The following is a 288,358-nucleotide window of genomic DNA, read 5'->3' as shown; positions in this document are numbered from 1 at the left end:
TGGGGGAAAAATACCACTTGGTCTTGATATATTATTGTTTTAGTGTATTATTGGATTCAGTATGCTAACATTTTGTTAAAGATGTTTAATTTACATCTGTATTCATGAGAGACATCCTCTGTAGCTTTTTATCTTATTTTTGTATAGGTAATATTGGCCTCAAAAATGTGCTGGACATGTTTTATCTCTTCTACTTTCTGGAAGAGTTTTGTAGAATTTGTATGATCTCTTCCTTACATGTTTGGTAGAATTTGCTAGTGAAGCCATCTGGGTCTGGAGTTTCCTTGGAGGGAAGGTTGTTAATGAATTCTATTTCTTTAATAAATCTAAGGCTTTCAGGTCATCCATTTCTTCTAGTATGAGCTTTGTTAATATATGTATTAACATATATTTCATTTGACAAATTTCATTTCATTTCATTTGTCAAATTCATTAGCATAAAGTTGCATCGTTACCTCTGTGACACGTAAGTTTCAGTTCCTCCATTGGTAAACTGCTGATACCTTATGCTTCAAGAGAGACCAGGGCTAGGAGCGAATGGTTGCAGGGACACACATGTGCAAGGCCTGGTGACATCTGTGTTGCTTCCACCCTCAGATGTCACCAGGCCCTGCACATGTGTGCCCCTGCAGCCTGCTCTGTCCACCCTCCTGTAGTGGACTGCTGTTGCTGTTAACCAGGTCGGGGCTCTCTGTGTGAGCTGGACAGTGGGAGTGTTGACTTTTCCACTCCTTGTACCTGGGCCTCACAGATAGGCAGTCTTAGTGTTCCTGCCTCTCCATCAGTAGCCGATAACTGTTCTCTCCTACTCAGTGCAGGGTTAGAGTGTGGTTGGCTTCCTGCTCTCACATTTTCCTATGGCAACCAAACTCTACCTGTGTCATTTGGGGATCACAAATGTCCTACCCTTTCCCCAGTAGCATATGGCTTTTGCCTGGCATCAATGAACAGTGGGTCAGGGCAGTATCTCTGCTTTTCCCCCAGCCACAGCCTACCTTTGTATCTTTTCCATGAGAAAATTGGAGGTTTTCCCGACCTTCCCACATTGGCCAACATATTTCAGCTTGTGCCAGTGAGGGGTCTAGAGCTGCCCACCACGTACTCTTGTGTGCCTGGGATGTGGATGGGCTTCTCCAGGTACTGCTGCTGCTACCTAAACCGTTGCCTGACCCTGAGCACCGGAACCTGTGTGAGATTTTTCAGGTCTTTTCCGCCAGGTGGAGGCCTGTGCAAAAGAGACGGCAAGAGGGTGAGAATTCTCCTTTGTCTGAGGCTCTCAAGGATTCTGAAGTATGATGCTAGCCCACTTTTAGCCTTTAAGAATTGTGAGTAATGTAGTTGTTTTCTCCTTACCTGTTCTTAGGGATGCCACCTTCTCCTCCTATGTTCTATTGATGGTAAATGTGTTTGCCACCTCTCCCTGGAATTCTTTTGGAACTTAGTTCATCTGATTTGTTTTGTGACCTCAGCTCAGAGAAAAAAAGTGAGAAAACAAGAGAAATAAAAGGTTTTTTTTTTTTAATGATGATTGTGAAATTTATTCAGATTATTTTTTCTTTCCCAGGCTAGGAGCAATGTTTTCTTAAGGTTTTCTATATCCTAAGTGGAAGCAGAATTCTGAATGCTTCCTTAAGTAGAAAACCTTGGAGACAGGATATCTTTAGCTGAATCATGAATAACTCATTAAGGACAGGCTGCTTCATCCTACAAACCCATCCTTACACACCTGAGGACTTTTAAGGCCTTTGGGGTTCTAGGATGCCGTGGGAGGGTCATTGTTTCAGTGTATACCTCCCTGGCAGGATCCAGGTTGACTAAGGTGAGAGACCCCAGAAGTACATGCTTGATGAGGAAATGAGGTGGTCGGGTATTTAGAAATCTGTTACTATATTTTGCCACCTCTGGGACATTCTGAACCAAAGCACTTAAAACAGAGACTATCTGCTGAGAATCTTTTACCCAGAACGAAAGGCCCAATTCAGCTTCCTGGTGTATGTCTTCAATTCAGTCATTTGTTCATTGAACAGATATTTATTCAGTGCCTACTATGTGCTAGGTTCTGTTCTGTGCCCTGAAAACAGTTTAGTGAATAAGACAAAGACCTTGTCTTCACTGTGCTCACATTCTTAGGGAAGAACAGATGACATACAAAAATTTATTTGGGGGTATAACATATTTGCAGGTTTCAATAAGAAAAAAGAAGCAAGGTAAGGAGATAGAGAATAAGAATGGCTTCTGTAGAGGTAAGGTGATCAGAATTAAGTCCACATGTTGAGATATGGCTGAGCCTTTACTGCCCAAGGAGCTGTGTTTGGGGTCAGAGCATAGGAAGGGAAGGGCTGCAAGGCTAATGGAACCAAGACGGAGGAGCTGTAGAGTTTAGTCTATCAAAGTGGTGTGCTTTTGAGAAAAAGAGGGTGGATCAAGTGTTGGAACTGTAGGTATTAGTGAAAGTGAGTTGTCCAAGTGCAATATTGATATTTTCTAGGTCTGATACATTTGACGAGTATTCAAAAAGCAGCTCTTACATGATATATTTACAATACCTAGAATAAATTAGGAAAACAAAAAGAGTTGGGATTTTGTGGAAGCCTAAATCCTGAAAAATCTTTTAAAAATATAATTCATTCATTTCAAGTGCACACATAAAACTGAACTAAGCTGACCTACCTTATTAAACAAGAATTGTTTATAATTAGAACATCAACATTTTTCTCATTGCGTGCTTATGGAATGCTTTTGAAATTGGTTCTAAGTCATTGACTTAGGCTCCCCTGCATATTATTTATACATAATATTAATAATTCATTTAGCAGATCCTGTCTCAAAAAGTGTGGATTAAAAACCCTACATCTTGGTCTCAAAGGTCACAAATCTTTATGAGACTATACTGATTGAGGTTAGTCTAAATTTGTGAAGTTTTCCTGTTTCTATTTTGGTCATTTCCTTGAATCACAGTCTGTCAGGAGCCAGATCAGGAACTTCAGATGCTCAGAAACAGAAAGTTTCAGAAGTAATGCATGCTAACATTCTGAGCTTAAAACTTACAAGAAGCGATGTTTTCATACTGTGGGATTCAGAGAGATTATTACAGAATCCCCATACATGAAGTAGAGATTCATCTACTGTATGTTCACCTTGTCAAAGTCCAATCTTTAATAAAATTATACTATAAATCTACTAAAATGAAAAATTTTCTTTATGGCTACTGTTTTCTATTTGACACAGCGTATAAAGGAAAAACATTTTTATTTATTCTTTAGAGTGTACAATGTTATGAGTTAATATATGTATACATTGTGAAATGACTGTTGCAACCAAGTTAATTATCACATCCATTACTTCACATAGTTACCTTTTTGTGTGTGTGTGGTGGGAACACTTATGACCTACTCTCTCAGCAAACATTTAGTATACATCATGGTATTATTAACTGTAGTCAACATACTGTATATTAGGTCTCCAGAACTTACTCATCCTGCACAGCTGAAACTTTGTACCCTTTGACCAACTTTTCCCCATTTCTCCCACCCCCCATCCTCTGGCAACCACCACTCTTCTCTGTTTCTATGATTTCGACATTTTTAGGTTCCATGTATAAGTGAGATCATAAGTATTTGTCCTTCTGTGTCTGGCTTATTTCACTAAGCATTACACCCTCCAAATTTATCCATGGTGTCAAAAATGGCAAAATTCCTTTATTTTTTGTGGCTGAATAATATTCCTCTGTGCATGTGTGTGTATATATATTTCTTTATCCATTCATCTGTTGATGATTTAGGCTGTTTCCATAGCTTGGCAATTGTAAATAATGCTACAATGAACATGGGGTGGGGGGACAGGGGTTGGATATCTCTTTGAGATAATGATTTCATTTTCTTTGGATAAATACCTAGAAGTTGGATTGCTGGATCATATAGCAGTTCTATTGTTTTTTGGTGGGTTTTTTTTTGCAGTATGTGGGCCTCTCACTGTTGTGGCCTCCCCCGTTGCGGAGCACAAGCTCCGGACGCGCAGGTTCAACGACCATGGCTCACGGGCCCAGCCACTCCGTGGCATGTGGGATCTTCCCGGACTGGGGCACGAATCCATGTCCCCTGCATCAGCAGGCAGACTCTCAACCACTGCACCACCAGGGAAGCCCGTATTTTTTTGTTTTTTGAGAACGCTTCATACTGTTTTCCGTAAAGGCTGAACCAATTTACATTCCCACCAACAATGTACAAGAGTTCCCATTTCTCCACACCCTCTCCAACACTTGTTATCTTGTGAAAATTTTAAGGGTTCTGACCTTTTAAAATTTTGAGATCACTCTGGGAAATGGAGGAGGCCATTTTCCAGGATTGGAAAGGGAAGAGACAGCCTGACCAGAGACCAAGAAGATACATTGAGAGCTACAGGCAGATTGGGAATATTTTTGGATTATATCAGTTGATTTTATTAAAACAAAACAAAACAAACAAACAAAAAAACCTCATGCCTAGCTGCTTTACATGAGTTCAAGTTTCCGGGATTTAATGACTTTCATTCCAAGGTACTAAAAATATGATTACAATGCTGGTAATTATATGGAGTTATGGATCAAGGTAGAGGTGATAGAATATGAGATGAACAAAGTTTTAGTTTCTAAAATTTAGGAAGACAGTGGATTCCAAAATAATGTGAAACATAAATTCTCAATAAAATTCTAGAACTGCTTATTGGGCAGATGGCTTGTGAATACTGGTAAAACGGATTCACTAGAACCATCATGAATTTTCTAAGAGCAAATCATATTAACCAAATTAACTATATTTCCTTCTAAAAATACTGAAAATATAGTGTATTTTGAGGCATTTGGAAAATTCTCTTATGAATACATTGTGGACATAAGGAAATAAATTGTGAAGTTGATTCCTGGCCTTGATTAGAGGGTTCACGTAACTCTGTCTTGGGCTCTGTGTGTTTACTCTTTCATCAACTTAACTGAAGAAAAACATGCCATGTTTAGTACAGAATTTGGGCACAACAGAATTTGGAGGGTGGTTAACATGTTAAGTGGCAAAATCAGAAATTTACAAAAACACAATCCATAGAAATAATGAATTAAAATGAAATCTAAACAAAATAACATAAAATTCTGCTTTGAACTAATAAAAAATCAATCCTAGAGAATAGACCTAAATTAATTTGGAGCTTAAAAACTATATAGTTGCTGTTTTTAGCATAAGTTTATACTGACAGGCAGACTGAGAACACTGCTTTTTTTTTTTCTTTTCATTTTGTTTATTTGTGTAATAAGTCTGTCCGTATTAAGGAATTGCTCTTTGAAGCGAACAATGCTTGTGACAGGGCACATTTGTGATGGTTTGGCAGGAATCAGCCAGCCTGGTTTAGGCTGATTCAGGGACCCAGGCTGTGGCTAGAAAAGGAATTGGTAAAGGATTTACAAAATAGGACATTTATCCAAGTCCTGAGGTTGAAAGTTTGAAGCAAGCGTTGACAAAATCAGGCCCAAAGGTCAAATCCGGCCCACCAGCCTTTTGTACTGCTGGTGAGATAAGAATGTTTTTCACATGTTCAAAAGATTGAAAAAAAATCAAAAGACGAATAGTATTTCATGACCCTTGAAAATTATATAAAATTCAAATGCAAGTATCCACAAATAAACTTTTATTGGAACACAGTCACTACCTTTTGCCATTAAATATTCTTCTACTTCCCTCTTAATGACTAGAGCATTCTTTTTTGTAAAAAAAATTTTTTGAAATACTTTTTTAACCCATGCCACTGTTACATTTTATCACAACGAACTTCTTGTGTCCGTCAAAATAACTGGGTGCAGAGAGAAAGTTCCCTTGAAGTCCTATGTCTTAAGAAAGCATTAAAGCTTTGTTGGGTATAATCATAATAATTTGTAATTCTAGATTTTACATTTTAATAGTAAACTATTGCTTTATTTTGGAGAATATTGTGAGTGAAAATCTTTAGTTCTTTACATATGTAATGTAAAGTTTTGTCCAAAAAATTAAGAGTTTTGTCCATATGATAACTATAACTACTAAAGAGAAAAGGGGGGATCCCAAATTGTATTTCCAAGAGTTAATCAACTTATAAAATTACTAAACTGTATAAAGAATATAATAGGAAAATATCAGAAAAACAAGTACTTTCCATCTATCTTTGATATTTCAGCAACTAAAATGATAATTCTCAATCAGAAAACTCTACTCCCTCCTCAGGCTTTTAAAATAAAAAGGTTGGACTTAATTTTAATTCCCCATCAAACACTAAACTTTCATGATTAAGATATTTTTCTGAAATTATTTGCTGAAAGTCAGAAGATGTGTCCATTCCCAATAATTTTTCTCCAGGTAAACTTTCCATACATGTGCATTAGTGAAAGGCACTGACGTCAGCTTTCAGCATCCGGTGAGAGCTACATGCAAATCAATAAAAGATGGAGAACTGCCTGAAGTGGGCAGGAAGAGGAAGAGATGATCTCCATTCCTTGGGATATACACCCAGGAGTAGAATTGCTTGATCGTATGCTAATTCTATGTTGAACATTTTGAGGAACTGCCAAATTATTTTCCGTAGTATCTGTACCACTTTACATTTCCACTAACAGTGCACAGGGTTCCAATTTCTTCACATCCTTGCTAACACTTGTTTTCCTTTTTTTTTTAATTCCGGTAGGTGTGAAGTGGCATCTGGTGGTTTTGATCTGTGTTTCACTAATGATTAATGATGTTGAGCCTCTTTTCATGTGTTTATTAGCTATATGTATTTCTTCTTTGAAGAAACGTCTAACAAGTCTCATGCTCATTAAAAAAAAGAATAGATTTAGAGCAGTTTTAGGTGAAGAGCAAAATTAAGAGGAAGGTACAGAGATTTCCCATATGCCCATCATGCCCACATACATACAGACTCTCCTCCTCTATCAAAATTTCACAACAGAGGGTACATTTGTTGTAATCAGTGAAGCTACACTCATCATCATCACCCAAAGTCCATAGTCCACATTAGGGTCCACACTTGGTGCTCTACATTCTATGGGTTTTGATAAATGTAAAATGACATGTAGTATCATGCAGAATAGTTTCACTGCCCTGAAAATCCTCTGTGCTCTACCTATTCATCCCTTCCCCTAACAACCACAGATACTTTTACCGTCCCCAGTGTTTTGCCTTTTCCAGAATTTCATATAGTTAGAAGCGTACACTAGGTAGCCTTTTCAGACTGGTTTCTTTCACTTAGTAATAGGCATTTGAGGTTCTTCCAGGTCTTTTAATAGGTTGATAGCTCATTTCTTTTTAGCACTGAGTATTTGGTTGCCTGAATATATGCAGATTATTTACCCATTCACCTACTGAAGGACATCTTGGTTGCTTCCAAATTTTAGCAATTATCAATAAATTTCCATTCGTGTGCTTCTTTTCATGAGGACATACACTTTTTGGTAAATACCAAGAAACACAATTGCTGGATCATACGATGAGAGTATATTTGGTCTTCCAAAGTGGCTGTACCATTTTGTATCCTCACAAGTAGTGAATTAATTTTTATCATATAGATCTTACACATATTTTCTTAGCATTTCATTTTGGAGGATGCTAATGCAAATGATTTTGTGTTTTAATTTCAAATTCCGCTTGTTTATTGATGGTATATAGAAAAATGATTGATTTTTGTATGATAACTATGTATCCTACAACCTTGCTATATAATTGCTGATGAGTACCAGGGTGGGTGTTTTTGGTCAATTCTTTCTGATTTTCTACGTAGACAATCATGTCATCTTTTTTTTTTTTTTTTTTTTTTTTTTGCGGTACGTGGGCCTCTCACTGTTGTGGCCTCTCCCGTTGCAGAGCACAGGCTCCGGACGCACAGGCTCAGCGGCCATGGCTCACGGGCCCAGCCGCTCCGCGGCATGTGGGATCTTCCCGGACCGGGGCACGAACCCGTGTTCCCTGAATCGGCAGGTGGATTCTCAACCACTGCACCACCAGGGAAGTCCAATCATGTCATCTTTAAAGAAAGACAGTTTCGTATCTTTCTTCCCAGTCTGTATATCCTCTCCTTCCTTTTCTTATCTTATCACATTAGTTAGGACTAACAGTATGATGTCGAAAGGGAGAGCTGAGATGGGACTTCTTTGCTTTGTTCCTGGTCTTAGAGGGAAAGCTTCTAGTTTCTCACCATTAAGTATGATGTTCGATGTATGTTTTTTGAAGATGTTCTTGCTAGATATCTGAAGTTATTCATTTCAATTTTAAAAAATAAATCAACTAAGTTTTTTAACAGAGTCATCTTTATCCTAAGACTATTTTTGCCTAATCAGTAGTATTACAAGGACTTTGAGGTGTGACTTACTATTAAAGTACCAGGTTTTCCCATCCCAGACCCCATGTGCCTCTTCTCTCCTCCCTGTCCTGTGGAAGCATGCCAAGGTGTCTCTTGCAACAGTTTATCCTGACCTTCGAACTCCTTATAACAGACCCCCAACTCCCTGAGAATAAATTGTCACACTAATGTTTTCTTTAGAGTATCCCACTTATTAAAGCTTACAAGTTTGCAGTATTTTAAATCAATGATTCCTTATGAATATCATTATCCCATGCAAACAGTGACACCTTACCTGTATTGGCAGGTCAAGTGGTGTGAAAAAGCAGGTTGTAGATGTCAGATCTATGGGCCTTGTTCAGAATTTCAAGCCGTGCTGCAAAATACCTGCTCATGTTTGTGCATGACAGTCTCAGGATAGTGGGATTTTTTTTTTTGAGCCAGCATGACTATATTATGTATATCACTATATAAGAGAAATAAATGGCTAAGATGCAAAAGAGAGGAAACATAGCTGTTATGTAAGACATGGCCCTAGTGTCTTTTTATCTCTTTTCCCTTTTTAAAGAATGACTATACGTCTGCTCTTTTTATAGGTATAGCATGTAAGAAAAGAAGAGAGATCATAATTGAGATTAAAAATTCAGTGCATGAAAGAAATGTGAGAATTATTTGAATGCATTAAATTCCATGATGTCACGATTCATGGTAAATAGTTTGGCATCAAGGCTCTTCTGAGCTGGAGTCTGAGGACAACTAACCTCTCAGCCAGCACCTCAGGGCATGTGTTTAGACAACTGACACTTGGTGCTGGTTGCTCTGAGAATATTGCCTCCAAAGCCTTCGCCAGGTAGTCCCCTCTCCCACCCACACCTTCTCCGATGCTGGTGACGGCTTCAGTCTCGGGGGCTTCTGTTTTGCTTTCAGGGCTCTGGGACTCTCTCTCCCTAAGGAGCTCACCTCTACCTTCAGCACAGGCTTGCCAGAACTGGAGCTGTGCCACCTTTATAAGGAATAAGCTCCCTCCTGCCTGGACATTTGGTTATCTTGCCATGACTATATCATGAAATAAATCAAGATAAAGCATGCTAATAAGCATGAATTTTTTAAAAGAACTGTAATAGTATAATTATTACTGAACTGTTGTTTAACTTATTCTCACATCAAGTAGAAAACCATGGCAGTTAACTCTAAGGCATAATAATTTCCAGTTTCTTCTGAAAAGGAGCATATTCAAACTGTCATTATAGGCTAAGGACCATTTCCCTAAAAATTGGGTGAATGCTGTGCTCCTTATCTGTAATTATGCTGCTTCCACAAAGCATTTCTCCATAGATCCAAGAAATAGTACTCCATCTAGAAACCTGGTCATTCCGTATTCAGTATATCTGCTAATCATTATGGTATAGGCCTTCCAGATACAATTTTAGAGATTCCAAAAAGCATTTTGCTAATGATTAACTATGAACATTTTGGTTCATTATGTGTTATTGAATCATGACATCTCTGTCTTTTAATTTTATAATTACTTGGATTAATATATTACTTAAAATACAGGTGAGTCTTCATTTAAGCAAGCAACATAAAAATAAAGATTTATATATGAATAAATTGGAGTGTGACTACTCATTTTACAGAGAAGAAATAAATCATTAGCTTAGATCAAGGGTTGATAAACTATCACCTGTAGACTAAGTCCAGCCCACCACCTGATTTTGTAAATAAAGTTTTATTGGGAGGAGCTTCAAGATGGTGGAAGAGTAAGACATGGAGATCACCTTCCTCCCCACAGACACATCAGAAATACATCTCACGTGGAACAACTCCTACAGAACGCCTACTGAACGCTGGCAGAAGACCCCAGACCTCCCAAAAGGCAAGAAACTACCCACGTACCTGGGTAGGGCAAGAGAAAATAGAATAAACAGAGACAAAAGGATAGGGACGGGACCTGCACCAGTGGGAGGGAGCTGTGAAGGAGGAAAAGTTTCCACACACTAGAAGCCCCTTTGCGTGCGGAGACTGCGGGTGGCGGAGGGGGGAAGCTTCGGAGCCGCGGAGGAGAGCGCAGCCACAGGGGTGCGGAGGGCAAAGTGGAGAGATTCCTGCACAGAATATCGGTGCCGACTGGCACTCACCAGCCCGAGAGGCTAGTCTGCTCAGCTGCCGGGGCGGGCGGGGCTGCGAGCTGAGGCTCGGGCTTCGGTTGGAGCACAGGGAGAGGACTGGGGTTGGCGGCGTGAACACAGCCTGCAGGGGGTTAGTGCACTGCGGCTAGCCGGGAGGGAGTCCGGGGAAAAGTCTGGACCTGCCAAAGAGGCAAGAGACCATTGTTTCCTGGTGCACAAGGGGAGGGGACTCAGAGCACCACCTAAATGAGCTCCGGAGACAGGCGCGAGCCGCAGCGATTAGCACGGACCCCAGAAATGGGCATGAGACGCTAAGGCTGCTGCTGCCACCACCAAGAAGCCTGTGTGTGAGCACAGGTTACTATCCACACCCCACTTCTGGGAATCCTGTGCAGCGCACCACTGCCAGGGTCCCGGGATCCAGGAACAGCTTCCCCGGGAGAACGCACAGCGCGTCTCAGGCTGGTGCAACGTCCTGCCGGCCTCTGCCGCCGCAGGCCCGCCCCGCACTCCGTGCCCCTCCCTTCCCCCAGCCTGAGTGAGCCAGAGCCCCTGAAGCAGCTGCTCCTTTAACCCCGTCCTGTGGGAGCGAAGAACAGGCGCCCTCCGGCGACCTACACACAGAGGACGGGCCAAATCCAAAGCTGAGCCCCGGGAGCTGTGAGAACAAAGAAGAGAAAGGGAAATCTCTCCCAGCAGCCTCAGGAGCAGCGGATTAAATATCCACAATCAACTTGATGTACCTGCATCTGTGGAATACCTGAATAGACAACGAATCAACCCAAATTGAGGAGGTGGACTTTGGGAGCAATAATATATATATATATATTTTTTTTTCTTTTTCTCTTTTTGTGAGTGTGTATGTGCATGCTTCTGTGTGTGATTTTGTCTGTATAGCTTTGCTTTTACCATTTGTCCTAGGGTTCTGTCTGTCCTTTATTTCTTTTTTTTGTATACTTTTCAGTGCTTGTTATAATTGGTGGATTTGTTTTTTCTTTCTTTCTTCTTTTTTATTTAATTACTTAAAATTTTTTTTAGTAATTATTTTTATAACTTTTATTTTATCTTTTTCATTCTTTCTTTCATTTTTTCTCCCTTTTATTCTAAGCCGTGTGGATGACAGGCTTTTGATGCTCCAGCCGGGAGTCACGGCTGTGCCTCTGAGGTGGAAGAGCCAAGTTCATGATATTGGTCCACCAGAGACCTCCCAGCTCCACATAATATCAAATGGCGAAAACCTCCCAGAGATCTCCATCTCAACACCAAGACCCAGCTTCACTCAACTACCAGCAAGCCACACTGCTGGACACCCTATGCCAAAAAAACTAGCAAGACAGGAACACAACCCCACCTATTAGCAGAGAGGCTGCCTAAAATCATAATAAGGTCATAGACACACCAAAACACACCACCAGACATGGACTTGCCCGCCAGAAAGACAACATCGAGCCTCATCTACCAGAACACAGACACTAGTCCCTTCCACCAGGAAGCCTACACAACTCACTGAACCAACCATAGCCACTGGGGGCAGACACCAAAAACAACGGGAACTACGAACCTGCAGCCTGTGAAGAGGAGACCCCAAAGACAGTAAGTTAAGCAAAATGAGAAGACAAAGAAACACACAGCAGATGAAGGAGCAAGGTAAAAACCCACCAGATCTAACAAATGGAGAAGAAATAGGCAGTTTACCTGAAAAAGAATTCAGAATAATGATAGTGAAGATAATCCAAAATCTTCAAAATAAAATGGAGAAAATACAAGAAACGTTTAACAAGCACCTAGAAGAACTAAAGAGCAAAAAGTGATGAACAACACAATAAATGAAATTAAAAATTCTCTAGAAGGAATCCATAGCAGAATAACTGAGGCACAATAACAGATAAGTGACCTGGAAGATAAAATAGTGGAAATAACTTCTGCAGAGCAGAATAAAGAAAAAAGAATGAAAAGAATTGAGGACGGCCTCAGAGACCACTGGGACAATATTAAACGCACCAACAGTCGAATTATAGGGGTGTCAGAAGAAGAAGAGAAAAAGAAAGGGACCGAGAAAATATTTGAAGAGATTATAGTTGAAAACCTCCTTAATATGGGAAAGAAAATAATTAATCAAGTCCAGGAAGTTCAGAGAGTCCCAGAAAGGATAAATCTAAGGAGAAACATGCCAAGACACATATTAATCAAACTATCAAAAATTAAATACAAAGAAAAAATATTAAAAGCAGCAGAGTAAAACAGCAAATAACATACAAGGGAATCCCCATAAGGTTAACAGCTCCTCTTTCAGCAGAAACTCTGCAAGCCAGAAGGGAGTGGCAGGACATATTTAAAGTGATGAAAGGGAAAAACCTACAACAAAGATTACTCTATCCAGCAAGGATCTCATTCAGATTTGATGAAGAAATTAAAATCCTTACAGACAAGAAAAAGCTAAGAGAATAAAGCACAACCAAAGCAGCTTTACAACAAATGCTAAAGGAACTTCTCTAAGCAGGAAACACAAGAGAAAGAAAAGACCTACAATAACAAACCCCAAACAATTAAGAAAATGGTAATAGGAACATCCATATTGATAATTACCTTAAGTGTAAATGGATTAAATTCTCCAAACAAAAGACATAGACTCACTGAATGGAAACGGAAACAAGACCCATATATGTGCTGTCTACAAGAAACCCACTATAGACCTAGGGACACATACAGACTGAAAGTAAGGGGATGGAAAAAGATACTCCATGCAAAGGAAAATGAAAAGAAAGCTGGAGTAGCAATTCTCATATCAGAAAAAATAGGCATTTAAACAAAGACTATTACAAGAGACAAAGAAGGACACTACATAATGATCAAGGGATTGATCCAAGAAGAAGATATAATAATTGTAAATATTTATGCACCCAACATAGGAGCACCTCAATACATAAGGCAAATGCTAACAGCCATAAACGGGGAAATATACAGTAATAAAATCAAATTAGGGAACTTTAACACCCCACTTTCACCAATGGACAGATCATCCAAAATGAAAATAAATAAGTAAACACAAGCTTTAAATGATAAATTAAAAAAGATGGACTTAACAGATATTTATAGGACATTCCATCCAAAAACAACAGAATACACTTTCTTCTCAAGTGCTCATGGAACATTCTCTAGGATAGATCATATCTTGGGTCACAAGTCAAGCTTTCATAAACTTAGGAAAATTGAAATCATACCAAGTATCTTTTCTGACCACAATGCTGAGACTAGATATCAATTACAGGAGAAAATCGGCAATAAAAACAAACACATGCAGGCTAAACAATACACTACTTAATAACCAAGAGATCACTGAAGAAATCAAAGAGGAAATATAAAAAATACGTAGAAAAAAATGACAATGAAAACACGACGACCCAAAATCTATGGGATGCAGCAAAAGCAGTTCTAAGACGGAAGTTTATAGCAATACAATCCTACCTAAAGAAACAAGAGACATCTCAAATAAACAATCTAACCTAAAACAATTAGAGAAAGAAGAACAAAAAAAACCCCAAAGTTAGCAGAAGGAAAGAAATCATAAAGATCAGAGCAGAAATAAATAAAAAAGAATTGAAGGAAACACTAGCAAAGATAAATAAAACTAAAAGCTGGTTCCTTGAGAAGATAAACAAAATTGAAAAACCATTAGCCAGACTCATCACGAGAAAAAGGGAGACTCAAATCAATAGAATTAGAAATGAAAAAGGGGAAGTAACAACTGACACTGCAGAAATACAAAGCATCCTAAGAGACTACTACAAGCAACTATATGCCAATAAAATGGACAAACTGGAAGAAATGGACACATTCTTAGGAATGTACAACCTTCTGAGACTGAACAGGGAAGAAATAGAAAATATGAACAGACAAATCACAAGCGCTGAAATTGAGACTGTGATTAAAAATCTTTCAAAAAACAAAAGCCAAGGACCAGATGGCTTCACAGGCAAATTATATCAAACATTTAGGGAAGAGCTAACATCTATCCTTCTCAAACTCTTCCAAAATATAACAGAGGGAGGAACACTCCCAAACTCATTCTATGAGGCACCATCACCCTGATACCAAAAGCAGATAAAGAGGTCACAAAGAAAGAAAACTACAGGCCAATATTACTGATGAACAAAGATGCAAAAGTCCTCAACAAAATGCTAGCAAACATAATCCAACAGCACATTAAAAGGATCATATACCATGATCAAGTGGGGTTTATCCCAGGAATGCAAGGATTCTTCAATATACACAAATCGATCAATGTGATACACCATATTAAAAAATTGAAAGAGAAAAACCATATGATCATCTCAACAGATGCAGAGAAAGCTTTTGAAAAAATTCAACACCCATTTATGATAAAAACCCTGCAGAAAGTAGGCATAGAGGGAACTTACCTCAACATAATAAAGGCCATATATGACAAACCCACAGCCAACATCATCCTCAATGGTGAAACACTGAAAATTTTCCACTAAGATCAGGAACAAGGCAAGGTTGCCCACTCTCACCACTACTGTTCAAAATAGTTGTGGAAGTTTTAGCCACAGCAATCAGGGAAGAAAAAGATATAAAAGGAATTCAAATGGGAAAAGAAGAAGTAAAGCTGTCATTATTTGCAGATCACATGATACTATACATAGAGAATCCTAAAAATGCCACCAGAAAACTACTAGAGCTAATCAATGAATTTGGTAAAGTAGCAGGATACAAAATTAATGCACAGAAATCTCTTGCATTTGTATATGCTAATGATGAAAAAACTGAAAGTGAAATTAAGAAAACACTCCAATTTATCATTGCAACAAAAAGAATAAAATAGCTAGAAGTAAACCTACCTAAGGAGACAAAGACCTGTATGCAGAAAATTATAAGACACTGAGGAAAGAAATTAAAGGTGATACAAATAGATGGAGAGATATACCATGTTCTTGGATTAGAAGAATCAACATTGTGAAAATGACTCTACTACCCAAAACAATCTACAGATTCAATGCAATCCCTATCAAACTACCACTGGCATTTTTCAGAGAACTAGAAAAAAATTTTCACAATTTGTATGGAAACACAAAAGACCCCAAATAGCCAAAGCAATCTTGAGAAAGAAAAACGGAGCTGGAGGAATCAGGCTCCCGGACTTCAGAGTATACTACAAAGCTACAGTAATATAGACAATATGGTACTGGCACAAAAACAGAAATATAGATCAATGGAACAGGATAGAAAGCCCAGAGATAAACCCACGCATATATGGTCACCTTATCTTTGATAAAGGAGGCAAGAATATACAGTGGAGAAAAGACAGCCTCTTTAATAAGTGGTGCTGGGAAAACTGGACAGCTACATGAATGACATGAACTGGACAGCTAATGAAATTAGAACAATCCCTAACACCATACACAAAAATAAACTCAAAATGGATTAAAGACCTAAATGTAAGGCCAGACACTATAAAACGCTTAGAGGAAAACTTAGGCAGAACACTGTATGACATAAATCACAGCAAGATCCTTTTTGACCCACCTCCTAGAGAAATGGAAATAAAACCAAAAATAAACAAATGGGACCTAATTAAACTTAAACGCTTTTGCACAGCAAAGGAAACCATAAGCAAGATGAAAAGACAACCCTCAGAATGGGAGAAAATATTTGCAAGTGAAGCAACTGACAAATGATTAATCTCCAAAATTTACAAGCAGGTCATGCAGCTCAGTATCAAAAAAGCAAACAACCCAATCCAAAGATGGTCAGAAGATCTAAATAAACATTTCTCCAAAGAAGATACACAAATTGCCAACAAACACATGAAAGAATGCTCAACATCACTAATCATTAGAGAAATGCAAATCAAAACTACAATGCAATATCATCTCACTCAGGTCAGAATGGCCATCATCAAAAAACCTACAAACAGTAAATGCTGGAGAGGGTGTGGAGAAAAGAGAACTCTCATACACTGTTGGTGGCAATGTAAATTGATACAGCCACTATGGAGAACAGTATGGAGTTCCTTAAAAAACTAAAAATAGGGCTTCCCTGGTGGCACAGTGGTTGAGAGTCTGCCTGCTGATGCAGGGGCACGGGTTCATGCCCCGGTCCTGGAAGATCCCACATGCCGCCGAGTGGATAGACCCGTGAGCCATGGCCGCTGAGCCTGCGTGTCCGGAGCCTGTGCTCCACAACAGAAGAGGCCACAACAGTGAGAGGCCCGCGTACCAAAAAAAAAAAAAACAAACTAAAAATAGAACTACCATACGACCCAGCAATCCCACTACTGGGCATATACCCTGAGAAAACCATAATTCAAAAAGAGTCATGTACCACAATATTCATTTCAGCTCTATTTACAATAGCCAGGGCATGGAAGCAACCTAAGTGTCCCTCAACAGATGAATGGGTAAAAAAGATGTGGCACATATATACAATGGAATATTACTCAGCCATAAAAGAAATGAAATTGAGTTATTTGTAGTGAGGTGGGTGGACCTAGAGTCTGTCATACAGAGTGAAGTAAGTCAGAAAGAGAAAAACAACTACCATATACACTATGGTAGTTGGTATATACACTGCTATATACACTACCAAGCGTAATATAGATAGCTAGGGGGAAGGAGTCGCATAGCACAGGGAGATCAGCTCTGTGCTTTGTGACTGGCTAGAAGAGTGGGATAGGGAAGGTGGGAGGGAGGGAGACACAAGATGGAAGACATATAGGGATATATGTATATGTATAACTGATTCACTTCGTATAAAACAGAAAATAACACACCATTGTAAAGCAATTATACTTCAATAAAAACGTTAACAAAAATTTTTGTTGGAATATAGTCATGTCCACTCATTTGCATTTTGTCTGTGGCTGCTTTCCTGATAGAAGGGCAGAATTAAGTAGTTGCAACAGAGACCACACCACGGCCTGCATAGCCTAAAGATTTTACTATCTCGATCTTTACATAAAAAGTTTGCCAACCTCTGGCTTAGGTGTTCTAATAAGAGTGTTTTCAACAGTAGGCCTTTTGGAGGAATTAGGGGGTCTTCTTGATAAAACTTAAGCTTGCTCATAATTTCTTGGGAATGCATCTATTTTTTATGGGAGATCCACCCACACTTGGCAATGACTTTAAAAGGCTTCATTGCAGAATGTCATTGGCTAGTATTCTATTAAATGAGAGAAGTTGGATCATCCTTCTATTCCCTCTATATATTAAATATGTTTATTATGTTTGTCCTTAAGCAGAAACCTATGTTTATATTTCATATCAGTGGAATGGTGGGTGCCGTGCAAAGAATAAAGTGACCTTGGCATTTTTTTTTCATTTTTTTAAAAATTTCAGCTTTATTGAGGTATGATTGTCCAATAAGATAAATATAAAGTATACATCTTAGTGATTTAAGTTTTTTTATTTCTGGATCTTGTTTAAGAAACCTTTCCCCATCCTAAGTCACAAAGATATTCTCCTGCTTCTTCTTACATTAGCCTTTTCCTTTTATATCTTTAAGCTATCTGAAGATTACCTTTGTACTTAGTGTACGGTAAGGATTTAACTTAATTTTTCTTCATATTGTAAACCATAATTTCTAAGCAATCTATTCTTTCCTCATGAAGATGGCTTTGCCACATTTGTGGTGATGCCTTTTTTGCACAAGTTCTATGTATCATGGTGACCTTGGTTTTTAATGTTTGTCAATACCCCATACTTTCTCGACTTTTATCTTTACAAAATACAGATACACTACACATGAAGTAGAACATCTCAGCCTTGGGTCAGTGCAGTCCTCTCTGTTTTCTGCTCCTGCACCCAGTCTGCCTAATGCTGTTGGAGAAAACTCAGTTCAGATTGGGGTACAAGACTCTCATGGCCTGTAGCTTCAGCCAAGCTTTTCTAGGGCCCTTGTCCACATCTCCAAACACATCCATTCCCCATTCCCACAAGAGTTGTATAATAAAGTGACTTTTCTCCTCTCATGAATTACTTTCAAGAGAGTATCTTCCCCTCTTCTGTTATCAAACAGGGATTTCCTCAATGTTCACCTCTAGGATGAACTAAATCTCTAAACCAATTGTTACCTGCTTTTCTTCAATTTTGAGATAACACAGAAGATCACACTGTCAAATCAAAATTGAGCTCTCCTCAAGGGGTAAGATAAAACTTGCTCATAACTTCAAAGATACAAGTAGTCAGGAGGCACAGATGAAGCAGAGAGAGGTCCAAGACCACTAGCTTAGCTTCCCATCTCCAACCTTCCTGCTTGAACCACCTGCCGCTAAGCCTTGTCCCTGATTCCACCCCAAATTTTCTTAGGAACCACTCTCTCCTTGTTCAGATGATGCCTCCTCATTTGTCAAAACTCAGTTTAGATGTTCTTTCAGTGAGCTTCCCCTGAATCCCTATCTGGGAGAATTTGCTCAATCTATATGCTCTGCTCACCCATGACCCTCTTCTGGTTGTATTGTAACTGTTTTACTGTCTCTTTCCTGGACTGTAAGCAACTTGTAAGTGGAAACTTTTTCTTTTTCTTTTTTTTCTGTATCTCTAGCTATTAGCATGGTGCTTGCATCAAATTAGGTGTTTCATAAATGCCTATTAAAGGATGAAAATATTAGAGATATCTGCCCTCTGTTATGATATAGATGTAAAGTGGGAAAAGCAGCATAGGAAGAAGTGATGAAAAGACAATGCATTAAGAGTTATTACAGTTGCAAAATCTATAGTAACATCAGAGGGACCATTAACTCTGCTCCAGGGAGTCCTGAAGAATTTCACAAAGACAGAGGAGAAATAAACCTGCATCTGAGGAGAGAATAGATTTTTTCCAGGCAGAGATGATGGAGAAGGTTGTATGGGTCAGAGAGAACAGTAGTTCTGAAGTCATTATTATCATTCTGCAATACCCAAATGCAATAATGAAAATTAGGTACCTTATGTGATAAATTATTCAAGTTTCATGCTTTTGTTTAGTTATAGAAAGCATCTGGTATTTCAGTGTTTACAAAGGAAGTGAATTTAGCCTAACATTTGTATTATTGTATGATGAAAGCATTTTTAAAATCAGTGCATAACTTGAAGACAGATTTTTTAAAAGGATCATTATGCAATGATTCTTACAGATGTACTGTGAATTATTGATTTAGCAAGCAATTGAATTTTAAAACTGCTAAAACTGAACTTATAAGCATTTTATATTTTATGATTCATGCATCTGAGTATACAAGCCAGTTATTTATATTTGAAGAAAAACATTGTTATTAATCAAATGTTCAAATAACAAAGGAAAGTGCCCCATCAATTGCCCTAAAGTTCATGATGATTTCAGAACCTTAAGGTAAAAGTTTTACTATGAAAAAAGGTGGGAAAGACAGTGAGGAAAAGAACCAATGACATATAATCTGTGTTTAAGGGTAAATACTGCTACGGTTTGAACGTTTTTGTCCTGCTGAATTCATAGGTTTAAATCCTAACCCCCACGGTGATGGTATCAGGAGATGGGGTCTTTGGGAGGTGATTAGGTCATGAGGGCTCTGCCCTCATGAGTGGGATTAGTGCCCTTATAAAAGAAGCCCTGAGAGGGCCCGCTTGCCCCATCCACAATATGAGGACATAGCAAGTAGGAACCATATATCCTCCTGTCCCTGATCTTGGACTTTCCAGCCTTCATAATGGTGAGAAATAAATTTCTGCTGTTTATAAGCCACCCTGTTTATGGCATTTTGTTACAGCAGCCCAAACAGGCCGAGGCAAGTACTGTGTATAGTAGCTGATATATATATATATATATATAAATTTCAAGGCTCCATATAGTGAATTGTAATTTGTGACAAGAACTGCATTCCTTACTGATTGTTGACATTATCAATATGATTTAATACTCATCACTGACCAAGTGTGGCAAATACATGGGCTGGAAGAAGACACAGGAAACACCTAGGGATTGTGAGAACTTATGTGCTCTAAGAATTTATGTGGACAATTGTTTGCAGGTTCTCAGGCTCTGGAGGAGCACATCATGGGGCCTACAGAGACCTTTCCATACTGGGGTCTCCAGGCCCTACCACATCCTACGTCTACAGGGAAATGAAAGAGATGAAGATGCACAAGGGAAATAGTGTAGAAGGGACATAGAAGGAACTGCTAGAACCAGAGGTGATTTTCTGCTTCCAACCAGAGGTGATTTTCTCCCCCCTACTCCCATGCCAGGGGGTATTTGTCAATGTCTGGAGATATTTTTAATTGTCACAAGTGAAGGATGCTACTGGCATTTAGTGAGTGGAGGCCAGGGATGCTGCTAAACATCCTACAATGCAAAGGACAGCTCCACAAATAGAATTATCCAGCCCCAAATGTCAATCGTGATGAGATTAAGAAACTCTTCACTAGACCATTATTGATGGCAGATTTCTTGTGAATGTTAAGAAGCAAAAGAAATATGGGTAAGAAATGAATTGGCATTACTTTTTAGATTACAACTGCAAAACATAGTTTTGGAAGTTGTACAGTGTGGAAAATTTATTTGGCATATGCCAAATGGTAGAAAGAAAAAAATAAAATTCACTAGTCGTCCTGCCATCCAGAGGTAACCACTATTAAACTTTTAATGTTTAACTAGTAATTTGTGTGCAAATAGGTTGGAAAGGCACGATTAATCAGATGGGGAATCTGTAGCACTGGAGAGGGTAAGCCATGGAGGTTAATTGGTAGAAATAACATGAGAGAAGTTAGTAAATATAAAGCAGAAATGTACAGGTTAATGAGAATCTAGGAAGAGACAAACAAGGAGACAGGAAGCCAAAACCATACTTTGAATGAGGTAGTGAAGTGTCTGTAGTGACTAAAACATTCTCCCCAACTTCCTGTGGTTCCAGCAATGGATCTATGATCTTATGACAGTGTTCAATGAGAAGATAAAAACAAACACTTGCAAGTGAAATAAATAGTAGATGCAGACAACATCTTGGTTGGCAGGGAGGCATCTGTGTTGGTCAAAGTCTGAGATCTTTGGGGGGAAGACTTTGTGTTCTGTGTAGGCTGGTATGAGCAGGCCTGCCTGGCAGAGAACTTTGGGGTATGGCATGAACTAGTTTCCCCCAGTGGTTGTCTCAGCCAGAGCCAACTGCCCCAGCAATTAAAATTCTCATATTTCAACTGTTCTATTTACTGCCATTGCTGCCTAGAAGACTTTGTAGTAGGAAGTGGCAGGGTGTTTCTTCTTGGTGTCCTGTGTCAATTCCCTTAGAATTAGTACAGTTGTAACCATCAGTACCAAAGACTCTAACTACTGTCCAGATCCATGAGAGGAGTAACGGAAATAACCCAAGGGGTGAACAACATACACTGTGTGTGAACACGTGTTATAATTACATCATTTAAAACTTGGGGTCATAAGGCATAGAGATTTCAGCCTCTGTTTTTTCATTTGGCAATGTGCCATGAACACATTTCTCATTTCATTAATCTTCTAAACATGATTTGATCATCTCTACACAGAAACTCCTCACCTAGCTCTACCATAAATTATTTAACTAATCCCTATTGTTGAACATTTAAGCTACATATAACTCTTCTCTCTTATAGAACACTTCACATCGATCGTCATTCTACAATAGGGTTGTTTTTTTTTTTTTTTTGATAAAATGTGTTTAGAAATCAATGTTTGGTAGATAATCAACATGTTGGGCTTTTCTGTTATTAAAAGATTTATTGAAGTATAATTTATATATTATAAAATATACAATTCAGTGATTTTTAGAGTGTTTATAGAACTGGGCAACCATCACCACAATCTAATTTTAGAACATTTTCATGACTCCAAAAGGAATTCTTATGCCGTCATTCCCACTCCCACCCCCAGCCTTAAGCAAATGTTAATATATTTTCTCTCTGTATAAATTTAACCTTTTTTGGACATTGCATGTAAATAGAATCATACAATATGTGTTCTTTTGGGCCTGGCTTCTTTCACTAAGCCTAATGCTTCCAAGGTCCATCCATGCCGCCTCGTGTGTCTGTACTTCACTCCACAGTGGGCTCTTACCCACCAAGAGCATCTGCATGTCTCCAGGTAAATAGACTAAGAAGCTTCTGATGTGTCTCATCATCCAGTGTGCAGGGTTGATGGGGGGTCTTGGCTGAGTGCTCATAAGCTTCTTAGGGACTGGGACATGTGGTGAGTGACCTTTATTTTAACATCTAGATGCAGGTTAGGTCCAAAGAATTTCTCCGTTCTTTCCAGTTGGAATACACACAATTACTTCCTGCATTCCTTTTTTCCAGATGAGTATTTCAAGCATAGGATGGTTGTGCTAGGTCTAAACCTGACCAACCGAAGGACAAAATATATTTGTTTGACTTGCAACTTTAACCTAACCAAAGTCACCTTGCTGGTGATTAGCCATGGATTTGATTTTCCAGGCTAATACACCAAGAGACATATGTATTAAAGAAATCATTTTGAAAAAGCCAACAATCAAGTGTTTAGACGTAAACTTATTGGAGTACAGTTGACTAAAAACTTCATAACCAAGAGTAGGGAAATAGTAAGATGGCCCAGGATGTGTCCTAAGATGGCTGAGGGAAAGGATGATGTTGGGAAATGTTATTAAATGTCAAATAAAATGTTAAATGTGTCCAAAAACTAAGAATACAAACTAAGGCAGAGTGTGGTAGGCAGAATCATGCCTCCCCTAAGGTGTGTACAATCCTGACCCCCAAAATCTGTGAATATGTTTCATTTCTTGGCAGGACGAATTTGGCAGGCATGATTATGTTAAGGGTCTTGAGGAGATTATTCTGGATTATCTGGGTAAACCTGATGCAATCACAAGTGTCCTTAAAAGGGAAAAAGGAGATGGGAGAGTAAGAAGAAAATGTGACAATGGAAGCAAATGTTGGAGTCGTGAGAACTGTGGACCAAAGGATGAAGGAGGCCTCCAGCAGCTGGACAGAGAGGCAAGGGGACAGATTCTACTCCAGAACCTCCAGGGAACACAGTCTGCTGACACTTTGATTTCAGCTAAGGGCAAGCCATTTGGGGTTCCCACGCTTCAGAACTGTAAGAGAATACGTCTGTTGTTTGAAGCCACTAAGCTTTTGGCAAATTGCTCCAAGAGTAGTGTGAGACTAACGCAGAGACACTTACCATAACAATAAAGGGAGGGGAGTCTGACCCACTCCCGGGAAGGGAAACATGAGGAGGCCGGGGAGAAAGGCGGGCCAGCCCTGAGTGGAGCAGCTTCTCCCATTCATCCTCGGAAGACCCCACCCACCAGCACCGACCCCGGGCCGGAGCCTGACTTGTCCTCTCCAAGCTCTGAACTGGAGCATCCCACATCCTGCTGTTCTCTCTTCCCCCAACACACAGATTATCGTACAATGGCTAATTCCAGTTTACCTTCAATTCAGGACTCCCCTAAAATATAACTTAAGTGCCCCTTGGTCCTCTAGGTATGTTTTAATTTTGCCTTCTCCTATGTGATTAAAACTGGAATGATCAGACAGATCGAGTTTTGCATATGGCTTTTGATACTTTCCAGCTCTCATGGTGGGCAAGTGGCATGACGTTTTATTTATTTATTTTTAATTTTTGAATTTTATTTATTTATTTTTTTTATAGAGCGGTCCTTATTAGTCCTCAATTTTATACACATCAGTGTATACATGTCAATCCCAATCTCCCAATTCATCACACCAACCCCCCGCCACTTTCCCCCCTTGGTGTCCATACATTTGGTCTCTACATCTGTGTCTCTATTTCTTCCCTGCAAACTGGTTCATCTGTACCATTTTTCTAGGTTCCACATATATGAGTTAATATATGATATTTGTTTTTCTCTTTCTGAATTACTTCACTCTGTATGACAGTCTCTAGATCCATCCACATCTCTACAAATGACCCAGTTTCGTTCCTTTTTATGGCTGAGTAATATTCCATTGTATATATATACCACATATTCTTTATCCATTCGTCTGTCAATGGGCATTTAAGTTGCTTCTATGACCTGGCTATTATAAATATTTCTGCAATGAACATTGGGGTGCATGTGTCTTTTTGAATTATGGTTTTCTCTGGGTATATGCCCAGTAGTGGGATTGCTGGATCATATGGTAATTCTATTTTTAGTTTTTTAAGGAACCTCCATACTGTTCTCCATAGTGGCTGTATCAATTTACATTGCCACCAACAGTGCAAGAGGGTTCCCTTTTCTCCACACTCTCTCCAGTATTTGTTGTTTGTAGATTTTCTGATGATGCCCATTCTAACTGGTGTGAGGTGACACCTCATTGTAGTTTTGACTTGCATTTCTCTAATAATTAGTGATGTTGAGCAGCTTTTCATGTGCTTCTTGGCCATCTGTATGTCTTCTTTGGAGAAATGTCTATTTAGGTCTTCTGCCCATTTTTGGACTGGGTTGTTTGTTTTTTTAATACTGAGCTGCATGAGCTGTTTATACATTTTGGAGATTAAGCCTTTGTTGATTCATTTGAAAATATTTTCTCCCATTCTGAGGGTTGTCTTTTCGTCTTGTTTATGGTTTCCTTTGCTGTGCAAAAGCTTTGAAGTTTCATTAGGTCCCATTTGTTTATTTTTGGTTTTATTTCCATTACTCTAGGAGGTGGATCACAAAAGGTCTTACTGTGATTGATGTCAGACCGTGTTCTTCCTATGTTTTCCTCTATGAGTTTTATACTGTCTGGTCTTACATTTAGGTCTCTAATCCATTTTAAGTTTATTTTTGTGTATGCTCTTAGGGAGTGTTCTAATTTTATTCTTTTACAAGTAGCTGTCCAGTTTTCCCAGCACCACTTATTGAAGGGACTGTCTTTTCTCCATTGTATATCCTTGCCTCTTTTGTCATAGATTAGTTGACCATAGATGCATGGGTTTATCTCTGGGCTTTCTATCTTGTTCCATTGATCTATGTTTCTTTCTTTGTGCCAGTACCATATTATCTTGATTACTGTAGCTTTGTAGTATTCTCTGAAGTCAGGAAGTCTGATTCCTCCAGCTCTGTTTTTTTTCCCTCAAGACCACTTTGGCTATTCGGGGTCTTTTGTGTCTCCATACAAATTTTAAGATTTTTTGTTCTAGTTCCATACAAAATGCCATTGGTAATTTGATAGGGATTGCATTGAATCTGTAGATTGCTTTGGATAGTATAGTCATTTCCACAATATTTATTCTTCCAATCCAAGAACATGGTATACCTCTCCATCTGTTGGTATCATCTTTAATTTCTTTCATCAGTGTCTTATAGTTTTCTGCATACAGGTCTTTTGTCTCCCTTCATAGGTTTATTCCTAGGTATTTTATTATTTTTGTTGCAATGGTAAATGGGAGTGTATCCTTAATTTCTCTTTCACATTTTTCATCATTAGTGTATAGGAATGCAAGAGATTTCTGTGCATTAATTTTTTATCCTGCAGCTTTACCAAATTCATTGATTAGCTCTAGTAGTTTTCTGGTGGCATCTTTAGGATTCTCTATGTATTGTATCATGTGATCTGCAAACAGTGACAGTTTTACTTCTTCTTTTCCAATTTATATTCCTTTTATTTCCTTTTCTTCTCTGATTGCCGTGGCTAGGACTTCCAAAACTATGTTGAATAATAGTGGTGAGAGTGGACATCCTTGCCTTGTTCCTGATCTTAGAGGAAATGCTTTCAGTTTTCACCATTGAGAATGATGTTTGCTGTGGGTTTGTGGTATACGGCCTTTATTGTGTTGAGGTAGGTTCCCTCTATGCCCACTTTCTGGAGAGTTTTTATCATAAATGGGTGTTGAATTTTGTCAAAAGCTTTTTTTGTATCTATTGAGATGATCATATGGTTTTCATTCTTCAATTTATTAATATGGTGTATCACATTGATTGATTTATGTATATTGAAGAATCCTTACATCCCTGGGATAAATCCCACTTGATCATGGTGAATGATCCTTTTAATGTGTTGTTGGATTCTGTTTGCTAGTATTTTGTTGAGGATTTTTGCATGTATATTCATCAGTGATATTGATCTGTAATTTTCTTTTTTTGTAATATCTTTTTCTGGTTTTGGTATCAAGGTGATGGTGGCCTCATAGAATAAGTTTGGGAGTGTTCCTCCCTCTGCAATTTTTTGGAAGAGTTTGAGAAGGATGGGTGCTATCTTTTCTCTAAATGTTTGACAGAATTCACCTGTGAAGCCATCTGGTCCAGGACTTTTGTTTGTTGGAAGATTTTTAATCACAGTTTCAATTTCATTACTTGTGATTGGTCTGTTCATATTTCCTATTTCTTCCTGGTTCAGTCTTGGAAGGTTATACCTTTCTAAGAATGTGTCCATTTCTTCCAGGTTGTCCATTTTATTGGCATAGAGTTGCTTGTAGTAGTCTCTTAGGATGCTTTGTATTTCTGCAGTGTCTGTTGTAACTTCTCCTGTTCATTTCTAATTTTATTGATTTGAGTCCTCTCCCTCTTTTTCTTGATGAGTCTGGCTAATGGTTTATCAATTTTGTTTATCTTCTGAAAGAAACAGCTTTTAGTTTTATTGATCTTTGCTATTGTTTTCTTTTTCTTTTTCTTTTTTTTTTTTTTTTGCGGTACGTGGGCCTCTCACTGCTGTGGCCTCTCCCGTTGCGGAGCACAAGGCTCTGGATGCGCAGGCTCAGCGGCCATGGCTCACGGGCCCAGCCGCTCCGCGGCATGTGGGATCCTCCCAGACCGGGGCACAAACCCGTGTCCCCTGCATCGGCAGGCGGACTCCCAACCACTGCGCCACCAGGGAAGCCCCTGCTATTGTTTTCTTTGTTTCTATTTCATTTATTTCTGCTCTGATCTTTATGATTTCTTTCCTTCTGTTAACTTTGGGTTTTGTTCTTCTTCCTCCAGTTCCTTTAGGTGTAAGTTTAGATTGTTTATTTGAGATTTTTCTTGATTCTTGAGAGAGGCTTTTATAGCTATAAACTTCCCTCTTAGAACTGCTCTTGCTGCATCCCATAGGTTTTCGATCTGTCACGACCTATTTAAATGTTAGTGTCTTCACGTGAAAATGAGGAAAAGTTGCCACCTACATCCAGGAATCTCCCAGGAGATCAAATGAAGCACAATATCTCATTCTCAACAGCCATCAACATGGGGAGCGATTACTGTTACCAGCATTATCACCGTCTCATCAGGGAAGATCACTAGCACCTGTCACACAGAAATGCCATGTAAGTGTTTGTACGTAAATAAACAAATCAGAAATCAGGCAGGCCCAGAAACAGGTGACTCTGAAGACTAACTCCGTGACATCACAGACTAACTAATGATTGGCTTTACTTTTTGCAGATTTTCTGTGACAGATAAAAGCTACACACAGCATATTCCACCCTGTTTATAGCTGTACAACCACTTACTTTACCAGCTTTAAATAAAGTGTGACTATTTCAGACAGCACTTCTGGAGTTTACTTAGTGGAATTAATAAGAATTTGTTGCTTTCTCTCTTCCTGCGTGTATCTTTGTAATTACAGGAAAATTTTAAGAAAAAATTTTGCTCCGTAAAGAAACCTAAAATTATGTCTGTGCATAGTGTTTTTTCCAGTAAAATATCCCTGTATTTTCCCATGTTACTTATATTTTGTTTCTTATTGCTACACATAGTCATAGTATATTGTGCACTTAGACCTCATTCGCCACAGTGGTGCATATCTTCAGTATCACGTAAGCAGTGGCAAATAACTTTTCCACAGGATGATGTCAGTACAGTTTCCAGAGTAGATGCACTGGTCTAACCATCTGACTTGATGGTAAGAGCCAGCGTCTGCTCCCTCAGAAAGTTCCTAATGCTCTCATCCTGTGTCATGTTTGGTGGTCTATGCAGCTCCCTCCATTCCCTCCTTCAGATCCTGCTCAGGAGCATCTTCTCAGGAGGCCTTATTATCCAACAACCACTTTATTTAACATTTCACTACCTACTCTTCCTACTTTTCAATATTCACTTTCTACTCTTCAAAACATTTTTCTGAGACACAATCTCTGACATATTATATATTGTACTTATTTGGTTATTTTCTGTCTCATCTGTCTACATATATACTCCACAAAGGAATGATTTTTGCCTATTTTGTTTATTTCTGTGTCACCAGCCCCTATAACAGTGCCAACCAAATTGCATTCATCAAATATTTCATTAATTGATGAATGCATTAATAACTGTGGTATGTACGATGTCTTTCTTGCTCAGGGCTCTATTTCAGGTAGGTTGAAGTAAAACTACAAATAGTCAAAATCTTTTCACTGTATTTAGTGCAGCTTGCAGAAGGGTATAAGAGAGAGTTTGGTTCTGGAGTTAGGACTTGCTCCTTGTGTGCCTGGAAATGTTAAAGATCACAGGCTGCATCAGGGAATTGGGGGATGAAGATTTTGCTGTGCCCCCGCAGCTCAGGTGTAGGAGAATGTGGGATGAATTCAACTCATAGACACTGTTCTGTATGCCCTTCCTTTGAAGGGTCTGTACCTGGAACAAATCTGTCCCAATGGTATGTGTGGCAGGAGGGGGTGAAGTCCAGGTGATACAGTAGCCAGGCATGCAGACCAGCCCCTTCCTCAGGGACCTCCCCCCCATTTATAACAAAGAGGGTCTGGTTCACTAGTGAGGAGCCTTTCATTACTCCTATAGGGAAGTGGACTAATGACCACTTATAACTTTTTTCCTACTCTATCCAAGAGAGCTGTGGACCCAAGCTGTCCATGAGCAAAGCATTTTCAGGCTCTTCCACAGCCTGAATGAAAACATCCCTAGTGATACCTGGTGCCCTGGTCCAGTTGCAAGGTGTGATGCACCTACTCCGGAAGACTTTCCTACCAGGAGTAGAGCCCTCTTCTACTTCTTACCCAGTCATCCTGGATTTTGAATTAACAAGGTATCATTTCTGAAGGCTATGTTTATTTAGCTTTGTAAGTAGCTATCAAACTATCCTCCAAAGTGGCTACACCTTTTTGTATTTCCACCAGCAGCAGATGAGAATTCCTGTGGTTCTGCATCCTTGCTATCCTTGCCATCATTTTTAGGATTTTTTTTTTGTAGTTTTTCTCATAGCTGTGTGGTGCATCTCATTGTTTTAACTTATTATTCCCTAATGACAAATCATGTTGTCATATGCTATTTTATCATCTGCTTATCTTCCTTGGTGAGGTGTCTGTTCTAAATTTTTGTCCATTTTTTTAATTGGGTTGTTGTTTTCTTACTGATGAGTTTTAAGAGTTCTATGTGTGTTTCGGATACAAGTATTTATGAGATATGTGTTTTGCAAATATTTCCTCCCAGCTTGTGGCTTTTCTTTTCATTCTCTTAGCCATGTCTTTCATCAAGAGTAAGTTTTTAATTTTGAAAAGATCTAACATTATTTTTTTCTTTTACTGATCATGCTTTTGATGATATCTAAAAACTCATCATTAAAACCAAGAACTAAGCTTTTCTCTTATGCATTATTCTAGAAGTTTTATAACTTTGCATCGTACATTTAGGTCTATTACCAGCTTTGACTTAATATCTTTGGAAAGTATGATTGATACCTAGTTTATCTTTTTGATATGGATGTCCAAGTGTTCCAGAACTATTTCTTTATCAGACTATTCTTCCTTCATTGAATTGACTTTGCTCCTTTGTCAAAAATTAGCTGCCTGTAACATGACTTTTTTCTGGGCTCCATGTTCTGTTCCTTCTCTCTATGTTTCTATTATTTTTGCAATACCTTGCTGTCTTGATTACTGTAGCTTTGTAGTAAGTCTTAAAGTTGGGTAGTCTGAGCCTTACAGCTTTTTGTGTTCAGTATTGCTTTGGCTATTCTAGGTCTTTTGACTTTCCATACAAATTTCAGAATCTGTTTGTAGATATCGACAAAACAGCTTGGTGGATATCAATCCCTTGTTGGTCATATTGTTTCGAGATATTTTCTCCTGTTCTGTAAGTTGTCTTTTCATTTTGTCAATGGTTTCCTTTGCTGTGAAAAAACTTTTAACTTTAATTAGGCTCCATTTTTTATTTTTTCTTTTATTTCTTTTGTTTTAGGAGACAGATCTAAAAAAATATATTGGTACTATTTATGTCAAAGAGTGTTTTGCCTATGTTATCTTCTAGGAGTTTTATGGTTTCAGGTCTTATATTCTTTAATCTATTTTGAGTTTATTTTTGAGTATCGTGTGAAGAAATGTTCTAATTTCATTCTTTTACATGTAGCTGTCCAGTTTTCTCAGCAGCACTTGTTGAAGAGACTGCCTTTTCTCCATTGTATATTCTTGCCTCCTTTGTTGTGGATTAATTGACCATAGGTGCATGGGTCTATTTCTGGGCTCTCTCGCTAGTCTATTGATCTGTGTGTCTATTTTTGTGTCCAATGTTGTTTTGATTACTGTAGCTTTGCATTATAGTCTGAAGTCTGGGAGGGTGATACCTCCACATCTGTTCATTTTTTATCAAGATTGCCTTGACAATTTCTGGTCTTTTGTGGTTCCATATAAATTTTAGGATTATTTTTTCTTGTTCTGTGAAAAATGTCATTGGTATGTTGACAGGGTTAGGGATTACACTAAATCTGTAGATTGCTTTGGGTAGTGTGGCCATTTTAACCATATTAATTCTTCCAATCTAAGAGCATGGGATGTCTTTCCATTTCTTTGTATCATCTTCAATTTCCTTCTTCAATGTTTTATAGTGTTAAGAGTATAGGTCTTTCATCTCCTTGTTTAAGTTTATTTTTAGGTATTTTATTCTTTTTGATGAGATTTTAAAATTTTTTTATTCTGAAAGTTCATTACTAGTGGATAGAAAAGTAATGTATTTCTGTATATTAATCTCATATCCTGAAACTTTACTGAGTTCATTTATTGGTTTTAATAGTTTTTTAGTGGATATCCAAAGGTTTTTGGTGGTATCCAAAGTGGTTGATAACCAAAATACATAAACAACTCATCCAACTCAATATCAAAAGAGCAAAGAACCCAATAAAAAAAATAGACATTTTTCCAAAGAAGACATCCAGATGGCTAACAGGCACATGAGAAGATGCTCAACATTGTTAACTAATAGAGAAATGCAAATCAAAACTATAATGAGATATCATCTCACACCTTCATAATGGCTATCATCAAAAAGTCTACAAATAACAAAGGTTGATGAAGATGTGAGGAAAAATGGAACACCCCTACACTGTTGGTAAGAATGTAAATTGGTGAAGCCACTGTGGAAAACAGCATGGAGGTGCCACAAAAAACTAAAAATAGAACTACCATATGATCCAGTAATTCCACTCCTGGATATATACCCAGAAAAAGCAAAAACACTAATTTGAAAAGATACATGTACCCCAATGTTCATAGCAGCACTATTTACAATAGCCAAGATATGGAAGCAACCCAAGTGTCCACAACAGATGAATAGACAAAGAAAATGTGAATGAAATTCTGTCATTTGCAACAATGTAGATGGACCTAGAAAATATTATGCTTAGTGAAATAAGTCAGACAGAGAAAGACAAATACTGTATGATATCACTTATATGTGGAATCTAAAAAATAAAACAAATGAATTAATATAACAATACATAACAGACTCATATATGTAGAGAACAAACTAGTGGTTACCAGTGGGTAGAAGGAAGGGGAGAGAGACAAGAAAGGGGTAGGGGATTAAAAGATACAAAGTACTCTGTATAAAGTAGATAAGCAACAAGGATGTATTGTAGAGTACAGGGAATTATAACCATTATTTTTTAATAACTTTTAATGCAGTATAATCTGTAAAAATATTGAACCACTAGACTGTACACCCAAAACTAATATAATCATGTAAATCAACTATACTTGCATAAAAAAAAAATAAAGCCTGCATCCAACAACAGCAGAATACACATTCTTCTCAGGCTCATATGGAACACTGAACAATAAAAGCATATTCTTGGGCATAAAGCATAGCTTAATGAATTCAAGTGAATAGAAATAATACAAAAAATGTTCTCATACAATGATGGAATTAAATGAGAAACAAATGCTAGACTGAGAGCTGGAAAATCCCCCATTATTTGGGTATTGAATAACCACTTCTAAATATCACATGGATCCAAAAAGAAGTCTCAATAAAATTAAGAAATATTTTTTACTAAATTAAAATGAAAATACACCTTATTAGAATTTGGGGAGGATGCAACAAAGTAGTGTTTAGAGGAAAATTGTAACATTCGTTTTATATATTAGAAAAGAAGAAAGATCTAAAGTCAGTAATTTAAGCTTCCACTTTACGCAACTAGATAAAGAAGAATAATTTAAGCCAAAATCAAGCAGAACAAAAGAAATAAAAATTAGAGCAGAAATCAGTAAAATAGAAAACAAGAAAGAAAATCAAGGAATTCCAAATTCTGATTCTTAGAGAAGATCAATAAAGTTGATAAAGCCCCTATGCAAACTAATCAAAAATAAGATAGAGAGAGAACAAAAGTTACCAATATCGTAAATGAAAGAGCAGTCATCACTACTTAAGTCATAAAGCTCAAAACATATAGTGAATACTATGAATAACTCCATGCTCACCAATTTGATAAGTTAAATGAAACGAACCAATTTCTTGAAAGTCACAAACTTTTAAAACTCATACAAGGAGAAATATATAATATGAACAGGCCTATACTGATTAAATAAAATGAGTCAATAATTAGTAACTTTCCAAAAAGTAAAGCACCAAGCCCAAATGGTTTTACTGGTGAATTCTATTGAACATTTGAGAAAGGTGTTATATCATAGCAGTTCTTCACATTCTATTCCAGAAAATAGAAGCTAAGGGAATACTTCCTAACTCACTCAATGAAGCCAGTGTTACCCTAATACCAAAACTATACTAAGGCATTATGAGAAAGGAACAGTGGAGACCAATATCTCATATGTACATTAGATGCAAAGATCCTCAAGAAAATATCAGCAAATCAAGTTCAATGAATAAAAAGAATTATACCAAGTGGGATTTATTCCACGTATATGAGCCAAATCAATACTCAAAAATCAGATAATGAAGCTATACATCAACAAGATAAAAAGGAACAGTGATATGACTATATCAATTAATGCAGAAAAAAATATTTTAAATGTTTTTGACATTTTAAGAACACTAAAAGCTTAATCCATGAAAGAAATATTGATAAAATGGACTTTTAAAAAATTGTACGACAGGGCTTCCCTGGTGGCGCAGTGGTTGAGAGTTCGCCTGCCGATGCAGGGAACATGGGTTCATGCCCCAGTCTGGGAAGATCCCACATGCTGCGGAGCGGCTAGGCCCGTGAGCCACGGCCGCTGAGCCTGCACGTCCGGAGCCTGTGCTCTGCAACAGGAGAGGCCACAACAGTGAGAGGCCTGCATACAGCAAAAAAAAAAAAAAAAAAAAAAAAAAAAAAAAAAAAATCGTACAACAAAACCTCTGAAAAAAACTAGAAATAAAGGGGAGCTTCCTCAACTTGATAAAGAACATCTACAAAAAACCTACAGTTAACATTCTACTTAGTGGTAAAAAGCAGGACACTTTTCATCCCCCTAAGATTGAGATCAAGGCAAGGGTATCCCTTCCCATCACTCCTATCCAATCTCATACTGGCAGTCTTAGTAAAATAAAGCTAGAGAATAAAATAAAACATATACAGATTGGGAAGTAAGAAATGTCTTTGGTCATAGATGATACGATTGTTTATGTAAAGAGTCCCAAAGAACAGGCAAAGAATTCCTGGAACTAATAAGCGTAAACTCATGGAATACAATTGCTTTCCTCTATGCAAGCAATAAACAATTGGAATTTGAAATTTGAATACACAGTACTATTTACAATAGCACTACAAAAAAAGAGAAATACTTTGATATAAATCTAACAAAATATGTACAGAATCTATATACAGAAAATCACAAAATAGTGAAGAAAGAAGTCAAAGAAGATATAAATAAAAGGAGAGATATTCCATGTTCATAGGTAGACTCAATACTGTCAAGATGTCAATTCTTTCCAAATTGATATATAGATTCAATTCAACTCCAATAAATATCCCACCAAGCTGCTTTTTTTTTTTAAAAAAAGGATTTTGCAAGTTTTTTTACTTTTATTTTTTATGGAAATATAGTTGATTTATAATGTTATATTAGTTTCTGGCGTAGAGCATAGTGATTCAGTATTTTTACAAATTATACTCCATTAAAAGTTATTATAAAATAGTGACGATGATTTCCTGTTCAGTACAATATATCCTTGTTTCTTATATGCTTTATACAGGGTACTTTGTATCTCTTAATCCTCTACCCGTATTTTGCCCCTCCCACATTCCCTCTCCCCACTGGTAACCACTAATTTGTTTTCTATATGTGAGTCGGTTTCTGTTTTGCTATATACATTGTTTGTATTATTTTTTGGATTCCACATATAAGTGGTATCATACAATATTTGTCTTTCTGTCTGATTTATTTCATTAAGCATAATAATATCTAAGTCTGGTTACATTGCTGCAAATGACAGAATTTCATTCCTTTTATGGATGAATATTCCATTGTATATATACAGCATATTTCCTTCATCCATTCATCTGTCAATGGACACTTATGTTGCTTCCATACCTTGGCTATTGTTAAGTAGTGCTGTTATGAACATTGGGGTGCACATATCTTTTCACATTAGTGTTTTTGTTTTTCCAGATATATATCCAGGAGTGGAATTGCTGGGTTTTATGGTAGTTCTATTTTTAGTTTTTTGAGGAACTTCCGTGTTGTTTTCCACAGTGGCTGCACCAACTTACACAGCTACCAACAGTGCACAAAGATTCCATTTTCTCCACATCCTTTCCAACATTTGCTATTTGTAGACATTTTGATGATGGCCATTTCTGAGATATCTCATTGTAGTTTGGATTTGCATTCCTCTAATAATTAGCAATGTTGAGCATCTTTTTATGTGCCTGTTAGCCATCTGTATGTCTTCTCTGGAAAAATGTCTTTTTAGGTCTTCTGACCATTTTTTGATTGGGTTGTTTGCTTTTTTGATATTAAACTGTATGAGCTGTTTGTATATCTTGGATATTAACCCTTATCAGTCATACCATCTGCCAATATTTTCTCCTATTCCATAAATTGTCTTTTTGCTTTGTCTATGGTTTCCTTTGCTGTGAAAAAGCTTTTATGTTTAATTAGGTCCTGGACTGTAGAGCTTTACAGAGAAATTCTAAAGACACAAATGAACTTATTTACAAAACAGAAATAGACCCACAGACATAGAAAACAAGCTTATGGTTACCAAAGGGGAAAGAGGGTGAGGGTGAGCAATAAATTAGGAGTTGGGGTCGACACATACACACTACTATATATAAAATAGATAAACAATGATGACCTACTGTATAGTACAAGGAACTCTACTCAGTGTTTTGTAATAACCTATAAGGGAAAAGAATCCAAAAAAGTTACATTTTATATATATATATATATATATATGTATATACACACACACACACTATAAATATATGTAGTGTATATATATATATATATTCTATAAATATATATAGTGTATATTTAACTGAATCACTTTACTGTCACCTGACACTAACATAACATTGTAAATCAACTATATTTCAATTTTTAAAAGTGAGCTAATACATATCCTTCTCATATTATTCCAAAAAATTGAGGATGTAGTGTTTAAATGCTAATTTTATCAGGTTGATTGATAGTGCTGTTCAGGTTAATTCTATCCTTACTAATTTTATGCCTCCTGGATCTATCAATTACTGCAAGAGTGGTGTTTAAGTCTCCCACTATAATAACAGATGGTCTATTTCTCCTTGAAGTTGTATCAGTTTTTCTGTAATGTATTTTGATGCTTTGTTGTTAGATTCATGCAGTCTAAGAATTGTTATGTCTTGGAGAATTGTCCCCTTTATTGTTGTCTAATGCCCCTCTTTATCCTTGATAAATTTCCCTGCTCTGAAATTTTGTCTGAAATTATTATGGCTACTCCAGCTTTCTTTTGATTAGTGTTAGTATTGCATATCTTTTTCGTTTCTTTTACTTTAACTTAGGTGATTCTGTATTTAAAGTGAGTTTCTTATAGACAACGTAGTTGGGTCTGACAAACTTCTGTCCTTATTGGATGTATTGAAACCATTCACATTTGAAAACATTATTGGCAGTATCTACCACATCTGTATCTGTTTTCCACTGGTTACATTTGTTCTTTGTTGCTTTTATATTCTTCCTTTCTTTAGTTTTAGTATGATTTATAACTTTTTGTTAAAAGCAGATATGACATATTGGTAATAGGAATCAAAGTAAAAGAACTTTAGTGTGAGATTTTGTGTTAATTTGACTAGGAGGTGGGCTGTGAAAACATTAAAATGTTTTCTGTAGCTGTAGCCCTCAGATGTTTCAAATTCCTCTAGGATATTTGTTTCAGTCTCTTCTTTTGTCTCTGGGCTTCCTAGAAACTCCTCCTTAAATAATGTATTTGCTTGCAGCTCTTGCATTAGTAATCCATTCTTATTATACTGAAACTCTGTTAATTTGGTGATAAACTGTAGTGGAGGGGGGTGCTCTATATTCTTATGATTAAATCTTATTCTTTTACTGAGCCGGTTTCCCTAGGCAGTGATCCTAACACGTGTTTCTTAACTTTTCCCCTCCCCTTCAGTGAGACAGCAAGGATAAAAGATTCTATGTTTGGATAAATATGCTCCTCCCTAGGTGGGATAAGGCTGTGGTAAAATCTGTTTTTCTGGAGAGTAACCCTTCATAATGGAGCACACTCAGGTTATATTTGAAAATGGTATTTCTCTCTCCCCCTTCTAGACCCATGAGAGGATTTTTCTCACCTCCTCACCGTGAGAACCTGGTGGGGTATTTTAAGGTAAAGTAGGTGAAGAATGGAGGATTCCCTTAAAACCGCAGCTTCCAGGAGCTTCTCATTCTCACACTAGTCTACACTCATCCTCCAGCAGTTTGTCAAAATTACCATTTAAGTGTTCCTACCAGTTACTGGTTCTGCTCCCAGTGAGCTGTGGTCTCAGCTGTGAGTCTCTGTATCCTCCTGTCTCTCCAGATTTCGCCGTGGCAATTTGCTCTGTGACCTCAATTCTTTGATGGTTCTATGAAGAGTTGTTACCTTTCAATTAATTTTTTCTTGTTGTGAGGTTGACAGTGACAACTTCCATGTTCTTTACATGGCAAAGCTTAACCTGAATGTCCCCATGGAGTCTTTAATCATTCATCCCCTACCACCATAAATTACCTGCCCAGTGACCACCACGGGGTCTCAGTACATACTGATCCAATCAAGTCAGGGACTACTGATCACTACAGTAGGGAAAGTGTTATCAATTGCTATGGCAGGTGAACTGGTGGTGCTTACCCACACAATTGCATAGTACCCCAATTTCTCCTCATGAACATGGCACCAGGACAAGGAACTGTTTTCATTTTCCATGCATCAGGTCAAGTTGACCTTTGTCAAGATGATCACATTTATCAACATTTGGTTCAATATATGATTCTATCTTGATGAAGTCCTATATAAGGATGATGAAAGAGGAAAAGGGAAAAATCACCTCAACTTTTCTTGGCATTAAAATATGAGTTTCTTTATAGTTCCTAGAAAATATTTAGATCACAACAGGGGAGACTCATCTCCTAGTTTGAGTAAAACAAGTCTATTCTATTATTACAAACATATGAAAGAAAAAACTAGGTCAGTTCCTTTCTTGGAAATCATGATATTTAAGTAAATTCCACTATATTTTTCAGTTGCTGGGTCTGAAAACATTACCAAGAAAATAATATTTAGACTTTTGTTGTCTAGGCAGACAGTTTGAGCATTTTCCTTGATATGAGAAAATATTCTACAAAATATATTTTTATGATTTAAGTATAATCCAACTTCAGGTGATGTATTTATTCAAAAAATATCAATGATGGGTTCTGATATGCGAGTAGTTAATTCTTATTTTAGGAAATAATGGCATTATTATAATTAGAGTTAACAATTAGAAACATATTCAAATTTTAGGCAGAAAGTGAGAATAAAGGGAAGAACCAGGGAGGGGGGTTGAGAGATGTTTTGGGAAATTTTGGAACATAGAGCAAAGGTTAGATAGCAAAAAATGGAACCTTTGTCTGAAATATACAACTGTGTTGAGAAGGTCACCTGAACACAGGTGACACTTGGAAGCTGGAGAGTGTCGACAGCCAGGGGTCAATACCAGACTATTGCTTAGACACAGAGAACAAGTAGAAGCCAAAGGCTTAGGAGGTCCCTCAGGCTAAGCCTGACCAATAGGACTGTTGAAGCACATACAAGGGCCCAGAGGACAGAGACACCATAACCACACCCAAGTTTGCTTTTGACAGATCATTTTCTCTCTTTTTCCTGAATGTGGCCAGACAGCTTGAGGAGGTTGGTTAACTTCCTCATCTGCCCAATTCATTGTGGAAACTGAAGAGTTTGGTGCCAAACCTCATAAAATAAAAAACAGAAAACATAAAAATAATTTAAGGGTCATGGTGAGGTCTGATGATCCTCAACACTAGTTACTATGAATCGAAGAGAAGCAAAGTAATTGCAGACTTCAGAAGATGCCAATTCAGCCAAGGACAATGCTGACTATGACTGAAGTGTTGGTAAATTATCTCAGAATAGTTCATTCAATCGGAGCCCATTTTGCTGCTTGCTGCCTCAGTCTGCTTCACTAAGCATGTGACAGATTTTATCAATCCATCCACGTGGTCCATTTGCCTCTGCCCAAACCTCATGGAGTAATCTCTGTACAGGGCACTCTGACCATGTCATCCATGCCTAAAACTCTGCTGTGATTTCCCCTCCCCTTATGATAAGGGCCAGAATTCTTCATGATACTTATGAGGCCCTCGCTTGATCTGGCCCTAACTACCTCCCCAGTTTTATCTCATACTTACTATTCTTTAGAGAAGCAAAGCCCAATAGAACTCTCTGTGACAATGGTCATTTCAATATCTATATCTTCGGTGTCCAACACAGTAGTCACTTGTCACAATTAAATTTAATTAATATTAAACAAAATGTAAAAGTTAGTTCCTCAGTTATACTAGACACATTTAAAGTGCTCAGCAACCAAGTGTGACCTGTGGCTACTGTGAGAGACAGTGCAGATACATAACATTTCCATCGAGGCATGAGGTTCTTTGGGGCAGTACTGGTCAGCATAGACTAGCCTTACTTCAGTTCATCTAAATACTTTCTCACTTGAAAGCTTTTCCAGACATCCCCTCTGTCCCCATCTCTCTGCCTAGCTGTTTCTTATAATTTCTTACATGTCTTTGCCTTATTTCATTTGGAAGGAGACTTAAAATGCAACCTAGGTTAGATTCTTGTGTATTCACTCTCATTCATAGTGCCATTGATCATTGTAATTAATGATTGATTTATTGATTCTCTCTTGCTAGGTTGTAATCTTTATTATGACAGGTGTTATATTTGTACTCCCATTTTTAGCACTAAATGGGTGCTCATTAAAAGTTTATTTAGTAAAAGAAGCATTAATAAATAAATAAGTAAAGGAAAGATAACTCTGTGGGACTAAAAATATTTCCATTAAGAAAATGCTTGAATATGGGAGTCAAGGAAAGAAACTAGTTTCGGTAAAAAGTTTATTATTACTTTAATATTAGAATTTTGTCTTTGGGGGGATGGTTGGGTCATGGCCATTTGGCTATTGGAAATATGGAACTGAGTCTGGGAGAGGAAACAAGGCTGGAAATGTGAGAGTCATTTGCTTGAACCCAAGAGTTGAAGTCTTGGCAGTCAGTGAGACCTATAAAATAGTATAGGCAGAGACCACATGAAAAAATTGTGTCACCACAGATGAGAAGAGAGAAGAGAAATCATTGGTTAAACCAGGCAAAGGAAAGCCAGTGAGACTGAAAGAGCTCCAAAACTCTCTAATGTCATGGAAGGCCAGGAAGATGGGCTGTGGAAGGAGGATGCAGCCACCAATGTCATGCGATAGGCCCGACCAACCAGAAAAGTTCCTCATTCAATATCCTGCTAAAGAAAGTCAAAGTAACCAGAGTTGGACATACACAGTCAACACTGTAGGAGGAAAAGGGGCAAAGTAGCCTATAAGTGAGGGTTTCATCCGAGCAAAAGATCCTGGAGCCAAGGCTGGTCGGCCGTCATTCCATCCACAAAGGGAGGAGTAGATGGGCCTCCTGGGGAGGTGGGGGGATCCAGAGACTGGAGAGGCTGATGGGAGTGAACGGGCATGAGACTTTGGGACTGTGATGCACATGGGTTCCAGGCCAGGTCCCCCAGGAAGCAGACTGTGGATCTGATATTTTTGTGCAGGAAGAGTTTGTTATGAAGTGTTCTTGGGATCAACACTGGGAGAGAACATAGGAAGGAGGACTGGACAGCATGCAAAGGGAGGGAGCTGGAACAGAGTTTTCAGTCGAGGTCCACCAGGAACTCCAAAACTGAGAAGGCCCTTCAGAAATGTCACCAGTGGAAGCAAGAGGATCAGACCCTTGAATGCCTACATTGGACAGTTATTGGATGTGAGCTCCCCCAAGGAGATGGTGTGAACGTGCGTGAGGCAGATTCCTTAGGTCAGTGGCAATTCCAAGAGAGAGATGACTCTGTGAGCCATCAACAGCCAATACTCCCAGCAGATGGGAAATGCATGCCTCAGTCCAAATGTGAGACCTAGGAGGACACCCTGGAATCCACTCCAGTCCACGTCTTTTTCTGCTTGAATCCACTTGCTTTGATAGTGTGTTTATTCCACTTGGTAACTAACATCCTGGTTAGTCTACAAGACTAAGGTTACAAGAGTAAGGTTAGTGGTCTAGAGGCTATAAATGATACTCACCTTCTCCTTCTTCCACCACTCAGTTCACAGCATCCTTGGTGAGCACCTTTACTTGTCTAGTAGCTGATCTGGTAGGATGACTTAGACCATTATCCCTAAAAGTTCTGGTCTCTTGATCACCATACTTTTCTCAGGCTTTGGCTAGAGATCTTTTCAATTTTCCATTAAAAAGGACAGGAGAGTCCCAGGAGACATTCCAGCACATCATTTTAGTGTCAAAAATGTCACTATGTTCCCTGACCCCCATTGTGTAGCTTCCTGCTTATGACCAGAGCCAGTGATGCCTGACAGCATAGACTCCTTTTTTTGCTGGTTTCTTGGTACAGAGAGTTGGAAGTGACCAAAAGGTACCCATAGCTTAAAGTTTAATGGGAATATTTCTGTGTCCCTGAGAGGAAATATTCCTTCTCTGTGAACCTCTAGACCTGCAGAGCCTAAACATGGGGGGACAGGAGGCACAAATTCTCCATAGGGGCCACTAGAAATGATGGCGTGGGGGGGTCACTTCAACCTCTTGATGCCTAGACTTATTCTGATTACCAGAGATACTGTATGATATTATGGTCATTGATTTTAGGGTGCATATTGCATTTTGTAATATTGCACTCTATTCTTTACAGAATTATTTCCACATTGGAGCCTTAGAAGCACATACAAATGACTCTTCTTTTATTCTATTCTATGAGGGCAGTAATTCAGGGGTGGTACAGTATGTAATAGGACCAGTAAATCCCAAGACCATGTGCCCATTCCCTTTGCTATAAAGTGGATATCTTAGTCTATTTGGATGTATGTGGGATCCTGTGTCAGTGGTTCAGAAACTCTATAAGCTCTTTGTTGGTGTACTTGCTGGACTTTGGTGAGCAGGAAAGACAAACTCATAACCAGAATATGTGTTGATTCCATCCAGATGAATAGCTGCCCATTCCAGGATGCAAAGAGTTCAATGCAATCAACTTCCATCCAAGTGGCTGGTTGATATTCTCAAAAGATGGTGGTATTTTGGAGTCTCAACACTTGCCTCTACTTCTGGAAGATTGGATATTTGGCAACAGGAGGCCAGATCAGACCTGTTGAGTGGGAAAAAATATATTTGGGTCCATGCATATCTGTCATCTCAACATCAGTGATTACTCTATTTATGAGCCTATTATACCAGCCTTGGGAGCATCAGTGACAAGGGATGACAGACATCAACTGCCTCAATCATTCTGTCTGCTCATCTGTTTAGTACTTTTATCTATGGGCGCTCTTTTGTGGGCGTGAACATGAGACACAAAAACCTTCGGACTTTGTGCCCACCTTCACAGTTCAGTCTACAGGCCTCTTATCCAGATCCCCTTGTCCCCAATATTTCTCCTTCCAGGCCCTTAAGCAAAACACTAAGTCATTCATCTGTCTGTGATACTCTACATATTCTTACCTTGAGCCAATCTTTTTCCATACAGAGTAGATAACAAGTGTACTGCCCAAATCTCTGTCTATGAAGAGGTTTTTCCTTAATGCTATCTTTCATGGTCACCATTGAGACCTACAGCGATGCAAGGAAGACCTACATTTGAGCTATGTCAGCCTTTTTTTTAACCTTGGTCAACTGGACGTAAGGGACTTCTCATGCCACATGGTCATGAGCTGGTGTATGACATGGGATTTGAGGCCATCAGCTCATGCAGCATATTTGTGCCCTTGAGTCCTACTTATGTCTAATAACAGATAGTTTATGTCTTAGAAGTATTACTTCTGGACCCTCTGAACTTATGACACAACGGGGCCAGTATAACACAGCTCATGATGGGCAGTTGGGCTGCGTTGTCACTTGGTATCCTGTGGTCAGTGTGCTCTGTTTCTTCCAGGGCCCTGTGTCATGCCAAGAGTTGTTTTTTTGTTTTGTTTATTTTCAAATAGTGTATAACTTCCTACTTCAGATAGGATAGCCTTAGCCAAGCACCAGAGATCCATATTATGATTCTCCTGTTGGAGGGTGAGACATGATATCCTTTCCCTGAAGATATAGTACCTTTCATTAGATACTCTAATACTAGAGTCTGCTGGGTTACCTGGTCCAAGTGGAAGGAATATTGAGCCATAAACTAGACTTAATCCACAGACTTCTGCTCTAAGCCCCTCTCAAAACGTTTTGTGTCATCTAATGTTTGACTTGAAGCATTATTCCCAAGTGTGGAACAACTTGTCTCCAGGACCTAAAGAGACCCATCAGTTGTGGGAGATGAAAGATGCTGTAAATTTCCCTTCACATGGATTGGAATGTTCTAGCTTTCTCTAAACCACTAGACCCTAAAAACGTCACTGATGTGTCAAGCCTCAGAACCTTAGTAGAGTTTAGTTTATCTTCTACACTCTGAAGCACATGTATTTTACAATGGTTCCAATGTATTTGTGACTCCTTGCTCATTCAAATTTGATTAACATGATGTTACCAATGTTGTGGACAAATGATGTTCTATGGGATGGCTGCACAGTCCGGGCATCTTTGAAATCTATTACAGAAAGATTACTGGAGTCAACATAACCCTGCTATGAGGTGTACATGGATACGCTTGTCCATTGTGTTTTTAAAAATTTTTGTAATTGAAGTAGAGTTAGTATAGTTGATTTACAATGTTGTGTTAGTTTCAGGTGAAGAGCATGGTGATTTGGAGATATAGATATAGATGTTTCAGATTATTTACCATTATACACTCATACATTATAGGTTATTACAAGATATTGAGTATAGTTCCCTGTACTATACAGTAGAACCTTGTTAGTTATCTGTTTTATACATAGTAGTGTTTATATGTTAATCCCAAACTCCTAATTTATCCCTCCCCCCCTTTCCCTGTTGGTAACCATAAGTTTATTTTCTATGTCTATGGGTCTATTTCTGTTTTGTATATAAGTTCATTTGTAACATTTTTTCATATTCCACATATAAGTAATATCATATGGTATTTGTCTTTGTCTGACTTACTTCACTTGGTATCATAATCTCTAGGTCCATTCATGTTGCTGCAAATGACATTATTTCATTCTTTTATATGGCTGAGTAATATTCCATTGTATATATGTACCACATCTTCTTTATCCATTCATCTCTCAATGGACATTTAGGTTATTTCCATATCTTGGCTACTGTAAATAGTGCTCCAATGAACACTGGAGTGCATGTATCTTTTCAAATTATAGTTTTGTCTGGATATATACCCAGGTGTGAGATTGCTGGATCATATGGTAACTCTATTTTTAGCTTTTTGAGGAAGCTCCATACTATTCTCCATAGTGGCTGCACCAAATTACATTCCCACCAACAGTGCAAGCGGGTTCCCTTTTCTCCACACCCTCTCCAGCATTTATTGTTTGTAGACATTTTAATGATGGCCATTCTGACTGTTGTGAGGTGGTACCATGTGCCTTTTGGCCATCTGTATGTCTTCTTTGGAAGTAAACTGCTTCTGGGACTCTTTCCCAGAAGAGTAATGGAAAAGAATAGATCACTAGATCAATGTCCATATACAATGAACTTGAAGCCCTGTTAACTTGTTTTAGCAAAGTTACTATATCTGACAAAACAGCTAAAATTGGGGCTACTGTTTGATTTAGTTTGGGCAAGACCATTGTCATTCTCTAGGATTTTGTGAATTAAATGAGTACATGAGGAGACCAATCAATCCCATAGCCTTCAAGATTTTTGTTTTTATTTTTGTTTTTTCATATTCTTTTCCCTTATGGTTTATTACAAGATACTGAATATAGTTCCCTGTGCTGTACAGTAGGACCTTGTTGTTTACTCATCCTATATATAATAGTTTGCCTTTAAGGTTTTATAGGTAGCCACATTCTCTGCCATTCTTCCTCAGTGTGCAATACTGTTTTTGTTCACTGTCTGGGTCTAGTGGGAGAGTGTTGAAGAAGTTTCCACTTGACTTTCTCTGCTACAGTAGCTCTTATCTCACAGGCCAAGGAACTAATTGGGGATTCTGCCAACTACCAATTATGTCTCTTTTAATTATATTCAGAAACTAAGGAAATGACTAAGGGGAACCACAGTAAGCCAGATCCAGTAGATGGAACATAAGCCACACCTGTGTCAGGACTTCTTCTTTTAAATTAAGACTTTATACATCCCCACTTTCATTTTTTATATTTTAAAGATTTTTTTGATGTGGACCATTTTTTAAGTCTTTATTGAATTTGTTACAATATTGCTTCTGTTTTATGTTTTGGTTTTTTTGTCCACAAGGCATGTGGGGTCATAACTCCCCGACCAGGGATCAAACCCCCACCCTGGGCACTGGAAGGTGAAGTCTTAACCATGAGACTGCCAGGGAAGTTCCCTACATCTTTACTTTTTTTGTTTGTTTGTTTGTTTTGGGGGGTTATTTTTTTGCGGTACGCGGGCCTCTCACTGTTGTGGCCTCTCCCGTTGCAGAGCACAGGCTCCGGACGTGCAGGCTCAGCGGCCATGGCTCACGGGCCCAGCCGCTCCGCGGCATGTGGGATCCTCCCAGCCCGGGGCACGAACCCGTGTCCCCTGCATCGGCAGGCGGACTCTCAACCACTGCGCCACCAGGGAAGCCCTACATCTCTACTTTTAAAAAGAGGTCATTATGATACTTACCCTGATTATCAATGTCAACTCAAATCCTCTATTTAAAAGTTCTGAAAAACTATAGTTTTAGTGCACAGGTACCTGAGAGGGTGAGTGTAGGACATTTGGAGAATCATTACCATTATGGACCTGTCAGGGCTTTGCAGTCTTCATACCTGGGGATGTGGACATTTTTAACTAATGGATTCCAAGTCTTAAAACTCATCCAGGGAAGCTACCCTTTGTCTCCTGATTGTCTATCTTTTATTTCTTATATAGATGGAGGAAATCCTTATTTTTTGTGTTTATATAGATGGAGCAAAAAGCCATCTCCATAGCTGCTGCACCTCCTACCACGATGTTTCTTATAACGTATCTGCTTTGTCTCTGATGGTTAAACACCACCTGACCTCTATAATTTTGGGATCCTCTGCTGCTTATTTCTGTCAGGGAGCCTAGTCCTATAATACATCTCCTACCCTCACCTCTGGCCCGGAGAAGAAGCCACCACTGAGTTTTTTTTATAGATGCTACAGTGCTCTTTCTACCAGCTTATTGGTTATTGCTTTGATAAACGGAGTGTCCTCCAGGCCCTTGTTCAGAAGATATTTGGCTCTTGGTTTTTATGGCCTTATATGGTATACCCACACTAGCAAGTTCTTTCTCTGTGTCTTTTGATCCACTGTCTACCCCAGCAGTTCTGGTGTTTCTAACCCACTTAGTGTGGACTTTCACTTTCTCCATGTTTCAAAGGGCCATCCCAGGAATATGTCAGCAATGCCTCCCCAAACCCCCACCAGGGTGTTTTGTCTTGTATCACGAGAAAGGATGTCCATCTCCATGTCAATAAGCTCTCAGTTTTCTGACTTTCCAGCCCTGCTTGATCCAGCACAGTCAGGATTCAGCCCTCTATGGACTTCCCTGGCTCCTCCTGGTGTATGGTGGCCAGACCTATAGCTCCTTCAGGGTGTGGTCCCTGAGCAGGTCCAACAAAACCCCAGCTGGTTATATAGTGACTTAAACCTGTTTTTATTGGTCCAATGGCCAAGAAGTGAGGCAAAGTAACATCTTATAGGAGATACTACATCTCTCTTCAGGTCAGGGGTAGCCCTAGCACTTAACACAGGAGAGTGAGCCACTTTGACTTGTCCGGAGAGTTGAAGGTCCTCTGGGGATTCACTCTTTCTGAGTGCATAGTCCCAGATGTTTTCATCCCATGTCTCAGAGATCCAAGCTTTCCCAATTCAGGATCTGATTTTGGTATAGCAGACTTACTGAAGTTGAGAATTCAAATGCTAAGGGATTTCTGCTACTCTCATAATTAAGTCTTGGTCTGAATATCATCTTTTTCTATTTTCTAACTGCCGGAGATAAGGCTCTTCATAGAGGCTGCCCTTTGACTTTCACACCTGATCTTTAATTGATAATTAATCACCTTCAGTCATTTAACATCTTTATCCAGTGAATCAATCGCACCCAGCAGCAGCCATCCAATTCCATAGTCTTTATAATTATAATTCTTTCATGTCTCTCAAATGTCAGGGATATCATACTTGTCAGAGTCATCCTGTGGATTGGTGTCCCAGCCGAGCTCACGCCCAGTGAAAGTTTGAACAATGGTATTGCTGCTGAGTGACGGGGACTATATGCATTCTACCTGCCTCCGATGGGCTCTTTATCACCAGCCGGCGAGCAGGTGAGTCAGCATCATAATCCCATTTTCAAGTCCACTTCCCTGGACCACTCCTGATAGCAACTGCTGTGGTTCATGTTCCCAGGGAAACAGACTCAAAAACTCTATGATTAGCATGCTAGAGATTTATCGTGTTGTACTTTTGAGAACACCTGTGAGGGATCAAAGGCGAGTGGATTGGGTGGGGAGAAAAGTTGAACGGCCACACAGGTGCAAAAGTGAATGCTACCAATTACACAGGGATCTCTAAAGATGCCCCCCTTTTTATACCAAGTAAACAGGTTGGATCTTTGTACGCTGCAGCCTTGACCAGTCATTGAATGAGGGCCTCCTCTAGGAAGGGAAGATAAGGTGAGGCAGCTTTCTTAGTCTAAGTATCTGTGAGCAACCAAACTCCTGGCATGAGGGGTAATAAGGGCCTTGGTTCTGAAGGAGGATCTCAGTGAAACTTGACAATATCCACTAGAGTATAGATTACATTTCCAAAAACAGCAAGTACTATATTCAAGGTGTCTGAAGTAGAGTCTGTTGAAAAAAACTTGGTGAATTGAGGAAAACATGTAGGAACTTAAGTTTTGAGGGAAATGGGGATGACACTGTTGTCACGGATGTTAGAATTCCTCAGGACAGAATGGGACCAGTGATGTCACAACTCAGGTTCCATAATTCTTTTATGCTCACCTTGACCTTGAAGTAGGATCACTGTCTTTAGACTATAGTCTTTCCTTATGTTGTAGCACTATAACAGAGAAGGGATAAAATATACAGCTTATTGTATATATGTCAATGCCACTCTCTCACTTCATCTCAGCTTCCCCTTCCCCTTCCCCTTGTCCTCAAGTCCATTCTCTACATCTGCATCTTTATTCCTGTCCTGCCCCTACGTTCATCAGAACCATTTTTTTTTTTAGATTCCATATATATGTGTTAGCATACGGTATTTGTTTTCTCTTTCTGACTTACTTTACTCTGTATGACAAACTCTAGGTCCATCCACCTCATTACAAATAACTCAATTTCGTTTCTTTTTATGGCTGAGATAGCTAGTGGGAAGCAGGCTCATAGCACAGGGAGATCAGCTCAGTGCTTTGTGACCACCTAGAGGGGTGGGATAGGGAGGGTGGAAGGGAGACGCAAGAGGGAGGAGAAATGGAGATATAAGTTTATGTATAGCTGATTCACTTTGTTATACAGCAGCAACTAATACAACAATGTAAAGCAATTATACCTCAATAAAGATGTTAAAAATATATATACAACTTATTGTGGGGATGAAGCATGTTCCAACTAGAATATAATGATGTACTATTTTCAATGTAACTCCACAAAATTTGTCTACCTGTCAAGGACCACATGCCAACTCCTGAATCAGTCCCTGTGGCCAAAGTAATGCTATGCCCCATGACAAAGAGAAACGAAGTTTACCCCTTGGTTTAGGCAACTTAACACCCATCCTGGAACTGGGATCAATTCCTAAAGCCTTCACTCCAAAGAGTGAAGTAACAGATGCAGATGGGAGCACCATTTGAGGTAAATAATAAGATAAATGTTGTCATCAGCTTTCTTAGATTTTATTTTGAAATATGTATAGAGTCACAGAGGATTGCAAAATTAGTAGATAGAGTTTTCAGGTATATCACCCAGCTTCCCTCAATGGTAACATCTTATATAACTGTAGTAAAGTATCAAAACCAGAAAATTGACATTGGTACATTATTAACTAGACCTTAGTCCATTTTCAACATTTAAAAATATACATTTGTGTACTTGCATGTGTGTGTGTGTGTGTGTGTGTGTGTGTGTGTGTAATTCACACCCAGCCTACTCCCTTATCCTTACCACCTGACAACCACTAAACTATTCTCCATCTCTGTAATTTTATCTTTTCTAGAATGTTATAAAATGGAGCCATACCACACGTGACCTTTTTGGAATTATCTCTTCACTCACCATAATTCCCCTGAGAGCCATCTGAGTTGTTGCATGTATTAATATAACTATTAATATAACTCCTTTTTATTGCTTAGCATTCCATAGGTATGCCATAGGTACCAGTTTCTTTAACTATTCACCCAGAGAAGGACTTTTGGGTTTTCTCACTTTTTTGCTATTATTAATAAAGCTGCCGTGAACATTTGTACATAGTTTTTTTTTTTTTGTATGAACATATGTTTTTATTTCTCTGGGAATAACCCTCAAGATTGTGATTGCTGGGTCTCATGGTGAGTATATGTTTAGTTTTAGAAAAAACAGCCAAACAGTTTTTCAAAGTGACTGCAAGATTTTACATTTCCACCAGCAATGTGTGAGAGATCTATTTTCTCTGCATCCTTGCCAGCATTTGGTATTATTACTATGTTTATTTTAGATGTACTAGTAAGTATATAGTGATATCTCATCATGGCTTTAATTTGCATTTATCTAATAGCTAATGATGTGGATAAATTGATAGGTATGACTCAACTAAATTCTCTAGGTTAATGTTTCTGATTTTCTTGCATACATTTTTTTCCATTATAATGATACTCTTATTTCACAAAAAAGTTCTTCAGTGATTTAGTAAATACTGCCTGCTATATATTGTTTACTGCCTTTTTGTTCTTTATAATGTGAGCTATAGCTAGACCTTTAAAAACTCTGGTGGAATCCTTAATTTTACATAGTAGGAAACTTAGTTCTAGAAATATTAGGTAACTTGTTCAAGATTGCACGAGCAGAGCTGGAACCAGAATCCAGATGAACAGTGTCCTGGTCCAGCCCCTTTTTTGACACCATTATATCTTGATGTTTGGTCTCCCTGGCTGAGCTGGACGTGTGTGTGTGTGCCTGTGCACGTGTTTCTTTTTACTTCCTTTGGCATCAAGCATATTCCCCTGAACATAGCAAGTGCTCAAAATACAGTTATGTGTTTACTGATAGTCTAAGAGTTACAAACATCTCTCCTCCCGATCCATTTTTCAAACTTGTTTCTGGTCATATGCCTCTCTTTCAAATACCCAGCTCTTGCTTGATTTTTACTCCAGTTAAATTCTGCCCTGTAGTTATGCGTGTGTGTGTGTGTGTGTGTGTGTGCACATGTGTGTGTGGTTGATGAATGCCTTTATGTTCACTACTTTCTCTAGCACCCTGGCCTTCAGATACCCTTAACCAGAAGATAATTAGATCTTATATGTTCATATTTAACTTCACAAAGCATTACAAGGTCTATCTAGCTGGATTCCTTGGGACATGTACAGTTGAAGGGGTGGTTATCCCTGGGATGACCAAGGATGAATAAAGGTAGATACAAACTTCAGTTGGGAGAAAGGTGGGTGGAGGTCTGAGCTGCTCAGAAGTAGAGAGAAGTAGAGAGCAGCAGACCCAAGGGCAAGAGAACATGTTTAGAAGTGAAATGGATACTAGCATGAGGGAATGAACTGGGAAGTATTTAACTGCTTGATAGTGTTCCTCTTGAGCTAAAATAAAATCATATATGGCATTAGGTTTAAATTCCTTCTCTTATATTTTCTAATTTGCTTTGGATCCTCCCATGATTTTGACGAAGACTTATAATCCACAAGTATCTGTGCAGGTGGAGAAGGGAAGAAAGAGTCAGAATTATTTTCCAAATCCATTTTCCACTTAAGATGTTTTTAGCTTTGTAGGTAGGTAAAAGTTAACATTCTTTTTTAGACAATTCAATGTGTCATTCTTTTCCATAAAGAGATTGATCTTATATAGTGGAGAAATTCACTCACACAGCAGGGAGGATGGCATTAAGACTTTGGCAACACAACCCAACCAGTATAAACTCTCAGAAGGCACTCTCAGAAGAAGGAAGCTAACAAATGGTTAGGGCATCTAAGAAGGACACTCTTCACATCACACACAATCACAACGGAAGAATTCTCAGGAAGTTACTCAGTGCAAAGGAGAAAAGTGGAAGAGAAGAGAATGTGGAGAAATTATTCTCTAAAAGTGTCAATTAAATATTCTAAGTTTGACTAATATGGAAGACGATCAGTTTCAGAAGAATGAAAAGTGGCCATGAACTGTGATTTTTTAATCAGAAGACAAGCATTGAAATAAAGAAAGAACACTTAAGGATATTAATTGAGGAGAGACCTTCAAGATGGCAGAGGAGTAAGATGTGGAGATCACCTTCCTCCCCACAAATACATCAGAAATACATCTACATGTGGAACAACTCCTACAGAACACCTACTGAACGCTGGCAGAAGACCTCAGACTTCCCAAAAGGCAAGAAACTCCCCCACATAGCTGCGTAGGGCAAAAGAAAAAAGAAAAAACAGAGACAAAAGAATAGGGATGGGACCTGCACCTCTGGGAGGGAGCTGTGAAGGAGGAAAATTTTCCACACACTAGGAAGCCCCTTCACTGGTGGAGACGGGGGGTGGAGGGGGGGAAGCTTTGGAGCCATGGAGGAGAGCACAGTAACAGGGGTGCAGAGGGCAAAGCAGAGACACTCCCGCACAGAGGATTGGTGCCAACCAGCACTCACCAGCTCAAGAGGCCTGTCTGCTCACCGACCGGGGTGGTTGGGGCCTTGGAGCTAAGGCTCGGGCTATGGAGGTCAGACCCCAGGTGGAGGACTGGGGTTGGCTGCGTGAACACAGACTGAAGGGGCTTAAAGAGCCACAGCTAGCAGGGAGGGAGTCCGGGAAAATGTCTGGAGCTGCCAAAGAGGCAAAAGACCATTGTTTTGGGAATGCACAAGGAGAGGGGATTCAGAGCACCAACTAAATGAGCTCCAGAGATGGGCGTGAGCCATGGCTATCAGCACAGACCCCAGAGATGGGCATGAGACGCTAAGGCTGTTGCTGCTGCCACCAAGAAGCTTGTGTGTGAGCACAGGTCACTATCCACACCTCCCCTCCCGGGAGCCTGTGCAGCCCACCACTACCAGGGTCCCGTGATCCAGGGACAACTTCCCCGGGAGAACACACAGCGTGCCTCAGGCTGGTGCAACATCACGCTGGCCTCTGCCACCGCAGGCTCACCCCACATTCCATACCCCTCCCTCCTGGCGGCCTGAGTGAGCCAGAGCCCCCAGTCAGCTGCTCCTTTAGCCCTGTCCTATCTGAACAGATGCCCTCAGGAGACCCACACGCAGAGGCAGGGCCAAATCCAAAGCTGAACCCCGGGAGCTGTGTGAACAAAGAAGAGAAAGGGAAATCTCTCCCAGCAGCCTCAGGAGCAGCGGATTATATGCCCACAGTCAACTTGAAGTACACTGTATCTCTGGAATACCTGAACAGACAAGGAATCATCCCAAAATTGAGGCGGTGGACTTTGGGAGCAACTGTAGACTTGGGGTTTGCTTTCTACATCTAATTTGTTTCTGGTCTTATGTTTATCTTAGTTTAGTATTTAGAGTTTACTATCATGTGTAGATTTGTTTATTGATTTGGTTGCTCTCTTCCTTTTCTTTTTCTTTATATATATATATATTTTTTTTCCTTTTTCTCTTTTTGTGAGTGTGTTTCTGTATGCTTCTTTGTGTGATTTTGCCTGTATAGCTTTGCTTTTTCCATTTGTCCTAGGGTTCTCTCTGTCCTTTTTTTCTTTTTTTAGTCAAATTTTAACGCTTGTTATCATTGGTGGATTTGTTTTTTGGTTTGATTTCTCTCTTCTTTCTTTCATTCTTTTTTTCTTTTTTATTACTTTTTATTTTAATATTTTTTTATTTTTTAACTTTCTAATTTTATTTTATTTTTTTCTTTCCTTCTTTCTTTCTTTCTTTTTTTTTTTCTCACTTTTCTTCTGAGCCATGTGGCTGACATTGTCTTAGTGTCAGGCTTATGCCTCTGAGGTGAGAGAGCCAAGCTCAGGACATTGGTCCACCAGAGATGTCCTGGCCCCACGTAATATCAAATGGTGAAAGTTCTCCTAGAGATCTCCATCTCAGCACTAAGACCCAGCTCCACTCAATGACCAGCAAGCTGCAGTGCTGGACACCCTATGCCAAACAGCTAGGAAGAGAGGAACACAACCCCACCCACTAGCAGAGAGGCTGCCTAAAATCATAATAAGGTCACAGACACACAAAACACACCAACGGACACAGTCCTACCCACCAGAAAGACAAGATCCAGCTTCATCTACCAGAACACAGGCACCAGTCCCCTCCACCAGGAATCCTACACAACCCACTGAACAAATCTTAGCCACTGCTGACAGACACCAAAAACAACAAACTATGAACCTACAGCCTGTGAAAAGGAGACCCCAAACACAGTAAGTTAAGCAAAATGAGAAGACAGAGAAACACACAGATGAAGGAGCAAGGTAAAAACCCACCAGACCTAACAAATGAAGAGGAAATAGGCAGTCTACCTGGAAAAGAATTTAGAATAATGATAGTAAAGATGATCCAAAATGTTGGAAATAGAATGGAGAAAATACAAGAAATGTTTTACAAGGACCTAGAAGAACTAAAGGGCAAACAAATAATAATGAACACACAATAAATGAATTTAAAAATTCTCTAGAAGGAATCCATAGCAGAATAACTGAGGCAGAATAGCGGATAAGTGACCTGGAAGATAAAATAGTCAAAATAACTACCGGAGAGCAGAATAAAGAAAAGAATGAAAAGAATTGAGGACAGTTACAGTCCTCAATTGAGGACAGTCTGGGACAACATTAAATGCACCAACCTTCAAATTATAGTTGTGTCAGAAGAAGAAGAGAAAAAGAACGGGACTGAGAATATATATGAAGAAATTATAGTTGAAAACTTCCATAATATGGGAAAGGAAACAGTCAATCAAGTCCAGGAAGTGCAGAGAGTCCCATACAGGATAAATCCAAGGAGAAACATGTCAAGATGCATATTAATCAAACTATCAAAAATTAAATACAAAGAAAAAATATTAGAAGCAGCAAGGGAAAAACAAGGAATAACATACAAGGAAATCCCAATAAGGTTAACAGCTGATCTTTCAGCAAAACTCTGCAAGCCAGAAGGGAGTGGCAGGACATATTTAAAGTGATGAAAGGGAAAAACCTACAATGAAGATTACTCTACCCAGCAAGGATCTCATTCAGATTCGATTGAGAAAGTAAAACCTTTACAGACAAGCAAAAGCTAAGAGAATTCAGCACCACCAAACCAGCTTTACAACAAATGCTATAAAAACTTCTCTAGGCAGGAAACACAAGAGAAGGAAAAGACCTACAATAACAAACCCAAAGCAATTAAGAAAATGGTAATAGGAACACACATATCAATAACTACCTTAAATGTAAATGGATTAAATGCTTCAACCAAAAGACATAGACTGGCTGAATGGATACAAAAACAAGACCCATATATATGCTGTCTACAAGAGACCCACTTCAGACCTAGGGACACATACAGACTGAAAGTGAGGGGATGGAAAAAGAAAGTCCATGCAAATGGAAATCAAAAGAAAGCTGGAGTAGCAATTCTCATATCAGACAAAATAGACTTTAAAATAAAGACTATTAGAAGAGACAAGAAGGACATTACATAATGATCAAGTGATAAATCCAAGAAGAAGATATAACAATTGTAAATACTTATGTACCTAACACAGGAGCACCTCAATACATAAGGCAAATACTAACAGCCATAAGAGGGGAAATAGATAGTAACACAATCATAGTAGGGAACTTTAACAGCCCACTTTCACCAATGGACAGATCATCCAAAATGAAAATAAATAAGGAAACACAAGCTTTAAATGATACATTAAACAAGATGGACTTAACTGATATTTATAGGACATTCCATCCAAAAACAACAGAAAACACATTCTTCTCAAGTGTTCATGGAACATTCTCCAGGATAGATCATATCTTGGGTCACAAATCAAGCCTTGGTAAATTTAAGAAAATTGAAATCGTATCTTTTCCAGCCACAACACTATGAGACTAGATATCAATTACAGGAAAAAATCAGTAAGAAAAACAAACACAGGGAGGCTACACAATACACTACTAAATAACCAAGGGATCACTGAAGAAATCGATAAGGCAATCAAAAAATACCTAGAAACATATGACAATGAAAACATGACAACCCAAAACCTATGGGATGCAGCAAAAGCTGTTCTAAGAGGGAATTTTATAGCAATACAATCATACCTCAAGAAACAAGAAACATCTCAAATAAACAACCTAATCTTACACCTAAAGCAATTAGAGAAAGAATAATAAAAAAAAAAAACCAAAGTTAGCAGAAGGAAAGAAATCATAAAGATCAGATCAGAAATAAATGAAAAAGAAATGAAGGAAACTATAGCAAAGATCAATAAAACTGAAAGCTGGTTCCTTGAAAAGATAAACAAAATTGATGAACCATTAGCCAGATTCATCAAGAAAAAAAGGGAGAAGACTCAAATAAATAGAATTAGAAATGAAAAAGGAGAAGTAACAACTCACACTGCGGAAATACAAAGGATTATGAGAGATTACTACAAGCAACTATATGCCAACAAAATGGACACCTTGGAAGAAATGGACACATTCTTAGAAAAGCACAGCCTTCTGAGACTAAATCAGGAAGAAATAGAAAATACAAACAAGCCAATCACAAGCACTGAAATTGAGACTGTGATTAAAAATCTTCCAACAAACAAAAGCCAAGGGCCAGATGACTTCACAGGTGAATTCTATCAAACATTTAGAGAAAACCTAACACCTATCCTTCTCAAATTCTTCCAAAATATAGCAGAGGGAGGAACAATCCCAAACTCATTCTATAAGGCCACCATCACCCTGATGCCAAAACCAGACAAAGATGTCACAAAAAAGAAAACTACAGGCCAATATCACTGATGAACATAGATGCAAAACTCTGCAACAAAATACGAGCATCAGAATCCAGCAGTACATTAAAAGGATCATACCCCATGATCAAGTGGGGTTTATTCCAGGAATGCAAGGACTCTTCAATATATGCAAATGAAACAATGAGATAAACAATATTAAAAAATTGAAGGAGAACAACCATATAATCATCTCAATAAATGCAGAAAAAACTTTTGAAAAAAATCAACAACCATTAATGATAAAAACACTCCATAAAGTAAGCATAGAGGGAACTTACCTCAACATAATAAAGGTCATATATGACAATCCCACAGCCAACATCATTCTCAATGGTGAAAAACTGAAACCATTTCCACTAAGATCAGGAACAAGACAAGGTTGTACACTCTCACCACTATTATTCAACATAGTTTTGAAAGTTTTAACAACAGCAATCAGAGAAGAAAAAGAAATAAAAGGATTCCAAAACAGAAAAGAAGAAATTAAGCTGTCACTGTTTGCAGATGACATGATACTATACATAGAGAATCCTAAAGATGCTACCAGAAAACTACTAGAGCTAATCAATGAATTTGGTAAAGTAGCAGCATACAAAATGAATGTACAGAAATCTCTTGCATTCCTATGCACTAATGATGAAAAATCTGAAAGAGAAATTAAGTTACCGTTGCAACAAAAACAATAAAATACCTAGGAATCAACCTACCTAAGGAGACAAAAGACCTGTATGCAGAAAACTAAAAGATACTGATGAAAGAAATTAAAGATGATACAGATGGAGATATACCATGTTCTTGGACTGGAAGAGTCAACGCTGTGAAAATGACTATACTACCCAAAGCAATCTACAGATTCAATGCAATCACTATCAAACTACCAATGACATTCTTCACAGAACTAGAACGAAAAACTTCACAATTTGTATAGAAACACAAAAGACCCCAAATAGCCAAAGCAATCTTGAGAGAGAAAAATGGAGCTGGAGGAATTAGGCTCCCTGACTTCAGACTATACTACAAAGCTACAGTAATCAAGACAGTATGGTACAGGCACAAAAACAGAAATATTGATCAGTGGAACAGGATAGAAAGCCCAGAGATAAACCCACACACATATGGTCACCTTATTTTTGATTAAGGAGGCAAGAATATACAGTGGAGAAATGACAGCCTCTTCAATAAGTGGTCCTGGGAAAACTGGACAGCTACATATAAAAGAATGAAATTAGAACACTCTAACACCATACACAAAAATAAACTCAAAATGGATTAAAAGCCTAAGTGTAAGGCCAGACACTATAAAACTCTTACAGGAGAACATAGAGAAAACACTCTATGACATAAATCACAGCAAGATCCTTTTTGACCCACCTCCTACAGAAATGGAAATAAAAACAAAATAAACAAATTGGACCCAATGAAACTTAAACTCTTTGCACAGCAAAGGAAACTATAAACAAGATGAAAAGACAACCCTCAGAATGGGAGAAAATATTTGCAAATGAAGCAACTGACAAAGCATTAATCTCCAAAATTTACAAGCAGCTAAATATCAAAAAACAAACAATCCAATCCAAAAATGGGCAGAAGACCTAAACAGACATTTCTCCTAAGAATATATACAGATTGCCAACAAACAGGTGAAAGGATGCTCAACATCACTAATCATTAGAGAAATGCAAATCAAAAGTACAATGCAGTATCACCTCACACCAGTCAGAATGGCCATCATCAAAACTTCAACAGACAATAAATGCTGGAGAGGGTGTGGAGAAATGATACAGCCTCTATGTGGAACAGTGTGGAGGTTCCTTAAAAAAACTGAAGACAGAACTACCATACGACCCAGCAATCCTACTACTAGGCACATACGCTGAGAAACCATAATTCAAAAAGGGTCATGTACCACAGTGTTCACTGCAGCTCTATTTACAATAGCCAGGACATGGAAGCAACCTAAGTGTCCATCTACAGGTGCATGGATAAAGAAGATGTGGTACATATATACAATGGAATATTACTCAGGCATAAAATGAAACAAAATTCAGTTATTTGTAGTGAGGTGGATGGACCTAGAGTCTGTCATACAGAGTGAAGTGAGTCAGAAAGAGAAAAACAAATACCGTATGCTAACACATATATATGGAATCTAAAAAAAAAAAAAAAAATGGTTCTGAAGAACCTAGGGGTCAGAAAGGAATAAAGACACAAATGTAGAGAATGGATCTGGGGACACGCGGAGGGGGAAGGGTAAGCTCTGATGAAGTGAGAGAGTGGCATGGACATATATACACTACCAAATGTAAAATAAATAGGTAGTGGGAAGCAGCCGCATAGCACAGGGAGATCAGCTTGGTGCTTTGTGACCTCCTAGAGGGGTGGGAGGGAGGGTGGGCGGGAGGCTCAAGAGGGAGGAGATATGGGGATATATGTATATGTATAGCTGATTCACTTTGTTATAAAGCAGAAACTAACAATACATTGTAAGGCAATTATACTCCAATAAAGATGTTAAAAAAAAAAGAATATTAATTACTTGGAAGAAGTATGTCCAAGGCTGTTGTAACCCCTCTGGAGAGAACAGAATGATGTACCTTCTTCTAAGTCCAAGGTCAAAGGCCTTCCCAGACACTCAGTTCCTCACAAAATAAATGACAATAGTGGAACGTTACCAAAAATCAGATTAAAATAGGTATTTGGCTGAATTTGAGCCAAAATCTGATATCCAGTTTCAGCCAAATACTTTGAGTGAAATCATTTGAGAGCCCAATGTTCCTTGAAGCCAGAAAGATGACATTTTTGCAAATTATTATAACTATGTATAAATAGGGTGACCATATAATTTGTCATACAAACTAGGACACTTTTAAGTGAAAGAAGATGCTGTTGATAATAATGCCAGTACAGGAAGCATGGACTCAGATGATCTTGGATAAACCGGGACACATGATCACCTTATATAGAAACTGTTCTTGTGTAACAGATTATGGTGGTGCCCATGCCAATGATGTGAATAATATCTAGTATGAGGTGGTGATAACTTAAATCAAAACTCAATGTTGCAGTTCAGTGGGTAGGCAAGACTGCTTCTCAATTGATGTTGAAGATATTCCTAATTCATTTATTTTCCAGAAATTAAAAACCCTTCAATAATTATAACTGGAGTTATACAGAATTCTGACATCACAGCAGAATCACTTGCTAATTCCGTGGAGTAGAAATTCCCTGTAGGAGCTCATCTCCCGCGTTTTCTCCTCTCTTCCCAGGGATCCCGCCTCCCTGGCCCACCTCTTGTTCCTCCAGGGCTCTGCCCCTTCCTGACTTGGGGCCGTGTGTCGACTGCCCTTCCTCACCTTGGAACACTCTGTGCCCAGCCTTTCTTAAGGAATTCCTTCTTCTTCTTCATATCTCTGCTCACAGGACCCCTGCTTAGGACGCCATGACTGCCCACTCCCCGCAGTTTACTCTCTACTCTATCCAGCAAGGTATTTTCTAGAACAATTACCGAAGTCCAGCTGTTCTTGTGTGTTTACTTATGCCTCTCTCTTCCAACCACATTGTTAGCAGCTGGGGCAGAGGTGGACACATCCTTTTCCGCAGCAAGGCAAATAGTAAATATTTTAGGCTTCACTGGACATATGGTCTCTGTGGCTTCCACTCTACCATGGTAGCATGAAGGCAGCTAGAGATAATACATGGCTCAATGGATGTGGCTGTGCCCCAATAAAACTTTATTCACAAAAACAGGCTTTGGTCTGCATTTGACCCATGCGCCATACTTGGCCAGCCCCTATAGGACGATTACCTTAAATTCGACATTCGCTCCCATAGCCTCAGCGCCCAGCTTTCAACCTTACCAAAGCCCTGGAGGGCAGACAGTGTTATTTCCATTTTATAGATGAGCAAAAGAAGGCTCAGCAAGGTGTACTTGATCCAAACTCACGTAAATATTGTATCCGCTTTCTAGGGCTTCTGTAACAATGTACCACCAGCTGCAAAACCACGTGAAACAACAGAGATTTAATCTCTCACAGCTGTGGAGGCTAGAAGTCCAAAATCCAGGTGTCAGCAGGGCCACGCTTCCCCTGAAGTCTGCAGAGGAGAAAGCTTCCTGCCTCTTCCACCTTCCGGGGTCTCCTGGCGTTCCTCGCTCTAGGGGTGCATCAATTCCTCCTCTGCCTCTGTTTCCACATGGCCTTTCTCTCTGGGTGTCTGTGCCTCTCTCCTCTTATGAAGACAAAAGGCATTGGATTTAGCACCCATCCTAATACAATATGATCTATTTTAACCAATTTCATCTGTAAAGACCCATTTCCATATACAGTCACATTCTGAGGTTCTGAGTGGACATAAATTTTTTTTGTTGGAGGGGAGAGGCACAGTTTTAAACCCACTACATCTGTCAGATGGTAGGGTAAGGATTTGAACATGACCCCATTTCAATGATTTTCCACTTTGAAGTTATAATCTTAGCTATTAAGTTAAATTAGCAGTTAACACGGATGTCCAATTTTAGACATATTCTGAGAGATGATCTGAGAGTATCAGTAGAAGAGAGAGCTAATAAGTTTACCAGAGAGGAGCTGTGTCTAAGTCATCACTTCTGACTTGTAACCTGAACATAAGGTTAGAGTTGACCTGAAGGGCATCTGATACATATCTTATGAATAGAGATTTAAGACATTTTTCTATAGACTTCATTGGTTGGGCAAGGGGCATCACAGAAGAAGTTTCATGGCCTCTCAAGTCAATATCTCTGGATACCAAGCTCGTAAGTTGGGATTTTCCCCAATACTTGTCTAAAGCATGTTTCCTCCCTTAGGGGAGTGGGTAGTTTTATTACCGTCCGAATACATTTAGGAAATGCCAAGCCAAACCAAGTAAAACACATTTCATTACTGCAGTAGATAATTGCTTCTTAGAACCTTTTATTTGTTAAGGTGCCTTGCGAGTTTCTAAGAGGGAGGTGTTGTGCACATTTTTCTAAGTTTATAGGGTATTTCTTGTAGAGTATCTTCAAGAAATAATCGTCTGTGCCACACACTTTGGTACATCTACTCAGTGTTTATTTGCTTAAGCGCACGTAAGTTCTGCTTTCCTAGAAGCAAATGTGTAGAAGTATACTTCACTTGCATTTCAACCCCTCCATGATGGTGAGATCCCTGACAGAAAGGGAGACACTGATGGGTGTACCATGGCATCTACTAATTGATTGGTCAATTCATTCACTTCTTTATTCATTCACTCACTCACTGATTTCACACACAGTTATCAAGCAGCAAGGAAGGAGTTATGAACATAAAGATGATTGAGACCAGACTTCTTTTCATTAAATCATCTAGATAACACACATCCATCACCATTTCCCAGAGTAATTCTAATAGATGGAAACTACGTGCAGTGGACTGAATTGTGTGCCCCCTAAAAGTCATGTGTCAAAGTTCTAATCCCTGTACCTAAGAAGGTGACTATATTTGAAGATAGGACCTTCGAAGAGGTGATTAAGGTTAAATGAGGTCATAAGGATGTGGGCCCTAACCCAACAGGAATGTTGTCCATATAAGCAGAGGGACAGATGCCAGGGATGGGCATGCACAGACAACAGGTCATGTGAGGACACAGCAAGAAGGTAGCCAAGGAGAGAGGCCTCAGGAAAAACCAATCTTGCCAACACGTTGATTGTGAATTTCTAGCCTCCAGGACTGTGAGAAAATAAATTTCTGTTGTTTAAGCCACCCAGCCTGTGGTATATTGTTATAGCAGCCCCAGCAGACAAAAACAACACTGTTAATTGTTCATTAGGCCCCTGCCTGCAAGATCTTTATTCAGCTAGTTGTAATGGCTACCGAGGATTTCTCTTTTTTTTTATTTTTATTTTTTATTTTTTGCGGTATGCGGGCCTCTCACTGTTGTGGCCTCTCCCATTGCGGCACACAGGCTCCGGACGCGCAGGCTCAGCGGCCATGGCTCACGGGCCCAGCCGCTCCGCAACATGTGGGATCTTCCCGGACTGGGTCACGAACCCGTGTCCCCTGCATCGGCAGGCGGACTCTCAACCACTGCGCCACCAGGGAAGCCCAGATTTCTCATTTCTTGATCTGCATCTTAGAAGAATTTCATGAGGACCAACTTAATTGTCCACCTTGTGAGGACAAAGCCTTTGTTGTATCATCACATGGACCAGCAGAGATGCAGGCATCTGATAGAATGAATATATCACCTACATTTCTCCTCCTCTCTATACATTAACCATGGAGAGATGGCCTAAAGCATCCCTTAGAGAGAGCAAGAAAAAAGGAAAAGGAGAACTAGAAAGTATTAGGCACGTAGCTAGATACTTCAAATATGACTTCTCATTTAACATCCCTCTTCTATTTTGAGGTAAATATCTTTACCCCTCTTTTTAGAGGAAGAGACAGACGTTCAAAGAGGATAAGTGATTTGGCCAAGATCATGAAATCACTGGTTAGAGCCAGAATTCAAACTCATTTTTTCCCTCCTGAAAATACGCTGGTCTGAGGGAAATAGTGATAATTTCTTAAAAATGAAGAAAAGATGTTGATTAGAGTGTTTTCATCAATTGCTTAATTAGAGGAAAAAGGAAATCTGGCTAGGCGGAAACACTTACAAAAAAGGACTGGACATTTCAGTGGACTATGTGTTTATTTCAGAGACATCCTCAGAATCGACATGGCTACCAAAGAGCTAGACCGATGTTAAGCTGTGCAAATAAAAACAATGATTATAAGGCAGTTACTTAGTGCCAGGCACTGTTCTCAGTTCTTTCCGTGTATTCTTGATACCACAAATCAGGAAGGCTAGTGAAAAAAAACCCAGTGTGTCCAAAGGCAGGTGACCGGAATGACCAGAATTTGAAATCATGCTACAGGGTTACTGGTTGGGTAAACTGGGAAGCTTTACTCTGGAGAAAATTGAAGGCCATATGATGGCCGTCTCAAGGAGTTGAAAGATTTTCAGGTAGGAGGGGCCTTTAGACATAGGGATAAAATTGAGTGGTAGTGAGCCTTCCATTACTGACATTATTCACATGGATGTGTCCAGGTAGAAGCAACACCCACATGCAGCAGGTGGTCAAGTAATTAATCTCTTAAATTTTTTAAACTTGAAGATTTTAGGGCTTCCCTGGTGGCACAGTGGTTGAGAGTCCGCCTGCTGATGCAGGGGACATGGGTTCGTGCCCTGGTCCAGGAAGATTCCACATGCCGCGGAGCGGCTGGGCCCGTGAGCCATGGCCGCTGGGCCTGCACGTCCAGAGCCTGTGCTCCGCAACGGGAGAGGCCACAAAAGTGAGAGGCCCGCGTACCACACACACAAAAAAAAAACTTGAAGATTTTAGGATTTTTTAGGATTCATAAATATCATCCTTATCTTCTTTATTAACAAAGTTAGGTTTGGAGGGAAAAAAATCAATGCTAGATCCTTCCTGGAATTATAGAAAGAATTCTGCAGGAGAGAAACATACCAATTTTTCTCATCACCATTGTGAAGAGAAATTTTTGTTCGATTTGAACTCTTCTCTAGATTGATTCTTTTATAAGTATATTAGCAAAATTCAGTCTCCAGGTTTGAAAGCTGATAACATTAACTGTTTTGAAAGGATTGTCTATTTATTTTTGCCTTTACCAGCGAGAGGAGCTCATCCTTAATGCTTATCATTGGGCCAGGCATTAAGCAGAAGCTCATTACAGTAGGCTGCGGTGTGTTTGTTCATTTGTTTGTTTGTTTTTTAATCTGGGATCAGTGTTTCTTGAGAAGTACCTACAGCGGCTAAGAAGTGAGTGCATGGTGGTAGCGGAGCATCATTAGAGGAATTAGAGTAGATAATCCATTTGCAAGCAGCAGAGAAGCGCGATTATGTGATGCGATGGGCGACCAAGAGCCCAAAATGACAAATTAAAGATTTGCCGTGCTGTGGGGTCTCTGGAGGGGCAATTCAGATACATTGCAGAGCAGTCCTACTGAGGACGGGTCAAGAAAGACTGTGTACAATGGACCCAGAAAATCCAGGCTGTTGGAGGGGTGTGTGTGCAGCAAAATTATGTTAAAAGCCACATCGTTGTGGCTATGAACACTTGACCACTAAATGAGAAGGATACGGTGGCAGGGGGGAAATGCATGCAGAGGGTGTTCCGTCCTGTTTAGAACATCGAGGGTGCTCCGATAATACTAAGGCTCCACGATGAAGATGGAGCGAGGATGATGATGATTAATGCAACCCGTGGAAAAATAGGGCTGGCGAGGCTGACAGAGACGGGGGACCCGGCGAGGTAGGATGAGTCACGGGTGAGGGTACCTGGGCTGGAGCGCGCGGGGGCGGAGGGGCGCGGGACTGGGACCGGGAGTGGGCGGGTAGGCGCCGTGGGCGGGGCGGCTCCGGGCCGAGCGGCTGGGCTGGCGGCCGTGTCTGCGAGCGCAGCAGCATCACCGGAGCCGAGCCGCGAGACTCCGCCTAACCGACACCCAAACTCTCCTCCCGCACCGCGGACGGAGGCGGCCGAGCCCGAGCATCCTCGCCCCCCGCGCGCCCGAGCCCGCGCCCCCGCCCCCGCCCCCGCCCGGGAGGCTGGGCTGCGGGAAGCGCCCGGGCGCCCGCGCCTCGCCAGGGCCACCAAAACAAAGGCAGCATCCGGGGCTGGGTGGAGGCGGAGGACCATGACAGCCCGGGCTCGCGCGCTCCCCTGCCCCGCCGCCGCCGCCGGGAGGGCTCCGCGGTGAGCCGAGCAGGGGCGCAGCCGCCGGGCGTGCGTCGGAAGGTGCGCCCGCGCCGAGCCCAGGCCAGCCGAGGGGCGGGCAGGCCGCGAAGATGTCCTCGGCCGTGGGGCCCCGCGGTCCCCGCCCGCCCACCGTGCCTCCCCCGATGCCCGAGCTGCCCGACCTGAGCCACCTGACCGAGGAGGAGAGGAACATCATCATGGCAGTGATGGACCGGCAGAAAGAAGAGGAGGAGAAGGAAGAAGCCATGCTCAAGTAAGCCTGCGCGGCCGCGCCATCCGTGCCTCCATCGGGCCGTTCCCCGCCGTCACCCGCTCCTACCGGCTGCGTGCGGGTCAGAGGCGGGCCGGGTGCCGGGTGCGGGCGGAGGCGCCCGCCTGGGGGCCGGGGGCGCGGGGCCGGGGCAGGGAGGCGGGTGGGAGGACAGGTGGCAGGCGGGGATGCGCTGAGCCCTGAGCCGGGAGCCCGGAGAGGACGGCTGGGGACCCAGGTGCCGGGGAGGACTGGGGGGACGGCGCCAGCCGGGGTGGGATGTGCCAGGCTGAAAAGAGCCGATTCCGCCCGCGTGGAGGGAAGGGCCCTGGGCCGGGAGCAGGTGAGGGGCACAGGCTGAGCGGAGGAAGGGGAGGTGGGCGAAGAGCTGCTGGGAATAGCTCTTCTTTCCCTGGAGTTGTCGAGCCGGCTGGGATTGCCCCAGCCGAGGGTGTCAGTATTGGTGTAAGAAAAATGCTTATTGTGAGTGTTCATTTTGCTACTCATTCATCTCACAGCTCGAGGTTGGGTCTTTTTTTTTGGGCAGTTGCCATCTTTGGTAACCTGCTTCTTCAGCGTCTCTCTAACCTTTGCTTCGGGGTCTTCTGCACGGAATACCTGTGTGAAGACAGATTTTCCTCCCCGTATACAATGCCATTGGCAATGCAAAGTTTTTAATAATGGGAGAAGCTGATGGGGACTCTGGCCTGAATAAAATAGAGGTTCCTCTTTACTGGTTTCCAAGGGAGTTCCAGGGCCTTCTCGTTTCCTGGTGCAAGCCGTACCATAAGGGGACTGATTATTGCACACATCCCCCCTTCTTTAAAGCCCATCAACCCTTCAGGGGATCTCCAGCGCCCAGTTTTCCTGGGTCTGGGGAGGGAACGGGGCTGGTGGCTGGCTAGGCAGGCGCGTGTGACACTGCCCTGCCACCTGCCTTAGTCTCGGGCGAAACTGCTCACAAGGTGCTGGCCTCCCGCCTCCCTCCCATCCCCGTGCAGTGGAGCTGAAGGGGACGTGAACCCTGCCTTGCCCGGACGTGAACCCTGCCTTCCCCGAGAGGTCCTCCTGTATTGGGGAAAGTTTTCAAGTTGGCAGTGAGGAAATCTAGAGGCCCTGATGGGGACTTGTGCCTTGGTTCCCCGCGTTAAGGCCAGAAGGTGTATCTGGGGCGGAAGATCGGAGAGAAGAGCCGGAGGGAGCCTGTTGCATGTGGAGTTACAGCGGAGAGCAAAGGGAGGGCGGCACCCCCGTACCCCAACCCGGGCCCAGCGCATGCCCTCCCGCCTCTCCCCCGCCCACCCTCGGGATGGCCTCCTGAAGAGAAGATTCTGTCACAGGAGGGAAGCTTCCCTCTTCCCCCTTGGGGCAGCAGAGCCTGGCAGCAGAGAGCTGGAGGGGCTGCATCCCCAGCCTGCCGGGTCTCCACTAGCACAGCTGCAGCCCAGATGGGAGAGGGGGCGTTGAGGGAGAGCAGTGAGGGTTGGTCACAGCACAAGAGGAGAAATCCAGTCATCCCTGCCCTTTTAACGTAGATGCAGAGAGAGGGGCCATTAACTGGGAAGGCCGGAGCTGGCCTGGTTCTCTGAAGAGCAGCAGGTTTCTGGATTCCCTGTTCCTTCTTAGCCAAAAAGCAGGGACTTGAAGCCTGCAGGCGTGCAGGAAGCAGAACCTCGTTAATCCACTGCCTGTCCCTGGTGGAAGGTCCCTGGCGCTGCAGGCTTCCCCTCGTCTGAGACTGGAAGTAATGCATGGTGTCTGCTGGTGCTGTTGTCTGTCTGTCTGGTTGTCAGTCCGTCTTGTCCTCACCCGTCACAGCCCCCCGCCACCTGTCCCGGACACCTCTTCTGCTGGTCAGGATGCAGTTTTGCTCCCGTTCCTTTCGGTGTTCACTGCAGACAGCAGGTGGACAGAGGCCTCCAGCAGGCGATGGGAAACATGGGTTGCTGCCTGACTGGGAAGGGAAGGCGCAGGGCAAGCCAGTGGGCATCTCTCCTCTTCACTGGCTGTTTCAGGGCTGGTGGAGAGAGGGGCTCTAAGTGGGGAAGGGGGAGTTCTAGGAGGGATCAGATCCTACAGGCTTCTATGGACAAATAAAAATGAAGGACACCGTCCAACTGTTCATGTCAAAAGCATCTTTCCCACTGCTGTGCCATGACTGCTCTCCCTGGCACGCACGTGGTGTTCCTTTATTGCAAGGATTCTCTAAATATTGCAGTGTGTGATGCTGTCACACCACAGCCTCTGCAATTGCAGGCCTCGGCACTAACTTTATCAATCAGCCTCCGCTGCTAACGTCTTGGCCTTCTGTGTGGTGGCAGACTGGGGATGTTGTGGAATCCCAGTGTGCTGCCATGGAAGCCTGTCTTGTTGTCCACAAATTAGTGGAACAGAGATGGACTTTTTTCTAGAGGGCAGCTTATGTCTTAGATGACACACCTATATGGGAACTTGATGACACAGAGTCACGGATGGTGGCCCTTTCTAAACTTTGCATAAAGGTAAACTGGAAAACAAGAGGCTTTTCACAGCCTTTGAAATAATCATTAAACTGGAGATGAGTTTTGGCGGTAGCACGCGGTCGTTATATCACATATCTGAGAGTTTAGTCCCACAACAGGCCCTGCGAAGCTAAAGTCCTGGTAACTCAACATTTAGACTTAAAATTCCCCTTGGTCATTACTGCAGAGCCATCGGCTGAACTCCCTACTTCCTGTGCGTGCTCTCTGTTCACAATTTGTAAAAACAGGCGCTAGTAGAGAGAAGAGAGAAAACTGATGGGCGAACACGCCAAAGAAACGTTATAAGATATCAATTAAAATATACTCGTACAGTTTCATCAGCCTTGGTTGTATATTACTGCTTGAATTTGGCCTCGATAATGTCTTTAAATATGTATAAATGGAAAAGGATAATGAAGCTGCTTTCACCTCAAGATTTCAGGAATAATTTTTCTTTGAAATTGTAAGTACTTTGTCCTAAAAATAATTCATTTTGTTGGCAAAGTGCGCTGATTTCAAATACCATTGAATCTAACAAAAAATAGTTGACTCTTGCAAATAATTTCTAATGGTTGATTTAATTCCCTGCAGAAAGAAGGTCTTTCTTCATCTTAGTAGGGTTTTGGGGTGTGTGTGTAGGTGTGTGTAGATGTGTGTAGGTGTGGATGTGAGTGTGTGTTCTAGAAGTCTTTTGAAACCTAACCTCCTCCATGAATACTCCTTCAAGTAACTGTCACCAGACCCCAAGAGCCAGTATATTACATGGGTTGAAAACTGCGTTATCTGGGACCTAAATCAGAGAAGATCTCATTAGATCTAAAATCCTATTTCATTTTTATAAAAGCTTCATAGAGAAAGGAACTATAGAGTAGCAAGACAAGAGAAAACATATAGAAGCAGAGACTGAAAACAATGGCTAGTGGCTGGGAATTGAGAACCATGGGGGAATATTTAATAGAATTACTAACATTTATTGAGCATTTACCTCATGCTGGCCATTATTCTAAATGGTTATTGAACCAAATGCCAAAGAGTTGAACTGTGTTCAAGTTCAATATATGTATATTTGGATTCTCACAAACAGCTTGTGCAGAAGGTAAGTGGGGTCATATAACCCCCAAATCCTCATCCTGCCCTTAGAGGGTTCCTGGAATACCTCGAACCTACTCACATAATATGGCCCGGCCAGGATTCAAACCCAGACCTTTTATTCCAAGTCCAAGTATCATCCCACATGCTGCACTGTCCTTTTACCAACAAGAAGCCTGTACTTCACCTACCTACTCCTTAGATTAATGTCTGTTCGTCCCTCAGTTTCAGAGGAGGGGTTTGACAGGTTAGGCTGATTCAGAAGATCAGCTGCTGATTCTAGGAGACCCTGGAGCTTCACCCATGCCCTTAATAGAATTTCCCAGTGGATTGAGGGCGAGGGAATTGTCCCCAGTTTGAAGATAATAAAAAGCACAATGGTAAGTCCGTTAATGTTGGACCTGAGCATTCAGGGTTCAGATTCTAGTCCTGTCTCTTAAATTGTATACATGTGGGCAAGAAAATTAAATTGGGATTCTAGGAGGTTCTTTTTTTTCTTACAAATCCTACAATTCATTGTGTGATTTGATTTATAAAGTATATTGACTTTGGAATTCTCCCTCTCGCTTAACAGGGAACCTCACGCCCACTAGCTCTTCAAACATCTGTAATACCTACTTCCTTTGTGAGAGGAGAGACAAAGTAGAGGGGTAGAACCCTTGCACCGTCAGCTTTTCTTTCTCTTTTTTCTCCCTCCAACCAGTTATAATATTGTGACCCAAAATGTATCCAGAAGGCTCAATTAGCAACTGGGAAAAAAAGGAAAGGTAGTTGGGGGCAGCTGGGGTAGAGTGAGGACAGAGTCCCTAGAATGTAGGTTATCATGTTTTCATTGAGGTTTGCCAAGATTTTCATGTCTTACACCCCAAAATATTCTCTCATGTTGCTGAGGCAGAGGTGGGTAAGAAGGGAAAAGAGAAAAAGCAAAGAGTAATTTGAGAAACTGCTAAAGCATGAGCAGGTGTCTACATGTTCCCAGATGCTGTGTTAAGTAGAAAAGTCGGGGAGAGGAAATGTCTAGTCTCCTTCACACCCCTAATGGATAGGGTTACATTTAGGGAAGGTTATCCCAGAACCATTGCAGTTTTCTGCTTTTGCTTTTTGCTTTTTATGCACATTTACTAAGACAAAAACCTGTCTTAGTAAATGTGCATGCCCAAATGCTCATGGAGAAAATTCAGAAAAGAGAAGCCTACAAAAAAAAAAAAAAATTGAAAGAAGTAAGGCATTGTCAAAGAGAATAGAGGGTAAGAAACATAACACATAGTTCACATTTTTGCCAACCTGTCTTGACTCTCTTTCACCTCTGTTTATTCCTTCTTAACCAGAAGTGAGGGGCACCATTGCTGAGGTAAATAGTTTACTAAGTCTGGAGTAGAATATGGAAACCAGTGTGGGCTCTAGGTGCCCCTGCAGACTTGAATAGAAACACAGCACCTTGGGAGTGTTACTCGCTCAACCGGTCAGATGAGAGAGTGGTTTGAATTTAACCTGCGCGGTAAGAGCCAGCTTCCTGCAAAGATATAAAGTAGCAATTCCTGCAATAATATTACTATCTTCCTACATCTGCAATATGCAGATGGATGAACTTGCTGTACCATGGATTGTAAAGTTCATTGAACTGCGGTTCATTTATCGTTATGGACTATTTTATATCTTTAAATGACTTCTACATTTTGTCCTGTGATGGGAGTTGGGTATTTTCGAGCTGGTTCTGAGAGTTGAACTAAGTTGGCCTGAGGCACGAGGCAACTAAAGTAATAGAACCCAGAACCCACATACGTGGACTCCAAACCTTTAGTGTTCTTATAAGTCTTTCCAAAAGTGCATTAAGCTTTGGCTATTACGGTTTGTTTCCCTCTTCCATTGGGGAAGGGGCTTAACATTTAGGCATTTGGCTGGATACGTTACATATTTCACTCTGCCCCATATGCTCACCTCTTGAGAGGTCTACCTTGTGACTATTCTATTAGTTTCTGTTAGTGAAATTCCCAGAACTAGCTCAAAGCCTTCCAAACCCTTTCCTTATGACATTTGATCCTGGAGTGCAGAAACTAAACTAAAGGAGCAAGAAAGATGTCACGTGGCTAGTGGCATTTTCCAGCCTTTTCCCGAGGACTCCAGTCTCCAGGCTCTGGAACGGGCCACAGGTGACTGGCTAACCCCGTGTGCACCTGCACTCTCTGATCTGACTCATTAGCTGTCAGTGCTCTCGAATGCCTCCGCATCTTTCCTCCACCATGAGGTTCTCTCTTCTCTCTACTATTGTTCTGAATTTTGTACGTTCGGTAGGCTATTTCTAACAAAGTATCATGTGTGATTCAATTCAACAATAAGACCACTGTGTCAGGTATGAGACTTGGGTCAGGAATTGGGCTGTTGGGTAGAGTAAAGAGAGAGTCTTCTGCCTTAGCCCGACATTGGCTTAGTTCCTACCATTTTAAGACTGCCGTGACCAGAAGGGGAGGTGAGCATCAGATAGTTAGATAGAGCAGTGGACTAGATTCTGCTCTTAACACTGACACTTTCTATAGGTGTAAACATCAATAAGTTAACTCATCCGCACCCCAGTTTCTTCCTGTGTAAGGTGAAAGTGATAATGTCTGCCCTTCTAACCTACGAGGCTTTAACATGATGGTAGAGGCACCCTGAACTTCAAAGTGCTGTACCAAGGAAGGGTGGCATTATTAACTTTACTTTGTAAAACTATAGAAGAATCCCCAGAGCATCTTTTCCTGTGATGATTGCAGCTACTAGAGGTCCCACGGAGATGGGTTCTTGTAGAAGAATCCATCCATCATATCGTGCTAGCAGGGAGGTGTGTTCAGGGCTTCAGCCACCAGGGTGAGAATTTGGCGAAGAGGTCAAAGGTAAAATGAGTCCAGGGTTTGACCTGAGGTTATATTTACTTTCCTTCCATTTTTCTTTCTTTCTCATTAAATAGCACGTAAATGTCTTTAGCACAAAAAGCAATGTGGGCAAAGTGATAGAGTTTGAAATACCTAAAAGGCAACCTTAATTCAAAAGTAAGCAGAGAAATTAGCTTAGGGTCATTCCCTCAACTTTTGCTAGAAAAAAATTGGGAGAAACAGACTGATGATTTTAGTGTCACTGGATTTAATAAGTTATTCACTTTAAATTAGCTGAATAAGGGGCCATATACTTGTCCAGTAGTAATTCCTCTTTCATATCAGTTTACTGTTGGGTACGGGTTAGATCGAATCGATTGTACGTGTTGAAGAACTTTTTAAGATTCTGTGCTGGATGTCTCAGGCTTTCTTATGTATATTCTTACACTTTTACTTCAGGTTTATGTACATTTATTTTGATCTAGGTCAGTGTTCTGTGGATGGTGAAAGGGGAATATACTGCAGAGTTAACCTTACTTTTTAAAAATTTATTTTATTGAAGTACAGTTGATTTATAATGTTGCGTTAGTTTCTGTTGTACAGCAAAGTGATTAAGTTTTATATATATATATATATATATTCTTTTTCATATTCTTTTCCCTTATGGTTTATTACAACATATTGAATATAGTTCCCTGTGTTATACAGTAGGACCTTGTTGTTTATCCATCCTGTAAATAATAGTTTGCATCTGCTAATCCCAACCTCCCAATCCATTCCTTCCCCACCCACCTCCGCCTTGGCAACCCAAAGTCTGTTCTCTATGTCTGTGAGTCTGTTTCTGTTTTGTGAGTAAATGCATTTATATCATATTTTAGATTCAACATATAAGTAATATCATATGATATTTGTCTTTCTCCTTCTGACTCACTTCACTCAACCTGACAATTTCTAGGTCCATCCATGTTGCTGCAAATGGCATTATTTTATTCTTTTTTATGACTGAGTAATATTCCATGTATATATGTACCTCATATTCTTTATCCATTCCTCTGTCGATGGACATTTAGGTTGTTTCCATGTCCTGGCTATTGTAAATAGTGCTGCTATGAACATTGGGGTGCAAGTATCTTTTTGAAGTAGTGTTTTGTCTGGGTGTATGCCCATGAGTAGGATTGCTGGATCATATTGTAACTCTGTTTTAGTTTTTTGAGAAACCTCCATACTGTTCTCCATAGTGGCTGCACCAGTTTACGTTCCCACAGTGTAGAAGGGTTCCCTTTTCTCCACACCCTCTCCAGGATTTAGTGTTTGTAGATTTTTTGATGATGCCATTCTGACTGGTATGAGGTGACACCTCATTGTAGTTTTGATTTACATTTTTGCTCTAATAATTAGAGATGTCAAGCATCTTTTCATGTGCCTGTTGGGCATCTGTATGTCTTTTTTGGAGAAATGTCTATTTAGGTCTGCAGAATTGACTTTAGATATTCCTTCATCTTTTGCTAACTTGTGAAAACTTCACGTACATAGGAACATTTATTCAAATAAAAAATAAAATGTTTCAAAAGAAAGTGGCTGTACATGTTGGTTTGCCCAGGACAGTATCTGTTGATGCCACATTTGTGCTGTCATTATGGCTAGTACCCCTTTCTCTCAGTTTTGAATTTCAATCCAGATGATACATTAAATTATCTCCCTCTTTACACATTTTGCTTTCCCTGAAACAAATTATTCATTTAAAACTTCAGAAAGTTTAAGCAGTTAACTGTCATAAAATATAGCAATTAGTAATTATCAATAAGTAACACAAGCGAGTTGTCGATGTAGAATCTTGAAAATCATCTTTTGGTAAATGGAAAGGCTTTTGCTGAGAATCATGTGTTATCTTTAATGGATTCTCAGTGGAATGCTACCTTTTATGACAAAGTTGAATTTAAAAGTTCAAAACACTTTTCAAATAATAGTAACGAGGAATGCAACCTCGTGCAGGGCTCTCTCTCTGAAGATTTTTCTTCGGGCCTTGCAAAGAAAGGAGCAGCCTGTGATTTAGAGAAGACATTTAACTGGATTTTAGGATGCAATATTCTGATCATTCTTCTGAAGTTTAGATAGTAAAATAAGATAATATTCCAGAAAGTAATTTCATGCAATTTGAAAGGAAAGTGTTTAATTCAATATTAAAGACACACAATGAACCAAACAGATATCTTTATGTAGTGTAAATGATAATACCTTGCTAATGATTTACATACTATTTAGTATATATTTTTATATTTCCCATCATTATGTCAGATAATGATTGTCTGGGAGAAGCCATTATATTTACATAGAGAAGGGATGTGAATTGAAAACCAATTAAGGTGTCTGTACTGTCATGTAAATGTCCTACAGCTTAGCTTCTTTTCATGGACTCTCATGCGTGGTCTGCGTATTCACACATGGGAACTCTTATATTGATGGAGCTCTCTGTCTGTATTTGCTAGACTTTATGTAGTCTATTCGATTAGCTCCCAACTTACATTTCTGCACGCAAAACATTCTTGATCGATGTGTGAGCAGTTTTCTTAATCTCAAGAATATAGAGTTATTTTATTTTATTTATTTATTTTTAACATCTTTATTGGAGTATAATTGCTTTATAATGACGTGTTAGTTTCTGCTTTATAACAAAATGAATCAGCTATACACATATATATATATCCCCGTATCTCCTCCTTCTTGCGTCTCCCTCCCACCCTCCCTATCCCACCCCTCTAGGTGGTCACAAAGCACCCAGCTGATCTCCCTGTGCTATGTGGCTGCTTCCTACTAGCTATCTGTTTTACATGTGGTAGTGTATATATGTCCATGCCACTCTCTCACCTTGTCTAGCTTACCCTCCACCCTCCCCGTGTCCTCAAGTCCATTCTCTACATCTGTGTCTTTATTCCTGCCCTGCTTCTAGGTTCTTCAGAACCTTTTTTTTTTTCTTTTAGATTCCATATATATGTGTTATCATGCAGTATTTGTTTTTCTCTTTCTGACTTACTTCACTCTGTATGACAGTATCTAGGTCCATCCACCTCACTACAAATAACTCAGTTTTGTTTCTTTTTATGGCTGAGTAATATTCCATTGTATATATGTGCCACATCTTCTTTATCCATTCATTTGTCGATGGACACTTAGGTTGCTTCCATGTCCTGGCTATTGTAAATAGAGCTGCTGTGAACATTGTGGCACATGACTCTTTTTGAATTATGGTTTTCTCAGGGTATATGCCCAATAGTGGGATTGCTGGGTCATATGGTAGTTCTATCTTTAGTTTTTAAGGAACCTCCATACTGTTCTCCATAGAGGCTGTATCAATTTACATACCCACTAACACTGCAAGAGGGTTCCCTTTTCTCCACACCCTCTCCAGCATTTATTGTTTGTAGACTTTTTGATCATGGCCATTCTGACTGGTGTGAGGTGATACCTCATTGTAGTTTTGATTTGCATTTCTCTAATGATTTGTGATGTTGAGCATCCTTTCACCTGTTTGCTGGCAATCTGTCTGTCTTCTTTGGAGAAATGTCTATTTAGGTCTTCTGCACATTTTTGGATTGGGTTGTTTGCTCTTTTGATATTGAGCTGCATGAGCTGTTTGTAAATTTTGGAGATTAATCCTTTGTCAGTTGCTTCATTTGCAAATATTTTCTCCCATTCTGAGGGTTGTCTTTTGGTCTTGTTTATGGTTTCCTTTGCTGTGCAAAAGCTTTTAAGTTTCATTAGGTCCCATTTGTTTATTTTGTTTTTATTTCCATTTCTGTAGGAGGTGGGTCAAAAAGGATCTTGCTGTGATTTATGTCATAGAGTGCTCTGCCTATGTTTTCCTGTAAGAGTTTTATAGTGTCTGGCCTTACATTTAGGTCTTTAATCCATTTTGAGTTTATTTTTGTGTATGGTGTTAGTGAATGCTCTAATTTCATTCCTTTACATGTACCTGTCCAGTTTTCCCAGGACCACTTATTGAAGAGGCTGTCATTTCTCCATTGTATATTCTTGCCTCCTTTAACAAAGATAAGGTGACCATATGTGTGTGGGTTTATCTCTGGGCTTTCTATCTTGTTCCATTGATCTATATTTCTGTTTTTGTGCCAGTACCATACTGTCTTGATTATGTAGCTTTGTAGTATAGTCTGAAGAATATCGAGTTATTTCAAAGTTGTAAGTGATCAGTGCACAAGTGTCACATGACACATTATCGTTCTTGTAGTTTAAACATAGCTCTTAACATGCAAGGAGAAGTTCTTTGTTTAGGTGGCTAGTTGTTCCATTTTTGATTTAGGGGGTTTACATTTTAGAAAAATTAGGCAGATGGCGTTTGTAATATCTATGGAATTCATAAATCAATGTATCAGTTTTCTATATATATATACACACACACATTCAGAAGTTCTGTCCAGGTCAGAAAGATTAGTGTCTTAGTAGAAAGAGATGGAAACAGAAGTAAAGTAACCCAATGGCTTTCCTTTTTTAAAAAAAAATGCTTAGCAGATTTATCTGCCTTAGCTATCTGTCTTGTAATATATTGGAGCTTAAGTATTCTTTCCTAACCTTTTTTTTTCTGAGAAGAAAATGATACATTTTACACTCCAGTGTCTGAAATAAAGGGATATCTATATGAGCTGGCTGATATATTTTAGGTATTACATTTTTGATAGGAGTAAAAATTATAAAGAGATTCTACTTTGATATTCTTCAGAATCATCATAACAATTGTCATAAAATGTAATTTGGAAAAATAAAATACCATAAAATCTTCTTACAATTAGGCTGAATATTTCAATTTATGGATGTCTATGTTCCCTAGGCCAAATATAGTGACCTAATATATAGCAGCCTGGAGTAAAAACTTGATACCAGTCTGGAAAAGATAGTATCATCTGAGTATTGTCCCAGACACAGGTATTAGAAAGGGATTTCATGGTATTTGTAGCTGTAATCGTCAATGTTGAGTAGAGCTATGATTGAAAATCAGTCAGATGGCTTTCTAGTCCTGCCTTCTATAAAGATAGCAAGGTGGAAGATTCCTGGAGTCCCACGTGCAATTAAAAAAAGCACAGTCCAAATGGATAAACAGCAAGGTACTACTGTACAACAAAGGGAACTATTTTCAATATCCTGTGATAAACCATCATGGAAAAGAATACAAAAAAAGAATGTATATGAGAGAGAGAGAGAGAGAGAGAGCTCTTCTTGTGCTTCCTTCTATAATTCCATTTCCTTCTGATTTGCCTTTTTCTATGCAGTTTCTAGTCATGGACTCAGTCACACTTATGTGTTTATGATCCGAAGTCTGTGTTACTACATTGGAATTTTCTACTAAATTCTGGATTTGTGTACCTGACCACCTGCTAAATGTCTCCACCTGGATGTCCCATAGGTGCTTCAAGCTGAGTGTTACCCATCATCCATTTCTTGACCTTCTGCTTAAACTTGATGCTTTTCTATAATCCCTGTCTCTGTGGGTAGATCACCATTGCAACTGCTCATTCATTCTGTTGTCAAATTCTCCAGATTCCATCTTCTTTGAATTTCTCCTTTCTCTTCCAATTCCATTGCCTTTGCTTGAATGCAGACTCTCATCCCTGCTCCCCTGGATGCCTGCAGTAACCTCCTAATTCCTTTCCCTGACACCAGCCAGACCTCCTCCGGTCCCCACACTGCTGTCGGGGGAAACTCTCTAAAATCCATCTGATCACGTCCCATCAGGAAAACCCCTTTGCTTTCAGAGTAAAGTTTAAACCTCCTAATCTGTAACCTGCATCTCCTCTCAGGGGTCCACACATAGCCTCCTGCCAGTGCCGTAGAGCCTCGTTCCCAAGGCGCCATCGCTGCCCCAGAGCTTGGTGGCTCCACTTGTGCTTTCCTCTCTGTCAGGAATTTCCTTTTTCTTCATCTACCTCATGCTTACATAGCCTTTCAAATTAGCTCATGACCCCTCATCTGGCACATCTTCCCGGACTTTCCAGATTAAGTTTTATGTTTGTCCTCTGTGCACATCTTTTCTGTAACCTTGTTCCCCTGACACTGTCACCTCAGCGTCAGCTCCTGAAAGCAGGGTCATTCTCATTTGTGTCTGTCATATGAGCACAGTGCTTGCCATGTGATAGGCTCCTGGATTTTCTAAACAGTGTGTGAGAATGAATGAATCCATCCAGAGGATGTGGAACAGAGGAGTCATCTGAGGCTGCTGGATGGATTCACAGGGTATGAGTAGGTGGCTGGAGTGGGAAGTTTATTCTAACCAGGAGAATTCTATCAGCAGATTCTGAAAGCAAAAAATGAGCTGAGTGTTTTGGCTATTGAGAGAAGCAGGTTGGCCAGAATTTATGAGGAGAACATTCTGGTTGTTAGATATTACAAGGTGAAATTGAAATAGGATTTTCAGATGGTGTGTTGTACTCTTAATTTATCATTCATGGCTTTTGGAAGGACAGCATTCTGAAAGTGCTTGAATGTCAGTGTTGGAGGATGTAAACAATATATTTTAAAAATTAATCCTCTAGACAGACAAGCGTAATGGAAACTTTTCCTTTGAATTAAAACATCATTAACTTCAGGAAGAGTGTAGTGCATAATATGGGTTCTCTGATTTGATGTTCAGAATTAGATTAGATGCTTATGACCACAAAGTATTATACTGACTATATTTTTAATTAAAAAATGCTCCCTCGTTAAGTCATATTCTAAACGTTTTTTAAGATTGAAGTATAGTTGATTTACAATGTTGTGTTAGTTTCAGGTGTACAGTAAAGTGATTCATTATACATATATATCTATTCTTTTTCAGATTCTTTTCCCTTATAGGTTATAAGGGAATGTTGATTAGAGTTCCCTGTGCTATACAGTCCTTGTTGATTATCTAGTTTATGTATAGTAGTGTGTATATGTTAATCCCAAGCTCCTAATTTATCCTTCACCCCCCACTTCCCTTTTGGTAACCATAAGTTTGTTTTCTAGGTCTGTGGGTCTATTTCTGTTTTGTATATAAGTTCATTTGTATCCTTTTTTTAGATTCCACCTGTAAGTGATTATCATATGGTATTTGTTTTTCTCTTTCTGACGTACTTCACTCAGTATGATGATCTCTAGGCCCATCCGTGTTGCTGCAAATGGCATTATTTCATTCTTTTTTATGGCTAAGTAGTATTCCATTGTATATATATACCACATCTTTATCCATCTTCTTCCAGACTTAAACTCTTTGAAAGCAGGTGTCTTCTTTTACTCATCTTTGTATTCCCATTGCCTAACCTGTGGCTCTTACACAGTGGGACCTCAGCATGTGCTGGCTGACCTGAGCTGCACAGTCTGAAGACCCAGGGCACAGAAATACTGGTCTTTCTTTTTTTTTTTTTAACATCTTTATTGGAGTATAATTGCATTACAATGTTGTGTTAGTTTCTGCTGTATAACAAAGTGAATCAGCTATAGGTATACATATATACCCATATCTCCTCTCTCTTGCATCTCCCTCCCACCTTCCCTATCCCACCCCTCTAGGTGGTCTCAAAGCACTGAACTGATCTCCCTGGAAGCACTGGTCTTTGACACAAGACAGCTAGACCGAGCTGAGATGGGGATGGGTGGGAGCTTGGAGGCTGCCTGGTCCAGGGCTGGCAAATACCCAGAATGCACAGGCAACTTCCTGAAGATGGAGCAGCGTCGCTGATAAATGCTGGATGCCTCAGAACCTTTCTAGATGGGGCACTCCAAGCCATCAACTGATGAGCATTGCAATCAAGATAACACACTTTAGCCACTGAAGATTTATTCCAACTCCACTTTTAAGAAGAGAAAACTGAAGCCCAGACATCCTTTCAGCTTTTCATTATTAATTAGTGAGAGAGCTAAGTGTAAGACTTGGGATTTTCTTTCTCCTGGTCCAGTATTTTTTCCACTGTCACACTACCTCCCCACAGTTTGATTTTAGCTACCATCAAATTCAAACAATTAATTTTTTTTCAATTTTGGTTTGACTTACCTGCTCTGTAAGATTACATCCTATTATGGAAAACTCCAAGGCAACCTCTAATTACTTTGTTGATTTTGAATTTGGTTATATTTCATATTAATCAAAATAAGTAGGTCATTTACAGGGATCAAGAAATACTTTATTTAAAGATTCCATTTGCAGTGGTATTTGTTGCAATTATATTTAAGTTGTATCAATACTTCTTAAGTGTGATCATTTTATTTTTAACTTTTAATACATCTCTGAAGGAGACAATGTTTTCAATATGCAGTAATTTATTTATGATTCCAAATAGCTTTTCCTACCATGCATTTGAATTACGTACAGATTGAAATCACGTCTTGTTTTTTCACTTAGGAAAGCCAGGTGATTTTCGTTATTGTGAGAAGAACTTTCCTTGGTTGTCCCTCATTTGGAGGTTCGGCTTCAGCTAGACTGTTGGTCAATGACCCAAAGAAAGAATCAGGGGGATAGGGAAGGGATGGCACCCCACATACAGCTCTGGGAACACTCCCGTCTCACCCATGCACCTGTACGTATAAATCTCACACCCATACACCTGAAAACTAAAGTGTTCTTTCTGTAAAGTCTTCTTTAAGGAAGTTAATTTTATCTCATTCAGAGAATTCGCATGATCTAGACATGATTTGCTTACTTTTTGTAACCACAACACTTACTGTGAATTTTGCCCCAGTGGCCGTTCTGGAAGAAGCAGCCCTATCTCCATATGCTCCCACCCTGGCCGTGCTAATTGGACTAAAGACGGACATGATCCAAATCCTCATGATTCATTGGCCAGCCAAGGACTAGTAATGTTCTCTTTCAAGATGGAAATAAGAAACAGTCAGGGGGTCAGGAGAGTGAATGATACCCATTCATTTTTTTCTTGGAACAAAAATGGATTGAGCATTTATTATGTGCCAGGTACTGTGCTGAAATTAATACAACTATCCAGAGCCCGTGATCTGTGCAGGAGGAGGTACATTTTACTTAGTTAAAATTAAAATTCCATGTGACATTAATGTCTCTGATGAATGCAATACAGGACAATATATGATACTTTGATCAGCGAATATAAAGCAGAGATTCGGATGGAGATCAGGCTGGCCAGGAATGGCTCTCCCTGGAAACGACAGTGGGACCGAGCTAAGGTCTGAGAATGAAGAGGAGTTCGTCAGGCAAATAGGGAGTGAGGTACCCAGCAGGCGAGGAGCACAGAGGGTCCCTGGTGGGAGGCGGAAGGGGTGAGTCTGAAAAAGTGGAAGGAAGCCAGTGTCGTGGAAGAGCAGAAAGGGAGATGGCCTGAGAGGGTCTTGGAAAAATAGGCAAAAGCCTGACAACGTGGGGTCTTCCAGGTCATGGAATAGAGCTTTATCTTTATCCAAAGAACTAAAAGGTTTGGCAGAGAGATATGATATAAGCCTATTAGTATTTTTAAAAGATCATTCTGGCTACAGTATCAAGAACTGATTGGATGAAGGCCCAGGGGTGTGTACAGACCCAGGGGAGGCTATTGCAGAAAACCCAGGTGAGAGATGCTAGGAGCAATGGCTTCTGTGGGGCTGGCAAAATGTTTGGATTGGAGAGAGATTAGGGAAGCAAAAGCCACACGTTTTTCCTTTTCATGGGTTGAATATGAGTAGACTTCTGACTTGTGCCACCAGATTCGGAAAGTATCTGGAGGAAAGGAAGGGAGACCCTGAGTTTGGTCTTGGTCATTGGGCTTCTGCAGGCTAATAGGCTGGGAACTCAGAAGAGAAGATGGCTGGAAATGTAAACTCCCAGTGAAGCATCCCTGCATAGGTGGCAATGAAGCTATGGGTGAGGATGAGTGATGAGATCCAGGAATGAGCCTTAAGGAATCTTCACTTTTCAAAGCTGAAAGAGGGCAGTGACCTTGCAAAGACATTAAAGAGAAAGAAAGGTAGGGTAAAACCCTGGAGACATTGTGTTAAACCAAATAAAAGGGAAGAGAGTATTTCGAGGAGGATAAGACACTCTCACTAGGATGCCTAAAAAAAAAAGACTGGCAGCGTTCAACGCTGAGGAAGAATTTCACCAGAATTCTTATACATTGTCTATGGAAGCGTAGTATGGTAGAACCACCTTAGAAAAATGTTTGGTAATTTCTTTAAAAATTAAACATGCTTCTACATTATGAGGTAGCAATTCTAGTTATAGAGAGAAATGAAAACATTTATTCACAAAAATTCGTGTACAAGAATGTTCATAGCAGCCTTCTTCATAATAGCCCTAAACTGGAGATAGCCCAGATATACATCATCAGAAGAATAAACTTAAAACCTAGCAACTTAAAAACTAACCCAATATTGTAAAGCAACTCTAATAAAATTTTTTTTAAAAAGAGGCAATCAAATATTATTGAACCAATAAATGTAGAAAATAATAATAATAATAGAGATGTGGCAAGTAATTAATGAATAAAATATATTTTGTTACTTTCCTGGAAAAAAAATAAAAACTATGGTATGTTCACCCAATGAAATACTATCCAGCAATGAACAGGAGTAAACCACTGATACATTAACACTTACGTGAATCTCAGAAACATCATGCAGCATGGAAAAAGCCAGACACAAAGAGTGCAGACCGTATGATTCTATTTCCATGAAGCTGTAGAATAGGTAAAGCTAGTCCATGATGTTCGAAACCGGATTGGTTTTCTGTTTTATGGTAGCAAGGGTGAGGGCTGGACAGGAAAGGGATAGGAGGCACTTTTCTGGAGGGAAAGCAATGCTCTATATTTTGATAGGGATGTATATTATACATATGTATGCATTCCTCAAAACCGATCAAACTGTACACTTAACGATCTGTGCATTTCACTGTATGTAAATTATATCTGAATTACTAAAAAACTAATTCTGCTGAGACAGCCAATGCAAGGAAAACTTAGATTCAATAACAAGGAGATATCACTGGTAACTTTATACATGCACATAGTTGATAAATACATGTAATTAAAATGGGAAAATCTTTCCAGAAGTTTGGGAAGAGGGTCGTGGAGAGATACCAGGAGGGATAGGAGAGGTAGGTCTAATGTGGGCCTCTTTAAAATAGTATTTAAATAAAATAAATTTAAGAATATTGATTGAAACTCGATGGAATGAATGTAGAAAACAAGATGGTTTGAATAACAGAGGGGGTACATTTGTGACTGGAAAGATGAGGGACCTCGTGTCTGATGGTTTCTATTTTTCTGGGAAGTAGGATTTGAGTCATCTTCTGAGAGTGATGGGGGTTGGAGATTTGAGAGGGAGGACGGAAGCCTGAAATAGTTGAGGTGGAAAGCAGGAGTGTGGATGTACCAGGAGATTCCAGAGGAAACCACGTGCAAGAGGAGTCAGCGGGAGGGAGACTTTCAGATACGAGACGTGCAGATGAGAGAGGCCTTTTGGCCCTCGAGACGCCAAGCAAAGAGACTTTGATCCTGAGCTCTGGGCTGAGTCACGGTGAGGCTGTTTGAAGACTTGGCTGTGTCATCTTGATGGACTTTGAGTAGGTTTCTGTTTCTTCCAGCCTAGAGAGAGCCCTGATTAGGGCTTTGTAGTTCTTCTTTTTTCTACACTAGAGACACTAGATATTCTCAGGTCTGTATTGTCAGTTTTCACATTCAGAAAAAATATTTTTCAGTTCAGTAATGAGTGCATATATTCATATTAATATGTATACGTGTGTGTGTGTGTATGCACATGCATATGAAGTTTCTGTAAATGAGCACTGTATTATCAAGATACACCGTCCTGCTCCATTTTCCACACACCTCTCTTCAGTTCATGTTCTGTCCTCTCTCTCAGGATGCTCCTGTTTATTTTGACTTGAATGCATTTGGGGATACAGAATAGAGAGTGACATGATTCGCTTCACATCCTTTACCATGAGGGATAGCCTGGCACACACGGTGTGATGGGAAAAGCTCTGACCACTCCAGTTTGACTTGTTTTCCGTCCTCGTGGTTAGAGAGTAATCTAGATTTACTGTCGGTCAGGTTCCCTAGAAACAAACTCAGATGGAGATTCTTGTGCAAGAAGTTTCTTAAGCAGTGCTTTCAGGATTAACATCTGTCTGGGAAGGGAATCAGCAAGTTGGAACATGGGAGAAGGTGGGCTGCAGCGCAGGTCCAGTAAGGCCTCGGTCAGCCCCTTGGGAGTTTTGAAAATAGTTACAATATTCTTGCATTGATGGGTCACCGGATTCATGCCGCCCAGGGCATGGGACCTGGACGTCGGAGACCTGGCTCTCGTTAGCAGGGGACAATTCAAAGGGAGGGCTGGCAGCTAAGAGCACCCCCTACATATGGGGGAGTAAGTCCCCCACCTTGAACGGGGCATCTGGGCAGCTTTGCAAAGCATCACTTAATAATTTTAGCTGAAAATCAAAATAAGAAATTTGGTAAAGTTAAACATTTCTTAACTGCCTAAAAACTTAAGGAAGCCAAAGGTTAAATATGAAGTTAATTAATAAGATAAACCTATGATTTATGAGCAAAATTGAATATTTAAATCAATTGTTAACAGTGTCCAGATTGTACGACTCTTATGGGAGTTGGACAGTATCACCCAAATCTTACATTTTAAGTCAATCTATAGAACATTGGGAAATGCCTGCGAAGCAATGAATAAGATTTGTGGAGGGTGGTGACTTCCCTTGGGAACTGATTTCTCTATTTTTTTTTCTATATTTAATTGGGAAGGTATGCCTTCATGAAACCTTTATTTAGCTCTATAATATTTCTTCCCACCAATTTTCTATAGACAGCACAATCCACCTGGAACCTCAGACAGTATGGAAGATATTCAGTGATGGGATTTTCATTGAGTGACATAAGTTTGGGGGCAACTATGGCACAGAGTTCTTGGAAAATCCACTCCTCCTATTTGGACCACGGCTCCCCAACCATCCTTGCCTTCCGTAAGCAGTACACTCTGTGGACACCTTGTTATGTCGGAAAACAGAGAAGTGAATTTTAGAAGATCCATTCAGTGTTCGGTCTAAATATCCCCATTAAATGAAACGTATGCATTTGTCAGAAAAAGTAATGCAAGCAACTTTCAAGTTTTCATGGCTTAACAGAGTAAAACTTTATTTCTCACTTGCACAGCTCCTTGTGGGTTGGGTGGCCTCTTCCATCAGGAGGTAGTGTGACCTCCAGAACACGTGGCCATGGCCAGGGAAGAGGTGGATGGGGGGGCATCGAATGGACGTATGCCACTACTGCTCATGGGCCACTTGCTAGGGCCAGGCAGCTGCGAGAGAGGAGAGGAAATGTGAGAGAGCACGTGGATATTGGCGAGCAATTGAGAATGATTAAAAAGTCAGTATTAATTAAGCCCCTTGATTCCAGATAGGAAATAGTTTACTTTCCTCGATATAAACATATCAACCCGTTGAAGATAGAAATCAATATTTAGACTCATGGAATTGGAGTCAAAAGGGACTTCTGTATCCAAATCACTGGTTTCCACACTTGTCTGGTGGATTTGCCCCAGAGTTTGGGGGAGTAATAGTGAGTAGACAAGGAGAAGGGTGGTGGGCAGGGTCTGGGTACATAGGTGCTGTAGTGCTATAGCTGCTGCATCCCCAGATCCCAGCCTTAGCTCCTTGATATTTTGCCTTTGGGGGATCTTATTGAAGATGAAAAGAGTTCTGCAGCAAAAGGAAATATCTGAAAACTACTCATCCATTCCAGTTCACCCCTTTTGTAGCTGTGGAGGTTTATTCATCCTTTTAACCAATATCTTTGAGCACTTGCTATGCAGCAGGCCCTGACGTAGGCTGTGGGGACAGAGCCCCTGTCCTGCTCGAGAGGTCACTCTGGCATACCTCAGAGAGTGCCAGTGCCTCCCCAGCATCCAGATAAGATCTAGAACCCCTTTCCCTGTCTCTCGGCCCTGCCTGACATGACAAGGAGACTGTGAACTGAGAATATTCTGAAGACATGTAGAAAATCCCAGCATGGACATGACTAGCTCAGGAGGGTCCACACTTCCCATGGAAGATGGCTTCTATCTTGGAGAAGGAACACAAACCTCCTTGAAGTTTTTTTAAGTCCAAGGTATGAGCATCTTTTGGACTTCCTTTTTCCTCACTTCTAACGTCTAATTGGCCAAGAAATTCTCCTCTCAGAGTGCACTTTGCTTTCTTTATGACCAAGTATTATCAACAACTAACATTTGCACCTAAAGCAGAGAGTGCTTGCGTACACAATCCTTGTTGGTTCTTCTTCTGGCTCTGTAGAGTCAGTAAGTAAGACAGTTATTACTACTATCCCTGCTTACATAAAAGAAAATAGAGGAAAAATGATTTAGGTCAAGATTACACAGCATGAGCACTGAATGCTCCAGGAACTGGGAAATAAACTTCATCGTCATGCTCTTACAACCAGATACTGAATGCGGGTCATAAAGAAGAGTCTGTCTGATGTGCAGTTTTACCACTACTAGTAGTAGGAATTATTATGGGATGCAGGGGAGGGAGAGCCTGAATGTGTGCATTTCGGAATCAAAGAGACCTGGCTGTGCATCCCGGGCTCCAGGATTCACTGGGTGACCTTGATCACTCCGGTGTCCCTGCAGGGTCTCATCTATGGTACGGGGCTGGGCGGAGGAATAACCAAGAGAACAATGGTTATATGGTGCCTTTGACACAGCCCTTCATCCATGGGCAATGTTAACAACTTAGGGCTATAATAATCGTGACTTATAACAGTGTGACTGTAAATAGTATTGATTCTGTGCACCCAGTGTTCACATCTCTTTGAATATAAAGACAGGTGCATCTACGCTGTGTGAGCCCTGTTCCAGCTCAGAAGTACAGAACTTGCTGTGTTGATGCTACACAAAGGAATTTTGAATCACAATTGGAGCCTCAGTTCCAACTGTGTGCTGAGGCGGAATACCCCTATTCATTGGTGTGGTTTTAACACAATGCGGTTACCTGAGCTTTAGGAACACACAGAAGAAGGTGGGTGCTTTCTTCTATCCAACTAGGGTAATATCCTTATTTTATCAGCAATTTGGAATAGGTTTACCATGCATTATGCCTGCAGATTTAATTCTTCCCTTTTGTTGTTTTACTAAGGAAACATTTGACTCACCTATTTAGTTTATAATCTCAGATGAATGCATAGGGATTTACATATATAATTCATATGGTCTATATTCAGTGAGACAGATTGAAGCTCAAATATCCTATTTCCAACCATACCATAATCTTTGTACAAGACTGTCTTATTTCAAAAATTAACAGATTTCCACATTGAATCAATGGTACTCCTGAGTAAATACTTATAATAAATTCTGAATAAAATATTAAAAATTGTCTTCAAAAACATTGTTTAAATGAAAGGCTAGTATGAACTTATACTGGTGAATAGTTGGAATAATGTGGATATTTTTATACAAAATTAGAAGTAATGAGAGTAGTTTTCCAATATTTTAAAAAGACGTATACGTCACAGTTCTGCACCTTTGTTGAGATTAAGGTATAATAAAAATACTCAGAAAAATATATAATAAAAACATCTAACTATCACTACCAAGTTCTAGCTCATAACAAGCATATATATATATGTATGTATATATATATATGTATATATATGTGTATATATATGTATGTATATATGTATATATATGTGTATATATATATATGTATGTGTATATATGTATATATATGTGTATATATATATAAACACACACACACACACACACACATATATATATATAAAACACCACATATATCATAATGCCTGCTTTTAACTCATGAGAAAATCAAGTGCCCATAATAACAGCCTGTGTTTTGTTGCTGAAACTCTGGTAATAGCATGTAATGCAAATTTTCTAAAAGATACATTTCCTTCTAGAATTTTCTTTATACTTAATATAGCAGTGACTTAAAGGAATCAATATAAGTCTGAGAATTAATCCTCAATTTTGTCTCCTTCAAATTTGAAATTAAGAGGCTGACGTGTTTGCCTTTTTCCCATCAGGCATCACTAAATCTTTCATGCTGCCAGTTGGTACGAGGGCTGGATGATGTGAAGGTGTACGACTATGTGTCCATTTACCCTTTGGACTCTTGGTTCCGGTGTTCCTGCACCTCCACCCCCAAAGAGGAAACTCTTTGGCTTTCAGTTTCTCTTTCTTTAGGGAAGAAATAACGGGTAATTTGGGCGGAAATTTAGGCACTTTATCTCCGTCTTCCTTTCTTTGCTCTCTCTTCCTCCTGATTACAGGAGCCAGAAATCTGAGAGCCTTGGTGGGGAATTTTCCCAGAAGAGAGAGGTGAAGTATCCCTTCCTCTGCAATGCCAGTCATTTCCGGGGAGAAGTGATTTTTCTTGTTTGGCCCTTGGGCTCTCCCCTGCTGCATAAACCCAACTCTTTGAGCCATCCACCCAGAGGGCTGCTGCAAGGAAAACCTTTTTAGGAGAGAAGCCAGGCTGATAGGCGTGAGCTCCTTCTGGGAGAGTCAGCCTCCCAGGGTGAAATCAGCGTCTTTGACTTTTTGGGAGGCTGCAGGTGGGGTACTTAATTTACAGGTACACAAAACAGAAACCGTGGAAGAGGCAGTACAGCATATTTAGAAAGGAAGAAGACGCTGGGTTGGCTGCACAGTCATTGGTAAAGTTTGGGCAACCCCCTATTATTTTCCCTTCAGTGTGATGTTACAATATGTTTTGCTCAAGCTTAAATGAACCTTTTACCTGGTAATTAACATTTTTACAGTGTTTCCCCTACCACCATATATTTTTGTTTAGAAAATTAAGACCCAGAGCCAAAGTCAGTGTTTGTTTTGCAGAGTATGTATTTCAACTCAGACGAGATGATTAGAGGGTAAAATGAGAAAGTTAAAACTCACTTAATCTCCACTTCCTTGATTGCCCCATATACCAATATTTTTTTTAACATCTATATTGGAGTATAATTGCTTTACGATGGTGTGTTAGTTTCTGCTTTATAACAAAGTGAATCAGCTATACATAAACATATATCCCCATATCTCCTCCCTCTTTGATCCTACTGTCTTTAGGGTTTATTTCCTACTTACCTTCATCGAACATGTTTCTGAATCTGTCTTTTCCTAATGCTACGGGATGGACACAACCACGAGTGAGTTTAGTGGCCTCCCTTTGAGGACCTGCACCTTGACAAAGACGAAGACCCAACTCTGAGCTCGTGAAATCTGTGGGGAACCCCACATCCTAGTCACAGCTTAGCTCAGGAAATCCTGGATTCCAGACCCGATTCTACTATCTCTAATCTAACCCTCTAGGGTCTCTGAGTTTTCAAGAATGTTTCATTCATTTTAATTCATTAACTGCTTAATTAAAATAATGTTCTGGCTCTAGCTTGCAGAAGTGTACTGAACAATAGTTAAAATGAACAACAGGGCTTCCCTGGTGGTGCAGTGGTTAAGAATCCGCCTGCCAATGCAGGGGACATGGCTTGGAGCCCTGGTCCAGGAAGATCCCACATGCCACGGAGCAACTAAGCCCGTGCGCCACAGCTACTGAGCCTGTGCTCTAGAGCCCGCGAGCCACAACTACTGAGCCTGCGTGCTGCAGCTACTGAGCTCGCGCACCCTAGAGCCCGTGCTCTGCAACAAGAGAAGCCACCGCAATGAGAAGCCCGCGCACCGCAACGAAGAGTAGCCCCCGCTCGCCGCAACTAGAGAAAGCCGGCATGCAGCAACAAAGACCCAACGCAGCCAAAATATAAGTTAATTAATTAAAAAAAAAAAGAACAACCATTACATTGTAGGTTATTGCTGATCTTATTAAACTTTCAGGAAGTTCTGGTTTTTATGTACATGTCAGAGCGAGTTTTTAATTTATCTGAAGTGATTTGTAATTATTGGTAATGCTGATCATAGAATGTATGCTGTTGGATCAGAAAAAAAAAATAGTATGGACTCAGCCTTTGAGTCAATGCAATTTGAAGTCTGAACTGTACTTCCTGGCACCTGCTCTCCACATTGAAGATGTCCTGCCCTCTGCCCTCCTCCCACGGAACACAGAAGCCACCTGGATGCAGACTCAGTCCACCTCTCTCTCAACACTGATTATTTGCTCTGAGCGGGATGGTCGACTCCAGGTTTCTGTTGAGAGACCTAAGCTGCAGCAGAGGAAAGTTCATTTACACACAGGAAAGAAATTTTCAGTGCTAGACAGTCTGGAAGGCTGTGGAAATCAAACAGAGAGAGAGGTATTTCTCTGCACACATTTGTTCCCGGATCAGGAGAAAATGGAAGATTACTGCCCATTTGATAGACTCTCAGCTAAGCTGACAGTCCAAGGCTTCAGGGTGAAATCAGAACATTCCATATTTTTTAAATATGTAACTTTAGGAGGATAGACAACAAAGTAAAACAAGGGTTTCAGTGTATTTGCCTGACCGTGGAAGCTTTGGCACACAGTGAAATCTTGTGTATTTTTGGACTGGACATAGTTTAGACTATATGCTGTCTGTGAGGTCCCTGGACTGACCTCAGGGGCTGGTACAGCCGCTGGGGTCCAGTTGGTACACAATACCCAGTCCATGAATACCACTGGGCCATGGTATGCTTACCAAACCCTCGGAATATCTCATATTCTATACTAATAATTTGCAATTTTCAATGCTAGGCAATTTTCATATGCATTTGGGTTTTTTTAAAACAGATTTTTAAGATTATGAAGTGAGGGATTTATATTTCTTAAGGCCACGTTGGCAGAAGTCAACTAAATGCCTGCTTCTGCCGCTCGGAATGATTGCCCAAGTTTTATGACTTGAACGTATTCCTTCCTGCTCACTTTCTTGGTCTCATCAAGGTACTTGCCCCCTCTGCTCTGTTCTGTATCCTTTGTGATCCAGGATTGCTTTTAGACATACTTTGTATACGTTTTTGATGGTGTGTGGTACACACAACGTCGTTTTGGAGGTACCTTTCCATGTATGCTCTGTGCCTTGGGTAGAGTGCAGACACAGCGGCCAAAGGAAGTTAGTTGGGGTTATTTCTAAGTAGATTTGGATATTTCAGGGAAGGTGCATAAAAGGTACCCTCCGATAGCTCAAAAGTTTGCCCCAAGCCAAAGGTTAAATAAGGTTTTTCAGTCCTTTGGGCTAGTAAACAACAAAGAAGAGCCTGAGAGAGCTCAGAGCTCTGAAGAACGATTGGCGTCTGAGTCTGGCTCCAGGAGGGGGACTGGGTTAGAAGAGATTGCAAGGGTGAGGACGACAGTGCAATCAACTCTAATTTGGGCCTTTGGTTCCCAAGGCAGTGCAGTAGGTCGGGCGAAACTTGAGTCCAGTAAATCCCCTTCATACAAACGAGTTCCGTTCTGAGAGTGTGTTCGTAAGTCCAACAGAGTTAGCCTAGGGACCCAACTAACACAACCGGCTATACAGTACTGTACTGTAATAGGTTTATAATACTTTTCATACAAATAATACATAAAAAACAAACACACACAAAAAAATCAAGAAAACATGTTTAATCTTACAGTACAGTCCCTGGAAAAGTACAGTAGTCCAGTACACCAGCTGGCACCCAGGGGCTGGCATCGAGTGAACAGGCAGGAAGAGATACTAACTGGAGAAGGTGGGAGATGGCAGAGCTGAAGGATCACCAGCAACAGGAGACGGAGGGCTGGCTGCAGTGTCACTCATGCCTGATGTGGATGGCACAGGTTCCGGTTCCTTGCTGGAGCCAGATGCACGTTCCCATCTCTGAAAGTTCACAGCTTGGAGGTTCGTGTGTAGGGGACTTACTGTATTGTTGAAATTACTTTTGAACACTCCTCTGGAAGGAGCCACACTGAAGGCAAACACATCCTCTCTGTCACATCTACACAGGTGTTCACCTTCCGGCCCTGGAGGATGCAGCTCTGTCAAGCACCAGATGATGCAGTTGGCTTGTGCTTTAAGGTCCATGTTGGATAAAATATGTGTGTCTGTGTGTGGTTGGATTCATTGACTACCAGTGTCACTCAGTTGGAGGGGTCTTCTGTGGATGAGAGTCAATCTTCTTGTCTAAATCTCTATCACATACATGTGGTTCAATTCTCATAAGTTAAATGCTTGTAGGATTCAAATGTACTTTTTTGTGGTCAACTAGCCATAGCAAAGGAAAGAAGCTTCCCTGAGATACTCATACTCTTGTTTCTCGGTGGATTTAGCACTGGAAATAAAAATGTTCATTGGTAAAGACTCTTCCCTTGGATATCCATTGGGTGGATTACCTCTGCAGAAATCAGCTAGATTTGTTCTCACAAAATCTCATTCACCAGAGACTTGCAAAAATTTTGAAACCTTTGCTTCCTTACCACACATCAGTTTAATGGTGGAGGATTGAAGAGCATTTATTTGTCAAAAATCTGGTGGTGCTTGCAAAGTATGAGACATCCTCTGGCCCCGGGTGCGTCAGTGTCTAGAAGGAACACATATTGCAGCCCTGATAGGGCTTCTGTTTGAACCTGGCCTTGCTGTTTCTCTTACACTTGACCTCATCACATCTCCACTTAAGACCCTGGAGCGAGGACTCCTCTCAGTGGTGTGTCTATGGAATGGAGGAAATGCTCTCTCCTCTCCAGGGCCAGCACTCATATTCAGTGTCAGACAGAGTGGCCTTACGTTCTCAAATATTTGCTGCTCCCCCCTCATAGAAGATTTTTATTAAATCTTCAAGCTCATATCCTGAATCGAGTCATACGAGTCATTTGAGTACACAGGAGAATTTGGAATTAGGTATAGAAAAAAATCTGAAGATGAAGAAATAGGTTTAAAACACTGGCACTCAACCTTGCCTTTTCTGTAGTCTAAGAACTTATATCAGAAGGGAATATAAGAATGTATTTCAAAGAGCCAGGGCTGGTTCTTTTGTTGTTTTAGGTAATAAGTTTTTCACTTAGTCAAAATATGTTTTGTTATGAAACATTTGGAAACAAAATCCCTGACGCTCAAATTAACTCTCTATTTCTCACCATTCATTCCTTCCCTGGGTTCTTTGTTTCCTGCAACACTGTGTCTCCCGTAAAGCAAATATAAAACACTGTCACCAGGACTTCCCTGGTGGTCCAGTGGTAAAGAATCTGCCTTTCAATGCAGGGACATGGGTTCAATCCCTGGTTGGGAACTAAGATCCCACATGCTGCAGGGCAACTAAGCCCGCACGCCACAACTACTGAGCTTGCACGCCTCAACTAGAGAGCCCGCGTGCCACAAACTACAGAGCCCATTCACTCTGGAGCTGGCACACCACAACTAGAGAGACGCCCACGTGCTTTAACAAAAGATCCCACACACCTCAACAAATATCCCGTGTGCCACAGCTAAGACCCCATGCAGCCAAATAAATAAATAAGTAAATAAACAACAACAAAAACAGCAAAAAACAAAACACTGATACCTAAAATACTAGAATAGAATTTAAATATCCTACCTTTTTATTGCTGTGGTTTATCATAATTTCTATTCAATTATTATAAATATATTTATTTGTAGTGACTCTTAGCTTTAATGGCCTTCTTTCTTATGCTAACTTATTTATTTAAAACTTCATAGCATTACTCCCAAGGCTGTAATCCATAATCCTCCCCAAACAATGACTTCTTGTAATGAGAGGGAACCTATTTAATGGTAAAAAAAAAAGATTCTCAGAGGTCTTGGCAAATATTAGCCCTTAGAAATGAACACAAGCTTAAACATTCAATTTAATTGAACAAATATTTATTGAGTAAGTATTATGTGTCATGTGCTGAATCATACTGCCCAACAGAAAAATCTATTATTAAAATACATAGAATTTTAAGGGAGAGAAGGATTTGCTGTCTTCTGTGAACCCAGTGTCATGGGAAAGAAGGACTTGTTGTTTTGGTATTATTTTGCAAATAAAAGACAAATATCTTTATTACAAAATCCTTGGTAAAAACAAATGTGAAAAATGAACTTCATGCAAGCTTCTTGAATTTCACGCACTATCCTTTGTTCTGAAAACAACTGACTGCAATCAGATAGAGTTTGAACGTTTTAAAGGAAACAAACTCAGACTTATTTTTTTTATTTAACCAAAAGCCACCTTTATCTGATTATTAAATCTGTGTGCTAATGCTTTAATACAGCCACAACATTTTGGAATTCTAAGTTGTGTGGTTTGCATTAAAAGACTTATTATACTTATTTGGTAAAGTATTCTATGTCATTTAAATTATTAGGAATATAATTTTGTATGGAAAAATACTTGTAAACAGGGTCTTATGATAAAATGTTCCTGGGAGATAGTTCAGCTTATCTCATCCATCAGTAGGACAAATGGACAAATTTTCATGGATGCCCATGGGTTGGTGGGGAGGCTGGAAGGACAGGCCAGTTGGTAGACCACCAAGTAGATTTTGACAAACACTGATTTCTTTAGACTCCAGTGTTGTTTTGGGAAAATCAGTTTATCTTTTTATAAATTCTATAATCTTCTTTAAAAGTGTTTGAAAAATATACTCTACACACCATCCCCCAGGGTGTTTCTATTTAAACTGGGATTTTTATAATGTAGCACCCTTAAATAGAGAACAGTTGCATCTAAGCCTATTTAAAATGGTTGCTAAGGGACTATTCAAAGGACTTAGAAATGACTCCAGACCTCCCTTTAAGGAGTAAAAGAGAAAAAGTAAAGAAAAGAAAATTTATAGAAAGATTTCTGACATATGGGTTTGCATCATGTGATTTCTGGTACTTGCATGTAAGAGTCATTTCCCAGTCTGTGAAGTCCCGGCTTTCCCCTGAACCCTGAACCTTCTCCTATCTGCTGGTCCCCTGGACTCCTGAGGACTCCCCAGGGCACACAGGTTCACACAGGGTGTGGGGTGAGAGGGATGCTCCCTTTTCAACCGCTCAGGCCTGCTAGAAAATGATAACCAGGTTTCCATGCATATCTCCACCTACCAGCTCCTTCAGAGAGCAGGTGAGCGTCCTTGCTGGGAGGGGAGTAAGGCCAGCTGACCACCTGTGCTCGGTTCTCCAAGGTCCATTTTAGGACACATGGAGACCCCTGCCCTTCCTGTTTCAGGATGAATGGGATGTGATATATACACACACACATATATGTATATACACACACACATACATACACATATACATATATATACACAGATATATATGTATGTATATATGCACACATACAGACACACATATATATACATACACACACATATATACACAGATATATGTATGTATATACACATACATACTTACAGACACATATATGTATATATACACACAGACACATGTATGTATATATGCACACAGAGAGACACCTATATATATATATATATACACACATACAGACACATAAATGTATACACACACATATATATACACACAGACACATACTTACAGACATATATGTATATATACACACATACAGACACATGCATGTATATATACACAGACACACATACTTACAGACACATATATGTATATACACACACATACCGACACATGTATGTATATATACATATACATACTTAGAGACACGTATATGTATATATACACATACTTACAGACACATATATGTAGATACACATACATATACACGGATATATATGTATGTATATATACACATACACACATACACAGACACATACAGACACATAAATGTATATATACACTCATATATACACATATACTTACACATATAGGTATATATACACACATACATATATATACACACAAATATATATGTATGTATATATACACACACAGACACAGACACATACTTACAGACATATATATTTCTATATACACACATACTTACAGACACATATATGTATATATGCACACATGCACTTACACAGATATATACACAGATATGTATGTGTGTATATATACACACATGTACACAGACATGTATATATATATACACGCACACATACATATATATACACACAGAGATATATATGTATGTATAGACACACACGCACATACATTCATATATATATTTTTATATTTCTGTTCATCTGTGAGGATGACTTTTATACTCCTCTGGGACTAGGAAAACATGAACTCCAGGCCTTGCCACAGCCCAGATGGAGTGTGTTTCTACTATAAAATTGTCTTTTTTTTTTTTTGGTGTGTTTCAAATATTCAGGAGCTTATAATGAAAAAATACTAAGTGAAAAGGTTAGGATGAATTAGTTCTCAATAACTGAAGGTGGAATTAAGGTGAGATTAAATATGAACCTTTAATAAGAAAGGTGTCAATTTATTTTTAGACGTTTCCATTGGTATTTAAAGTAAGAGCTACATAGATATGTTCATATACCAATGCTGCCTAATGTTTAGTGATTATAAAATATAGATTTCTTGCTCTATAAAACGATCAGAATCAGGTGGGAAATTTTTATAGTCTCTGTCTCATTTTGCCAAACAGCTTTGAGATGTATCCAAGGCACCATAATTTATTTTTTGCTCTTTATTGAGCAAACATAGCTCTTTGGGGAGAAATGACCTCTGATTGCTGGCCTCTCAAATCCAAACAAATCGAATATTAGGAAACATAAAACATGCTACAAATATAGGGCTTCTTTTGCTGGATTTAGGTTTTATGAGGGTCAGGGTCATCCTAAGTTGATGACCTTTGTGTTTCCTGCAGCGCAACCAGAGTGCCTAAAATACAGTGGAACTCAGCAAGGAGTTCTGGTTCTAGTGAATTTAAGTATCTGAGCATCTATACTCCTTTGATTTAATCCTGTTTGAGAAGCTTGGTTTCATAATTATAATACCAATTGCAGAAATATTGCTAAATTATGCATACAGACCCAAGGCTTCCTATTCTATGTGTAGATTTGGTCTTTTCCTATCACTCTGAACCCCCTGGGACCAGATGAAAGGAATCTAATGCCAAACAAAGGCTTTTCATTCCATTCCGCTGGCAGCAAGGAGGAGAGCAGGACTTAAAGGCATACGGATGACGCCATCAGATGTGGGCTTTGGGAGGAGAAATGATGTCGCTCCAGGTCCCATGGAGAGAGGAGGAAGAGTCTGGGGAAGAGACAGGTTAACAGCACAGACAGAGAGCGATTTACATTCAGTTTACAACTTACAAAACCCACCATGGTTGGGAAAATAGTGACATTGGAAAAGGATTGATGGGGAAAATTAATAAAATCTAGCAGAGATTCAGTCAATAAATGTTGACAACTGATCGGATGCACGTAGTATGGAGAAGAAAAAGGAGAGTCAGAAAATGATGAAGTTGGTGTTATTTATGACATTGTAAACTGAGGACAGAGGAAGGAAAGGACGGAGGATGGGCGGGAAGATGATCCGTTCAGTTTCAGTGTATCCAGCTGGCAATCTGAAGTGTAAGCCTGGCTCTTGGGGGTCATCAGTGCTGATGGTAGGAGTCATGAGCCCAGGTGAGGATGCCAAGGAAAGGGTGGGTGTGAGAGAGAAATAAATAATACTGGTGAGAGTCTTTGTGACACATTTTTGTTCTGTGAGGGGAAATAGCCAGAAATTAAGGCAAATAAGTGGGAGTGAGGTCACCACAGAGCAAGCCCAGGAGACTGTAATGTCCCTGAATCTAAGAAAAAATATTTTTTTTGAATGAAAGCACTATTTAATTACATCAAAGGGCTCAAAGAGGTTACAAACAAGGATTGAAAATATGCCACTGGATTTTGTAACTAAGAAATCACAATTGATAGACGATAGCAAAACAGCATCAATGACAATAACAGCCATCACAACAGCTTCAACTTTTTGAACAATTCAACAGCGATATTTTATCACCAGCACAGAAAACACAGTGCAAACACCATGAACATGAGAATGTACTCAAATTTATAGCTGACTGGCGCCAGTTAGTATGAGATTCAAAGAGTGCAACTCATTTCAGCAAACCCTGAAGGAATCAGTAAATTATGGTATAGTATAATTGATGTTTATAACATTGAAACATGAGTCTTTAAGAAAAGATCAATTTACATTAAAAATATTGGTTTAAAAATCAGTGATGCTGAATGCATTGTGGACCCTGAATTGGCTCTTGGAACAGTAAAAGAATAGTAGTGGAAAAACTGGTGAAATGCAAATCGAGTCTGCAGTTTAATTAATAGTCATGCACCAGTGCTAATTTCTTAATATAATATTCCATGTACAATGGAGCATTAAGGGAGGCTGGGTGAAGGGTAATGAAATCCCTACTATTTTTACACCTTTTCAGTAAATCTAAAATTATTCCAAAATTTAAAATTTATTATAAAACATGTGACCCCAAAATTTAGAGGTATGTGTAACATAAACAGATTTTTTAAACCCAAATAGTTAAATGAATAAACTCTTGCTGCTTACATAGGTAAATTTTAGTTAATGGAAATTTTATTTTTGAGAACTAACTCAGTCCTCAGGTGTTTTTATATAAATGAGGCATTGTTGTTCTGAGACTAAAGAGTAAAACTGAATAAAATATCCTTCAAGTCGCCTCCTTTCTCCAGTTGACTTTTTGATCTATTGCCTAAACAGCCAGCACCAAAGGAGCTTATTTACACAATGAAATTGGATGGGGGATCAGATGGCAGAGGAGGACATGGAACTCATCGTTTCCCACAAAAACATTAAAACACAATGAAATCAACTGTAGTTTTGTATTTCTTCATAAAAGTAATTTATATTTATGTTTTTCCTAGCTAAAAACTCAACACTAGAAAAAGACGTAACCACTGTTTACAAACAAATATCAATAAATACATTTGAACAACATGGGTTTAAACTGCCTGGGTCCACTTGTCTGTGGATCTTTTTCAATAGTAAATACATCACTATGGTCTGTGGTTGGTTGAAGCCACAGATGCAGAACCTCAGATAGGAGGGTTGACTATAAGTTATAGACAGATTAACCTCCGAGTTGTTCAAGGGTCAACTGTAAAGTGTTCTAACTAAAAAAAGGACTTATTTGCTTTTTCTGAGACATATTTCAGCTCAGTGGGTAATGATTTGCATCTATAATCCCCATTAACCCAAAGCAAGGCCATCCTCCTTGTAGTCCTGGTGAGAAGTTCATTGCTGCAGCCGAGGTGGGAGCCTCTCCCTCTGGTCTCATTGAAGGTTGCAAGCAAACCTCTGGTCTTGAATGCATTCCATCCTTCAGCCACTTGCTTGCAAAGGGAAGTTCACGTTTCCAACTTTTATTTTCGAATACAGCGTATTAAAATTTCCAGATAATTCCAACCACCTTTATACCCTTTGCTATGACTTGTGCTGGGCACCGTGACTCACAAATGTGGACCCCATGATGTGGCGCTCTTGGAGAATCACATTCACTGACCTGCACTTTGGCCATAGAAGAAGTCTGCCTGCTACGTTAGCAGGCGTGGAAACCAAAACTGCTTATGAGAAAGAAATGGCAAATTATGGAACGCTTTTTCCTGCACAGTTATTGAATCATTCAGAATCTAAAAAAAGTTGCCTGCATACTACATTTTCTCTAGTGGGGACCACAAATATAAAAAATAGTCATTTTATACAAATACCAACAAAAAAGGAACCTATTTTGGTTTCTATTATGCAAATGCAGTTGAGGAAAGTGGCCACCACATCATGCTGTATTTCCTTTATGAGAATCCCTGGTGACTCTTCTCTGGTTTCTTTACCATTACTTTTCCCAGGCAATTGCTTTGTTTGTTATGTTATGGATATTGTAGATTTTTGTTTTGGTTGTTAAGAAAATCGGAACAAAATTTGCATCTCACCTTTAACCACTGTGTTGGCATATGGCAAGTGTACTGACCCAATTTCACCTATTTTCTCCTATTTTTACTTAGTTCCACTTTTCTCACACACACAGACACACGCACGTGTCATTGTGTGCATCTCACTCCTTCCTCAAATTCTTTTATTTCTTGTGGTAAAATACAGATATAAATAATTATCATTTTAACCATTCATAAGTGTACAATTCAATGGCATTAAATACATTCACAAAGTTGAAGTACTCAGCACCACTGTCTACATCCAGATCTTTTTCTTCATCCCTAATAGAAACTCTTTACCCGTTAAACAATAACTCTCCCCTTCACCCCCTCCTCCCATCCCCTATTTGACCTCCCAACCTCTATTCTCCTTTTTGTCTCTATGAACTTGTCAATTTTCATCACCTCCTATAAGTTGAATCCTACAATATCCGTCCTTGGGTGTCTGGCTTATTTCACCACGCATAAGGTTTTCAGGCCCATTCACGTTGTGGCATGTATCAAAATGTCATTCCTTTTTATAGCTGAATAATATTCTTTCAAATCTGTTTTGAAAGAAGGCATGTTACCAAGTCCAAGCTCATAGTACTTGCCACCCTTTAAGGGAAACAGGCCCTGCTGACCCAATAACCAGTCTGGTAACATCATCTTTAAAGACATATTTGCTGCTCTTGTTGTTGAAACACTTCAAGTTTAATTTGCTGACATATGATCTGTACTTAGACAAACACTAAGCTCTACAACATACATAATGTCAACATGGGAAAATACCAACCTTGTCATTGCAGGTAGCAATAAATAAATACATTTGTGCCAGAATACCAAAGAGTCCCCATAAGGGAACTTTATTACAAGTCAATAAAATATAAAGGTTTGTTCCTGTCTCTGCATTCCCCTCTCCCTTCATTTGTTTTAGACACAAGAAAATATTGCTAGAAATGTCTTTGAGGGTGTCGCCTTGATCAATGACACACCACCTCTTATTTTTAGATGTTCAGTGTGCTCCTGTTGAAGAATGTTCTGTAACAGGGTCTGAGGGTCTCATGGCAGGGACTGTGCAGGGCAGTCTTGGCAGGTGAAACCCGGTGGGTGCTTCCTGAATACTCTTGTGTGTGTGCACCAACGCATGGTAACTGCTTATACAAGATGGTAACATGCAATATGTTTCTTACAGTGCTGACGGGTAATTGGGAATAATTTTGGAAGGCTATTAATTCCACTTTTGAGGTTTCTCTGTCATCATTCATTGTGGCATGATAACACCTTTCAACAACTGGATTTGTCAATTTGGGCCCTCTGCTTGAGCGAGTCCACCCCTGGCCTTGCCTCTCTAGCTGCAAGGGAGTGAAATCAATGTGATGACGTCTGAGTCAGAGCTCCACTCGTCATTTGTAAAATAGAGATAATAAGACTTCACAGAGTTTTTACGAGAAAAGAAGTTAAGAAAGGGTCAGGCATCTGATAAATGTTATTTTCCTTCTCTCTTGTTTGAATCAGGAGTTGTGGGGGAAGAAGGATGGGACACGTGGTTGTCAAAAGGCTGCAAAGCAGGAATTCAAGTATAAATGCAGTTGAGAAAAACGATTTAATAAATAACTGGTGTCCTGTTGAGTTGGAATATTTGTTTGACATGGTTTGTGAAAAATGACTGTGTAGGTGAAACACTTACCAACGACATCGGCTGATATTATAAATTATAACATCCTCAGCAGAATTTGTGAGCGAAGCAAAGGCACAAAACAGTCCAACTGTTTAAGATAATAACTGCTTTTCTATGTCATCTAATTTGAAGAAATGGAGAAGAATTTAGACAGCAAAATAAGGTTAGGTCTTTGTAAAGACACTCAAAACTAAGAATTAGCCTTAGTCTGAGTGGTTCTGACTTTAGTCAGCCATGTCATCGTCTTACCTACATATTATTTTACAGATTTTATTTCTGTGATCTTAAAGCCGGTGTATCTGGTGCTTCTTTATAACAGGCATAGACTCCATTACATGTTTAATCAGATGGAGAATTGGTAAATTTTGATTGATTCAGCCAGTGTAGATATGAACTTTGGGTTGTTCAAATCAAAATATACTTCTCTAAGGAACTTTTCCATATATATTGATACAGATGTCTTATAGGTCAGTTTCACATTTATAATGTAAACACGAGTTTAAAGATTAAATATTATCAAGTATGAAATAACACACATTAAAAACACAATCGTAGAATCACGTACATGACACTAACGCAGTCTTTAGATGTTCCCATCCTCTCTGCTCAGCATTGAACAATCCAACCTGAAACACTTTCTCATGTCATCAGCAGAATCAAAGACCAAATACTGCTAGCACATTAAAGGGAGAGTTGATATCCCTCAACTAATTTAATGAGTCAACTTTTATAAAATTCAAGATATCAGTATAACAGTAGCCCAAATACTTTTACTTGTTAGCATCAGACTGGTAACTTCAATCTTAGTTATGACGTGAACTTTATACAGATACATTTCATGGCATGACTTTACAAAAGCAGTGTATTAATGTTAATTACTTACCACCTGGATCCCCACAGATTGTAGGCACCACACTGGGACATGGTGAATAAGATATTATTAAATTCATTTCACATATTAGAAAACCAAGGGAAGCACATAACACCCGATAAGTGGCAAACCAAGGCTGTCTTTTTTTTTTTTTTTTGGCCATATTGCCATTCCAAGTTGCTGCCATTTCAAGATGAAGTTTAGGGAATTCCCTGGTGGTCCAGTGGTTAGGACGCCACACTTTCACTGCTGAGGGCCCGGGTTCAATCCATGGTCGGGGTACTAAGATCCCACAAGCTGCGTAGCACAGCCAAAAAAAAAAAAAAAGAACTTTAACTGAACTGATTAGAGGTGGAGAATGAAGGCAGAAGAAATGTGAAACTAAATGAACAGCAATTAATAATTTCTTTTCCTCACACATTTCTACTCTAAGATAGAACAATGGGGGAAGACAAGAATACCCCTCAACCCCCGTGTACGGCTCTACCCTGACCTTCAGTAACCGGGTGGTTTACACCGGCGGAGCCTGGCTCTTCTGTATAAGCCCAGCAGAGTTACTCTGTCAAATAAAAACATCTGGAGTATCTAGAGCTGACTGACTCACAGTTTTCTTACTTGTTATTCTGCAGTTCTGTGCAATGGTTTGTAAAATTATTGCAGCTAACCGCAGAACATAATAAACTCAAACAATGTTGAATATGTATTAGTGTATCCTGTGATGAATAGACAGTCACAGTGAATTAGAACTGAAAGACCAGTTTTGGCTGAATAAAGGCAGATGTTATTAATTGACTGATTAGACAAAATTCAGCAAAATTCTTAAGGACCTGCAGTTGGCATATATGACTGTGAACTTGGGTGTGTGGATATCTGGTAGATTTTTTTCTTTGATTACTTGGTATTAAAGTATATTGTTTAATTGCTAGGGAAGTCTACACTCTGTAATATTCTGGCCAGGTACCGAGTAATGGTTAACTCTTGGGGCTAATGGAGGAATACCTCGGCATCACGATCACAAAACCTCACATCATAAAATAAAAGTTATACACCAAGTTATAACATTTGAAGAATGACATATTACATTTCCAGGTAAGTAGAAGGCCTTTGTAAATTGCCACTTGGCCAATTTTCTTCTGAAACTACACACTTTTATATAAAATTCTAAGTTGTTTTATGACTGAATAGGAAGATTCTTCATATTCTTTATAAGCTGGCAAGTTATCTCGCTCTGTAGAAATTGTGGGAATCAAAACCTAGCGTTTTCAAATAAAAGAATTCCTGCTTACTCCTTTAAGAAGCTGAGCAATTTGTAAGTGTATGAAAGAAAAGGGAAACTCTTCACTCAGCTGTAACCACATTCCGCAGTGTGTGGATTCCAGATGCCGCTCTTTGTATTTATAAACAGATTTATCGAGATTTATATAGACATCCCTACATACACATACAATTACAAACGATAACTGGTTTCATTCAAACAGTTCTGAAATCTGATTTTTTTTTTCATTTAACAGTGTATCCTGGACATCTTTTCCTTCGGAATGTGTAGAATGACCTTATTATTTTTACTGTTATCCCACTGTATCATGTAACAATGTTTATTTAACCACTTCTTTATTAATAGCAGCTCCTTTTCATTATTTTAAGTAATGCTCAAAGAATATCTTTCAACATATATCCCCTAAAGTAATTAAGTTTGAATTGGTCTTCTCCAACTTAAATATGATTATATTATATAAATATGTATAAGATAACATAATCATATTTATATACATACTAAAATCAGTACGAATCACTGAATTACAGACAATTAGGAGAAAGAAGATGTATAAACTAAAACTTTTCCCATGAATAACGTTTGTATCTGTACATTATTTGTTAACCAATCATATATACAATAAACCAGCTAATATAATGTCTTCCTTCATCAGATCCTTGCATTTGTAGAAAGCACTGCATACAGCAGGGCTTCTCAATCTTGGCTGCCTGTTAAATTTTTAAGATCATGATTCCCAGACTGCATCAATTAAATTAGAATCTGTAACGGGTGGAACCCAGGCTTTGCAAAGCCCTCCAGATGATTCCAGTGGGAGCCGATGTTGAAAACCACTAACTTAGAAAGAGTAGCTTGTTTGGAATGAGATGCTTCTTGGAGAGAAATAGACAGGAAGCAAGAAAAAAATTCCAATAGATTCGTCTGTCATCAAGAATTTGATATATGTGAAAAACGTGCTAAATTTTTGGATGAGACTGAAATTCTCCTTTTTCTGGTTTAATTTGGTTCGTGGAAGTAAAGGGAGAGATTGCAGCAGCTTGCTGGGCCCAGAACTGAGCCCGTTACCAGCTGTAATTGCACGTGGCACCTCTCCTCCGTAGCACTTGTCAGGGTTGCGTTTTATTTTTCTATTTATTGGCATCACTCTTTGACTCACGCTTCTGTCTCCTGGCAGAGGGGACCCTCCTTGAGAGCAGAGCCCCCTCCCCAGGTTCAGGGGTAGAGCTGACACAGCTGGCGCTCGATTGGTAGTGGCTCGTGAATGAATGACTTTGGTCCTTCAAAGGAGGGTAGAAGGTATTTAAAGAATAGAGATGACCACCATGGGAACAGATTGGTTCTGTTCACTCTCTGTAAAACCCTTGTAAGCCAGATTGAGAACAAAGTACATTTTATTTGGAGAGATATCAGAATGTATTTCACTTCCAAATGGATTTTCTATAAGAAAAATGTCTGGGAGAAAGGTGATTTTGCATCATATACAAATGGGGGAAGTGTGAGAAAAAGATAATAAAGAAGATTATTAAGAAGAAAAAAGACATTTTTATTAACATGGTAGTGAGCACATTCTTCAGAGAACTATTATATTCTTTTCTAAAAAGCTTGTCTTGTATTTAAGCAAGAAGTAATTTTAAGGAAACTTGGTTCCATGAAAGTCCATTTTCGTCAGAATGGAGATTTCGTGTGGAATGAAGGTGGTGTCTAAAAGAACCCAGAAGGGTCAGATCAACACTGGCAGGAAGTTTGGAAACTAAACTATAAGAAAATATTCTAAAAGTTCAATTGAGATAGCTAAAGGTATGAGTATCATCATGTTTAATGTCTAATATTAAAATTAATGGGACAGGCATGGCTCAGGAAAGAATAAGAATGATTCTGCCGTGCTCCAGGACTCTAAGACCTTGGTGTGAAATATCCAGTTCAATTGCTAGAGAAAGAAGAGCATATTTCAGGCTATTTTTGCAAATTTGTATTTGTATATCTGAGGAAATTAAGGATAATATTTTAATGGTCCAAGACATGATATAGCTGATGACAGACATTGTCAGATTAAGATAGACTTGATTTCACTACTGTGTAAATTCAGAAATAGGAAAGTCCCAAGTGTGTGGGAATAAAGGTGTGAGTACATGAAGATATTGATCGTGAAAAAGGAAAGTATTTTTGTCATATTTACCATCATAATTATCTTCAATAAGTCATTTCCCTGTATTTATATCATATACTTTTAGATCCATACTTACAAAATAGTGTTAAATTGTCATCATAAGAAATGTAAGGGTGACATGAACTTGTTTTTATACTTTTACCGTGCTCTTTTGTCCCCAAAAATAAAGCCAGACTATTTTTATGTAGTTTTTATTCTCCAGTTTATTATGAACATCTTCAGTTATCCCTGTGTTATACTTTTTTATCATTATAAGTGCAATGTATCGGCCTCACCAAGGATGTCTTTTCACACACACAAAGGGATCGAGTATTTGTGGCTTCAAGTGGCTATTTTAAAACTGAATTTTAGGGCAACACTGGTTTGTTAAAAGTAATTGTCTTAATAAAAGAAAATAAAGTAGATGGCCTGTTGAAATGTATGTAGTTCATTATTTTGTAGTATTTTCATTTCTAATAACACCATTTCTCACTCTGTGCCTGCTGAGGACCAAGGTGTAGGTTTTAGTAATAGTAAATGATGGCATTAAGAAAAGCTCTAGTTACTATTTAGACTACTTAAATATGATCTCATCCATCTTAATTTATTGTAGAGTATTTTGCAAATAAAGATAATAAATTTATGTTTACCACATGACACGGTTATTATAATAAAACCAATTTCATTGGGTTATCATGTTCACTATGATAGTTTCCCAGATTTTGGGACGTATGAACATTTTATAGAATCAGAATTATACTGCTGGGGGAAGGACCCTAGAGATTAGTCAGTCCATTACCCTGCTTTACAGATGAAAAGCCAAGGCCCAACAGGTAGTTCCTCAGACAATGATGAGCCGTGAGTACAATCCTCGTTCCCTTGATTCCTAGCTTACTGCTCTTCTGTGTCACATTTTACTGATTTTTAAGTGAATCAGGTCCAAGTATTTGTCCTTTGCAATCCCCCTTTTTGTTTGCATTCCTTTTCATCACGAAAATAAAAAGTATCCTCCTCCTCCACATTAAAGCTTGCCTGAAGATGTACAAATGGAAATGATGTTAGCACAGCCGGAAGCGGAAGATATCTGGTCTGAGTGTTTAGATTATATTAAGTTAAAGGTCAGGTTGGAAAAGTCAGCTTGGATTAAAGGCAAAACCAGCATGAACACTAAGACCAGTATCCACTGAAAATATAAAGCAAAGATTGGCCACACGTTTACCTTTTTTTATTATGAAGCCACTAAAAATATAAATAAATCCTTATATAAGTAAATTATGTACCATTGACACTATTTTTTTTGACTTTTGGAATAGATTTTTGTAATTCTAATTTCATGTATTCATGCCTAACTCTGGTTGAAAACACCAAACTCAGAGCCATTGACCCTAAGGAGCTTAATTCTCTCAGTTCAAAAATCGGACTTTCTGAATAATTTCATCAGGAAGTTATTATGCTTTCATTTTAGAGGGTCATGTAAGACCTCAGGAGAAATACTTGCTTAATGTTTTGTATTTAAACACAGGGCATTTATATCAAGACTCTAATTTAAATATGCTTATGAAATGTAAAAGAAGGAACAGAAAGAAAGTCTGACAGGAATATCTTAAGAATTGACCCAAAGAAATATAATCTTACTTTGCAATGAGTAGACTCTACCATGTATAAAGGAATTTAAGGATAGCCATTCATAGACAAATTAGAAAATCTGTCCTCTTCTGATAATGATGAATTTATCATTAGTGATGATACAATTTTAGGATACATATCTTGACATACAAATGTTCTACAACATGCCTTGGATTTTTTTCATCTTTTTTGGATGGGAAGATCCTCTAATAATCTGTTATGGAGTGCGATCGGGGAAGTATATAAACTCGGAGGAATACACTTGATAGAAGTTACATATTTGAATAAAATTATGAAAAGCACAGAAGAAGGGAACATAAATCAAAGAGTCTTTATTGGGCTTCTAATCCTTTTTTAAAATTAATTTTATTTATTTTTGGCTGCGTTGGGTCTTCGTCGCTGCATGCGGGCTTTCTCTCATTGCGGCGAGTGGGGGCTACTCTTCGACGTGGTGCACAAGCTTCTCATTATGATGGCTTCTCTTGTTGCAGAGCACAGGCTCTAGGCATGCAGGCTTCAGTAGTTGCGGTGTGTGGCTCAGTAATTGTGGCGCACGGGGTTAGTTGCTCCACAGCATGTAGGATCTTCCTGGACCAGGGATCGAACCCATGTCCCCTGCGTTGGCAGGCAGATTCTTAACCAGTGAGCCACCAGGGAAGTCCCTCTAACCCTTTCAAAAAAAAAATTATGGAACACATACTTATGTGCTAGGCACTGTTCTACACATTAGGGCATAGAACAATGACTCAGATGGCCAGTAATCCATTTTAGCAGTACGTACTTTTTACCGTCAAAAGCACATCAGCGCTTTGAATGCTTACAAAGAAGGGGATGGTGGGGAGTAAGTTGGAGAGAAAGCAGATAGAACAGGAAGCCCTGAAGGGCAGAAAGACGGTGGGAGAGAACAAGGCTGAGTTCTGGGGCTGCATCCGTTGTGGAGCATCTTCTGATGCGGCCTCTGCATGAGCTCCTCTAGTGGATCCTAGTAGGTCTGTCCATTTCCACCTCTGCGGTAACTGTCTCACTCTATTTCCCCCTTGTTTTCCTGCCTTTTCTCACCCCTGGACTCTGAGCTGCTTTGAGCCATGAATCCTCGCATCCCAGATCCAGCCCTGGTGCCTGGCACAGGGCGGGTGCTCTATGGTGTTTGTTTGATGAATATGATAGCGGTTATCTGACAAAGCGTTCAGTGGTGGAGAAACAGCATCTCTGTGTTTGACCATCTGCACTACATTAGAAACAAATGGACTTTTTTGACTGGAAAATAATGATTGGAAATATGTTTGAATTTTTTAAGACCAAATACCAGTGGCAGGGAGGGGAGGTCCTTCCCTAAATGTCTGTCAGCTCTGCCTCAATCACAAGTAGATGAAATTGGATTTAAAAACAGATGGGAATTTATCTTGAGAACAGTTCCATAGGCCTGTGTTCCAATCAGATTTCCGCTCCAGCGTGTGATGCCAGAGCTGCTTCCGTCAAGTTGCTGACTATTGGAAATAATCTCAAATAATTATTTAATAATGTTCTAAAAACAGTCTGCAAAACAAAAACCCAACACAGCCCCCACCCAGTAAGTGGGTCTTACTGGATGCTAGAGGGAAACCCATGCCTTCGAATGAAAACTGCAGGTGAAAATGTACTTGAATTAGTGCCTGGAGAGCACCCCCGTGCCCTGGCCCTCACCTCCTCAAGCTTCCATGGCGAGTACTGTTTTAGGTGCTCTCTTGAGACTGTGCGAAAGCTCTGGGGTATGGGAGTAAAAGCATGAGCATCAGTGTGTGCTTAGTTCACACAGTTAAAAATAAATTCCAAGAGTTCACTAGAAGAACTTTGTGTCAACTTGACCCAGCATTACCTCTGGTATTTGCTTCAGCAAATCATTTGAAACACATAGCTGTTGTCTTTGGTTTTAAGTGTATAGTCAGAGCAGTTTGAAATCTGTTGGCACTGAACATGAAAGCCAAAGATGAACAATATGAAAGCCAAACATATTAACACTGAATATAGTTAGTGATGAATCAGTGTGTCAGCTTTCAAGTATTGCAATTATCGACCTAAAAATACCCTACTGAACCCTGTCCCCTTCCCGACTGTGTACCCTGCTTGCCACCTGAAAAACTTCGAGGGCTGTTACATGTTTGTTTTTAGGTTGTAATGTTAGCACCCTTCAATATTTTTTACTGATAAATTTTCTTTTAATTGGCATATGTTTGTAGTTTGAGATAAATACAATAGCTCACTAATCACACTAATTGTGGGTGGCCATCGGTAGCATACTGGGATTTATAGATTAGTCACTGTTGGAGGAGGGGGAGTCTATGTTAGCTGGATTATATCCGTGCTGCTGACTGAAGAGGGAAAAAAAAAAAAAAAAACGTACTGCAGACTTTGATCCTGGACTCTGAGCCCTAGGGTGTAGGTGTCAAATGATGTCAGATTCCTACTGCTTACTATTAAAGATCCCAAACATGGGGTTGTTTTACTAGCACACCTGTCTGGTTTTTGGAGCTCAAAAAACCTCTTCCATTATTATGCTTATCCACAATGGCAGACCACCTTTCCCTCTAGAATTGATGTGTGTGTGTTTTCCCCTAAAACAAGGGTTGAGATGGAACTCAAAATTAAAGCTCTGTAAAATTCAACTACTGTTAACATTGAGACCAGTGGTAGAGCAAGCATATTGAATAAAAGGACAAAGTAAAGTAAATGCAGCTAGAGTTGGAAAAAAATAAAAGAAAATAAAATAGAGCAAGAAAGAGGTGAAAGATAGCTCGATGGGTTGGTTTCCTGGGAGGTTTCCTTGCCGTTCTGGGTGAGACAAGAGAATAATCTGGAGGATGAACTCTTTCCCCTCACTTCTAGAGAAACACTTAATTTAGTATTATACTGAAAGCCCTTCAATTCAAACAGAGATGAGGGATGAATATTTTATTAAGTCGAATGGATTTCTCCTCCACCGACTCCACATCTCAGTCTGTAAACCAGAAAAGATAATTGATGTACCAATTACAAATGTGTCAGAACACAATCTTACCTGATTTAAGTGCTATGGGTTATTTTTTTAATACCATATATTTTCACATATGTGCTGTCATTATTGTAATAAGAAAAAAATAAAGAAAAATGTATAGTCATATAATTAGCCTCTAGAAAAAGATTTGTTTAAAAAAACTTTGGTTTAGACATACATGGCTGGTGAGTGAACTACAGGAGCAAGGCAGCCTGCTCTTCCTGGGAAAGAAGAAGCTGTTGAAAGCACATAGGTTGCCCTGTGGCCCATTTGCTTTCTGACATTCTCCCAGTACATTGCTATCAGCATCCTTTCTCAATGAGCCCCGCCTGATATGCCCTTAAAAATGGGAACACGTACACATTGGACCTGCGGCCACAGGGACTGGCTGGACCTTCTGCTGCCCTGTCAGAGCCAGGATACCAAAAATTTAAAGTAAATTCTATGAACATGACTGAAATTTCCCTGTCATGATTTCTGCCCTTCCCTCTGAAATACGACAGATACGAGCTCTTCATGAACTAATAGTTCATTGTGGGCATCAAGGAATCAAGATGCAAAGTGGGAAATACTGAATAATGCATCATGGCTGTTGGAGCTGGAGACCGACCTAGCAACATCTCCAGCTGACATCTCAGGAGGGAGATACTGAGGCATCCCAGCGACAGAATCTTCTGCGCTCCGATGGAACACAATCGCGCATTGAAGGGAACTGTGGTGAGACGCCAAAGCCGCAAAGTGTGTGGGGAAGGATTCTGCAGGAATGGATGAGCCGCGTGCCTACCTGCACCGCTGAAGGCAAAAGTAATCGACAAAGAAGGCAGTACAACACCCACATGAAGCAGAGTGTCCAGTTCACTTCTCCCATTTGGAAGCAGCGAGCTAGAACCATGAGCTGAGTTATCCTGAGAAGGAAAGTAGAGCTTCCTTTGTGGAACCCGCCCTAGACTGTGCGGTTGGGATGAAGCACACAGACAGCTGAACGTAGAGAATGTTCTGGTAGATGCGAGAAGTTCTGGAATGATGGCTTTGACTTTCGGGAACAAAATGCCTCTCAGTGGCTACTCTTCTAGCCAGTGGTGTGTCCATGTCACAAGACTGACTCAGAATAAGAAGACCCAGAGAGCTTTCCTTTGCTGAAGGGGAGCTTCTGTATCTTCAGCGGAATTAGAAGTGACCCCGTAAACCCTTTTCAGTCCCCTTGACTCTCAGCTGAACTTGGTCCCCAAGTGTTGGCTCCCAAGTCTGTGTGGAAGGGTTTTTCACGCACATCCAAACAGTGCTCCCACACCAGATGGGTGTCCTGCCGTCAACTCACCTCTGACACTGTGGACCTGGAGATGGGTCACATCCCACAGGTCAAGGGTTCAATCCGGCAAGACTGCCCCAGCCCTGCCTCGATGGAAAATCTCAAGTCTAGGTTGTCACTTAGGCTTCTGACCAACCCTACTGCTGTAAGGTTCCTGTGCTATAAGTTTCCATAGCTATAGGTCAGAGGTCCCAGTGACCCGCTCCTTGGGTTCGATCAATTTTCTAGAGCAGCTCGCAGAACTAAGAGAAGGATTTTACAGGCACACCTCAGAGATATTGCAGGTGGGATTCCAGACCGCCACAATCAAGCAGACATTGCCATAAAGCAAGCCACATGGCTTTCTTGGTTTCCCAGGGCATATACAAGCTATGTTTACACTATACTGTGCCTATAAAGTGTGAAATAACATCATGTCTAAATAAAACAATGTACATCCCTTAGATTAAGAATACTTTATTGCTAGAAGTGCTAACCGTCATCTGAGCCTTCAGTGAGTTGTACTCATTTTGCAGGTGGAGGGTCCTGCCTCCGTGCTGGTGGTTGCTGGCAGATCAGGGTGCTGGCTGCCGAAGGTGGGGCGGCTGCGGCAGTTTCTTAAAGTGAGGCAGCGATGACGTCTGCCACCTGGATTGGCTCCTCCTTTCAGGAACCATTCCTCTGTAGCCTGCAATGCTGTTTCGTAGCATTTTATGCACAGTAGAACTTCTTTCAAAACTGGAGTCAGTCCTCTCAGACATTACCACTGCTTTATCAACTAAGATTATGTAATAATCTAAAGCCTTTGCTGTCATTTCAGCAATCAATTAAGTTTGCCATCTTAGGTGGGCACCTTTTATGGTGCCCCCAAATAATTACAAACCTTCAATTTGCAAAAAAAACACAAAACTGCAATATCTGCGAAACTTCGAAAAAATGAAGCACAGTAAAATGAGGTATGTCTGTAGTTACTAGATCACTGGTTTGTCCTAAAAGGATGTAACTCAGGAACAGCTAGATGGAAGAGATGCACAGGGCAAGGGCACAGAGGTTCCATGCCTTCTCCAAGCACATCACTGTCCCAAATCTCCACGTGTTCACCAACCCCAAAGCTCTATGAACACCGTCCTTTTGGGTTTTTATGGAGGCTTGCAGTGGGGGAGAGAGACTGGGTTCAAGTCCTAATACAGCAGAGACAAGTGGGAATTTATAGCCAAGGAGTGGGATGGGGGTCGGTGGAAGAAAAATTACTAAGAGAAAACCTCAGGGTAATGGAGGTTCTGACTAAACTGACCTAACAGAATTCTTGCTGATGGCAGACCAGGGGGACTAGGCGTCAGTTGGGGATGTAGAGGGTGGGGAATCCCATTGGATATGAAGGATGGTTGGATGTGGAGGATGGGAGATTTGGGCTAAACTCACATAGCAGGATTCTGGCTGAATTGGGATAATGCAGAGACGAACACAGAAGTCCAAAAGTGCGGAACTAGCTGGGAAGAGGATCCAGAGGAAACTGAGTAGAGTTCTGTTAAGGAGAAAAATTTTTGTCAGTAGTTACTATTTTTATGAATCGGTATGTGGTGCAGTTGGGGGGATATGATAAACCAGAGTTTAACTGGACATCTTCCAAAATACTCTCTAGGGGTTTATTACAGAGCATTTGTGTGGTCTGTCTAGAGGTTATGGACCACAGACTTCCAAATTTAAGGTAAATCCTCACGTTGGGAACACGGACTAATTTGAATTTTTATGGGGCGGGTCTGATTTGCAGGGTTTTTTAGGTCCTCTTTTGAGCTCCCTCCTCCTTGCCTCTGTTTCTTGTGACATAGAAGTCAGTCCTTTGGTTTCATGCTTCCACAGTATCTCTTGCCCGTGGATCGAGCCTTTTGCTCCGTTTTATATATCTGTGCTGACTCCGTTTTCCACACACCAGATTGCTGCTTCTTTGCCGGGCCTCTTCTGATTAAAACTTGGGTTGAGCCTTCTGCTTGGCTTTTGGGGGACATTGCATTATCTTTCATGTCTAGTGCTTTACATCTCCGACCTGGTGCTGCCCCGATCTGAGGCCAGGCTTTCTGACTGGGAACAGGGGCCCCGGGTCCTGGGAGGAAATCCACAGTAATTTCTGGTCACTAGTCTCCTAAGTGTGATGCCAGTTCTACAGGACCACCCTATCTACCACTGACCCCTTACCTTTGAAAAACAAATCCTTGGTAGATTACATGTGGGCACTGATTCTCCAAGTTATCTTTCCTTTCTTTCCTTGGGTCTTGCTGGAACAGAGCTTTAGATGCTGAGCAGTGACAGCCTTAGCGCCATGGTGCCAGGGGGACAAGTTTTCCTGGTAGCAGGTCTTCACGGCACCCCTGTCATAGCTGTCCTCACAGCACAGGGCGGTGGCCTACTCTACCTGTGTATAAGACTAGCCAGGTACTTCCACATCAGCTCAGTGCTGAGTCAGACAGGCCACCAATTCTGTGTTTATTGCTCTGTTACTAACATGAGGATTAAAAGTAAACTCGTTAATCCTCCCTTGGCTAGACTCCACGAGCAGGTTGTAAATGACACATAAAATTGATCACTCTAGATGTGATCACATATCATTTTTAATAGGTGTCACTTCCCTTTGTTTATATACATAATACATATATTCTGGATTTTTTATTTGAATGTCAAAGGATTCAAACTTGTATAGTAAATTATTTGTTATTTTTCTGCAACGTATTTTATTATATTATGTATTTTAGTGTTTTTGCTTCGTGCTAAATTTAATTGTGACATTTATCAAACAACAAACAGGTACAGGTAGCTTTTTTAGAACCCTGGAGAAATATTTTAAATGTATTATCTGTTGCTATATTACCAGAAATTGCTTGATATTTTATAAAAAGACATCAAAAGTGACAAAAAATATAACTTAGAACCAAAGATTCTAAACAGTACTAAATATAAACATTAGATGTTTATATATCATAATTTTTCTGAGTGTCTGAATATTAGTAATTTTCATGCACAGTTTATCTAAATATACTTGCACTATTTCAAATGAGAAAGGTGTGCAAATATTAAATGTAAATTTATGTAAATATTAAAACTAACCATAGGTGTTTAAAGACTTGTGTATTAAAAACGGAAAATGTGTACTAAAAGGAAAAGATGTGTGTATTAAGATCAGAGGTAAGTTCAAATCTTGACTCAAAAAATAAATGTAGCTAGTATTTGAAAGAGTCAAGATAAAGTTTAGGTTACTTGTACATGTTCTCACATACTGTAGTTACTCCTAAGATAGGACTGATGTCTTTATTAAACAAAACAAAAACTTTACCTACCACTGAGTTGTAAATAATTAACATTCATTTATAGGTTGAGCTGTTTAGAGGTGAAATTTCACCCTCAAATTTTAACTATAAATTCTGAATTTGGTTATGTTTTCTGGCTATGCTTAGTATTTGAAACCTGTGATGTTTGTGGCCAAGCAGAACGAGATTCCCTTGGGAACGATGCTGTTGAATTGTCCTCATGTGGTAGCGATCGCTTTATACACCTCCTGCTGGGATGTCTCCAGACAGTTTTTTGCCCACAGACTCAGCGTTCTTGGAGGGGCAAGAGTTTGCAATTTCTGTGAAAAAAAAAATGTTTCGCAAGGATTAGGAGCCATCCACTCTTTGAAAAGGACAAAACTTCCTCTTTAATTTGTTGAATTTTACCTGTGCTCAAAATTGGCACTGCTTTAATAATCAGTAATTCTGACTGTGCACTGATTCTGTGCACATTCAAGCCCGGCTCTTAAAGTGGATGCAGCGTAATGCAGGCTGGTTATTTAAGGGCAGCTCAACTTTGCTCAGCACGTATCATATAATACAGGCAATAAGCAATTTCTCCTTCTCAAAAGCAGCACTTTATTATAAATGTCAAAATTGTAGCTGTCATGGTTAGTTCCCTCCCAAGCTGTTTGAGCATATCACCTTTCTGATGGAGTATTTAAACGCCAAAGCTGTGATCCATTCTTTGAGTTGCAACCCTCAAGTGTAAAATTGCCAATCCAAATTTTTGCATGGCTTAAACCATTCAGTGGTAGGAAGTTGCAAACTGATAGACTCAAAATATTTTATAATACTCAACACATGGAAATAGACTATTTTGTTACTAGTTTTAATGTATAATAAAGGAAAGCAGATTTCTTTAAAGCATTTTTGGTTATTGATAATTGAGTTTTTTTAACATCTTTATTGGAGTGTAACTGCTTTACAGTGGTGTGTTAGTTTCTGCTGTATAACAAAGTGAATCAGCTATACCTATATGTATATCCCCATATCTCCTCCCTCTAGCGTCTCCCTCTCACCCTCCCTATCCCACCCCTCCAGGTGGTCACAATAAAGCATTTTTCATTAAAATGTTTTTCTTAATTTTCTTGGAACACATGCTTCTGTAAAATGCAATGCATAAAATAAATGATGCCTCTCCTTCCTTTATGCATTTTTTTATTACTTGGTAAAATCATATTGCGATTAATATAAATTCAGAGAGGCATTTGAGTTTATTTTCATATTTACAATGTGTCTTATTACAAATAAAAATACCACATTAGGCAAACATTTAACACTTAAAATAGGTTATGTGTGTGAGTCTGCATTAGGAGTTTTAAGTGAATACTGTGGACATATTTTTAAAAGAAAACGTTGCTAGAAAATAGAGGTATAAGTATAGAACTGTGCTGCTACAAACAGGCACCTCTTCCTCTTGGGGCTTCGCCTGCCCCCTGCTGGAAGGCGTGGCACGAGGGGAGCCATCTCTCACCCCATGGGTGGTGCTTCAGGCAGAAAGACAGCCTGCTCAGCGATGCTTGGAGCCTGGCTTTCTTGCCACGTGAAGGAGGGTGGCGTTTGAAGATGCTGTGAAGGATGGAGTGGTATTAGAAAATGTGGAGTTGGTTTGAGGTAGATGTCAGAGGGAAGAGGGAAAGGGAGACCCCTTTGTGTGGGCAGAAGGGTCACGAGACAGTGAGAAGGGCTTCACGCGGAGGAAATACTGGGAAATGAGGCTGGGAGGTGTCTCTGAGTCATAGGCTGAAGGATTTGTAACAATAGCAATAAAAAGTATCCCGCCCATTGTATGTGGACTTTATGTGATCTACACAGAAATCAGGTGAGATGCCTGGCCTGGAGATACTCAGCTAAAGTATTATAAAGTCTGAACTGGAATTCGGGTCCTCAGATCACAAATATAGCCCCCTTTCAACCATGCTCCACTGACGTCTCATGATTTATCCAGAAGACCACTGGTTCCCGCCTGTAGGAATGGGTCCTGCAGAAGATATGATCACTTACAGAAAAGTCCAACACCTGTGCTTTCTTTATACATCTGGAAACAGTGAGTGTGAACTTCCCAGACTTCTACCTAAATGGTGTCCTACGGCAGATGGCGTGAGAAAGTGGGTAGTTGGGAGAGAGTTTAATAAAAGGACTAACTGCAAAGATGGGGGCAGTGATATGGGACCTTCAGCAAGGGATGGGGAAGGAACCCAGAGCCAGTGACCGTGGGGTAGGGGTCTGCCTCCCTGGCCCTGGAGGAATAAGGGTGAAGCCAGAGGGCGCTGCGTGGGCAGGGCACATGTCAGTCTGTGGTCCTCACTAGAGAAACAGGGATGCTGTCCTCCGTGGGGTGTGGGGTGCTAGGGAGATGGACAGCTCACCACAGTTCTCTCCTGTCCTGATCGGCTGCAGCCACCTGCCACGGGCGAGGCCAGCCCAGCACCAGAGGGGAAGGAATCTCGTCGATGCGGTTTGAGTAGCTGAGCCCCTGCAGCCCCAGAGCAGTGAGGACAGGTAGAGGCACTGGATCTGAAGAGGTGGACAAAAGGTGTCCAGCCACACACATCCCCACGCCACCAGTCACTCTTCCCAAAGCCCGGTGTTAATGGGTTTTTTCTCAGCACTTATTACCTAGAATTACCTTATTTATTTATGTATCAGATGCTTATTTTCTGTCCTCTCCCAAGAACCAGGACCTCATCCACCTTGTTCTCCCTTCTACCACTCCAGTTCTTAGAACAGTGCATTGCATACCATAGGTGCTCAATCATTTCTTGACTGAATAAAGGAAAGACATGTATTAAACACATACGTTCACATGTGTACACAGATATATTATGTACATATCATGTATACATATGTTAATTATATATATGCATAGCATGTTTGTGTAAACACTCTTTCTTAGTAGACAGGGTAGACAGGTATTATGTTTTATAATGGTTTAAGCCTAAATAATATCTAACACTCTGATCTCCATAAAGTAGCCTCTCATTAAAAACTTATTAAAGAGTTGTAAGTGTATCTATTCAAGATGGAAAAATGAATGTATTCAAGATATTATAGTAAATAATGAGATTAATGTGATGACATCAGTTGAAATCATATTTCAATTATAAGCATGTAGTCACAATCTGTGATGTTTTAAATACATCACAGGTTAAAAATACCCATTTAGTTCATTTATTCAGCCTGCATCAACTACGCTATATATATATGTATTGCTACATCCTGAGAATATTAAATGAGATCATCATGACCGTTCATCAGATATGTCTGGTTTCTCTTCTGCCAGGCACTTGCTGGGATTACCCTTCACTCTCCCGAGTTAGGGATGGTCATGACACTTGCTTTGGCCAGTGAAATAGGAAGAGAGGTGACAGTCCGTATGTCTGAGCACAGGCACTTCAGAGCCCGTGTTCAGTTTGCCTCTTTCCCTCCAAGTGCCCTGAAGCCTCCTGGAATGAGAGCAACGTGGAGGTGGAACAGAGCCCCATCTGCCTGAGCTGATGCTAAATCCGTGGGTAGTCAGCCCTCATGATCTCCAACCACTAAGATTCGGGAGCTGTTTGTCATGCAGCATAACTTGGTTGATGTGGACTGATACAGCAAGACAAATGAGAGTGAGTTTCAGCTCTTGAGGATTTCCTGGTTTAATGAAAGAGGCAGTCTTAAAAGCAAATTATGATAAAGCATCTCAGAAAGATCTAGAAAGAGGTGGCAGAGACATAGGAACACAGAAAACGAAACTTCTACATGAGTTAGGGAAGGATTCAGGAGGTAACACAGGAATTTGGGCTTGAAGAAAACGGTAAAGGGTCCTCAGGCAGAAGAGAGTTGGAGAAGCGTTGCAGGGTGAGGGGCAGCGTGAGTCATGACAGAAAGCCCCGACTCGGGGACACATGTTTATACCCACAACGGACACTTGGACCAACTCTAGAGCCTTGGACACAGCATAGTGAAGTGGGGGAAAGCATGGCCTCTGGAGTAACATTTCCTGGATTTGAATCCTACTTTGGTATCAGTGTCATCTTGGCATGCTACATAGCTTTCTAAGACTCACTTTCCCCCTATGTAAATTAGAGACAAGAAGGATGCTGTGAAGATGATTTTTCATGCATTTAACAAAGTGCTTGACACGTAACACATGTGCAAAATGTGTTTCATAATTATTACTAGTAATATTCCATGGGTCTTTCATGGATGTAGATGGGAGAAGGTAGGGTAGGAGGGATGGACGGTGCTGGCCTGAGGGAAGGTGGGAAAGAACACTGCAGGCTAAGGTGACCTGGGAAGTCCTCCGGGCGCTCAGAGCAGGGATGCCCTGGGGACGTGTAGAGAGGCTAGAATTCTGACCTTGCCGAGTCATGTCCACTTATGTTTTTAGTCTTTATGCATTAAAAGAGTCTAAGTTTACTCATCAAACCTATAAATAGAGCGAGGGCATAGCTGATTCAGGCCTGCAAAGCAGAGGCAGGGGGCAATTAGCAGGACCCTGAGTACACCCATCATCTGGACCCTGGTGATTTGACAAGTGCATTTCAAACTGTGCGGAGGACATTTTTGTAGTATGAGAATTGGTCCCTCTAAGTGCTTATGGGTGTATTTTTATGACTTTCAATGAAATATCTTAATGCAGATTCAGGGTGTATACGGAATAGGAATGGAAGAACAGACATGACTTGCAAACGTGATGTCAGCTTCCTTGGGAATGTCACCTCCTGGATCCTGGGTCTGGGCATAGAGAATTAACAAGAAAGGCCCTTTAAGTCATGTAGTATGACTTCTTCTTTTTGCTCCAAAGGTCAGGAGGAAAACAGAGTGAGACAGAACAACTCTATGCTCTATTTTCCAGGTATCATTAAATATATTGTTGTAGGCAACCCCCCATGTGTTTGCTATACACTGCAATGAGCTTTGGAATCACACTACCTCAAATAACATTCCAGATTTGTCTCTTGTTTCAAGGGTAAATTAGCCACTCTAAGCTTCAGTGTTCTCATCTGAAAAATGAAGATACTAAGTATTCTCTCCTCATGGAGATACAGGAAGATTGAAATGAGGCAGGCAAACTCATAACCTCCGTAATTGTTAGACTAAAGGAACTCAGATGGCTGTGAATTGTCAAGTCACCCTGTGGTCTTATACACAATGGTTAATTATAATGTATCCATTGAATGGTTAAGGAATTAGTAACTGGAACTCTCTATGCTGCTGGCAGGAATGTAAAATGGCATAGCCACTTGGGAGAACAGTGTAGCAGTTTCCGGCAAAATTAACATACGCTTGCCATATAACCTGCCAGTTCCACTCCTAGGTGTATCCGTAGGAGAAATGAAGAAACAAACCTTCACAAAGATCTCTCCTCAACGTTCATAGCAGTTTTATTCATCTCAGCAAACCTTGCGCACAATAAAATGACCATCAGCTGGTGAGTGGATGAGCACGCTGTGCTACACCTGTAATACACGGAATACTGCTCAGCTCAGCCAGGGTCGAAAAGGGACCCAAATAGTGATGCGTGGGACAGCACAGTGGATCTCAGAAGCCTTACGCTGAGTGAAGGAAGTCTGACAAAAAGACTGCAAATTGGATAATTCTAGAAAGGGCAAAACTATAGAGATAAAAAAGACATCAGGGCTTCCCTGGTGGCGCAGTGGTTGGGAGTCCGCCTGCCGATGCAGGGGACACGGCTTCGTGCCCCGGTCCGGGAAGATCCCACATGCCGCGGAGCGGCTGGGCGCGTGAGCCATGGCCGCTGGGCCTGCGCGTCCGGAGCCTGTGCTCCGCAACGGGAGAGGCCACAACAGTGAGAGGCCCGCGTACCGCGGAAAAAAAAAAAAAAAGACATCAGTGGTTGTCATGGGGTAGAGTGGGGGCAGAGGGGAGAACAGGGGAGGAGATGGACCACAGGATACAGGAGAGAACTTTTGGGGTGATAGAAATTTTCCATATCTTGACTGTGATGGTTGGTAGAAGGCTGTATACATTTGTCAAAACATATATAACCTTAAACTTTAAATGAGTGAATTTTATTGTATGTAAGCTATATCTCAATTTTGAAAACTTAAGGAAGCAGTTATCATGGAAACCTCTGAGGAGGGAGAACATCACATACTAGTTATGAATTTGCAACCCAGAAAATCATTCTAGAAAGAAGGAACCAAGAGCTTGGATATTAGACATTCAGCCTCCCTGACAGTGGAGACTTGTACATGTGAGTCTCTAATTAGGATCTGGTCATAGCGAATTAAGTCAAAATGTGAATTCAAAAACAGCAACTTCTTAGAAAATCTGCAGTTGCAGGTTTATTAGAATAATTTTAGAAGTCCCTTCCAAAATTTGTGTATGAGTGTTTGAGAACTATAAATTGTCCAAGAGTTTCAAGACTTTATTTTGAAAAATAACTTGCTATTTAAGCTTTGTTCCAAAAATATTTTTCTCCTACTAAGAGAGACCTTCTACCTTTAAAGTCAGTTTTAAAGTGCTATAGTCTGATGCATTCTATCCAAAGTGATGAAATAACAAAAACTTCCTCATTAAAAAACAGAAGGAAGAAAACTCAAAAGAAGGAATGCCTGCAACATGCCTTTTGTGCATATTGTTTTTCATGTTTACATATTTTATTAGACTGCCTTTACCAAGAAAGCCAGAAATCTAAGACAAGGTAATATTTAAAGTGTGAAATCATACTGCAAGTAGTTGTAATACTTGGCATTTAAATTCGTTTGTAAAATCAGCATGCAGGGCTTCCCTGGTGGCGCAGTGGTTGAGAGTCCGCCTGCCGATGCAGGGGACACGGGTTCGTGCCCCGGTCCGGGAAGATCCCACATGCTGCAGAGCGGCTGGGCCCGTGAGCCATGGCCGCTGAGCCTGAGCGTCCGGAGCCTGTGCTCCGCAACGGGAGAGGCCACAACAGTGAGAGGCCCGTGAACCACAAAAAAAAAAAAAAAAAAAAAAAAAAACAGCATGCAAGATTCAAATATATTGTTGGTTAGTTGACTGGGAAGGTTGGAAAACATGAGAAATCAGAATAAGCATACACGAAGATTAGGACGCTGCTTCTGTACTCTGTTCTCTACCCTGATCTTTGATGGGCTGTTTAGATCGTGTTTCCTTTAGTGGATTGATAACATGATAAGTGCAGACTTTTTTCCTTATTTTTTTTTTCCAATCTAGGTCCTACTTTAGCTTCAGATTGGTTAGCTCCTTGTTGCAGGAGGTTGTGTGTTTCTTTGTTTGTTTCCTTGGTCTCAGAACCACCTGGCACTGACCTCACACCCCTATTAGTGATGCCATTAGTAAAAATGATGACGCGTATTCAACTACATTCTCACATACAACAACTGTGGAGTGCCTCTGTTTCCAACGTCATATCTCAACTTAAAGAATGCATTTTCAAGACAATACTGTACAATTTGATAATGCTTGAGTGTCTTCAATGCAATTTAGACACAGCACTTCATTTGCTACTGCTAAGAGCTCTCAGACAGGGTCCAGGATGTCGTTATACTCACTGTATCTGACAATAAAGAGACACAGAAAGTTGTTCGCCTAACATTTTCTAGTCAGTAAGTGGCCGGCATATGCCCAGAACTCAGTTCTTCTGACTCCTTGCCCTGGTGCTCTACCATATTGCCTTTCTAATAACCTTCTTGCTCCTCATAAAATAAAAATTGGGCAGCTCGATTCGGGTGGGCAGTTGTTGTGTTTTTCCACCCAGGTCTCGTGGGGTGAGAGCTGATGGAGGCCCACATGGCAGTTCTGTCAGGCCCAGGCCTGACCCTGATTTGCACGGAGTCACGACGATGCATCGTGTCACGTGCTATTACATGGAGCTGATGGGAAACCTTCGTGGGCTATTTATAAAACTCCAGGAGAAGCGTTGTGACCCTATCAGTTTTCTGCCCCTTGTCTTCCAGGATGCTCTAATTCTTTCCTTGGAGTGAATGTACTAAAGCTTCAGTATAGCCACCATCCACGCTGAAAAAAGATCCAGTGGATTTACTCATGTAGTCAACAAATAGGTCCTGAGCACCTATCCATCGTGCACCAGGCAATTTTCTAGGCACTAGAGATACGACCATGAGTAAAATGAGCAAAGTCCTGACCTTCGTGGAGATGTTGATTACTCTCATGGATGTTATTATGAATTAGCTTCAGCTAAAATCAGGACATTGTTGAGGACCTCGGGAAACCATATTGAAAGAGTGATAAGTGGTTGACTGGGAGGTGGGGCCCTATCCTCAGAGAACAGGCCTATGGGTGGTCTCTACCAGGAAACACCCCGACGCCTGGGTATAGTAAGAACGTGCCAGGCAGAGGTTGGACCTACCGGAACTGGGAGGGGAGTTTATCTGGGAACTGTGTACGTGGGTATCTCCCATGGGGACTGGCCGTCGTACTGGAGGAAAGGAGAAACCGGCCATAAAACCCTCAGGACCTGAGCACTTACCTCTCAAATGTCTGTGGGATGGCTGGAGTGTCACAGCCAGGGATGCTTCTGCATGTTGTGTGGATGGAAGTGACCTAGGCTGGGCTTCACAAGGGGCTGGCTTCAGGCTCCAGATTTTCTCCATGTGTCTCAGGCTTGTCTCACCGTAGTGGTGTTCAAGAGGGCGGACCCCCGTGTTTGGAGGCACAGGAACGTTTCAAGCCCTTTTTGACACAGCTTGCCAATCCCCCAACGTTGTGTTGGCCAAAGCAAGTCACGTGGCCATGTCCAAAACCAAGGGACAGGAGGTACACTTTGCCATAACGTTGAAGCAAGTGGCATAGCTAAACCCAAAAACGGAAGTGCAGAAGGGCTATGGGAGTGAAAGAGGGAACGATAATTTAATCAGTCACAGAGGAGAAGAGAATTTTCAGGGTAAAGAAGTGGATCCACTGGTGTTAAATTGTCTATGAAAGCATGAGAACATTCTGACATTTCTCATTATTTTTTCCATTATTTCATACCCTCCCATTACCACTGTTCTTTTCCCTTTCAAAATCAGTTTATTTCCTTAATAATAAAAAAAAAACATAAAAAAGCATTCTCTTAGAATAAAGGTACATCGAAATAGCTTCACGTAGTGACTTCCAGTTGACTCTCCTGGATTCTCAAACCACTTAGGGCTGAGTTTTCAGTAGGAAGAAAGCAAAGCAAATGCACCTGCTCTTCTACTGAGATGATTGAGTTGCAACAGCTCTAATAAAAACAAAAGAATTCCAGCTCTGACACCATCTCATGCTTCTCCTCTACCAAACAGACTGGAGTTACAGGATTGCTCTGTGTACAGTATTACCTTTAGAGTCTTAAAGTATGCATGTCTATAGAAGAGATAGCAAAAGAGTTTCGGAATATAGTGATGGCTAACTTTCACTTATTTATATAACTTTAAAGGAATAGGAATCGGTGTGATTTTCATGACTTTTTTCATTTTTCAGTATTTTTCTAATAAGAAATATGTTTTATACTTTTGGTATAAGATGCTGCTCTTAGAAATTGCAGCTAATGCTCAGAATTGCTTAGAAAAGAAATGTCATTTGCCTTATCATAAGGCATACGATATAAGACATATTTTCAGTTCTACGTCAAATGTAGACTGAGTCTCTCAACATACCAATTTTAGGATTTTTTTCTACCCATAAATGCTTGTACAAGTCTTAAGTAATATTTTGTGTGAAATACTGGAAGCAAATTTACCTTTTAAATAATTTAGATATAATGTATGACAGGTAATGTCTTAAACATGGTTTTTAAACCATGGTGCCACATTTGTCCTTTTCCTGAACTCTATTTTAAAAGCTGCTTTAAGTTCTTCAAATATATGTAATAATTGATCTTGATGAAAAATATTTCGACACACAGAAAAGGGATTTCTTAGCTTTAACTAAATTTATACTTATCATTCTGGTTCTGACAAGGTATAAAGGAATAAATTGTTTGCTTTGAAAAAGTGTATTAATTGTCTGACTTCCATAGTTGTTTGTTGGAATTATTGTTTTCCAAAGCAAATTAAATTATATTGTACTTACATGAAAGATGACATATCCTTAAATTATGAGACTTTTGCCTTCTTTCTTTGAGCTATCAGTTATTTTTATCGTTCATTTTTAACTGTTTTATTAAGATGTAATTTACATACAATGAAATGTATAGATCTGAAGTATTCAGTTTGATGAATAATGACGTTTATATACACCTGTGTCACAACTTCTCAAAACAAGATACATTCCTATTACTCCACACACCCCACCCAGAGGCAACTTCTTTCTTGTTCTTGTCACCATGGACTGCTTTTTACCTCTGCTTGAACTTCATAAAGATTGAATCATACAGTAAGAAATCTTATGTCTGGCTTTTTTGCTCAACAAAATATTTCTGAGATTCATTCATGCTGTTGAACACACTGATAGTACATTCCTTGTATGAATATACCAAAATTCCTGTTGATAAATTCTTCTATTGATGGGTTGTTTCTAGTTTCATGCTATGAATATTCTTGTACAAGTCATTTTGTAGACATATATTGTCATTTCTCTTGAGTAAACACCTAGGAATAGATCTCATACAATAGGTTGCTTTTTTTATTGATTTATAAGAATATATGTTCTGGATACAAGCTCTGTATATGTACATATACTTAGTTTATAAGTAAGATATATAATGTAAATATTTTCTCTCGGTCTATGACTTGCTTATTTGTTATTTTAATAGTGTATTTTGGGGAGCAAAATTTTTAATATTAATGAAGTCAAATCTTAAAATTTTTATCATTGGTTAAGGATCAGTAATTTTTAATTACTTAGTGTCAAAACCTATAATATTATTTCCAAAGTAAGAGTGTCATTTTGAGTTACAGAGCAATAAAATTATGGGTAATTTAAATACACAAAGACAATCTTGCCAATGTCATATCTTTGGGGTTAATGTACTACTTAATTTTATACATAAGAGAAAAACTAGAAAATTTTTCAATAAGATAATTGTGGTTTTAGAGAAAATGTCTCATTGTACCTTGAAATTTCTCTACAGGTAAAATAAGATATACAGTTAATTTGCCTGAAAAATAAATGTATAGAATGTATGTATGAGCAGTAAAAATGTGAGTTTGTAGTATTTCCTCTCTTCTTTAGGGTGGCAGATATTCTTTACCTACTCCAATGATTACGTTTTTATTCCCCACACATCTTACTTAGGAATTGCAAAGAAGTACGTTGGGATTTCTTCGCCTTTTAATTTTTATTTATTTATTTATTTTTAACATCTTTATTGGAGTATAACTGCTTTACAATAATGTGTTAGTTTCTGCTTTATAACAAAGTGAATCAGCTATACATATACATATATCCCCATATCTCCTCCCTCTTGCATCTCCCTCCCACCCTGCCTATCCCACCCCTCTAGGTGGTCACAAAGTACTGAGCTGATCTCCCTGTTCTATGCAGCTGCTTCCCACTAGCTATCTATTTTACATTTGGTAGTATATATAAGTCCATGCCACTCTCTCACTTTGTCCCAGCTTACCCTTCCCCCTCCCCGTGTCCTCAAGTCCATTCTCTACGTCTGTCTATGCCTTTTTAGTTATTTCTCTTAAAGTTTACATAAGTATATTGATTGCTACCTGTGTAAAAAACCAACCAACCAACATACAAAAGCTTTAGGCTTTGCCCAAAGAATTGCTAGTTTAGGTCAAAATCTGCCCCTTTAATGAGTTGATATTGGATGCTTAATCATGAAAGAATTTATTACATAACTTCTGGTGTCCTCTCTCTGTGAAATTAATAGATAAGAATAGAGAAAAATGTGTACTCTAAAACCATGTTATCTTACTTGGAAGATGAACTTTCACCCAGGGAAGCTAATCACTTGCCAATCCCTGGACCCAAACTTCAGCTCTGTAGGCCTTGGCTGGGACCCAAAGAATTTGTCTCTTTAAAAACTTTCCCTACTGAGGTTAAGTGCAGTGTTGCTATTCTGTGTTATCATCTGGAATAATTTACCAAGCATTGATTCTATCCCTTGTAGAATGCTTATTTCTCATGTTGCAACTACTAAGTGTCACTTCATCACCTCCCAAACTGGATACTATTCCTTGGGAAATGCTACATATTATGCGTCTGTTGTCAGAGAACAATGCATTTTGAAGATTCTGAAATTTTATGCAATAAGAAAACCTGCTTAACCTGTTTAACTTAATGTTTCCCTAATTTATTTGACCAGGAAACCATTTCCTTTCTGTGTGGTAACACTTAATTCCTAGGGAATGTTTCCCTGAACTAAGAAATTCTTTCTGAAATGCTACTTTTGTATAACATGTCAGCTTTAGTGAGATGTCATCGTCATCATAATTATGATTTTATATGTATTATACATATTATATTTATATATTATATATATATTAGATGCCAGTTATGGTCTTTAAGGCATATTAGTTTTCAAATTTAAGAAAAATTGAAATTTTAATTTTTCCTGTAAGAGATGAAGTGTTAACCTTTTTCTTTCTCTGATTCTCTTTTTGCTTTTCTCAAAAAGATTGCAACATAAAACATTAGTAATATAGAAATTGAAACATAAGCAAAAAAAAAAAATGAGGTTATAAACACGCTTACCATGTCAACAGAGTTGTTATGATAAGCTTTAAGTTCCTTGTAACCCTGACCAAAAGCAATTATGATAGGTATTTGTAAAAAACAAGAAATGACATTTTTCTTGGTGCTAAATTTTGGAAAAACACCAAGAATGTGGGATGAATGTAAACTCTTACAGAAAGGACTTAAAACGATGTAACAGACACTGACCTCACCAATATTTCACAGTAAAGGCAGACACCAACTTCATACAGCTATGTCTTGTATCGACCTGTCATAGAAGCTGAGGGTATAACGTTAAAATGTAGCTCAGAGAAAGCCCTTTTATGAGGAACTATGAGAGGTCTTGTGGTTTAGCTCCACGTTAAGGACAGGACTGCATCCAGTGCAGCAGCTGAATGGCTCATTCCTCAGCAGTTTCCAAATGCCTATCTGGATATATTAGAATCGCTCAGGGAAGCTACTCTCTTGCCAATCCCTGGACCCAAACTTCAGCTCTGAAGGCCTCTGCTGGGACACGAAGTATTTGTCTCTTTAAAAACCTCTTTAGTGATGTATGACCAGGTTTTGGAAGCCACACATTGATAATTTCCCCTGAATCTCACTTCTGTCAGTTGGCCTTTTTATAGGACCTGGTTATGAGGGGGTTATAAAATTTGAGTTTGCATTCTTTCCTGTGGATGTAGCGTGAAAATATTGCACAACAAAGGGAGCCAACTTTTGAGAGAGTTGTTCACAAAAACAAGTGCAGCTAGAGTGGGTGGGTCCCTGGAGCTCATGCCTCAGGCAACGTAATTGAGGGGCTGATGAGAAAGAAGCCAGGAGATTGAATTCATGGAGAGACGGTGTTTTTAAAAGGCAGCGAACTTGATCCACACGACTTTTCAAGGGCTGAGTTAGGACTCATGTGTGGGAGCTAACAGGGGCAGATTGCAGTAAACATTTAAAAAAAGAGTATTCCAATAGTCAGAAATCTTTAACAATAAAGTTAGCTATCTCAAGGCTAGTGAGTTCTCTGTGGCTTTAGGTTTGCCTACAGTGGAAGTGTGAGAGCTATAGAGGAAATTAGTGATTTGGGTGAAGAATTTCAGTCTTAGAGTTTGAGAATGTCTAATGTTTGTCTTGACCCATGGATTTGTAAATAAGAGGTGTATTCCAAGGGAACTCCAGTAGTGAGTAGCTGGGACTCTGGGAGTGGTGACTGAAAAGCTAGGTGAACGTTGCTTATATGTAATAATGGAATTGAAATTATTTTGTGACCTTGGAGAACACTAAGTGACATGACAGTATATGTATACATTAAAAGTATAATAGACTACAGTTTTATTCTTCAAAATAAATATACTTTATATTATATTTAACATTTTGCAGGGGGAGAAGCAGCCTTCATTGCATTATGAATCTGGATTCCTGCACTTAATCTTGTTTTTACTGCATGTGAAGATGATATTTTATTTACTAAAAAGTTCTAATGAGAGGAGGAATTTAAGCAATTTCAAAGAATTTAAATGGTATATTAATAGAGTTCAGCTGTAGAATGAATACTGTTGCAACTTACACATGACAGGGTTTTGTAAATGCTACACCAAGTGGTCATTTAACCTGCCCACCACATGGAGTTGTTGTGAGGATGACATGTATTCATTCGTATAAAGAGCTTAAAAGAGTACATGCAATAAATGCTCAATAAATGTAAGTAGTTATTATTATTACTACCATTATTGATGAACAGGCTGACTAGCTTTGGGGTTGTGATGTAGCATTGGGCACAGTGCATGGCACAGAGCTGGTGTCCTGTAAGTGTTTGTTCATTGATTGCAAAGATGTCATGATCATCAGAGCGTCCCAGCCAGGCCTACGGAACACGCTTCCATGTCGTGTCCTATTTCCAAAGCACGCATTTCCTGAATGTCTTCCCAGTGCTAAGGCTGCGGCTATTAAACAAAATTTCTCATCCCTACAGAAGGACCAATTTTTCTAGAAGATATTGGTGAAGGATAAATGAGAGTCCTTAGCCTGGAAGGCTTCCTAGTGTTCAGTGCATTTGAGTTGAATTTAGAAAGTACTAAAAATGAATGGAGAGGGAAAAGGAGGCATATCACTTTAAGTAAGAAATGTGGCATATGGAATGGAGACGGAAGTGGCAAAATGATGTTCCAGAATATTGAGATAGATGTACTTGAGAAACAGGCTCTGTCAGGAATTAAGAGGAAGAGATTAGTGAACGAAGGCGTGTGAACGAGGGACCCCGGAAGTAGACGGCGGTGTGTGTATTTGATGTGGGCGGGGATGGGAAGCCCTCCTGTTAGCAGGAACAAATGGCACTTGAGGAAGACTGAATCGAGCAATAACGCCAAGTTAAAGGGGAATAGTAACACTCTCCCGGTCAGGTAAGTGAAAAGGGTCTTCATTCATTCTTTCATTGAAGAGAGAAAATGACTTCGGAAGTAGTAGACATAAATGAGAACGGGCAATTTCTAGACCTGCTTCAAAGGCATAGTCAGAGGACTCGATGCTTCACTGGCCATTAGGGAAAGTAAGCAGCCATAGGGCACCGAGATTGCAGACATCAGTAATGGGAGTATTTAACGGATGACCAGGTAGACCTCGCGAGGTGTTTCAGTCTAATAGGAGGGGGAATATGAATTTGGTATGTTAGCCTGTTCTGGCTCAGTTGTTAGAAAGGTTTTTAGGTACATACAGATTTCAGACCTGATAGATAGTGGGAAGTGAGGGCTGGAAATGACAATTCAGGAAGCATCAGCCCATTTGAAGCCACAGTAATGACAGTCCTATCAAGTCAAAAGGGCTTGGAGAATGTTCGCCCTTATCAGTGAGGAATGAAAAGTCCTAGTCGCTTGATTATCTTTCCAAATCTCATACCTTTCATATTTTTTCTAAATATCTGTTCATATTTTCTTCAGTTTGGTTGAAAGGGAGGAAAAAGTAATTTCCAATATGTTTTAATTTTCTCACTCTAAATGCCAAAAATGTTTAGAGCAAAAAGCAGTCACATTCAGGTATTAATTAAAGTTCCTATTGACATGCTCAAGTGATTTGGTTTCATCCTTTTGTCATATTTTAAGTAAAAGAAGCATCATGGCCTCTTGACAAAATAAAGACACATTCATTTACCATAGAAAAGGAATATTGCATATTTCTTATACAGAATGTTCATGTTCATAGTAGTTCATGGACAATACATTTTCATGTCTGGTTGAGTCCAGTTTCTCTCTAACTTTCCAGGCAGGTGAATCAGTTGAGAGAGTAGTTATAATTAATTGAAAGCAATGCCTGAAATATTACATTAATGCCTTTCCAAGTTTCATTTTTCCATTTTATTTTATCTGTTTAAAATCAACTTAAACCCCACGAAGGAACTATTATGGACCTTTTAGTAGGTATTTATTTAGCTATCCGGCTCCCCATGAGCAAGGAGAGTGAATGCCTGTGGAGAAATGGCATACAAAGAACTACCGAAAAATCATTATTTAAAGAGCTATGGTTTTGTGTTACAAATAAAAAGCAGAAAAATCGTTAGTTGTAAAGAAGCTCTGGCAATAATCCTTACAAATACCATTCATCTCCCTTTACTACCAAATTGCATCCTTTACCCTGGACATTTAACTGTAGGTAACCATGATCGGACAACTCCCTATTCTTCTAGGACCCTGCAATGTAGCAAGAGGATGTGAGGTGCTAAGAACTTGAACTATTCAATTACAGTCCTGTGCCTTGTGCTAAAACGTGAATGACAATGAAATAATATTTTTGCTCAAAACAAAGCACTTCACAGATAGCATGTGGTTTTTGAAATGATGAGTTGTGCTTCTAAGAAGAAATGGTGATATTGTACAAGCCAATGTGTAACTTGGGTGACAGCAAGTACCATACGTGACCTGTGACCAGATGACATGGCCAAAGGCATGCGGAATGCCTAGCTCAGCTCCTGACCCACTGTAGGCACTCAGAAATGTTAGTTGATATTACTTTCTGTCCTTTTCCTGTCCTGTTATTGCAGTTTTCATATCTGACTAGGTTTCCATTTCTTGAAATTCATCTTGTTTTGCTGAATTGCCTTTTGGATTTAACGAAGACACTTTTCACTTACCTGACTCTCTGAGTGGTACTATTCTCATTTAACTGGGTGTTGTTATTGCTGATCCAACAGTCTCTCTCACCTCAGGCGTTCAAGCCAGAGGCTGTTTGTTTAGGTGGAGGGACCACCCTCCGCCAGGCTTGGGATGGAGCCAGCAGTTAGAGCAGTGGTCCCCAGCTGGGCTGTAAGGCGCAGGGGTTGGCTGTGAGGGGGTATTAGGACCTATTTATGAATGGAACTGAAGTACTAAAAGCTGTCAACGATTTCCCCTTTAAGATAACCTTACGTTGGTTCCAAGACGTTTCCCTGATACTATCATCGTCACTCACTTTTAGACCAATATGCCTTCTTTAGTGGAAAACAAAAACGGGTGGGGCTTTTTTGTGTGCAAACTAGAGCCTGTGACATGGTGTTCCCCAGAGAAGTACCATCATGGGGGCAAGAGGCGCAAAACAGGCTGAATTTCTGGATTCAGATGATGCTTCCTCTCTTGCTAGAGAAAATCAGATATCATGGAGTTTTCTGCGGTTCTCTCTTACTGCTGTGAACTGTCACTCCCAGTTGAGGTGGTGGTGGTGATTTTGCTTTTGCTTTTTTACTCACTCTGAAACTAAAGGACCAAGTCTTCTAAGCAGGCTTCAGATGTGTTTACCTAAATAGCTTGAGTAGACCTGGGTCAGTGGGAAAGAGAAGCAGATGGAGTAAGAAACACGGCAGAGTCTGCTCCTCCCAGATCTGTCCAGGCTGCTTCCTGCAGGACGGCTGCACTGTCAGGAAGAAGGGAAGAGAGGCCCCTTGGGGCTCCACTCAGCAAGTGAAGGAGGAAATGGCCAACTCGTTCCTGCTTGTAAGATGTGGTAGCCCTTCTCACTAGTGAAAACATAAATGCTGTTGCCTTGCTGCTGGGAGATGGGTGCTTCTTCGAGCCTTCTTCCCACCCCTGGCATAGGTAGGAGTGAGGAGGGAGTTCTGAGCAGAAGTTTCTGCCTCTAGGAGAAGAGTTAAAAATAGGAGGAGAGGTGGAGAGACGATTTTCACTCTCCAAAAGCTTCTCAAAATGAATCTCATGGAGCGTTAACCTGCAAGAATCTTTTCTGGGGGGAAATGGACACGACGGTTATGGTCCAATGAAAGGTGGCAATTTGGGAACAAATCCCCTACCTGTTTGATTGCCATCCCTCTGAGTCTCCCAGCAACTTCCTTTCCTCTCTAAACACCTACCCACTCCCCGCCCCCGTGCCCCTCCCGTGTCCTCTGCCCCTCCCCCATCCCTTTAGCTTCTGTCTTTCCCAAAGCAAATTCCCTCACCTAGAATTGTGCCCATAGATATAGAAAACCGTCTTCCCTTCCTCATGCCTCTTTTCTCAAAACCCGCCTTTTGTCGACATTTGAGCAATTATCCTCACTCTCTATTTCCACATCACCCTCTTTCCCCTCAACCATCCGCCTTTCCACTGGAGCTCCTCTCTCTTTACCCTTGGAGGGTTCAGGACCTGCTGCCTTGACGCTATGGCTGCTTCCTGCCTCTGGAAGTCCCGTGCTTCTCACTAGATAGAGGGTTTTCCCCCCGCTCTGTGGAACGCACAGAAGTCGTTCTCTCTTGCAGGTTTAGGGGAAGGTATTTTCTGGTGATCTTGATTTTTCGAAAGTTGTGTTGTATTTTGCAAGCAGCAGGTGACTGTTGGAGAATGCACACAGATTAGTAAGTAGGAAATTGTCAACAGGATGGCATGCGGGGGATGGTAGCAGATATAAATCCAAAGGTCTGGAGAAAGAAACTGATTGTGTTAACAGAGAATAATAGCTTGGGTAAAAAGAGCTTAATTGGCCATACTGCTTCCATATTGGAGGCAATATTAGGACCTTGTAGAACTAAGCCTGTAAGCATTCCAGAGACATAAGAGGTGATAAACAGGCAGGTATGAATAACCCAGAAGACCAAGGACTTGACCTCTTGCCTATGATTTTCCTTCTTATCAAAACTTAAAAAATTTTTATTGGAGTTGCTTTACAATGTTGGGTTAGTTTCTGCTGCATAACAAAGTGAATCAGCTCTTCATATACATATATCCCCTCTTTTTTGGATTTCCTTCCCATTTAGGTCACCATCTTATCAGTCTTTGAAAAATTTGTTTTTCCAAACTTTAAAATCACCCATTACTCTCTGTAGTGAATCTCTATCTTGTAATCACCTTTATTTCAGAATCCTATACTTTTGTGTCTGGTTTGGTGAATAATTTCCTGGCCTGGTTAAGGGAGGTTTAATAGCCCTCACCACTCACTGTGAAAAATGGTTTCCCTTTTCTTATAATTAGGAACCTACCTTGCCTGTCCTCCGTGTCCTTTTTAAAATAAAAGTCACTCTTACGTAGCTTCTGAGGGTTCCCTGAATACACATCAGAGGTGGACCAGGCCCTGATGATCTGTGATTAGTACATCTGGCTTTTCAGAATACCAACATCCACTTTCCCCTTCTGGTAGAGAATTTTCACTGTCTCGTCTTCATCTTAGTGGTAACAGTCATCATACTGATTGGTTCACTGTTAAGTTGACATGAATATGCAGTTTTTAAAATTCATTTTGTAAAATAACATTTTTCAGCTCTTCCTCTTTTAGTATTTGTAAGTGGAGATGAGAAGATCACTTTTGATGACCTCCTTTGAAAAACATTTTTGAAAAGATTTTTATCAATTGAATTATATGTGTCTCGCAAATGATCTTTTAAATCTCTTTCGCTTTCTTGACTCCTTTTCTTATATAAACTGTTTTTCTCTATACCAGATGACATGCCATGCATTTCACATTCCCACTGGTGTCAAGGTCACTCTACATTTCAATTTAGCCAAATTGACACCCTGCTATCACCATTGTTCTCCTGGAGAATATGGTCTTGCAATAAACACTAGAATACTGTTTCAAGAACACTCAGTTATGTGAGGTTATTTGAATAGCTTCAATAATGTACCTAGGTCATGAAATCAGTGATATTGAAACATATCAGAGGATACTGGACTCTGTAACTTCATGATTGATTTTTATTAGTTTCCATTTATCTTTTAAGTATTAATGTCAGAACGCTCCTTGGAATGATGGAAAGGACATTAGCTTTGGTACCAAACAAACCTGGATACAAATCTTGGCTTCTTAAAATATCAACATTTTCCAATTATCACTGGAAAAATAAATTTAATCTCTTAGATTTTAGCAGTTTTTCTTCATCTGCCAAATGGGACAATTGCATCTCCTTTGCAGGGCAGTGTGAAGATTAAATAAGATATTATCTAAATATCTGTGGACATTTTAGTACATAATAGATGACAGTAAACAGTTTTTCTTATTTTCCTACCCTGTTTAGAAAAATCAAAAGAAAAGGGGATTAATTTTCTCTCTTTACTATTAAGGAATTACCTCATGTACAATTAATTATTTTAAAGTTTTATTTGATAAAATACCAGTATGCTAAATGTTAGATAGTGTCTCATTTGTTCAAAGCAATAATGTGACACTGAAGAGTGTTTTACACTAAATAAGTCTTTTTTTCTTGTTTGGAAAGAGAATGACCCTCAGTCAAACCATATAAAAACAAATTTAGTGGATTATTCAAATCATAAGATGTGTTGATCATGGATTAATCTATATTTTGCAGATATTTTATAGAAATATGCTGTAATCTTGCAAAAAAGCATTACCTAAATCTCTTGCAAATCACTGTGTTTTAGCATGTTAGAGTACTAACAGCTTTTTATCTTTTTATCTTATTCATTCATTTAACACATATGTAGTGAGTGACTATTACATCCTGCCCTGTGCTGGGCTCTGGACCTTTGTCATTGAAGCAAACAGAGATCCTTCCTCCTGAGCAGCTTGTATTTCAGCCTGGGTGGAGGCCCCGGGGAGGGGCACATGTAGTAAGTAGTAGAGCAAGGTGAAGGGCACTGAAAGTCTGGTGGGGGCAGACTGTAGTCATAAGCAGGTAATCAGAGTAGGAACCACCAAACACTGATGTTTGAGCCAAGACTGCAGAGAGGTGAGGGGGTTAGTCTTACCCGTATCAGGGAGGAGCATTCCCAATGGAAGCAATGGCTGGTGCAAAGGCCCTGAGCAAAACCAAGCCTGGTACATCTGAGGAAGACCAACAAGAAAAGGCCACTGCAGCTGGGGTAGAGTGAATGGGGCGGGGAGTGCTGGGGAGGGGATAGTAGGAGAAGAACTCTGGGAGTTACAGGAGGCCAGATTATACTCTAAGGACTCTGGCATTTTTTGTAAGTAAACTGGGGCACTGCTGCAAGATTTTGAGCAGAGGAGTTACGATCTGATTTATCTTTCCAAAGGGTCTCTTTCAGGCAGCCAGGGAGAAGTCTATTGTGGGAATCCAAGGAAAAGACCACACTGGCCCCATCAGGATGGCCATGGGGGACAGAGGAGGAATGGACAGACTCTGCACATTTTTGGACAGGAGAACCTTGTGATGGATTGGACACAGGTGTGAGAGAAACGAGGCTTTGAGTCTAAAGCTTTTGGCCTGAACAGCTAGAGAAACCTATTTACAGTCAGCCAAGATGGTGATGGCCGTGGAGGGTCAGGAGTGTGGGGCAGGGTGGATTCCAGTTGGAAATGCTGATTCTGAGAGGCCTGCTAGAAAGCCAAGCAAAAGTGTTGTGGAGACGGTTGGATGTCAGGAGTTAGAGAGGGTCAGGCTGGAGACAGGAATTTTGCAGATATTTGGGTCCTTTTGGGTAATGTCTTTTGGAAGAGGAGTCCGGAGCGCTGAATGAGAGTTTTAGAAGCAAATGGCTGCTTACAGAGCCCCTGAGGTCTCTTCTTGCCCATTTTTCCTTGTTTCTGTGTTTTTGATCAGAGATCAGCAAATTAGAAGATTGTGTATTTGAAAAGTGTTTCATTCCCTCAAGCACACATACACTTCCCCCAGCACTGTTTATCGTCTCCATCAATGACAGGAGAAACCCGAGTAAAATCCCAAACCCAAAAGATGTGAACAGAAATGCAAAGGTGGCATCATCTATGTGACAGCTCACTGCCCAGTCACTAGACTCCTGACACTGTCATCAAGTTCAGTTGAGTTAAAATTTCATAAAATAGTGAGATTTTGTTTGTTTGTTTTTTAGTTTTTGCAGGGAGGGGGAGGCAGAAGGGGGCTGGTGACTGCAGGCACCAAAATGGAAACTCAAAAGAGAGAAAGTAATTATGTAAATTGTGTTTTTCGAAGGCATTGAGAATTTTTCACTCACATACTCTTAAGTCTCCGCAAGCACATTTCATTCCTGTCTGGGGGGATGAAAGCGTTGCCGCGGCCTCGTCTGTGGGCTTGCGGCCGGGCAGGTTTCTCTGTGTGTACGTGCAGGGAAGAGTGGGCAGTTGGCAGCCGTTCAGCCTTGATTGCAGTCATTCATAAAACCCAGCCGCGCGGAGGGCGGAGTCAGGGGGAGCTTCCCTGAGATGCTTGCAGGATGCCTCATTTGCATAAATCCTCAGTGATGCTTGAGTGGTGAGGGATGCTCACAAGCGCTTCCAAGGCTGTGAAGAGTCCACATCTGATAACCCCCTGAATAACCGAAGACGTTGCAAGAATAAGAGGTCACCACCTTGGACTCCTGGTCTCTCCATCCATAACCGTTCTGGGAAGTTGGCATTGTGGCCTGTCTGTGGCCTCCTTGAGTCTGTCTGAAGGAATAAATCATACGTAGGAAAGACCCTTGATCACCGCAACCTGCTGACATAACACTCTTGTGTTTCTTAAAGTATGAGGGGTCCGTGTTATTATAATAAGTCTAATGCCTGGGAGAGAATGGAAACTGCTGGAGCTGAACAGTTTCCACATATTACAACTGGCAGCACCATTATGGTTTATCCCTCAAACCGCAATAGGCCAGACACAACAATCCAATTACAACTTGAAAAAAATGCTCATCCACCCAGGCTGACAAAATTCTGAGGAGTGCATTGTATTATTTTATGTATCTTGTTCTGAGTGTAGGTATTTTTCCTTCTCTTTCTCTAGAAGCAATTTCAGCTAAAAGAAGTCAAATTAGAAGTTGTAGGAATACATATTGCCATAGTTTAGAGCTCTCTCAAATTGCTTGAATAACTAGCAATCTGAATCAATCAAACATCTTTCTCCATGAAAACAGATTCAATAGCTAGCTACCTCACTCTGGAACTGAGGTTAGGATTATAGGTCAGTATGAAAGATATGTTTTTTTCTTGTTTTTTAAAAATAAAATATATTAATTAATTTAAGTAAGTATATTTTAAATTCAGTACATTTAAATTCTAAGTATATTGCTTTTGAGTATTGGTGTGTTTATTCTCATTATCCAATGAAACTTTAAAGTTCAGAAATACAAGTTTTTACTTAGAAGATTCTATAGCATGTGCAAACAGGTGAAGTATGCCAGCTATTATAGTTTTAAAACAATACCACTGAGTACTTGAGATTAGATGAGAATTTCCTTACATAGACATGGTCTTTCACACACACACACACAAATGTGTTTTGCTTAGAAACCTACCATTCGTGCTGGCTGACATTCCACATTTTTTCGGAAAGAGTTACTTAAAAGCATATTGAAGGAAAACTCTAAGTGACAGACTTCTTTTTTTCCCAAAGCTTTGTCTAAATACCTGAATCTTTAGGGGAAGAAAAAAAAGAAATGAACTAAGACAGAGGTTGCATATGGTTTCTCATAGATATAATTCTTCAAATTTTTTTCCAAAGTTGGTGATATTTCCGATATTTTCGCAAACCAGTGCATGTAGATTCAACATACCGCGTGGGCTGTTTTTAGTTGAGTGGGAATTGCTAAAGATTTCCCAGTGCTATGAAATGTAACTTCCTGAGCGCTGTACTGGTGTAAGTTATATTAACATTTCAGAGCTCAGAAACCCTGGGGTATTACTTCTCCCTGGCAACTGCCTGCTTGAATGTTCTCTGAACCCTGCTGCCTGAGTGACCTTCTCCTCCTTTGACTGGTGACCAGTCCATTAAGAGTTTAGCACTTGCACTAGACAAACACTGTGTTTCTTTCCTTTGAGCCCAGGAGGGAAGGCTTTGAAATGGCCCTGTTTTCTTTTCTTGTCACGTTACACATTGATTTCTAAGTCTCACTTGATCTTGTTTGGAATGAGCTCTGTGTGTGTGTGTGTGTGTGTGTGTGCACGTTTCCATGCATTGTGTCCACGATGTTTCCCTGTATCATTTCTTTCAGAAGTGGAGAATTTTGCCGTGCAGCTTTTAGCTCTGGGAAAGCAGTTTATCTGCCACTGCCTCACCCCTGATCCACTTCTGGAATAACATGACTGGCCTTAAACATCAGCAGGGTAGTCAAACCTCCAAGGGCAGTCAAAGCTGCCATGAACGTTAACCAGGTTCATGGTTGAGAATGCTGTGTCCTAAGGGGCTTTTCCATGTAGCAAAGTCTGAGATGTAGGGCCCCAGCTTTATGATCAGGGCTTCCCTATTCAAAGCAAGGTTTGTTTCAAAGCTTTTGAAGTGAAGGAACATCTGAGCCATCCAAGGACAGCCTCAGAAGGGGATGTATTCTTGTTTATGCCAATGAATCTCTCCAGCACTCTGTAAGCCCTGTTGACATGAGGCTAAAGGCATCTCCTCTTGCTGCCCTTTGGAGCTGTGATCCATCCTCTGCATTTATTTATTCTTTGATGGAGAACATAAGACGCAAAGACCTTTTCCTGTTTATTTTCACACTATGCAGGTATCTTCTCTATTTATTTTACCCACACACGCATACATACACACACTTATTTATGCACATTTCCTTCTGACTCTTCCTCTTTTCTTAGCTTGAAGGGATTTGGAACTTGGGGGGTGTCTTGAAGGCTCTCAGATCTCTTTTTTCATAAAGAGAAAGACCTGTGTATGATAAAGGGTGTGAAACAAGAGTCCGTATCTTTTAGTAAAATAGCCAAAGCCACAGAACGTCCTGCGCGTTTTAAACACAACAGCCGTTCCTATGTTTAAGCTGTCAGATGTCTTCATACAGTGAGGCCAGAGCTTTTAGTAGCCTTGCTCCTATGGGGAAGGCTGCTGACGATCATTTTATTGGTACTAAAAGGGAAATCCAATACCGAGGCCAGCACGGACTTCATCTGGGTGTAACTGAGCTCTTGGAAGCCTGAGTTGAAGGTTTCCAACCCCCAGGGCTTTCCAGGGACTCCATGTTAACATTAAGGGGTTTGCAAAGAGTTTCCCTTAGACTTGTTTTCAGTACCATGTTTAATTTCCAGATGTTTCTCCCCGTTTTATAATTAATAGTGCATTGTGCTGTCTATCATGCGCCCCAGGTGTGTGGTCAGGGACATGGTGAAGCCTGCTGCCTGCAAAACCCCAAGAAATGTTGAACACCAGCCCCACCAGCCTTCACCGTAAGTATGGCATTGGTTTTATTGACTGAAAATGTCGTCTCTTACACACATCACTGGTTACATATGTATTCATTTACACTGCATGCGGGTGTACAAACTGTGGCTCCTCTGGGGTCTCTGGGGGGTAAAAAGCTACTATTGAATTAGATAAAATGATCTGGAAACAGGAGCTCTGTGTATCAAGCATCTTTATTAAGTGCTGTTTCTAATGTCATATGGGAAGCATAAAGCTAATTAGAGGAAAGAGACACAGTTTTTAGGGCTCTAGGGTGTCAGAAATTCTATACATTTTGTATTTAGAATGTATGTGGATCGGAGCCTAAGACTCTAGGAATATGGAGAAAAGATACAGAAAGGGCTACTTTCCTTGTTGTGAATAAGGGAAGTACACAGGTAGTTCATGGCCAACCTCGCACTGGGTCATTTAAAGGTAAGGGACAATCTAAAAGAGGGATGGCCCATTGGTTTTGTTTTTGTTATTGTAACCCCGAGTGTGGATACGTGAAGGGTTAAATGACCAACCTAAGGGAACTAGAGGAGAAACCAAATAAGTAAACTATGTTGAAAATGTGGATTTTGATGAGATGACACTTGAAGAGCTTTAAAATTCTGCGGAGTAGCAAGATATATTCAATCTTTTGAAAAGAATTATGCTCCTGGTAAGAAAAATTAAACATTTCCTGAAAATGTCTCAGCAGTGCTGTTATAATAGCCATTACAGCCAAGTAGTTACTACCGGGGAAATGTCTCCTTCCAAGTTTTTTTGCAAAAGCCATTGAAGAAATGTGTCTTGAGAGTGATTTTCTATAGGTTTTTTTTAGCTGTCTGAGAATTCTTTGAAATAAAACCAAAATAAAGTAAGAAGATTGTCAAAAGGCTATGAGAAGAAAAGTAAATTTTTGTAATTCTTTTGCTATGTCGTTTTTATTCCCATTGGCAAAGACTGAAATTAAATACGACGTTTAAATGCTTATATTTTGTATGTTACATACAATCACAGATTCAAAATTATTTATGTTTTAAGATAAAAAATTTTGGTAAATAAATTTCAAGAGGCTCCATAGATGGGTTATAGACTTTATCTCAATACGTATACTCGAATATTGTCTTCTACATTTAGTCAGTACTTTTCAAGGAATACAAATAATTTAGATTTAGCCACAGTAAAAATGATTTATAATTACATTTTTTAAAGTTCTAAGTTGGAGGAGATACTCTTAATGATGTTGCCATTTTTTTCTATAAATGTTCTAGCTACAAAGCGTTTTTCCTGATGGTGGAACTTTGGTTGATAATTCATAAAAAATGTAATGATCCCCACTTTCCATCTTACGTTCTAGGCATTAGAAAACATTTCACTTACATTAGGATTCAAGCAACTTTGGGGCAAGTTCTTTGAGGAATTAAAGTTGATTTTAAGATGTGTTTTATTCCACATATTGAGGTTCCATTTTAATTGGTCCCACTTATTCCAATGTCCACTTAAAACTGGAATTATTAGATGTGAAACAGCTATTGGCATCCTTGCCAATGAGACTTTAGATAATGTTTTTTCTTACTTTGTTTCTGCTCTCCGTAGACTTTAGTTGTGGAAATCTTGTTGTAACTTACCATGCACCTAGTGGGACTTTCCTGGTGGCCCCTCTGAATAGAGTGGCTGAGAAGAAGCAGCTGTCATCTTGCTGGATCCTCTTTTCTGACAATCCCTTCGCTCACCCTATTTTTGTTTAAATTATGATGATGCACTGATGGATTTTAATTAGTCAGATTTGCACTGTGTGTGTGTTTATATAAAATATATATTACTTACTTTGGCAGAAGTAGGGATAATGGAATATGAACAGGATGTGGACACAGCTGGAGATAAGCAAGTCAATTAATAGACTATTGCAACAGTCCAGAGAAGGTCTTGACCTACAGGAGTAGCAGAGGGTGTGGGAAGGAAACATTTCAAGAGCTTAGTAAGAAGGCAAACAGGCAGTGCTTAGTTGTCAATTGAATATGCTTTGTAAAGAAAGAGCTTAGGGGGCTGTCATTTAAATGGTTTGGTTGATTGAGGACCGCCAGCTGAGATAGGAGATAAAAAAGCAAGTCAGGCCTATGGGTAGCTGGGCAGTGAGGAGTTCAGATTGTGATACGATGATTTGGGGCACCCGTGCATTACCTAAGGGTACCTGTCGAAGAAAAAGTTGGGTACGTGAACCTGAAGCACTCAGTTAGCTGGGGAACTAGATAACATCCACAAAGGGTACAGAGTTGGAAAAAATAACAGAGCGCCTGGGTAAAACCAATGCTTAAGGAGTAGGTGAAAGAAGAAGCTCCCCTGGCTCAGCTGAGAACTAATGGTCAAAGAAGCAGGAGAAACCACGGTGGTAGAAGGACTCAGGAAGGATGCCCAACAGTAGCAAATGCCACAGAAAATCAATAATTTAAGAGATAAAAAAAATGTGCATTGGATTTGGCCACAGAGGGGTCATTGGTGGCATTTGCCATAGAAGTTTTAGCATATAAGTGGGTGGAAATACTCTATTTCTATAGGTGTGACGAGAAAATGAGAAGTCCGGAGAAGGAGATGTTGATTGTGCATAGTGAGTAGGAAAACAGAGATAGATTATTAGTGGGTGGATAGGGAGTAGGGTGACTGTACTTGGGTCACTTGTATCTTCTATTTTGCAATTCTAGGTTGATGGCTGCACATGTCAATATACTTTATATTTTGATAACTGTGTGTGTAAACTCTTGGAAGATTCTTTTTTCAGTTATTAAAATGTCCCATATTTTAAGCATGCTGCCTAAGTTGTCATCACTTAATCAAAGTAATAAATATACTAAAAACATTAGTGGAGTTCAATAAATTGAGTTTGATGGCTGCTATTCCTCAGGTATAAGATGCATAGATACAGCAGTTCCTTCCCAAGTTGGGGGCAGCATTACGTAATCCACTCAATGGTATTACTACATGATATCTGCAACATTAGAAGTATGTTTAAAACAGAGAAAATGATTCAATCTCCTTGGGGTTGACGGGGTCAGAGAAGGACTTTCAGAGCCTGCGATGGTTCATATGAATTTTGAAGGATGAGTAGTTGAATAGGAAGCAGTTTTAGAATACGGTCTCCAGAAGGAGGAAACAGTTGCCTGGAGGCCCCGAAACATCAGCTTGTGGGGGATGATTTACAACATGTACTCACTGCTGAAGCCTGTGAGCGTCCACGTGTGCGTATCTGTATGTTGTCTGCTCGTGTGGGTGAGAGTGCGTGTGTGACGGATGGTGAGTGGGAGAGAAATAAAGGATTCAGAGGGTGCAGCGCCGACATCTCTGAAGAAGAGGACACTGTTCTAACTTGGAGGACATAAGCTACATGTTGGGTCCTGTCTTTGGTTTTATTTTTAATATGATATTTGAAAGTTGACATAACATTATGGGGTTTTTGAGTTTTTCAAAGTGATCATGGATTTTAAAAGTCTGAGAAACGTTTGTCTACTCATCAATTCCAGCCATGGATAGAAGCAGGTCTAAGCAGGAGAGGTAGGGGGTAGGGCAGATTTGAGAATGTTTGCCAGGTGGTGTAATTAGGGTACAGTGATTCATTAGCTGTGATAATACAGCAAAGTGAAGAGGAGATAACTCACTTTATCTCAAGAGATTGAGTGGATGTGATCATGTCAGGAAGAGAGTTAATTTAGGCAGTAAAACTAGTTTAGATTTAGCATTAGATGTATGTATTAGTGTCCAAAGATATCTCTGATTGAAACATCCAAAGACAGTTGGCTATTCATACCTCAAACTCAAGACAGACTTAGATGAGTTATACTAATTTGTGAACAATTACTTTATAATAAAACCATTAACATAAATGAAATACCACGGAGAACTATACTCGATATTTTGTAATAACCTATAAGGGAAAAGAATTTGAATATATATATATATATATATATATATATATATATATATATCTGAATCACTGCCATAAGCCTGAAACTACTACAACACTGTAAATCAAGTATACTCCAATAAAAAATAAAATTAAAACATATTTAATAGAAAATAGTTTATGATAAATTTAATTTAATTTCAAAGTTGTTTTACAGAGCTTAAAAAGTATGTCTTCTATAAGACTAATTTTATGTCTCCAAAAAGTGAATTTTAGAAATAACTTCATTATTAAAATACTTTAAGATTAAAAAAAAAGAAGTAGCACAGGGAGAAGGTGTCAGTTTGAAGGAAAGAATGGAAGGGGCAGGATAGATAACATCACAGGACAAAGAGAAAAGGAATTAAGTAAATTATACAAAATCAGACAAGAACAAGCTTGTCTCAGTTTTCCTGGAACTTTCCATGTTTTACTGCTGAAAGTCTCATGTCCTGGGAACCCCCCTCAGTCCTGGGAAAACTGGGATGGCTGGTCACATTAGAAATGCTAAAGTTGGAATGTGAAAGCAGAAATCTAGAAAAAGAGTATATAGCCAAGGGAAAACTATGTTTAGACAATGTTTACATTCCTGTGGACGGTGACATGATCAGGAATACGTCGAATCCAGAGAGGTACATAGATCATATTTCTGTTCAGTCTTTTTTTGGTTTTCCTTTGTTTTTGTTGGTGATTGACTGCTTTTCAAAATTAAGAAAAAATTAATATGCCATACATACAGTTCACCTTTTCAAAGTGTAAAAGTTACTAGCTTTTACAAAATTGTGCAACTGTCACCACTACGTAATTTCAGAATATTTTGATCACTCCAAAAAGAAACCTAATATCCACTAGCACTATTCCCTATTCCCCTCAAAACCCAGCTTCTAGAAACTAACCTACCGTCTGTCTCTATGGATTTGCCTATTCTGGACATTTAATATAAACGGAATCATATAATATGTGATTATTTATGTCTGTTTTTCATCATTTAGCATAATATTTTCAAGATTCATCCATGTTACAGCAAGTATCAGTACTTCATTCCTTTTACTGCCAAATAGTATTCCATTGTATGTATATACCACTTTTTAATTTATCCATCTGTTAATGGACATTTGGATTGTTTCCAATTTGTATGCTGTATAAAGCAGCTTTTAACATTTATGTACAAGTTTTTGAGTGGACGTATGTTCTCAGTTCTCTTAAGTATAAACCTAAGAATGAAACTTCTGAGTCATTTGGCAACTATATGTTTACATTTTTTAGGAACTGTCACGCTGTGTTTCAAAATAGCTGCACCATTTTACGTTCCTACCAGCAATGTAAGAGGATTCCAATTTCTCTACATCCTGTCAACACTTGTTATTGTCAGTCTTTTTAGTTATAGTCATCTTGTAGGTGTGGAGTGTGTGAATGGTTATCTTATTGTGGTTTTGATTTGTATTTCCCTAATGAATAATGATGCTTAGTATCTTATCGTGTGCTCTTTAGCTATTCGTATTGCTTCTTTGGATAAATATTGATTTAATCTTTTGTCCATTTTTAATTGGGTTATTTGTCTTTATTGTTGAGTTGTAAGGGTTTTTTTTATGTATGATGGGTACTATATCCTTGTCAGATAAATGATTTGCAAATATTTTCTCCCATTTAGTGAGTTGTCTTTTCATTTTCTTGATAGTATCTTGAAACACAAGTTTTTAATTTTGATGAAGTTGAATAGTTCTCTGTTCCATTGGTTACTTGTAGCTTTGGTGTTTTATCTAAGAAATTATTATCAAATTCAAGGTCATAAAGATTTACCCCTAGGTTTTCTAAAAGAAAGAAGTTTTAGAGTTTTAGTTTTAGCTTGTACATTTAGGTATTTGATCCATTTTGAGTTACTTTTCATATATGGTGTGAGGTAGGGATCCAATTTCATTCTTTTGCATGTGGACATCCAGATGTCAAAAAGTGGTGATTGCAGACATATCTGTCTTGCTCCTGATACTAGGGGGAAAGCTTTCAGTCTCTCCCTATTAAATATGATATTAGTCATGGGGTTTTAGTATATATTCTTTATCAGGTTTAGAAAGTTTCATTCCATTTCTAGTATGTTGAGTGTTCATAACATGAAAGGATGTTGGATTTTCTCAACTGCTTTTTCTGAACCTATTGAGATGATAATGTGCTTTCCTGTCTTTTATCTTATCAATATGGTGTACTGCTTTATTTTCATATGTTGAGACAATTTTGCATTCCCTCTTGGCTATCCATTTTATTTGTTGCTTTATTTGATTTGCTAGTATTTTTGAAGATTTTTGTGTAAGTATTTATAAGGGGTGCTGATCTGTAGTTTTCCTGTGATGTCTTTGATTTAGGTATCAGGGTGATACTGGCCTCATAGAATGAACTTGGAAGTACTCCCTACTATTCTATTTAGGAAAAGTTTGTGAAAGATAATTTTTCATCAGATGTTTGGTAGACTTCACCAGTGGTGCCATCATCTTCTCTTTGTTGTAAGTTTCTTTTAAAAATGCTTATTAAGTTCCTTCTTGTTTGAACATTTGTAATGGGTCTGTATCATTGTGTATGTATGTATAGGTAACTGTATCATATGAAATTCCCACATCTTCAGAACAACTGACATTCAAAAGTCAGTTCTATTTAACTCTTGAACCTTTCATGATTTGAGGTTATAGATACTTTTGCTTTCTAATTTTCAGAAAATAAACTTAACATTATCTCTCTCTCTCTCTCTCTCTCTCTCTCTCTCTCTCTCTCTCTCTCTCTCTCCCCCCTCTGTGTGTGTGTGTGCAGGACTTATTTAATCATATAAAAATTACCAGTGTAACCTCAGAGTCTAGGTTCTGTGTAGTTAAAGACCAATCAGAAAGAAAGTTAGTATCTAAAAGACCTTGTAGATACAAGTTCCTGAATACTGTTGAGATTCTTTGGTTTGAGTTTCTCTGATTACCTTTAGAAAAACTGAGAAACTGGTTTTGATACACTGTTTTTTATTTTTACCTATTTTTCTTTTGTTTTGTTAGTTAGACATTTGTAAGTCCTGTAATTAATTATCAATTTCATTCATTTAACAAAAAATGAATTTATTTCTGGGTAAAAATTCAGATTGTTGAGTCTCGGGATTTTCCTTGGCCACTCTGTCTTTGTCCTTTCTACTTCCTCTTTTCCAGAATTGTTCTCTCTGTGCAGTGGTAACTCACGTCTTGGACTGGGTCATCCGGTACCATCTGCCTTGAGGCTTTTGACTTGGGCATGTGTGTCACACACACTGTTCTTTTCCCTTCTCACAGCTTCAGATGAGTCAACCTTGAATTGACAGGGAGCCTGCCTCCATATTTTTCTTTTAAGAGACATAGTTTTTCAGATCTCAAGGGCATGGCTTGTTTCAGCAACAACAATCTTTGTTCAGATTTGATTATAACATAGGGACTTCTGAGGATCAACATGTATGGAACTAGAATTAATTTAATCATGGAAATGTGGCAGCTTATAGTTAACCTAATTTTAAAATAGTCAACCTTGAGGACCAAAAATATAACTGAGAAAAATATGTATTAATATATTTACTTTTCCCATAATAGTACGGGAAATCTACATATATGTGTATACTTGAAAATATGATTTTTCATTAAAAATCACGTATCTAACAGCAAAATTATATATCAATATTGCAGTAGATAACAGAGTAGACAAAATTGTCTTTGAAGTTGTAAACAGTTGGACAGCAGCCCTTGTCATTGTGTCGCTGTGCTTTTAAGGTCCACTCACCACACGTGATCTTCAGGCTGTGTGTACTGATGCCCAGAGCTTTGTGTCTTGCACTAGTAGCAGATGGAAGAAGGTCCATGGCTAACACTGAAAATTGGCAACCCATTGGCAGACCATCACCACCTCAGGCACACCTCTGTCGTGGATCCAGGGGCTCCTTTCAGTGGTCTGAGAGAGACAGTGGATGCTGGAATCTAGCCTCCGCTTTTCTCCATTTTCCCTGATCTTGCCCCTCTGCTCCCCCTGAGCCTCCTGGTGTTTTGTGCTCCTGAAGTTCTGCAGATTTCATACTCAATTTTTTCCATATTCTCCTGAATTTTGATCTCAGTGCAGGTGTGGTCAATGAAGACAAATCAGCTTCGGATGAGAAGGTACCATTGAGCAAAAGGGACTTGAACATCTTCAGCTGGTGGAAGAGTGTGTGGTGGGGAAGCACTGCTGGCTCTACAGTGAATCTGGCCTAGTCCTTCTCCCTTCAACAAATATTTATTTACTCTGTGTCGTGCACAGAGCCTGGCGTCAGGCACTTGTGGTGATGATGAACAAACCAGAGTCCTTGTCCTTGTAGAACTTAGCATGCAGGAGGAGAAGATCTAAACAACAAACTAACGTACATGTTAAAACTCTTCCTTTTTAACCAGAGCCTAAATGAAGTGCAGGGAAGGAGACCACACAGGGGAAGCTGTTCAGGGAGCAGACTCAAGGTCAAGGAAGGCTCTGGGAGGAGATGAGGTTTAAGGAGAGACTTGAAAGTTGAGAAGTCGGCCTTGAGAAGAGCCAGCAGAAGGCAACTGAGACAGAGAGGATGGTACATGCAGTGGACCTTATAAGGAAACCAGTGTAGTGTGGTTAGGGAAGGGCAGAGAAAATCGAGGATGAGGTGGGCAGTGGAGGAGATGAGCAAGGGTTCCATCTAGGCCTTTGGATTTTATGTAAGTCTGTGGAGAAGCTCTGGAAGCCATTCACAGAAGGGAGGATCATGGTCCAATGTAGCTGGCCAGTGGGTGGGAAGAAGACGAGGGACTTTGGGAGCCAGTTGTGGTCGTTTCGGCAGAACATGACGGTGGTTTGGACTCTGCTGGTGGCCATAGAGGTGGAGCAAGTGGAATTCAGTGAACTTTAGTGGAATTTAAGGAAGCTTTGGAAGCAATGAAAGAGAAGAGGAATTTCTGCTGTGTCCTGGAGGGAGGGGGCTTCAAGTCAGGCGTGATCGGTCCTGTGTGCATTAAATGCATAGTGTGTAGGAACATGTTCTCATAAAGTCTTTTTTTAATTATTTAATAGAGAATTTATTTTGAGTATTGAAAAATATTTTTTCTTTTTTAAAATTTATTTAATTAATTACTTTATTTATTAATTTTTTTAACATCTTACATAAAGTCTTAAGCATCCTGTTTATGTATCTTCAATGTATCTTCAATGGCGACAAATTTAGAAATCACACCTTATCACTTTAGGTAAATTTGCAAAGACCTTCAAGTACTGAAGGTGAAAAATGGTGAAAAGTAAAATTGAGTAATAATTGAAACATGATTAGACTTCACCATTTTAAATAAATTTGTTCTTGTGTGATTTTTTTTCGCTCTGACATTCTGTTGGGATAGATTTAATAATTCTGTAGGTGTTTGGATACACTAGAGGAAATGAATATTTTAAAATATATACTACTTTTAAAAATATTGCTCCTTTTTTGAAAGGTGTCTCATTTTTCTGAGTAAAATTCAGCCAAGAAGAAAGAGATCATGTTTTCGTTTGCAAAGGATCTTTTAGCTATGTATTTTATTATGAATGAAGGTATTGTTCAGAGACAAGCAGCCATTTCTGTACTATTTTCAGCCACATGTTTACATCAAAATGTGATGAGTTTCAATTTTTGCTGAGTTCACTTTTTTTTTCTTATACTATAAGAGGTATTCAATGTCATAGTCTATAGTTCTATTACCAACTGTAGCAGGGGTCATATTGATCAGGTGATAATAGAAAAAAGTTCCAACTCAAAAAAACATGGTTTTGTCTTTTAGAATAAAGTCAGTACAGCCAGTAACTTGAAAATAGAGACTACTGAGAACACTGACATTTCCGATTCATGGTTATAATTAGGAAGTGACAGAATTTTTTTTTAATCGTGTGGCTTTTATAGACCTCATTCTCTTTGTATGATGTGCTGGTTTCTGCAAGTCATTCTATGCCAGTTTACAAAATCATACAAAGCTCCTCTTTCTGCTGTAACTATTTTAAGATAATATTGTGTTTATCTCTGTCTGAGTGCTCAGAGGAGAAGATGCCTTCTTCTCGGGAATTAAAAGAGGTTTTGTCTTTAGGAGTAGAGCTGTAGTAGTTTTATATGTAACAGTTATGTTTTGTGGAAATTTACTAGTGATTAATTCCTTTCACCAATTATCCCTTGCTGACTGAACTAGCTCCCCTTTTAATGGTCCTCTGAGCAGCTCCTATGTTGGTGACCCTGATGTAGGAGGACTTTATCCCCTGTATACTGTCCCTGTCCTTTGTTCCTGTGAATAGAGTATGTTTTAGCTAAATGCAATTTTTTCCCCCTCTTGTGCAGAGCATCTGACTTGAATCCTATTCTTTATCGTCTTGTTGATTCTATCAGGAAGCCGAAAGGTCATGTTTACCTTAAGCCTAGGGCCAGCCCCAAGCAGCCAGCTTAGTGGATCTTCATCCCTTCTGCTTTCTTGGGCTAAGTGATATTTTTTTCTTGCAGTATGCGGGCCTCTCACCGTTGTGGCCTCTCCCGTCACGGAGCACAGGCTCTGGACGCGCAGGCTCAGCGGCCATGGCTCATGGGCCCAGCCGCTCCACGGCATGTGGGATCTTCCCGGACCGGGGCACGAACCTGTGTCCCCTGCATCGGCAGGCGGACTCTCAACCACTGCGCCACCAGGGAAGCCCCCAAATAATTATTTTTAAAAGATATCCTAAGGAAACTAAGGTTGCACAAGCTCCAGAAAATCTTCGACTGAGTTAATGTCAGCTTTACATCGAGCCACATGATACGGTCAACAACCAAGCTTGGAGGGCGTATGGACTTGGGCTGCGTATGGTGGACCCCACATGGACCTGGGAAGTGACTTGCCCAGGGTGACTCGGCAGGAAAGGGGCAGATCTAGGTCTAGAATTCAGGTTATCTGGGTTCATAATAGCGGACGGATTCAAAATATGCAGGTAATCCACATTATTACCAAGGAGAAGAATTTTGCAGTTCTTCAGGGAATAATGAGTAAATTCTAGCTTTTTAAGGGTTCGAACTATATATTTTCAGTCCTTGCTCTGCTACTCATTTGCCGGAAGACGTTGGTCCAGTTCTTTTAACTTCCTAAATCCTTAGTTTTCTCATCTGGAGAATAGGAAGAAAATCGTTTCTAGTTATCTCATTGAGAGTTTTTGAGTATGAAATGAGGTAAAGTACATGAGAGAGTTGTGAATAAAGTACTATATAAATATTATTCTACAAAAGTGGAAGTCAATAATCTCAATAATATTTTATCCATTTACCAAATATTCACCAAGTCTTTATATATATATAAATTTTGGCTAATCCAGTCAAAACATAGACTATATCTTTTCTTATTTATTACTGTTTCTTATTGAGAGGAGTGGTATAAAAAGGCATTGGGAGGGGCTTCCCTGGTGGCGCAGTGGTTGAGAGTCCACCTGCCGATGCAGGGGACATGGGTTCGTGCCCCGGTCTGGGAAGATCCCACATGCCGCGGAGCGGCTGGGCCCGTGAGCCATGGCCGCTGAGCCTGGGCGTCCAGAGCTTGTGCTCCGCAACGGGAAAGGCCACAGCAGTGAGAGGCCCGCGTACCGCAAAAAAAAAAAAAAAAAGAAAAAGCATTGGGGGACTTTTAAAAAGCATAGACCCCACCTCATACCACCCCATCATCTATCCAGTGTTCCCTGCTGTGCGTGAGTAGGGAGGCCAGGAAATGTGTATTTAGATCATTTGCCCAAGTTATCCTGACGTAGGCTCCTGATTTAAAACCACTGGTATGTACCACTGAGATGCTCAGTGAAAATGAACATTTGCTGGGATGACTGATCTTTTCATAAACTAAAATTAATGTGAGCATCACTGAATTCTACCTCTCTTCTAAAACTCACGTAGAGAGGAAATAAATACTGGCAATATTATTATTAGAAAGTCGCTGTGCCTCAGGGCCCAGCCTGGTTACTCTGTGAATCACTGCTATTTCCTCTACTCTTCTACAGAGTCTTTTGTCCAGGACAAGAACGGTCTGCCTCTGCCAGGAGAATAGATGGTCGTTGTGCAAAAACAGGGAGCTTATAGTCAAAGGAGAATTTGTACCCACAGCTACTTCTGCTGGTATTAGAAGGAAGGTATTAAATAAAAGGAAAAGATTATGCCCAGGACCTTGGCAATCTATGCAGCAAACAAATATTTATTTAGTGAAAAATGATTTGGGTAGATAAATGAATGCACTCATCTATTATGCATTTCACAAATATTAAACCTTGTGAATTTGTCTAGATATCTTTAATGATTTCAGGTAGCAACACTAGTGATCTATAATTGAGGTCATTGGTAGACAAATTCAGAACATGATGGGCAGATGACGACAGGCTGACCTTTTAAGTCGTATTTAACGCTGGGTAATGTTAAATAAGATTTCCATCGGTTCAGATGACCCAAATGTGTAGTGTCTATTTTGACATTCATTCATTCATTTTACTCATTCATTCAACAAATATTGTAGACTTATAAAGCTATTAAGAAGATGTAACTTGGGCTGACAGACAGGTAAACAAATAATTACAATGAAGTATGAGGATAAGACTATGAAAGGGCTTACAGATTGCCATGAAAGCACAGAGGAACCTAACTCAAAATGGGAGGTGAGGAAAACTTGTTAGGGCCAGTAATACTTAGCATTTCATTGTATTTATATTAATATTTAATTATATGTTATCTGATATTTTTTCTGTAATTAAAAAAAATGTTTATTGAGCCCAAGCTATGTTCTAAATACAGTACTAAATTAGAGGATGAGGGAGGGAAGCTTCCCAAAATAATGTTAAGTAATAGGATCTGCCCTCAAGTAGTTTATAATTTAATTGTTGGAGATGAGGGAGGGATGGATGGATGGATGGACGGATGGACAGGTAGATGGATAAGTTGATGGCTTTGTAGGTATAAAAGATACCTTACAAAAATCAGGTGAATTCCTTAAAAAATGTATATGGAATTTTTTCAAAGCGGGGTATATATATCAATACTTGTCGCTAAAGTGGTGTGGAGTCAGGAAGAGCTACGGGGGGGAAAAGAAGCACTTTAGATTTCCATCAAGACTGAGTAGTCATTGGATAGAAAGGAGAGTTTAGGGCATCCCAGACTAAGAAAGCGACTTGGGTAACAGTTCAGAGTGAGAATGAAGCAGTCAGGCAAAGGGGGCATTGAATATGCAGTCTGGCTCAAGAAGCATGTTTGGCAAAGGAGTTGGGGAATATAAACTGATAAAGGAAGGCTGGGACCAGTTTATAAACATCCTTACAGTCCTGGATCAAGAACCTCGTTTTACTCTGCAGGAAGACATGAAAGTATCTGACCGTGGAGGTACCCAGTTGAAAGGAACGTTTCAGGATGATGGATTTTTCAGAAGTATGCATGATGGATGATAATAGGGCTTTCCTGGAGAGCAAGAGACAAATTAGTAGATGATTAAAATAGATCAGACATAGTTAATAATAGTAAGAACAATGATCGCGGTTAAGAAGAAATAGATGAGAGAGAGAGCATCTGGAAGGAAAAGCAGTGGCTTTGGGGATAAGTGAATGGACCAGAGAAAGGAACAGAGAGAGGAAAGACTCAAAAAATATCTAAGAATTTGAGCCTGGGAGTTCCTTAGGAAAGTTAATGAAAAAATAAGGAAATGGAAAAGGCATGTAGCTCTAGGGAATTACATTCCCTAAAATAAACACTTTTTTTCTGCTGCCTTCGGGAAATCCATAAGAAAGAAGTCTCTCTGGCACAATGGAGAGAGCTACTTTATATGGTAGCATCACAAAGGAGAAGAATACATACCTAATTCTCAGAACCTCTCACCAGTTATGCATCAGGTTAGGGCAGAAGAAAGTCTAGTTTTCGCTCTTAGCTGGTTCTCTATCCACTGTGGTAACAATAACTGCAATCATATACTCTTCAGTCTTAGGCACTTCATGTGCATTTAACCCTCACAAAATTTTGTAAAGCACAATGATTATCTTCATTTTATAAAGAGGAACCTGAAGTGCAGAAATGTAAATGACTCGCTTGTGTGCCTACACCCACTGATAGCGAAGCAGGATTCGAAGCCAGGCAGTAAGATGACAGAGCTTCAGGCTTGCTCAGAGGCAGGCACTGCTGGTAATTCATTTCAGGATCCACGTGAGGACCCACTGATGGCTCCCTTTCTGCTCAATCCTGGGCTGTGCTCTAGGAGGTTAGAAGACAAGAATCTCATAGTGTCCTTTTTTTAATTGAAGTATAGTTAATGTACAATATTGTGTTAGTTTCAGGTGTACGGCATAGTGATTCAGTTTTTTTTTTCAGATTCTTTTCCATTATAGGTTATTACAAGATATTGGATATAGTCCCCTAGGCTATACAGTAGGGCCTTGTTGATTACCTATTTTATGTAGAGTAATTTGTATGTGTTAATCCCAAACTCCTAATTTGTCCCCCTTCCTTTTGTAACCATACTTTGGTTTCTATGTCTGTGAGTCTGTCTCTGTTTTGTATATACATTCATTTGTATTATTTTTTATATTCCACATATAAGTGATATCATATATCTTTCTCTTTCCGACATTTCACTAAGCATACTATTCTCTAGGACCACCCACATTGCTGCAAATGGCATTATTTCATTCTTTTTCATGGCTGAGTAACCCTCCATTGTATATATGTACCACATCTTCTTTATTCATTCATCTGTTGATGGACACTTAGGTTGTTTCCATGTCTTGCCTACTGTAAGTAGTGCTGCTGTGAACATTGGGGTACATGTATCTTTTTGACTTAGAGTTTTTGTTTTTCCAAGATATATGCCCAGGAATGGAATTGCTGGATCATATGGTAGCTCTATTTTTAGTTTTTAAAGGAACCTCCATACTGTTCTCCACAGTGGCTGCACAAATTTACATTCCCACCAACAGTGTAGGAGGGTTGTTCCCTTTTCTCCACACCCTCTCCAGCATTTCTTATTTGTAGACTTTTTGATGATGGCCATTCTGACCAGTGTGAGGTGATACTTCATTGTGGTTTTGATTTTCATTCCTCTAATAATTAGTGATGCTGAGCATCTTTTCATGTGCCTGTTGGCCATCTGTGTGTCTTCTTTAGTCTATTCAGTTCTTCTGCCCATATTTTGATTGGGATTTTAGATTTTGATATCGAGTTGTATGAGCTGTGCATATGTTTTGGATATTATTCCCTTGTCGATCTCATCATTTGCAAATATTTTCTCCCATTCCATAGGTTTCTTTTGCTGTGATGTCAGTGTTCTTGATTCATTGAATTCACAATAGTTGGGAGTTTGGTGGACGTAATATATATAATCAGTTATTAAGTAACATTCTCCATGACATTCACCCCAAGTTGGAACAAATTCATGGAGGTTATAAAATCTGATAGATATAGAAGAATGGACAGAATTGCTCTCATGAGTTTTTGCACCTAAGTTTCCTCATATATGAAGTAAGTGGACTCTTATTTCTTTTGCTTGAAGAAAGGGAAGGTTAATTTTAAATTAAAGATGAGCTTCTGCAGTATTTTAAAAGTATACTAGAGCTACCCTGGTGGCACAGTTGTTGAGAGTCCGCCTGCTGATGCAGGGGATACAGGTTCGTGCCCCGGTCTGGGAAGATCCTACATGCCGTGGAGCGGCTGGGCCCGTGAGCCTTGGCCGCTGAGCCTGCACGTCCAAAGCCTGTGCTCCGCAACGGGAGAGGCCACAACAGTGAGGGGCCCGCGTACCGAAAAAAAAAAAAAGTATACTAGTCATTTGTCAAAAACATAGGCAGAACACTCTATGACATAAATCACAGCAAGATCCTTTTTGACCCGCTTTCTAGAGAAATGGAAATAAAAACAAAAATAAATAAATGGGACCTAATGAAACTTCAAAGCTTTTGCACAGCAAAGGAAACCATAAACAAGATGAAAAAACAACCCTCAGAATGGGAGAAAATATTTGCAAATGAAGCAACTGACAAAGGATTAACCTCCAAAATTTACAAGCAGCTCATGCAGCTCAATATTAAAAAAGCAAACAAACCAATCCAAAAATGGGCAGAAGACCTAAATAGACGTTTCTCCAAAGAAGACATACAGATGGCCAATAACCACATGAAAGGATGCTCAACATCACTAATTGTTAGAGAAATGCAAATCAAAACTACTGTGAGGTATCATCTCACACCAGTTAGAATGGCCATCATCAAAAAATCTACAAACATTAAATGCTGGAGAGGGTGTGGAGAAAAGGGAACCCTCCTGCACTGTTGGTGGGAATGTACATTGATACAGCCTCTATGGAGAACAGTATGGAGGTTCCTTAAAAAACTAAAAATAGAATTACCATATGACCCAGCAATCCCACTACTGGGCATATACCCCGAGAAAACCATAATTCAAAATGTCATGTACCACAATGTTCTTTGCAGCTCTATTTACAATAGACAGGACATGGAAGCAAGCTAAGTGTCCATCGACAGATGAATGGATAAAGAAGATGTGGTACATATATACAATGGAAAAAAGAAACGAAACTGAGTTATAGTGAGGTGGATGAACCTAGAGTCTGTCATACAAAGTAAGTCAGAAAGAGAAAAACAAATACCGTATGCTAACACATATATATGGAATCTAGAAAAAAATTAAAAGGTTCTGAAGAACCTAGGGGCAGGACAGGAATAAAGATGCAGACATAGAGAATGGACTTGAGGACACGGGGAGGGGAAAGGGTAAGCTGGGGCGAAGTGAGAGAGTGGCATGGACATATATACACTACCAAATGTAAAATAGATAGCTAGTGGGAAGCAGCCGCATAGCACAGGGAGATCAGCTCGGTGCTTTGTGACCACCTAGAGGGGTGGGATAAGGAGGGTGGGAGGGAGATGCAAGAGGGAGGAGATATGGGGATATATGTATATGTATAGCTGATTCACTTTGTTATACAGCAGAAACTAACACACCATTGTAAAGCAATTATACTCCAATAAAGATGTTAATAAAAAAGTATACCAGTCATTTGTCAATAAATTATGTGCTGCCTTGGGACATGTTTTCTTGGGTTGCCTTAGTTGATTTTCAAAAACAATATTTCATTAACTTTTCATATTTTTTCTGTATTTTGTCTCCCCACCTGTAGTGTTCACTTCTTGAAGGCGGGGGTTGTATTTTATGAAAGTCCTTGATCTGCTCTAATGCATAATACTGTGCTACACCATTGCAACCTGACATAAGTTGCTTTCTTTTCATTTGAACTTTTATTTGGTTTGATTTGAATAATGGGTTCCAATTGACAACTGATTCCAAAATGGATTCCATTATCCCCCTTACTGTGAATGGTAAACTGAGCTGGTAAACATGAAAAATTAGAGAATACATATGGAGAATCAGGGAGGAGAATGAAAGTCTCTTTCATTCATTCCTTTGATTTTTCTAGTTCTGCCTTTCCTTAACATACCAGAGAGCTATTTCCACCATCTGTTATCCTTTGAAGCATTAAGAGTGTTAAAATACTTGGGCTGGTCCTTTGCAGTGTCATTTACTATGAGAGCTCAGGGGATAGTTTGGGGCCATATTTATGAGAAAAGTTCACACTTGGAAAAAGTGTGACTTTGAGTTAGATTTCATTGTGTGTGTATCTTTCTGTGTATAGATTAAATTTAGATATTTTTTTTTTGCACTTACCATGAGTGGGATCTCATGTACTACTGTACTCTCTGTAGCGACCAACACAGCACCTTACATACATAAGGGTGCTCAAGTACCATGTTATTTGGTCCGAGTAAAACTGAGTTCTGCATATCCTTCCACGTCGCCCCCCACCTAACACGCGCATCCTTCTCCACCTTCCCTCCTCTCTTCGCGCCATTTCCACCCTCCGAGTCATCTGGACAGGAACCCCCGGTCGTTTTCCACTCCCCCTACCTTGGGATCCCTGGTGTGATCAGTCACTAGGTCCCATGAGCTCCGGTTCTGAATCAGCTCTCACACCTGCTCTTTCTTTGCATCCTTGCTGCCGTCCTTTTATTCCATACTCTTCTCTTTCACTTGGAAACCTAGTTGACCTTGTTGTCTCTTCCTTTTCTAGTCTACACCACCCCACGCAGCTGTGGACAGGGCAGCTGCCCTGTAATAACCCAGCCCCTGTGCTGTCCAGTGTCTGGCTGTCTCACCTCCCACGAGGTCTTTTCCCGTTCAGACGTTTCACAGAGTTGCATTACTCCCTCTTCACTGAAGATGCTCTCCCCTCCTGTCTCCACCCAAGCCTTTGCCGCTACTGGTTTCATTACCAAATTTTCTCACCCACCTGACTTTCAAGTCTCTGCTCACATGTCATTTTCTCCAAGACTTGACCTGAACGACCACCTCACCAGAATTTATTCTTCTGCCGAGCTTTGGTGACAGCTCTCTTACCTAAAGCACCTATCACTTAACCACCTCTTACTTGTGTGTGTGTCTTAGACCTGCCGTGAGTTTACGAGCTCTACTTTAGTTCTTCTCTAGTTTCCTAATTCTTGTAGAAGAGGGTCAGTAGTTCTCAGTGGGATTGGACACCAAAATGAAGCCACCTAGAGCACTCCTGTTCTCCCCCTCTATCTCTATCTGTCATTAAAATATGAAATTTGGAGGTTATGTTACACAGGGAAAGGCTCAGTATTGTATTATCCGGACAAAATAAATTTTGTTGTTACTGACAAGAACTTGATGTTCTTTCTTTCAATATTGGCATAGGAATTGTGATTTTTATTTTGATAACATTGCAAATTGCAAGGCTAGTTCAATAAATATTCAAAGTAAATGAGGATTTGGATACGGTTACCAAAAGAGTGAGGTTGCAAAATTTGCAGGAAAAATGATGACTTGCTATGTACTTTGTGTTTTCTTCCTAGACCCTATTTTGAATGTTCAGATTTGGGCCAAATGGACTAATTTATGTTTTTCCCGCACAAATTTTATATTTATCAACTCAACAAAATTTGGGGGCAGTAAATTGTATCTCAATTTTAAGTACAGATATGAAGCCGCTATTTACATAGCAAAACATCCTATGTAAGCTTTTAAGATATTCTTCCCTAAATCCCACTTGCATCATATTACTTCCTGATTCAAAAATGTATTTTGGGGCTTCCCTGGTGGCGCAGTGGTTGAGAGTCCGCCTGCCGATGCAGGGGACATGGGTTCGTGCCCCGGTCTGGGAAGATCCCTCATGCCACGGACCGGCTGGGCCCGTGAGCCATGGCCGCTGAGCCTACGTGTCTGGAGCCTGTGCTCCGCAGCGGGAGGGGCCACAACAGTGAGAGGCCCGCGCACCGCAAAAAAAAAAAAAAAAAAAAAAAGTATTTTGGTTTGCTGTTACCTATCAAGTTAAGCCTAAAATTCAATGTCTGGATTTCGTGGTTTGTCCTCATCTTTATTCCTTTCTGTTATGTTTCTCTTGCTTACATGTTTCTGCCTACTTTTAGCAACATGCCAAAACTCATGAAATGTGTTAATATTTGTTTTTTACTTATTGGTTGGTTTATTCTAAATTGCTATTGCTGATCATTTTAACGGCTGTAACAAGCATGTATTAGAAACAAGGAGACTATTTATAATCTGATTTCTGCAGTGTGTTTATATCTGAGATTGAGGAGAAGACAAAAGGCTTGAGAAACATCTCTCTACTCTGAAATTCTAAGTAATTCATGGATGACATAGAGGGAGACCCAGATGGGGAAATGAGAAGTAAAGTTTTTGAACGTGCCCAGAGGGACTCCAAGCCAATGTTAAGAGGATGATCTCTGAGAGAATAGGAAGGGGAAAAGAAAGAAAAGCTTTACTGGTGCAGCCGCACTGTAAGAAATAAGGGTGTGTCTCTACCTTGTACAGAAGCAGCAAATGTACATTCTCTTGGAAAGATATGTGGGATCCATGGTGATACAACTTGGATTTTCTTCTGGCAAGTTTTGTTTTACAAAGTCGTTGCCGCGTTAAAGCTCAGTTCATTTTCTCTCCCCCAGAAGAAGGCATTATTTCCTGCCTTTTTGCTTTGAGAAAACTGACGCTCACACTGGCTACCAGTAAATGATGGAGTTACTATTCAAACCTCTGACTCCAATATTCCTTTTATTTCATTGCACACTGGTGGGGAGGACATTCTGTAAGTTGAGTCCTATTACGTCGAATTTGTACACCTTCAGCATTCTGTCTGTCTGTCTATCTATCTATCTATCTATCATCATCATCATCATCTTTCTGTATCTGTCCATATACAGCCTGACGGGAGTTGTATAAAAGGCATGTCGGACAACGGACACTGCCTGCATCCCCCTGCCCCATTCATCTGAGTTTCCACCCTTGTCCTCCTTCACACAGACACAGACACCTTATACTCCACCAGACAGACTTACCTGCAGCTCACAACACACAGGGCTGTGCTTACAGATGCCTGTTCTCATGAAAGCCAACTGTTACATTTCGTAAGCTGGTTGTGTAAAGAGAGCTACTATTAAAAGTTAAATTATATAAATTTGCAATTAAGTAAATTACATTAAAACAGAGGTAGTAAATACTCACAACTTACCATTCCTAATTATGCTGCTACCTGTGACTATTTACTCTTTTGAGTTACTCACATCTGTTGTATCTGCAGGATGGAAATACTGCAGGAGTACATCCTTTACCAACTCCATGTCAAAGTGACGCCATGTTTGTTGCTTGAAATCTGCCCTGGGTGGAGGATTTACACCACAGAAATTGGAGAACTTTATAAATCAGCTCTATTTTTGTTGCAAACACACTCTGTCAAATCGCTCTTTCCTGCCTTTATAATGCTCTCTCCTATGCCTGAAATATCCCTCATGCTGTCTGACACACGTATGCATATGCACGGACACGCACACACGTATTATCCACCCAATTAACCACTCTCAATTGTTACAACTGGTCCACTCTTTTCTAAAGACTTTGGAGGCCTTCCAGACAGAGTTCATTTTTCTCCTTTGTAGTAGATCTGTGATTTGCCTACCTATACTATAGCATGCATCGTCGTTTACTACACTTAGTGTTGCTAGATTTAGCAAATAAAATTTGAGTTTCAGGTAAACAATATTTTTTAGTGTAAGTATGCCCCGTGCAATACTTGGAATGTGCTTATACTAAAAGATTGTTCACTGCTCATCAAAAATTCAACTTTAACGGGACGTCTTATATTTTATCTGGTAACCCTAACTACTACAAATAGTTTTTTTTTAATGTTTCACCTTTTGGTTACCAAAGGTGAAAGGTGGGGGAGGGATAAATTAGTGACATTGGATTAACAGTTACATACTACTATATAAAAAATAGGTAAAAACAAGGACCTAGCACAAGGGACTATACTCAATATCTTGTAATAACCTATAATGGAAAAGAATCTGAAAAAGAATATATATATACATATACACACACATATATAACTGAATCACTTTGCTGTATACCTGAAACATTGTAAATCAACTATACTTCAATTTTTAAAAACTAAAGGAAATTACACACACACACAATATTATAACAGCGCTTACAGGAAGATTGAGAAATTTCTCTTTTGTTTTCCAATATAACTTTATAAGATTAGGATTTTACATTCACTGAAACTTTGGCAATACTCATTAATAAAAGCAGCCTGGCTCTGGGGAAAAAAATTCAATGTTAATGGGATGTCTTATATTTTACAATTAGATTTTTTTAATGTTTCATCTTCCTAGTAGAATGGTGCTGGGTCTTTTTTCAGTGGTGTTCATAATGTCTCACACAAAGAATGGTTCATAATAAGAAGGTTTTTAAAACAATGATATCTGTACTGTTACTCTTATTCCTTACCTAACATATATCCCTACATGTTCCTGTTGGATGAAATCAGGAGATTTTTTGTGGGATTTGAAATTACATAATACGACTGGTGTCTTATGAAGGTAACTTTAAGTTTTAGATGAGAGATGGTTTAGAAACTAGAGATGGTGGAATTAGGGCAACTAGATAGGAGGCCAGATAAGTGATGACAGCGTGTGAACCAGGGTCTTGACGATGCCTGGCAATGGGGAATATCTAGAGAGAGAACAGCCAGACATGATCACTGGATACAGATGTGGATAAGGAAAAAGTAGTAATGGTGCAAAAGTTTCCTGCTTGGGCAGTGGAGTTGACGGTAATGGCGTTAGCTGCCGGAGAAATTTACGATGTGCAGCAGATTGGGAGGAGTGAGAATAACCGCAGAGGCCCATTTGGGGCATGTTTACTTTGATGTGCTGCGACCAGGCGTGACATGAAAAATATTTAGTCACCACTACAGTATGGGCACTGACAATTAAAATGAGATACCAACCAACAGAATGGACAAGAGCTATGAACTGTCAGGCATTGACACTGGGTGACAGTGCTTTCAACTCAGCAACGATGTCCAACCCATAACTCTGGGTCTGGGACTCAGGAGAGAATTTACATCTGAAGATTTCTGATGTCTGAAGTCCTTGACCCAGAGGAGACACTGATGCTCTGGGAGTAGGTGAGATCATCTGCAGAGTATTTGAAGAGGGTAAATGATACATCCACAGAGTATATTAATATTTACTAGATGAGCAGATGAAGTAAAAATAGCAACAAAGAAAAAGATGGAGTGGTTAGATTTTGTGCATGGTGGAGATGATAGATTATCTTGCTTCTGCCTCAACCTCCACATTTTTTCTAATGGGCCAATTGTTATGTTAGAAGTGAAGTTATTAAACCAAGGGGCTCCTGTAAGATACCAAGTACCACAGAGACTGGAGGCTTGACCTTTTGTGGTATGGGAAGACCACTCTTTGTTGGACCAATTGGTTGACTAGGGTTACAGAATATCATTGTCCCTTCAGGAGGATCTGCTAGGACTGAAAACAAAGATATTCAGACAAGGAGGAGAGAGGGCTTATCAGGCAGGGGCTCAAAGGTGACTGTCCGGCAGCCTCTCTGGCTTCAGCCAGTGACGGGAGAAGAAAGGGCTGGGAATAGGAAGTGACCTATGGTGTGTCATTGATTGTGTCCCTAGCACACTTTTGCTGTTGTGATATTTCTCCAACTTGATAATAGGAGTAATTCTGAGATGATGAGAAAGCATTTGCGTTTGAACAGTGAGTTGTTCTAGTTCTGTTTCCCAAGGAGTTCCTGAGGAAACTAAGGCTACCAGAGTCCATATGGCCTAGAAAAGAACACCATGCTCAGACTCAAATATGTGTGGGTCAGCAGACCACTGGGTTTTTTCCTTACAATTCTGAAAGGTTGTTTAATCATTTGCCTTCTTATTGCAAATGTTACCATAATAATTATAAATGTCCTTTGCTTCCTAGAGCAGCAATTCTAAATTTTTCCAGTTGATATCAAGATCCAGGCTACCCTACCTGCAGTAACCCCCTTCCTACATCTAAGTGCCCTCAAGTTATATCACCAGCTTTACTTTCAAGGCTGAGTCCCATGGGCACATCAGGTTGAGCCCCACTGCCATATCTTTATCATTTCTTTCCTCAAAATTCCATCCAATTTCTTCTCTGCCTAACTAAGCTGTTTGGAGTCCATGAGACCTAAATTCATATATCCCAGATTCTTTTCTTAGGAAAAATGTTAAAAGAATGGTGTATACCCTGGTCTTGACTTGGTAATCACATTTATGGAAATATTTCTGACAGAAATACAATGCTAATATATAGGGATATATCTACAGGGACATTTACTGCAGCAAATTGGATAAACTTGAATACCCACCAATAGGAAAACGGCTAAATAAATTATGGTACTGCTTGTAGAGTCCAGTTGTTAATACAGCAACAATGTCTCTTGTATGTGCCTAAGCTGAACTGATTCTAATTATTGCACAATCATTGTAAAGCACAGGTATTCATAACACACAGCTCAATATCTGGTAACTCTTGTGATCATTATGACTGTCTGAAGTTCAGTAAACTCTAGAAGCAACATCTGAGCCCTCCAAGTTTGGACCACGGAAACACTGGTGTGCACGATTTATTTATTATATAATACATGTTGTTGCATGGACAAGGCTTCATTCACTATGGCCTTACCTGCAAGGAAGTTTTGTTTTGTTCCAAGAAGAGTATTTTTAAGGTGGAGTAACGTTTTATGCATAGCTTACTTTATCATACAGTATCAGAAAATTCAGTCGCATACAAAATGTTGACAAATAATTGTAACTGTTTTTATCTAAATGAAAAGACATTTATGAGCCACAGACTCTTGATTATGTTTGGTGGTGACCATTGATGGATTCATTCATTCAACAGGTATATGTGAGCATCTGCTGTATACCAGTCACCTCTGTTAAGTCCAGGAACACCACGGTGAACAGGACAGATCAGGCCCCTCCTGTCATGGAGTTTGTATTCTAGTCGGGGAGACACTCCAGTAAACTTATATAGATATAGGTTTGCAAATATGTATAAATAAATAGATCAAATAATTAGAGACTGTGATAGGAGCTAGGAATTTAATGAGTGGGGTGCAATGGTAGAGAATAAAAGAAGGGCATACATTATCACAGAGATCAGAGATGGCCTCTGTAGAGACCTGGACCCCACAAATGAGAAGCAGCCTGTGAGAAGCTGGGACATGAGTTTCCCCAGCAGGAGGCACACAAGCTCCCAGGTGGGAAGGACAGTATCCCGTGGCCCAGGATGGCTGGAGTAGCCTGAGTGAGATTGGAGGAGCAGAGCTCAGCCAGGACACAGTAGGGACTGGGCTTATTCCAAGTCTGATGGTAAGATTCTAAAATAATAGCATCTATTAGTAATATCAGGCCATAGTCTTAGATATCTTCATGAAATATATTTTAAATAGTTAAGATAATAACAGAGGGTTGTCATATCTAAGAAAGCATACCTCAGGATACTATAAGATATATTTCTGGGTAAAATGTTAGATGTTGATCTTAAATAATATTTAAAGAACTAGAATGAATATAGAAAAAGCAGTGAATCTTTTAGAAGGTAAAAATTACCAGCCTCAACTCAATTCTATTCCTTTTATTTAGAGCTCTCTTCTCTAAGCTACACTGAAAGGCATATAGTAACTGCCTTATTTTTATAAATGACTTCCTTTAAATTGCAGACTTTATTTTTGAAATTGCCTCAAGGTTCTGAGTCACTTGTCCTTTTACATTAAAAGAAAAAAACCTCAAATTTTTAACAGTATTTTATGTCAATTTACTCAGACCATCTGAATGTGTTTTTAAAAATGTCTAACGTTTTACCATTTACTTTACCATTTGCTTGACCACGTCCTTTTTTTTTTTTTTTAGTAGTACATCCTAAAACCCAGATCCTTTTTTTAGGTTATATAAATGGCTATATCTTTAACAAGTATCCCCAAAGTTGAGTGTAGTTTATTCAACATTTATTTATTCATCAAACATAAGCACGTGCTGTGTACAAAATGTACTTATGTGAAGGGATCAGCCGTGAAATCAGATCTGCTCCCTTCCCTCAAGGATATTCAATTTAGTAGCAGAGTTACAGTCTAACACTTAAAAAGTAGGGAGTATTATATGTTACATGCAAAAAAAATGGACAAGAAAGTACTGTAGGAATTTACGGGAGTCACAGACGGAATGGAAGATACAAATACATCGTAACAGGAGTCTACAGAGTTTCGGTAATTACTTCCAACTGCCACAACTCACACAAAGGTGTGCTAACCTGTCTGTTCTCCTTTACTCTTAAAATCATATCAAATAGAGAAATCAGATTTTAGAGCTGAAAGAGTTTACAGGATCATCCAATCTACCTCACTGCTTGTGCCAAGACAATGAGGTTCAGAGGTCAAAGGACCACACTGCCCAGTGTTACCCAGGGAGAGGATGGTAAAGCCAGGTGGTTCCCCTGAGGCTGGGCTGCCTGCTTTCCACCAACGCAGAGAGTGGTGCCAGGTTTCCAGAGGAATGCAACGCATGCCAATCAAGGTGTAGACTTTAAAGAAATGCACAACGTGAGAGTTTCCTATTAAGTTTTATTTGGGGCAAAATGAGGACTAGAGCCCAGGAGACAACATTTCAGAGAGCTCTGAGAAACTGCTCCAAAGAGGTAGGGGTGAAGGTCAGGATATATGTGATTTTGGTGAATGGGGAGTACGTACAATCAAGCACATATTTTTTTATTACAGAAGGTTTCTGCTAGTCACGAGGAGCAGTCATCACCATGAAGGATTTGAGTGTTTTTCTAGATATGAGGAGATACAAGAATTGGGCTCATAAAATTGGCTCATGAGGGATTCCCTGGTGGCGCAGTGGTTGAGAGTCCGCCTGCCGATGCAGGGGACGCGGGTTCGTGCCCGGGCCGGGAAGATCCCACATGCCGCGGAGCGGCTGGGCCCGTGAGCCATGGCCGCGGAGCCTGTGCGTCCGGAGCCTGTGCTCCACAACAGGAGGGGCCACCACAGTGAGAGGACCGCGTCCAAGAAAAATTGGCTCCTGAAAATATCTAACTATCTGAAGACCTGTTCCGCCAGTTTTTCCCAGAGCACAGAGGGCCTCATTTCTGCTCTCCCCCTGAACTCCTTTCAGTGGGGTTGAAAATCAGCAGCTGCAGTGACACATGGTTTAATCCTTGTAGAGGTAGATGGCAAGTGCCGCTTTGTAGTTGACAAAAGCTTATCCAGAGAACGTGCTGCAGAGGCTTTCTTTTTGTTTTTAATTTTCAAATAATCACACTTTATTTTCAGTGGACTGCTAATTGGAATTTAAATGAGCAAGTGCATTTTTTTTTTACATCTTTATTGGAGTATAATTGCTTTACAACGGTGTGCTAGTTTCTGCTTTATAACAAAGTGAACCAGTCATACATATACATATGTTCCCATATCTCTTCCCTCTTGCGGCTCCTTCCCTCCCACCCTCCCTATCCTACCCCTCTAGGTGGTCACAAAGCACCAGGCTGATCTCCCTGTGCTATGCGGCTGCTTCCCACTAGCTATCTATTTTACGTTTGGTAGTGTATATATGTCCATGCCACTCTCTCACTTTGTCACAGCTCACCCTTCCCCCTCCCCATATCCTCAAGTCCGTTCTCTAGTAGGTGTGTGTCTTTATTCCTGTCTTACCCCTACGTTCTTCATGACATTTTTTTCTTTTTCTTAGATTCCATATATATGTGTTAGCATATGGTATTTTTCTCTTTCTGACTTACTTCACTCTGTATGACAGTATCTAGGTCCATCCACCTCACTACAAATAATTCAGTTTCGTTTCTTTTCATGGCTGAGTAATATTCCATTGTATATATGTGCCACATCTTCTTTATCCATTCATCCGATGATGGACACTTAGGTTGCTTCCATCTCCTGGCTATTGTAAATAGAGCATTTTGCAATTGCCAAAATGCAATGAGCATTTTGGTACATGACTCTTTTTGAATTATGGTTTTCTCAGGGTATATACCCAGTAGTGGGATTGCTGGGTCATATGGTAGTTCTATTTTTAGTTTTTTAAGGAACTTCCATACTGTTCTCCATAGTGGCTGTACCAATTCACATTCCCACCAGCAGTGCAAGAGTGTTCCCTTTTCTCCACACCCTCTACAGCATTTATTGTTTCTAGATTTTTTGATGATGGTTATTCTGACTGGTGTGATGTGATACCTCATTGTAGTTTTGATTTGCATTTCTCTAATGATTAATGATGTTGAGCATTCTTTCATGTGTTTGTTGGCAATCTGTATATCTTCTTTGGAGAAATGTCTATTTAGGTCTTCTGCCCATTTTTGGATTGGGTTGTTTGTTTTTTTGTTATTGAGCTGCATGAGCTGCTTGTAAATTTTAGAGATTAATCCTTTGTCAGTTGCTTCATTTGCAAATATTTTCTCCCATTCTGAGGGTTGTCTTTTCATCTTGTTTATGGTTTCCTTTGCTGTGCAAAAGCTTTGAAGTTTCATTAGGTCCCATTTGTTTATTTTTGTTTTTATTTCCATTTCTCTAGGAGGTGGGTCAAAAAGGATCTTGCTGTGATTTATGTCATACAGTGTTCTGCCTATGTTTTCCTCTAAGACTTTGATAATTTCTGGCCTTACATTTAGGTCTTTAATCCATTTTGAGCTTATTTTTGTGTATGGTGTTAGGGAGTGTTCTAATCTCATACTTTTACATGTACCTGTCCAGTTTTCCCAGCACCACTTATTGAAGAGGCTGTCCTTTCTCCACTGTACATTCCTGCCTCCTTTATCAAAGATAAGGCGACCATATGTGTGTGGGTTTATCTCTGGGCTTTCTATCCTGTTCCATTGATCTATATTTCTGTTTTTGTGCCAGTACCATACTGTCTTGATTACTGTAGCTTTGTAGTATAGTCTGAAGTCAGGGAGCCTGATTCCTCCAACTCCATTTTTCGTTCTCAAGATTGATTTGGCTATTCGGGGTCTTTTGTGTTTCCATACAAATTGTGAAATTTTTGTTCTAGTTCTGTGAAAAATGTCAGTGGTAATTTGATAGGGATTGTATTGAATCTGTAGATTGTTTTGGGTAGTAGAGTCATTTTCACAATGTTGACTCTTCCAATCCAAAGCAAGTGCATTTTAAACAAATTCTTCTTATCTAAACACACAGAAGACAGGTAAGGAGAAATTGGATTTAATAAAATCGGTTGAGATGTTGACTAGTCATAGGTGAAGCTGCTTCCTGATATTCAGGTGGTTAGGACATAAGCATGCTCTGTAAAGAGATGTTTTTGAGTTTTAAACCTCAACATTTTAAAGAAGAAAGAAGACTCTTTTGCCTACGGTTCTCAGATATTAACTTGTCACCAGGTTTGTCAAGGCCTTTTCATTCTGTGAATTTAAATTTTTGTTGTTGTTTCCAACACTATGAGGAAAGGAAAAGAAAGTTCCAGGTGGAATCTGCTGACGTCTGTCTGTTTGTTTATAAGCCCAAAGTTCATGACAGCAGAATAGAAACATAAACAGGAGCTTTGCTATTTTGGTATGATTGGCACGTTGACTAATTGTTGAATACTTTTTAAATGGGAAGACTTCCTGGGTAGAAGTCAATCATGGTGTAAAATTCCTCTTCATCTTCCTGTCTTTGGTGTATAAGGACAAAGTAATCACCAATTAGTCCAGCCGACCATGTCTACTTAGAACTTCTAAAGAGTGAAAGTTTTGTATAAGTTGCAGGTTGAACCCATATAAACAGTTATTCTTTCCCAGGTTTATCATGATTTTCAATCTATAAACTTTACACTGTTTGGTTCATAAGGGATTCTATCTAAGCTTTCACATAAGGGGGGTGTGGTGGAGGATATTTCCTTAGAATTTTTAAAATTGGATTTCTTTGTAAAATTATGGCTAAAATGTACACATTATATATTATTGCAGTTAAATAGTCACAAACTGACTTCTTTTACAGTGTCATGGATTGAATGAACACTGTTCAAGAAATCTTGAAACATTTTTTATGTGATTTTTGGCAATGCTTTATTTTCTAAAAATGATCCTTAGGTAACTACAATTCAAGGGTATTGAATTCTAAGTCGGTGAGAGTGGAAAGTGATTAGTTACTTTGCTTTATCAAGACAGCTTGTGGAAGATAGTAACTGGAATGCCTCAGCTCCTTTTGTTTATTTCACCTCCGTTGTCATTTTAAATGTAGAGGATTTATGTGGAGAATTCAGTATTACTACTATAAACTTGATCTTCAAAAAGATAAACCCAAACCTTTTGGGGTTTGGTAAAACATTTTATTAGAGAAAAAGAGAAAATGTTTCCATCAAATACGTGTAGTAGAAACCCTCTACTTCTTCACCCTGCCATTTGTGGACATGCCAATAAATCAACAGCTCAGGTGATGGATGGAAGGATAAATGTGATGGTAGTGAGTGGCTGCTTCGAGGAAGCATCAAATACAGGGTGCACCACGGTTAAAACATTTTGATGGACTCTGGACAAGTCAGTTGACAATGTCATGGGGACATTTGGTCATGGTGTAAATACAGATTTTTAATTGCCCAAGGAATGTGCTAAACCGTTCCATCACTCACTCACTGAGTCTCACTCCATTCCTGAGCTTTATCCCAATGGTAGGTTTTAGACTCAGCTGTCTGGTAATGCTCCACTGTGCCGTGATAGCCACCCAAAAGGCTCATCAGTGTCACCAGCTATGCTTTGAAGAAAGGAAAATAAAAGGAACCAGAAGCAGCAGTCCCAGTTTTGTCAGTGGAATGGATGGAGATTGTATTTTAAGCATATTTAAATGATGTATGATCATTTCTCCCTTAAATTATGTTATCTGGCATGCTTCCATCTCCAAAGCTCCAAAGCGATACTTAGTGCCCAGGGAGGGAGAGGTGTGTATACTGCTGGTAGGAAAATTTCATCATTCTGCTTCTGTGTCTCAACAGCAAAGAAATGATTCTGAGATATAGGCTGTGTTAGAAAGAAATCGATTATCTGAACTGTGTTAGATCCATTAACATATCAAGAACTAGACTAAGGTCATAGAATTTTCTTCACAGTGAAGAACTGATGCTCTTTCTGCCAGGCATGCTGAGCCATGGTTCCCTGCTCCTCAGATGAAAGGACGTGTGATATAGGGGAAGCCCAGTGAGCCACTCCCCGGGTGTTCTTTCTTTTTTTTAAAATATATCGATTTGGCTGCGCTGGGTCTTAGTTGTGGCATGCAGGATCCTTGTTGCAGGATCTTTAGTTGCAGCATGTGGGATCTTTAGCTGTGGCATGCGGGCTCTGTTATTTCTTATAGAGAGAGAAGATGAGACAGAACTCTGCAAGACTGAGCTACCTAAAAGGCACTGGTGGAAATTAAAAGAAAATAATTTAGAAATGACTGCTTCTAGAGTGAATTTCCAAATTTAAGCTAGTTCCTTAACCATTTCTGCCTCAGACTACATTTTCTCTGTGCTTCTAAGGATGAAAGTATTAAATGATAAAGTCCTACCCTGTTTTACGGTAATGCAATATGAACTTAACTGTAAGTTGTTTATCTCTGCTTTTCAGTTTTTTGATTTGTAATAGGATGTGTGTGTGTGCGTGTGTGTGTGTGTGTACAGGGTGTGTACTACATGATCCCTTGTGTACAAACACACCTCGGAGATATTGTGGGTTCATCTCCAGACCACTGCACTAAAACAAATATTGTAATAAAGCAAGTCACATGAACTTTTTGGTGCATATAGAAGTTATGTTTACACTATACTGTAGGCTGTTCAGTATACAATATCATTATGTCTGAAAAAATGAACATACCTTAATTAAAAAGTAATTTATTGCTGAAAAATGCCAAAACATTTATAATGCTAACATCAAAGATCACTGATCACCCTCACAAATATAATAATAATGAGAACATATGATGTATTGCAAGAATTACCAAAATGTGACAAGAGACACAAAGTGAGGGAATGCTGTTGGAAAAGTGGCACCGATACACTTGCTCAACACGAGGTTGCTAGGAATCTTCAATTTGTAAAATAAAAAGCAGTATCTGTGAAACATAATAAAGCAAAAGGCAATAAAACGAGGTCTACCTGTATTAATTTGCTTGCCTTCCCATAACAAAATACCATAGACTGGGTGGGTGTAACAGGAATTTATTTTCTAGCAGTTTTGGAGGCCATGAGTCCTAGATTAGGGTTCCAGCATGGTAGGTCTTGGGCAAGGGTATTTTCCTGGCCTGTAGATGGCTGTGTTCCCGCCGTGTCGTCACGTGGCCTCCCTTTGGTCCTTGTGGATGGAGAGAGAAAAGAAGCTCTCTGGTGTCTCTTCTTATAAGGACACTAATCCTATGACATGGATCCTGACGTGGATCAGGGCTCCAGTCCCTAAAACCTAATCCCTGACACGGATCAGGGCACCAATCTTAGGACTTCACTTAATCTTAATCCTTGGAGTCCTTAACTCCAAATACAGCCCCACTCGGGGTTAGGGCTTTGACATATGAATTTTGGGGGGATACATTCAGTTCATAACACCTTCAATCCTAAAATTTTGTTTTCAACATATACTGTTATGTTAAGTCAACCCCATATTCACTTAATGAGGTTGGTCCTAAAGAGCATCATGGCTAAATTCAAAACGGTATTAAAAATGTTAAAACCTTGCCTCCCAACTAATGCTAAGTACTTATATTTTATACCTTTAGGTTCTGTATACTTTCATTATTATGGTTTTCAAATTTACAGTTAGCAGAATTAGAATGGCTTCAGAAAATATTTATACTGGGCTTGGGGGTTCAGGGATAGCTCAAGAAGTACCATCAAGGGACTTCCCTGGTGGCGCAGTGGTTAAGAATCCGTCTGCCAATGCAGGGGACACGGGTCTGAGCCCTGGTCTGGGGAGATCCCACGTGCCGTGGAGCAGCTAAGCCTGTGAGCCACAACTACTGAGCCCACGTGCCACAACTACTGAAGCCAGTGCACCTAGAGCCCATGCTCCACAACAAGAGAAGCCACCACAATGAGAAGCCCACGCACCGCAAAGAAGAGTAGCCCCCACTCGCCACAACTAGAGAAAGCCCTCACGCAGCAACAAAGACCAAACACAGCCAAAAATAAATAAATAAAATAAATAATTTTTTTTTTAAAAAGTACCATCAGGATCCAAGGCTCTTCTTTGTAATCTGTGCTTTACTCTCTTCTCTTTCAATGGCTGTGTTTTCTCTGCCACTGTGAATAAAGATGGCAGAAAATGGCAAACATCTATGAATCCGTCTTACCTCCCAGCCATAGTGCCTCTGATCACCTGGCTTGTACAGAGCACCTGTGAAGGTACTTAACAAGGGCCCAGCCTGGCACAAAGCTCTGTGCAGACAGAGATGAAATAAAATAGTATGAACTGACCTCCATGCTGCTGGTGGGAGATTCTCAGGAAAAAAGGAATGTCCGTGCAAAGCAACTTCATAATCTACCAAACAAAATTGCAGTGGGTTTGATAATTATACAAAGTTCAAATTAACAATGAAATTAATGTGTCAATCTAATAACTAGTGGGCAATAATCAATCAGAGGTACCATCTGGTCTGTCACTACAAATAAAGTTAGTTTGCATGTAGAATGACAGATCAATTTGCTTCAATGTAGTTTTATTGGAATTTTACATTTGTTTTGATAAATCACTTTTTCCTTAGAGCAATAGCAATATTTTGTCTGAAATATTTCCCAGTGACTGCTCAGCACAGAAAGTATGATACTGAAGCAAATTAATTACTTTGGAGGGAGGCAAAGTTCACTTTCATATAATTTTAGAAAAGAGATGAAATAAACTTTTTCATATTAATGAGGAGTTCCATTACCTTCCCCTAAAACGATTAAACCTTGACATGAGTTTTCAAATTAACTTCATTTTAGAATAATGGAAAATAGAAAAAAATATATATATACTTATAAGCTAGGTGATACTTATGTGTAGCAAAGTTTCTTTGCAGAATGATTCAATATTCCTGGTGATAAAAAGCAAGCCAGCTAAAATTCAAAGGGAATGCAAGAGCCATAAAATAAAATAGCCATTTAAAATATCTAATGAAGTGTGAACAAAGCTCTTGTGCCTTAAATGCTTGTCCCTTTCATTAATTTCTTCTCTAAAACCTGAACACTTAGGCTGGAATGTTAAAATCATTGCAAAACTTAAATAGGACTTCTGGGAATAAGGTGTTTTGAAGGCGGTGTTATTGCATAAGAACGGCAGACATGAAAATAATTTTATCTCATCACAGAAATCAAGGTGTGTTTTCTATGTGGGATGAATGAAAAGAAGGAAATTTTATCATAATTATGGGCAGCAGCACACTTACAATATACAGGAGAGAAACTAGCTAATGTAGGCTAGAAACACAGTCTTTTTCTAATGCTAAACCAAACGATTTGAAATCAAAATGAGTAAAATATATCAACATTGCTTAAAAAAATTTTTTTTAAACTTTCCTTTTGTAGTTAGTACTGTGCCACTCTACTCTAGAAAACAAGTAAAATAACTGGCTCTTCCCAAAAAAGTCTAATGGTGAAATAATAAAATGTATAGGGATTGAAAGAAGACGCCACTTGTTCATGTCCATAATTATGGGTGGAAAATAGGACATCTGTGTGGAATGATTGCTGAGAAAACTGACAGAGGCAGCCCTCAGAGTGAGATCCCTTGTTGCCCTGGGCCCCCTTTTCAATGTGACATCGATACTTTGAGCATTCTTCTACTATGTTATGTAGAGACATTCACCTACATTGTTTGGAGCTTTACTATTTTTGTTCCTGAAATTTAGAATATTTACTGTGATGCAGGCTTCACACCCTTGTTTACTGCCCTCTGTCTGGATGCAGGCTGTCCCCGGGACTCCAGCTTTCTGCTCGGGTCCCTTGCCTAGCAAGCTCTCCTGGTGACTGCATCCCCACTCTTCCTCCCTGTGTTGTTTTATTCTTCTTTAGGGCACACACCACATCCCTACATTCCCTAAGTTTTGTATCTCTTTGCAGTGTGTTTATGCCTGTCTCCGCCAGTAGGATGTAAACTCCAAGAAAGCAAGGGACTTGGGGCTTTTTACTGCTCATAACCATCAACATCATGCTTGGGAAATAGTCTCTGCCCCAGGGAAAGCTAAATAAATCAATCCGTATTTCCCCACTGGTTTGAAAGTCCACATTTATCATGCATCTAGCTGTATGTTGGTGTATTTTAGAGTCTTTTTTCGTTTCAGGTCTCTTTTCTGCTTGTGCCATATTGTTTTAATTACTATAACTCAAAAATGTACTCTCCTACTTAAAAAAGTAAACAGTCCCTCTTTCCTTTACTGTTTCAAACACACTCTGACAATAGTACATGTTTTTTTCCAGGATGAGCTTTAGAATAATTCTGTCAGATTCCAGTGAACTTACCATTAGATGAATACTAAATTTGTAAATGAATTTCCTCGTTAAATACTGAGTCTTTTAATTCCAGATCAAGGATAGCATTCCACTCAATTCTTATTTATTTAATATGCATTGAATTAGTTGTATAGGGTTTTTTTTAAGCATCTTTATTGGAGTATAATTGCTTTACAATGGTGTGTTAGTTTCTGCTTTATAACAAAGTGAATCAGTTATACATATACATATGTCCCCATATCTCTTCCCTCTTGCATCTCCCTCCCTCCCACCCTCCCTATCCTACCCCTCTAGGTGGTCACAAAGCACCGAGCTGATCTCCCTGTGCTATGCGGCTGCTTCCCACTAGCTATCTATTTTACATGTGGTAGTGTATGCCACTCTCTCACTTCGTCCCAGCTTACCCTTCCCCCTCCCTGTGTCCTCAAGTCCATTCTCTACGTCTGCATTACTGTCCTGCCCCAAGGTTCTTCAGAGCCTTTTTTTTTTTTTTAGATTCCATATATATGTGTTAGCATACGGTATTTGTTTCTCTCTTTCTGACTTACTTCACTCTGTATGACAGAACCTAGGTCCATCCACCTCACTACAAATAACTCAATTTCATTTCTTTTTATGGCTGAGTAATATTCCATTGTATATATGTGCCACATCTTCTTTATCCGTGAATTAGTTCTGTAGTTTTATAATATACATTCTTCACAATTCAAGTTCAGGTATTTTGTGGGTGTTTTCCTCCATTTTTAAAATAGAATCCTTTTTACAGTATTTTTCCTTGACTGTAAGAATTCTTTTAATGTTTTTATATATTATAACTGATCAACTCAAGAAAATCTAATTTTAATCTGTAATTTCATTTTAATTTGGTATGCATTCAAAGTAGACAATAATAGCAAATGTCAGTAACTTCATTTCCTTTTCTCTAATATCTAGATTTCTTATTTCCTTACTGAAATCCATTGTAAAGGACTCCCAGAACATACTAGATAATAATAGTGATGATGACAATCCTGGTTTTACTCCTGGCTTGAATGAGATGCTACTAGCATTAGCATATGGGTGGCCCTGGCTACTAGTGGTGAGATGAACACATAGAGATACAGAGATTCAGATGGAAATATGGTTACAATACATATCTTTTGTTATATGTGCTCCTTTTGTTAAGTTTTCCTAGTAAGATTCTGTTCTTCTGCAAAATAAATTGGCAAGAATCCCAACCCCCTTGGGTTGGAAAACATTTTGACAGCTTAAAACAACCTGAGTCTGGCATTTTGAGACAAAGAAGTATAGTTCTTTGGTAACTTAAAATTTCTCCATTTTTATTAATATATTTAAGTATTACACCTCTTTTAAACTAATGCTAGTAGAACATTGATATTTGCTAGCATGGCATCAAGCAGGCAGGGTTGCCAGAATTTTCTGCCAGTCTCACCACTGATGTTTGTCAGTAATGGGATAAGATGATTTTGGTGGAGTATTTCTGTTTTTGTAGTTCGCTGGGATTTCCAGCCTTCCTCTTTCATAATTGGTGGTGTGATTTTAAAAATAATAATTTCTTCCACTACCTGTGACTTGTTACTACTGTAAAGAAGGCTAGTTGAATGTCAACTTCCATCATCTCATTACAATTTGAATTGAAATACTCTATCTGGCAGACACTTCTCAAATTTGAGATAGTAAGTCTATGTTCACAATTTTTAGCATTGATGAAGTTGTTTGAACCTAAGTTGTCCTTTTTATTCATTTTAGTCGGTTTCTGAGAACTGGGGCATGAGGTGAAAAAGGAGCAGTGTGAGTTTGCACTTCTACCCTGTCTTCATCTTGGATATCCATCTATCGTATGGCTTCTTATAAGTCAAGGGACAAAAATGTCCTGGTTTATAAGTAAGGCAAAAACAAAAAAAAATTCTTAGGATGTAATTTTAAATAACAATCCAAACTTTCTGATAGAAATTATTTATTTTTCATTGTTTGAGTTTAAGATACAGAAAAATTTCAAGTTACAAAATTGTATTAATAACAGAATGTAAACATAGCTTGTAAAAACTGGTGCTCAATAAGTCTGTTGCTTCTAAGACTTGGTATAACGGTTTCTACTACATTCTTTTATTTTCAGTATCTCATCTTTGCAGGTCTTCTTTTCTTCAGCCTAGAGTCACACTTAAAGTTGACCTATCCAAACAATCCCTCGGCGACCAAACAAATAAACCTCCCCCTAGTCAATCTACTCCTCTTGCCCCGCTGCTCAGTCTTCTAACCAAACCTCATCAAAGGAAGCGGCTTCTAAGCTACAGTAGTGTGGCTGCTGCCCTTGCCAATATGTTGGAACCCGCCCCCTTTAGCCACAGATAATTTCCAACTGCCAAATTCAGTTGTTTTGCTTTCATTTTCAAACTTCTTGCTCAGCTTTGGGCATTTGACACGGTTGGTAACTCTTTCCTCTATGAAATTCTTTACTTGTACAGGTACTGATTACCTCGATCCCCTTCCGCAAGGCTTCCTTCAAGGACTTTGTTCATCAATGCCCCTCTACCATTTCTTCACTGATTTTCAGCCACCGCTGTGATGCACACACATACAGACACACATGACAGGCAGGTTATGCTGTGCGTTCTGTCGACTGAATATCCCTACCTGTATGTTCCTCAGTCATCCCAAGTGTAAAACACCCAAACTCAGGTGCTCTGCTTATGGTCAGTGCATTTCCCAGTGTCCATTAGAGTCATCAGTTCCACTCTTTTCCTGAAGCCAGAAATCTCAGCCAACCTGAAGAAGGAAACTCAGCCTCCTTTGCTGACCGTGAAGACCCTTGGCAGGCTGACCGCATGCTCCATTTCTAGGCGTAGAGAGAGTGGCAAGGACATATACACACTACCAAATGCAAAATAGATAGCTAACGGGAAGCAGCCGCATTGCACAGAGAGATGCTCCATTTCTAGGCATCCACCACCCACGCCTCTTTGTACTCTTCATGCTTTCTTGCATGTCGGTAGGTTTCACTTGGCTCTTCTCTTGTCCTGAATTACATTTTCCACCCTCTGTGTCTGAAAAAGCCTCCCCCAAACATCAGAACACAGTTCAAATACAACCTCAGCCCCACGATAAGCACTTCTTACTCTATGATCACAGTACGTGGTGTCTTTGCCACTTTAGAACCAATATTATTAGTATTTATTGTTATTTATGCCTGTTTCTCCTCTCCCTACCCCCACCCCCATATGCACTAGAATGTGTTCTTTTTTGGTTTTTTAGGTCTGCTTCTTTCACTTTTTTTTTTTAACATCTTTATTGGAGTATAATTGCTTTACAATGTTGCGTTAGTTTCTGCTGTATAACAAAGTGAATCAGCTATACGTATACATATATCCCCATATCTCCTTCTTCTTGCATCTCCCTCCCACCCTTCCTATCCCACCCCTCTAGGTGGTCACAAAGCGCCAAGCTGATCTCCCTGCGCTATGCGGCTGCTTCCCACTAGCTATCTACCTTACATTTGGTAGTGTACATACGTCACTGCTACTCTCTCACTTCGTCCCAGCTTACCCTTCCTCTCCCCGTGTCCTCAAGTCCGTAGAGTGTGTTCTTAAAGGCAGGAATAATATCATATGATATTGTATTATATAGACAAGAATTTTTTGCTAAATAACAAGAGTTCAATAAAGGATAGAAAAAAAGGCAAGCATTCATTCCCATGGGTAGATTTAGTCTAAAACTTTGACTAACAATACTCATTTCTACTGTATATTTGGATACAAACTCTAGACATTATGGTTGTCTACACCCGTATAAATAACTTTCTAGGGCTACATTTCTTGAGAGCTCATGGCTGTCGGTTCCAAGGGACATCTTGCTGGTATTTGGATAGTAAAAAGATCTTATTCTGCCCAAAATGTGGTACAGAAATTTCCACGAAATAGAGGAATTGGATGATGATGACATGGAAGTTCTCAAAAGAGCTCAAAACGCTCATTTTATTATCTTCACATCATTATTATGTAAGCGAGTCAAATGATTTTTAAAAATAATTAAAAGTGAAAACTAAAGACACAGTAGGGGGGAGAATTTTGCTAAAACTTGCCAATGTGTCAGCAAGAGACCCGAGAGTAAATCTGATGCTGTTTTCTGCCCCTCACCATCCATCTTGCTGCTACGCATAGTTTCACTTATAACTTGTAAACTTTCCCACAAAGGGTAGTAGGTTAAGAACACAGAGAAAAACATTTTCCAGAAATGTGGATTCTCAGGACTATTTAAAAAGCTGCTTGAACTCCCTACTGAGAGAAGCTGTCAGAAGGCTCCAGCTGGAGGAAAAATAAGTTAACAGCAAAAAGATGTTCTAAAACATACAGAATATAAAGGGTGATGTACCACCTCTGGCATCATTATAGTCAGATCTGGCACTAATACTCTCAACATCTGGGAAGGTAATTTTTTTAAAATGGGTTGAAAATAGCATCCTAATGATAAAATGTTTAAAAATACCTCAGTGGGATTAATGAGAACAAAGAACCAAAGCTGCACGGGGTGGCAGGGGGCCCCAGAAGCACAGCTTTGCAGGCAGGGAATGTGCATGTAGGTCTGAGGAGGGGGCAGTGATAGAATCAGATTTCACTGAGCAAAGGCAAACCACTTGTGTATCCAGAAACGAGATCACCAGTGATGCCTGTGGACCCGGGCGTGAACAGGTAACCCAAGGGCAGAATCAGGCAGGATGCAACAAAAATAGGATTGGGCGGGATAAGAGTGGTTAACAGATGAAGAGGTTGAAAGGCAAGAACACAGCAAAAAAAGGAAGTCACCTGGGGTGCTGTTTACCCTTTCATCCCCTGAAACAAGATAGCTAAATCCATGTCAGAAATCCCATAAAGGGAGAACGACCCGTGGAGTAATTGTCCTTGCTCATAGCAGAGCCCTCGAGCCCTCGAGGGGATGCTTGGCCCCCCCCCCCCAGGTCACAGGTGTGCTTTCTAGCCCCTAATGAGGCATCTGCTTTTATGCTGTCTGCACAGCAGTCAGCGACAGGGTGGGCAGATCCTAAGTGACTTATCACGACTCAGTGACTGAAGTAGGGGCAGAGATGAGGGAGGACTCAAAATAGCTCAGGAGGCGATGATGAGGGTGCCGTGTGGTGGGCTGGGTGTGCGGGGGACCATCCGGCACCACCCGATGTGCTCAGGCATCTTTTCACTGTCAGACCTTGCAGCCCTTTGAGTGTCTCAGTTTCCTGAGTGTTTCTGCAGCTCTCGCCCTGGTACCTAGATAACTCCTGTCCTATCTTCTATGGTGTCAAATCGTAAGTTCCCTAAGGGCAGTTGGTTCAGTCCTCTCACAGCGCTTTCTAGAACGCCTGCCTGCCTGCCTGCCGGCCTGAGTGGGTACATAAGTGGGTAATGAATGAAGCCGTTGAGCCCCCTTCCTGACCATCTCCTTCTATTTTCACTGATTCCTGATTTTACTACACTTACTAAAATGATAAGATATGCCGTTTTGCTTGTGGGTATAAATGTGTGTATACTTGTCATCAGAATCCATCTGGGTTCTCTACCTAAATTATCACTGCTTTACAACTGTATCCCAAATGGATGCCTCTAACAAAGAGGTCAAATATCGATTCGTTATATCAACTGACTATGGACAGCGCTGTACTTTGAATGAACTGTCCACCATGTTGGTTCTCATTCTCCAATTATGTATATTTTTTTAACATCTTTATTGCAGTATAATTGCTTTACAATGGTGTGTTAGTTTCTGCTGTATAACAAAGTGGATCAGCTATACGTATACATGTATCCCCATATCCCCTCCCTCTTGCGTCTCCCTCCCTCCCACTCTCCCTATCCCACCCCTCTAGGTGGTCACAAAGCACCGAGCTGATTAGATTTTAAGTAGTTTGAGGGCTAGGGCCACAGCTCCTCTTTTTCCTACCCCTGAGGAATTAATACTGGACTCAGCAGTGAGTTTTGCTGATGAATCAATTGCTAGGAGACAGTTTATTGCTTCCAGCTTTTCAAAAAATCATTTATCATCTGAGAAATTAGTTTTCTTTTCCTTTAATTCAAATAAGTAAGTAGACTTAGAAAAATCATCAGGTGTAGAAAAGCCAGTGAGTAATACCCTTCTCTGACTGGCCTCTGTTACAAGTACCTCTGAAATTCAAGGCCTGTTGTGTTCATGAACAAAGCTCTTCTGAGCAACATTTATTTACTTATTATTCATCTAAAAAACATTGATTGTCTGGTCTGAGCTTCATCCTGGGGATACAAGAGTGAGCTGGATAGATAGAATTGGTCTCTACTGACATGTAACATGTAGATGAGCGGAAGCAAACATAATAGGAAAATAAGTAAATGAGAAATGTTTAAAAATTCAGTTCTATGAAGGTAAAGAACACAGCATATAGTAAATAGGAAGACACAGTGAGGGTGGTTCATTCACACCTATTTGAGAATGAAGCATTTATGTTGAGACTTGAAGGATGAATAACCAGTTGTTTAAAAAAGACAGAAGTGGAGCCTTGAGGAAAAGGAAGCAATGTACCTGCACATCCCGAGGGATGTAAGAGCCAGGGCCTGAGAGGAAGCTTGTCTCTTTGATGTACAGACACACTTCGGAGATATCGTACCAGTTCAGTTCCAGACTACCGCAATAAAGTGAATATTGCAATAAAGCAAGTCACACAAATTTTTGGTTTCCCAGTGCATAGAAAAGCTATGTTTACACTATAGTTCACTAAGTGTAAAATAGCATTATTTCTAAAACTGCAATGTACATACCTTAATTTAAAAATCTGTTACTGCTAAAACATGCTAACCACCCTTGGCTTCGGTGAGTTATAATATTTTTGTTGATGGAGGGCCGTGCCTCGAGGTGGACTGACCAGGGTGGTGGGTGCTGAAGTTTGGGGTGTCTGTGGCAATTTCTAAAATAAGACAACAGTGAAGTTTTCCACATGAACAGACTTTTCCTTTCAGGAACAGTTTCTCTGTAGCAGGCAATGCCGTTTGATAGCAAACTGTTTTCCAAAATGTTTGCACCATTTTTTAATCCCACAAGCAATGAAAGAGGTTTCTGATTTCTCCACATGCTTGCCTTATTATTGTCCATCTTTTTTAATTTTAGGTGTCCTGGTGGGTATGAAGTGTTATATCCTTGTGGTTTTGATGGGCAAATCTCTAATGAATAATTAAATTGAGCTTCATGTGCTCATTGGCCATTGTGTATCTTCTTTGGGGAAAATGTCTAATCAAATTATCTGCGCAGTTTTATATTGGGTTATTTCTTTTGTTGTTGTTGAATCTGATGTTTTATTGCTAGGGTATAGAAATACAATTGACTTTTGTATATTGATTTTGTATCCTACACCCTTGCGGAGATCATTTATTAGTTCTAATAAGTTTCTTATGGCTTTCTCAGAATTTTCTGTGTAGAAGATCCTGTCCTCTGCAAATAGAATTAGTTTTACGTATTCTTTCCATCCTTTCTGAATGCCTTTTATTTCTTGTTCTCGCCTAATTGCCTGGACCAGATCCTCCAGTACAATTTTGAACAGATGGTCTTCTTCATATCTTGAGGGAAGAGCTCAGTCTTCCTCCTTAAAGTGTGGTATTAGCTGTGAGTTTTTCATAGATGGCATTTGTCAGATTGAGAAAGTATCTTCTATTTCTAATTTACTGAGAGCTTTTCTTATGATGAAAGGTTTTGAATTTGGTCAGATGCTCTATCTGCATCTTTTTGGATGATCATGTGGTTTCGGTCCTTTATTCTATTAATATGGTAATTATATTAATTGACTTTCCAATATTAAACCAACCCTATATTCCTGTGATATTACACTTGGTCTTGGTACATAATCTTTTTTGTATGTTGCTTGGATTCACTTCATTAGTATCAATAACTTGTCAATGACTTTGGTGTAAATATTCATGAGGGATATTGGTCTGTAATTTTCTCTTTGGGTCACGTCTGCTTTTGGTGCCAGGGCAATATTGTCTTTCTATTCTCTCATTTATTTCCACTCTTATTTTCTTTATTTCCTTCTGTTTGCTTTCAGTTTCATTTGCTCTTCTTTTTCCGGTTAAGAAACTAACTCCTAGGCTCCTGGTTTTCACGGATGCTTTGGTTCTGGGGCAGCTGGTTTTGAAGGCCACTGTGAAGCTAGGAGAAGAAACATGGGAACAGGGCAGGTGAAACTGTCGTAAAGCACACTGTCCTTACCAAGAGTCAGCCATTTTTCTTGAATCATTGCTCCCTGGATTGTTGCAAGCTGTGTTCTTTTCCAAAGTTCTGAAAAACATTGACAAGTTTTGCCAGTGTCCTCATTTTAGGGAGGATAGGATGTTGGGAGGTCCTAACTGTCCCTTTCTAGAAATAATTCTCTCTGCAGTGTTATTTTAACCATATTTGAAAGGAGAATGATCCGCAAAATTTTGGAGAGGCATTTGTTGTACATTTATGTGAACACAAAGTAGATGATGATACAATGCGGATGGTAATTAAAACCCTTCTCAGATGCCTATTATGGGGAAAGTAAAACATACTTGACTGTCACGTGGTGAGTAAGTGCCAGTGACATGGGACCCTGACAATTGTCATACTCTGGGAGTCCTGATTATTTCTGCTCTAGCGAGGAAATGCTGAGGTGTTCATGGACTGAAGTAAAATATTTGGTTTTATTAACTGAGTTCAGTCCATTAAATCTTAAAAATTTGCCTTTTGAGAAGAGTGCATATGGCAACACACCCTTTAGGGTGTAGTCATGGTGGCCTGTAGTCTAGACCTGGGCAGTGACACGTGCATTCACCATGACTGTGGTAAGAGTCTTCTCCTTCTGTTAGTGTTTATCACTCATTCTTAGCCCTGCTCAGTGTGAATATTCAAATATTTTGATTAAGTTATTACCTAATTTCATTCTAACACAATCACATTAAGGCTGAGGTATATTTCTGGCCAGAACGGTCGTGGTGGTAATCATTTGTTTTTTGTGATTGGATGATGGACAGTTGCCATTATGGTGGTCTGCTTAAACTGCACTTTGCTTCTTGAGATGATACATAGGGCTTCTCTAGATGTGATTCTTTCCATCTTTCCAATCGTGTGTGAAAAATCCAGAAGGGACATGACCAGAGGTGAATTTTAACGAGATCACTCTGGCTGCTGTGCTGAGCATGGCCATAGGGGTGCAGGGATGGAAACAAGAGCATCACCGGGGGGCTGTTGCAGTAACATCCCTGAGAAGCAATGACTTTGGTAATAGTTGTAGCAGTCTAAGTTTTAAAAATCTGTTAGATTCTTTATTTTACAAATAGAGCTGAAAGGATGCCCTTACAGATGAAATATAGAGTGTGAGAAAAAGAAGAGTCAATGATGACTAAGTTTTTTTTTTTTTTTTGGCTTGAACAAATATAAAATTAAGTTTTCATTTACTTAGATAGGGAAACCTTTTAAATGGACAGATCTTGTATGTTGTAGGGGGAGGTTGGAATATCAGGAGTTTGCTGGTAGACGTGTAAACTCTGAGAAGCTTTGTAGACATCCTAGATGGAGAAATAGGAGATCTAGAGTCTAAGGAGACATCTGAGCTGGAGATCTATTTTGAAAGTTACAAGTATACAGATGGCATTTAAAGGATGAGAACCCTGGTAGAAAAAAGCAGGATCCCAGGTGTGAGCCTTGGGGCACTCCACCGTTTAGAGGCTAGGAAAGGAGGAGGAAACACAGAGAGTATGGTATCCTGGAACCCAAGTAAAAAGTGTCTCTAGGGGGCTTCCCTGGTGGCGCAGTGGTTGAGAGTCCGCCTGCCGATGCAGGGGACATGGGTTCGTGCCCCGGTCCGGGAAGATCCCACATGCCGCAGAGCGGCTGGGCCCGTGAGCCATGGCCGCTGAGCCTGTGCGTCCGGAGCCTGTGCTCCGCAACAGGAGAGGACACAACAGTGAGAGGCCGGCATAAAAAAGATCACTGTTCAATTGGGCAGATAATCTCCCCCCAGTGAAGAGTTTATCATTTTGACAGGAATTCTGCTCTGAATTTCAGAATGCTGCTAAATGATTCAGTGGATGATAGAAAGTACCACAGTCACAGTCTTTGGGCATTAAGTCCTCTGATGGCTCATTAGGTGACCTGCCTGATGAGATGAGACAGTAGCTAGAGGTAGCAGCGTGAGTCATGCCCTGTGTGGATACACTGTGGAGTTCTGGGGTGAGATGTACAAACTGCATGGCTCTTATTATCATCTCATGCCAAAAGTTCTATTTGTTCGATTCATTCATGTTTGAGGTATGAGAGTTCTCTGAACTCATAGATGAAAATAACTCATAGGATGAAAATATTTATATAAATTTGGAGTGGAATCTGACTTATGAGTGCTCTCATATATGTTCTCAGAAAAAATATTCTTGGCCTTTAATTTAGAATTTGATTGACATATTAAACTATTATTATATTGGAGATTTCTTTATAAATTGCAGTCAACACAAAGCTTGGTCAACAAATGAAGTCACTAATATCAATATTTGCTGTTTTTACTTGATATTTCTTTCAAAAGTGTGGATCAGATAAAAACTTCAAAGAGGAAAACCAGGTGAAGTTATCATGTCATATGTAAATATCTGTGCACATGTTAGGTTGATTATTACAGAAAACCCTTTTACCTTTTTTTTTAATTTGAGGGAATCTGTGATATAGGTAATGCAAAACAGGGAATAATCAAAATGCTAATTTTGGATTTTGTAATGTAATTTGAACGGCCTAATGTTTTGGAAAAATATTTCACCTTGATAGTCTAACTAAAGAAGGTGAGAATTTACTTAAATCTACCTTCCCTTTCTTGTTCTCCTTGGTTTCTGTGTTCTTGGCTCTCTGGAAGAGTGTGGCTTATATGTCTTTGAAGGGAGATGAGAGTGGTGGAATTTTATCAGTTTAGTCTTTGAAATCCTGTTGGTTGCAGTTTTTCTCATGTAGACATGTGAATTTGCATGTATCTCCCAGGACCTTTGTCCTGATGTGATGTTACCCATTACTGTATAAGTTGTTGAAGGTAGGGGCCTGACCTAGTTTGGTTTGTTCTTTCATGTACTCTTTGTGCTGAGCTGTACCAGATCAACCATAAATTTGAGCGCTGGTGAAACAAACTCCTAAAGAGCTTAGGCTTTAGAGACTGAAAACTAGGGATCGAATCCTGCCTGCATCGCTTCCATGAAAAGTCTCTCCACCTCTCAGAGCCTGTGTTCTTACTTGAAAGTGACTAATTATATTTATTTGAAACAAAGTTTTAAAGCAAGTTCTGCATATAATTCTTACTCTTATTAATATAATATACCAATCATTTCATAATTACTACTACTAATATAGTGATATCCTGTGATGCAAGTTGTGCCTTCAGAAGACCACTTCTCCTGGTTTCTTTGGAGGCACTGGAAATAATAAAATGTCTGCATGACAAAGTCCTTCTCAAATAGTCTGCACAGTAGCCAGAGTAAACCTTTCAAATCACAAAACTAAGTTCTCCTTGGCTTAAAACCTATCAGTGGTTTCTTTAGGGAAGAATCCTTCAGCTGTTCAGAACGTGTATAAGATGATCTACAAACCCTGGCCTTGATCTGCTCGGTGCTGATTTCCACAGCTCTAGCCTTCTTTCTGCTGCCTTAATGAGCTCGTTCCTTCCTGCTTCTGGGGCTGTACCACTACTAGGGACCCTGTCGCAGTCCTCCCCAGTCTCCACCCAATGGTCAACTCCTTCTCTTCTTTGCAGCTCAAGCATGCACTTGACCCTTAAACAGTGCTTGATGGGATGTGCTGGGGAAGTCAGGAATGCTGGAATCCTCTTCCCAAGCAACAGTAAAACATGACCAAGGACTGCTGTCCCCTTTAGTGGGCTAGCTCTGGGTACCCCCAAAAAGGACATTGGTGAAGCAAGTTGGAGAACATGAGTTAGATGGAAAAAGACAGTGGGAGTAAGATCCCTGACTCCAGAAGGGGTTTTGACTCAGTTTACCCATCCCTCCCTAAGAAATGAGAGTCTCAGGGATGCTGACCTCTTTACTTCTCAGCATACATGAAAGACTTCTCACTAGGGTTTATTCACTGGGCTGAAGTGAGGTCAAATTAAAAAAAAAAAATCCTAAAAGTCCCACCAGAGTAGCCAAAAAAAAATACTAAAAGCAATAAGGTATGAAAGATTCTTTGTGCATGGGACCCAGTCAGTGCCATACAATAAGACTCTTGGTTTCAAATCTCCTCTCTTATAATCTAGTGATAAAGAGGATGGGTAGACAGACAGACATTTGTCTTCCCCTTCCACCATCCTAATGGAAATCTTCTCCTGCTCCCCTGTTTCCCCAAACACTTGAATCTGTCCACTTATTCACCAGGCCTTGTTATATAGATCTTACTGACTCTCAGGGAAGCAGCTGTCAACACTGCTCATGGAGGTCTTGGAGAGGCTAAGTCCCCTTGAAGTTTCCTACTCTGCTTTCCATTAGACGAGGTGAACCAACCCCCAAATTCTGAGCTCCTCCTGCCAACGATAATGCAGTGGGTCCTGAGGTACCCCAGCTTTTCTCTCTCAGGCTTCTTCTTCTTCAGGAGGGTCTGAACAGTGACAGAAGTGCCCTCCCCTCTCACCAGAGAACTAGTCTGATTCCTCTCCCCAAGAGCTCCAAGGAGAACTAACTCATCAAAACTGTGTCTGGTTCCTGGAGAAGCAGATGCCAAGAACAGAGGCAAGGATCCTATTAGAGGAAATGCCCAGGATGAGAGAAGGTAGAGTCAGAAAAGGCTGGGAGACTCATTGGATGCAAATCTGACCCCTCGTGAAGGGTGGAAGGAGGAAGGAGGGGAGGTTGGGTGGAAACATCCTAGATTGCTGTGTGGTCTAAAGAAGGTTCCACAAAGCTCTTAGAAAGCTTTTAAGCCAACATCAGTGATGAGGTGAGGGACTACCTTTTCTCCTGGGAACAAAATTGGCCTTTGCATCCCTGCCTGGCTCAGGGATGGCCTGGGAGCAGCCCACGGTGTGTGTGGTCTCCACGCAGCGGCGAGGGGTTTGTAGAGCACTGAAGATGGGCCTGGGTCAGTTACACCTCCTGCTCTAGCTGTTCCCATGAGCGAAGCACAGCACAGTGGTCGGGAGTGGGGCTCTGGGTTCCTACCTTGTGTTGCTTTTAATCCCAGCCTGCCACTCACTGGCTGTGATGTTGGACAAGCGATTTCCCTTCACTACCTTTCCTTGTCCACACCTGTGAAGGGAGAATACTAACTCTCTCTAGCTAGTGGTGTGGTGTGATGTTTAAACCCGCAGAAGATTGTCTAGCAGACAGGGAGTGCTCAAAAGCACACTAGTAACAGGACGAACTCGTGCAAAGGTACCTAACCTCACATCCTATTGTCTTCATCCCATGATGACAGTGAGTATGCCCTGCTTTTGGTGAAATGAGTTGGTTTTATGTAAAGTTCCTGGGATGGTGCCAGACATGGGATAAGCCTGAATAAATAGCATAGGTAACATTGATGGCTGTCATTATCAGCAGCAGAAGAAATGTAGCAGCATCCTCATACAGCTTCTTTTTTTACATAATTCATTCTTTTCTAAAAAGTCAGACCTCTTCGATTAATAACCATTCTTTCAACGTGCTGTAGCTGAGAACCCACTGTGTGTGTAGGATTGTTCTAGGGACAGAAGCTGTTTTCTTTTCATTCCAAGCTATTCCAGATCCATTTTCTAATTAAAGTTGTAATGAATATGACAGGGAAGATGACTTAGTCCTCTCTAATTTGGCTGCACTTGTAAAAACATGTCCATGGATACAGAAAGGTTAATGAACTTGCCCCGTTTCACAACCTAAACAGCTGGCTGATGTTGGGTTGGAATTGTCTCTTCATTCTTTACCCAGGAAGACTCTAAATGTGAAATTTATTTTAATAGGAACCTTTTAAAATAACCGTAATAAATGTTTCCTTCTATTGCAATTAAAACACTCAAATATGTATTTCTAAAGAAAGTCTTCTTTAAGAAAAATTTGCTGCTGTTGTAAGGGCTTTTAGTGTTGAAACTGACAAGTTTTGATGAACAGGACTTGCCGGTGATATACTCCATATAGTGTATAAGGAGTCTTTTAAACATTTATCAAGTCTGTACTATTTTCCAGGTCCTTGGGTAATGCAAAGATGGCACAGTGTCTGCCTTTGAGGTCCTTATCCAGACAAACAGATAATCACAATAGCCTGCAACAAGCTCTGTGGTAAGCTTAAGCCCAGGATGTCTGGTGTACAAAGAAAGGACACAGTGTCATTTGGAATTAGAATTACCTGAGATTAATCATAAAAACAAAATGCCCCAAATAACAAGATCAAAGTTTATTTCTCTCTCAAGTACAAAAAGGGTGCAGTAAATCAAGCTAGGAGGTGTACGTTGCCTCGCAATGTCAGGAGTTCAGGCTCCTCCTATCCTGTTACTGCTCTGGGTCGAGCTTTCTTTCCCTACATCAGTCACTCATGGTCCAAGTTGGCTGCTCATATACACTTATCTGCATCAAGCCAGCAGGAAGGAGGAAGGGGACAATGCAGGACTCGCTCAAACCTTTGAAGAGTAAATCCCACAAGTTGCATATAGAACATCTGCATGCATCCCCTTGACCTGAAAGTGGAATGTGTGCAAAGGGAGTTTGTAAAATATCATCTTTATTCCAAACCATCATGTACCCAGGTAAAATGACAGGTTATTTTTTCTTACAATGTAAGATGGAAAGAATGGATATTAGGGGACAAGTAGCAATTCTGCCATAAAACCCAACCCAGCTAGGAGTGGGAGTAGAGGAAACTGTCAATGTTATGAGTAAAATAATAATATTATTAGCATGTGATATTTTAATTTATAACTATATTGACTTTCAAAACACATTTACAGAACGTTCACAGTCTAATTGAAAACCTACTGTAACCAATTTGCATTCATTGACAGCGAAATATTTAAGTTGTTTGGGAGTGAAGGTGGTAGAGTATGGAGTGCACTGTAGGTGTAAGTTAGCTTTCTCCCAATAGGATGGAGTCCGTGCTTACCTTGTTCAAACTTGGTGGGCATTATCATGATTACCGTGTCCAAATTATTACATTGAAATGTTTATATGAAGTGGAAAAGCTTGGGAGTGAAGTAGGTGATCTGTCTTTCTATCACATTCCAATAGTTTATGTACATCTACATTACAGCACGTATTTGTAGCAATATAGAAGAAAACAATATTCGATGCTTTAGTGATTGTTGCTAACTTCAAGCAAAATACCTACTAAAGGGGCTTCCCTGGTGGTATGTTTAAGAGGGTTTTACTCATATTTGGTGACGTTGATTGGGTTTTCTGGAGGGGTAAGAATACTTTATTACTTTCTCCCACATAACATATTGGAAGATAGGCTCATACTGAAAATTCACAATCCAAAACATCTTCAGGAACATATTAGGTGCAGATAAAGAGTAATATCTCAATTAATGCCTCCTTAAAACAGGGGACCAGGGTGGAAAGGAGAGGACTAGCAGGGCAGAGACTTTTCTTTTCAGTGATCTGTTCACAATGTAATAAGAACCACTAAGAGACACTCAACACCCACCCACCCAGACACATGTAAGTGTGTAAGTGTTAGCTCCTTCATCCACTTACGCTTGGCTGTTTACCCATCATGAGTTCTCCTTCTGTGGAAGCAGGTGGGGGTCACAGGCTGTTGCTTAAAAGCACAGCTCTGAGTTTGGAGTGATTTTGATTTAGCATTTTGCTTTCAGCAGAGAAATTCACTAACAAAAATAGAAAACTGTAGTTTAATCTTATTTGGAGAGTTTTCAGTGTTATTTCAGTTATCTAAATCATTTAAAAGACGCTTTTACATCCTAAAAGAGCAAGAAAATGTTATTAAAAGCTTGCTGTTGACATGTAAATTTTAGGTCTAATTTATAATATAGATCAGCGTCATGTTTATGTGTTGTATATAAATAGCACAATATGTTTCTAATGTAATCAAAGTCTTTCAAGCATTTTATAGTTTTATATAATCATATATAATTTCAATAATTCTTATCACAGCCTTCTGTAGTTGTAGGGGATTTTGGTTCCTATTTTAAAGTGGCTAGATTTATCACTTAAAAAACCCTAGATTTAGAGTATGTTTACTCTAGGAAAATATGATCTGATTGATGAAATATCTTTTCTAGTCATTGTTTTCAGAAAGGAGAAGAGAAAACCTTCCAGTGATTATTACATTATTTAAAATATATGTTATTTGAAACATGTAGATATAGATAAAACTTTTGGTTTTTTTTTATAAGGCTTTTTCATTTCCTTGATCTTTGTACCTTAGTGAGTCAAGAATTTCATTGATTTGTCTCAGATAGAATTGTTATATAGTATACTTTGTTGGTATCTTGTTTGTGTGAAATTCTGAAACCAAAATTATTTCATGTTAAATTGTTTTATATATATGTATATATAAACACTTATATATGTAAATTTACTTCATAGATATATTTAAATAAATATATTTACGCCTTAAATTGTATTTAGTAAGAATCAAGTTTTAAGCACATACTATGTTTCGGGCACTATACTGAGAGTTTACCGTGAGCTAACTTATTAAAGGTGGAGCCCTTCAAATATCTCCATTTTACTGGTGAGAAAACTGTCTTAGTGAAGCTAAGCTACTTATTCAATGACACACCTTTGGGGTTTCAGTAAGTTAGTTATCACAAAAGTCAGGATATAAGACATGATTTTTATGTATTAATCATCTTTAAAGGAAATGCATTGGTAAGTTCATGGAGGAGATTTCTTTAACTTTGCTTCTCAGGTGTTCCGCTTGCCGTGTCTTTCTCCCTGCACACTTCTGACTATTTTTCAAATTTTGTTTACTGAAGTATAATTTACAATGTTGTGTTAGTTTCAATTGTACAGCAAAGTGATTTAGCTATACATATATATATATAATTTTTATATTCTCTTCCATTATAGGTTATTATAAGATATTGAATATAGTCCCCAGTGCTATACAGTAGGACCTTGTTGTTTATTTTATATGTAATAGGATGTATTTGTTAATCCCAAACTCCTAATTTATCCCTGCCCCCATGCTCCTTTCCCCTTTGGTAACTGTAAGTTTTTATTTCTGTGGGTCTCTTTCTGTTTTGTAAATAAGTTTATTCGTTTCATATTTTAGATTCCACACGTAAGTGATATCATATGGGATTTGTGTGTCTCTGTCTGACTTACTTCACTTAATGTGATAATCCGAGGCCCCTCTGTCATTTCTGATTTTTCATCTTCCTCCTTCACCTCCTTGTTCCTCATTTCAGTGTAGATCCATCTTCTGTTTCCTGTGATTTCTTTACAACTTCTATCTACCTCTCTTCTAGAAGTTTCTTCTAGTAAGATGCACTCCCAGTTCTAAGTTCAGTAAACTTGGGTTTTATCCCAAATTTCACATGTTGTTCAGTCTTGGTTTCCTCATTTGTGAATCAGATGCTAATCTTGATCTCATAAGGTTGTTGTGTAGATTACACGCAATGATGAATGTAAAATGCCTGACATGTTGAACGTCAAATGGCATTTGTTATTGGTATTAATATTTTAATTCCCATGACTTCAGCTGTCTCTGTCAGTATAGCCAATCAGACATGGGTGCCGCAAACCTACTCACTTTCCAGGGTCTGCTGGTCACCTCTCCCTGATAGTGGACACCTCCACCCACTTCCAGCTTCAGAGAACTAAAGTAACTTGGAGTTGACTAACAGGCCCTCAAAGACTGCTCTGCACCAAGCAGTGTGCTGGGCACCGTCCCTCACACTATCTTCTTTAAGTCTCACAATCATTCCCCATTTTTCTGAAGAGAGAAACAATAAACTGAAATTCCAAAAGAGTGAATTGTGCAATGTCATGTAAATATAGTAATTAACAGAGCTGAGATTTGAACCCAGGTTCCTTAAATTCTCTGCTCGTTTCACTGTGTGCTCTTTACCTTTGTTTTAGGCTATTGTGCACACTTGCTCTTTTAAACTTGGCTACACCCAGGGATCCAGTATGGTGGTAAGTAAGGCAGCTGTATCACTCATCCCTGGCGAACAGAAGTGATGTGACTTAGCCAAATAGAAGGCAGAGTTGAAACTCAAAAACAGCTTAATTAACTCTTATGTCCTGTGTCTACTGCTTCTCTAAAGCGAAGATAATATTTTCTGATCAAAGTTTTCCTATATCTTCAGATGATAGTCTAACTGAAATGTGATATAAGTCATCTGTGCTACATCATGACTCTACCTGTACTAGAATATCTATCAATAGTGCACACAGAAACATAGTTGCTCTCATTTCCTAAAATAATATTTCGTCTGGTAGAACTCCCAGTTGAGTGGATGGCTAGGACCTCTTTGTATTACTTGCCTATTACTTCAGTTGCATGAATTACCCCAAAACTTAGTGGCTTGAAACAGCTATAATTATTTGTGATCTCTCCTGGCCCCTTTGACTCAGGGGTTTGAGGCCAGTGTGAGAGGATGTGTGTAATGGGGGAGCAGCAGTATGAGAGCGGTTCCAGCTTGGATTCTCTCTTGGGGTTGCAGTAGGACATCGCCAGCTGTGTGACATTCAACTACGGCTTGACTGGGACTGTAAAACCCACTTGTAATGTGACTCACTTCCATCCTGGCAAGTTGGTGCTGAGAACTGGTTTCTTTGCAGATGCTCTGTCCACAGGGCTTTGTGAGTGTCCTCCCAAGGTGGAGCCAAGCCTCCACAAAGGCAGGCGATCTGAGAAATCAAGGTGGAAGCTATGCCTCTAGGACCAGCCTTGGAAATCACATGCCATCATGCCCTCCATGTTCTGCAGGTCACACAGGCCAGCTCACATTCAATGTGCAAAGGGACTCTACAAGGGCCTGAATACCAGAGGTGTGGATTTTGGGTGGTCATCTTGGAGGCTGGCTACCACATTTTTCAGCAGAAACAGCAGTATTTTCTCATTATCCGGAACAGAGAGGCAGTGTGCTGTGTCTAAATGGGCAGAGATATGCTCAGACAGGACCTCTTTTCCAAAACTGTGACGGCTCTTCATTGACAACTGAACACAGTACAAACACCTGGGCTTGGAATTATCAGCTCACCAAAATTCTGTCCCTAACCTTCTTTTCTCCCTTTATTTTCCACTATTATTTTTACTAAGGCATAATCTACCCATCTGAGGCCCAGTATAGGTTTCAGGAAGTCCTCAAGCATCAGGAATTATGTGAAATAGTATACATAGTAATGTATGTGCATTTTTCTTTTGCTGAGAAATTTGTCTGGATTTTCTACTGTTCCTTCCTTCCAGGAATATTTTAAATGACAAATTCTACATAAAATCTTGTCTAATCCACAGAAGATCATTCCCACCGTCACTCCACCCTGCTCCTCAAAAAATGATACAGTATTTGGTGGACTTATTTTAGTATTTCTTTCTTTTTTAATTTAATTTAATTTTTTTATTGAAGTATAGTTGATTTACAATGCTATGTTAGTTTCAGGTATACAGCAAAGTGATTTGGTTATATATAGCTATATATAACTGAATACATATATATATATATATATATATGTATTCTTTTTCAAATTTTTCCCATTGTAGGTTATTACAAAATATTGAGTATAGTTCCCTGGTTATACAGTAGGTCCTTATTGGTTATCTGTTATATATATAATAGTGTGTATAGGTTATGTAATGGTAGTTTTGGAGTACTACCTCATGTCAACATTTTGAGTTCATATCTCACCTCTTACAAAAATCTCTAAGGCCTTTGTAGCCAGAAGTCATTTCTAAATTATTCTTGAATCTCCCAAAACTTACATTTTTCCAATTCAAGTAAAATATATTCATTTTAGAAAATTTGAAATATATGGAAAATGAAATAGGGAAATACTTCTTACCCATCCATTGCAGTTCAAGCCCTAAATTCAATGAATAAATGAAGAACAATACATGAAAGCATTTTTAATCATTCACATATACAAGGATGAACGCTTTTAAAATGTATTCATGTGTTCAGTTAGGGCAGCTAATTTGGACAGGCAGAATTTATTCCTGTAAAAAGTGGCTTCTTCATTTTCTGTGCATTCTAAGACCAAATTGGCATTCTTCTGGTTTATTGGCTACCATACAAAATCTGCTTTACATCAGAACTGTGCCCAGAGCTGTGCCCGGAGACCTTGTGGTTCATTAGCCTGGAAGACTTAAGTTTCCACTTAAGTGGCCCTGTGGCTAGGGTAAGGTACGTCTGCCTCTCTGAAGGGGCAGCGATGAGGGTCAGCTACAGAAAATGAGCAATGTGATCACCTCTCCACCACCAGTGCTCTTAAAGACTAATACAGCACATATAACAGGAAGTACTTGAAAAGGACCTCAGAGCATGTAAAATAATGTAAAGCAAAACCGTTTTATTATTTCCTGACAATAAGTTAATGTAAATATCCTCCTTTTTTTCATGGATTAGAGTCCGATCTCCCTATCAAATCTTAGAAATGAACTAAAAAGATCATTCTGCACTTTGGAATGTGTACTTGCCAACCTCTTCATTAATAAAAGCTATAAGGGGCTTCCCTGGTGGCGCAGTGGTTGAGAGTCCGCCTGCCGATGCAGGGGACGCAAGTTCGTGCCCCGGTCCGGGAAGATCCCACATGCCGCAGAGTGGCTGGGCCCGTGAGCCATGGCCGCTGAGCCTGCGCGTCCGGAGCCTGTGCTCCGCAACGGGAGAGGCCACAAGAGTGAGAGGCCCGCGTATCGCAAAAAAAAATTAAAAAATAAAAAAAAATAAAAGCTATAAGAAATTTCTTTGGTTTCAGCCATTTTTGATGATAGCTTCTTACTGTCATTAAGTTACCGCATGGGACTATATCCTGTGCCCTAACTAATCCAATGACAGCTACTTTAATTTTTTGTGGATTTTTTTCATCGGAGTAGAGAAGATATTAGAAACTCAAGAATGATGAGATTTGCTTTGCACAATTTAGAGATACGTATTCATAGACGCTCAAGGTAGTCTAGACAATAGTGGTCTTGATTTTTTAATTCTTGCTGTGCTATTGAGGCAGTATGTAGCCCAGAGACATCAGTTTTCATTTCCGTGTGTATTTGCCTTTGCTCAGTGAGAACGATATGCAAAATTATTTGTCTTTAGAATTCAGATCAAATACAAAGTTTAAATAATCAAACAGATTCACTTCAGGTTGTACAGGCTATCAAACTGTTATAAAATGAAGGAAAACATTCTGGATTCCACCTGGATGTGTTAATTACAGTGATTATTTAATGTAGCGAAGTAGTCTCTTGGCCGTGACATTTCTACTGTAATATTTTTAAAAGGACACTTAATAAGAAGTAAACATTTAGATATATTTGTCAAACTATTAAATATTTTGACCTAAAAAAATATATATATAAATATATATATAATTATTTCATTGCTATACCTTAACCATGCAAAGATTTCTTTGAAATGTCTTATGTTCATATTGTACCTACATAGAGTGTTGAAAATATAATCTGTGATATGGAACTTCATATGCAGTTGGAGGATCTAGAGAGTCTTCTATACAGCCCAACAGTGGAAGCTGAGTAATGTTTCACAGGCTTGTCCTAAATCAATACCGTTTTCAACATGAGGGAAAATGAAATGCTTCCTTTCTTAGCTTCCTCCTTGTCATATTGGTGATGAGTCAACACAACTTTTTGCCAAATCCCCTCCTAACAAACCAAATGAAAGCATGAATATTTTTCAGTTATTTTAGTTGATTTTGCATATATTAAAATAAGATATTCCTCAAAATATTTCAGGGATTAAAAGTACTCAGAATACATATTTCTTTCACCAAACAGATAGACTCCTTAGACTTATCTGGATTCTGAAAGAAAAGTCTAAGTAAAAGTGGAGATTCAATAAATACCCATGTATTGCCCACCTTCTGTGCGTCTCCCCTGCTGTGAGAATCGCAGAACCCCCCCATAGACTGGCTTTATGATGGTCAGGAAGGTGCCATGTGGTCGTGAAGGAAACTGACAATGCGGTGCTTAGATTACTAACATTATTTTACTTGACCCCAAAAGACTTTCCCTCTATTCGTTACTATAGAGACTTTGCAGTCTCCGCAGAGTATACTCATGATTTTTTATTTTTACTTAAACTGCAAAGCTGTTAGTATTAGCGTAGTGGATGTTGAAACTAACCTGTGAAAATGTAATGGAAGATGTATGTCATGTGTGTTCTGTAAATATTTACAATTGCAAAGACATTTTTCCATAGGTTTTTATTCTGCTATAATTTGCAGATATTTGGCCATCATTTCTATAATTGTAAAATACTACGAATTTTAAAAGATGCAGTTATATTTGAGTTATTTCAAGAAATATGATTCAGTTTTTAAATGAGAATTTTAATACGGTTCATTTTTCTTAACATCTTCAGTGATATAAAAAAAGCCTTTGAATACAAAATATATATGATTGGCTTAAACACAACTACACCATACAGCTAGAAAAGAAAAATTAAGGAGATGTTGCTTTCAATTGCTTACCTCTGTTTCCATTCTTATTTTCAGCAGAGTATATCACAGATCAAAGAAAGGAGATTTAGTTCAAATTCTCCTTGTCTAACTTATCTATTTGTTGAGACAAGAAATAGCACAGAGGGGCTTCCCTGGTGGCGCAGTGGTTGAGAGTCCGCCTGCAGATGCAGGGGACACGGGTTCATGCCCCGGTCCGGGAAGATCCCACATGCCGCGGAGTGGCTGGGCCCGTGAGCCATGGCCGCTGAGCCTGCGCGTCCGGAGCCTGTGCTCCGCAATGGGAGAGGCCACAACGGTGAGAGGCCCACGTACCGCCAAAAAAAATAAAAAAGAAAAGAAAAGAAAGAAATAGCACGGAAACAGTTTAAATATATTTTTTGCGGATTTGTAAGGTTAGTTCTATTCTTTATCTACTATTCTTTTCTAACACATCTCACGTGAAGGCTTTGAGATCTTGTTGGAATAAAAACAAACAAGTAGAATAAATACAAGGCATAGCATAATCATTTTAGCCACTTGATATCTGTGATCATGAAACTGTCTCTTGCAAGCCTTTAGGTTACCTGTGATCACTCCATGTGACCAAAGATTACACAAATGGCCATAAATAGAAATAAGAACAAACTACACGATGACAGCTTGAGGCTACATTAACAGAAGTGCTAAAAGGAGAGGTCCCACCCCACATTTTCTGTCTGGTGGAGGTGTCCACCGCTTCCTCTATATATTTAGCAGTATATAAATGATTAAACGATGCTACTGTCAAAGCCCACACCCTATTCGTTATTCTTCAACTCATCCTCCCAACAAAGTACTTTCATTTATGGCCTAGAATAGCAGTCTATCTTGTGCGAGTGTAATTTTCCAGTGATTCTAAATAAGGAAGTGTTATTCTTGAAACTGGGTTAAAAATATAGAAAATCTTCTCCAATATGGAAAAGTAATTATAGAATTCAGATTCTCTTGAATTGATGTAAACTAAAATCTGAGGGAAATAATTGGACTGGCAAAACTTCATATGGGTAAACGGTCAGGAAGCAATAAACACAAATCTACAGCCTGATTGTCCGGCTTCGAGGTATGTGGTGGTTTTTGCCAGGCAGAGGTGAAACCTGCTTTTGGAGCTCAAGACGATGCATTTGTGGTGACATCCTGAAATCCTTAAACTTTAACGTCTACTTATTTCACTTCAGTCCTTTATGATTCAAATGCTTATTACTTGAGCATTTATTAGGTACACAGCAATATACTTTGTTATTAAAGGAGGAAAAAAGAAGCAGAAGAAAAGAGAAAAGCTTTGCCTTTGAAGTTATAGCAATAGAGATGGAATGAAGAATAAGCACGTATACAGTAACGAGAACCCATGGGCAAATGTTTGATACTACAATCTGAAGTATCGGCTTCAGGAGAAAACGATGAACGGTGTGTTCACAGGAGTCTTCTCTAAAGGGTCCATTGGAGACCAATGAGGCTTGTGTATTGGAGGAGAGGAAGGGGGAAGAAACCCAAGGTCTAAAGAGCAGTGTAAGCACAGGCGTACAGGTATGTCAGAGGGAGGGGCGGGTCAGGCAGAGGAAGAGGGAAGGAAGGGGGGGGTGTTTATTGGAGGTATGTTGGAAATGTGCGTCTGTGTTACGGTATTTCTGTGAGGTCTTCAAAAACAACAAATCCTCCTGAATTAAGCGGAAAGAACAGAGTATCTGGGAGACTGAGAGTAAAGCACAGAACTGACTGCCACTCAGAGCACATTATGACTGACTCAGGATCTCCCTCGGCCGTTTCGTGGGTGCATATCCAGACCCTCCTATAGAGCTCTCTAGAGAACCCACATTGCTCCCCCAGGTATGGCTTTGGAGTCCGCTTGTCCTAGAGTGCTAGGCTCTTCCATTTTAGCTGAAAACGGTATCCAGAAAGAGAAGACAGGTTACCCCTGTAACATCGTGGATTTATATTGATTCATGAGGGTTTGTTTAAGAAGAGGTCTACTGGCATAAGTCCTCTGTGAGTAGAAATGCTTTGTTGTATTTTAGTCAGATTTCACCCCAACTCCTTAAGAATAAAATTAGAATTTTTAAAAATAAGATGTGTAAAATAAATTCCTAATGTGAAGCAGCAGAGCAGAGGAGAGGTGAATCTGAATAAAACATCTTGTATATCAGACTCTACAGTCTATGTCTTGATTATTTCTCTCCTCTCTCGTGTGACCACTTACATTCTCATGCATTCGTTCAGAAGGGTCTAGGGATTCTCCTGAGCAGCGCAGCTCCTGTTCTCAAATTGTCCTTGCCTTTTAGGGGAAAACAGACATGTCCACTCCCAGCTCCATCTGATAATGCAACACTAGCCATGTGGGCACATTGTGGGGTAAATAAAAAGTCCTCTGGAGTCCTAACGAAAACCAGCTGACCAAACCTGCAGGGATTTGTGTAGATGGACAGACAAAAGGCTAAGAAAGATTTCCAGAGAGACACAGGGTTTGAGTCCTCTGAGATAAGTGGGCATTTTCCAGGAAGTAAAGAAGGAAAAGAACACCCTTGTACCCTGTTGGTGGGAATGTACATTGGTGCAGCCACTGTGGAAAACAGTATGGAGGCTTCTCAAAAAACTAAAACTAGAACTACCATATGACCCAGCAATTCCGCTCCTGGGTATATATCTAAAAAAACAAAAACTAATTTGAGAAGCTACATGCACCCCAATGTTCACAGCAGCACTATTTACAATAGCCAAGATATGGAAACAACCTAAATGTCCATTGACAGATGAATGGATAAAGACGTGGTATATATACACAGCGGAATATTACTCAGCCATAAAAAAGAATGAAATAATGTCATTTGCGACAACATGGATGAACCTGAAGGGTATCATGCTCAGTGAAATAAGTCAGACAGAGAAAGACAAATGCTGTATGATCTCATGTATATGTGGAATTTAAAAAAAGAATACAACAAACTAGTGAATATAACAAAACAGAAGCAAACTCACAGATATAGAGAACAAACTAATGGTCACCAGTGGGGAGAGGGAAGCAGGGAAGGGCAATACAGGGGTAGGGGATTCAGATGTAGAAAATATTACGTATAAAATAAGCTACAAAGATATATTGTACAGCATAGAGAATATAGCCAATATTTTAAAACTATAAATGGAGTATAACCTTTAAAAATTGTGAATCACCGTATTGCACACCTGTAACATAATATTGTACATCAACCATACTTTAGTCAAAAAAAAGTTTTTTTAAAAGAAGGAAAATAACATTCTAGGCTGGCCTGTTTCTTGGTAACCAGCTCTTGCTTTTTCCAAGCTGTTGCTTTTTACCTCATTCAACTTAGATTCACAGCTTTTCTGTCACTGTTGCCTAGCTACCCTCCGGTCAGTAACCATGCATATTAAAGCTGTGCGTATTACGCTGCTTTCAGCCGGCAGGATGGGGCTTTGCACAGATACTGGGCTCTTTTCCCCCCAAATGCCTATTGCTCGCCTTACCCCAGGCATGTACTGTGTTAATCACATAGTTATATGAGCTGGATTCCTAACTATCATTCAGGCCTAGACTTAGGTGTTTCGGTCTTTGTATCGATAACAAATCCAATGGGCTGTCTCTTTCCTCCAAAATAGCCAGGTGCTTTTGGTTTTGCCTTTCATGGACGCTTCCTTTCTACTACTGTTCTCATGAGTAAAGAAAACCACTCAGGGGATTAAAGAACCGCAACCCTCTGAGGGCGGACTTATAGAATATGATTTTTTTAAAGATTCTGCTGCCTGTAGCATGTTGGAATAGTAATCAGAAATGCAACTTAGTCTTTCTCTATGTAAGTGATCATTTGGTATTGGGTAGGCACAAAAATTTGAGGAACAAGAAAAATAAACTGATACCTTAGGCCAGCATTTCTCTCACTCAGATGCACACTCAGTGGTTCATAAGTTCTAATTATTTTCTTTGGGTTTCATGTTTTCACTTCAACTGAGCAAGTCCTATACCAGTAGAGTTGCCAGATAAACTATAGGTGCCCAGTTTAATGTAAATTTCAGATGAACAACGAATAATGTGTTAACATGTCCCTAGGTTCTAGTACATCCCTAAACATTTTAGTACAGTACATCCTTATATTAAAATTCATGTCCCTCAGTAGGACATACTAAAAAGTTATTGTTTATCTAAAATTCCAGTGTAAATGGGTGAGTGTCCTCTATATTAATTTGCTAAATCTGGTAGCTCTACTTATTAGTAATAAAGATTAAATTTCTCTTTTTCAGAGATGATTCACAATTAAAAGACATTTTTATAGTACCAAACAAAGTTTTTGAATCAGTGTTTCTCAGACTAGGTGATTGTGGAAATATTTTTTTCAGCTCTCGGAGATGACATTTTCCTTGAACAAGTGTCTTTTCCTTATTCAGGTTTTTTTTAAAAAGCTCCTTTAGAACTGGGAAACTCTGTAAAATTATTCTTCATTATCAGATAGAACAAATATCAAGAGATTACAGAATTCTAGGAATTTGGAGCTCAACAGATATGAAAGATCTCTTAGTTAAACAACCTTTGTTACAGTTCAACCACAGCTTTCAATGTTAAGTGACTTATTGTTAAGTTAAAAAGTTAACAAGTTAATGAGCTGAAACTGATCTCAAGTCTTCCAGCTCTTGGTCCTATGCTAAAAGGTGTGTGAATGTGAGGGTATATGCTTTCTCTTCCATAGGCAATTAAGATGCATAACTGTTAAGTAATTAATAGGAGGAAATTAATGGAATGCAATATCTTTTTTAAATGCATTGGCTTAGGCATTATCGACCATAGCGAGCAACTTCCAATAGCGCTAATTAGTTACCACATTCAACCAGGCAGCCATTGCCAGTTGCTAAGAGCCAAGAGCCATGCTGCTTAGTTTAAATCCTTGTCTCTCCATCAACTGGCTCTTTTACTTTAGCCAAGTAACCTCTCTATGCCTCGGTGTCTTCATCTGTAGAAAGGGGGGCATGGCGACGATAGCGCCATCAAAAACTGGGGTAGGAATTACATGGGAATATCTGTAGGGCACGGCTAACAGTGTCTTGCACTGGTCAGGGTCTCAGAAGGGTTACTTATTATTGACTTATTGTCCTTGGTATTGTTAGCTCCTCAGATACCCACAAATGGTGAGGTTAATGTCCCAACCGCAGTCAGAGTAGATGTGGTTAAGAATGGGATTAAAGGCTTCAGTTTAGATGTAGATTATTTAGTGATTTTATAATAGATTCAAGGTTATAACGCTCAGCATTTTTAATGTGTTGCTTTATTAATTTTTGAAAGGTAATGGTCCCCCCTCCTCAATTTCACCAACCAAAGACGATGATCCACATTTCTCTCCTACTGCCTTCAATGATACCACTTGTGAGATTCAGTCCCAATTTCCCTTCATCTTTTCAGGATTAATTAGAAAAGCATAGGAAATTAGTGTTTGAATTTGTGAGATTATACAATCATTTTAGAGATTCAAAATATAAAAAGAAAGAAAAAAACCCAAAGACCCAAAGTAAGCATTCAGGTTCCTCAGTGATGTCCCAAGAGGCTCAAATATTCACTCATGGGAAGGAATGAAAGAGTATTTTCCCACTACGGATAATTCCAATTAGAGGTTTATAACCATAAAAGTTTGGGATAGGTTTCCAAAATTAGTGGCTGCAGTGTGTTAAATTCCAGAAAAGCCACAGAGGAGACTGACTATATTTAGCTCAGTAATACTTTGGGGTAGAAAAGACCAAGTCATACTTTTGTGTAGAAAAAGTTATTTTTTAAATAAAGCAAGACTTCACATCCTTGAAAATTAACTAAACAAGTAGGTAGCTGTTATTCTATAGACTCAAACCCAATATAATCCACCGAAAAACAAAGAGCTTGCATTTGTGTTCCTGAAATACTCAAATTCACAGAATTCTGCTGACAATTTATGGCAACATCTTCCAGATGCATTTCCTCTGTGTTGGTCTCCTAGCATAGCTATGGTCCTCTGTGAGACCCATGGTCTGTGCCAGAGCATCACAAGTAGTTTCAGACATGAAGTCCCAAGTTCACAATTAGGAAGCCTATTGATTACTTGTTGTCAATGTAAGAGCTTGAATTTAGATCACAATTCCCCTTGTTTTTCAAAAGCTGTTGATAAAAAGGAACCTAACGGCGCGACAGAGAGAGGAACAGCTTCTTGGTGTGCAGTGATGCCAATCATGTCTGCTGTGGGAAATCCTTCCCATTTGTTTCCTTAAAAATGGGTTTGTGTGTCATGTATGCATTGCTGGTGAGACCTGGATTGAGGACCATGCATTTTGATAGATGCTTACAAAGGCAAGTAAGCATAGTTCCTGACCTCAAGGCTCTGTTTGCACCTCACGTGAGAGCCTCCAAACAATCAGGTCTCCCTTCAGTTCTGTGACTCTGGCACTGAGAGAAATCCAATAAAACCATGGACAATGCTATCACCTGGTAACTGGGCATCCGAGCAAATCATTGTCTCTGTATTAGCAGTGATCGCATCTTTAACACAGAGCAGGCCATACAGTAGGTAAATAGTTGTTTCAAGAGTAGGGTAATGTCTAGAGATATTCTTCCAAAAGCATTTTGTCTTGTAAATTCAAACAGGTTGAAACCATCTGAAGTTGTCACTCATATAAAAAGCTTTTCTCAGGCTAAAAATGGAAGTGGCCAACATGGGAATTTCTAATGGGGTAAGGGGAATGGTATATCCTCCGTGTCTGCTTTTAGATTAATTAATCCATCTTAGCCTGAACTTTCTCCTAGTCTCTGAATTAGTGTCACATGCAGACCTGAACCAGTGGCTGGTATTCTTAGGAAGTGGCCTGTGAAGACAGTGAAGTACTTCCCTGCTTCCTGGCCCACATCCCTTGGCCATGATAAGCCCCTTTGTAATGTGAGCTCTGTGTGTTTGTTTCCTTATTCCAAAGACAGTTTGGAGGTTCGGGGGTAGGGATGCAGGCAGCCTTCTATGTTGGCATGTGGATGAGATGACAGGAGGATTTTAGCAGCCCGTGGGTGGGTGTGCGGGCAGCAGGTGCCATTGGGAGAAGGAAGTGACTGTCAGCATTCGGTGGCATTTGGGGGCGGGTATAGGCAGGCATAAAAAAAGAGTCAGGGATTCTAAAAACACTTTGGTATCCTCGTCATGAGAAATGTAATCCAGGTTTTCTGACGTTCTAAAGCACATAGCTTAATTTGTCACTCTGAGCAGAGTTTGAGGAAAAGAGCCCCAAGAGTTAAAAATAATAACAACCTATTTATATGGCGTATTAGCAAAGCCTGCGCGACAGTTTGAGCTTTGAAACAATGCTTTGGTGGGTCAACAGTGTGCCCTTTTAGGTTTTTCTTTTCTTAGGGAGGAAACAGTTTTCACCCCAGCATTTCTGCTGTGGGTCAGTTTGAGAGACCTCAGTTGCCTCAATTAACATGAAGCTGTTTCAGTACGTTGACTGGAGCCACATCACCAGCTGGTTACCTCTAGCCCTTGGCCTCATTAGGCATCCGGTGTTCTGAGCTGCACCCAGAGGTGCTCATCTCTTTAGAAATTCAGGCACTCTCCATGATAGAAGAGCTTCTTGTGTTATTGACGTGACAACGTGATTCCAGCATCTTCTGGGACATGGAGAGAGTACGTTTTGATTCAGTTCTCAGTTGAACAAACAAAATATTAACTTCTGCCCTCCCAGTTTCCAAAAAGACACTCTGGAAATTTTCAGGAAAGAAGGTTAAACAAGAGAGATATGGAAAATCTCGATACATGAAGCACAATGTCATGACACAGATAATTCCAAAAATGAATAATAAATCTCTTTTTCAAATAGTCTTTTGATAAGCTGTGGTCATTTGTAAGCATTGTCACATCAGAACCATAAAAAGGATGGTATTCAAAACCTTTGGGAAACCACTTTTCAGAATTCAGGATAATGTTGAAAGATAAGAATATCCTTCAAATGCTCCCGTCACCTTAGAGACCTGATAGGGTTTACATACTTTAAATTTATAAGTTCAAGTTGAACTACTGTACATTTGTAGCATCACGTTGAAACAGGAAGAGTGGGGATTTAAAATAGGTGTTGAACGTTTGTGAATCAGATCCCTGCCAGGGGAGAGAATGGAGAGGAGGTGTGGGCAAGTCAGCAGCTGTGGTGCAGCCAGGCTGGGAGAGAGAGGCCGAGCTGCATATTTTCCTCCTCAGCGTTGGAAATAAGGAGGGCATCTCTCACTGCTCTGGGTTTTGCAGGAGCCTCCTGGGAATGAGGTGTATGTAGAGCTCTGATGTTTGTATTGGGATTTCAATTTCAGATAGTGAGGTGTTTCCCTATCGCCTGGAGCTGGCTGTGCTATAAAGAGAATCCTTATGCAATGATTGTTTAAAGCACTAGCTGTCTCTTGGGTGTCTCCTGATATACTTACATTTTATAACTTGAAGTAATGGTTTCTTTTAATTAACAGCAATAGTCTAAAAATAAATTGAAGTAGCATTTCACCAAGACGTCAACATATAAATCATCTTGATTTGACTTTTCCTAACAGTTTCAACATGGTTTAGGAAAGCTCTTTCGTTTGCCATCGTTTCTTCCTCAGAAATCACCATTGAGGACATGCTTTCCAAGAGGAAGAAATGTCAATACGTTTTAGAAGTAATGGCGTGTGTTAGCAGCTGACCTATTTTGAATAATGTCTATTGTGAAACATTATACTCTTATCAGTATATATCATAGGGAAATCAATTTAATGATTCTTACATAGTTTTCAGCAACAAAAAGGAAAAACTATTAGGCGTAGTTCTCGTAATCCTGAAAAATTAAGAGAGAAAATATAATATTTTTTTTTTCTGAAGTGGATCTTCCTTTCTACCTGACGTTCATTTGACAGTATGAGGAAACTGCAGATCGTTTGATCAAAGTACACTGAAGTTTCTATGCTATTCAAATGATCTCTGGTATTCAGCAGAACTGATGGCTTCATCTTCAAGTCAGCCACGTGGGTAAAATATGGAAACCCTTCCCTTCCCTTTACAAAGTGCCCCTTCCTCCCAGGCACTAGGACCCTCTGTGATTCAGCCTCTCAAGGAGTTGAGGACGATATATCTTAGTATCAGGCACTCTAACTGCTTCTGTGATTTGAACAGAGTTATTAGTTTGCATTTTTAATTTATATTAAAAAATACCAGTGGATTATGGTTAATCTTAATAGCCCAAATGAAGTTTTAACCCCATGTGTATTGTGTCAAATAGATTTATTTAATATAAGTACAATGGTTCAAAGAATTCATAGCACTTTAAAAAACTGGTATAGTTAATAAGACGTTCTTTAGTAGGTAGACTTAATGACCATGCTAATAAGCAAAGAAAAAGAAATACTGACTCATACAATTACCATCATACTTCCCCTAATATTTTTTTCATTCTTTTTTGCACAGCCAAAGAATATAAGCCAGGATTGGTCACTTTATATTCACAGAGACTGCAAATGAGTGTCGCTCACAGCACTTAGCTTTGAATGCTAACACGAGGAGCATTTCAAAGTAGTATTTTGGATTTTCTACTGGCAGGCTCTGAGAAATAGGATAGAAGGTGCGTAGTATCCATGAATTTTAGCTTCTCGTCTGCAAAATGAAAAGTAGAAGTAGGTTATCGCTGCAGTTCTACAAACTGTATTCCCTTCTCATGCCTCGTTTTCCCTTGTTCATGGTTATTCCATTGGAAGACAAGTGAAGATGGACCCTGCTGTCTGATTTCTGTTTCCAGCCATCTGTTATTGGAACAAAGTGAGATCAGTAACAGGACTTAATGAATAATAGACTTTTCTGGGCAACATGACAACAGTGTGATGTTAGGAAATGCTTGTCTAGGGTTTGAATCTTAGCATTGAGGCCAATGCCCATGTTTTGCAAGATTAGAAGTACTCAGCCCTGAGAGCTATGCCTAGTGGCAAGTCAGAGGATTTCTTGAACTAAAATGTAGAGCTCTAGGCTAGAATATTTGGGGGAAATATGTAGCAGTTTAAAAATAAGACTTGTACTTTTTATTTATATATTATTATTCTTACTGTATGAAGTACATGGGTCCTTTTGAGATGGGATGCTTCAGCAAGCTGTGGAATCTACCATGTAAAGAATATCAGTGCCATACTCTGCACCTAATCATCAAACGCATCCCAGGAAGTTAAAATAGATTTAATAGGGCTTCCCAGGTGGCGCAGTGGTTGAGAGTCCGCCTGCCGATGCAGGGGACGCGGGTTCGTGCCCCAGTCTGGGAGGATCCCACGCGCCGTGGAGCGGCTGGGCCCGTGAGCCATGGCCGCTGAGCCTGCGCGTCTGGAGCCTGTGCTCCGCAATGGAAGAGGCCACAACAGTGAGAGATCCGCGTACCGCAAAATAAATAAATAAATAAATAAATTTAATAAGTGTTCCCAATTTCCACTGACCCGTTCTTTATTTTTGCTATTGCTTTAACCCACTTATCCCATTAAAGTAATAATTTTGGTTCAGTTACGTATGTTAAAAGTTAGGTGGTTTGACTTGTTCCTCATGTTTCTCATTTACAGCCTGTTAACAATGCTGTCCCAAGGAGGTTACTATGTATCCAATAACATTTAGATGCAGCTTTGGAACCTAGCTTTTTCTTAACTCTGGATGGATATAATTTTAGGTAAAAGACATTTTATTGTCTCACCTTACTTTGTTCACTCCTAATTTTGCCCACCAAGTTAATAATTTAAATGTAATTCTTAAATTTTAGAAGTTTCTTTTCGATGTTTCAAAGATACAATTAATTTTATTAATAATATATATTTAAGCTCTTAACACCCCCGTCCTTGAAAACCTCTTTGTTGTTTTGTTGTCTGAGGACCATTCCAGGTATTGTTCATCATCTTGCTTACCTTACAGTCAGTACAAATAGACTTTCAACACACCTCTTTTTTTTTTTTAACATCTTTCTTGGAGTATAATTGCTTTACAATGGTGTGTTAGTTTCTGCTTCATAACAAAGTGAATCAGTTATACATATACATATGTTCCCATATCTCCTCCCTCTTGCGTCTCCCTCCCTCCCACCCTCCCTATCCCACCCCTCCAGGCGGTCACAAAGCACCGAGCTGACCTCCCTGTGCTACGTGGCTGTGAAGCATTGTTAATCATTTGGAAAATGTGCTCTAACAATCAGAAATCACCCGAAAGCAAATTTCAGACAGTACCTGAATTGAATGTGAAAACGAATTTCAACTTTCCTACTTTGCGTTTTTAGCTCTTACACTACACCCACTTGGTACTAATTATAATTTTGCCATGTTTCAGTTTTTCTTAGAATCGTGGTGTGTAATGCCATAGTCATAGAACATACTCACACACACAAGCACACACTCATACACTTGCAAGATTATTTGCATCACTGATATTGTGAATGTAAAATAAGAAGTTCCTGAAAAGGCAAGTTCCGCTCTGCCAAAACTAGCTCTTATAAAAGAAAAAAGGGAAATGATAAAGAAATAGAACAGTTCATAGTTGTCATTTTTATCTTCCTACCTTAAAATCTAGGAAAAGAAGTCTTAAAAAAAAAATCAAACCGTTATCCACTGCTGTTTTGCTTACACTCTGGTTCCAGCAGAAAGTATCTGATGGCCGATGAGTGCATAGGGTGTGTCACCATTAAAATTGATGGACATTAAAATTGGGTGTGATTACACAATGGAATTTTGTGTCTAAATCATTCATTGATTTTTTTTTTTAAGGATATATTCTGTTGAGACATTTGGTTTAACTCTAAAATCCTAAGTCTGCTCCTTTGAGAACATTCAATTTAACAATGAAATTGTCAAATATAATCTGACATTGTTTTTAGAAAATTGTACTTTTAACTAGATTTTTCCCCTTTTCTGTTGACTTACTACATTTCTGATTATTTTTATTATTTTATTTATTATTATTATATACATACTGATTATTTCTTCTAACTATAGCGTTAAAGATGTAACTCTGAGAAATCTCTGATTCAAAAATTTTAATGGATAAAATTTCAAAAATTTTATTTAAAAATGGAAATGCAATTAAACATAAGAAAAGTAAGGGCTTCCCTGGTGGCACAGTACTTGAGAGTCCGCCTGCCGATGCAGGGGACGCAGGTTCGTGCCCCGATCCGGGAAGATCCCACATGCCGCGGAGTGGCTGGGCCCGTGAGCCATGGCCGCTGAGCCTGCGCGTCCGGAGCCTGTGCTCCGCGACGGGAGAGGCCACAGCAGTGAGAGGCCCGCATACCGCAAAAAAAAAAAAAAAAAAAAAAAAAGAAAGAAAGGAGAGTAAGATTACCCAGTATATAATCAAAACTCAATAACCTCTGTACATATATTTTGGTATATTGGTATATTATGCTCCAGATATGTATATATACTTTTGCTTTTCCAGCTTTTTTTCCACATAACAATGTATCATTTTAATACATTATTAAAATCTTTTATAAAAGGACTTGCCAAAAAGGTAGTCTGTATTTCTGTGACATAATAATTAATGCTCAAAAATAACTTTTTGTCATTAAATCAGTCTGGGAAAGTTTTCAAAGGTGCCAAGGTAATTCAGTGGTAAACAACAAATAGTGCTAAAATAGCTGGAAATACATATGCAAATGAAAAAAAGAACTTTACCTCACACCCTATGCAAAAATTAACTCAAAATGGATCATAGACTTAAGCGTTGAAAGGTAGAACTAGGAAACTATTAGAAGAAAACATACGAGATTATTTTCTTTCTAAAAAAAGTACTGCTGCTCGTATGAAAGCAAATAAAATATTCTGGTTCACAGATAAGTGGTTTGATAATTGGACCAATAGTGACTGATTAGTGGTCATGTGTCTGTTGAACTCTCAGAAAGCTGCTGAACTCCGGGGACCAGCCTGGGTGGGCATGAACCTTAATTTCAGGTTCTGAGTTTACGTAACCATAAGGTCTGTTTGGAAAGTGCTCTGGGTGGTGTCCTCATGCACCTTTGTGAGTCTGTGAGTCAGGGAGTGGAGTGGGGTTGAGATGGGGTGCCGGTTTTATTGTTGGGGGACTGTTGACATGGAAGAAACTTGACCACATTTAGAGGCTAGAATCCATAGTTCTGGAAGAGCTTGAAGATACAGAGAAGGAGGACAGCTGATGGACTAGGGTCTCAGAATGCTGCAGGGGCGTCCAAGCCTACTCAGAGAGATTAGCCTGAGTTAGAAAGGATTTATTACCTACGGGGGCGAGAGGGAAGGTATATTTACCAACAAGACGGAGGACTTTGAGGGGAACCTACCCAACTGTGTTTATTTATATTTTTATTTATTATGCTTAGCAAGGTTATGTGCTATAATTTGGGATCTGGAGATGGGTAGCAAACAGATGCTTTAGAGAAGTCATACTGAGAACTGAAATTTTAGATTGCATTTTTGCAAACACAGAGTTCTGGGGGAATTTTACTTTTGTAGAATGTTTGCCTGGAATATTTGTTTCAGGCCGATAGACCATATTAAATAGATATTTTAGACCATTCTAACAATTTCTGCTGTGATAGTTATACTTCCCTCTTCTTTAACTATAAACTGTTATATTCTGCCACACTCCTGTGACTTGAGTCTTTACATAAAATAGATACTTTTAAAAACAGCTTTAGATTTAGGAACTAAATTTTGAAGTTATCTGACTCAGGAAAGTAAATACTATTTATATGAATTACTCAAATACCTCTGTTCATTATAGGAAGATTAGGATATGCAGTTACCAAAAAAAAATCTTTTTTTATAGCATAAAATGATATGCTTTGTAATTGGAAGTGACCTGTGTAAAGAAGCAGTAGATATTCTTTAAAGCAACTCCAGGTTTCTCCTTTTAGCTGCTTACAGCTTTCTTGTGTGACCCTGCACACTGCAGAGATTGATTTCCTCCTTGTGCTCATTGCAGTTTTGAGATTCTTTGAATAAGCTCATCAGACTTAACTACCTACTAGAGCTTTATTTCTCAGAGGCAGCATTATGACACTCAACAATTCCAAATTAAATCTAAATGCAAACCATGGAACGTTCAGTTTCACAATTTCTTTGAGAACCTGGTTAAGTACTACAGAGGAGGGATTCTGCGCTGGAGTAATTCTAGTAATTCTAGAAATGATGACCACGTAAGATGTTGCTGGGCTACCATACTTTAATTCCCAGAAACCAGCCTTAAACAGTTTGTTAATCTGCCTCAATTAAATGCTCCATAATCCCAAATTTCAAGACATGAACATAATGACAGGAGGCTAATGGAACAAAGAACAGCTTTCAAAAAGTGTACCTGCCTTGTCCGTAAGTTACGGAGGCTACTGTACAGCTACACTGACCTAGCTGACAATGCAGAAGGAAGTAAACTAGAGGAGGAACAAACTTAATCCAAATTCTCCTCCCATAAAATTCACACTAGGCCACTAAAAGAAACATGGGAGCATTAATTACATTGTTGTATTAGGTGGCTTTTAACATTAGTCTTAGTTAAATCTGTGTTCTTTTATGTGGGTCATACAAAAAAAAAAATCAGTTGCATACTGATTGGAACTATTATCCGAAACCTTTCAGTTTATTGGGCAGTTTTTTTTTTTTTAATTGCTTCCCATTTCCATTACCCCAGGTTGCAAGCAAACTGTGGTGGATTTAAACCCAACGCTACTAATAGCAAAACAACGTATTCATTCAGCAGCTACGAGAGGTTGCCACTCTTCAAGGTTTTGGGGATACAGACTGAATAAAACAAGCAAAACTCACTCCCTCCTGGAACTTATATTATATTGGGGAGAGACAGAAAATAAACCAAATAAATAAATGAATTTTGTATTATATTAGAAGATGATAAATGGCAAAGAAAGGAAAAAGAGAAGGGATCAAAAGTCTCACAGGGGAGGATGTATGTGTGTATTCACATAGCATAGTTGGGGCTGCCTCGATGAGAAAATGACATTCAAGCAAGGACTCGAAAAGGGTGTGAGAGCAAGCCAGAGCAGAGGAAGGTTTGCAGCCCTGGCACATTTTTGTAAAATTAGGGGTTTGCTTTCCTTTATGGAAAGCATAAAGGAAAGGCTGATCTGCTTTTCAGCAGTAAAATTAGAAAGTGGGAGGTAAAAGCGTACATTTCAGAAAATAAGAAGAGAGAAGTTACCCTATAGAAGCGTGGAATTACTAAGAAGACTCAATCTGAATTTTTGTCATTTATATTTAACACAGTGGCTTTACCTTACGGTAGACTCATCCTTGTCAGCGCGTGTTCCTTTAATGCTTTCCAATGCTTCAGAGTCAAATTCCGTTCTTGAAACCAGACTAGATCTACATGTTTTAGTGGAAGTTAACCAGTAAGTACAAGGCGTCAGTTGTCTATAAAAGAAGGGACGTTCTGACAGGCGCCTTTTGATTGCAGTTTACAAGCAGCTCCTAGATGGTCCATGGTGATACTTCTGCCTGAAAGAGAGCTACCAGGACTACCTCTGTTCTCCTTTACAAAGGAATGGCATTCTCGTTTGGTGGTGATACCTTTGTCACTTCACAGTGGGCCTTCCAGGACAGCCTCAGTTCACAGGTGCCAGGAGAACCTCCAAGTCATTACTCAGAGCCTGGCATGTCAGTTACCTCCTCCACTGGAAGCTGCCGTCACCTCAGCCTCTGCTGGTCTGAAAGGTCTGCGGAGATCGTGATGAAGTCACCTCAGATCTCAAAATAGAAACTTCATTAAATGACCTGGTTCAGAATATTTCCTCTCCAAATATTAGTCTTAAGAGTGAGTTTTGAGGCTCTAGGAAATCAGGAGTAAAATGTAAAAAGATAGACTGAGGGGAAAAAAAAGGATCTGTATTATGATGCCCATGGTACGAATTCTTCTTTTAGAAACCAGGGAAATGGGAAGGAGAAATGAGATCTTTCAGAGATGGGTGGTATTAATCTAACTTAAAAAAACATTTTTCTCAAAAAATTAAGGTTGTCTTACTCCCCAAATCTTTTGTTATTCCTTTACAGTAGGGTACAATTCAGAGTTAGACTTATTCTTAGCTTGATGGGAAAAGTGTTACGTAAAGCCTGTGTTTCCGAAATAGCACTGTTACATTACTTAAATGAAACTACAGTCATTTTTTTGGATATTTTTGGATCAAAGGGATTCCGAAGAAAGAAAGGTATTAACACTCTTTATGTTGGCCTTGAGTGTAACCTGAATTGTTCCCTCTGGACTTGCCTTCTGTTTCTCGTGAGGTGAGGGAAGATTGGCCATTAAACTTCCGTCTGGCGCCCTTTGGTTAAAATAGCATATTTGTTGAGACACCTAAAATCTGTGATGGTCCAGCCACAGTGGTGAGAATATATGCATAACCTTAGGTGTGGTAATCATTTTAAGTAGGAAAGGTGGACCGGGGGCACAACATAAATACTAAAGATATCCTCACTTGCTGTATTACAGCAAGAGTTATTTTGGGTCGCGGTATAAAAACCTGGCCCTGCATCAGGGAGTGGTTCAGAGGATCTTGCATCCAAAGTGAGAGGGTTTCCCGGTGAAACGTGGGGCTCAGCCACACAGCCTCTGTGTTTCTGCTCAGCTCTTCTCCCGAGCTCTGTTGTCCTTTAAAGACGCAGGAAAGCTTCTCCTTTCATCCGGGACTGGCAACAGAATGTGTCCTCAATGTGGCTTTCTCAAGGGTTACATGATACCTCTTGTTTGACGATGTCTACAGGATGTAGAAACAAAACAAAAGAGAAAATTAGAAGTCTGAGAAAGGACAAACTCTATTTATAGCAGTGGGTAATAGTATCATAAGGAAGGAACTGTGCCTGGTGGGTGAAGTGTTTCATCAACAGCCTGCTGGGAAAGAGGATTAAATATAAAAATGTTGACGAATGTATGGACACCAAGGGGGGAAAGTGGCGGGGAGGGAGGGGGTGAATTGGGAGAATGGGCTTGACATATATACACCAATGTGTATAAAATAGATAACTAATAACCTGCTCTATAAAAAAATAAATTAAATAAAATTCAAAAAGATGTTGATGAAAAAAGTGATTATCACATCAAAAGTTACTTTCTTACCTTTAAACTTTATGAGAAACAAGAGCGAATACATTCATGACTCTTGCCTGGGATTAAGCTACTCGTTTCTCAGTGCAGTTGAAGCACTTGAAGGAGGGTTGACAGTGGTCTGTGTAAACCCAGCATATATGACCTTCTAGCCTTTGACCTGCTGCCAGCATCCTGCCCTGGTGGTGGGCGTGATCCAGGGAGTTGGCAGGTGAGACATGGGAGAAAGGTAGGGCTGCAGGCAAAGGTGGGGCAAAGGTGGACCCAGGACCCAGGGGAGCAGATGGAGAGATGCTTCCCTGGGGGTGAGTTCTGAGCAGACCAGAAGGACCGCGCACCTGAGAGCAGGACAGTGGGAACATCAAAGGCCAAGTGAAGGGGACCTGGCATGAGGACAAGCCATGGAGAAAGCAAGAGTGTCCGAACCCTGGCAGCTGAGGCCCCAAGAAAGGACACAAGAACCTGGAAACTGCTGTCTTACCTGGGGGGATGTTTTTTCTTGTTGTTTTTCCTTGTGTGTTTGCTTATCAGGTGGGAACCAGCCTCAAGAGTTTAGAGCTTGGAATCTGGGAACTCATAACTCCTGACAATTTGGCAGTGAAAGCAGACAACTGAGAACCTTTTATTGCAGAATAATCCACAAGTTGCAACATCTAATTGGAGTTTATAGAGTCTAGCTCATCTAATTGTAGTTATAAAGCCAAGTTCAATCCCCAGATGGCTTTGTCCTTGTAAACTGAGGGACAGAGTCAGGTCCCCAGACAGCATGAAACATGCCAGCCTCACCCACAGCCCGTAAAAAGACCTCGGGTATAAGTTTTCTAGGTAGACACATGACCTTTGTTTGTGGAGAGGTAGCAAGGATAACGTAAGGAAAAAGATTAAGTGTAACATTTCTTCACACTTCCATGATTGATCCTTGCTACCTATTTTTAGCAGGTTATTCTAATACTTATATAATTTTTTCCAAAGAGAAAGCACTTATTTACTATTATACATATAAACTTAGACGTAGTTACATATATATAATATTCAATAGATGTATATAAATATGTATGTAAATGTGTGCTACTCATATGTCAGTCACTTTGCTTATTGGAGCCAAAGCACATTTTTCGGTGTAAAATTGAAGAAGCCACGCTGAAGGCCGAAAGGTTAAAGAGAAGCCCACGACTCTACTTCCCCGAACTTAGAGAATCCGCATAAAGGAAGAACGATTTTTAAGAGGCTGACAGGTTAACTAGAGATCAGAAGTTTGCACACTCACTGTGGTTCTGCGAAGGGACAGCACAGCTGTGTGCGTGGTGACTTGTGTCGGAAATGGCAACAGCTGGTTTTTTAAAAGAAATATTTTGATTGAGAAGTCTCAACTCATGAGGTGTAGGCATCAAATTATTCCTCGTTTTTCAGTAAAAACGACCTCATTGGGGCTCCACAGGGCTCTCCTTGCTGCTGCGAACCGGTCTCTTAAAGCCATCTGGGTCCGATTCTGTCATGTCCAGTCATGATCACCTAATAGAAGCGAACTGGTGTTGGGAGTGAGATGGTCCATCCTCTTTAATATTTCAGCCTCACTTTTGACGTGCAGTGCAGCCTCCCACAACTTCTCTTCTCTCTCTCCTGGGGGTCCAGCACCCAGGGTGGAGCCCTGCAGTGGATGGCCTGGGCTTTAGGGCATGGGGCATGGTCTGCACTCACACTGTTGCTCCCTATTCCCTGCTCTGGACTTTGGTGCTGGGCCTTGGCAGTGGGAGAGGGAAGAGGCCATCCTCAGGGACATCTGGGATGCGTCTGACCTCCCCACCGAGCTGTCACGTCTTCCCGCTGCCCTGCCCCGGTTCCCCTCTGTGGATGATGTCCACGTGCCTGCCTTCCCCTGGGCTTCTGTGGTGGGAAGGTTCTCAGGGAAACTGCGTACGTGTGGTGCTCCAGTGGGGACATCAGGAAGGGTTCTGTTTATCCTCCTTATCGCCACCTCTCCCTGCCAGGCAATGGGCGTGCAGCTCCAGTGGCGGCAGCATTGGGTCCACCTTGGGGACCAGAGGTGATTGCCAGTCCGCAGCTTGCGGGATGGCAGCATCCGGCTCCCTGACCTTGGAGGAATGGAAGGTGACTAGCAGAGAAGGGTAAAGCGGAAGCCACTGCCATCTCAGCTCAGAAACTCCTCCACAAGACCGCTCTTTCTTGCCCTAGTGCTCTTCTCTACCTCACTCTTACAAAGGCCAGAAGCCAGTGGAGCTTCTTTGGTCTTTGAGAGTACGAACCGTAGGACCTGCTTTGAACTCGACTCCGGAGATTTTAGTTTCTTTTCTCAACAAGGCAGTGTCTTGGCAATAACCTTGCTCTGTGTTATAGGGGTGGAGAGAGAAGGAAGGACTTCATGGCATTCTCATAGCAGTGTTGAAAGTTTCCTGTGTGTTTGGGGCACTGTTGTAACTCCTTGGAAGCTGAGGCCCAGGAAAGTTAAGTGACTTGTCAAAGGTCCCAGATGAGAAGGGGCAGAACCAGAATTTAAATCCGGGCAGTCTCACAACAGAGGCTGAGTTCTAACCACTGCCTCTCAAAGCTTGTAGGACATGATGCCTGGCCATGGTTATGGGTTTGTAGGGGCAGGATCCTGAGAAAATTGGCTCTGGACCTAGGCGACAAGCCTGGAAACACTTCTCTTATGGTGAGAATCCCGAGTCATAATACTGTGGAGCGTGGGGCTGGCTTCAAGACAGTAGCAGCCATTGACCTCAAGATCCCAGTAAATTTAAATGTACTTTCTGTCAGAATAAAAAGTGTATTGAAACAAATTACAATTATTTTGGTGCACTCTCCTTTTATAGTCTAATGAGCATGTTATTTTGCAAAGTATTAGGTAGTTTAGTGGCCATCTAGCTGTTTTTTTAAATCTAATATACCTTACGGTGATCAACAATAGATTTATTAGATGACCAAAGAAATTTAAAAACATGATGCTGACAGATTAGTGGTCATACAAGCAAGGGGGTGGGGGACAAATGTATCATTTTTATGTACTCTTTATGATGCATTTGGCTTTGCTAAAATTTCACAATCTATAGTAGATGTCCCAGAATTCTACAGCTGTTTATCAATAGGACAGTGATGCGTATAGTTAAGTTTCAAGTGGTCAAAACTGTTGAATTGCCCTCCAGCACAGCTGTGTTTCTCTCAAGTGAAATTTTGGTCTGTGTGGCTCAGGGTGAAGTGTGGTCCTTACAACGCGAGAGCCTTCGAGCACCCCCAGAGGCAGCTACAGCAGCGCATGGGGAGAGCAGGTTTCCTTTTGTGAGTCAGAGAACCCCATCTGGGTTGCCTAAGAGATACTGGAGTGTTTTGCAGAATCCCAGGAAGAAGGATAAAGAAAGACCCGAGGAGCAGTGAGAAATAGGGTCTGGGGTCCCCAAGGGACCCCTGCACATTTCACTTCTAGCCTCTCTTCTCTGTAGACCTGCTTCCTTTCCTGACCGCTCAGTGATCTCCTTTCACTTCCTTTGCATCTATTCAAATGAGAAAACATCCATCATTTAGATTTCTCTGGAGGGTGAGCGTGGTAAACTGTAAAGATCGTCAACTTTGAGATCCGCCTGACCTGGATTTCGAATTTTAGTTTTGCCCCTCGATGGTTCTGCCACTTTGGGGGACTCATTTAATCTCAGTTTCCTCATCTGTAAAAGTAATGTGCAAGCTAGCAAGTGACGGTGAGAACTGAATAGATGCTGTATGTAAAACATCTGTATTTTTTGAACATGTGTTATTCTCTTCCCTGTTGATTACATGGTTGCTTGACTACTAATGTAACACAAACGTAGCTGTGCATGACAGTTCATTCACTTAGATGTTTGTAAATGCACACTCTTGCTGTGAAGAGGGAAACCACAAAGTTGCACCCACAAACTGGTGGGAATTTGTTTCTGTGAGGCTGCCACTGTGGTTACCCCAGGTCGGCTGGGCTAGACCAGGCGGTACATCTGATGAGCCCACTTGGGACAGCCCGCTGGCTGCAGAGACAAGACAAGGTGACCTTAGGCTCTTCCTCAAAGATTGCCCTCCAATTCTGAAGAGCAGGCTCCAGGTTTACTTAGGTCCAGGGGCCAAGGCTCTCTCTGCACGTTTCTGGCTGGAGCCTGCAGCCCACCCAGCCTTAGCAGAGGTCTGGCTCCCCTCCCTTCTCCCCACAAGACTCATGGACCTAGTTGTCACTCTGCTTCCCGTAGAAATCTTTGATCTATCATCTCCTTTGATCTAATGTGCTAGATATACTATCTGTTGCCTTTCTTTCTGTGTTTATGAAATTTCTAAAAAAAAAAAACACTAAACAGAATCAGTAGCTCCTTGGATTTTGTGGTTTAATATCTGTTAGCTTCACTCTTTATGAGTCACCCAATGAGCCCTGGGGTACTTTGTCACCTTGCGAGCACAGATTTGGGTTGCTTACACAATGAGAGGGCCTGTGCAGGAGTAAAGATGGAACTGTGAGGGAGACTTGCCATGCACCCCAAGTCTTCTTAGCATCTCACTGACAGCTCGGGAATTTTGCTCATAGAGGCATTTGTAATTACTCTTGAAAGGGAGGTAATTTCATTCCTTTGTGAAGAACTGTCCTGGAAATCAAGCAAACTCTAATGTCTGTTGTTGGAAGAAAAAAGAACAGGAAGAGGTATGAGAAAATAATGCTTCTGAACCAGGAAATAAAGTCACGTTTGCAAAACTTAGAGTAGGACATCAGATCTCATGACGGTTAATATATGCGATGTGAGTAAGTGTATTATATTCTGTAAAGGCAAGGAAGCAATGGTGCTTCCGTAAAAGGGTTTCAGGTGAGTATTGAGGCCAGTCCCCAAGTGTTACTTTCCGCATTATGTAATAGAGGGATATTTGAGAACTGGGGAATTCACAGAGATCTTGGGGTGTAGTTTCTGTGATTGTTAAGGAGCTGCTTTTCTTTCATTTTTAAAATAAGAATAACAGTTGCCACTTAATGAACATTTGCTCCCAGACACACTCCTGGGTGCTCCTTATATATAATTATATTTAGTTCTCAAAAAAGGTACATGAAGGAGATGCTAACCCTATTTTAAAGATGAAGAATCTGAGAGTCTGGGAGGTAAATTTTCTAATCCAAAGTCACAGAGTCTGTCCTTCCACTAGTAGCCCAAAGTCATTTTCAAAAGGACTCTGAAGGGAATCTCTGCATTATTATGCAAAATTGAGACAGTTGTGATTTTTTTTTCCTGCTCCAAACCAGCATGACAAGGGACTTTTTCCCTTTCATATTTTGACTTCAGAAAATGACTCTTTTGCCCATCAGCTTCATTCCACCATGCCAACCTTCTGAGTTCTGTGTCCTCTACACACAAAGATGGTCATTGCTTCTATAGGATGAAAGGAAGACTTAGAATATTTATTTAAAACCTTAATTTTTATATTTATTTAGGATTTTAAAGTTTACAAAAGGAGTTGAAGTGCCTTGTCAGTTAAACATAACAGAAAGTAAGAAAACAAAGGTTAAATAAGTAAATAGATTAGCTAAAATATTATAGAGTAGATAGTAAAGTATACTTAGGAAAAGCTGATTTAGACACCTGATTTCTAAAATTATTCTCAATTTGATGGCAGTGAAAACAAGACAAATACTATTTATAATCTACATTACATTTTCTAATAACAAAACATGCAGAAGAGTCTGTCCATAGTTTTCTAAAGCTATGCTGAAGAAGAAATTTTCATATATACAGATTCAGGGGTGGCCCCTTAAGTTGGTGGATTTCAGGCAGGGCTGAAGTGACATGGTTTGAGACCACTGCTTTCTGCCCCTCTGGCCATAGAACCAATAGACAAGCCAAACATAGGCGAAGGTAAACTACCGGCCAACAAGACTGTTGAAAACATTGTTGAACTGGAGTAAAGTCTTCAGCAGTGCTTGAAACCAGTAAATTCAGGGTGCTTGAGACAGGAAAAGGAGAACCGGTCACATTCTACCAAGACAAGAACTGTCATTCAGAGACCGTCCCAGGCACGTGGGGCTGTGGTGGCCCCAGGCAACAGCATTCTTACCCCAGTTCAGAGCAGCCTGCAGAGCACTTCCTGTGACAGCTGAGGACCACACTTTAATCCTCACCTGTGCAGATGCCGAGCTACTCAGCAGGTTGCATGGATGCCCAGGAAATAAATCAAGATTCCTTTACAAAATATGTCCAACAAACTCATGGACTTTTAAAGGACTTGCCTGATTCTCCTGAAGTTTGGATACCAAGTTGTTAGAGAAACCCACTGGTTCTCTTTTTAAAATTTAACAAATCAAACCCTGAACTTGTAAAATGACTTTCTGACCTTGACCTTGACCTTATTCCCAAGAGTCCCCTCCTCTGTGGGGAACTTCTCACTCATCCCCACTGAAACCTCAGACTGGCCTCAGAGAAGGCAGACTCTCCCCATGAGTCCTCCTTTCAGAGTTGACCCCCACCTTTATCATTTAAACAAAATTTTGTAAAAGGCTCAGAGAATGCATGCTCAGTGACAAGCATCTTGGTGACCTGGTTTACCCAGCGGGACTGACTCACCATTTTGGAAGCCCTTCTGGGCTTGGACTGGCTTCCAGGTGCTCAGAACACCTCCACCTGCGGAGCCCATCTTGTTCCAGCCGTGCCTTGTAGGTAGGGGAGCTCTCAGGAGTGTGTGCCCTCCAGACACGCAGGCAGAGAGTGAGTCTCCTCTTCTAGGCTCTGGTTTCTCCTTAAAAACTTCTTTCCTGCATTATTGAGAGCAGGACTGTGGACATTCAGAGGCTCCTTTATCTTCTTACCAGAGATGTCCGTAATTCTCCGAGCACAACTTATTAAAAACTTAACGTGAGCACAGGAGACACAAAGGGAGTTGCATGAAGATGACTTGGCTTCATATACTCCATGGAAGTCGTGCAGCTGGTTGGAAAATATTATTAAAATATTACCAACTGACCTCTTTTTCTATATGATAAGTATTGAAAATATTTGCATTATTAAAACTAGCTGTGGGAGAAAAGCAGCCTTCTGATTGGTTGTTTAAAGGATTAAAATAGAGCTCTTCATTTAATCAATCATTTTAATATATTAATAGTGATAGTAAATGAATCTTCATTTGGGACCATATAGCTACTGCCCATATTGACTTCTCTTTTTTTTTTTTAACTCTGACATAACAATTTTATTTTTTAATTTTTGAACTTTATTTTATTTATTTCTCAACTTACTGTTTTTAATTTTAACTTCGTGATTGTCACGGGGTCATATATATGATCTCTTCAGTGATTTGATCTCCTTATGACATGATTCCATTAGGTTGTTTTCATTCAAACTGTAAATTTCCTTTTTTTTTTGTCTTAATCATTTTTACTTGACTTAATTGACAAATAGGTACAAGAGAATAGTTGTGAAACCACTGGCAATACAGTAAACTTTAAAGAATTTATTTAGACTTGACCCACTTATGTTTCTCAGAATAGGTATATATACATTATTCAACAATAAATTAATGCTTTAAATTTACAATTACCTTATTTGCAGAAACTAGGAAATCATTCCAATTAAATGGGGAAAAAGTACAAAAAGTTCTTATAATTCAAAATATGTTTAAAATAACATTTTTACAGCAGCCGAAACCTTTAACCAAAAATTGTATGTAATTCTGACACGTTTCCACCGGGTAGTTTAAAATTCCTTCTAAATCACGTTGTCTTAAATTTGTTAACGACTATGCATTAAAAGCTAACTTACCAATCGATTAACCTGCAAGAAAAAATGGTTACACACGTAATAATGCTGTCACTGTCCCCTTTGAGGCCTTATCAATTAATGCTGAGATCATTCTAACATCTCTGTTACTCATGGACCCACTGAAAGCTGTCAGCACAGGGACCGAATTCAGCTTTCAGCCATCAGTCAATCAATAAATCCATCCATCAGTCAATAGAAAGTTCCTTTTGAATTGTTTGACATCCAGGAATTAGAAAAGTTCACATCAAAATCTGGGTTTCCAGTTGTTCTGAAGGAACAGGGTTTCTGGCAGACTTGGACCCGCCGAGTTTCCTATGAGCTAGGACCACATAGGTCCCCCAGGCTGCTTTGCACAGGATGCCCCTGGCCTGATGTGCACCTGAGTTTGCAAGCCCTGACCTAGACACTCACCGTCCAGTGCTACCTACACTCAGCCTCCAGATTTATGTTCTGGGGGCATCAAGGTCCATGGCTCCTTCTACGGACCGTGATTTATATTCTGACTCGATAATCTGATATTCACCACTCGGTACCATTGTTCTGGTCAAGTGGGGCTGGCTGTTACCAGAGCCCGGCTTATACTTTTATACATCTTCACTTTCCTGATGCTTTTCCTCTCCCTCAATTCCTTCTCATCCGTATCCATGTACAAAACCCAGACCCATTGTTTTAGATCCAGTTAAAAGTTTGCATCTCAAATTGTATCTCCCTGAGCAGCCAAGATATGTTGTGGTTCTTCCCTCTCCTACGCTTATATCACAGATTTGTCTGACTTTCAAATTCCCGAATATATACCACTTAGCGTTGAAATTACATGGGATCAAGACTTAAGTCGACGGCTAGGTAGGGTCTAAATCTTTTTTTTTTTTTTGCGGTTCGCGGGCCTCACACTGTCGCGGCCTCTCCTGTTGCGGAGCACAGGCTCCTGACGCGCAGGTTCAGCGGCCATGGCTCACGGGCCCAGCTGCTCCGCGGCATGTGGGATCTTCCCGGCCCGGGGCCCGAACCCGTGTCCCCTGCATCGGCAGGCGGACTCTCAACCACTGCGCCACCAGGGAAGCCCTAGGGTCTAAATCTTGTTCAGTTTGAATCTCACAGCTACTTAGCATAATTCCTTACACTTATTTGAGACTCAGTCTTTATTTGTTGAATGAGAAAATTGTTTTCTTTGTTCCAATATTCTCTACATAACTAGCAACCTTTGAAGCACAGATGTTGATATTTGTAGTTGCATTCTCATTAGGTAGAGGATAGATGTGTGTATTTAAAATACTGATTTTTGTGAAATATGTGATAGCTGGAGCTCTAGAGCCTTTTCTATAATCAAATATTTGACCTTCTTGTTTAATCTTTTTTTTTTTTAGTTATTTCCATGACGTAGCTTGGTTCTTTAAAGCTGTCCCCTCTGAAAATAATTCAGAAGAAATTATGAAATGCCAATGGTATATCTTTCTTGACAGTATAACAGTGTCATGTCCAAACTATAAGAGAAATTATTACTCCTAAACTGTAGCGTGGTGCTAAATTTTAGGTTAGCGGAATTAAATGTGAAGCTTGAAGTTTCGCTTGGAATTTGTGGCTCATGGAAGTCCTTTAAAATAAAATATTATAATATTCCTTTTGGTTACACAGTTTATTAGATTAGTTATTGCTCCTTGTTACTAACTCGGAAGGGTGTGCTTACATTGAGAATATGTTACATATGAGTGTATGCTGACAGCTTCTTTTGTGTCCGTTGAGAGGCCCATCCCTTTATAAGAACTCACTTAGCAGCCAAACGTTTCCAGCTTTCTGCCTTCTGACCGTCTTCTCCTTTGCTTCTCTTTCTACCCAAAGCTGGGTCCTGGGCATCGTCCACTTCTCCCCTCTTTATGGTGAGGAGAGTGCAGTTGAGGGATGGAGGGGTAGCGTGGAGACCAGCCTTGTCTCCCAGGGTCCCCCAAAGTCTGGCTCAGCATCTCAGAGAGAACAGCAAAGTGAAGAGCCGCCCATGTCAGGCCACATGTACCTTCATAACCTTCAAATAAAAACATTTTTCTTTTAATATTTTAATCTTTTTTAATATTTTAATCTGTTTTATCTATTTTAATATTTTCTTTTAATGTTTTAATCTAAATCATTTCAGAAAAGATTCACAACACAATAACATTTTTATTTTTCCCCCAGAGGGATTCTTTCGTTGCTTTTAAAGACAGAAATGGAGGGCTTCCCTGGTGGCGCAGTGGTTGAGAGTCCGCCTGCCGATGCAGGGGACACGGGTTCATGCCCCGGTCCGGGAAGACCCCACATGCCGCGGAGCGGCTGGGCCCGTGAGCCATGGCCGCTGAGCCTGTGCGTCCAGAGCCTGTGCTCCGCAACGGGAGAGGCCACAGCAGTGAGAGGCCCGCATACCGCAAAGAAAAAAAGACAGAAACGATTGCATTCTCACGATATAGTCATCACAATGTGCGTAAATGTAATTATTCAGCCCAGCTCTGCCAGCAGAGCTATAAGGATTACCTGTGCTTGACCCTGAATCGGGGTGGAAAAGTCAACAGTTTCTGGTGACCCTTTAAACCTCTCAGTGGACCTCTGCAGTGGAGGAGTTGCCCACAATGAATGGCAGTTAAACTTAGGCAACATCTAATAAGACTCTGAAAATGCCCAGACATTTTTTTATCAAGGACTTGGTTATTTTTGTTGTTATTTTCTTATTTTATTAAAGGGAAATAAGTAATGAGATGACTAAATGTGACAATCCTGTCTTTGTGAAGTGACTGTGAACCAGCCTTTTCCAAACAGTAGTTCTACTTGTTTGATTATTTCTTCATTTATCTTTGTTTACATGCAACAAACCACTTACATCCTAAGATCCCTTTTATTTTATCGCTTCCTCCCTCCTTCCTCCTTTCTTTCCCTCCTACTTACTTCTTTTCTTCCTTTTCTTTTCTTTCTTTCTTTCTTTTTTTTTTTTGTTGTTCCTTATTTCCGTCTTCCTATTTTGCCTATCCCTCCACCCTTCGCCTATGACAACCACCGGGTTGGTTTCTGTATCTATGAGTTCAGTTCCTTAAGATTCCACAAATAAGTGAGATCATACAGTATTTGTCTTTCTCTGTCTGACCTATTACACAACATGGTCCATCCATGTTGTCACAGATGGGAGGATTTCCTTCTTTCTTATGGCTGAAATATATATATATATATATATATATATAAAAAACATTTTCTTTATCCATTCATCTGTAGACACTTAGATTGTTTCTCTCATCCTTTTCAAGCCTTTATTCGATGGAGAATATTTTTCTAGTTATCAGAGGGTTATAAGCAGTAGAATGTTCAATATATTTTCTAAGGTATCTCACAATCTAATCAGGGAAATGCATCTTAGTTAAGCAGACCGTAAGATAAAAATTGAAGTACAAATAGTTAATTGGATAGACAGGTGTGCTCATTTCCTAGGGCTGCCATCACAAAGCCCCAAAGACTGGGTGGCTCAGAGCAGCAGAAACGTATTATCTGACAGTCCTGAGGACAGACGTCAGGAATGGAGGTGCTGTCAGGGCGTGTTCCCTGTGGAGAGCTGGGAGGGAATGATTACAGCCTTTCTGTCTGCTTCCAGTAGCCTCGGCTGTTCTTGGCTTGTAGACATGTGTTTCCGTGCCCTCTGTCTTCACACCACCTTCCATCCCTATGGGGTTCATCTCTGTGGCCAGATCCCCCCTTTATATACGTCCCATTGGATTAGGGCCCACAATAAAGGAGCTCATTTTACCTGGATGACTCTGTAAAGGCCCTGTTTCCAAATCAGGCCCTACTCCTGAGGTACTGAGATTAGGACTCCAGCAGGTCTTCTTGGGGGACACAACTCAACTCATAACAAGTAAGAGAAGAAAGCAAAGGGCAAAATTAATTCTAGTAAAGAAACACTGGCAGCAGGTATGAAGACACAGGCCTCAGGGTTCTCTCCCTCAATGGAACAAGGGTGCAGGGGCCCCCGTGGGTCACAGGGCGGGGGGCATTCATCCCCTCTCACCTGGGCAGAGAAAGCCCTCAGGCAAAGAATGAAGTGCTGGGAGTTTGGAAATTGTGGCCGCCCGGAAGCTGTGGGGTGGTGCACATGGGAGGGCACTCAGTCTGCTTGGCAATAATGAAAAGTCGTGTCGCCCAGTCTGTGCTAAGGACACGCAGAGCAGGTTAAAAGCCAGGAGTCCGTGTTACCCAGAGCAGGACTCGGGACACATCTTCAGGCCCGGCAGGAACTGATAAATGTCACCTGGTGAGAAGCTGACCAAGGAAGCAGCAAAGCCCAAAGGCCCCATCAAATAGGAGGTGATCTGTGTGCAGCAGATCAGGGCAGGGACCTTGCACCCACTGTGGTACCTGCTCCAGGTGGGGAGCTCACCTGTGCTCCGGGGGAAAGTCCACATTTCATCATGTGCTTTGTATGATGCAGCCATTGCCTGCTTCTCAAAGCTGGTCCAGCTGGTAGTCTGCATCCGCTTTATCCATAAAAACTGAAATCTGTTTCAGTTTGCTAGGGCTGCCGTAACAAAGTACCACAGGTGGAGTGGCTTAAAGAACAGAAACTTATCTTCTTAGTTATGCAGGCTGGGATCCCAGTTATGGATCAAAGAGTTGGCAGGTTTGGTTCCTTCCGAGGGCCGTGAGAAAAGTCTCTGTCCAGGGCTTGTAGACGCCGTTTTCTCCCTGTGTCTTTACATCGTCTTCCCTGTGTACTTGTGTGTGTCCACATTTCCTCTTTCTGTAAGGACACAAGTCACATTGGATTCAAAGTCATAATCCCGTCCAGCATCAATTCTAAATACGAAATCTCCCCCAAATCAGACACGGGTGAAACTCGAGGAATGTTCATCCTCAGGCAGAATTCCTCTCCAGCTGTCTCTGCCCCTCTTGGTGTCTGGTTTAGCCATCCTGAATTCTTTTCTGTTCTCTGAACTTCCTTACATCTTGGCCCTTGAAGGCTATTTCCTATTCCCGGGTCACTCTTTCTCATTCTCTTCTCTTAGTTTTTGTTTTTGTTTTTGTCTTTGTTTTCCTGTTCATCCATTAAGCAGATGCCTACCTGGCATTTCCTCCCAGGTGACTCCCCTCCATTTCCTACAGGGTCCCTTTTCCTTGCTTGTTCCTGCGGGGTCCTGTATTTCCCTCTGATGGCACACGTTACACTCAAGTTCAGGGTTAAATGCACTCACCACTCTCTGAGACAAGAGCCTGTAAGGGAGGAAGGGCTCCCAAAGCATTTGACTTCTCATCTCTATAGCCATGGAATGGTGCTAGGAACATAGGAAGAGGTTGGTAAGTTAGCAAAAAGAAAGAGAGGGGAGGGAGGGGAGAGAGAGAGAAAGAAGGAAGGAAGGAAAGAAAGAAGGGAGGGAAGGAAGGAAGGGAGAAAGGAAAAGGTTTACATGAAGGGAAGATGAGCCCACTTGATAGGGAGCTGTGAATGCAGCCTGTTACAATGTAGTTCCCATCGCGGCCAGGTATATGTCACCTTGCTCAAGCGGGCTTTGTCTGGCAAATAAAAAGCTAGACTTTAATTTTCTTTATCTCTTTAATGACGAAGTTTTAAAAACTTTATTTCCAGCAGCAGTGAGGGGGTTTAAGCTGTGTTGGGATGGACTGGGCCCTGAAGGACCACCTAGAAGCCTCTTGTATAAATATAGGTGTGAGGTTCTGTTTGAAAGAAAGTTAAAATGATGAATTTGAGTTCGGGATAGGGTTTAGACGTTCACCGCCTGAATTATGTGGCTGTCTGTACCAGTGCCTGCCTCTTGGAGACGTGTTTGCTATAACGTGGACATGGGTGTTTCATCTTATACCGAAATCACCTCTGTAGGTGCATAATCAGTGCTATTGATGTTCCGTATATGAGAGAGATGGCATGAAGGTATTTATCTGAAGTTTGTTTAAAATATCTATATTGTTCATCTGAATTATGCTGATATGATCAGTTATTCATCATCTGTGATTAGAGACACACCCCAGTGAAGAGGTCCCGGGAAGTCTTCTGTGGATTAACACAAAGGACAAACGGAGCCCTTTGGGGCTGAGCAGGTCTTACTCCAAACCCAAGCCTGACCGTGAGGCTATGGTACCTAATGTGTACCACACTCTTGCCAAGGTTCGCCTCTCTTCTGTACCAAGGATTACTGTAAACTGGCAAAAGGAATTATTTTATGTCATGTTGGATCATAATACCCCATTGAGAGCTCCAGAAGGCATCTGTGAAAGAATAACTCTGCTTAATTTTACCAACAGAAATTGCAAAAGATTTCTAAAAAATTATTTTAAATGTTAAAACTTGAACAAGTGACCATTGTTGGGAATTTTACATTTCTGAAGTATTTATCTTCTGTTAATTGTTCCTTCCTCTCCTAGAGAAAAGGAGATAAGGGGCACATGGAATTCAAAGTACATGTAAAATAGAGAACCCTAAAGATGCTACCAGAAAACTACTAGAGCTAATCAATGAACTTGGTAAAGTAGCAGGATACAAAATTATGCACAGAAATCTCTTGCATTCCTATACACTAATGATGAAAAATCTGAAAGTGAAATTAAGAAAACACTCCCATTTACCATTGCAACAAAAAGAATAAAATACCTAGGAATAAACCTACCTAAGGAGACAAAAGACCTGTATGCAGAAAAGTATAAGACACTGATGAAAGAAAGTAAAGATGATACAAATAGATGGAGAGATATACCATGTTCTTGGATTGGAAGAATCAACATTGTGAAAATGAGTATAGTACCCAAAGCAATCTACAGATTCAATGCAATCCCTATCAAACTACCACTGGCATTTTTCACAGAACTAGAACAAAAAATTTCACAATTTGTATGGAAACACAAAAGACTCCGAATAGCCAAAACAATCTTGAGAAAGAAAAACGGAGCTGGAGGAATCAGGCTCCCTGACTTCAGACTATACTACAAAGCTACAGAAATCAAGACAGTGTGGTGCTGGCACAAAAACAGAAATATAGATCAACGGAACAGGATAGAAAGCCCAGAGATAAACCCATGCACATATGGTAACCTTATCTTTGATAAAGGAGGAAAGAATACACAACAGAGAAGACAGCCTCTTCAATAAGTCGTGCTGGTTAAACGGGATAGCTCATGTAAAAGAAGGAAATTAGAACACTCCCTAACACCATACCCAAAAATAAACTCCAAATGGATTAAAGACTGAAATGTAAGGCTAGACACTATCAAACTCTTACAGGAAAACATAGGCAGAGCACTCTATGACATAAATCACAGCAAGAATCTTTTTGACCCACCTCCTAGAGAAATGGAAATAAAAACAAAAATAAATAAATGGGACGTAATGAAACTTAAAAGCTTTTGCACAGCAAAGGAAACCATAAACAAGACCAAAAGACAACCCTCAGAATGGGGGAAAATATTTGCAAATGAAGCAACTGACAAAGGATTGATCTCCAAAATTTACAAGCAGCTCATGCAGCTCAATATCAAAAAAACAAACAATCCAGTCCAAAAATGGGCAGAAGACCTAAATAGACATTTCTCCAAAGAAGATATACAGATTGCCAACAAACACATGAAAGAATGCTCAACATCATTAATCATTAGAGAAATGCAAATCAAAACTACAATGAGATATCATCTCACACCGGTCAGAATGGCCATCATCAAAAAACCTACAAACAATAAATGCTGGAGAGGGTGTGGAGAAAAGGGAACCCTCATACACTGTTGGTGGGAATGTAAATTGATACAGCCACTATGGAGAACAGTATGGAGGTTCCTTAAAAAACTAAAAATAGAGCTACCATATGACCCAGCAATCTCACTACTGGGCATATACCCTGAGAAAGCCATAATTCAAAAAGAGTCATGTACCACAATGTTCATTGCAGCTCTATGTACAATAGCCAGGACATGGAAGCAACATAAGTGTCCATCGACAGATGAATAGATAAAGAAGATGTGGCACATTTATGCAATGGAATATTACTCAGCCATAAAAAGAAACAAAATTGAGTTATTTGAGTGAGGTGGATGGACCTAGAGACTGTCATACAGAGTGAAGTAAGTCAGAAGGAAAAAGACAAATACCATATACTAACACATATATATGAAATCTAAAAAAAAAAAAAAATGGTCATGAAGAACCTAGAGGCAAGACGGGAATAAAGACGTAGACCTACCAGAGCATGGACTTGAGGACATGGGGAGGGGGTAGGGTAAGCTGGGACGAAGTGAGAGAGTGGCATGGACATATATACACTACCAAATGTAAAATAGATAGCTAGTGGGAAGCAGCCGCATAGCAGAAGGAGATCAGCTCAGTGCTTGTGACCAGCTAGAAGGGTGGGAGAGGGAGAGTGGGAGGAAGGGAGATGCAAGAGGGAAGAGATATGGGGATATATGTATATGTATAACTGATTCACTTCGTTATAAAGCAGAAATCAACACACCATTGTAAAGCAATTATACTCCAATAAAAAAGTTAAATAAATAAATAAATAAACAAAACAAAGTACATGTAAAAATAAGAGTAGTAATAATAACAGCAACAGTAATGGCAAAACTTTATTGATTCCTTACCTATGCCAGGTACTTTATCAAGAATTTTACCTATAGTATCTCATTTAATCCTCATAATAACCATGTGAGGAAAGTTTGATTATCATTTGGCAGGTGAGAGTTTTCATGAGGCACAGAGAAGTTATAGGACTTGCCCTTGACCACGTACCTGGTTAGTGGTGGAGCTGAGATTCAAATCCAGACTGTCTGGAGACTATGCTTTTAACCAAACATGCTATAGTTATAGTAGTTGCTGAATAATCTTACTGGAAACGAATCAGAAACGATGTCCAGAGAGAAACAATAGTATTAGGAGCTGAGGAAAGGGAAAGTTGGATCCCAGTCGTGCAACTGAATTTATACTGTGCTGGGAATACACCAAGTTTATGTACAGGAAGAAGTGAACTTTCTGTTTGATTCAACTCATCCTCCAAGGTGGTTGTACATATGCAAGCAAAGACCATGGAGGAATTCCGATTACTCCAAGGACTTAGACAGCCTCCTTTCTTGAGATATTTACGTGCAGTTTAGAGACACAAAAGGGATAAATGATTCATCATTATCTGCTTACATATTTATAGATTTCAATGTTCTGTTTAAATCTGCAGTGAGCCAAGATAAAAATATTTGGCTTCTTTAAGTTTATTCATTGCTTTCCAGGTACACACTTGGCAAATTGGACCTATTCTATATCTGTGACTTAATGAAATATGTCCTTACATTTCACAGACTGTACACCTGGAGTCTTCTTTCTGAGGTCATTCAGTATTATAATTAATGCTGTACTTGAATCTCAGCCAGTAACCAACTTGTTTTGGTATCATACATTTTCTGATTTTTTTCTATGAACGGTACTTAGATTAATCCCCTCGATCAACCCAGATATGAGCGCAGCTATTTATAAACTATTTAGATCCTTCTTCTATTTTGCTTTCAATTGTAATTCTTCTTTACCCTCAGAGGCAAATTATGTAGTTTCTCCAAGCCTGTTTTCTCTTCTAAAGAATGAGATAATAATAGTTCCCACATCTTAGAACTGTGTGGGCATTAAACAAGACTGCATATTTGCATCTCTAGCCTAACCTACTTTCCCGAGGTCTGGAAACTCGTATATAATTGCTTATTCAGCATCTGCACTCAGATATCTAGGAGGCATGTCAAACTTAACATGACCTAGACACTACTCTTGAAGTTTCTCCCTCAAATAAGCTCCTTCCCTGCCTTTCCAGTCTCTGTAATTGACCTAGTTCCTCAGGTCATAAATTGAGGACTCACCCTTCAATCTTCTCATTCATTCATACCTTGCAGCCAACCCACCGGTAAATTCTGTGAACTCTACCTTCAGAATAAGCCCCTGAATCTGTCCATTTTCAGTACCTTGTTTGCTAATATCCTAGTGCGAGCCATCCTCCTGCCTCCCAGAGCAATTGCAGTAACTTCCTGGGGCTCCCTGCCCGCACTCCTGACCCTACACAGATTTCTTCCCTCCCAACGGCAGCCAGAGTGATTCTGTAAATCTTTTAAATAGAGTATGTCTCCCCCCTGCTTAAGGTCGGTTCCCATCCCAGTCTGAATAAAATCCATGCCACTCATCAGGGATGATAGGACCCGGCTCGTGGCATCCATCTCCACCCACCTCGCTTCTCCTGCCTCTGCCCCCCTGGCCTTCTGGCTGATACTCAGTTACACCAAGCTCACCACTGCCTTGGTGCCTCTCCATTTGCGTTCCCTCCTTCTAGGATATTCTCCCTTAGATAGTTGCATGAGCTGCTTCATCACCTTATTTAATCTCTGTTCAAATCCATTGTTTCTATGGAGGGGCCGGATCAAGGCTTTTCAGGATAATCTATCCACAATATCCCTCCTCCATTCCTGGTCACTCTCTAGCCTCTTCCTCAGCAACCATGGCACCTGTTGTTGGTCGTGGGATACGTTTATCCATCTATGTGTTCTCTTCATCTAGGATGAAAACCCCTTGAGTTCAGGAACTTGTCTTATTCAATACTATATTTCCAGCCCCCACAACAGACCAGGGACCTGGTACATTTTCAATATAGATTTGTCCAAAAAAAAAAAAAAACAGTTAAGGAATAGAAAGCACATACAGTCTGGAGCATACAGAGTCCTCCTAAATGTTAGCAGTTATCCCTCTATATTACAAAAGTCAGAACCTGTTCTAGTCTCCATTGATGTGGGTTCTGCCCTTCTGTTTACATTTACTTAGATATTCCTCATGAAATCTATTAGGTCAATGTTTTCATTTCACAGATGGGGTTACTGAGGGTTAAGTGGATAATTAGCCCAGAATGACCTAATCATCAGAAGCTCAGAGTTGGCCCAAACGCGTGTTTCTGTGTCCCGGGATCAGGCAGTAGAATGTGGTTTAAATGAAGGGTCTCCACTCTGTTGATAGCAAAGTTGACTCAGCTAATGTCACTGCTTGGGCCAGTGCCTTGTCTTTGTTCACTCAGAATGTTCATGCCTGGAGAAGACAAACCATCCCACAGGGCCAGAAGCTTTTTGGATCCATGGTATCTAAGGTTCTAGAACCAGGCATGTTCTAACACCCAACATTATTGTATTATGCTCCGTCTGCGTCCCAGATCACTGCCAAGAAACCAGCTTCAACTCTCTTTTCTTTTGACCTTTGTCCGTAGGCTTTAAACTTTTTAAACTAATTTGCATCCTATACGCTATGAGTGGTTGTTACACAAGCCAACCGGGAACACGTTTGCTCACAAAAATGCACCGTGCTTCAGCACTGTATAAAATCTTTCCTGTATTCTTAGGCACTCGTTGTGGGTCTGCTGAACTGTCCTCGAAGGCACAAGACAGGTGTGGGAGAGAAAGCAGACGGCAATAAAGCTGGCAGAAGTGAAGGGGTTGGCAGGGGGCGGGGGGCGGTAAACGAGAGAGTAAACAGTAAACAGTCGGCAGGAATGAAAATATTGAAGGGAGGCGGCTGGAGCCTCATCAACAATGAACAAGGAGAGGCAAACCGGCGATGAACTTATGAGGTTCCAGGTGCCGAGGGGAACAGAACAGAAGCAAGCGGAAGAAGAAAGGCCAGAACAGAAGACAGATACAGAGCATGGTGCAGGCGACGGGGATGGCGAGGTGTCTGGGAATGGTGCGGCGACTGAAGTACCGTGGAGGATCACAATGGTTGTGACCCTCAGGATGAGACTGGTGTATTGCACGTGACATCAAGGATTCCGACTGCTGAGTTGAGGGGGACACAGGAGGCTACACCTAGCTTTCCCTGCTGCTGGTCTGACTGCTCTAGGAGAGGCCAGGGCACCCAGGTGCCTTGCAGGTCTTAGGGCTGCTGCAGAGGGGAAATCTGGACCAGCAACTACTCCCTCTACGTGAGGGCAGGGCACAGGGGGAGGCAACCCCCAACCCAGGGTTCACTGGCCTGGTTCTCTGACTGACGTCTCTGGTGTTTTGTTGAGCCTGTAGGACAGATGAAAAGTGCTTGTGAAAAGAAAGCAGACTGGAATTATTTGAGGAAGCTCTATTTCTGCAGGTTAGTGCTCCGGCAAAGGGAAAATGAAACATACATGTTGCGTGATTTTTCAGAAGAAGCCCATTGTTTCTGTTTCTTTTGCATATGCAAAGCAGTCTTTGTTTCCCGAGCCCGCACCCCCTGACGTTCTGCACCCTGTGAATGCTGCTCCCAAACTCCATTCTTCCTGATGCTCCACAGAGAAGAAGCCCTCTCGTTATCCTCACAGTATATTTGAGCATGGGGCCGGTCACGTGATTGCCATTTTTCACCAGCAAACTGAGGCAGGCGATTGAACAGTCTATCTTAGACTAGGAGGGCAGCCATCCAAGAGTTCTTTCTTTTGTTTTTGGACCCATGGTTGGTTTCATTTGGTTTCATTTGTGTGTGTTGGGGCATAATGCGGGGGGTAGGGTGCAGAAGTAGAGCTGAGAGTAACTGCGTGAATTGTTGCCCCCTGGAAAATCTGTCCTGCACCCTGATTCCATTTTCTAAAGTTTCAGTACACGTTTTAATGTGACACGTTCCTTTTGTTTACCATAACTTCCCGTTTTCTCTTTTAGCAACTTGCCTATAATTTGTTTTACATTTATTCATTTCACATACTTGAACAGCCACTATGTGTTAGACAGGGTTCTAGGTACTAAGAGTATAATGGTGAACAACGTATTATATAAAAATTGATACACACAGACAATTTTATAAAATAGGTTGAATCTGCCACTTTAAAAAAGGTAAACTGGAAAAGCATATGAATTATTTTTAATATCATTTTATTTGTTAGCACGTAATGATCTCTGATTACGAATGGTACTGTGGCATTAGCCCTAAGGAGGTTTTAGTCAACTGGGGGAAAGGCATTGTAATAAATGATTTCTACATAATATACCTCTCTAATGAAGTCTGTAAGTGTAGGTACTGTGTCTGTCTTGCTTACCATTATATTCTCAGTACTTTGCGGAAAAGACAATAGAGGCACTCTTCAGAAGAAAATCAAAAACTCTTGTTAACAACAAAGAATCCAGTTTTAGAACATGTACTCTATGAAGAAACATCCAGGGCATTTTCAGGACACATGGTCCTGAGCTTCTCTCCTGAAACATGGAACCAGGTTTTAGGGGCTGGGCCTTGGCTTTTGTATTTCTAACCATTCTTCATTCAGTTTCACTGCTTAGAACTAGTTATGAAGGACCGGCATGGAGAGAGGTTCCCAGGTGCCTGGCAAGGGGCTTTGACAGAGGCCCTGGCATTCACATCACTTTTAGTAATGATTTAGATCAGGAGTCAGCAAACGGCTTGTGAGGCAAGAATGGCCTTTACATTTTTAAAAGATTGAAGAGAATCAATATAAGAATCATACTTCGTAACACATGAAAGTTAGGTTCCAGTGTGTAAAAATAAAGTTATACTGGATCACAGTTGCCCTCACCTGTTTTGTATTGTCAATGGCTGCTTTCCTCACTGCAGACTTGAATAATCAAGACAGAGGCTGTATTGCCTGTAAAGCCCAAGTATCTACTATCTTGCCCTTCACAGAAAAAGGTTTGCGTACACCTGTGGTGGGAAGAGAATATTCTTTACATATTTCACAAGACATGAATCTGGGAGAAACAGTAAATTAGATGAGATATTTACAATCCAGAAGGTTTTTGACACCATGGAGACCTGGGCAAACTGTAGCAATATACAATACAATAGGTAAGACAGTCAGGTCCTACATGGCCTAAATAAAACAGCCACACAATTGTGAACAATTTAGCTTTCGGACATGTAAAAATGACATCGGAGTTTTAGTTGACGGAAGTTCAGATAAATGTCAGTTGTGTGATTATGCCCACTAAAAATTGATTGTGATACACACCTATAAATAGAAGTTTAGTATATAAAACAGGGAATGCTAAGATTATACCTAAATAATTTATTTCGGTTTGGGGTGCCCTAGTTTCAGAATGCAACAGACATCTGAAATATTTTCAGGGGTGCTATTAGGATGGGGAAGGGATACTAAATCACACCAAATGATAAATGACTTAGCCTGAGGGAAATAAGACTCTGAGGGGACATACAGATAACACTCTTCAAATATTTGGATGAACTTTATATGGGAAAAGCATGAGGTTTATTCTGTGTGAGCCAAAGGGGTAAAGCCAGTGACGGAGGAGTAGAGTGCAGGCAACTAAGGCTCAGTATAAATAAATACTCATACAGATTATTGTTCAAACACGGGATTATATGCCTCGGAAGGTAATTCCTTTATCTCCCTGGAAGGTGTGGACAGAGCCTGGAAGAATTGAGTCAGGATGTTGTTGATGGGATCAGAGAATCAGAAGGAAATCTAGATTAAATGACATGTAAGATCTCTCTCAACTCTAAGGGTCCCAGAGAGTAATTGTCATGCATGCGTTTTGATATTCTTTGTGCATTGACTGTTTGCAGAACATTCTGTTTATAATTGTGAACGAGACAAAGGGAATCCATGATGTGGATTCAAAGGGGCACAAAGGAACTTGGCAAATAAGACATAAACACATCAAACATCAGGATGGGTGATGCGTAGCCTGAAATTCCACGGTCGTTCAAAGAGCATGAGGTCAGTGAAGATTTCAGGAAGGAAGTGGGCTCTGAACAGAGCTTCAAAGATTGGTTTTAATTTGGGTAGGTGGTGGTAAGAACACGGAGGCTGTAGGTGACGGGACCAGCATGAGAAAATATCAGTCAAGGAGGGTAGGGTAGGAGATACGGATGGTGGGGAGAAAAAAATGTGTGTTGGAGCAATTATTCATTCAACACGCAAGGAGCACCTAGTATGGGAAACTGCAATGCGATACAAGAGGTTGCAGAGGTGAGAACAATACAGATTCGTGTCCTCAAGGAACTCCCAGCCCAGTAACAGGAAAATCAATGTCAATGCCTCTCTATACAGTAGCTTCATCCCTAGGTGATTCAGCCACAAGACGAGTTACTGAAAATTTCTTGGACAAGCTTCCTCCAGCTTAAAAAACTCACCAACGCTCGCTGAACAGATAGATACGTATTGAACTTTGGCATTGTCCTAGCTGCTGGAGTTGGATCGGTGAATAGAGCAGACAGAACCCTCATGACCAGGGGGTAAGCTAAACATAGTTTTTGTTACTCGCTGGTTCCTCAAGAAACATAAAACATTATTTATTGTGCTGCAAGCTTTGAGGGGGCAAAACCGATAGAGAAATATCTTCTGGGGCTTTCAGAAGGGTATTTAGAGCCCTGTCTGTGAAATACTCAGCAGTGTCTTTTTCAGACTATGCGCCTTTCTTGAGCAGCATTTGTAGTTTTGTCATCCATTCCATTGTGGTTTTGGTTTTGTGTTTTAGCACCTGCAAGATTTAAACTGGAAATTTCATCCTTTGTGTTTCAGCTCTTGTCACTCTAAATGTCTCTTGTCGGGTGAATCCATATTGGCTCTTCATACAAATAAAATGCAAATCATATCCTTGCCAGAGCTAAACACTTATCTCAATGAAATCAGAACAAATATTTGAAGGTTCAAACTGAGCTGCATCGCTTAGCAGAATAAAGAGACAAACACTGAATGCAACATGAATTTTCCTCTGAGATGAATTCAGAAGACAAGCCAAAAGCTCAGTAGAGATAAAAATACTTCTCATACCAAATGATGGGTGTTGATATCCAGAGCCATACAGCACACTTATTCCCTGGCTGTTTTTCTTTCACATGACATTTAATGTGGAGCCTCTGATTGCCTCTCACTCTTGAACATGCCATATTATATTTCACCAAGGAAAGCCAGTTAACTCCGGGGTCCAGGTCAAATGACCGTCCAAAGGGAGCGGCTTCCCTCATCAGCACGCAGGACCCAGGGTCTACCCACTGGTGGGCACAGAGGTTCTGCCTTTTCCTCTGTAACTCTCTTCCTCCCTGATTCCTGGTCTCCTCACCGGCCAGCTCTGTGAGGCTGTGGAAGTCATCCTCCAGGCAGTGGCTTGGACGCATCAAATCAACATCAGTATATGTTATTCTATGTTTTATTTTTTGTAGATATTCTTCTTTATGTGTCCAAGAACTTAGAGTGTGACCACACATATTACTACATCCTAAATGTGTTCTTTTAATACTTGGATAACGTTTTCAACATAATTTGTTTCCTTTATAATTCTACCTATTTTATGATCTATGCTTAAAAACATCAACCTGAGATGTTGGTTGCCATGGGTCCATAGGTTGCCCATGAGGCCCGTAACCCCCAAATCGTTCAGAGCCCCAAGTCCCGTACTTGGCTGGGAAGGAGTGGGGTCCTTCCTGTGACACACTCTCCCGTGGTTTCTTATGTTGTCCCCGTAAGAGAGAGGCAGGTTTACTAAAAAGATTCATGGAAAAAGGTACCTACAGAGCAACGTTCATTCACATAACTGGATTGCATTACGAAGCTGGCATTCATAGTTACTTTTATTTTGTCGATGTATCTTTTGTTTGAAATCTAGGCAAAACCAAAACCAAAATGATTGTTAAAAATCATCATTAGAGTGAAACATTGTGTCTGATGGCAGGTCAACATCTCCAAGATGATTGAGCTGGGGAAATGAAAGCGTGTGCATAATTTCTGCAGTTTCCATAGCTACCGGGTGTGACCAATGAGCACTTTCCAAGGGAGCAAACTGACTTCCGGGCCTAAATAACACAAGCGATTGCCCATCACTGAATCACTGATGCTGCAGACACCAAGTTTGATGCTTAGTGGACGCTGTGTGGTTGAAATCAGCCCCTCTCTGCGTTCTCAAAATGCAAAAGCCCGTGTGTGTAGGGGAGGGGATCCTTCCAAAGGGTGAGGTCCACCCATTCAGGAATAATCTTGAGAGGAAACTCAGACTGTCCTTTGGAACAAGGGATGCTACTTTATGTCATGTTCTGGTGATGGTGAATTTCATTTTTCACGTCTATATGGACTCTGATCCGAAGGAATTTCATCCTGTCATCTCATGCTTAATGAGGCTAAAAATTATTATTCTGCTTAATTAATAAAAGAAGAATAAAAACAGGATATTTACAAGCCCTAGACCTACAAATTCTCTAGAAATTCTTTCCTCAAGTGTCTAAATAGCACAAGGTCCAAACAAATTATAAGTCTATACCTATCCAATAATGCTGAGTATGTTTTTTTAAAGTAATAAGGATTTTTTCAACAGAATTCTACCTTGAAGGCTACTCTTAGACAGCCTTTTGAAACATCCACTCAAATAGACACAAAAGTAAATCATTTCTTTATGAAAAATAAAGAAAACTACATGATTTGAAAAACTACAATTAATTTTGCTTATACCCAAAGTTGTAACTGCAGATAAACTTGTACAATCACTCATCTGAGTTTCTTGTGACTGTGTAACACATTTGTTCGGGTGCACGTGACCTACATTTCTTGTCATGTTACATATTCACGGGCAAACTTTAAGAATTTTCAAAAGGATTATTCCCAGGCGTCGACCCTTGTATTACTGATGACAACTTGAGGAAGTTTGAAGTCACACTAATCGTTGCTGAAATCGACTAAGCACATCAACGTGGGCTAGACGGTGGGCTTTACTCAGCTTCTTCCATGCACACCCCACAAAAATCCCATGGACTGGACGGGGCTGTCACTCCCCTGACAGGTGAGGACACTCCGTGTCTAGGTCAGCTCAGGTTGCCATAACTAAACTCCATAGGCTGGTTGGGTGACATGAGAGGAGCTCAGTCCTCACAGTTCTGGAGGCTGGAGGTCCAAGATCAAGGTGCTGGCTGATTGGTTCCCCTAAAGGCCCTCTTTCTGGGCTGCAAAAGGCTGCCTTCTCACTGTGCCCTCACATGGTGGAGGGTCCCCAGGTCTGGCCTCTTCCCCTTCTTGTGAGGGCACTAACCCCATCACGAAATCCCCACCCTCACGACCTCGTCCACACCTCACCACCTCCTGAAGGACCCACCTCCAAACACCATCACACAGGAGTTAGGGCTTCGCCATGTGAATCTGGGGGAGTCACGTACATTATGTCCTTAACACTGAAGGTTTGAGGAGGTTAAGGAATTGCTTAGTGTTACAGAGCAAAGCAAGTGGTTAAAGATGGAGTGAGCCCTGAGACGTGCTAAGACACATGTTTACAATGGAATGACGGCTTTGGAAATCCACGGTGTGACTTCACCCTCCTCCCCACAAGCACCCAGTCAAAGAACCACGCAGCTTGCCGCTCTCCTGACTGGTGGCCTCTTCTCCACACAATAAACAGAGCGACTCTTGCAGTTCTCAGCTTCGCCATATCAGCTTGTCACTCAGCCCTGCGGTGGCCTCCCATCCCCGTCAGGAGAAAACGGAAACGCCTCCATGGCTCTGAAGGTGTTCCTGGCATCCTCTGACTGTGACCTTGTCTGTGACCCCTGCTGGAGCCCACCATCCCATCTCTGTAACCATGCCCCGGCCCGCCCCAGGCTCTGTTCTTTATCCTCTTTTATTCATCACCAGAGCCCTCGGTGCTACCTGATAATACCTTATCCTAGGTTCTTTTGTTACTGTGTTTTCACACTTGCCTCCCTCAGTTGAATGCACGTTTCCGTGAACAGAGACGTAGTTATGTTTGTGTTTCGATCACCAGCACCTCTAATACCACCTGGCATGTAGTAGATACTCGTAATCTGCTGAGCTTACAGATTGCTGAATGATGACTCTACGTGGTCCGAGTTTATCACTCCTATGGAGATAAAGAAGCCTGGCTCAGCGGTGCTCAGGGCTGTGTCTGAAATTCCCCCCATTGGGAGAGGCAAAACCGGATCTGAAACCCACGTCTTCTTCCTTTACTGGTCCTTCCATCACCCGCCCCTACGCTTCCCTGTAGGAACACGGAGTAAGGAGCAACCATCCCGATGAGAAAGGGGGAAGTGGGGAAAGCACTGCAGATTCACTGAGGGTCACACCTGCATCACACACGCACTAGGTCATCCCTCTACAGTCACGAGGGGTAACAGTAGCCTCACTTTACCTCTACAGACAGGCTCTACCGCTTGTACACACCACTCACCAAGTCGCCGGCAGAGCCTTTGCTCAAACCCTGTCTCTGATCTGGTGGTCCTGCCCTTACCCAGGAGATGCTGCCCCGGCCTCATAAACTCAGGAAGGAGTTTAAAGGAAGAGGATGGCTTCACCTTAGCTCATAGCCACATTTGCTGGAACTTATAAAACTCCTTGTCTCATACCCTTGTCCGTCTGTTTACTACGAGGGTATTCAAAACTCAAATGAAAACCAGAAACGTCTGGGCTTTGAAAGCAATCTGTTAAAAACTATATATAACTCATGTATGGTTAAAGCCAAGAGTATCTACACATGAAGCCTGCGATCTGATCCCTTGGAGGAGCTGGGATGGTGTGGTTAAAGCAGCCTTCGCAGTGTCGTTTTACACAGATTCCAGGGAAAGGTGAGCTGCAGGTGTGCACAGAGACAAATGAGCGGTGCTCCTAGCTCCAGGCTGTTTAAATTATTTTTAGGCAGGAGACATACTGTACACACCGGGCTTTAGATGTGAGTAATTAACATGAAAAGCTTCCTTCCTCTTCCGCTGTAGTCACACTGAGCTGGATTGCTCTCTCTCTTCCCAGTTCCGTTGCCTGATATCTCATGTATTGTCCATCTTGCAGAGTGCCTATTTACTGAGGGAAATGTCCTTGTCACGTTGGCAAGGGTACCTGTTTTGTAAAACCAGGGGTGATGGGGGCCGCCACGCCCAGAGCCCACGAGGCAGAGGCCCTGTGGCTTCCCCGGTGCCACCACCTGAGACCTTGGCTGCCGGTCTGTGATGGACCACAGGCATCTGTATAGATTCGCTAGCATCTGCTCGGGGGTTGGGACAGGTTTATTTAGGTCACTGCCTGTCGGCTGAGACCTTCCCTCTAGCTTTACTCCTAGACTTAGGAGACGCCAAGCCAAAGCAGAACGAAACAAAATAAAACCAAAACCAACAAAAGAAACAAACAAAAACCAAAACAAAACAGAAGCTGATGTAAGGGATTGTCTGAAAAAGCATGTCTTTGGCATCTGGACCAATTTCCCCTTTGTTCCTCCTGTATCAATATTTACAGCCTCGCACAAGGCAAACTCGTTAAAAGGAAGTCCCTGAGGCCTGTGATATCCTGGATTATCCAACACGGGTGACCACACACGCACGTGCACTCACACGCACAGTGCCTGCTGAGGCATTTAACGTATTTGAGGAAGTTAACTTTCTCAGAACCCCACAGTTTCCGTTTCTATAAATAACCCAAAGGAAGGTAGAATCTATTACAAAAACCAGAAAAAAAGCATATTTTTAAAAATGTTTAAAATTAGAGCCATTTTGCTTTTGTTTCCACACAGAACCTACATTCTCAGAACCATTTAGTCTAATCTGGACTGCCATTCCTGCCAGGGACATGAAAGTTGGGACCGTGGGGCTTGACCCTGGGGCAATAAAAGGGAAAGGGAGCTGAGGGAACCGTATTAACCTGACGTTTCCAGACTTGAGATTACTGTGTAGTCACATTGCCTACACAGTATTAATAAAACACACAAAATAAATGAAAGTTCTGATCATTCTAAAGTGAGTCAGTGTATCAGTTCAGGCTGGCCTTGATGCCTCAGACATCAAGATTTGACGGTTTTGACAAGGCAGGTGGGGGGGTGCTGGGTGGTGCTTCACCCCTGATTCCAATGGGGCATCTAATCAGTTTGGGTGTTTTTAACCACGAGACGATATATCGTCATCCTTCTGCATCTCCTTCTGAGGATGCGGGAATTCCTTCAGAGACGATTTCCTTGGGCGTCGTTCAGCATCAGAAAGCTCCACGCTCCTCACTTGTGATTCTGCAATAATTGTCATCGACGCTGAGAAAAGCTGTACAGCACGAAGTAGAAGATGCAACCCGAGAACCAGTTGTGAAAGAAAAAGAAACTACGTTATGGTCATGAAAATCTGCCTTTGTATCATTTTTTTAAGATTTCACATATCAGCGATATCACATGGTATTTGTCTTTCACTGTCTGACTTACTTCACTTGGTATGATCATCTCTAGGTCCATCCATGTTGCTGCAAATGGCATTATTTCATTCTCTTTTATGGCTGAGTAATATTCCATTGTATATATGTACCACATCTTCATCCGTTCACCTGTCAATGGACATTTAGGTTGCTTCCATGTCTTGACTACTGTAAACAGTGCTGCAATGAACATTAGGGTGCATGTGTCTTTTTAGAATTAGAGTTTCCTCTGGATATATGCCCAGAAGTGGGATCCTTGGATTATATGGTAACTCTATCTTTAGAGTTGTTTACAAAACACACTCCTATATATAAAATAGATAACCCAGAAAGACCTGCTGTAGAGCACAGAGCACAGGAAACTACTCTCAATATCTTGTAGTAACCTATAAGGTAAAGGAATCTAAAATAGAATATATATATATACATATATATGTGTGTATATGTCACTGAGTCACTTTGCTGGACACCTGAAACTAACACAACATTGTAAATCAACTATATCCCAATAAAAAATAAAATAAATAATTAAAAAAAAAAAAAACCTGCCTCCCTACATGGGCTCTGGGAATATTTGAAGCCAGACGAAAGGGAGAAGCAACATCTGAGCTCAGCAGCCCCCGAGCTGGGGTCCAGACCTCCACGCCTCTAACCCAGATCATCCCGAGGCCTCATTACGAACAGAGGAGCCACCGGAATGCTGTGAAAACCTACATCCCGTCGTCTGGTGCCTCCAGGGTCTTCCCTTCACCCAGAGGAAAGGCCAGCTGCTTAGGTGACCCAGGAGACGGACGCAGCCTGCCCCAGCCCAGCCCCCCTCTGCCGCCCAGGGCTCTCCAGCCACACCAGTTTGCTGACTCTCCCTCCCCCTGAGGCCCGTTCCCCGCCATCCCTCCACCACGTCTGCCCTCTGGGACTTGTCCCCTAACCTCCAGCCTCCTCACTCGATGTCCGCCCTCTCAGCCACGCCTTCCCCAGCTTCCTCATCTATGCTTTAAGAAGCAGGGAATCGACAGTAACCACCATTACTTAACATTCAGAGACCTCAGATGAGGGTAAAATATGAATTTCACTCTGCAGGGCTATAATATTTTCAGTTATGCCTCTGAGTTTCCCCCAAAGAGGAGTGCAGAGTAATACAATTTAAAGAGAAGGAAAAGGAAGGGATTCCTCTGTAGGATGACAAGGTGACTTTCTGGCCTACTCCACTGAATAGCTTCCAGGTCAGTTAAACTCTAAATATTTACTGATTTCCAGTTCTACAGGACTTTGTAACCACTGAGTAACCACTGAGTGCATCAGAGAGCATGGGACCCCGGTTTTAAGCTTTGAATGCTCATCGGAGGAAATTAAATACTCAAGAGAAATAACCCAAAAAAAGTATACAATAAGGTTTTACTCATCATTGAAGTATAGCAAAGCATTCTCTGCAATATTGACCAGATGGTTGAGCTGAAGTTAGAGGATGCTTAATTTGATGGACGCTTGCAGTGACAAAAACTGCAAGGTTTTCTGTCCACATTCTATTGAATTAAATGCAGTTCAACTTTAAAGTACCTTGATACTATGCAAAGTTTTTCATAGGTAATGCAATATTATGAAGAGGAAAATGGACTCTTTCTAGCTTTGTGATTAATGAAAGCTGATTGTGACACATTTTTAGCCTCTAAATATAACATAAGATGGTAAGTTTTAAAAGAGACTTGATTATTCCTAGGCGGTGGCTGGTGAGGGTAGAAGATGTCTGGAGTTGATTAAGTAGTGGTCAGGGTTCTAGGTCACAGGGGAAAGATACAGAGTCAATATACATTTGGATAAATTAAAAAGTATTCTGATATTCTCTGGAATTTTAGCTTCGACATTTGCAAAACCATGTGAACGATCTACTTTTTGATCTCCCTTTCATGGGTAAAAAGAACTTAAGTTATTTACAACACCTGTTATATTATTTAGACGATCATTGAATCTTACATGCATATTAACAATGTATTTTAATTAAAGGATGAAAACAGATGTCACCATTAGCAAATATAATGGGGAGGAAATTACATCCTGTCACTTGTCTTGAAATGCACTCCAGAATGGCTTAGAAAATACGGTACCTAATGATGGCTGACTAATTCGCTATACTGTGCAAGTAGAATCCGGGAAGCTTGTATTGATATTTCCCTGCTTTTAAAAAATGGAAAAAAGGAAGCCTTTTTGGAATAAATGTCTTTGTCCTCAGATATTGAATTTAGGCTCTAAATGTAGGGTATTTACTGGTGCTGCTTTTAAATATCTGAACTCAACCTAGTTACTTTATTTTATTATTCTAAATCCTACTTACATATTGCAATCCATTAAAAAATAATGTTAGATGTCACAGAACAAAAACAGATGCTTTATCTGATTTGAGTTTGCTATTTTCTCTGCACTTTATAAAAAGAGCCAGTATTTTATGGAGTACTTACTAGTGTCCGTACCTCCGTAAGTACTCTACACGTATTAGCTGTTTTAATCCTCACAACCTCGTAAGTAGGTAGGCATTATCAACCCCATTTCATAGATGAAAATGTGAGGTCTTAGACTATAAAATAACTTGCCAGGCCACAGAGTTGATACAAGAAAGAGCCCAGGAAAGATTTGCACCCAGGAATCTGACCCCAGGAAACCTGGGCTCTGTCTCTGCTGTTTTCTCAAGTATTTCGTGCGTGCGAAATTCAAAACCAGAGAAATATGTTGGTGTCCTCACTTCCTGGGGCAAGAAGCAGGTAATCCGTTTCCCTTCCAGACCCAGAGGAGGGTTGGCATGACTTTATCACACTCTTTCTAGGGATGAGACTGAATGTCTGACCAGACAAGTCAGGAGAGTTACTGGTGGCCAAACAGAGACCTGATAGCTGGGGTGGGTCACCTCTAACCTTGACCATTGGGAGGAATTGTTCACAGAGGCGCTCATTAGGTGTCTGCAAATTAGAGCATGTTGCCTGTCTCACTTATTTCTGTGGCTCTTTTGTTTCTAGGAAACAAAGAAGCTTACAGAGCTTTGTGGAGCCGTTAACATTTTAAAGGAATTATTCTGATCGCATATTACACGTATAAGGTAGTATATGTCCAAGTTACATTGAAAGGTTCCCCTTAGCCACCATATCCCAGATCATACTTTATCATTCAAAAGAACAAGCAGCAAAACTTGGTTAACTCACTAATAAGAAGGATAAATTCAGTGTGCATAAATTTATCAGACATTAAAAGCCAAAAGGAAAATGACTTTTGACATGTTAGGAGTTTTCTATGTGTCAGTCATCCAGTCACCATTTCAGAGTGTTGAGCGTGCTTGTGATCCAAATAACCTACATCTCTCGGTTCCAACAGCCTTAATGATAATAGTCCTTTTTAAAATATCAGCTTTTAGGATCTCCTTTCTCTCTTTCTGTTTGGGTGAATTAGCAGTGAACATTTTTAAAAGCGCTGAAAAAGATTTCAGACGAAATTATGTGCTTCCCCCGGTGGCTCAATGAGTAACCTGTTTATCAAAGTATAAAAATGATTCTCTCTTGGGCACAGTTTTCAGGTTTAGGCTCTGGCATATCTCAAGCGTTAGAAAGCCGCGATATTATCCCATCATTTAGAAGGAATAGTTCTAGGCCCTACGACAAGCTTCTACACATGCAGGCACTCAATATTCAGGAGCCACAGGGAGGGTGTTTCTTGGGAGATGAAGTGGAACAAAAATTTTAACATGTGCGAGGGGGCGTCTGTGTCCTGAGATGCTCACTTGATGCTTACTCAGGAGTGGTCTCCTGTGGTAAAGTGAAAACGGAATTAAAAATAAATGCTTGACTGAAGTAACAAGCTATAAAACACTCACAGCTAATCATCAGCTCTGCTCTCATTTCTCCTGTCATCTCTCTGTGCTTTCAGAACCCTGTGGGATGCTGATTGGGTGAACTACATATTTAACAGTGCTAAATGGAGGACAAACAAACAAAACAGAACAAAACAAACGAGGAAGAAAAATATATGACAAAACCCTTAATGCATAATTTCTGTAAGGGCGTGTGGAATGAGGGTCCTCCACAAAAGAGCAGAAATTGCAACACTGTATACATTTCTCTTTTGTTCTTTTCCAGCTACCTCTGAAAACACATTTTTTTCTAATAAGTTATACCTCCTGCTGATTAGTCTAGTTTGATTTTAGCACATTCAATATTTTCAAGAAAAACAGTTTCAACAACTAAGAATTAAATGTATTGATAAAAATAAAAATCTTTAGTGCCATCTGCTGGACGTTTGCAATAAGTAAAAAGTATACTCATTTTCAAGACTCAGTATGGTCTTAAACACAAACTGAAAAATATTTTTTCCACCTGTAGTAATATTTTAAATTACTCAACAATATCTGGGGTAAATTTCTGAATTACTGAAATGTTTAGGATAGGTATAGTATTATCTATCTATCTATCTATCTATAGAAATGTATTATAGATTCATTTTATGTATATATTATTACAACCTTTCTTTGAGAGTAACGTTTTTTACAGACTTTATTTTGTAGAGCAGTTTTAGGCTGACAGCAAAATTGAGGGGAAGGTGCAGAGATGTCCCGTGTACCTCCTGCCTCCACACATGCACAGACTCCTCCCCAATCATCAACATCCCCCATCCCCGCCAGGTGCATCTGTCTCGAGTGGTGCCCTACAATGACACATCAGTATCACCCAGAGTCCGCAGTTTACCTTAGGGTTCACCCTTGGTGTTGTTCATTCTATGGGTTTGACCAAATGTATAATGAGATGTATCCGCCACTATAATATCGTGCAGAGTAGTTTGATTGCCCTAAAAATCCTCTGGGATCCACCTATTCATCCCTCTCTCCCTGCAACCCCTCCTATGATTATTTTTAAAACCTACAAATCCTAATATGTACATATCTGTGATTCATAGAATTGTAAGTTTTAAACAATGGTGGCTATCACATTACATTATATAACGTAATAGTTACATTTTCAGCATCTCTTCACACAAGCAGTCCTCCAAATTTTGCATTTATAATTAAAATTTAATTACGTGATGAAGAGTATTTTTAACAAGTAATATGAAGGATGAAGGATGTATAAAAAAATGCTTTCATTTTCTAATTTAACCTTAATGTAGGAATCTCTACTATATTATAGTCCTCAGGTAATCTACACCAGGATTACCTGGGTTGACAATTTAAAAGGCAGGTTCCTGAGATTTATCCCACACCTACTGACTCAGAAGCACCTGAAGTTAAGGTGCATTTTAATAAGCCCATTAGATAATTTTGATACCTACTATGTTTGAGAACACCAAGGAAACGTCCCTCACAAATCAATAACTTTCCATTCCTTCAGCCATATTCAAAGAAGCATCTGAAGATAGGAAGGTATAGTGGAAAGTTGGAAATACAGGACCTAATTATTCACAAACCAGTTTTACGACCTTATGTAAGTAACAAAGTATGGGCCTAGGTTTTCCCATTTATAAAATGAGATCCTTCTCCCCAGAGATCTTCAAAGTCCCTCCTGTGTCTCTGTTTTCCTAAATCTCAATATTTCCATTTAAAACCAGGTGTTGGAATCTTTCCTATATCTTTTCTCACTCTGAGAATGGGGTTCAAATGATCCAAAGTTATGAACCCCAAGTCCTAGCAAAGAAGCAAGGGGCTTGGTCCAAATCTGGGCAGCCGGATTTCTTTCTTTAGTGGGGGGCGTGCCACGTGGCTGGGGGGATCTTAGTTCTCTGGCCAGGGATGGAACCACGGCCCTCTGCAATGAAAGCCTGGAGTCCTAACCACTGGACCGCCAGGGAATTCCCCACACCTGGATTTCTTAAATGTCAGGAACCATTCACAGGGTTGAAAAAGAAAACAAAGGTGAAATGTAGGATAATTCGAACTTGTACCAAAAGAAAGCTAACATGGTCATATAGAGAATTAGTATATTGTAGTCCTACAGATCAGTGAAAAATTAACCTAAGTAAATTTAGATTAAGTTATTGGTAAATTAAAGGTTTATAATATTTGGTAGGGGTTCAAGTTGCAAAAGGCAGTTCAAGGCTGGAAGGAAAATACACTGCTGTGAAAGTAATCTCTCTTGAATTATGTGAATTTGCAGTTGTAATCATTTCCTTTTGAAGAAAGGAAATACATATGCCAAACACCTATAAACAGCTTGTTACATTATATATGTTTAATATAATCTGAAAACTTTGCAAAAATACATTTACACATTTTAACCAAGACTAGTTGTTCCTCTAAGGAACAAAAAAATGCTTAATTTAGTCAAGAATAATAGCAAATCATAAACCTTTCTTAATTTTGTGAATAGAGTCTAGAAGTTTACATTTTGTTAAAATAAATCAAGTTTTATTTTCATGATCAAATTACATTACAATTTTTTTCAGATTTCAGCATGATGTCTTTTTCCAATTGAAGTATAGTTGATTTACAATACTATATTTATGTTTATTTATATGATATTTCAGGCAAATAGCATAGTGATTCAATATTTTTATAGATTATACGCCATTTAAAGTTATTACCAAATAGTGGCTATATTTCCCTGTGCTTCACAATATATCCTTGTACGTTATTAATTTTATACATAGTAGTTTGTATCTCTTAATCTCCTATTCCTATCTTGACCCTCCCCCATTCCTCTCCCCACTGGTAACCACTAATTTGTTCTCTATAACTGTGAGTCTCTTTCTGTTTTGTTATATTCACTAATTTGTTTTATTTTTTTATTTTTTGTTTTTGGCGGTACGCGGGCCTCTCACTGTTGTGGCCTCTCCCGTTGCGGAGCATAGGCTCCGGACGCGCAGGCTCAGCGGCCATGGCTCACGGGCCCAGCCGCTCCGCGGCATGTGGGATCTTCCCGGACCGGGGCAGGAACCCGAGTCCCCTGCATCGGCAGGTGGACTCTCAACCACTGCGCCACCAGGGGAGCCCTGTTTTATTTTTTTTAATTCCACATATAAGTTATATCATACAGTATTTGTCTTTGTCTGACTTATTTCATTAAGGATAATACTCCCTAGGTCCATCTTCCTTGTTGCAAATGACAGAATTTCATTCTTTTTTTATGACTAATATTCCATTAGATAGATAGATAGATAGATAGATAGATAGATAGATAGATAGATAGATAGAAAGATGTGATATATATCACTTCTTATTTAGCCATTCATCTCTTGATGGACTTAGGTTGCTTCCATATCTTGGCTATTCTCAATAGTGATGCTATGAACATTGGGGTGCATGTATCTTTTCAAATTAGTGGTGTTTTTGTATTTTTCAGGTATGTATACCGAGGAGTGGGATTGCTGGATCGTGTGGTAGCTTTATTTTTACTTTTTTGGGAAACCTCCCTACTGTTTTCCACAGTGGCTGCACCAATTTACATTCCTACCAACAGTGTACATTAGGCTTTGAAGAGAAAAAAATAATCTCTAATGTAGGGAAGATGATCTCCATATACAAAAGAAAAGAACCATTTTCTGAACCATTTATCATTTATCTGAATCATTTATCTTTACCAAAAGAACCATTTATCAAAAAGCCTTAAATAAAGTAATAAATTAAGTGAAACTCATATCTTCTTATGTTGTTCTCGTTGTACCCCCAGGGACTCAAGCAGTGCCTGTTGTACAGCTGGAGCTCAATAAATGTTTGTTGAATTGCTGTTTGTAAGATTCTACTGTGTTGGGTAACTAGGGAGAAAATCTGATGCAATGGTAGGTCTAAGGTATATGAGAAGGGTTTGTGAGAGGTGCTGATAGATAATTGGGAACAAGGAGAATCACCTTGGATCCCAGGATGAGCAATGGACTACCTTAGAAATCATATTTTAGCAGCCGATTGACGTGATTTGTTCAGTGTATTAGACAGTATGAAAGATGAACCAGAGTGAGGGAACCCATCGGCCAGAGCCTAGTAAAAAGTCGATGAAACAATGCAGGCTAAGAATAATGAAGGTCTTCATCGCAGGTGGTAGATTGGGCTGTGCATCTCATCACCACAGAGGGAAGGTTTTTTTGGGTTTGTTTGATTGCATGTGTGTCTTGTATCTGAGTCTGAGGTTTACCTTGATTTGTGGTCTTGCAATTTGCTTACTAGATGAAAAGGACTGGACAGACACAAATACATATATGTGTATGTGAGTTTCTTAGGGGACAGCATCTATCAAAAGAAATTTCCTGATGGAGGCTAAATGCTTCCTATAATGGGCATTAGGGGTGCTTAGTGTTTGGGGGGAGAGGGAGAGAGAGAGGGAGAGAATGAATGAAAGTGAATGAGAATCCCTAGACTCAGCTATTGCTCACTTCAGGTGCAGTGGAAGGAATTAAGAAATTTGACCTAAAGCAGAAGATTGTAAATGAAGTGGAAGACTGACCCTCACAACCTCTGTTCCAGACTCCTTCCAGGGAGTATTATGAAGAAGCCAGAAATCTAACAACCAAATTCCATGGATTCTCTTGCAGCTGGAATCCTTGATGTGATTTAGGATCCCCTAGTCCGATGCACGGGCCTGAGACTTGAACTGAACCTGAGTTAATGGAGGGCCACGCGGCATCTGGGCGTTGACCTTGCTGGTCTCTTTAGCGGCTCAGTGTGACTGTGGTGGTGGAGTCCAGACAAGAGCATCTCCGCCGAGGAGGTGGGGCTCCAGCCATTGGGACACTGGCTTTCTGATTCTACAGCAGCGGTCCCCAGCCTTTTTGGCACCAGGGACTGGTTTCATGGAAGACAGTTTTTCCATGGACGGAGGTGGGGAATGGTTCAGGCAGTAATGTGAGCCATGGGGAGAGGCAGATGAAGCTTCTCTCGCTCACCCCCCGCTCACCTCCTGCTGTGCAGCCCGGGATCCCTGTTCTTACAGTTTCCTGGCTGAGGACCTTTCAGTAGCTGGTTTTATGCTTTTGTTTTGGAGATCATTCCTGGAGATCAGACCCAGAACCCACTTCTATCCCCCTTCCAACAGTTTTATAGCACCAAATTCTATTACTTAACCTTTTTGCTTAAAAGACTGTGATTTTTTTTTATTTTCAACTCAATTCTGACACAAGGGACCATTCTTTCCAAGCATAATTTTTTTAAAAAATTAGTCACCCCTGGAGTGCACTGGAATTTTACTGCCCCTCTGTTACAGAGTAGAATCAAAGAGACAGTTTCACGAAAAAGGGGACAATTGTGTTTTGGGACCAAGAAACCATTTTTTAACTGCACCTGTGTTTTGACTTCATGGGCAGTTATGTATAATTGTCAGGCTGTCATTCACTAGAACATACACAGAGGATGCTTGTTTGCTGATACACAAAGACTCTAAAAGGTGATTTGGTTTCAACTACATTTCTGAGATATTTGGGAGCATTCATAATTACTTTATTATTATCTTAGCATGCTTTCCTATTTCTTTGCTTAAGTACTTACATTAATACCACCATGAGCCAGATTTTTATTATTTCAGAGAATAGTTCAAGTTCCAACTCATCTAGGAAAATGTTTTGGACCAGCTAAGCCAAATAAATCTCCCTGATCCTTTCACCCAGAATTATTATTTTCTAAAGAACAATTTCTTTCCGTTCTTTATATATGTTGCCGTAACTGCTAATTTATGTTTACATATAACTTACCTTCTAAGCACAGTGTACATACCTTGGAGTCAAGAAGTGTGCTTTAGAGTTGAGGTTAGGGTGAGTTTTTCAACAATAGAGTTTGATGTCAAAAATTTCTAAAACAAGCCTCCAGGGTATCAGGCTAGCCGATGTTTAATTTCGGTCACTGTCAGGGCTCCTTCCCATACATCCCCCAGGTCTTTGGGGGCATTTAAGCGATCCAGCCTTCTCAGAAGAACTCTCCTGGCTTTAACCTCCCCATCACTATTGGCATGGGCCCTTGATCGTGTCTTGTTGTATGTGTTCTGTGCCAAAGTTGGGAAAGGAAATATAGACCATGCTTGCTTTTCTCAGTACCCTTGTATATACGTCCCAAAGCAGCTCTCCATCTCAGGTGCTACATGCAAACTGCTCTGGTCTCTGCCCCTCCCTTCCTCTTGGGGAAAGCCCTCATCTTCCTTCGGGACCTGTAACTTTGGCTTTTGAAACTTCAAAGCACTGGTTCCCATCCCCTCCTACTGCAGAAAAATGTAGCCTAGACTTCACCAAGGAGAGCCGGGAAGAAAGGTGGGATTTCGGTCCTCTAGCTTCTGACCACTTCTGGGATGGAGGAATAAGAAACACAAAACAGAAGTAAATGAGGCGCCGTGTCAATTAACAGAGATTCCTCTTCATCCCCCCATCACCAGTCACTCGGCATCTATCTGTGTGCCCTATTTATAGTAAGTAATCTACAAATACGCATTAACTGGTAAGGATGTTATTAATAACTTCCCGCTTAAATGATTTATTTTGCATTATAGGGTGATATAGATATATATTCTTTTTTTTTTTTTTTTGGAAAATTGTTTTGGCTACACCAAGTGGCTTGCAGCATCTTTGTTCCCTGACCAGGGACTGAACCAGCACCCTTGGCAGTGACAGCACAGAGTCCTAACCACTGGACCACCAAGGAATTCCCAGGATGATATTTATATTTTAGATGTATAGAGAATGATATTTAGTTTTATAGGCATTCATCTTTATTTCCTTCAAATACGTGCCACTAACCACCCAAACAACTTGTTTACAACTGGAATCTTGGAGTTTCTTGAATTGAGCACACAGATATTAAAATAATACAATGATTGTTACATAGTGAAACAATGGAAAAAATCACATCCATGGAGAAAACCAAAGTTTCTATATCAATGCTTTTCTTCTGATAGCATTGCATCTTTTAGAATGCTCTCCATTTTCTCTGTAGAAAATTTATATCAGAGATCTGTGATCATATATTTTGTCGACCTTGCTAATCAATAAGAATATCTTGTTAATTCTAAAATTGAAATGTACAGATAAATTTCACAAAAAGATTCTACATTTGCAGTCCTGCATTTACTGTAATACCATATAGTCAAATATGAATTTCCATGCATTATTCATAATAGAACACTGTCACATATTTGATATGGATTAAAGCATTAAAACATCAGATACAAAAAATAAATATACTATTTATGGTTTCAGTACCGGTATCCTGATTCCAAAAGCAAATCTTATTATGAGGACAGCATCTTGACAGTGAGTGATCTCAGAGTGATGTGAGGGGAATACAGATTGAGAAAAGGGCATGAAGGATGGTTTTTTAAGAGATAGTTTAGTAGAGCACTGCACAGGGTTATGGAATAAGTAGATTTTGAAGAAGTGGGAGTCATGAAGGCCGCTCTTCCCTCCCTCCCTCCCTTCCTTCCTGCTTTTCTTTCATAATTTCTGCTGGTAAAAAGGAGGAGTACACTGGGAAATAAGTCAGCCAGGTTGATGGGGACTTGGGTTGGGCTTTTTCTTTCATTGCAGAATAAGGGAGTCCTGTCTATAGGTAGAGGAAGAAGCCCAGGAAGAAAGAGGTGTGAGGATGTAACATGAGTTCTGTGCTGAGAAACGGCACAATCTTGCTTCTTTCACTCTGCTCCCTGTGGTGGTATCCAAACCAGTCGTATGAACACGGCCCATTGCTGGAACCAAGGAAGAATTTTAAATGCACACGAGAAGAGGGTACAGATACGTCCAGGCCACCAAGACATGACATCCAGGAGGCTGTGAGTCCTGGCCGGGTCTGGAGTGATGCCTGTGGGGGGAGACACTTGGGCACATCCTTCTGGGAGGAGAGCTCTGTCCCCTGGTGGCTCTTGTCCTTAGGAACTACTCTGTGGGCTGGATTTTTCCCCACTTTTGGTGAGACTGGAAGAGAACGCCCCTCTAAGGCATCCCACGGAGAAAGTGAGAACCGAAGACCTCACTCAGACCCCAATCAAGAAGCCCCATCTCACCAACCCTCTTGCTGTGGCCTCTGGGGAAAGAGCCATTGCTTCCTGTGCACCTAGCATGGCCTGGAAGACCCCACGGTCTAAGTTGTACCAGCACTTAATGGACCATCACTGGGTTCCCAAGTCACCAAAATAACTTTTTGAGTGTTTCAGAAGGGCACAGTCGCTTGAAGTCAATTTTGGGAATAAATACCATAGAGGAGCTGAGAAATGAGGGGAAGTAGAATTGACTTGAGACTATAGCAGCTGTAGAAGCATCATGACTGAGCTCATTGGCAGACCTTTTGCTTTTCCATGGTCAGCTTTGTTCACATACCATCAACTAGCCACGATCAAAAATGGACATTTCCTCCCTGTGAGCGCTTTCCTGAGTCCAGAAACACTTTCATTTGCAAGTTGGATCTGCATTTATTCTCATGCTTTGTGTGAGCTCAATATAAGATCTGAAGTATGTGAAATTATTTATGTATGTATTTTTAATATTTTAGTTTTATACAATTTTTAAAGGTTACACTCAATTTACAGTTCTTACTAAATATTGGCTCTATTCCCCGTGTTGTACAGTACATCCTTGCAGCCCATCTTACACCCAAAAGTTTGTACTTCCTACTCCCCCTTCCCTGTATTTCCCCTCCCCCCTCCCCACTGGTAACCACTAGTTTGTTCTCTATATCTGTGAGTCTGCTTCTTTTATGTTATATTCACTAGTTTGTAGTATTTCTTAGATTCCACATACAAGTGATATCATACAGTATTTGTCTTTATCTGTCCGACTTATTTTATTTTATTTTATTGGCCACACCACACAGCTTGCGGGATCTTAATTCCCTGGCCAGGGATTAAACCCAGGCCCTGGCAGTGAAAATGCTGAGTCCTAACCACTGGACCACTAGGGAATTCCCTGTCTGATTTATTTCACTTAGCATAATGTCCTCCAAGTCCATGCATGTTACTGCAAATGGCAAAATTTCTTTCTTTCCTATGGCTGAGTAATATTCCATTGTATATATGCCACATCTTCTTTATCCATTCATCTGTTGATGGACACTAGCTTGCTTCCATGTCTTGGCAACTGTAAATAATGCTGCTATGAACACTGAGGTGCATGTATCTTTTCAAATTAGTGTTTTCTTGTTTTTTTCAGATATATAGCCAGAAGTGGCATTGCCAGATCATATGATAGCTCTATTTTTTAGTTTTTTGAGAAACCTCCACACTGTTTTCCACAGTGTCTGCACAAATTTACATTCCCACCAAAAGTGTACAAGGGTTCCCTTTTCTCCACATCCTCTCCAGCATTTGTTATTTGTGTTCTTTTTGATGATGGCCATTCTGACATGTGTGAGGTGATATCTCATTGTGGTTTTGATTTGCATTTCCCTGATGATTAGTGACATTGAGAACCTTTTCATGTACCTGTTGGCCACCTGTATGTCTTCTTTGGAAAAATGTCTATTCAGTTCTTCTGCCCATTGTTTAATTGGGTTGTTTTGGTTGTTGAGTTGTATTAGCTGTTTATATATGTTGGATATTAACCCCTTATCAGTCATATCATTTGCAAATACTGTCACCCATTCAGTAGGTTGTCTTTGCATTTTGTCGATGGTTTCCTTTGCTTTGCAAAAGCTTTTAAGTATAATTAGGTCCCATTTGTTTATTTTTGCTTTTATTTCCTTTACTTTAGGAGATGGATCCAAAAATTAATGTTTTGATTTATGTCAAAGAGTGTTCTGCCTACATTTTCCTCTAGATGTTTTATAGTATCTGGTCTTACATTTAGGTCTCTAAACCATTTTGAGTTTATTTTTTTTATATAGTGTTAGAGAATATCCTAATTTCATTCTTTTACTAAAGTATGCAAATTTAGAATGATATATTCAGGTAGAAAATAAAGCAAAGCCCCAAACAAAATTAGTTTCAATAAAACGGGAATAATAATACTGTCTACTTCATAAAGTTATTATGTGGTTAAACATATGCATTTCTTCTTAAAATTAGTTTCCATAAATGGTCAACTCTTCTGTAGATTTTAATGCTGTCAAATACATTCACTTTTTCAGTTCTTTAATAGCAGTCATTTGTTAGGCAGTGATATCTAATGAGATAGAAATAAATTTTTCCTTCTTTATATTATAAAATATTTCATACATACAGGAGTATTATGTAACATATATGTAAAGCATAAAGAAAAAGAACAAAACATACATCATACATTCACCATGAAGCTTAAGAAAAAAAACACTTCTATTACTTTTGAGGCGCACAGCTGGAAAAATTTCATATCTCTATGAAAAAATATTTATTTGTTGAGTACATTTATTGTTCAGTACGTTTACTGCACTCAACAAGTTAAAACAAGTTTAGTTTACTGGACAGATGTATACATATACATATAGAAACTTGTTCATTGTGTTGTTCAAACCTCCCTATCATTATTTATTTTTGATCTGTCTGATCTGTCAACCACACAGAGAGAGGTGTGTAAAAATATTCTACTCTGATGGTAGATTTCTCTGTCCTAATAGTTTTATCAATTTTTTGTCTTTATAGGTTATTATATGCAATCAAGTTTAGAATTGTCACATACAACACGAAATGAACACTTCTTTAATAGTAACACCCTCTTTATCTCAAGTAATGCTTTTTGCCTTACGTATTACACCAGTTTTGTTTTGCTGTTGTTGCTGTTTTGTTATTGTTACTCTTTCCCTGGAATATATTTTTTCCATCATTTTATTTAAAACATTCTGTGCTTTTATAGTTTGGGTATTTCTCTTCTAAACCTCATTTAGCTGAATTTTTTAAGTCTAACATGATGAACTTTGTCTTTCATAATGCTGTAGTCCATTACACTTACCGTGACTCCTGACATGTTGGATTGTTTCTGCCATCACATGCTCTATTTCTAATTGTCTGTGTTTGTTTGTTTCAATTCTTATCTTCTTTGGATTGACTTTTTTCTCATTCCATGTTTTTCTATCTCCAGATTTGGATGTTATACACTGTACTTCAATTATTTTTGGTGGCTGCCTAACTGGAATTTTTATTTTCAGTCACATGTACAAAAGTTAAATCTGAAGTTCTCACTCACAGAGCCTCCGTCCATGTCCCCAGGGCAGCTGTCAGCTTCAGAGCTATATCATCTCGGAATTACTGCTCCCGTTTCATACTTCTCCTTTGAGGAACTCAACTCCATACTCTCTCCTCAGCTCAAACATGAATTAAAAGTTATCCTTTTAAATATTTTATCCAGCATTTCTAGCATTTTTGGCAGTAAGATTTTCCAGGATATTTAGTCTTCAGTATAAACGCATTTGTTTTTGTTTTTTCTCAAGATGGACTAAAAAATATATTTATATATGTATGACTTTTCCATTCAGCAAAGATGTATTGGCTACTACTAAGGGGATGTATGTTTTTATTAGCTGGCTGAACTGTGCACTTCTAACACTATTTACTGTTTGGTAGAAGAGAAGTGTCGTGTACAGAAACAGTAATAATATATGGTAGAAATAATGTTAAGTAGCCTGGGACCAGAGGAAATGCTATGAGATGCATTAGAGAAAGGTTTCATCTCAGTGCTCTGCACAAATATATTGTACAAAGGTTTCCTGAAACAGATGCCTTTTGATTGGACCCTATAGGATGGATAAAGGTCCTTTATGTTTGAATTTTTAAAAGTCAGAAAGACTTTGATTTTCAAGCTGTTATGCCTTAGTATAAATCATATACTAAATCAGGAGTTGACAACCAGGTGCACGGGCTAAATCTGGCCTACCATCTTTTTTTGTAAATAAAGTTTTATTGGAACACAGCCATGCTTACAATTTACGTATTGTCTATGCTACTTTCCTGCTACAGCAGTACAGCTGAGTAGTTGCCAACCGATATTTCCTGGCCCACAAATTCTGAAATATTTACAAACTGGCCTTTTACCGTAAAGTTTGCCAGCACCCAAACTAAAACATGTTCTGTATCATTATACGTTTATAGGGAAGCTTTTTCTTTAGCCTAGCTTTCTCCTTCTCATTTATATATATATATAATTTAAATATGTTTGACTTGGTGGTTCTCACAATAAATATTTATTCATGCACTCCCTGTCTGCTCAGCTCAGCATTTTGGAATGGGTCAAACAGCTCTTCAATAAATTGATCAGACATTCTTGCATGCATTAAATAAAATATCACAATATCCTCTCTGAACTGAAATTAGCTGGCCTTTAAACTGGGAAGGGTTTCAGATTCTAAACTACTTTATACGCTAGTGCAACTATGTTTTCTTTAATTATGAGAATTAAAATAGAAAAAAGTGTCAGTTGGCAAAGCAGGAAAGGGATTTGAGAATTCTTAAAGTAATAATTAAAGTTCTGCTCAAAAGCTGTTGATGTTAAAATGAAAATATAATGAAATCCCCGTACTTCAAACACTGCAGTGCTCGGACTTCACTTATTGAATGCAGTTTCCAGGGAGTCCCAGTTCCCCACAGTTATCATAGATGTGGAGCATCACGCTAACTGCCTTAACTGACAATAGCATGTGTGTTCTCTGATCCTGGGGAAACTCACATCCAGCAAACGAGCTTAGATACACAGATACATCTGCTTAGACATTTCCCACGAGTTTCTCTTTTGGTGTAAGAGCCAATGACTATTAAGCCTGGGACAATTTTCTTAGTTCTCATCAACAAAATGAAGGCTTCCTTTCTCTGGAGAATCACCGGCTGTCACAGTGCTCTGTACAGAACATGGAACCGTTTCTGTTTGTAGCAGTTTGAGAGAGAGGGGTTTGGACTAATGGGGAGTGGAGGAAACCTCAACCATATTAAGTGTGAATGTTCTTGGGGAAATGCTTTGCCTCAACAAATGTAGTTGCCCGAAGTCCAGCAGTTATCAATAAAGAGTAATAGCAATTCTCATACATATGACCTGGGAGAGATCAAGCAAAACTGGGGCATGGAAAAATCTGAATATTTGCAAGGTATGGTTTAGAGCTTGTAATGTGATGCGACAGATCTAAGCTAGCTCAACTGTAACATATATATATACACACACATATAGGTATATACGTATAAACAGTCCAGTCTGTGTCCTGTGTGGAATACTTGATGCCACACAGATGTCTCCAGGAATGGAAGTGAAGGAAGATACTTCATGGAAGGCAGCTTGCCTAGCAATGTAGTTTAAAATAGTCATTTCCCAAGGATGCATCATGCTTCAACCGTGGGTCTTGGGACCAATTTACTGTGACAAATTTTTTAAAAACAGTAATCTGTATTAAACTTCAAACAGAATAAGACAGAAAATATCAGAGCACATTCTACAGAGTTAGGCTAAGAATCTTGTATAACGTTTGCCTTATATACACATGATTGTGGTTGTAAGATGTGGAGTCCCAGTCAAAAATACTTTGAAAGTCACCTGTCAAAGAAGCAGAGTCACGGAGTGGATACAGGAATTCCACTGTTGGGAAATTATATGGAATGATTATATAGAGTCTATTTATATACGGTTCAGTGCTAATAAGCCCAATGGAGCTAATAGAAGACAGGCTAATACATTTCTTACCTCTGGTGGTAAGGTTAGGGGGGAAAGTGGCTTCGTATGTTTTGCTTCAGTTCAAAAGCTAGACGTCTCTTCTGCTACGAAAAAGTGTTTTTGTTCCCGTTTCCAGCATTCCCTTAGCTTGCTCCCATTTTCTCTTCTGCCCAGGAGATTGCATCAACAATTTGAAAGCTATAAGGAGCAAGTGAGAAAAATAGGGGAAGAAGCACGGCGTTACCAGGGTGAGCACAAAGACGATGCTCCGACCTGCGGGATCTGCCACAAGACCAAGTTCGCCGATGGCTGCGGCCACCTGTGCTCCTACTGCAGCACCAAGTTCTGCGCGCGCTGCGGGGGCCGCGTGTCCCTGCGGTCCAACAACGTGAGTAGAGCCGCCCACGGTGCGCACAGGTGGATGCGCCCCGCCTCCCCCGTGACCAGAGCAGGGGACGAGCGATGCAGATAATTCATAAAAGATGCGCTTTCTGTATGTGTGTATCTCGATAAATGATTCCCATTCAACACCAACAGATTACCTATGGGAGTAAGTTTATTTTCTGAAGAAAGTAGTTAATGTAGATTTAGTATCGTGAATTATGAAACCCTTGAAGCGTGTTACCACCAATTCTTCTTGTACCAAAAAAGCAGAACAAAACAACCTACCTTGAATTTCTGCAACATACGTTTCAGATTGAATGAAGATAAAATCAAGGTAGATTGTGTGGCATTAAATTTAACCCAATGCAATCATGTATAAAGCAATAATTAGCCTCTGTGAGAGTAACTTCAAATTTGCTATCATGTTAAAAAAGGAAAAGAGTGCTAAGTCTTATGAAAATTATTTGGATATTTAAAGAGTGTGTCAAAATTTTAATTTCGTGGGGGAAAGTGGTGGTTTACACTTATATCTTCCTAATTTGGAAAATCAGAGTTAAAATTAAAGTGAACCTACCCATCAACATTGTATTCTTTGGTAGTGTATTTGAGTTGTAAGTAGGGTATTATTCTAAAATCTCTTCTAGGGGAATTAAGACATTTAGTAAAATAGATGCATTATTAAACTTATTTTCTTTGTAGCCTTAACTTCTCCGAGCAACAGCATCTTTATCTATGAAACTGTATGGTAGTAATTAATGCATATGGCTGTTATGAGAATTAAAACAATTCAAATCTATGCAACTTTAATTTTTCTTTATGTTCCGTTCTTATGGTCACATAAGTTTTCTTTTGTCTTCCTAAAAGTTATGTGTTTTAGCTAATCCTCGTATGCTACCTTAAAGCCTTTCCAAAACAAGCTTGGATTGAGATCGTGTCTGGTGCATAAAAAGTGCACAGGACCTATTTGTTAAATTTCCCTTCTTTAGTTCTTGAACACACTTTTTGGAATGAATTCTTGCAAATGAGACCTGTGATGGTATTCAAAATATTAACAACTCATGCAATAAGGGTACTGTCCAATCTGAAAGGGTGCTGACGCTGAACGCTAGGGTGCAAATGGGCTGAGTGCCCATAGCTGTTGAATGCTTTTAACTTCACATTATAGGTTTGAGGCAATCCAATGACATAGAATCAAACTTATATTTTAAACAGGAGAGGGGTTTAAAGGAAATTGAGCTAAGAGGTACCTATGCTTTTGAGCAGACAAGCAGGCCTAATGTAGTTCATCCATCTTTACTAAACCCATTCAATCTTGGAAAAAATATTCAAAAAACAAAACAAAACAAAGCACAACTTAAAATATTTAATCTTGGACAAAGGACACAAAATTGTATAAAGTTATTTTTTTCCTGTGACACTGTAAATTTTGAAATACTTGTTATGAATAAATCTTCCTTGTGGGATAATTTATGGCTAAATGATTAACAGATTTCTTTTCTCATTTTTATTTATTACAAACACTTCCTTCTTAGATTTTTCCAGGTCATAACTATAAATATTTTAAGAGTAATTTGATATAATTATTCATTCAAATTTTATGCATTTTAATATGTCTTTTCAATAATAGTTGGACTAAATATGGTAGTGAATTAAGTTTTCTTTCTGAAGAATGATTTAAATGTAGATTTAATAATGCAAGTTCTCGAAAGTTCTGAAATTATAGTGCCCAACTTTTGTACCTAACCTATAGCAGGATCAGTATATGTGTATTTTCAACAAAAGATTGAACAGTGACTATTTTTTGGTGAGAATAAATATTTACTTTTTAAACTACCTGTGCTTTTATACTTTAAAGTAACACATGATTGCTTTCTTAAAATCTGTTTATTAATATATGCCTTATTTTTGTTTTTCTCTTCTTTTCCCTCTCTCTTTACTCTGCTTCCTTGGATGCTTTCCCAAAGGAGGACAAAGTGGTTAGAATCCATGATTTCTTTTCTATCGTTTGTTATTACAATGCTGTGAACTTTATTAAGTGAATGTTTCACCTAGTGTTGTTAATCACTATATTTCACAAAGAAATTACATGCTAGGAAGAGCTCATTCGTAGCTCTCATTGAAAAATAAAATGAACATCTAGGAGCATTACAGAGTTTTATATTAATAGATAAAGTCTGGGTAGTTTGTGTTCATGGGAACGGTGATATTTTAACATAATTTAAATCATTATGAAGCTCATTTGTCCTCTTAGCTCCCTGAGTTTTGAGGATGATTCATCTGCCTTGAGGAACAATAAAGTCTAATGGGCCTTACCTTTCTCATCACCCATTGGACGCATGGCGGGTGATTTGAAACTCTACAGCAGGAGGAATGGGATGTACTGATTTAGTGGAGAGAATGGATCAAATTAAAATCAAGAGCTCAGAATAAAATGATTGTTCTATAGAACACAAGTAGCAGAGTTGTCATATTGAACCACAGTTTTGCTCTTTTCTTCTCCCTCATGCATTGAAATCACTCCTAAGGAAGTAAAAGGTCACCTTTAACTCTTATCAGTCTTGGAAATCACAGAGGATGTACTCAGTAAGATAGGAGACAAGTGGAATCTTACATCAGCCTGTCCTTTGCAGACATACTATACACTTTCATTTGGTGTAAATTACAATTTCCCGATATGAGACTGAGGCAATGAGTATTTTGGGTTCAATATATCAACTCAGCTGCCTCTGTTCAACTGTTTTAAAGTTTAGATTACATACTGCAGTGTGTAGGCAGCAAGCCTGACATTAAGCTGAACATTAACTTGTGTTTTTAAACTTGATGTTAGTATATGTTCATAAGTTTTTTCTATGAAAAAGAAATCAGGGTATTATATAGGGTAGTTATTTTCACTAAATGTGTTTGCCTGTACCATTGGTGGTACGTGAGATCATTCTAGGGGCTATTATTTTAATGCAATACCGGTTTCCCCCACTATCTGAAAATAGAGATTTTCTATGAAAACTTTTGTAAGACCAAATGGCATAAAGAGAAGAAACAATTACCTCTGGACATATCTTGCTAACGAATGCACAAAATAAATCAGATAAGGCACAAATGCCCACAGACACATTTCAAAGCTGTGGTGGCTGGATGCTGAGATACTGAGTGCGGTCCCTGGGGAAGGAGCTTGGCAGGGCTGCTCTCTCTGCTCTGGGTGTGTACTACCTCTATAACAGCTCACTCCAAAACAAACACGGAACGCTAATTTTCACATCTCACCTTTTTTCTTTCGTAAAAGCAAAGTGGAGTGAAGGGAACTTTTAAAAAGCGGGGCGATACGTGTAATGTATTGTATTGTATTAGGAAAAAAAACATAATTAGACTATCACACTTTTGGTTTCATGAACACTACTTTGGATGAGTCTACATTTGAAATGTAGGTAATTTTAAAATCCTTTAAAGAATAAAAGTTTAAGTACATAAATAATGCTGGTGTTGTGCAGACTTCAGCTACTTCCGTAGGGCTGGCCAGATTGATTGTTCCCATACAGGTAGGGTATTTGTGCTTGTTATGATTACAGACGCTGTAATAAGAATTCAGGGGAATTTTGTGGTTGTCAGTCAAAAATAGAATGAAAAAACCTGTAAAATACAATCACTTTCAATTATTATCTTCACTTTGATTAGAACGCATATATCTACCATTTATGTTTAAGTACTCCGTCAAAATTTCATTAAAATGCTTCTTAGCTGATTGAGGTTGACGATGAATTTCCATTTTGGTCCAAGGAAACTGAAGCCAGATTTTGTCTTAGTTGTGTTAAAGAGAATAGCCAAGTATTAAGCAAAGTACTTGATTGCTATTTCTTTCCCTATTCCTCTGAGATCTTTTATTTTTCGTAGAGAAATTATAATTTACAGATGTGTGGAGGGGGTGCTTTTATGAGAGGAAAGCAAAGACTAATAAGGATGAATAAAACTTTGCTAAAAGGAATCTCCATCTTGTTCAATAAAATAATGATGAGGTCTACTTAGTTTGTTAAATTGGTGAATAAAGTGACTAAAATACTAGTGTATATGATATGAAGACCTAAGGATAGCTAGGACATAAATATTTCTTTACTGAGTCCAGTGAAAAGTATTAATGATCACATCGTTTGCAGCCTGGCAATATTTTATTTCAAAACTTCACTCTTAGCCTAAATCACCTCTAGTAATTTGGGAGATTGTGTACTTATAAAGAAAACAGCTTGTCATGAAGAATCACTTTGCACGTGACGCATGTATAAAATAATCTCATTATAAATTATTACGTGTGTAAAGTGCAAAGTGCACACTCTGAGAGATAAAATGATAATTTTTATTTCATCAAAAGACTTCTCTGAAGTCTAAATATATAGGGATACTGTGGATTTCCCCACAGCCTGTTTAAATTGGTTTTTTTTTTAACATCTTTATGGAGTATAATTGCTTTACAATGGTGTGTTAGTTTCTGCTTTATAACAAAGTGAATCAGCTATACATAACCATATATCACCATATCTCCTCCCTCTTCCAACTCCCTCCCACCCTCCCTATCCCACCCCTCTAGGTGGTCACAAAGCACCAAGCCGATCTCCCTGTGCTATGCGGCTGCTTCCCACTAGCTATCTATTTTACATTTGGTAGTGTATATATGTCCATGCCACTCTCTCACATCATCCCAGCTTACCCTTCCCCCTCCTCGAGTCCTCAAATCCATTCTTTACATCTGTGTCTTTATTCCTGTCATGCCCCTACATTCTTCAGAACCTTATTTTTTAGATTCCATATATATGTGTTAGCATACAGTATTTGATTTTCTCTTTCTGACTTCCTTCACTCTGTATGACAGCCTCTAGGTCCATCCACCTCACTACAAATAACTCAATTTTGTTTCTTTTATGCCTGAGTAATATTCCATTGTATATATGTGCCACATCTTCTTTATCCATTCATCTGTCGATGGACACTTAAGTTGCTTCCATGTCCTGGCTATTGTAAATAGAGCTGCAATGAACATTGTGGTACATGACTCTTTTTTTTTTTTTTGGCGGTACGCGGGCCTCTCACTGCTGTGGCCTCTCCCGTTGCGGAGCACAGGCTCCGGACGCCCAGGCTCAGTGGCCATGGCTCATGGGCCCAGTGGCTCCATGACATGTGGGATCTTCCCAGACCGGGGCACGAACCCATGTCCCATGCATTGGCAGGCGGACTCTCAACCACTGCACTACCAGGGAAGCCGCATGACTCTTTTTGAATTATGTTTTTCTCAGGGTATATGCCCAGTAGTGAGATTGCTGGGTCATATGGTAGTTCTATTTTTAGTTTTTTAGGAAACCTTCGTACTGTTCTCCATAGTGGCTGCATCAATTTACATTCCCACCAACACTGCAAGAGGGTTCCCTTTTCTCCACACCCTCTCCAGCATTTATTGTTTCTAGATTTTTTGATGATGGCCATCCTGACTGGTGTGAGGTGATACCTCATTGTAGTTTTTATTTACATTTCTCTAATGATTAGTGATGTTGAGCATCCTTTCAGGTGTTTGTTGGCAATTTGTATATCTTTTTGGAGAAATGTCTATTTAGATCTTCTGCCCATTTTTGGATTGGGTTGTTTGTTTTTTTGATATTGAGCTGCATGAGCTGCCTGTGTATTTTGTAGATTAATCCTTTGTCAGTTTCTTCATTTGCAAATATTCTCTCCCATTCTGAGGGTTGCCTTTTCTTCTTGTTTATGGTTCCCTTTGCTGTGCAAAAACTTTTAAGTTTCATTAGGTCCCATTTGTTTATTTTTGCTTTTATTTCCATTTCTCTAGGAGGTGAGTCAAAAAGGGTCTTGCTGTGATTTATGTCATAGAGTGTTCTGCCTATATTTTCCTCTAAGAGTCTTATAGTGTCTGGCTTTACATTTAGGTCTTTAATCCATTTTGAGTTTATTTTTGTGTATGGTGTTAGGGAGTGTTCTAATTTCCGTCTTTTACATGTAGCTGTCCCGTTTAACCAGCACCACTTATTGAAGAGGCCGTCTTTATTCCATTGTGTATTCTTGGCTCCTTTATTAAAGATAAAGTGACCATATGTGTGTGGGTTTATCTATCTCTGGGCTTTCTATGCTGTTCTGTTGATCTATATTTCTGTTTTTGTGCCAGTACCATACTGTCTTGATTACTGTAGCTTTGTAGTATAGTCTGAAGTCAAGGAGTCTGATTCCTCCAGCTCTGTTTTTCTTTCTCTCAAGATTGCTTTGGCTATTCAGAGTCTTTGTGTTTCCATACAAATTGTGAAATTTTTTGTTCTAGTTCTGTGAAAAATGCCATTGGTAGTTTGATAGGGATTGCATTGAATCTGTAGATTGCTTTGGGTAGTATAGTCATTTTCACAATGTTGATTCTTCCAATCTAAAAACATGGTATATCTCTCCATCTGTTTGTATCAACTTTAATTTCTCTCATCAGTGTCTTATAATTTTCTGCATACAGGTCTTTTGTCTCCTTAGGTAGGTTTATTCCTAGGTATTTTATTCTTTTTCTTGCAATGGTAAATGGGAATGTTTCCTTAATTTCTCTTTCAGATTCTTCATCATTTGTGTATAGGAATGCAAGACATTTCTGTGCATTAATTTTATATCCTGCTACTTTACCAAATTCATTGATTAGCTCTAGTAGTTTTCTGGTAGCATCTTTGGGATTTTCTATGTATAGTATCATGTCATCTGAAAACAGTGACTGTTTACTTCTTCTTTTCCAATTTGGATTTTTATTTCTTTTTCTTCTCTGATTGCTGTGGCTAAAACTTCCAAAACTATGTTGAATAATAGTGGTGAGAGTGGGCAACTTTGTCTTATTCCTGATCTTAGTGGAAATGGTTTCAGTTTTTCACCATTGAGAATGATGCTGGCCATGAGTTTGTCATATATGGCCTTTATTATGTTAAGGTAAGTTCCCTCTATGCTTACTTTCTGGTGAGTTTTTATCATAAATAAAATTCTATGAATTTTGTCAAAAGCTTTTTCTGCATCTATTGAGATGATCATATGGTTTTTCTCCACCAATTTGTTAATATGGTTTATCATATTGATTTATTTGCATATATTGAAGATTCCTTGCATTCCTGGGATAACCCTCACTTGATCATGGTGTATGATCATTTTAATGTGCTGTTGGATTATGTTTGCTAGTATTTTGTTGAGGATTTTTGCATCTATTTTCATCAGTGATTTTGGTCTGTAGTTGTCTTTTTTTTGTGACATCTTTTATCTGGTTTAGGTATCAGGGTGATGGTGGCCTCGTAGAATGAGTTTGGGAGTGTTCCTCCCTCTGATATATTTTGGAAGAGTTTGAGAAGGGTAGTTGTTAGTTCTTCTCTAAATGTTTGATAGAATTCGCCTGTGAACCTATCTGGTCCTGGGGTTTTGTTTGTTGGAAGATTTTTAATCACAGTCTCAATTTCAGTGCTTGTGATTGGTCTGTTTATATTTTCTATTTCTTCCTGGTTCATTCTCAGGAGATTGTGCCTTTCTAAGAATGTGCCCATTTCTTCCAGGTTGTCCATTTTATTGGCATAGAGTTGCTTGTAGTAATCTCTCATGATCCTTTGTATTTCTGCAGTATCAGTTGTTACTTCTCCTTTTTCATTTCTAATTCTATTGATTTGAGTCTTCTCCCTTCTTTTCCTGATGAGTCTGGCCAATGGTTTATCAATTTTGCTTATCTTCTCAAAGAATCAGCTTTTAGTTTTATTGATCTTTGCTTTGGTTTCCTTCATTTCTTTTTCATTTATTTCTGATCTGATCTTTATGATTTCTTTCCTTCTGCTAACTTTGGGTTTTTTTTGTTCTTCTTTCTCTAATTGCTTTAGGTGTAAGCTTTGGTTGTTTATTTGAGATTTTTCTTTTTTCTTGAGGTAGGATTTTATTGCTATAAACTTCTGTCTTAGAACTGATTTTGCTGCATCCCATAGGTTTTGGGTCATCATGTTTTCATTGTCATTTGTTTCTATGTATTTTTTGATTTCCTCTTTGATTTCTTCAGTGATCTCTTGGTTATTTAGTGGTGCATTGTTTAGCCTCCATGTGTTTGTATTTTTTACAGATTTTTTCCTTTATTTGATATCTAGTCTCATAGTGTTGTGGTCAGAAAAGATACTTGATATGATTTCAATTTTCTTAAATTTACCAGGGCTTGATTTGTGACCCAAGATATGATCTATCCTGGAGAATGATCCATGAGCACTTGAGAAAAAAATGTATTCTGTTGTTTTCGAATGGAATGTTCTATAAATATCAGTTAAGTCTATCTTGTTTAATGTATCATTTAAAGCTTGTGTTTCCTTATTTGTTTTCATTTTGAATGATCGGTCCATTGGTGAAAGTGGGGTGTGAAAGTCCCCTACTATGTTTGTGTTACTGTCGATTTCCCCTTTTATGGCTGTTAGCATTTGCCTTAAGTATTGTGGTGCTCCTATGTTGGTTGCATATATATTTACAATTGTTATATCTTTAAATTGTTTTTGTCTTTGTTTTATCATCTGTTTGATGACAGGGTATTAACTTTAGATAACTCCTTTAGTAAATTAACACTTTGGTCTTACTAAGTGAACTGAATTACATCCTCTAAACTCAATTCCTTTGGGACTTCCTGTAAAATTTGATCAGTATTTCCTGTTTGGTGGGGGTAACTGGCTGATGAATAAAGCAACTAAAAATGAACTTGCTACCTTTCTAGTTAATCTTTATTTTCATGCAAATAAAAGTGTCAGGTGTTATATGTTAAGAGTATTTTGTAATAAATGTCAGCAATATTCTGAAAAACAGAACATGACCATTTTCTTATTTTTTTAATGTGAAAGCTACACATATCTACCTTTTATACATCATGTACAAAGAAACTTTTTTATATCAAGATAATTAATGAGGTACAATGTTTACAAAGTCATGATTTTTTTAACTGGCTCCTCATCCCCTTTAATTGGTGTTTGTTTATAGAAATCATACTAAATGATATGCTGATAAAGTATGTTTTTATAGAAAAAAACTCAAAGTGTAAGGGTTGGGTGGAATGGGACAGCATCAACTGAGTTTGGAACTGTCCTCACCCCAAGTTGTTATCTGTAGGGAGGTTGATTCTGGCAGCAATAAAGAACTTTGCTTTCATGGACTCTGTTTTAAATACCAAAATTGTTTTGTTTTGTTTGTACTCTCACTAGGGTTAGATAAATACAGGCAATTCAGTAGAATCATATCCATTTTTTAAATGATTTGCATGATTGTGTTAAATATTTATTCTCATTATGAAAAAAGTCTCTCAGAATTATGCATATTTAGTCCATAGTATGATGAGCCATCTGATCATAATTTTCAACCTTCAATCTTTTGAAAAAAATGACTGTAAGAGTTTGCCTGCATCCACTTTCATGTTTCTCTCTCTCTCTCTTTTTTAACTAGATGCTTTGATCATGGATTTCTTTGCAAGAATGTTCTCTTAGAGATTCTGCCCAGAAAGACAGTATGGGCCTAAGTAGAAAAGTTTATAAATAATAAACATATTAATAAGGAAATATTAGGGTACACTGAGAGGAGAACATTCATTAAGCAATTTAATTGATTAGATTTTTCAAGGTTTCTCTTACTGTGTCGTGCTTGTCTGAGAGAGGAGTAAAACATCAAGTTGTAAAAACTTTCATTAGATAATGAAAATAATTTTAAAAAATTACAAATCAGTTTTAGGGATTTGCTACACTTTTTTTCAGGGCCATAGAATTTTAATCTCTTGAATTTAGCATTACTATTCTGGAAACATTTGTTAATATTCATTAATCATTGAGATGTTTATAGTCCTGGTTTTGTCCCGACTCCTGAAATCATAGTTTAAAACCTTTATAAAACCTGTTTCCAGAAATTACAATTTCACAAACCAATGTTCAATACAGATGCTTCTTAGGGTGTAGAGAAAACCCTTCTAATTTAAGGAAAGGGACTGTGAGAGGCAGAGCTTTCACAAAGCTAAAGACTAACCCATGGCAAACTGCCTAGCTTTCTGTGAACCTAAGTGGTCAGATCTCTTGTTCATTTACCTAGAAGTGGAATTACTGTGTCACATGATAGCCTTATGTTTAACAATTTGAGGAACTGACAGTTTTCCCAAGCAGCTGCATAATGGTATTTATGGGTTCCAATTTCTCCACATTCTCATCAATACTCGTTACTACCTGGATTTGTTTCTACTATAGCCGTCATGTTGCCTGTGAAGTGATGTGGTATCCTGTTGTGCTTTTCACAAAGCTGTTTTTAAACCAAAATTATCAAACTAGTTTTATATCTCCAAGGATTCACTTTGTGTGGATTTAGATTCTTACATGAAAATGTTTCTAAGTGAGTCATTTCTTGAGAATAGATTTTTTTTAAAGCTATCATAGTCAAAGCATTAGAAGTTTGGTTTCTTTCTTCTCTGGTGATTCTTTATGTCTCTTATGTTACAACTACATAAGTACTTATTAACCTATATAAAGCAATCAGAACAGGAGCTCTGTTGAGTTTAGGATAACTTGGAATCTAATATCTGTCTAGACCAGCTATCCCTAGGGTGCACACAAAGTAAGAGACTTTCATTGACAATTGAAAAAACTATCGTTTAAACATGTGGAGAGAACTAGCACCTTCTGTTTTACCATTCAGCCGTAGGTCCAAAATTAACACAGAAGCTTAAGCCCAGATTCTAAAAGACCATTCTTTTTTCAGCATGTGCAGGATATTTTCTTGAGTGATGAAAGCTTTCAGCAGTATGCAAATAGACCCACACAGAGATGCAGTAATGACCAGATTTTCTGTCACCAGCCATCCAACTCTCCATACATCCCTGAGGTCTTCCTCCAACAGATTTCAGCAGTAGATAGATTCCCTATCATTGCTGCTGCTAGTGGGGAATAAATTATTAGTCGCAAGCAAAGCCTATTTTATCTGATATTTGTATAGCTACTCCAGCTCTGTTTCGGTTGCTATTTACATGGTATATCCTTTTCCATTCTTTTAATTTAATCATACATTTGTCTTTGAATCTAAAGTGTATCTTATACAAACAGCATATACTTAGGTTTGGGGTTTTTTTTTAAATCCAGGCTGACAATCTCTGCCTTTTGATTAGATTTGTAATCCATTCATATTTAATGTTTTTATTGATATGATTGTATTTTTGTCTCCTAGTTTACATTGTGCTTTTTATCTCTCTTCTTTTTTTTATTTTTTTCCTCACTGTTCCTCCTTTACTGTTTTATTTTGCATTAATGGAGTATTTTCTAGGCATGTTTTAATTATTTCAGTGATTTTTAACTGTATTTTCTGAGTTATTTTCTCAGTGACTCTAGGGTTTCCAGTATACATTTTTTTCCATCTTTATTGAGATATAATGACATGTAACATTGTGTAAATCTAAGGTATACAATATGATGATTTGATAAATGTATCTATTACACCCATCTTTCCAGAATCTACTTCACATTTATACTACCTTAATCCCAGTGAAAGCTAAAAATGTCCATTCTACATAACTCTATTCACCCTTCTCCCTTTTTTTGTGCTATCGTTTTTATATATTTCATGTCTATATGTTACAAGTCCAATAATACATTGTTGTAACTATCACTTTATATGGTTTTATCTTTTAATGAAGCTGAGAGAAGAAATCAGAGCAAGTATACATTTACAGGATATGTTATATAACATTCTTATTTACTATTTTTGGTTCTCTTAACTTCTTCCTGTGGCTTCAAGTTACCATCTGTTGTCATTTCCTAACTCCAGTCCAAAGTTACTTCCATCCATCTCCTTTGTGCTGTTGTTATTGCCAAATATATGCGATTTCTTTATGCTATAGACTTAACAATACTAGTATATTAATACTGCTTTATACTACTTCTAAATAATTTAACAAAGAAGAAATATGAAAGTGTACTTTCATAATTACCCCTGTTATTATCTTTACCATAGTTCTTTTTTTTACATGTGAATTCATATTACTGTCTAGCCTAAAGAATTTCATTTAGTATTTCTTAAAGATGAGTCTTCTAGCAATGAATTCTGTCAGATTTTGTTTACCTAGGAGTGTATTTCTCCTTCATTTTTGAAATATAGTTTTGCTCGTTTTGGGATTCTTGGTTAACAGTTTCTTTTTCCTTCTTTCAGCACTTCAAATATATCATCCCAGTCCCTCTGACCTCCATTGTCTTTGATGAGAAGTCAACTGTTAATCTTATTAAGAGCTCTTGTGTGTGATGAGTCTATTTTCTCTGTTACTTTCAAAAATTTCTCTTTGCCTTTCATTTTCAACGTTTACTGTGATATGCAACTGTCTAAGTATGAATCTCTTTGTGTCCTTCCTAGTTGGGTTCATTAGTTTCTTAGACATGCAGATTAGTGTTTTCCATCAAATTTGGGAAAGTTTCAGCCCTTGATGCTTTGAAATTTTTTTGTCCCTTTTTCTCTCTCCTCATTATGGCAGCTCCTACTGCACATATGTTGGTGCAGCTAATGGTTTCCCACATTTCTCCGAGGTTCTGTTCATTTTTCTTCATTCTTTCATCTCTCTTTTCATTAGGTCACATAATCACTATTGATCTGTCTTTAAGTTCATGGATTCTTTCTTCTGCCAGCTCAAACCTAATGTTGAGCCCTTCTAGTAAATTTTTCATTTTGGTTATTCTTTTCAACTCCAGAATCATTTTATTTCTTTAGTAAGCTCTATTTCTTTATCTATCTTCTCTATTTGATGAGATGTTGTTGTCATAACTTGCTTTATTCTTTGAGCATAGTTCCTTTAGCTCTTTGAAAATATTTACAACAGTTTTTTTTAATGTCTTCATCTGGTATGTCCAACATCTGGGCCCTCTCTGAAGGGGGTCCTTTTTTTTCTTCTGTGAACGAGTTGCATGTTGCTATTTCTTTGCATGCCTCATAATTTATAGTTGAATACTGGCCATTTTAGATTATATATTTGGCAAATCTGGTTACCGATCCCAGTTCCCACTCCCGGGGCCTTTTTTTGCTTGTTTGCTTCTTTATCTGCACTATTTCAGTGAAACAAATTTCCCCTGCAGTGTGCAGCCTCTGATGTTCCTACTTGTGGGCACAGCTTTGGCATGCACACATCACTCTAGCCTTCCCATCAGGGATGCTGGTGTTTTTAACCAGGCAGTCTTTAACCACTGCTCTCTTTTCTTGATCTCCCAGTTAAGATCTCAGTATTCTGCTTGTATTGAAGCCAGTCTTCAAAGTCTGCTCCAATTCCAGACTCTCCTTATCTGCTTCCCTGTTTCTTTCTGTTAAGCTTCTTGCTTGTCTTTTGTTTCCCTTGTTGCTATCATGGAGCTGTCAGTCTTCTCCTTATGGCTCAGCACCAAAATCTGCATTGTTTTTAACAGTGGTGCTATGCTTGAGTGTTCCCAACCTCTGTTCCAAATGAAATCATTTCCCTTAGAGAAAGATACAAAACTCTTTCTTTCTATGGCTTGTCTCTTCTGCTAGTCAGAACTCCATGCCACTGCTCTGGAGCTGGTGTTAGGGATGGCAGCCTGATTCTCTCAGATAGACACCTCTGCTCCATGAGTGTCACACTGGATGAGGTCAGTAATCCCTGGTATTCTTGATGTACTTTTCCTGATGTGGAAATTCCACCCTATGAGCAAGCTGGGACAAGGGTGTTTGGGGTCCAGCAACCTTGGTCTGACACAGTAGAGGTAGAGATTTAACATAGAGTTGGCAGATGGGTGGAGGAAGTGAGCCCTTGACCACTCAATGGCACTTGCCTGGAATAGAGTTGGAAGTGGGGATGAGATATGCTGCTGACCTTACCTGCTGGGGCAGGAACTATAGCCCTTGACTGGGGGCTGTGGGAAGAGGGAGCCCATGTGCTTGGCTGCACCCACAGATGGCACTTCCATCTTGCTGAGCTTGGATGGATGAAGGGAGTGGGTTGTAGCTCAAATGCCACAGACCCTCACTTTTCTTATGGACATTTAGTAGAGTTTCTTGAATAAATGTTTGTCCATTTGCTATATGCCCTTTGGATAATTTCTAGGGACTTTAAATGGTTATTTTTAAAAATAATAATTTTCACCAGTTATGGAGTGGAAGTCTACAGAGCTCCTCTAGAAGTGCCTTTCAAACAGACTCTTGATGGTTCTAGGTTAACACTCATCTATTCACTTATTAATTCATTTTTCATTTTTTCATTCATTAATTTATGTTTTTTCCCATAGGATCTTTATATATAATTTTATTCTTTTAGAATCAACTACTAATTGCTTTAACAAATGCAATTTTGATGGTGATACCTCAAGACGCACTCTTTCTGTTTAATTTCATATAAAAAATTCTTTCTGTGAACTTACTATTTAACAGTTTCAGATTAAAGTGTGTGTGTGTGTGTGTGTGTGTGTGTGTGTGTGTGTGTGTGTGTTCTGTTTGATGCATAATCATATTTTTGGAACACCACATTAAAGAAATAGTTTTCTCAAAAGCTTCCCCTTAGTGTACATGATGACAAGTATCTGGTAATTCTATGAACATCCCTACTCAAACCTTTTAGTGCCCAAAGTATTTTGCGCCTATTTATTTAAAAGCCACAAGTCTAATAGACTATGACTATTTCCCATATTCTATTTATTAGAGCTGTCTTGGAGAGATCTTTAAAAGTTTATAAAATATGTTCTAAACTTATTAGAGTAGTTTTGCAGACACTTAAAACATTTTTAATATGTTCTAAGGAACCTAGACCTTAAGAAGTCGTTTTCATATACTTCTTTACTATGGCATTTAATAAATGTATTCATTGAGTATTTCATTGCTATGTAATATGTACATGCAATAGAGTCTTTTCTTACATAAACTTCAACAGCAAATATTTTGTTTCCAAAATTCCTTTTAAATTGTTTCATAATGGAAGAAAAAAGAACTTTGTGCATTTAATTTCTAAACATCTGTGTTGTCAAAAATTAAATTTTCATAAAAATCAATCAAGTATTTTTATTGACCAATAATGTACTGTTGTAGCCACTATCACCACTATCCCTGAACTATTTTAGGAACCATATCAACACTGTCACCCAACTCAGCCTTTTCTTTCTATTTACCAGGATAGTATGTTCTCTTCTTATTTTTCTTTGAGTTCTCTATGTTCTTGGAGATTAAAGAACGAAGAACTATCCTCCTGCTTTTCTTGTGGGTTAAGTACAAGTGAAGACCCCTTGTTTTGCCCTATGTCTGACTCACTTGTTTTCTCTATCTTTGCTTTATTTTCACGTTTTGGTAAAAAGTAAATTTGGGGTATTAAGATGAATTACAGGACATGGTTTAAAGATGGTATCAAGGATAGTAGAAGTTATATAGTGAACACTTCTTGTGTTTCTACTTTGAAATTATTCTTTAAAAAGAAACGATTTTGATGATGTCTTAAAAGATGATGTCTCATGTTTTTTCTCATCATATTCACCACCTTCCATTACTAATAGTTTTCAGAATCTCAAAGCTCTTCTTACATAATAATCCTTCCACTGAATTTTGAATTATCCAAAAGCAAAATTTTCTAGATCAGATTGTCTTGTTTCCATGCAAGAAATGTTTTCTCAAATCTCTAACAATACAGACTGTGGGTTTTCTTTTTTATGTCACTATTCCCCCAATTTTTGTAATATATAAAATGGCTGTTTCTTATGGAAACATTTGCTCTGATTCCTCACAAAAATCCTACTTTTCTCAAAGGAAAATTTCACCCAGTGGTTCATCCTCAAAATTTGAGATTGAGCCCTTGTCTAAATTTTAGCTTTAGATGAAGAAGAAAGCTTTCATTTTCTAACAGTCCCACCTGTCAGGTTTTGGGACGGTGAGTGTGATGCTATGGGGGGAAGCTTTGCAGCAGGGAATTCAGGGCAGTTTCCTTGGTTGGTCTCATCGCTGTCTGCCACTCAGACTTGAGCTCCCGGTGGCCCCCTTTCCTTTGGCAACATCCTCAGTATCATTCAGGATTGATATTTCTTTCTCTCCAATAGTTCTGTTCATCAGACTTGTCTCTGACCACTGTAGACCCCTCTAAGCTTCCCAGTGTCCGTGACAGGTCAGAGTTCTAATTGTCCTAGTAAACAGAGAGGGGGATCTCTGGGTGGGGGAGACCTCACATTGGCAGTCAGATGCATCTGCAGATGTTCAAGAAGCATCTCAAACTTAACACATGCAAAACCCAACTCCCATTTTTACCCCCCAAGCTAGCTTACTGCACAGTCTTCACTGCAGGAAACAGCAGCTCCATTATTGAAGGAGCACAAACCAAAGACCCAGGAATCCTCCTGACTTGCTTCTTTCTCTCTCTCTTTTTTTTTCCTTTTTTTCTCTTATATCTCATATCCAACCCATCAGGAAATCCTGTTGTCTCTATCTTCAAAATATAACCAAAATGCAGCGTCTTCTCACCACTTCCCCTTTTCTAGCCTGCTCTGAGACATCATCTAGTCTGAATTATTGCATTGGTTTGCTAACAAACCTCTCCTTTCTGCCCCCAAAATGCCACTCCCCAAGCCCAATCTTAGCTAGAGTGATGATTTTAAAATGGAAAACAGACCATCTCATGTCTGTGCTCAAAACCCCATGTTGGCTTCCCATCTCATTCAAAGTAAAAGCAAAGCCCCTCAGAGTGGTACCCAAACTCCACGTGATCTGTACCCACACACACAGGCACCCTCTCCCACCATCTCCCACCTGCTCACTGCCTTTGCTGGTGGTCTTCTTCTTGTCCCTACTGGACACTAAACAAAAACTTGCCTAGGTCCTAGCACAGCTGCTGCTTCTTCTGGAGCATGCTACCCATACCTCAGTCCTGAGCTGTGTTCTGGTTTTTGCTCAGATATTACTGTATCAAAGAGGCCCTCTCTAATCACCCCGTATAAAACTGTGGGCACCTCCCCTACCATGCTATCCTTTCCTATGTGTCATGTTTAATTTTTCTCCACAGTACTTTCCCCTCCTGTTTCTTTGTTCAATGTGAGCTCTGCGAAGAGAGGGCTTTATTTTATTCTGTGCAGTATTCCCAGTGCCAGCAACAATGCCTGGGTTAGATAGGCACTTTACAAATTATGTGATTGTGTTAGGGTTTTCTAGAGAAACAGAACCAATATATGTGATTTATTATAAGGAATTGGCTTATGTAACTATGGCGACTGAGAAGCCCCATGACCTGCTGTCTGTGGTAGGGAGGCCCAGCAAAACCAGGAGTTACTTCCAGTGCAGGCCAGAAGGCCTGAGAACCAGTGGGCCCAGCGATGGGGTCCTGACCTCAGTGCAGGAGGACACTGAAGCCCTAGCTCAAACAGTCAGAGGGACAGTGAATTCTCCCTTTCTCTACACTTTTGTTCTGTTCAGGCCCTCAAGGGATTGGATGCAGCCCACCCACCCTGGGGAGGGCAATCTGCTTTACTCAGTCTCCCAATTCAAATGCTCACCTCGTCTGGAAACGCCTTCACAGACACACCCAGAATTAATATTTAACCCAATATCTGGGTACTGTGTGGCCTGGTCAAGTTGACACATCACGTTACCCGTGACTGTGATGCAGTTAGTGTCTGTAGTGTGAGCTTCGTGTCAGCAGGGCAGAGAACCTCTTCTCCACTCAGCACCATCCTCCTGCCTTGAGAAAGTCACTGGGCAAAGCCCCGCTGTACTTTATATGCTCTATTTGCTTGTTAAAGTGGGGATTAAAATTTGCAGCCCTGGGGCAGCGTGCAGAGCAATGGCACGGTTTTGGAGGCTTTTTCTGCCCTCTCTCTCCCACTGGACCCTAGTCCTCCTTGCTCCATGACCACGTGCTCCTTAGCTTAAGCACCTCTGGGAACCTGTCCACATCCCAGCCTTCCCTCACCCGTGTCCTACTCAGCTTGATTCTTCTATCTTTTTTTTTTCGGATTACATTTTTTTTAACATCTTTATTGGAGTATAATTGCTTTACAATGGTGTTAGTTTCTGCTTTATAACAAAGTGAATCATCTATATGTATACATATATCCCCATTCTTACCTGGACCGTGTCTTCCAAAAATTTCTCAGTTTCTGACCTATTCATGGTGTCCATCCTTGTTTCACAGAACATATCCAGATATTCTTACTTTTGTACTTTTATAACATTTGGAGGATTAGGTAATTGCCTTCTTGAATTGAAATTTTATTGAGTAATTTTGATAAGGTTGAACTTTTAAACAAATAATATTAGAGCTTAAATAGAATGATAAACCCTCCCCCAGTTTAAAAACCAAGAGTTTTTATGCAGACATTAGGCATGGATAATGTTTAAAGTTAATTTTACTCTGGAATAGTCAACACAAAAGATTTTTAAAATACTCTTTTTGGTGAGTATTTTCAAAAATTTAGTTCTTTTAGTTTCTTCTAATGTAACCCTGAATAATTTTTTCTTCTTGAATTCTTGTCACCTCCAACCCTTACTGGGTTGACTTGCCCATTAGTAAAATCCAGTAATGTGTTTGGATCCTAGTTATTGCAGTGAGAAAATACACATCAAATGTGCAATGATATTATAATATCAGAGAAATTTTTTAAGTAGTTTCAGATTAGTGGTTAATGCTATATAAATAAAAGCTTGATGCAAGACACTTTTTGATCATTTTACTCTTTGCCCTAAAACACATATCCAGACACAAAATAATGTACTCTATAGTGTTTTTTTAATAAAACACTATATTTAAAGCAAATATTGTATGAAATATTACTATATCAAACATTGCTGAACAATTAAAGCAATTGTTCTCTGATGTATCTTGAAATTATTTTCAAAAGGAAAATGTTTGGATTGTGTAAACTCATTGTTGAACTGAAACTTTCTCATTAATGAAGTAAAGTATTGTGATGGTTAGAGAAAATGAGAGAATTAGAATTTGACTTGGCACACTTTAACAAATGCAAATGAACCAAAGATATACTTTATAATTTGTCTTTTAATTCACTTAGTACTTTTTAAATGTTCTGTAAAGTAATTTCCAACTTGCATTATTTCATGAAATTATGTCCACACTGATAGTCATAGTAGTTCTTTATAGGTAGAGATGAAAACTGTGGCCAAAGAAGTTTAGTGATTTTTCTCTCCATCAGAATGTTGATAGGATGTGGTTGGAAATCCAAGGTACCTTCATCAGAGCTCATGACTTTAAATTAAGTGATGTGATGAATTTCTTCTAAGACAAATTCTCTGGTTATAAACAGTCTCTACTGTTTATAACAGATTTTAAAGGGTATATTAAATCTCACATTTTATTTGTGGGCATGTTTTGACTCCTTCACTTTGCTTTAACTGCTTGGATGACATGGACCATATTTTATTTTCCTGGGAGATACTTGAATTCAAAAGAATCAAAGGAGGCTCCCCACAAGATTTCAGCTTACTAAGTTCAAATCTGAACCAACTTCAGTAGGAAATGGTACATGCATGAAGAATGGGCACAGATAGATTTTTCTGTTTTGGACTATTCATTCAAGATTTGCAAGTAATCTAGTTTCCATTTCATGAATGCTTCTTAATCATACACTTCTTGGTTGGTACTTTATTATTAATTGGAATAAATTACTTTGATTTGTATCTTTGGTAGGCATATGAATTTGGTTGAAAGTCAAGTACTTATTATAGGCATTGATTTTCTTAGATATGTATAGAATAAATAACATGTTATTGGCCAAGTATGGTATTATTAGAAACTGATTTTATCTGTTCTCTAAATTCACTCTTTTATCATAAGGAGCTTATTTTTAGAAGTATGTGACCCAAATACATAATGCAATAATGCAAATAGCATTTTGTCATCCTTCATAAGCCAATTAAAACATACAATATCAAGTTAGCTTTATAAAGTGATTATATTTATTCCAAACATTTGAGATTGTCTTTATTTAGCCTTGTCAGTGTTCTGAAAAAAAGTGTTTTCCCAACTTAGATTTTTTGTTAATGCATTAGAAAACATTTAAGCAAAAAATAGAATATTATGCTAATATAGTATTCTTCTGTAATAAGTTGCTACATGCTTTTATGATTTTTAAGGATTTTTGTAGGTGCTGTTTCTTTTTAATTTTATTTCAGAAAGCTAAAACTGTGTAACTAATTCTACTACTTAAGTAGTTGGCTATAAAATAATTTAATTTCCTACTTTTTATTCAACTGCAAAGTCAGTGTCATTTAATTTGTATTATGCAGTACAAATAACTTCCTATAACTGTAGCAAGAAGATCATTCATATTCTTAATTCCTTGAATTAAGATGTTTTCTTCTGAACCTGATTTTTTTGTTTGTATTCACAGAAAGCCTTAAAGATATTATTATCTTTGAAATATTTAATTCCAGTGATACAAATATAAATGTCATGTTTAAACATATTTTAGAAGTAGAAACTATGGCTTGCATGAGTGATTCTTTTTTAAAATTTATTTTATTGAAGTATAGTTGATCTACAATGTTGTGGTAGTTTCTGCTGCATGGCAAAGTGACTCAGTTATACATATATACATTCTTTTTCATATTCTTTTCAATTATGGTTTGTCACAGAATATTGAATAGAGTTCCCTGTGCTACACAATAGGACCTTCTTGTTTATCCATTGTCTATATAATAGTTTGCATCTGCTAATCCCCAAACTCCCAATCCATCCCTCCCCCTCCCCTTCCCTCTTGGCAACCACAAGTCTGTTCTCTATGTCTGTGAGTCTGTTTCTGTTTTGTAGATAAGTTCATTTGTGTCATATTCTAGATTCCACCAGTAAGCGATATCACATGATATTTGTCTTTCTCTGTCTGACTTACTTCACTTAGTATGACCATCTCTAAGTCCATCCATGTTGCTGCAAAGGAGTGATTCATAATGACAGAATGTAGATATATAATTGCTTTACATTTTTATTTAGGGAACGTATGAATCTTTTTCTATTCCCACTTAATGTTATATCTTGTGACATTGCTGAGATGCCCACTGAGACAGTCTGGACTAGAGCAAGGAACACAAGAGTGAAGGTGAGAGAGTCTGAGTTTAGGCACAAATCCAACCCATCTTCTAGCAGGTGAGGTCACCTGAACTACCCTTCCTTCAGGTCTTATACGGACGGATGCAGTGGGCTGCCTCAGGACCCACCCCTCACTGCTCAGCTTGCACCATGGGGCCCTCGTTAGGTTGCTAACAGGAGTCATCAAGATGAGTCAGTGCAAACGTTGACGGGGGGCGGTGTCACATCAGAATCCATAATCCTGAGTGTGGGCTGAGATTTCATAAAAAGCAGAGGAATGAGGATTCGATCAATAGATCATTGTCAGAAACAAGAAAACTGTAAGCAGATTGAAGAAAGCTTTACTACGTTCCACTCCGATGAGATAACACAGAATGCATTTCCAAGGACTCATAACCACAGGATTTACTGTTACAAAACCTCCATAAAATTACATTTTTGAGAATTATTTAATTCTCATAATCTTCATATGCTATAAGAGTCAGGGAACTTTTTTTGTAACGGGACAGATAGTAAATACGTTAGGTGTCTCACAGCAACTCAAATCTATGTAAATGAGTCGATGTGGCTTGATGCGGTCTAACTTTACTGAAACATAATATAATTTTCACGTATCACAAAATATGCTTCTTCTTTTGATTGTCTTTCTTGCCATTATAAAAATGTAATTGTTATTCTTAGCTCCCGGACCATTCAAATAGAGATGGCAGGCAGGGCTTGGCCTGCAGGCTGCTGACCCTACGTTAGGACCATTTTTAGATCAGTACTACAAATCGGCCCTGAGCAGACCAAAAGCAGCAATTAGTCCCATTGCATTATTAATTTGATGCACTATTTCTCTTACTTCTAAAACTGTGTGTTTGTACGTGTGTGTGTGTGTGAGAGAGAGAGAGAGAGGATACATTTTTCATTGGCTCGTGAATATTAAGTAAGCTGATTATGAGTCAAAGATTTAGCAAAATATCTGGTGAATAATAGATGTTAACAAACTAATGTTATACACATATAAAAATATGCAACATTAATATATAATTTATAGTTAAGTAATTTTGGGGGGGGCTGCACTGTGCAGCATGTGGGATCTTAATTCCCCGACCAGGGATCAAACCAACACCCCCTGCATTGGAAGCGTGGAGTCTTAACCACTGGAATACCAGGGAAGTCCCAGTAATTTTTAATGCAATGCATTATATAAACTACTAAAATAACTTATATATATGTACATGTATATATGTATGTATCTGTGACTATTTTTGTTAAATCATGGATTCCTAAATATGCAGGCCAACTGGAGTCCCTTTCTATTAATAATAGAAATTATCCTAAGAAGCTTGGTGTATAAATTTTAAAACTAAATGTATGATTAGCATTTTAAACTTTTTATTGTGATAAGAAGATATCTACATTTTATCACAAAGCAAAACAGAAACCTATTTCCTTGACAATACACTCATTATAATGCATATCCCTGGTTTCACTCTTAAATTATTAAAATTACATTAAAATTGATAAATTGTGACATATCACAAGTTAAAAAGGATGAGAAGGTGTTCTCAGTGCATTCAGGAAGAATCATCTTTTTACAGTTACGAGTATTATAAAACTATGAATGCTAAAAATTACTTCTTCCTTTTCTCTTTTAAGTGTGAGAGAGTTGATTTTCAATAGAGGAAAAACATAAAAACTGTATATAAATACTTAGATTTCCTTATTTTCTTTCTTCTAACAAGTTTCATTTATATGTAGCATTCTTGGTAAAATCGATATTCTGATGGAACACAATTCTGGATCGCTTTTCCAGCTTGTATAATTTTGTGGATGAAAATCCAAAATTCCTTCTCAAAACTTCTCTGCTTTCATGTCCTGAAACTGCCCCCCCCCCACCTGAGAGGAGGGCACCCGGCCCAATATATAACACCCCTTTACCAGAAATACTTTTTCCAGATATTTTGGTGCTTATGGTATTACTAACGTTAATACTTTATGTTTACTTCTTGTCAACAAAAAGAAAAGACGTCAGGCACGTTTAATTTCTGAGCTTCAGTTTCGCTTCTCCAACTCTGATCTGCATTCTTTCATGCTGTAGTCTGATAGCAGTACATGCCGTGAAGGTTTTCTTTCCCCTTAACTTGTGTATATTATCTTGCGTGCAAAGATTCCACTCCACTGTATTTGATTTCCCCAATTTTAGTGATACTAACTGTGTGGTAACGATGTGAAGTCACTTAAATCATCTTAACTTCCCTTAACTTAATTCTGAGGGTGAGATTTCATCCTAGGAGGCCAACAGGAAATTCAGTCTCAGTAACCATTGTGATTTACTCCCCCTAGCCTCCCCGACCCCCAGACATGCACCTTATGTATACACTACCAGAGCATCCATCGTAAAGGCCCCTCCAGTCCCTGAGTCCACAACAGTGACCACAGAGACTATCTGTTGGAGGCTCAGTGCCATACCTGCAGCCTGGCAATCTTATGGAGCAGAAGCTCTGTGCCTCTGGTCCAGCTTTGTGGGAAATCAAATTAAAAACAAAGTCTCTTCTCAACCCAGAAAACCTCTCCACAAAGGCAGTGGAGAAAGAAAATAGTCTTATTACTGAATAAGCATTAAGCCAGAATGTGATGTGTATCACAGGCAGTCCACTAAGAGACTGTAAAGACAGAGAGAAACCTCACCCTTTAATACAGCCAAGAGCATGCAACTCATTGTACTTGTGTCTTCAAGCTAAACAAGAGACCAGTTATCAAGTATTCTTAGAGGTTATCAAGTTAGAGGCAACTTTCTGAAATTTGGAGGTATCTGGGATCTTATTCATCTTTTCTTTTGGCAATTATTTTATTTTATTTTTTTCATTAGTTAATCTATTTTTTACATATTAGTGTATATATGTCAATCCCAATCTCCCCATTCATCCCACCCCCCTCTTCCCCCTTGGTGTCCATACGTTTGTTCCCTGCATCTGTGTCTCAATTTCTGCCCTGCAAACTGGTTCATCTGTACCATTTTTCTAGGTTCCACATATATGCGTTAATATACGATATTTGTTTTTCTCTTTCTGACTTACTTCACTCTGTATGGCAGTCTCTAGGTCCATCCACACCTCTACAAATCCAGTTTCATTCCTTTTATGGCTGAGTAATATTCCATTGTATATATATGTACCACTTGACTTTCTTTTGGTGTAAGAAATGGCTGTGTTTGGGGTGATGATAACAGCAGCCCCTGGGAGTTGGGTCATTTTAGCCGGAGTTGTAGCCCTATGACCTGGGAAAAAATCATGCCTCTCTGGATTTAGTTTTCTACTTGTAATATGGAAATAATATTATTACACATTACTGACTGCTCAGAGCAATTGAATAAAAAGATACTAAGAAACTTCCGGCATTGGGAAACTATACGAGTATAAGTCTTTTTTTATTCATGTTTTTTACGTAAAGACTTGGGTTGTAAATGGAAGAGAAAGAGCCCGGTGAGCATTCATGATTACTGCTCATTAAATGCATTTGGGCCTCTATTTGATTTTTTCTCTTAAAATCAATTAAACTATATTTCTTTTACTCATTGCAAACTGCTGAAAAGTGGACAGAGTTTCTCTGTTAGCTTGGGACATCTGTAGTAAAATGGTGACTGCATCCAGTCACTACATTATGGCTGCCTACCCACACCGTCCCCAGAGCATCCATGAATTGTGATAACCCAAATGGGGCCTGGCCTTTCATGCCGGACACCCTAAGCTAGACTGTTTGTTACCAGTGATTCCTGTTCAGATATTATAAGATACAACTTCTCCACGACCCTCCTTTACAAGTTTTCTCTTCTACCCACATTATTTTGAATCTCGCAAAATAATTAGAAAGAATGAAAAACAATTTCAACCAGTTGATTTTAGTAATTAGGGCTTACCCAAATTTTATTTCAGTTACTCTAGGAAGAATTTCGTTTCTTTATTTCTTTTTTTCTCTTGCTTGCTGTCTTGAATTTAAAATTATCTTTTTCTCTCTCTTTGCCCATTATTTGTGTCAGCCCAAACTCTCTGACTAGGTGACTATTTCAGTCACTTGATTATTTCATACGCTTGAATGGCATTTCCTTTTACGTGGTGTTAAGTTATTCCCAACTACTTTTTTTTCTGAATTTATTTGGTACACCAGCTTTATTTTCCAGATAAAGCATTATTTTACTTAATTCATATATTCATTCCTTTGCTGTGAGGTTTGATTATTTTTAGGTCAATATTTTATCGATGTTGCTACAGCAGCTAAGCATAAATTGTGTATATTCCACATTCATTTTTAAAATAAAGTATCAAGGTAGAGCCTGATTATGGAAATAGGCCATAATGATGGATAATCTTCTTACAGACGTGTGTTTTGGGGATATTGTGTAGTTTCATCCACCAAATTCTCCAACAGCAGCATCAACATAATTCTGTTACTGTACATTTTTTTATCTTAGTGTTTTTATTATTTTAGTGATCATTTATTCTTCCACAGATAACACACTATTTTTAAACATATTTTGGAACACATGTCTGATACCATTTATCTTGGAGGGGCAAAATTCTGTCCCACAGACTATCTGGGAGGTTGCGAAAAAGGTCAAAGGATTAAAATTTTGATATTCCTTGAGGAAAATACACTAAGGCACTGGAAAAGAGCCCATGCTAATCAAGAAAAAGAAGACCAGACAATTATTTTTTAAAAAAGGAAATTGGCAAAATATTTTTTAAAAAAATAACCTTGAGGGACTCCACCAAATTATGAAAATTTCCACACCATTATTTCGAAGAAATTTGACAGTTCAGAAAGTACAAAATTATAAAGGAGAAGGGGTTATAAGAAGGAAATATGGACTGATCAGTTTGGTTTCTCAGGCATCGATTAATTACCTACTGAGTTCTCAATATATCTTTTTAACTCTGTTACTTTCTTTTGGTGGACAGAGACCTGTCCCTTACATCTGCTGGTTACACAAACTGTGATTAGCGAGGAGAGTGTCATCAATCTGCTTTCTCAAATGTGACGGGGGTTAGAATCCTCCTATACTGAGCAGAGTGGAAAGTGACCCTTTCCTCCCTGAAGACAGAATAGGAAGAGGACGGCCCAAATGTGACCAAATTAACATTAGTGACAGCAATAATATTATAATGAGAGTTGATTTGCAGAACATATCATTTGAAAATATCACCAATGGTAGAGGCAGACATTTGGGGTTAATGTTTGCTGAGCACATAATATTAGTACAGTCAGGGTTCTGGTGTTCTCGGGGGGTGTGTGTGTATGTGATACATTCATATATTTTATCTGATCATCTAGACAACCTTAGTCCTATCTTCATGGGACCGGTGAGGCAGCTGAGTCACAGCACATAGTTCAAGGTCATGTTTACCTGCTCTGTGCTTCAGTTGGAGAAGGCTGTTACTCAAATCTGTGCAGTTTAAAATCTAAGCCAATGCAAACAAATCACTTGAAGAGTAGACTTAAATAAAGATTTCTGGCCCCTATCCACAGAAATTCTAAGTCAGTAGGCTTGGGATGGGGCCCAGAAATCTGCATTTCTAACAATCTGTCAGGAGACGCCTATCCATGGACTCTGATTAACACTGGTCCAGGTAACAGTACTATGCATTGCTGTGTGCTATCATATTATATCCTAAACACAAAGTGTGACTTAGTAATAAAGTTACACCTTGTTCATTCACGCCTCAGCCTTCTATCAACTTCGCCTCTATGAAAAGCAGGTAAGAACCAGGAAGGAAGCAAAAAGATAACGTGGAATTTCACATACGATTTTACCATGTGCAAACAATTAAACCCATACTATGGATTCATGAGAGAACCTAGTGTCCCTTAGTTTATCCAGAGCTATTAAAAGCTGGATTTGATGTTTCGTCTTCAAGTGTGGAAAAGTAGATTAGAAGAAAAATGAAAGCCTACTCCAGTGTAGCAGGTGCCCTGGTGAGAAGTATGTGGCAGCTTCAGCGGACAGTCAAAACAAGAAAGATCAGTCCAGCTGGCCTGCCCATCGCAATTGGACTTTACTGCGCTTCTCAGTGGTTGCGTCACGAGCAAGTCTGTCTGTCCTTCCAGTGGCGGCTCGAGGTAGAGAAAAGAACATGGAATTTGGAGTCAAACAGCGTAGTTTCTCAATAATATAGTGTTTTGCTTATATTAGACCTTCAGTAAATGATAATTGTAATCATTATACGTGGCATTCTCAGTATCTTCCTTTTAAGACAATATTGCAAGTGTGTTATACACGTTGGAAATATTTGTATCCTACCTGGCAAACATTAAAATGAAACTAACAGAAACAAAGCAAGTATGATTTAAAGAGTAAATCGTCAGTAGTGCAACATAATTTA

At 39.6% G+C, this 288,358-nt stretch overlaps 1 protein-coding gene across 3 annotated transcripts; it reads left to right on the top strand.

Annotated features, from left to right (window-relative positions):
- Positions 1-65,235: 65,235 nt before the first annotated feature.
- On the top strand, positions 65,236-263,001 carry LOC309972203 (regulating synaptic membrane exocytosis protein 1-like; the record flags this gene model as incomplete). 3 transcript variants are annotated; one of them, XM_082855772.1, is made up of 4 exons in its annotated part: positions 65,236-65,399; positions 139,769-139,849; positions 260,756-260,966; positions 262,927-263,001. In XM_082855772.1, the coding sequence occupies 4 exons, from the start codon at positions 65,236-65,238 to the stop codon at positions 262,999-263,001; spliced, it is 531 nt and encodes a 176-aa protein (XP_082711898.1). The 3 variants fall into 3 exon arrangements, with proteins under 3 accessions (XP_082711898.1, XP_082711897.1, XP_082711899.1); XM_082855771.1 differs by having other exon boundaries at positions 260,753-260,966; XM_082855773.1 differs by lacking the exon at positions 139,769-139,849 and having other exon boundaries at positions 260,753-260,966.
- Between the last annotated feature and the right edge of the window lie 25,357 nt (positions 263,002-288,358).

The sequence above is a fragment of the Leucopleurus acutus genome (assembly GCF_964270905.1).
Source record: "Leucopleurus acutus genome assembly, chromosome: 15".
NCBI classification, from domain to species: Eukaryota; Metazoa; Chordata; class Mammalia; order Artiodactyla; family Delphinidae; genus Leucopleurus; species Leucopleurus acutus.
The sequence above is the reverse complement of the archived record's forward strand: the minus strand, read 5'-3'. Positions and strand labels throughout refer to the sequence as shown.